Genomic DNA, 286,215 nt, shown 5'->3' on the forward strand with positions numbered 1-286,215 from the left:
CCGCAACTAGAGAAAAGCCTGCGCACAGCAACAAAGACCCAACGCAGCCAAAAATATAAATAAATAAAATAAATTAATTTTTTTTTTAAAAAAGGAAGAAAAGTAGAGAAAGGTACAAAGTGGGCAGCAGAAAGGCCAGGAGTGCTGATAAAACCCTCACCTAACAGTATGGGGAATCAAAAGATACTGTCTACAGCTGATAAAACAAAAAAATGTTTCATATATCGCTTAAATTTACCCCAGTAAATTTAACATAGAGGAACAAACTATATTGGGCTGTAACTTTAATGGGAGGGGAAGGGAGGGGGAAGTAGGCTAAATCTCAAGTACCACAACAGACTTCACAGATAACGCCAAAATTGAAAAAGCAAAACATAGCACTTCAAGCATGCTATTTAGCGACATGGAGGAAATCACCATGTAAACTAAAGGCAGACGTGGTTAACAGTCCTTGCTTCCGTACAAGAGCAGAGGAAGGGACAGGGCTGGGGAGTGGCTGTACTCTTTAACTTTCTAACCACGATATTGTTTTACCCTTATGAATAGGCAAGGATAGACAGCTATTAGGGTAAAATAGATATCTGTATTCATGGGAGCAACTACCACTCAGTTCCTAATTTGTGTCACTGTATCTGATAGGGATTATTAAATTTAATCATTTGCTTATTTACTTAGGGGTCACTTTAGTTTACTATAATACAACTACCAGTTAGAAAGGAATTAGAGGCTTCAATTTCTACAGGTATGTGTTACTTATTCAAAACTGGCATTTTCAAGCAAGGATGCACTTTAGTCAATATTTTCACAGCAGATCATCAGGGTTTGTCTGATGTAAGCTAGAATACTATTTTGGTTCTGGTTTATTACTCTTTGCAATAAACCAGAACCAGAACTCTAAAGAGCAAATATGTCCATTTTTACTTCCTCTGTAGCATTTTGGCCTGAGCTCTTGAGCATTCATCCCTCAGCAGAATATGGGCACTTTGAACCAGCAAACTCTGCTAGGTCTGACCCTTAAACTTCCTGTTCTTTATCTTGTTTTCAAACCCACATCCAATTCATCAGCAGTGACAGGTCATCCCTCAAAATACACTAGAATCTGACAATTCTCACCACACCCACCCCTAATATCCTAGTTTGAGTCATCATTCTCTCTCACTTGGACCACTGAAATGGCCTGGGGACTGCTTCCATTCCTGCACTCTACTGTTCTCCGTGCAGCAGCCAGAGTGATTCTTTTAAAATCTAAGTCACGGTGACAATTTGTAAAACATTGGCCTATATGATGTACCCATCCCATCTTATCTTCTCCCTCTCTCCCCCTCATTCTCTCCTCCCAGTCTACACTGGCCTCCTGGCTGGCTATTCCTAAACCCTGTTGAACATGTTCCTGCCCTCAGCCTGGAATGCTCTTCACCCAGATACCCAAATGGCTTGCTTTTCATTTCCTTCAGGCTCTGCTTTGTCACCTTATCAAAGAGGCCTTCCTAACCACCTGATATAAAATAGGTTTTCCCCTCCATCTCTCTAGCACTCTTCATTAGTTTTTCTCCGTAATACTTATCATCACAGGGATGATATGTGTATTTTTCTGTATTGTCTGTCATTTCCATTAGCATATAAGCTCTAGAAAAAATTTTCAGTGCTGTATCTTTAGTGCCTGAGAGTGTCTAACATGTAATACATGTTCAAGAAGTTCTGTTGCAGACTTCCCTGATGGAGCAGTGGTTAAGAATCCACCTGCCAATGCAGGGGACACGGGTTCGAGCGCTGGTTTGGGAAGATCCCACATGCCGTGGAGTAACTAAGCCCGTGCGCCACAACTACTGAAGCCCGCGCGCCTAGAGCCCACACTCCGCAACAAGAGAAGCCACTGCAATGAGAAGCCCACGCACCGCAATGAAGAGCAGTCCCCCACTCGCCGCAACTAGAGAAAGCCCGCATGCATCAACGAAGACCCAACGCAGCCATAACTAACTAAATAAATAAATTTATAAAAAAAAAATTCTGTTGCTTCAACGACAGACCTAACATTACAGGTAGTTACTGTCTTAGGGTAATGTTTCCCCACGTGCGTGACCTGTTTATGAGAGACAATTTAAATAGTATAAAGGTATGCATTAAATAACACTGAATCAAGTGGAAAGAATCTTTTCAATATTTTAATCCCTCTCATTATGTCAAGAAGGTCTCATTTAATGCAATTTTGTCTCTAATACTTGATAATTTATCCTTTTAAAAAGCAAATGGGCCTCACATTTAGAACCTTTTATAGGGAACACTATCTGGCCAGCATTTAATAACTTTGTTTCCACTGTATTTTTTTTAATGGCACGATTTATTTTAATTATGTAACACGTTAATCTCATTTAGAGCTTGCAAGAACTCTTATGAGAGAAGTAGCATTTTGCATGTGAGGAAACTGCAGAAGAGTTTCCCATGACACCAAAGTTTCCTTTAAGACAAACTTCACCAATTTAAATATTTTAAACTGTACAATTCAGTGTTTCTTAGTAATAGTCACAATGTTGTGCAACCATCACTACTTCCAAAACATTCTCAACACCCCAAAAAGAAACCCCATACCCTTTAGCTATCACTCCCCAATCTCCTCATTCCCCCCAGCCCTAAACAACCACTAATCTTTCTGTCTGTATATATTCGCCTATTCTAGACATTTCATACAAATGGAATATGTGGTCTCTGGGGACTGTTGTTTTTTTTCACTTTGCGTGTTTTCAACGTTCATCCATGTTGTAGCATGTTTCAGTACTTCATTCCTTTTCTTAATGACTGAATAATACTGCATTGTGTGGATACACCACTTTTGTTTACCTATTCATCAGCTGAGGGATATTCTGGTTGTTTCCACTTTTTGGCTCTTATAAATAATGCTGCTAAGCACATTCATGTAAAAGTTTTTGTTTGAACATCTGTTTTCAGTTCTCTTGGGTATATAGCTACCAGTAGAAATGCTGGATCATATGGTAATTCTGTTTAACTTTATGAGGAAAGGACAAACTGTTTTCAACAGTGGCTGTACCATTTTGCATTCCCACCAGGAAAGCCCAAGTGTTCCATTGCTCCACACCCTTACTGAAACTTGGCATGTCCACTTTTTAAAACTTTTAGCCACTCAAATAGGTATTTCACTGCGATTTTAATTTGCATTTCCCTAATAACTAGTAACCTTGATCATCCTTCCACGTGACTGTTGACCATATGCGTGTCTTCTCTGGAGAAATATTCCAAATGGCCTTTGCCCATTTTTAAATGAATTACTTTTTGTTGCTGAATTGTAAAATCTCCTTCTAAAATAACTTGTTGAAACTATAAATTTAAAGAAAAGTGTTACGTAAACAACAGTACAATTGGGCAAAAATAATGAAGGCAATGTACAACTCAGGGACTAGTTTGAGCAATACTGGCTCAGACGCTAAAAGCAAGCATTCTGGAGTCACAGCACCCAAGTTCAAATCCCAGTTCTGCCTCTAAAGTGCTGTGGGGGACGTTTTGGGCAAGATACTTAACCTCTGTGAGACTGTTTCCCCGGCTTTAAGAGGGGTGGCCCCTGCCACTTGAGAATTATTGGAACAAATTAAATGACGCGTGTGAAACGCTTACTCAGTGCCAGCGCCGCTAAGCGCTCTCTAAAGTTAGCTACAAGGACGTCTGGCGACGAAGCCCGCTGCCTCCCCGGTTCAGCTTGCTGAGGCGCCTGTCCGCAACCGCAGAAACCAACCACCACGTACTGCACGCCACCGCGCACAGACCTTTACACACACGCCCTTTCCTCAGCGACCTCGCACCAGCGCCCGCCCCTAGCGCGGAGCCCCTGTGACCGCGCCACCAGACTTCCGTTTCCGGGGCACCGAGGCGACTTCCGGCGCGGTGACCTGGGCGCGCTGGCCTCGGCGGCACCGGGAGCCGGAAGGGTGTTCATTGGCGACCGGTAACCGGGCGGCGGGTGGGAGTGGCCCGTTGGGGCGCTGCTGACCCTCGGCAGGGAAGGGCGGCCTTCGTCTTGCGACCCGGGCCGGAGACTGGGTACACTTCAGCCCGATCCACGGTGGAGCCCTTCTCGCTACCTTTCCCTGGGCTTCACCTGCTCCCCAGGATCCTGTGATTAGGGCCCTGGGGGTGGGAGTCGGGAGACGTGGGTTTCATTCTAGCCTGCGCCATTGGTTGGCTCTCTGACCGTGGTAGGATACGTCCTTTCGTGGGCTTCAGCTGCCTTATTTAGCAGATGGAGATCGTTATCACAGTGATTGTGAGCTCCTTAATGGCAGGAACTGACATTTATTTGTGTTAGACACTGTCGCCTGTCCCGGGTACAGAACAAGAACTGTGTAGGTACTCTGGGCCTACTTGTTTTGGCTCACGAAACTTTGAAAATCTGCCGAGAACTATTGATCTCCACCTCCCACCCAGCTCTTTAGTCCCTCCTACTCCACCCCGCCCCCCACCCTACCAAAAGCTCAGATAAAGGAAATTTGGCTTACTGGTTTAAATAGTTCACAGGTCTCTCTTGATGCCCATCCAAGCATCCCAGAGCCTATCCTGTCCTAGGCATTCAAATATTTGTAGTCACTAGATAGTAGGTGCTCAGTTGATCATTTTTTAATGCATGAATCACTGTCCATTTCAAGGAGGAAGATAGATATCCTTAATTAGCACGTTTTAATCATGGGCCTGGCAGTATGCTATTCCCACTGAAGTCTTACAACAACTCTAAGAGAGAGGCATTATTCAGTTCCCATTTGGCAGATAAGGAAGTTGAGGCAATGGAGAATAAACTTGTTTTAGGTCATTCAGCCTCTGAATGGTGAGGGCAAGAATTCAGACCCAGGTCTGAAATTCCAAAGCCCCATGTTCTTAACTGCTAGCTGAAAAAGGACTAGATGTAGAAATATTTTTGAATGTGTTGTAGCAACTTCTGTTTTGGGATTAACTGTTGTAGTTATGCGATGGCTATCATCAAGATAGGTGATCCCAAACCAAACATTGCATGCTGTGGAAATACTCTTGTCTGTCTCCTTTTCTTCCACAGTACCTGTATTGCTTGTTTAATAATATTTTATATCCTCCACTTTGTACCCATGTTATTCAGTCCTTTTATCTTTGGTGAATACTGATTCCGTTGTGTTGCATTGTTCTGCCAGACCTCCAAAGCAGATGTTTTTAGTTATAGTTGAAATAAGAGGTGATAACGTTTAGGCATTATTTCTTTTTCTTTTCTGTACTACTTTTAAAGGGACTATATTCAGGACCTTGGAAGCACTGCCAATATGTCTCATGTTCAAGAAGCCACTAACCAGCTCCTGGATGTGAACCTTCATGAGAACCAGAGGTCTATACAAGTGACAGAAAGTGGCCTCAGAAGTGAGTCTGAACATCTCCAAGTCACTATTGGAGCCACTGTGCCTACTGGTTTTGAGCAAACAGCTGCAGATGAAGTGAGAGAGAAATTGGGGTCACCGTGCAAAATCAGCAAAGACCGGGGCAAGATATATTTTGACATTTCAGTGGAAAGTCTGGCTCAGGTTTGAATGAAGCAATGTTTAAAATAGTTTTCTAAATATATCATTTTATGGTTACTTTCTAGTTTACAGACCTCTCTGGAATCCTTATTGCTTTTCTTTTCTTTGCTCTGCCCCAAATCAGGTAATTTTAAAGTATTACTGCATTTTCCATTGGGTACTGATTTGTAAGTGTGACTACTAGGTTTGCTTTATTTTTTAGAAGTGATCCTAGTATTTCCTGAGGATGAATTCACCAGAAAGGATCCTGTGAGACTTATGAAGAAATTCTTAGTATCTGCTACGCCTCTTAGAATTTATTTACTTCAGCATCTAGCTGAAGTTTAGACTTCAGTGGTGAAGCATAAAGGGAGAGATTTTTCTTTTTATCTGTGTCAAATTTATTCTTGCTCAAAAGTAATTAGGAATCACTGAAGGTGAGAAGTGAAGGTCAGCAAAACTGCCATCCCACTAAAGTAAAAGCTAAGCTGTATCTCATTACTACATAAGCAACATGAGGGCAGGGATTGTTGCCTGTTTGTTTGTTTTTTTTCTTTTTTTTGGTCAATATCTCCCAAGCTCTTAGTATCTGGCATATAGTAGACACCCACTACATATCTGTGGGATGAATTGGTAAGCAAGTATTTTTCATCCAGTGTTTTAGATAACAACTCAGCAGCTTTGTAAAGATAGGCCCTACCATTATCCTCATTAATTAAGGATTAATTAATTTTATTCCTAAAATTGAGCTTAGGAGTAAGTAATTTGCACAGGGTTGCTTAGCTAATAATCACAGAGCTGGAGCTCAAACCCTACCTATACAGTACCCCAGAGAGCCATGAGGGCAGTATAAAGCCCCACTTCACTGTCTTCCTCTCTCCCTTCCCCCCAAAACCCATGTTGCCCACATAACACTTCAAGCTTCTATCCTGCCATCTGTCTTTTTTCCTTTTCTGTAGAGGAACAGAAGCTGGGAAAAATTTTAAATACAAATTATAGGTATTAGCTGCTTTAAAATCTTTGTACCTGATTTTTATATTTAAATGCTGATAGTTTATGCGCTTCAAAAGTTTTTGGAGAAATTTGTTTCTAACATTTTTTTCCCTCCCCAGGTTCACTGTCTGAGATCAGTTGATAACTTATTTGTGGTTGTTCAGGAGTTTAAGGATTACCAGTTCAAAGAAACAAAGGTGAGCTATCCCAAACGCAGTAGCTGATTTTCAGCCGTCTTCCCAAAGAGATTATTTCCACTTTTCACATTCTGTGTATCGTTTAGCATTACTGCTGCTTTTATAATATAGAATACTGGGAGACTTTTACAGTAAAATCCAGAGATTTATTGATAGTCCATCGCAAAAGTTGCTTTTAAAAATCATTATTGCAGGGGGTGGGGAATGGATGAAGGGAGTCAACAGGTACAGATTTCCAGTTATAAGTAAGTCCAGGGGCTATAATGTACAGTATGGTGACTGTAATTAATACTGTATTGCACATTTGCAAATTGCTAAGATAGTAGGTCTTAAAAGTTCTCGTCACAAGAAAAAAAATTTTAACAGTATGGTGACAGATGTTAACTAGATTGTGGTGATCATTTTGCAATGTAAACAAATACTGAATCATTATGTGTACACTTGAGACTAAAATAATATTATATGTTAATTGTATTCCATTTTCTAAAAAGATGAAAGAATAACAACAAAGAAATAAATATCAATATTGAAAAACTTATAAGAAATAGAACAAATTGTTTGACTTTCTTACAAAAGAGGGACACCTTAGATGAGCTTTGCTGATGTATATGGTTTCAAAATAGAATTGCTTCTAGGCTGTGAACCAGAGTAGGTGACAGTTTGTGTCATCTACAAATAACACTTTCTCTCACCATGCTCCTTTTGCCCTGCTTTCTTCTCTAGCTTGTTTTTTGAAATAAAGCCAAAGTAATATCTAAATACTCCTTCAGTTGTTAGGATAACAGCTTTGTCCCCAACTTGTATTTAGCATCTGATTCCTAAATATTGAGACGCTGCCTAAGCTGAACGCTGAAAATAGATCACAGTGAGTCTTTGGTATTTTTCCAGATTGCTTTTTGGTCTGGTTTCCAGAGTCAAATGCTTGAAAACTTTTTTCTTTCAGTTTTATTGCCTATATTAGAAATAATCTTTTTTAAAGTTGTGATGTGCTGCCTAATTCTCTAATTTTTATTTATTGACAACAGGTTGATTTCAAAAACTAAACTGATATGAACCCCCAACCTAGAAAAAAACAGACCTAAAAGAACTGAGACTCAAAATAGATGATAATTTTATTAACTAAAAATGTAACTTCTAACACTAGTTTTATAACCCTTCAGCCTTCTAATAGGCATTGCCAACCATATCATATCTATAAAACTAGTGAATAGCAGGCAGGGTACTGACAGTTTTTGCTCTTAAGTATTTCAAAATTGTGATAGTCAATTCTATACATGAATAAATGTTAACATATTTTTTAAAACTATAAGTGTCCATCTTAAATTCTTGCCTCTAACCTACTAGGGTGTTATTAATATTTTCTTCAATTACTATGTTTTTGTCATCTTAGAATTTGTATTATTTTGAGTATTTTTGGAGGTGAATTTGTTATTATGGAATGGTTCTATATGAGCCAGGTATTCAGAGTTGCCTTGTAAGTAACTGCAAAAGATATTACTGGTGGAAGTCCTAGAAGAAGAGCAGCAGGGATTAAGGCAGATTTTCTTTCATTTTTTTTTCTTTTTTTAAAAAATAATTTCACCTTTTATTTTTTTTTTTAATTAATTTATTTATTTTACTTTTGGCTGCATTGGGTCTTTGTTGTTACACACGGGCTTTCTCTAGTTGCGGCGAGCGGGGGCTACTCTTCGTTGCGGTACGCGGGCTTCTCATTGCGGTGGCTTTTCTTGTTGCGGAGCACGGGCTCTAGGTGCATGGGCTTCAGTAGTTATGGCACTCAGGCTCAGAAGTTGTGGCACATGGGCTTAGTTGCTCCACGGCATGTGGGATCTGCCCAGACCAGGGCATGAACCTGTGTCCCCTGCATTGGCAGGTAGATTCTTAACTGCTGCGCCACCAGGGAAGCCCTGAGGTAGATTTTCAGATCTCTGCAAGGGCAACTTCTCTTGTGTATAACCATGAGAAATTGTTAAGCCCTCCACTTTGTGGACTTAATTTGGAACATGCCCCCAATAAAACCTTGTTTTTAAACATTCGCTTCTAGTTTTCATTCTGTTGACCATCAGTTTTTCTTTGTTGCATTATACTTTCTCATGGCTTATAAAAGCCTGTTAGTTTAAGCATTCTAATGGGTTCTCTTATTTTTAAATATTCAGATGATATCATGAATTTTATTAGCCTTTTTATTAACTGATTTTAAAAAAGGCTAACATCTGTGATTAAAATTTTTTTAAGCTAGTTTATACATGTTCTTAGAGCAAAACTGTAAAGACTGAAAAGATATACAGTGAAAAGTATTCCCCTGTTTTCATACCAAGTGTTTCCCTCCTTGGAGGCAACAACTATTACCAATTTCTGAGATATCCTTCTAGAGATATTTTATGAATATGTGTATTTTATTTACATATTTACACAAATGGAAGTATGACATACATACTGTCCTGTGCTGTGCTTTTTCTCATTTTTCTTGGAGATGATGGCAATATCATTGTTGGATTTGACTGTATCACAATTTAATCGGTCCCATTTTAGGACATTAGGATTTTTCACAGTCTTGCTATTACAGTAGTGCAATGAACATCCTATATACACCCTTGTACATATTCAGTCTGAGGGTCATTTTTCTGTTTAATAAGTTTATCCCATTGATGTTTATTGACACGACAGAAATGTTTGGTCTTGGTTCAGTCACATTTATGCTACATGCCTTCTGCTTTCTTTTTCTTTCTTTTTAAAAATTTATGTTACGTGTTTTCTTTGCTTTTTCCCCGTGCACGTGTTTTAAAATATTTGGAAGGCTTGTATTTGCTCTCTAGCTATTACCTTTATAAATACAACTTAATCTACTGCTTACACAGTATTTTTGAATCCCTACTAAGAGCAGTGATGAAATTGGCATATTTCCCACATCTCTCTTCCTTCCCTTTCACCTTCCAGTTTTATAATTTTTCTTAGTGTTGAACCACATGCCTTTAAATCCTTTAAATATACTTTTTTAAAAATCATCTTTATTTATTTATTTTTTTAAAGATTGGATGAAACCCGAAAAGCTTTAATGCTGCATGAAAAGTCACTGAGATTATATTCTGGAAGCACCAAACTGCCTGTGTTTTGCACTTTCTCTGCTAAGCATTAATTTCTATCCTTTGACCTTGGGGTATGAGAGAAGAGGATATCAGTGTGCTTAAATTACTTCCCATCTTCTGTTCCCTTTCCCCTCTAAGGACAGGCCACTTTGTAACATTTACATTCTGTTTTGCAGTCATAATCCCTGTATTTGTTTTCATTTTAGTCCTATAGTTAAATTGATTATAGACATACTACCTGTCCTTTTGTTACAGTTTTTATCTCTTGACTGGCATGAGTTCACAAATGTTTGTCTTTCACCTTTCTATTTGATTAATAGTTTGGGTTTAAAATTTGGAGTCACGCTTTCCTTCCTTAAGAATATCATAGACAATGTTTGTTCTCTTCTAGCATGAAATGTTGCCATGGAGAATTCTGAAGTCATCCTGTTATTTTTCCTCCTTATTTGTTGCTTTCTTGTTATTTTTGCTTGATGCCCAGATGATTTTTTTTTTTCAATTTTGAAGTTCACCAGGGTACATCTCCTTGTTGCTAATTCCAGTTAAGACATGTCAGTCTGTAGAGAAATTCACTTCCATTTATGTTTCTTGAAAGTTTTCTTGAATTATTTTTTTAGTATGTTTTCTTTATTTTAAATCCCTCCATCAGGGATAAACCAGTTATACATACAGCAGGATCTCTTTGACTGTCTTTGATGTTTTATCATGTTCTCTCTAATCCATTTTTAAATTTTTGCTCATTTTTATTGTATTTGCTTTACTTTTCTTCACATCCCTTACTGTGTTTTCAGCGGTGGCTTTTATATGTGGTGCTTTCAATATGGTCTTCATTTTTGCAGTGGTTTGTTTTTTTATTCCACTTTTCTTTGAACTCTACAAGATCCTGTTTCAACTCCTTCTGGCGGCTCCCCTCATCTTTTTCCTGCTTTTATATCTCTGCTTTGAGCTCTTATTTTACAAAAGTATCTCCTTATTACATTTTTTGATGTCATGTCAACATATTTGACCACGGTTTTCAGCTGCTCTGTGGCAGTGTCTTTCTGGTCACTGGATTTAGTCCACTGTTTTTCTGTCCCTTTTCTTCTTTTTTCCGTTCATATAAGTCTGGTGCTGATAACTTTTGATAATTGCTCATCTTTGAATGAGGTAGTTCCTCTTGGGCGTACTGTTTATAGGAGGTTCAGGAACTGTTCCAAGCTAGCAAGAAATCCCTCTGGTTCACTGTGAAGTTCCTTTTGACAAAAGGTTGTGGTGAATGAGTTCTCTTCCTTTTTTTTTAAATAGCTTTATTGAGGTGTAATTTCCATACCACTTAATGAGTTCTTTTAACCATTACTTCTCCCTAGCTGGAAGCATTCAGCAGCTTTAGGGTTATTCACAATGTAGAGTATCTCTCCCCATCTCTACTCTGTTTCCAGCAAATAGAGCATGTCTGTGAGATTCCTTGTTCAGCCTCCATTTCTCTCCTCTGCTGCTTCTGGGTACAAACGAGATCCAGGGACGCTCCCTCTCAGTGCATGTACTTGTTCCCTGCTGTTCCAGAGAAGAGTTTATTTCCTACTGCTCTGCAGACTGCTCTCCCCTTTGTCTGAGATCTGTCATTCTCCCTCTGTTGTCTTTCTGCACCTCTGCTTTACCTTCACTGAACCTGGGAATTCTTACGTTAGAATTCTTATGTTCTGTTTCTAGGTTACAGATATCATGTAGATTCTATTAGGATAGAGTTGGTATTTCTGTTGTTCTTTTCTTTTAGAGTGGTTTCTGAAGAAAGAAAGGGGCTGTACCAGTGTTATCCCACCATGTTAAACCTACAAGTCCTATAGATGCCCTTTATATGGAAATTATTTATAAATAAAATTGAATTTGCCCAACCTGAAATTACCATTATTTCATCAGGTTTCAAGTAGTATTAGAGCCTTCACTCATTTCCAATTCAAGTCTCAGCTCCATCAGTCAGCACTGATTTCTTTCTACTTTGATCTTCAGTAACATATACTGTCTGTGCCAGTGCTCTGCACCAGAACTTCTGATGGAAATGTTGTATGTTTATGCTGTCCAGCATGATAGCCATGTGAAGTGTAGCTAATATGACTGAGAAACTGAATTTTTAATTTTAAATCATTTAAAATATTTCAGTAGCTGTATGTGACTAGTGGCTGTTGAATTGGATAGCACGGCTCTGTACCACCCATTTTAACATTTTACCACATATCCATTAGCTGTTTACTGAGCACCTTTTTTACACCAGACACTGCTCTAATGTGTGGTTTATAGCAATGGTCAAGACAGCCAAGGTCTTTCCACCCTGTGCTTACCTTCTGGGAGGAGCCTAAACCTAATAACTTTAGATAATGTTAAGTTCTCTAAAGAAAATAAAATGAGAAAAGAATGACTTGAGAGGATTACTTTAAGTAGAGCAGGTCTCTCAAAGGATGTGCCTTTTAAATTGCTGTTAAATGAGAAGAGAACCAGCAATGCAGAGAGGCCATATGAAGCAAATACCTTCCAAGCAGAGGTACGAAGCTAGGGAGAGAATGATCCTGAAGTGATGTAAGAGACACAGGCAAGAGTCGGGTTGTTTGGGCTTTTTAAGGAAGTTAAATTTTGGGGGGTGTAATGGGAGGCTGTTGAGGGGCTTTAAGCATGATCAGATTTACTTTTCTAAAAGATGACTATAGATACTATTTAAAAATTGGATAGATACATTTTTAACTGCTTAAGCTTTGGGTTTTTTCTTTTCAAAAATAGTTAATTTGTATACACAGCACAAAATTCAAAAGGAAGTCAGTGAGAGGTAAGCTGCCCTCCCTCCCCTGTCTTTCATCTCCTCATTTCCACTCGCTGGAGGTAACCACTGTTAATAGTTCCTTATTTGCTTAAATTTTAATCTTGAATCCCAGCCTCTGATCTACCATTCTGTCTTGTATTATTCTGTCGTAGCCTTAATTTGTGTAAATCTTAATTTTCAGTGAGACTTTAATTTCCTCAATTGCAGACATTATATTATTTACTCTTTTGTCCTGTACTCCTGCCACCCCCAACATAACAATTAACATAGTCTGTAGGCAAAGTAGGGGTTTATTTGTTCAATTAAAGTGGTGAGAAATGAATGAAATGAATGGATTTCATTCTCTCTTTTATAGGAAGAAGTTCTAAAGGATTTTGAGGACTTGGCTGGGAAGCTTCCATGGTCAGACCCTTTAAAAATATGGAAAATTAACACATGTTTCAAGAAAAAAAAAACAAAGCACAAAAAGATAAATCAGAATTCAAGTAAAGAGAAGATTGAAAGTGGACGAGGAGACAAAACAGATGAGAGAGATGTCAAAAAAGAGTTCACTAACAATGTCTTAGATTCACAGATCTTAGACTATTATGAAAATGCAGCCATCAAAGAAGAGATATCAACATTAGTAGGTGATGGTTTGACATCTTGCAAAGATGAGACTGAGGAAAGCTCAAAAGAAGAAACTGATCCTGAAGTGCTGAAGTTTAGAGTCACATGCAACAGGGCAGGAGAGAAACATTGCTTTTCCTCAAATGAGGCGGCAAGAGATTTTGGGGGTGCTGTTCAAGATTATTTTAAGTGGAAGGCTGACATGACCAACTTTGATGTGGAGGTAAGTGCAGGCTCTTACTGTGAGGATTCAAGAAGGCTCTCATAAATGTGTAGAATTTTCAAGACTAACCCAATCTTATGGACAAATTAAACTGAGGCCACAAAGCTAATAGGGTATCTTTTTTTTTTAACATCTTTATTGGAGTATAATTGCTTAACAATGGTGTGTTAGTTTCTGCTTTATAACAAAATGAATCAGTTATACATATACATATATCCCCATATCTCTTCCCTCTTGCGTCTCCCTCCCTCCCACCCTTCCTACCCCACCCCTCTAGGTGGTCACAAAGCACCGAGCTGATCTCCCTGTGCTATGTGGCGGTTTCCCACTAGCTATCTATTTTACATTTGGTAGTGTATATATGTCCATGCCACTCTCTCACTTTGTCCCAGCTTACCCTTCCCCCTTCCCATATCTTCAAGTCCATTCTCTAGTAGGTCTGTGTCTTTATTCCTGTCTTGCCCCTAGGTTCTTTTGGCCATTTTTTTCTTAGATTCTATATATATGTGTTAGCATACAGTATTTGTTTTTCTCTTTCTGACTTACTTCACTCTGTATGATAGACTCTAGGTCCATCCACCTCACTACAAATAACTCAATTTCGTTTCTTTTTTATGGCTGAGTAATATTCCATTGTATATATGTGCCACATCTTCTTTATCCATTCATCTGTCGGTGGACACTTAGGTTGCTTCCATGTCCTGGCTATTGTAAATAGAGCTGTAGTGAACGTTGTGGTACATGACTCTTTTTGAATTATGGTTTTCTCAGGGTATATGCCCAGTAGTGGGATTGCTGGGTCGTATGGTAGTTCTATTTGTAGTTTTTTAAGCAACCTCCATACTGTTCTCCATAGTGGCTGTATCAGTTTACATTCCCACCAACAGTGCAAGAGGGTTCCCTTTTCTCCACACCCTCTCCAGCATTTATTGTTTGTAGATTTTTTGATGATGGCCATTCTGACCGGTGTGAGATGATATCTCATTGTAGTTTTTGATTTGCATTTCTCTAATGATTAATGATGTTGAGCATCCTTTCATGTGTTTGTTGGCAATCTGTATATCTTTGGAAAAATGTCTACACAACGACTCAAAACCTATGGGATGCAGCAAAAGCAGTTCTAAGAGGGAAGTTTATAGCAATACAATCCTACTTAAGAAACAAGAAACATCTCAAATAAACAACCTAACCTTACATCTAAAGCAATTAGAGAAAGAAGTACAAAAAAAACCCCAAAGTTAGCAGAAGGAAATAAATCATAAAGATCAGATCAGAAATAAATGAAAAAGAAATGAAGGAAACTATAGCAAAGATCAGTAAAACTAAAAGCTGGTTCTTTGAGAAGATGAACAAAATTGAGAAACCATTAGCCAGACTCATCAAGAAAAAAAGAAGACTCAAATCAATAGAATTAGAAATGAAAAAGGAGAAGTAACAACTGACACTAAAGAGATACAAAGCATCATGAGAGATTACTACAAGCAACTATATGCCAATAAAATGGACAACGTGGAAGAAATGGACAAATTCTTAGAAATGCACAACCTTCCGAGACTGAACCAGGAAGAAATAGAAAATATGAACAGACCAATCACAAGCACTGAAATTGAAACTGTGATTAAAAATCTTCCAACAGGGCTTCCCTGGTGGCGCAGTGGTTGAGAGTCCGCCTGCCGATGCAGGGGACACGGGTTCGTGCCCCGGTCCGGGAAGATCCCACATGCCGCGGAGTGGCTGGGCCCGTGAGCCATGGCCGCTGAGCCTGCGCGTCCGGAGCCTGTGCTCCGCAGTGGGAGAGGCCCCAGCAGTGAGAGGCCGCGTACCGCAAAAAAAAAAAAAAAAAAAAAAAAAAAAATCTTCCAACAAACAAAAGCCCAGGACCAGATGGCTTCACAGGCGAATTCTATCAAACGTTTAGAGAAGAGCTAACACTTATCCTTCTCAAACTCTTCCAAAATATAGCAGAGGGAGAAACACTCCCAAACTCATTCTGTGAGGCCACCATCACCCTGATACCAGAACCAAAGATGTCACAAAGGAAGAAAACTGTAGGGTATCATTAACAAGAGCATGGGCTATTGAGACAGAGCTAGATCCAACTTTTGACTCCCTAACTGTGTAACTTTGGACAAGTTATTCTCTCTGAGCCTCTGTTTCAAATGGAGCCAATAATAGTTTATACCTGTGTGTCCTGAAGGTTAAATGAGATTATACATTTTAAGTATCTGGTGTGATACCTGGTCTATACTACATGCTTAATAGATGGGAGCTATTAAGACTTGAATTTTCTAATTTCTAATCTAGTGCTTTTTACAACATTATGTGGACTTTCAGATTATAAAATTCAAAAGAATTAAAACAACTATTTTGTTTTGTGTGTCTTGGTTTCAGACTTTGCTTCTGAAGTGGAATACATTTTTAAAACAAACCTTGACCTTCTAAAATCAGGACATCATTGCTAATACTCATGCTAGAGCCAGCTGTCCTTTTTCTTAAATTCTGCTAGATTCCCAAATCCAGATACCTCTTTTTAGCATGCTTACCCTCCTTGGTCTCAATCTTCTACTATAAGGGTGATTCACATGTGAGCCATACTAACAAGTCTTTCCATCTCTGACAGCTTAAAAGGCCCCTAGCAGCTGACGTTTTCACCAAGGAGTCATTTACTGTTGCTTTTGGGACACTTGAATCTGGGGCAAGTTGCCTGTTCTCTCTGTAACTTTTGTTTTTGCATATCAAATCAGAAGAACAAGTCCCCATTCTTTTTTTTCTTGTAACAGCTGTTATGAGAATGAATAGGCTAACTAGAACAGTGATGTCCAGAAGTTAGCATGGGAGCTCAGAGTACAGACTCTGGAGCCATACTACATGGATTTAAATCTCAGTTTACAAGCTGCATAACTTTGGGCAAGTAAACCGACCTCTTTGTGCCTTGATTTCCTTATCTATAAAAGGAGGATAATAATACCTAGCTCAGAGGGTGTGGCTATGAAATGAGGTAACAAATATAAAGTGTGTAGAACAGTGGTTTGCATATAGCTAGGTAAGTGTTAGCTGCTGCTGTTAAGATCATGATGAGGAAATTTTAGGTGGAAGATTGCAGAACATATTTTATTTCAACTTTTATTTTTGTTTGAATAGTATATATTTAACTGTGTGTTAGAAAAACTATAACTAAGACCAAAAAGAAACATTCTTTCACAGACATTACTTGAGTCAAGTTTTAAAAAATACTAAAAAAATAATAGGTTTTAAAGCAAATGTGGCCCATCGTTAACAGTTGGTTAATCTAAATGAAGAGCATACTTAAGAGTTCGTTGTGCCAGTGTTGTGCCAGCATTTCTGGATGTTTGGAATTTTTTCCAAAAAAGTTAAAAATTTTAAAAATGCATATTAAAAACCTGGAAACCTTCAAAATGTGTTTCTCTTATAAAAATTCGGGGGGAATCTGGTTATAGCTAACTTGTGAATACGGTGAATTAAAAGGAGAATAAAATAGATTTAAAAAATTTTAAATACAGTATTCTTAAATTATTTCATTTATATGAAGCTCAAAAAAAGACAGAAGAGTTTATCACGGTAGTGGTCAGATTAATGATAATTTGTGGTGGGTATTGACAGAGGGCAAGAAAAACTATATATATGTTTATATGATGGTTACACAGCATTTATATGTAAAAATTACTGCGCTTCACACTTAAGATTTGTGCATTTTACTGTATGCAAAGTATACCTCAGTAATAAAGTAACAAAAATTAATAAAGCCTCAAATTTTAAAATCTTAGTGATAAGTACAGTTCGAATAACCCTAAAACTATTTTATTATTTTATAGGTTCTTTTGAATATCCATGATAATGAAATTGTTGTGGGCATTGCATTGACAGAAGAGAGTCTCCACCGAAGAAATATCACACATTTTGGACCCACAACTCTTAGATCTACCCTTGCCTATGGGATGCTCAGGTAAGAGAATGGGTTTGCCATGTAGATGAAAGTGACAACTTGGTTTGAATTTTCCCTTCAAAATGTAATTTTTTGTGAGGTACTGTGTTAGAATCTAGTAGTTAAGGAACAGGATAAAAAGCTAAAGCTCTTTCTTTGTATCCAATGTTGATTCCTTGAGATCCTGAAAATATCACTTAATTACTATCTCAATTTTCTTGATTTTAAAATGAGAACAGTAGTTTTCATCTGCCTCTTGAACGTGGTTATCACGTTTCTGTTTAGAAAGGATATACTGCGTGTTGGGAAATAGAACAAATTTTGCTTTGTTTCATTTCTATGCAGTGAAGCAGATGAAAGCAGAGATTTTTTTAATGTGTATAATGTATAAGTGAACACAGAGAGCTTTTACTTATATTTTAAAATTTTATACTCACATGGAAAATTTTCCACTTTTCCAAGAGCAAGATATAACTTTCTTTCTCCTTTGCCCTTTTCCCTTTGATTGGGTGTTTCTTTCCACCACTAGGACGAGTTGTTTTCTCTAAGTTTCTGTTTGCCAGACTGCAAAATGGGTTTGATATTAGACTTAAAGGATTATTAGTGAGGAGTAAATTGCAAAAACAGATGAAAAATACCTGTTACATACGGTGCCTGGCATAGCCTGGTAGTTAATTGTATTTCCTACTCCTCCAATCTTTGCTTCCTCTTTTACCCTGCTCATCCATAGAGTCCTAGTTCAATACAATTGGAACCTGTCAATTCAATGACAACAATAGAAAACTGCACCCGTTTGATTAAGGAAGAGCTCCTAGTCTTCATTCATTTAACAAACACTTATTATCTACTGCCAGGCATTATGGTGGGAGCCAGGGATATGGAGAGTTATTTTGGGTGCAACTGTTAGAAACCTAAGTAAGCTAGTTTAAGATTAAAAAAAAGTGATGATTGTGTGGGAGGGGGAATTACTGGCAAGATACTGAGAAGTCTTGGGAAATCCACAGAAAAACTAAAAGCCATATCTTAAGAAGGGTAGGAACCAGGTCTTAGAAAACCACCAGAAACCTAGACAGTCACTTTTATCTACCCTGGGAGCCTACAGGTTCTTGTTTTGCTTATCTGTGCAAATGGCTGCCCGTCATCTAAATTTATGTATTTCCAATTTTAAATAACCAGCCAGCCCCATACTGCCTAGGTCTTCTAGCTCTTTGTTCCCACGTCTTATAAGAGAGAATCTGGTTGACATAGTTTCAGTCATGTGTTCACCCAGACGCAGCAGCAGTGGCTAGGAGTACGGGGTTGCTTACTACCGAGAGGGTTGCCAAGGATTCTGTTGCCGTGTGTTGAGGGGCAGGAATGGAGAAGTAGAGCTGGGCAGGTATTACAATAAGAATCCAGAGTTAGTCCCCAGGAATCTCAGTTTTGTAAGGGAGAACCATAATAGAATGTGGAAAGAATAGCAGGACAAAAGGAGGAAAGAGAAACCTTGTCGCCTGTCTGAGGAGGGGATGCTTCATAGAAGAGGTAACATTTAAGCCACTAACAGTAATTCCTCTAATCCTGACTCTGTCACCTACTAGCTTTGTGTCCATGGACAGGTTTGCATCAGCTTATCTGTAAATGAGAATAATAATAGTAACCTATCTCACAAGATGGTTAAAAGGACTAAAAGAGATAATGCATGCAAAGAGCTTAAATCCATGCCTGGCAAATACTAGGTGCTCAAAGTAAAGCAGTTATTTTATAGCAATGTTATTATCTTTCAAATTGAATTAATTAGGAAAGGAATACTGAATGAATAATTTCCAGTAAACTTATATTGATATATATTCTACTTCACACATTTGAGTTGTTTTAAATGTAACAACACAGGTCTATATACAAAATAACGTGTTTTCTAAAAGCATATACACACATATATTAACAGATCTAGAAGCTATTTCCATTTGGAAGTGAAATGGGATTTTGAATGGTAGTCAAAGGGGACTTTTAGTTATATGTAATGTTTTTGTAAGTGCTAGGATATAGAGTCAACATGTAATTACAAATTGATCTTAAAAATAAATATCAATTGTTTCTTCATGCTAGCATAACAGGCCTTTGATCTTACAGCTTTAGGAATAGTCTTTGTGGAAGTCTTGTCTGTTCACATAGGCTGTTTTCTTCTCTAGGCTCTGTGCTCCTCAGCCTACTGATATAATAGTTGATCCGATGTGTGGAACAGGGGCAATATCAATTGAGGTAATAACTTTTCTTTAGCTTTTATTTATTTATTTATTATTTTTTAAATTTTATTTTTGTCTGCATTGGGTCTTTGTTGCGGTGCATGGGCTTTCTCTAGTTGCGGCCAGTGGGGGCTATTCTTTGTTGCGGTGTGCGGGCTTCTTATCGTGGTGGCTTCCCTTGTTGCGGAGCATGGGCTCTAGGTACATGGGCTTCAGTAGTTGTGGTTTGCGGGCTCTAGAGCACAGACTCAGTAGTTGTGGTGCACAGCCTTAGGTGCTCCGTGGCATGTAGGATCTTCCCAGGCCAGGGCTCAAACTTGGGTCCCCTGCATTGGCAGGCATATTCTTAACTACTGCGCCACCAGGGGAGCCCTTCTTTAGCTTTTAGATAAGGAAGTGATACATCCAGAATGTTCTAGAACTCATGGGTAAATAGACATAATGAAATCACCAAGGTTAGATCCATGGACCCAAGAGTTTTGAGTGAATTACACTAGTAAAGCTGGAACTTTTGTGATAAGGATGTAGCCACTTATTACAAATAGCCAAGGACTAGATTTAGGTTATAAGTCATGTTTAGTCACTGGATTACAGAGGAGGCTGAGAATTACAAACTGGTGAGTCCCATTTCTGTAACAGACAAACTGGTAGACTTGAACAGAAAAGATAATTGAAGGTACAAGCTTGAACTGGAGGAGGGCATTTCATCTCTATAAAGTGAGACTATGCTTCTTCATCCTCCTAGGTTCTTGTAAGATGGGGAAGCCTGTGACCATTAGTTAGGTTTGTTAGGAAGTTTAACAAGGTTACAAAGTTTTCAGAAAATACCATGACATTGAGAGGACTCAAAAACTGCCTAAAGCAAAGCAAGAAATAGAAAGGCATTTTCTAATTAGAGAACATTTAACAGGAGAGTCTCCTTGAATCTGTATTATTGAATCAATATTACCTAAACTTTTATAATAAATAATTTGGAAGAGGGCACCAGTAAAATTGCTTAAATTTGTAAAAAATTTAAATTAAATTTAAATTTAGGGCTTCCCTGGTGGCGCAGTGGTTGAGAGTCCGCCTGCCGATGCAGGGGACACGGGTTCGTGCCCCGGTCCGGGAGGATCCCACATGCCGCGGAGCGGCTGGGCCCGTGAGCCATGGCCGCGGGGCCTGCGCGTCCGGAACCTGTGCTCCGTTACGGGAGAGGTCATGGCAGTGAGAGGCCCGCGTACCGCAAAAAAAAAAAAAAAATTAAATTTAAATTAAATTAAATTTAAATTTGTAAAAAATTACAAATTTAAATTTGTAAAAAATTGCTTTATGTATAGTATATGTAAAGCCAATGGGAACAAACTGCAGGGAGATACTACAGATTCTGTGACTGAGCAGAAACTGGACAGATGAGCAAGTCCAAAACAACCCACAAAGGGAAAAATAATCCAGACTGCAATTAGAAAATGACATCGGCTATCTGGGAATTAGAATCCCAGAAGGAAATCATAGTAGTCTAGATGACTGCTGTTTTCTGCTAGTGTCAGCTAGAGAAATTTACTCTGGCTAAAGAGCCACACAGAGAAAACTCAGTTGTTGTCACAAAGAATTCTGGGAACAAAGCAGAGTGTGCTTCTCTAGCATTAAACCATGATGTGTCTATGGTCTGGAGTAGCAGTGAAGGTTACTACATGTCAAGAAATATACAACAGAGCTAGAGAGAGACCAGAGGAGCTCCCAGCCCCACCAAAAAAAAAAAAAAAGATAAAAAGAAAATGTTTGAGGCATTTCCATGTAGGGGTAGGCATGAGAATGTCGATATGGAAAAACCTAAGTTGGTATATGATCAAAATGAATGAAATTATGAAAGGAATTGAAAGGGTATATAAACAGTTTGTTCACCAAAGTATAAAGTATTTGATTTATAATACTGCCTTTAAAACTTGGAAGTACTATAAAACCCAAAAATCTAAATAGGTTTAGAAGAAAAAATGAATACTCGGCAATCAGAATCACCAGAGAGGTTTTCATCAAACTCTACATCATCCTCCCTACATCACCCTTCTCCATTACCCTCAAGGGTCTGGGCAAAAGAAAAAGCTAAGAAGCCCTGTGTCCATAGATATGGGGGTATTACTGTTTACCATGGAAGAGGTGTTTGTTACTCATCCCTAAACCAAGGGCAGAACTGTCTCTGCTTTCATGTCAGAAACCTTCTGTTAATCTGCATAGAACATTGTTCAGGCCTAGGGTAGTATGTCACCCCATTGCACAAATAATATGGAAAGCTCGGTATTTCTGTTCTGCTAACATGTTTTTGATTTAAAATTACAAAATCTTGGGTTTCCCTGGTGGCGCAGTGGTTAAGAATCCGCCTGCCAATGCAGGGGACATGCGTTTGAGCCCTGGTCCAGGAAGATCCCACATGCCATGGAGCAACTAAACCCGTGCACCACAGCTACTGAGCCTGCACTCTAGAGCCCGCAAGCCACAACTACTGAGCCTGAGCACCACAACTACTGAAGCCCGCACACCTAGAGCCCATGCTCCACAACAAGAGAAGCCACCGCAATGAGGAGCCTGCACTCGCAGCAACTAGAGAAAGCCCGTGTGCAGCAACGAAGACCCAACACAGCCAAATATAAATAAAGAAATTTATTTTTTTAAAAAAAGTGAGAAAATCCTTTCAAGAATATGGTGGTTATCATTCAAAAGCCTATATAATAGACATTACACTTTATTTAAATTCTCAAATATTCCAGGTTATCAGATTATATAAAAATTCCATAATCACAAAAGGATATAGGTTAGTCAGTTTGATTTGGTTAAACTATGTTTGTATTTAAAGTCTGTAATACCTACTGTGTGGCAGACACTGCTGGGTGAGGGACTGAGTGACACACCAGACCTATCCTTAAGGAGTTCCTAGACGTTTTGAGCCGCAGACAGGTATAGAAATAATTAAAAAGAGAGCAAGTGCAGTGGCAGATACATGTACAGAGTGCTTTTGGAGGGGCAAATGAGAGACAGCTTGGAGAGTTGTGCTTGATGTCACAGAGGGCATGACATTTGAGCTGGGCCTTGAGAGATGAGTAAGAGTTCAGCAAACAGAACAGGAGGGCATTTCAAGCAAGGGGAATAGCAAAGTTGACAGCATGCAGTATTTTGCCACTTTAGAAAAGCATTGGATTATTGGATTGGATTGGATTGTCTTGTTTATTGACAAGTGATTAAAATGATTTTACCTTTAATCATATTTTGGTTTTGTTTTTTTTTTTTTGCAGTTGGCTACTTCTGTTTTCATATATACTCTTGTCTTTTAGGGGGCTACAGAATGGTCTAACTGTTATCACATTGCTGGTGATAATAATCCATTGGCTGTGAATAGAGCAGCAAATAACATCTCATCTTTATTGACCAAGAGCCAAGTGAAAGAAGGGTAAAATTTTAATTTAAAAGATTTTGTAGCATCTCTTAGACTTAGATAATCAGTTTTCTTTCTTTCTTTTTTTAAAATTAATTATTTCTTTTTGGCTGCGTGGGGTCTTCGTTGCTGCACACAGGCTTTCTCTAGTTGCGGCAGACAGGGGCTATTCTTCATTGCGGTGCACGGGCTTCTCATTGCAGTGGCTTCTCTTGTTGCAGAGCACGGGCTCTAGGCTCCTGGGCTTCAGTAGCTGTGGCACACAGGCTCAGTAGTTGTGGCTTGCAGGCTCTAGAGCACAGGCTCAGTAGTTGTGGTGCACAGGTTTAGTTGCTCCGCAGCATGTGGGATCTTCCTGGACCAGGATCAAATTTGTGTCCCCTGCATTGGCAGGCAGATTCTTAACCACTGCACCACCAGGGAAGTCCAATAATCACTTTTCTTATTGGCTTTATGAACTAATACAACCAGTGCATTGTGACAGTATTATAGCCAAATGAATATATTGAAACTCCATTTAAATTTTAAAAGTTGATTGAAACTAATTTGTATTTTTAAAATATTTTAAATTTAACTATAATTGCCCCCACCCTAATGCAACTATTTTTATTTCTGTCTTCCTTTTTCTTTCCTTATTCAGATATCTTTTTTCCCATGTAGTGGAAGAACTGCATAGATTCATTTTAATTTCATAAGTTTTCCATTAGTGCATGCAGGCATCCAGCTGGGGGTTTAACAGAGGCACAAGACTCCTCCTAACTGACTAGTGGTCTTTTCTCTGGAAATGTTTTAGTATTGAATAAGTGATGTAGTTTGGAGAAGGCACCCCGTGAAGGGGGTGAGAGAAGGGGCCCTAGCTGTCCTCCTAGCTGTCGGGGAAGAGGACCGAAGTGGCAGCGGTGCACTCTCATATCTGAAACTTAATTGAACACCAACAAGGAACTCAGTCCTCTGCTACATGCTATAAGTATTAGAGAAATACCAGGGGGAAAATAATCTAATGTTCAAATATTTGCATATCCCACACATATTAGCTTTCATGTCCTCTTATTAGTATGTTTCAGGACCATTTTTGATGATTGTAGTCTTACAAGACCACATGGGCCCCAGGACCTAATTCATTCATAACTCAGACTGACACATAGACACACTTTGTAATCATTTTCTCAATTCAAAATTTCTAGGTTCTTGTAAAACAAGTACATATTAAAATATTAATATTTTCTAATGCAATTAAACAGTTGAAAACATTAAAAAATTTTCAAATGCTTATGTTTTTATTCAATCTGTTTTTTAATGACTGCATAATATTCCATTGTACAGAAATATTACAGTTTATTTAGCCTTTCCTCTGTTATTTGGCACTTAAATCTCAGAGTTGGAAAAGACCTGAAAGCTGTCCCTACAGTCCCTAAATGTCCTGTAGGAGATCCTGACCAGTGGTCTTCCAGCCTGTATAAACACCTCTTATGACTCTGAAGGCTGTTGATTCCAGCTTAGCACAGCTTTGAGTGCTAGTCATATCTTTTAGGGAACATGAATCTCTCCCTGTACCTTGTACAGATCTGGGTTTTTTCTTCCACTTGAGTCCATAAAGAAAAATCTTATCTCTGTGTCACAGTGATGATTAACATCAGATATTTGAAGGGCTACCAACCCTCCTCTCCTTATCCCAGCTCTCCACATCCTCTCTTCTCCAAGCAAAATATTCCAAGGTCCTTCAGCCATATCCCTTTGATATATGTGCATTGAAAGTCTGTTAGCCTCTGGGAAATTTCCCATCCTGAGATGTATGTTGCTATAGTACCTTAAGCCCTAGCCCATTGCTACAAATTGGATTTGACGACACACCATCTGTGCCAGCCTTTCACCATTCTTTCAAAGTCTCAGCTGTCTTTGGGAAGAATTGGTTGAAATAGCACTTGGTCTGCAGTTTCCTACGAGACGCCTCATCACAAAATTGTTTCTCTGGTCTCCTCTGCTTGGAGTCCTTCATTTTCTTACAAGGTGGCAGAAATATGTAGCAGTAAGCAGATTTGTTAGGTCTTACAGGTGCTTCATATCCAGGAGCACAGGAAGTCATTATATCCCATGATTGACCTCACAGCTGCCTCCATGACCCTTAATGTGAGGTTTATATTTGTAAGTAGAAATCAGTTGTTTTTAAGAATATTTGTTCATTTTATGCAAATTTTCATATTATTTATACATGGTATGCCTTAATATTATTTTGTCTGTATATTGCTTATCCTCTTTTCTTTGCTAGTTTTTTTTTTTCCCTTTTGATTAGATTGCCAGTGCTTTGTTTTGTTCTTTCATATACTATTTGTTCTGTGGTTTTATGCTTGATGCTTTTTGTTTTTTATTCCTATTTCCTATTGAGGTCTTTTCATTTGTTATCTAAAATCTTAAGTTATATGCTGTAAATGTCTTCTTTTTTTTGTTTGTTTTTTTGCGGTACGCGGGCCTCTCACTGTTGTGGCCTTTCCCGTTGTGGAGCACAGGCTTCAGACGCGCAGGCTCAGCGGCCATGGCTCACGGGCCCAGCCGCTCCGTGGCATGTGGGATCCTCCCAGACCGGGGCATGAACCCACGTCCCCTGCATCAGCAGGCGGACTCTCAACCACTGCGCCACCAGGGAAGCCCAATGTCTTCTTTTTAATAAAAGTTTTTACTAGAGCTGACTTTTATGCTAAGTACTCCTGTTGACCATATCCTATAGATTTTGATAAATCTGTTTTGGTTACTTTCTAAATGATTTGTTATATACTTGATTCTCTCTGTTCTAATTGTTTAGGACAGTGCTTTTCAAACTTTAATGTTCAGATGAATCACCTGGGTAACCTGTTAACTACACACAGATTCTGATTCAGTAGGTTTAGGATGGGACCTGAGGGTCTGCATTTCCTGGCAAGCTTCCCAGTGATGTTGATGCTGCTGGTCTGTGGCCCAACTTTGAGGACCAATGGTTTAGATCATTTTTTATACATAAGTAGTTAAAAGCTTTTAGTTTATTTTTATATTATGTTTTATTGTGATTAATGAATTTTTATGGTATATTTTGTTTTATATTTGAGATTTTTCCTGAGGCATAGTACATGACTAGGGTTTCTTTGAAACCTGGTATTTTTAAGCAAGTAATTTTTCTAGTTTCTGAATATTTTATCATTTTTCATATCCTCTGCATCTTCACTTTTTGTCTGTTCAACCTGTACTATTTCTATCTTACCTTGATTTTTTAAAAATATTTATTTTTTTAATTTATTTGGCTGCATCGGGTCTTAGTTGCAGTACACGGGGTCTTCATTGAGGCATGCGGGATATTTCATTGTGGCGAGCGGGCCTCTCTCTAATTGTGGTGTGTAGATTTTTCTCTCTCTAGCTGTGAGTTTGTGGCACGTGGGCTCTCTCGTTGAGGCGCAGGAGCTCAGTAGTTGTGGCAATGTGGGCTTGGTTGCCCCGCAGCATGTGGGATCTTAGTTCCCTGACCAGGGATCAAAGCCACACATCCCCTGCATTGGAAGGCAGATTCTTTACCACCGGACCACCAGGGAAGTCCCAATCTTACATTGACTTTTAATATTTTTTGCCTTTTTTGTTTTGTTTTATTGTAGCTATTGGTGCTTCTGAGTGTAATACATATTTTTAATATCTGTATTTTTTCCTATTATGTAGTGATTACCTCTATTGCATTTTATTTTTTCTTAAATTCTTTATTAAATATCAATATTACAACATTTAATTTCTGCTCATAATCTTGATTTGCTTTTAATTTTTAGCCTGTGCATTATTATTGCCTGTTATAATTTTGTTTCTTAAACTAGTAGGTTTGCCTTAATGGGGAGGATTTAAATCATTTATATTATTATATTCATCCTGCCTTCTGTCATTATTTTTTTGATGTTAACTTTTTTGTTCTCGTTTTTTTATAGTATGATACATGTTTTTTAATCTTAAGACCAGTACCTCTATATTTCCTAATTTTACATACCTGTTTCTTTAGGTCTCCTGTTATTTCTGTGTAGACTTACCAAACTTTATCCTTCAGGTGTGTCACCTCATCAGCTTTTTTCTCTTTAGTGTTCTGGTTTTTTCCAGTGTATGTTTCATCAACAATGTTTTTACATCATCAGTTAGGTAATTAACTGCCTCAACACTGTTTTCAAGTTGTGTACTACAGTTCTTTGTGTTAACGGTCTTTTCCCCTTAATCTGTCTTCTTAAATTGTACATGAAACAGATATAGACAGCTTTTGAAAACGAATCTTAACTAATTTTTTAATTTACTTTTTTACGGACTGTCATTATAAAAGTTTTAGCTTATGACCTATGCTTTCTGCCTACCTGCTACTTTAAAAATTTTTACTAAGTTCTTGATGTTGTCACTGATATTATTATTTTAGTTTTTGTATTTTATAGCAGTCTCTTCAGAAGAAAAGTCTTCTAAAATTTCATTCTTCGGGATATGTTGAAGCACCTTTTCTTTTGTCGCCACAGCAAACTGTCCTGGGGCTTGCCCATAGATACTATTCAGTGGGATATCTGCAACTTGCCACTAAGAACTGGCTCTGTGGACATTATTGTAACAGACATGCCATTTGGAAAAAGGTGGGACTTGTAAAAAAATGAATTTTACTTTCATTTGTTATATTAGTACCCACTTGTCTTCTAAATCTGTTGTATTTTCCTTGAGCTTATTCTGTCAGAAATCTTCCGTTTCTTTTAGCAGACTTAACAGTTTTTCACTTAAGAATGTAACAATATGATAGATTCACCCATTTTGTTTCTTATGAGAACTCAGGAATGTACTAACTACACTTTGATCCTGACCATCACAGGTTTATCCACTTTGTAGCCCGTTGTTGAATTACATTAATACTTCAGAGAAAGGTTGAGGAAAACTTGGTTATCAGGATATTTTTTAATCACTGGTTTCATTTACATAATGACTGCTTATACTCATTAAGGGGACAATTTACATAACTATTAACATAACTATTATAGTTGTCAGATCTTTTCCGTAACCAGTTCATCCCATTCAGAATTCTTAACAACTTAACTAAATCTAACCATTTCATTGACATGTAATGACAAAGGTCTGGCTCTAGAAGGCAACTGTTTTTCATACCTCAGGACTTTCTTATTGCAATGAAAATGAGTTTTTAGTAACTTCTCATTTCATATAGTCCTAGATACTTATTTTTTGCAAAAGTAAGTGACTCATTAGACCTTCTTTTATAGGATGGGCTCCAAGAAGAGAAACTGGAACCTTTATCCAGCTTGCCTACGGGAGATGAGCCGTGTCTGTAGGCCAGGGACAGGCCAAGCTGTACTACTGACCCAGGACAAGAAATGCTTTATCAAGGTGCTGTACGTTAGCTTGAAAACTCAGCCAGCCCATGACAACTTTAGGACCTTTTTAAGTATACTTGGGGATATTTCAATAAGATTTGTTTTCTCCCAGTGTTTCTTACTAAGACCCCTGGTTGGTAGAGAAGCAGTTATCAGCTAATTACTTTTCTACTTTTTGTGTGTACACAGGCATTATCTGGAATGGGACACCTGTGGCGGAAGGTACATACCGTCTGGGTCAACATAGGGGGTCTTCATGCTGCAGTTTATCTTCTGAAACGTACACCTCAAACTTTTGTTCATCCTTCAGAACAAGATGGAGAAAGATCTCCTTGGTGATGCAAAGACTGAAGATGATTAGTAGCGCTGCCAGTGCTTCCTGACAGTGGACATGTCAGCATGAAGAACTTGCTTTGAGAGAAAAATAGTATTAATAAAAGTGATGTTTGGTGTAAATCTCTTCACCCTAGATAGCAAAAGGTGTGAATAGAATGGAACAAGTCTTAAGAGAAAGCAGAGCTTTTCTTTGGAGCTGTTGTAGTTGGGCAATTAGTACTTTCCTTAAAATGCTTTAAAGATGCTAAGCCTACTAAAATACTCTGGGATTTGGGTTTAGAACATTTTATTTTCAGGCTTTATAGCAGTTCCTGTTTTCCACTGTAGCAGGTGGAAAGCTACCCTGGCCTAAGGGAAAGGCAGAGAGCATAATCAGACCGTGAGGTTACATTTCATTGCCTCTGCAGCTTTGTTATTTAGTTGCTCAGGTTCTTCACCTCAACTTTAAAAAATGAAGCATTATTACACTTTGTAAAATAGTGTTTGCCCCATGACAAGGTGAAATCTCACAAGACCTACAGAAAAGTTTACTATCTGCTTTAAAAATTACAATATGCATCTGTTATTCAGATTAATAGAACTAAAGAGACATTTCTATTTGTAAACAGCAGGGATTACACTGGTAGATGAAGTATGGGACCAACAAGCCATATTTAAATAAATTTTTCTTTCAGTACACAAAGGTGGTGATGCCTTTCAAAGTCAAACATAAACCTGTCAAAGTATTTTTGTTGGCTTCTCTAAAGGACTAGAGAACAAACTGATGTATCTTTGAATTAAAAACTTTGTGTAAGTTCTTTTATTTTCTCTCAGTCACTATTCATATTTAATTGCTTTTGCAGTAGCAAAGTCCTTCCCAAGACAGTGGAAAATTAAATAACCTAAACATCAAGTCCTTGTAAAAACAGTGCTTCTGTGCAACAGAGTTGGGGTTTTATGTGGCATTCTGTATTCAGTTTACTTTGGAGTTTCTGGCTGCATTCAGCTTAGATTTTCAGTGTCATGTCAGTAACATACTAACTTTTGATGTCTCATTTAGAATAAAAGGACACAGTACTTCTTTCCTTTGAAAGAATAGAGTTCACATTAGCAGCAGAGCCAACAGTCCTTGTATGGTTTCTCTCTGATATACCTCACCCTTGAGAATGAATTGGAAGTAAGACATTTATAAGGGTCTTATATCCTAGACTGGAGTTTTTAAGGTCATCAGAATGCAGTTTCACTATTATGGGTTCAACATAGAACAAACAGCCTTTCACCTCTCACAAAAGAAACCATTTAAACCTCTAAGTGTTGGTCAGCAGTCCATAGGACTGGAAAAGTACAAGGACCATGTTTTCTCTACTGTTCATCAACTGCCTGACACATTACCTATCAGCATGGACGTTTAATATCTGTTGAACAAATGGGTGTTTTTGCATATTGGCTGTTTTTACGTATATCAAATTTGTGCTCAATATATCATAGCTTTAGTCCTATTAAATACCATCATAAAAACATGAACAGATGTGATTTAAGATGATATAAGTATGTAGCGAACATTGTAATAGTTTGCCATCTTCCTCTCTAGTATTGTTTTGTAATCTGGTGACAGGAACAGGAAATGCGCTACATGAGGATTCAGAAAAGCTGAGATTGAATTATATATGACACTGCCACCTACTAGTTCTGTGACCTTGGTTTTCAACTTTTGAAACAGACCTGTACCATGGGGATGTAAAAAGATGGGGAAGGTAATCTTAGTAATCTGAAAACAGAATGACTTGAGTTATAGAGCAGACATTCAATGCATTTTAGAGGGGAAAAAAAACAACAGACATTGAGACAGATTTTATAAATTTAATGAAATTAAAGGAAGATGGTTATCTCCCAGAGACAATATACTACTTGGCTAGAGAGGGAAACATTTGTTTAAACATTTCTTTTAAAATGGTAATAAGACTTTCAGAAAATTTTAGATTCTGACATGTCACATTGCAGACATGGCTCATGTTTCCACTGCAAGGACCAAAAGGTAAGCTGAAGACTGAAAAAAGGAAGTATTTTAAAAGGTCTGTAAAGTGCCTGAAGTATACTCATGCCCACAAGTGCTTAATATTAATTACTGAGCTAGGCATAGGAAAAGTAGAACATCCTTATTCTAAGCATAGCCTTTTCCAAGTTCAGATGAGGTGTTATGTGGGAATATGATGAAAGTTTGAAACTTCTAGGACAAAAAAATCAAATTATTGTACCTTGGTTACATTTTTTTTTTAAGTTCAGGAGAAACACCATATATAGGTCTCTCCTGTGCCAAATTTTAAAAAGTGCACCATGTGAAAATATTCATCATTGTTTACAAGAAGCCTGCTCTGTCGCCCTCATACTTTTGCCCCAAGGCTAACACGTATGCCAATCAGTTGTGAGGTAGTAGCTGTTCAGTGATATATTCCATGATGAAAGCAGTTTTCACTGCAAAGGAAAATGGTGTTTTAGTTTTTCTCACGCCCAAATTCTGAATTTCCAACTGCCTACTATTGTTATCCCTTCTCCTGTAAGTCCTACTTAAACTCAACAGGAACCTATCTTTCTCCACTAAAACCCGCTCCCTGTCTTAGCGTGCCCATCCTCCCAGTAATCCACACTTAGTGCTGGGAGTCATTTTTAGCTACATCCAGCTACTCAACAGGCATGAGTGTTTGTTTACAATATATACTGTGCTACAGCAGCTTTCTCAAACTTCTTGGCTCAGGACCCCTTCACATTCTTAAAAACTGAGGGCTCCAAGTAGCTTTGTTTACCAATATTTTACCATAATTAGAAAAACAGAAAAAAAGTAAAATACAGTAAAAATATTAACACTTTCACGGAAGTAACTATTTTCAACAAAGAATGGCACATTACAAAGCATGTAATCTCATACAATAACCTATCCTTTAAGATACTTCAGTAGGTTTTTCTCATAGTTTTTTGGAGTTGATTCTCCCTATGTGTCAGACAACTCTGTGAAATATTCATCACCTTATTTGATAACAGAATGTATTCATGTTTATGCTTAGGTGCAAGGAAAACTACAAGATTTTATAATAACTGCATAATACTGAGGTTTGCTGGGGTTTTGGAGGTATAACCTGAAGAGTGAATTTCTAAAGACACAGATATTCATACCCTAAACCTACGACCTCAGGAAATTGTGAAAAATTCAAGAATATACAGCACCATTCAATTAACATTAGTGATGATGTCATCCAACACATATCATGTAGCCTCTATGTACTTGTGAGAATGAGTTGAAAAGGTAAGTTACGTCTTAGTACAGTCAGCCCCCTACATAACGAACAAGTTCAGTTCCAAGAGGGCATTCATAAGTGCAATTTGTTCATAAGTCCAACAAAGTTAGCCTAGGTACCCAATCGGCTATGTAGTACTGTACTAATAATAGGTTTATATAAAAATAAATACAAAAAATAAAATATTTTTAATCTTACAGTACAGTACCTTAAAAAGTACAGTAGTACAGTACAACAGCTGGCATACAAGGGCTGGCATCGAGTGAACAGGCAAGAGTTACTGACTGGAGGAGGGAGAGGAGGTAGAAGATGGTAGAACTCAGGGATGGTCAGCAACAGGAGACAAAAGGCAAGCTGCAGTTTCACTCACACCTGACACTGATGGCACAGGTTCTGGTTCCTTGCTGGATTCAATTCTATCTACCCTCTTGAAAAACAACCCAATGATGTCTGGGTAGTAGCTCTTTTTTTCTCGTTGTAGATGACACGGTTGCACTGGATTGCATCCCGAACGGCTGCTGCAACCTTCATGTACTGTTCTACATTCGGATCCTGCACCTCAAAAACTAACAGTGCCTCCTCGAATAAAGAAAATCCCCTTGCCATTTCCTGTGTCGTGAATCTCTTCGGTTACTTCCTCCTCTTGTCCCTCTTTGTCCTTTCTCTGGGCCTCCAATTCCATCAGGTCTTCGTTAGTAAGCTCCTCGTGTTGCACAGCAAGGAGTTCAATGAAGTCGTCCTCTTGCAGATCTAGCTCCAGCTTCTCTCTGAGGGTCACTAAGTTGCTAAAAACCTCTTTGGACTCCTTATCCCGGGCAGCTACCATATCTGCACTCGCTGCCTTGCCACTTACTTCTACATTGTGAAGGTTGGCTCTAGCCTTGAACTGATGAAACCAGCCATAGCTGGCATTAAAAGATGCACCCTCTGGTTCTTCACCATGTTTCTTCTTCAAGTCTTCATAAAGCCTTTTAGCTTTTCTTGCATCAGCATTAAGCTGAGGGGGACTCGATGCTGATGCTGATCCTGCATCCACACACTGAGAAGTTTCCCCATCTCCGTCACTTTTCCCGCTTCTTCAACATTATTGTCGCCATCATTGGCACAGCAGACTTCACATGTTCCATGATCTTGTCCTTGTTCTTTAGAATCATGCTGATGGTTGAACGATTCATGTTATAAGAATGAACAACGTCTACCATCTTTTCGCCTCGCTCCACCCTCTCAATTATTTTCACTTTTGTTTCCATCGTTATCACTTGGGGCTTCTTAGCAGTACCAGCTACAGCGCTTCTGGACATGCTGGGCTTGAAATAAAGATACTATACTACTGTATACAGTAAAGTACAAAAAAGCACAACCACTTGTAGAGGCTGCAGGCATGTGACAATGTACGCCAGACACGTGAACTAACTTACACGACTGGACGTGCAAACACATGTTCGCATCTTTGAAAGTTCGCAACTTGAAGGTTAGTATGTAGGGGACTTACTGTGTTATGAAAACAGTTTTGACCTTGAAGACTTCTGTATGCTTACACAACAGGGATATAGCCATAAACAAGCAATGTCATGCCCTCAAGGAGCAACCTAAAAAAATAGGGAAAAAACCCCAATTACTAATTACAACTGCGAGAAATGCTATGACAGCATTCAGGTGGGTACCCAATACAGTGGAGTTAAGGCATCAAGGAAGGCTTCCTTAAGAAGTGATGTGTCGAGACCATTTTCAGTGACCATTTGGTCAGTGTGACTCTTTTAACTTCCTTTCCATTTTGACTGCCATCACTGTATACCAGACCTAATCACTTCCTGTTTGGACTACTGTAAAAGAATCTCCTAAGTGGTCTCTCTGCCTTCAACCCTACAACCCATCCTGCATCTGTAGCCAGATTAAATTTCCTAAAAGACTGTTTCCATCAGAGAAACACAGTACCCTAAATTGGTAAGGAATACTGACTAAGCAAGTCAGATCAGTCTCAATCCCTGGCCCTTAATTAGTTGCTATGTCTATAGGAAAGTTGTTCAACCTCACAGCTTCAGTTTCCTACTCTGTAAGATGAGGTTTCATGTATTAGAACCACACTAAATACAATGGCAGAGTCTGGCATACTATCTGGTACACAACTGGCACTCAATGAATATTATTAGTTCATTTCTTCTAACCTGTGTTTCCATTAGCTTTGCCTATAGCATGCACTAGTAAGTTACCACTACTTATTATACTAAAAAGTCTGGGATGAGATTTTAACCAAAGGTCAGTAAAAAGAAGAAAGTCTGTAAAGAGTGTTGACTGAATTGACTAAAATCCATATACTAGAGGTGGGGTTCATTAGCTGGTAACATAACCAATTCTATAAATGTGATCTGAAAATGTGTTACTGTTGTCAGCAGGAAGAGCCAATCGTAAACATGTTTTTTAAAAACCCAAAAAACTAGAACACAAAGGGTGACTAAGTACCAGTACAAAGCAAAGGTCCAGGAAAAAAGCTAGAAAGTAGAATTATTAAGTGTAACCATGACTTCCAGATATAATCAGAGAGGCAGAAAATAATCTCTCTAGTCACCAGGAAGGTATACATCATGATACCAGGAATAAGTCATCAAGTTCAACACTGGCCTAGATAAAATAAACCTAAATATTTTATACCATTCTATTAACAGTTCTCTAATAACCCAGTTTCTCACCCACTCCATCAAGAATCCATGAGGAGTCATGGATAAGAAGCAAAGTCTTCTGGAGAAATACATCCTCCAATAAAGTTGTACGCTACTATGTAACTAAATCAAGAATTCTCAGCCTGCAAAGTAAAGTACCAGACTTCTGGATATGTGACCTAACAATGTGCTCTAAAATTAAGATGGGCTTAAAACAAACTAGTCTTACACTTGTGATGTTGATCCCTATCATATTCTGGATTAACAGTTGCAAACCATAATTATACCAAACCTCTTCCGTGCATAAAAAATGAGAGAAACATTATGTAGTTCAAATTTTTTAAATCTTAAAAAAAAAAGATTATAAAATCCCTTACAAAGCCTTCAACTCTCTCATGCAAGTACAAGTTTTCACTCTATTTAATTTCTGTCCTAGGAGTATAAGAAATAATATGGCTCTACTTCAGAAGGAGGTAAGTAGCTGCTTTGTTTAAAAAATTGTAATAAAGCCTAAGGAAGTCAAGCATAGTAAGAGGATGAGTGCAAGGGTTTGCACAGGAAACCCAAGGAAGAGCTGAATGGCAGACAAATGTATTCAGAGACCATGAGGCATCAGATTCCTTTATGAATAGAATATCAGGTGACTTGGGTTAAGTATGATCCTAAAGTTTCTCCATAAAAGGAGCATTGCTTCTGTGGATTTAAACTATTACTTGAAAACAAACTTCACATATAAATCAATAAAATCAACATTTATTGAGTATCCAGTTCTGTGTTCAGGCACCAGGGAATCAAGAACAAATCTGTATCATTGAGGAATGCATTTAGTGGGACAACAGACAAAAGAGGGAACTTTCTTGGTAAAAAAGTAAAAAAAAAAGATTACTTGGAATAGTTTAACATTCCTTTTAAAACAAAGCAGTCTGACCTGTATGTTTCCCAAACTATTAAATATAACTTTTTTTTTTGCCTTTCAAAATGTTTCCCCATTTATTCAGTTTTTCTGGAGGAAAAAATTACAAAGTAGAGGGGACATACAGTTTCCCTGAAGTTGTAATCATTTTTGTAAGATAGGCATACTGTAGCCCCTCGGGTCTGTATTTGTAGTGTGCTTTCTGGGCCACCAACATCAGAAGCATATAAAAGACACAGAATTCTAGTGACCCCCACCAGTCTTAACTGAATTCAGAATCTCTGAGTGTGGGACTGGGAATCTGCATTAAATAGCAAGCCAATTATGTGCACTTCTCATATTTTAAGGAGAAATCTTAAGAAATTTTAAGTTAAAAAACTTGTTTTTTAAATATAAAAAATTTGAAATTTACAAGATGCTATCTATATTAGCATACAAACCAAAAAGCATTTTGGTGTTAAAACATATCTATTAATTTATACTTCATCAGAATGAAAACTTACTTTGTGATGATTTCCTGTAACTTAAGATATGATACTTAGGGCCTCCTCTGATGGAAGTTTTTCCAAAATTGAAAACTTTGTAGAACTGAAATTCAGGGCTAGTTTCACTAACATCAGATATAGTCCTATTCCTCATTAAACTTCTGTCACCGTTATGATTTAATGAAATCCCACTTTCCTAAAATCCATTATGCCTTCTTGAAACTCAAACGAATCAACAGTTGCTTTCTCAACACACCATTGTCCAAGGCAGGTTTATCTTTAGTAATGGTTTGCTGGATTCAGCTGTCAGCTAAAGTATACAAATAAGTTTTAAAACAAACCAACCGGGCTTCCCTGGTGGCTGCAGTAGTTGGGAGTCTGCCTGCCGATGCAGGGGACACGGGTTTGTGCCCCGGTCCGGGTAGATCCCACATGCCGCGGAGCGGCTGGGCCCGTGAACCATGGCCGCTGAGCCTGCGCGTCTGGAGCCTGTGCTCCGCAACGGGAGGGGCCACAGCAGTGAGAGGCCAGAGTACCGCAAAAAAAGAAAACAAAAAACCAACCAACCAACCAACCAACTTGGTGGGGGGCTGGGGGGGGGCGGGGCGCACACCTAAATGGGCCAGAAAGGTTCAACTTTTATTTCCTTACTGCTCAGTATGAAGACAAAATTATCAATGTCCATATTAAGTATTCTGCAATCTACAACACAACTTTGTGGCTATAGCCACACCTCCACAGTGGCAATTTAAGCTTAAATTACATAAAATTAAAAACTGACTTCCTTAGTCATAATAGCCACATTTCCAGGGCTCAAAAGTAATGTGTGATTAGTGGCCACCATATTGGACAGCACAACTATGGGGTATTTCCATCACTGCACAAGGTTCTCGTGGGCAGTGCTAATCTAGAGCATTAGCAAGTGCACAAAGAAGTGTTTGAGAGGCCAATCTATCAAACCTTATAAAGACATTCTTTCATTTAGGGTTGGCTAGCCATCAAGGAATATACTAGGAGCTTAGCTACAAGACTCAACAAGAGCCTGTGCCCTCAAGAAGCTCCGAATAGTTAAGAGAATTTAAACAAGCAACAACAACAACCTGAGAAGTGCTATGATTCAACCTGCTTTGGGACCAAGAGAAAGCAATACTAACTTTTTTGTAGGCGAGTCTGGCTTAAAGGACGGCAGATCACAGAAGGCAAGATGATATTTGAGTCTTAACAGTTTTTACTGGAAGGGTAAGGATTATCAAGGGTAACATTCCAGGAGGAACCACCCTACAAGGAGGTCTGATAATCTCACTATGATTTGGGTAAACAGCAGTCAATTCAGTGTGACTTGAGAAGTAGTGTTTGTGTGTATATGCAGAAAACTGTGGCAAAGGAAAAAGCTGTTAAGGTGAGATCAGTCCATTGAGGGACCTTGTATATCACATTTGCAACGATGGAATTCATCCTGTCAGTAGTTAGGGCCAATAATGGAGTTGGATCAGTTATTTTCATGCTCTATCTTTATGTTAGGACAACTGTCCTGGACACACAAAAGTTGTAACAGCAGATACCGGAGATGGAGACACTAGTTCAGAGACTACTAACATTATGGCAACTGAGCTCAGTTACTGATGAGAACAGCACTGGAGATGGACTGAAAGGTATTCAAAGGACATAAAAGAGAGATGTTGCTGAACCTCACACCCAATTCTCAGGAAAGCAGTAGCCAAAATCATGTGGACTGAGAAGAGGGTCAGGAATAGAATCCCAGATGAGGGAAAAGGACAAAATGAAAATTAAGGTGAAGATTCAAGAATATCCGTAAAGGAGAAATAAACGCATTGCTGGGCAAGAGTGAGGCCTATGCTCAAGTTGGGTAGCCTGTGTGGTTTCATGACTTACCGGGCTACCAAAACAGGAGACAAGAAAGCCAATGGTATGTCTGGGACTAAATGAGCAAGTAAAACAAATAGAAAATGGGCTGAAAGCATGAGTGAAAGTTGCTAAAATGCCTGACCCTGGGAATGCAAGGGTGGGGGACTAAAATTTTAAGATTAAGATTTAAATCTAAGATGCTCTATTTTGGTGGTGTAGCAAAGGCTTCAAATGGGTAAAGTTTAAAACTCAGGAGATCATGCCTTTCATCTACCTCCCTTAATCTCCAGGAAAAATGCGAAAAAAGATCTTAAGAACTAATAACACGCAGTCTCGCTGCATAAAATCAGCCCCAGGTGTTGCCTGGACTCCATTTCCCCCCTCCACCCCTATTATAATTACTTTGTGACACAAACTCAAGTCTGTGGGTAGAGAAACTGGGCTCGTCCTCATAATCTTACACCTGCTCAGTTTCCTGCAGGACAACGCCCAGGAATCAGGTTAAGCGTGGGCAAAAGAATCCCGCCCACAATCGAGAAGGAGCGACTCGACATGGAGGCGATGACGAGATCGCGGGGGAGGGAGGGATTTTTCTAGGCCCAGGGCGGTCCTTAGGAGACAGGAGGCAGCCGAGAACTCCCATAAAGGTATTGCGGCACTCCCCTCCCCCTGCCGAGCAGGGTGCGGCCTTCTCTCCGCCCCCTCCTCTGCAGCTCCTTCTGGATTGCAGCTCGCGCCGATTTTTGGAGACCATGCGCCTCCCACCCACAAACCACCAGGACGGACCCCCGCTCCTTCCTCCACCCCCACGGGTCCAGGAGCACGTCGGGCTAGTCTCGTCCTTCAGGCGGCGGACGCCCAGGGCGGAGCCGCAGTCGCCGCCACCCAGAAGCCTCGGCCCTGCAGCCCGCCCCCGCCTCCAGCACGCGCTTCCTGCCACGTTGCGCAGGGGCGCGGGGCCAGACACTGCGGCGCTGGGCCTCCGGGAGGGCCGTACCAACGACCGCCTCCCCGCCGACCCGCGCAGTGGTTTCGCTCATTTGGGACCCGAGCCAATAACAAGGGGCCGTTGCCGGGGCTTCAGCAGCCAATCAGATGCCGAAGCCAAGCAGGCGGCGGGTAAACCGACTCCCCCGAAGGAAGGGGAGGGTGGCAGGACGTCCGCACGGAGCCACTTTCACTGACCCTCTCCTCCCCCCGGCGGGAGGCCGACCGCGCCCGCCAGTCCAGCTCGCTCCCCACCCCACCTACCTACCCGCCCCAGGGGGCAATGCGAGAGTCTCTAGGCGGCTGCGCACTCCCGAGGCTGTAACTGACAGGCGCTTTGCTCCAACCAAAACACGCCATTTGTGTTTTCACACACGGCGGGAGGAGCGGCAACCAATCAGTGACAGCAGAATAGCCGGAAGCGCCCCTCCCTCTGAGGGAGCAATGGCTCCGTCCGGATTCGAGCCTTTTCCGCTCCCTTCTCCCTCCCCCTCCGGTTGCCACAGGGCAGGCCACACTCCCGCCTGCCTCTAACCACCTCTTTCCCTTGCAGCGTAACAAACGCTATGCTCCCGACTTCCCGCGGGGGAAGATGACCCCCAGCTACCGGCCAGACGGCCTCAGCCACCCACCCTCCCCCCCGCCAAACCGCCAGGCCCCCCCCCTCTCCACCAGAGTTCCGCTCCCCTACCTAGCCGAGGCTCTCTGAGGAGCGGGAGCTCCAGAGCACAGCCTCTTCTCTAGGCGGCCCCGGCGGCTTCCGCTGATTGGCGGCGAGTTGGCCAATGAGTGCGGGGCGGTGGGCGGAGGGGCCAATGGCGGTGCGGGAGGGGGCGTGTCCCGGGTGCCCCTGGCGCCGGCGCTGGGAATCCCCGTGCGGTCAGTGGCGTTTCCGCTCGGGCAGCGGGCTGAGTGAGCTGCTGCCGCTGCCGCCGCCGCCGCCGCCGCCGCCGCCGCCGCCGCCGCCGCCGCCGCCGCCGGGGGAGGGGCGGCCGCCGCCCGCCTGCGCTCAGAGACTCACGCAGCCCCAGTCCCGCCAGTTCGCCAACACTGTAGTGCCGGCCCCCCTTCCTTTCCTGGCCCTTCCCCCTCCCCGGCTTCGGCTCGCTCCGCCTTTCTGCCCCCCACCCCCACCTCACGGGCACGGGCCATTCCCGGCCAGGAAACGCCGTGGCGCCGCGTTGGGCCTAACTCGAGTCCTGCTGCCTCCCGGGAGTGCCGTGCGCCGCAGCCCGGGCCCAGGCCTGGGACAAGGTAAGGGTCCGACAGAAAAGCGAGACCTACCCTCACGACCGGGCCCCGGGGGAGGGAAGGGTCACCTCCTCCGTCTCCCCGCGCTCGCTGTCGGGACGTGGGCCTGGCCCTCCCCAGGCCCTCAGCAAGGAGGATGCTGCCCCTTCTCATCCCGCTCGCCGCCCCCCACACATCGTTGCACCCCTCTTGCCCAGGCAGAGAGGCCCCGTCGGTAATCTCGTCGACCCCGCTACCCTTTTCACGTCTTTCCTGGGTCAGGACGTTTCCCCTCCCCCCACGCCTCTTCATCCCTTTTCCTGGGAACTGCCTACTCCACGTTTACCTTTTACTTGAGGGTAGGCCTCTCGCTGGTCTCCCCTCAAAATACACAGGCACACTTCTTCCCCCTCCCCAAACCTCACCCCCACCCCCGTTCGCGCGGCCTTGTGACAACTCTGATCCCTCTGGGGGCCTCGATCTCCATCTCCCCCTCCCCCCCCCCAGAATGTTTCTGGACGCCTTCCCTTTCGGCCAGGGTCCCCATCGCAGATGATTGCTTCGTTCCCCACACTAAAGACGTTACCTTCGCCACCCCCAGCTCGCATTCTTGGGCTCTCGGTGGCGTTTGCCCCAGTATCTCTGAGATGGCCCTACTGAATTTGTAGGGTTCTCGCTTGGAGTGGAGCCAGATTGTGTCGTTTTGCCTGCCTTGGGCGTGGAGAGCGATCATTTGCGAACGTCTTTAAAGGCAGAAAAATGTAGCCTTTATGAATTCCCTTTCCGTCTGTGCGGAAGCCAGGGATGCGAAGTGAATGGTGGTGAGGAAGAGCCCTGGTTTTAAGTAGGTGAATCGCGTGAGAGGGAAAGTTTAACTGTCGGGAAAGCCCCTTCTCTGCTAATTTATTCTACAGAGTTCTTTTGCTTGTCTCACTTCTTAGGAATAACTGGTCTTTCCCGTGTATACTGGTGCTGGAGCCAGCTCTGCTGGTCTGGGTCAGGGGTTGCGTGTATGACCTGCATTTTCTGCTTTCTCATGTTACTCGTGCAGTGTGTTCACCACTAACTCATTTCTTGCCCAGACCTCTGGGTTCCGTTGGGCTTTGTCTGTAGTTAGTTCATTTTTCCAGTTTTCCCCGTTCTTGTAGTACTGGAAAAATCCCTAGGTCCTCTGCTAATTTCCCTTAGCACTTGATTAAACGAGTTGCATTTAAATAACAGATATGTAACCAAGGTCATATTAACATTTTTTTGTTGGGCAGTTACATAGCTATAGTTTGATTAGGGAGGATTCAGCTGAGTTGAGTGAGCTTTTCAGGAGAATGTGTACCCCCTATTTGGGAAAATTTCTTGGTGATTAGTTTTATATCATTAATGTTTTTACGTCACTTTGAGAGAAAAATTATAAATGGTAATTTTAGGTGTATGGAATCTGAGGTAGGATTAAAGCAGAGAATATTCACATTATCAGAGGTTTCTGGGCCTCTTGGAGGACAGAGGTAATTTTTTTATTGGTTTCTACCAGTTTTCTCAGGAGGATCATTAGTTTTCTTCTGTAGCCAAAAATTCTGGCCCATTATGGGATTAGAATCTTTAAGGTTTACTCAGCATGTCATTATATATAGAAAAATGAATTATGTCCTTTGGTAGGACGTAACACAAGCCGCTGTCTTTAACTGCAGATTTAAATTTGACTGTAAAGAGAGTGTTTGGCAAATTGGCCTTTTAAAGACTAAAGCTTAATCTGCACTCCTAAATTGCTGGCTTATTAAATATATATTTGGAATTTGGTAAATGTTGATTTTTCTAATAAAAGGACTTAGTTCAAACTAAAAGGGTGACTTTAGGATTGTTTCTTTCTAAAGGCATAATTCCAGCCCTCCTGGCATGGAACACTGGTCCTCCCCCCACCCCACTCCACCCCCCCCCAAAAAAAGAGTGTGTAAGGAGTGGGGGTGGGGTAAGGAGAAGGTTGTTCCTTTGGGTTGGATCACCGGAGTGAGTATACAAGGCAGCAGCAGCTGCTGGCTCTGGAGCTCTGGTTGCTACGTGAGAAGCTTGAGTAGTGCTGGCTGCTGTCTCCAGGGAAGGACAGCAGTGCAGCGTCCATTAATGCTGTTGGCTGCAGGGAGCTGCACTTAAGCGATGGCTGCTTTAGGACTAAGAAGAAACCTTGCTTTCCTGGGAATTTTCACTGCTGAGCTGGTTTGCATTTTATTGGTGGGGACATGAGAACTAGCAATTCGTAACCTTCTACCCATTTATGGATATCACCATCTGGAAACTGGATCATAGTTAAAGACTTTTCTTTTTTGTTTGGTTTTTGGTTTTTTGGCACATTTTGGGTTTTGCCTGGGGTTTTTGCTTGGATAGGACTGGAAGTTCCATTTGAGTTTTAATTTTTCAATACATTTACAACCAAAGTAATAAGAATTTAAGGATCTCCCTGAGAACGAGAATGGGGAAAATATCGGTTCATTTTTCTGCAACTGACAGGTTTTCCTCCATCTCTTTAATCATTAAATCAATTTTAATACTTTATTTGTATGTCTCCTTACTTCTGGTTAGACCATATTTACCTTATTGAACAGGTGTTTTGCTAAACATTTTACTAAATTCGGAATCTTAAACTTTAAAAAGAACTGTCCTTTTAGGAATTATTTCTATATATATAACTATTAGAAGTATTTTCTTTTTTTCTGTATTTGTAATAGACTTCTCCAGATTAGATTTTTTTCTTTAGAATTTGACCTATGATATTGATTCATTAAAATAATGTTGAATATAGTCATCTGAGATCACAAGGATGTATATGTTTGGCCGTGATCCATCTGAAATATGGGACAGACTAGAAAGAATATTCAGAAATCAAGTATCTAGTGGACAGGATACTTGAGAAGACAGCCTCTGAGCCCCTTATGTGGTCTCTCTTCCCCCACAGCTCCCACACTTCAGGGAGATCTCTGATTAAGCAAACAGTTTGCTGAGTATGGAAGAACTTGAAGAAGAACCACCACCACAATATACCATCAGTTACATCCCTACAACTCTTGCAGCCCATGTATTTTTTTCCCTAAGAATTTTGATATGTTCAGTTTTGTTCAGATGTACCCAGTCATCTGTAATGTGTGGTGTGACTCTGGCATTTGTGGCGGGAACCAAAAGGAATGGAAATGAGTTTTGTCATTCACAAAGGTTGCTTGCATTGTCGCTCAGGGATATAAGCAGACTAATGAAACAGAACCTTTAATGGATAATATTTTAGGTGGTTCTAATTCTTATTACTATCACATATAAAAGATGTCATATCAGGTAAATATGGTTTCACTCATACTGGCCGTTTAACATAGTTTAGATATAAATGTCTTTAAGTTATTATGTAACATGAAAGTTACCTTATAAAGTAATTGCTTTTAACTTGTATTTCCTGTTTGGAACCCCCTTGTGATCTTAATGTAAGATCATTTCCTTAAGAGCATAGAGGGCCTTTTCATAGGATTTATTTAACCAGTATGCTTGAAATTTTTAATATCTTTTGATAGTGTTTTGTGTCCAGGAACTTACATACTTTCTGGGCTTATTTTGGCCTTTCTGGAGGAGAGTGGCTACTTCATTTTTTTTCCTTTGGACAGGAAAATAATATGGGAGAAAATGCAGATGTGCAGACAACCACTTTTACTTTATCCTCTTCATATTCAAATAACTTATGAAACATTAGGCCACAGTTAAGGACAGTTAATGATTGTTGGATACATCTTATCAGTGAGAAATTGGATCATGAATAAAAATTTTTTATAACTTGTGGTTCACCTCTGGTGATGTGTCAGTTTAATTTGAAACTAAAAGGCCTAGCAGTGAATTTTTTTTATAAAAATTGTTTTGGCTATTGAAAACTAAAACTTATTGATAGGGATGTTTGTTTAAAACAAACAAAACTTTGACTCCACAAAATTGTAAGATAATACATATTTAGTAATACAACTGGTAGTTATTTGTAAAAAAAAAAAAAATCCTTTCAGAGGCACTCCTTAGAAAATAGGTATAATGTACCTATGATAAACAGGGATTGATACCATTCCTTGCTACCAAAAATTCCAAAATATGTAGTGAAATGGCATTTTTAACCTTTCCCTTGATGCAATGATTGATTTCTCTTGGAAAGGGTCAGGGAAGTTCACCAAAGGTTGATAGAATATCATTTCTTTAATATCTTGATACATATTTTATTTAATTAGTTGCAGTCTTATGAAAAAAGATACCCTGTAACTTGGTGGGGGACGGGTGTTGGAAAACATTACTTTAGAGAATCCTCTTATTTTGACAGAATATATTAAACTCTTAACACTTTATGAAGGGAACTATGAGAGATAATAAAGGAACAATGAAGCAGAATCTCTGTCTACTTCATATGAGCCCTCACTGAGCAAGGAATTTGTAATCCCATCCTGCCTCACTCAGTTTCTCCATCATATGGATTTTGTTTGCTGAATACCTCAGGGAGAGATGTAAGGGTCACATTAAGTATCTTTGATACAAAGACAGGGATAAGGAATTTTCTGCTTATTGGAATAATGTCTTAGTATTTTTAAAACACTAGGATTATTGGCCAGTTTTGCTTGATGTATACGACTGTTGATTTCATCTGACTGATTCCTCTTCTGTGCTCTTCTGTCTTTCCTTGAAGTATGAGAATTATCAGTTTTGATGGCAAATTGAAGGAGTAAGAATCATTTTCTTAGCCATGTTAGTCATGTTATACACCTAGAGCTGAGGGTACTCCTTGGCCTATGTTATGAATCACAGAAAAAACAGTGGATGTAGGACTTTATACAGAATTTGTTTCTGTCTGGGGAATCAAGTTTTTGATGTGCTACCTAATTGAGAGAAAATGCAGAGTTCCCTGCTGCGCTGTTTGAAAAATAGGTGGAAGCATGGGAGGGGCCTGAGACCTCTGCAGCAGGATTTGGTCTGAGTAGAAAAGGAAGATATTTGTTTGAAATTGCCAGCTGCTTATATCAGACTGACTCGCTTATTATGCCTCTAGTTGGCCTGTCAATATGGCCAAACAGCTAGATAAGTACCGGGCAGGACAAAGGGCTCTTTGCACAGCAGGGAGGCAGTGTTGATGGGGGAGGGGCAGGAGGTAGGAAAGGCAGGAGGAGGAGGTTCTTTTCCCTGGGAGATTATTCAGTTTGGCATACAATTAAAGAAATCATTTATAGTTCCTACTCGAGCATTGAATTTGTGCCAACCATATAATGTTAACCCCAAATTTAGTATGTCCCTGAATATCTGGTAGGAACCCATCCCCTCCTCCAAGGAAAATAAAAGCTTTGTATAGATTAAAAGAATAAATCCCATGTTCTCCACCCTCCTAAATACAAATCACCCCTCCCCCCCCAGTAGACCAATTCTGGAGCATCTGAGAGCTGAATTCTCATTAAAAAAATGGAAAAGAATATTCTATCTGAATAAAACTTTTATATTTCAACACATACATTGTCCTTATTTGGGTTGGGATTAGAACAGAGTAAGTAGAATAGTTTGCTTCCCTTTGTGAAATAGTTGCATATTGTTAGCTCCAATTTTATATCAGTATCATGGAGAGCATCCTTCAGCATTCAAGTGTTGGGTTGCCATCATGTAAAATGCTAACTAAAGAAAGGTTACTTACTGTTTGTCTCATCCCTACTTCCTGGAGAACATGATATTCTCTGGAGTTTACCCAGCCCCCCTTTTAAGTTAGGCACAACCTTGTTTGATACATACGTGCTCAATTCCCAGTTGCAAGTGGGATGGTTGCATCTAGTTTATTATAATTAATATGAATCAGAGTTGGAAGAGATCTGTCATTATCTATCCCTTTAAGCAAAATCATAATGAAATATTTGAAAGTTTTTGGAGGTTTTCATTAAAATATTAAAAGGATCAATGTCCTGAACAGTATTTATAGTTACTTTTATTTATTTATTTAAATTTATTTATTTATTCATTTATTTTTGGCTGCTTTGGGTCTTCGTTGCTGCGCGCAGGCTTTGTCTAGTTGTGGCGAGCGGGGGCAACTCTTCGTTGCAGTGCGTGGGCTTCTCGTTGCAGAGCACAGGCTCTAGGTGCACGGGTTTCAGTAGTTGTGGCACACGGGCTCAGTAGTTGTGGCTGGCAGGCTCACTAGTTGTGGCGCACAGGCTTAGTTGCTCTGCGGCTTGTGATCTTCCCAGACCAGGGCTCGAACTCATGTCCCTTGCATTGGCAGGTGGATGCTTAACCACTGAGCCACCAGAGAAGCCCTGTAGTTAGTTTTAAAATAAATGTTGAACAATACATGTGTGCCACTTCTTTTTAAAAACCCAAAATATTAAAGAATTGCATTCACAAATTAGATAGCAGTTATTTTGATTGCAAAAGGATTCCTGCTTTATAAAAGGTATATGCTGTGGTTCTTTTAAATGCTTAATATATTTTAGGAGAATTTGATTTTTAGACATGATTGGTTTGAACTGAGCTTTCCAAGAGTACATCTGTTGCTTGAATTGAGATACCACCTGTATTGCAATGTTATTAAACTAGCTTTAAAGTTTTCCCTTCTATCCAGACTGGAGGAGATGATAAAGGAAACTGGAGTGCTAATTTTTACTTATGGGTTCAGAGCTTGTGGCTGTTAGCAAAGAAGAGATGTTTTAACTTAATAGAATAGCTAAAAAACTGCCTTTAATGCACATTATAATAGTAAACAAACGACCAAGTTTTGTGTCTTTTCCCTCAGTAAAAGAAATATGTGTTACATACTTAACATTATATTTTTATGTGCAGTGATCTTGGCAGTAAAGATATATTTTGACCTGAAAAGGAAAATTTGAGTGACTAATCATCTCTGCCATTAGTTAGAAGTTTTTTTCATTAACATGAAATTTAGTGGGCTGTATTTTATATTATTATGGAAATTAAGGGTAGTCATTTCTTCTCTTTAAAATTCATTCACACGGATTATTTCCATAGATTTGTGGGAGTAAAATAGAAGCCATCTAGTTCAAACCCTGGCCTCCATTCCAGACAGTTTTCTTTACGAGTCCTAAGACCCACATTGCTAGCACTAGGGTAAACATCCTTTACGCATGTGCTTGTGCATGTACACACACTCGGGCGCACACACACCACTTCCCAAATAATTAGAAATCTCTTCATCGTGGTTCCTAGTACTCCTATTACCCTAAAAAGTTCCTGGCAAGAGTGAGGAGGGCACACATTTTGATCCCAAAGGTTTTGATAACTGCTTTGGCTCCCCAGACAGCTAATCTCATTTTCAGTAAGACGTAGTCAGCAGTAGGCTAGAATGAAGGTGAAACGCAGCACTACCTACCTCATCTTGCCTGTGCAGCTGCTCCACCTTATTTCCTGCTATTATCATCCTGCAGTGCCTCTCCCCAGCAAAAAGGAAAATAGGACAAAGGGGGAAAATTGGATGGGCTATTAGGATTTTTATTATGATTCGATTGTTTATATATACTTAAAGACAAAGCTGATTTGTCCTATTCTTAAAAATCAGTAGTGAAAGAGGTTTTATAACTTCAGTACCTTGCATTCTCTTTCTTGATAAGCCATTTCAGTTCTTAGCCTTACAGGAAAAAAAACTGTTTTTAAGCATACTTATTTTTCATTGGTTGGTCACACAATCATTATTACCACCAGATGCCACCGTATTATTAGCTTGAAAAAAGAGAGAATCTCTTCTGTAGATAGTATTTGCAATTTGAATTGGGAATTACTAATTAGTGTAACTCAGATTTATGACAAAAGTAAGGTTAAAAATTAAACCTTGATGAATATTTACCCCTTTACCTTAGTGGAGGTGAAATTGTTTGAATATAGATTTTTCAGACTTCTTTCTTCAAGCTGCATAATTTATATTTTTCAAGCCTTGTTTTTCCCACACCACCTCCCCAAACAAGAAATTTTATTTTTATTATTTTCTGATGCTGAAATTTCCTCCTCCGCACTCATGAAATGTGAAGACTCAGATAAAATCCAGTAATCTAATAAGGCATGTGCACTGCTGGATATATTAAGAGGATAATTTCATAATTCTTAGAAGTTATGATCTGGTTAGGATGTTCCAGTATAGTGTTAGCATATTTGGTAATGTTGACTTGTTAATTTTAATGTATATCCAGATGGATGTCATTGTTTTACATTTGCACACATTGTTTGTCATTTTGTTTAAGGTTGTTTCTTTTCTTTTTTTGTCCCCCTGTCTCCATGGTTTTTTATTCCTGTCCTGTTATGATCTTTGGCCTGTGTTGAAAAATCTATTTCCTTCCACCAACCTCTGTGCATGCCACAACACATACAGTTTGTACTCTCTCACAGCTCTGCGAAGGAGGATGATCTGCAGTTAATAATCAACTGTTTGGGCATTCTTGGCATCCAAGGAAGGTTTTATTTATGAGGAATGACCTGGAAGGACCTGTTGGCAATTACTCTGCCTTTATGTTACATTTTCCTTTATTAACGTAGGCTGTTGAGAGTTGACTTATTTTAAAAGAGAAACCAGACAGGAATGGAAGAGCCACAGTCAGATAGTTATTTGAAAAATAAATGTTTAATATGTTAGCATTTGGGATAGAGTGTAGAGGACACTTTTTTAAAAAAACTGTATTTTAGTTCTAAAGACAAAAGAGTTTAATCTCTTAAAGTAAAACAAGGAGAAAGACTTTTGAGGGACTGTGATTGATTGCATGCCACATGTAGCATCAGATTGTTGTGTGAATACATAAATTTTTATATTCTTGATTTCTGTGGTGCAGACTGCTACAACCATGCAAGTTAAGTGTCTTTATGCCCACAGCCTGGAAAATATATGGTGAAATGACTTTAAGAAAACAAAAATAACAAAGAACAGGCTTGAGGAAATTGTAGAAGCAAGTCCAAATTTTTGAAGTCCGTTTTAAATTATTTGCATTCTTACTAGAGAAATTTAGTTTTATTTATGGCAATTAGAACTTTAATGTCATAGCTTAGTAATAGAAAAGAATAAAGGTAGGTTGACAGGGTATCAATCCACATTTTAGTATGAGGCTGAATTGTACCAAATTGTTGCATACTTTCATATTTAGGCTACTTTTATTGAAAAGGTTTACCCAATACTTTAAAACCTATGAAATGGCATAAAATATTCACAGTTTAACAGGTACTCATCTCTTGGTGACATGTTATATAAGCAATACTAAAACCAGATATTTGCTAAAAATTAAAAAATTTGAAAATTATATTAACATGTATGGAGCTCTGCAGTTACTGTAGCCATACCACTTTAGAACAAGTAGGTAATAATAATGCCAACCCCAAGGCCCTTTGGAGCTTGGGCTGGCTGACCTGATCAAAATGTTTTTGCTTACTCTTGCTTTACCCCTAGGCTGTTAAGATTTGAAGTATTGCTAGGAATAAGGTGTCTGTTCATAAATTGAGTAGGAGTCTGACTAAGTCATGTGTGGAGGCCCATGGGAAGACGTGTATTTTTAGAAAAGCAAGGCTCTGGGTAAGTGTAACTTTCCTCTCATAGTTTATCATGCACAGTTGGTATGAAAAGAAATGGCTGGAGGTTTGCAGAATACACTGAGCAACGAGAAGAGAAGTAGGCATATCCCACTTTATGATATAACTGTGCCAGGCAAGAAAGATGAAAAGTAATTTTTTGTGTGTGAAGAATACCTTAGCTTTTCTGAACTCTATTACATTAGGAATATGTTTCTATGGAAAATGGTTACCCAAAGGATTGAGTTGAATATCTTCTGTGAAAATGATTTTTAATCTTTTGTGGATAGAGTGACCATACGTCTTGGTTTACCTGGGAGAGTCCTGTTTTGTGTTTAGCAGGTAGTTAGTGATAGCACCCCTTTCACTCTCAAAAATGTCCCAATTTGGGCCGTAAATTACATGCTCACCCTAATTATAGAGGGTTGTGGAACTTTTCATCACTCCACAGCAATGCAGTTTTCTTTTATAGAGCTCTTCTGATTGTCCTCTCGGCTAGGATTTTTCTGTTGGCCTCTCTGAACCCCCATTTCCACGTGGACAGTTTAGAATGCCTTTTTCTTTTCCTTTCAGTTTGTGGTGAGGGAGGGGATAGGTACAGATTTAATTTTTTATGATGAAAAATTCCAAATACAACAAAATAGAGGGAATGTAGAAAAATGGACTCCCTTTGGATTTTACTGAAACCATTCCATTTGGTCAAGATAAGGTCCATACGTTCGTTGCACTTGGTGGATTAGTTTGTGTCTTTCTAATTTATAGCTTCTCTCTTCTCTTTTTCTCATGTAATATACTGACTAATGAAATTTATCATTGTGTTGAGTTCTTACTCTTGGATTTTGGAAAGTGTGTCTCTATGGTGTCATTTAACATATTCTCCTATTAGATGACCCCCCCATAATTTATGTAAATTAGTGATTAGATCCATTTCAAGTATACTTTATAAAAGTAGTGGATACTTCCCTTAAGACTTACATAATGTCTGCTTGTCTTTGTGATGTTAGGCAACTGTTGAAGGCCCCAGAGGGTTTCTGTTTTTGTAGTTTCTATTGAGATTTACCATATTAGAAATTAAAACTGATAATATTTTTAAATATTTATTAACCAATTTTTAGAATAGCAATAACAAATCCTGCTGACATAAGTAACATGACTGTTATGAAAAATAACTTTCCAGTTTTTTTAATGGTATTGTTTAACATTTTTGTAAGTCTCTTTAGTGATAGAAGGTAGCTGCTTTCTCATAGTTACTTCTGCGTTTAATTTGTTGTGATAAGTTGTTTTGGTTAAAGACTGAAGAAAATCTGGCCTAACACAGATGCGTAGTTAAAAAGGGAAAGCCTTCACTTATTCCCCGAAAGAATCTCAAGACCTTCAGGAGTTCTCAGACCACAGTTTGAGAACAGGCTTAGATCCTTATTTCCTTTATGGTTGTGGAATGGTGATATCACTACTTCATTTAATTTCTGTAATACTCCCCCTCATTAATTATATGGTACCCTAAGATACAGTTTGAATACAAAAAGCAAGATCAGTACTTGGTTTCTTTTTCCCCCCTCTTACTAATTTTCAAAATAATGGGTTGGTAACTTAGCAACGTCTAGAGGTGAGCAATAAAGTGTTGTTATTATTGTGTACTTAAGGTTTTAAACCTGTTTGATATGTTTCAGTCCCTTGGAGTTACTAGTTTTGACATTCAAATGGTCCCACATTTGGCTGTTGGCTTCTAAGTCGTTTTTATTTATTCTCAGTCGTTTCCTGGCTTGTTTTGATTGATTCCTTGCTTTCTAGTATGACAAGATGTTCTAGGATCATTTTGTGTATTTCCCGCCCCAAACCTGGAATTACTCATTTCTGCAAAACTCTGATTTCTTTTAGTGGGAAATGGTACTTAGAGACCATGGTCTGGGTGTTAGGAGTGTTTAGTGCTCTTGGGTTGGACCTTGTTTCTAGACCTTTTCAGTGAACAGAACTAAAAAATGGTTTCTCTCCTTTCCTCTTTTTCTCTTTCCTTTTTTTGTTTTAAAATATCAGTTGTTGGTGTTTGATAACTTCTATTTTGAATTTAGTGCTTCATGATATTTTCATAAGCCTAATCTTTTCCCCATGCCTCAAATCCCAGTTTCCACTAATAACCAATGTAATTACTTTGCTTTGTCCCACGATACACACACAACAGTTTTAGAATGGCAGAACAATATGATTACTGGAAAGTGAGTTTGTTTTGTTTGTTTGTCTTTGCCCTGAGCATATATTCCTCCAAGGATATACAGTCAAATTACAGTGGTTTTTCCATTCTGTTATCTTCCTGTCCCTGTATGTAAGACTTACGAATACAGGTTCATATGAATACTATTTAAAGTGATATTTTGTCGTGGTGCTTCTGTTGTAACACAAAAGCATATAAGTTAGTTTATTTACTAAAACTTATCTGCTTCTAGATTTTTCAGTAACTGATAACTTTTAGGCCATGGAAAAGGACATAGACTTTTCTGTTCTTCTAGGGTCCCGAATTTCTTGACTTAATATAAACAGTTCAAGATAAGAAACTTCCTTTCTCCAGTAAAAATTCTCTCTCTTGAGTTGTTAGATCATTTTCCATTTGTCCCTGATGATTTCAGATACTTGACCTTGACTACCACATGGGACACTGGAAGTACTTGTAGTACAAAGGTCATCAATTAACATTTTTTCGATGATTCACCCTTAGACCTGAAATTTAGATATTATCTTAGAAAGGATGTCATCTAATTTTTAGCTTTGTCATTTAAAAGTCAAATTATTTGATTTTATAAGTTTTAAATTAAAAATCAAATTGTTGAAAATCTTAAACCTGTTAAATATTAAATCTGTCTTATCCTTTCTAATTATAATACCTAAAAAGAAAAAAGTTACAGCATCATTTCAGCAATCTTATGTCACATTCTAATATATTTATTTTGTATGCTAAAAAATATTAAATCAAGATATGCCAAATGGTGAAGTGATAGTGGTTAAAGGTGTGAGGGTTCTGAAATTGGATAGACCTTGGGTCAGGTTCTAGTTTGGGGGTTTCCTTGCTCTGGCCTTGGACAAGTTTCTCAGCTTAGTGAGTGTAAGTCTTTGGCTACATAGGGATAGTGCCTTTCTCATGAAGTTGTGGGCGTTACATGAGCTGATGCATACAAAGTGATTGAGGACACAGTGGCTTTTAGAAAATAAGCATTCTCCAGATGTTAGCTTTTATTTTGGAATTCGTTATTGTTATGAATATTTGATCAATTCTCTAAACTCTGTCTGCATCTTAGGATAAGTAATGCTTACATGCTGTAAATATAGCATCTGATTTTCACAACTTCACTTGGTTATATGAAAAGAACCAACTGTTAACAGAGGAATAATTGGTGTCTAGCTAAAATTTGAGACTTCTGACTTTACAAAGGTACCAGTGCTTGCTATATAAATATAATTACATTAAATATCTTAATAGAGAAGGGAGTTTTGGGTGTGGTTTTTTTTTTCTTTTTTTTTTGGTTTTGGCTACATTGGGTCTTCATTGCTGTGCGCGGGCTTTCTCTAGTTGTGGTGAGCGAGGGCTACTCTTTGTTGCAGTGCGTGACTTCTCGTTGTGGTGGCTTCTCTTGATGTGGAGCACGGGCTCTAGGCGCATGGGCTTCAGTAGTTGCAGCACGCCGGCTCAGTAGTTGTGGCACGTGGGCTTAGTTGCTCTGCATCATGTGGGATCTTCCTGGACCAGGGATCAAACCCTTGTCCCCTGAATTGGCAGGCGGATTCTCAACCACTGTGCCGCCAGGGAAGTCCAGAGAAGGGAGCTTTAAGGAAACAAAACTTATTTTCAGGATCCAAGGTCCTTTTCAGACATCATTAGAAGCGGCTCTAGGGCTTTTACTGACCAGAGTGAAAGGAATTTTTTAACTCTGGAATTCTAAGATATATCAGCCTTTTAAGAGCCTTCAGGTAAAGCTATGTAAGTCCAGGTTGCTCATCAGGTCAGGTGTTTTTGTTTTGTGTTTTGTTTTGTTTTTAAGCTTTATTGAGGTATAATTGACAAGCAAAATTGTGATATATTTATAGCGTACAGCATGATTGTTTGATATACACATATGTTGTGAAAGGATTCCAGCAATTAAGTTAATTAACATTCATCCATCACATGTTTACCTTTTTGTGTGTGAGGGAACCTATAAATTCTAATCTCTCAGCACGTTTCAGTTTTCCAATATGTGTTATACATTAGATCCTCAGAACTTAGACACCCTTTTCACTGAAAGTTTATACGCTTTTACTAACCTCTTCCCATTTCTCTTACACTCCGATTCCTGGCAACCACCATTCTACAGTCTTTTTCTATGGGTTTTTGCTTCGTTTGTTTTTTACCAATTCCTGTATAAGTGGTGATACCGTGCAACATATGTCTTTCTCTGTCTGACTTCTCTTAGCATAACACCCCCCAGGTTCATCCATGTTGTCACAAATGGTAGGATTCCCTTCTTTTTTATGAATAATGTTCTATTGTAGGTAGGTAAACAGCTAGATAGATAGGTAGATATCACATTTTCTTAATCCATTCATCCTTCAGCAGACACTTAGGTTGTTTACATAACTTAGCTATTGTAAATAATGCTGTAGTGAACATGGGAGTACAGATAGCTCTTCAAGATGTGATTTTGTTTCCTTTGGATATATACCCAGAAATGAGATTGCTAGATCAAATGGTAGTTCTACTTTTAATTTCTTGAAGACCTCCAGACTGTTTCCCATAGTGGCTGCACTGATTTACATTCCCACCAACAGTGCACAAGGGTTCCCTTTCTTCCACATCTTCATCAGTATTTGTTATCTCTTGTCTTTTTGATAATAGTCATCCTGACAGGTGTGAGGTGATGTCTTATTGTGGTTTTGATTTGCATTTCCCTGATGATTGGTGGTGTTGACCTTTTCAAGGATCCATTGGGCATTTTTATGTCTTCTTTGGGAAAATATCTATTCAGGTCCTTCGCCCTTTTTTTAATTGGGTTTTTTTTTTGTTCTTTTCCTTTTTTGGCTGTTGAGTTGTATGTGTTCCTTAAATGTTTTTGACGTTAACCCTTTATCAGCTCTGTGGTTTGCAGATAATTTCTCCCATTCCATATTATGTTTTCTTTTCATTGATGGTTTCTTTTGCTCTGCAGAAACTTTTAGTTTGTTGTAGTCTCACTTGTTTATTTTTGCTTTGGTTGTCCTGGCGTTTGGTGTTAAATCAAAAAAAATCATTGGCAATAAAGAAGATGTGATACATATATACAATGGAATGTTACTCAGCCATAAAAAGGAACAAAATAATACCATTTGCAGTGACGTGGATGGACCTAGAGATTGTCATACAGAGTGAAGCAAGTCAGAAAGAGAAAGACAAATATCATAATATCGCTTATATGTGGAATCTAGAAAAATAATTCAGATGAACTTACTTGCAAAGCATTAGTAGAGTCACAGAAGTAGAAAACAAACTATGGTTACCAAGGGGGGAGGGGTGGTATGAATTGGGAGATTGGGATTGACATATATACATTACTATATATAAAATAGATGACTAATGAGAATCTACTGTATAGCACAGGGAACTCAGTGCTCTCTGGTGACCTAAACGGGAAGGAAATCTAAAAAAAAGAGTGGTTATGTGTATATGTATAACTGATTCACTTTGTTGTACACCAGAAACCAACACAACATTGTACAGCAACTGTACTCTAATAAAAATTAATTTTTAAGAAAATAATTAGCGGGAGTTCCCTGGTGGCGCAGTGGTTAAGAATCCGCCTGCCAGTGCAGGGGACACGGGTTTGAGCCCTGGTCCGGGAAGATCCCACATGCTGCAGAGCAACTAAGCCCGTGCGCCACAACTACTGAGCCTGTGCTCTTAGCCCGCAAGCCACAACTACTGAGCCTGCATGCCACAACTACTGAAGCCCACACGCATAGAGCCCTGCTCCGCAACAAGAGAAGCCACTGCAGTAAGAAGCCCATGCACCGCAATGAAGAGTAGCTTCTGCTTGCCAAAACTAGGGAAAGCCTGCACGCGGCAACGAAGACCCAATGCAGCCCTAAGTAAATAAATAAATATATTTAAAAAAAGAAATCATTGGCAACATCAGTGTCAAGGACCTTATCTCCTATGTTTTCTTCTAGGAGTTGCTTGGTTTCAGGTCTCACATTCATGTCTTTTTAATAGATTTCGAGTTGATTTTTCTGTGTGATATAAGATAGGCGTCCAGTTGCATTCTTTTGCATGTGGATATTCAGTTTTCCTGGCACCATTTATGGTAAAGAGAGATTATCCTTTCCCCATTGTGTATTCTTTTTTATATATATGAATGAAATTTTAATTACATTATATTTTAATTATACGCAAATAAAAAAAGCCACTTTTAGTTTCTTGTACAACCTCCATTATTTACAGAAAATGTCAGAGGAAACACTAAAATGCTATTGTATAAATTTACATTTTAAAATTCAATTCAGATTTACAACAAACTGATTTATATAAAGAGTTAAATTTTTTAAGAAAAATTACTCCATCAGAATTATCAGCTGTAGAAGTACTGTGATTTATATTTTGAAATAATTTATCAGAAATTTATCCCACCCCATCCCTTTCCCCTTTGATAACCATAAGTTTGTTTTCTATGTCTGTTTCTGTTTTGTAAATGAGTTCTTTTGTGTTATTTTTTAGATTCCACATATAAGTGATACCATACAATTTTGTCTTTGTGTGGCTTCACTTAGTATGATAATCTCTAGGTCCATCCTTTTTCTGCAAAGGGCAGTATTTCATTCTCTTTTTATGGCTGAGTAATACTTCATTGTGTGTATGTACCACATCTTCTTTATCCATTTATCTGTTTATGGACACTTAGGTTGCTTACAGTGCTGTCATGGCCTATAAAATACTCTTAACAGCTCTAGTAACAGAAAGATGCTTCTCAAAATTAAAGAATATCCAAAGAAGTCCTAATTCATAGCTTTTGCTGAATTTCTCCCCATTGTATATTCTTGATACCTTTGTTGAAAATTAGTTTACCGTATATGCATGGGTTTATTTCTGGGCTCTTCAGCCTGTTCCATTGATACATGTGTCTGTTTTTATGACAACACCATATTGAGTTTTTGTAATATAGTTTGAAATCAGGAAATATGATGCTTCAGATTTGTTTTTCCTTCTCAAGATTGCTTTGGCTATTCAGCGAAAATGCCATTGGAATTTTGATAGGGATTGCTTTGAATCTGTAGATCACTTCGGATAGTATGGACATTTTAGCAGTATTCTTCCAGTTGATGAGCTCGAGCTGTCTTTCCATTCGTTTGTGTCTTTGATTTGTTTCATCAGTGTTTTACAGTTTTCAGTGCACAGATCTTTCACTTGGTTGGATTTATTCCTAATTATTTTATGCTTTTTGATGTTGTTGTAAATAGGATTGTTTTCTTAATTTCTCATTCCTGTAGTTTGTTGTTAGTGATTTTTTTATATATTGATTTTATATCCTGTCAGTTTGCTGAATTTGTTTTTTGTTGTTGTTTTGGGGTTTTGTTGCTGTGTTGGGTCTTCGTTGCTGCGCATGGGCTTTCTGTAGTTGCAGCGAGCAGGGGCTACTCTTTGTTGCAGCGCGTTGGCCTCTAACTGCAGTGGCTTCTCTTATTGCGGAGTACGGGCTGTAGACTCATGGGCTTCAGTGGTTGCAGCGTGCGGGCTTCAGTAGTTGTGGCGCGTGGGCTCAGTAGTGGCAGACGGGCTTAGTTGCTCCACGGCATGTGGGATCTTCCTGGACCAGGGATCAAACCCATGTCCCCTGCAGTGGCAAGCGGATTCTTAAGCACTGCACCACCAGGGAATTCCTTGAATTTGTTTATTCTAAACATTTTGGGGGGAATTTTTAGGGTTTGCTAGTTATAATACCATGGCATCTGCAGACAGAGATGATTTTATTTCTGATTTGGATGCCTTTTCTTTTTTTTCTTTTTTTCCTTTTTCTTGTCTAATTGCTCTGGTTAGTACTTCCACTACTGTTTTGAATAATAGTGGTAAGAGTGGAAATCTTTGTCTTGTTCCTGATCTTAAAAGCTTTCAACTTTTCACCATTGAGTATGATGTTAGCTGTGGGTTGTCATATATGGCCTTTATTATGTTGAGGTACACTCCATCTGTACCCAATTCATTGAGAGTTTTTATCATGAAAGGATGGTGGAATTTGTAAAATGCTTTTTCTGCATCTATTGAGATGATCATATGGTTTTTAATGTGTATAACATTGATTGATTTGGGTAGTTGAACCATCCTTGCATCCCAGGAATAAAACCCATTTGATCATGGTATATGATCCTTTCAATGTACTGTTGAATTGAGTTTGCTAATATTTTGTTGAGGATTTTTGCATGTATGTTAATCAGGGTTATTGACCTGTAGTTTTCTTTTCTTGTAGTATTAATATCTGGCTTTGATATCAGGGTAAAATGAGTTTTGAAGTGTTCCCTCTTTAATTTTTTTGGAAGGTTTTTGTTTGTTTGTTTTAGTACTTTGGGATTAGAGTGAGATTGAGGAGTGCTAAAGTGAATTCAGATTGGATGACAATCCTTTAGATATAGGAATGGGAGTTCTAGGAAAGGACAAAATGGTGGTTTGAGTTATCTTCCCCCCAAAAGGGGAGGGGGCTAAATTGGGAGATTGGGATTGACATACACACACTACTATGTATAAAATAGATAATTAATAAGGACCTACTGTATGTAGCACAGGGAACTCTACTCAATACTCTGTAATAACCTATATGGGAAAAGAATCTTAAAAAGTGGATATATGTAAATATATGTATAACTGATTCACTTTGCTGTACAGCAGAGATTAATACAACATTGTAAATCAACTATATTCCAATGAAAATTTTAAAAATAAAGTTATCTTCCCTCCAAAACAAAACAGGAACTGAAATGCACGCTTTTTTTTTTTTTTTAAAGAATCTGTCTTTTAGAGATACATGCTGAAATATTTATGGACGAAATGATATGTTCCTGGTGTTTGCTTTAGAATGGAGGAGAGGTAAAAGATGGAACAAGATTGACTGTGAGTTGGTAATTGTTGAAAGATGATACATAAATGGAGTTTCTTCTAAAAGTTTACTTTTATTACTTGTTTGAAATGTTTCACAATAAAACATTTTAAAGGATAAAATAAAGGTGTCTATCAAATTGGCTGTTTTGAGTCTTGTTAAAGCAGATAGTAACATACTCAGATGTTTCAGTCTTTCCCCATTGGTGCTACTTGCTTTCTGAGCCCAGTTCCTTTTGTGACTGTCACATGATACTTCCAGTCAATGGAAAAACAGAGTGGCTACGCAGATATGACTTTGTAGTAAAAGGAAACTAATATTTTTTAAAAGTCTGTATAGAATTCTGGAGAGCCTTCCTGAGAGGAATTGGACAGGATTGAGGAAGCAAGTGGCTAAATTAACAGTATATTCAGTATATATTAGATTTCATTTTATGAGCTGGTTGAATTTCTGAAAAAGTATCTTATAAATACCACATCAATGCCAAACAGTTCAGATTTCTCTAAGAAAATTAATAGGGTATTTGACTAAGAGTGCAGATTATTCTGTGACTGTTAGCAAGTTTTAACGTTAGTAGACTTGGCAAGTTATTAACAAAACTCAAACTGTAGGTTCCTTTCTTCCGCTAAATACTATTGCCTTGGAAGCAGGAAAGTGGTTCCTATTTGCCTTTTGACCTCTATTTACTTCTGTAATATTGTAACCCTGCATACCAAAAGTAGGTACCTGCAGTGTGCTAAGTATCTTGCTAAGTTCTCAATGTTATGTTACTTAATTCTCAAAGTAGTGCTATAGGAGTGGCTTACAGATGAACAAACTGAATCAGAGTGATCGCACAACTAGTAATAAGGTGAGTCAACCCTGTATGATTCCAGGATCTTTTCATTATACTGTATTATGTTATTTAAAGAAGACTCCACCAACATAATCTGCACTTTCCTCTCCTCCTGACTTTGGATGTTGCCATCCATCTGTAGTTTTTCCCCTTTTTCCTCTAGGATTCTTTGCCTCAAATTGGATAGCGGTCCTGGATCTGGATAAAGAGAGGAAATTGATGAGGTTTTATTGGACTTTGTCCCCTACTGGACATATTGTAAATTCTGACTTCGAGGGTATTTACCATTCAGTCAGTTACCGGCTTCCATTATTCCAGACTGCCTGCGTTTCAGGAATGGGTGTAGATCAGAGGCCTAGGAATCCCTAGAATTTTTCCCTGAGTTTTGTCTCTACATTTTTCTGAGGTAATGTTTCATAATCTTCTTAAGATTATCACAGAAATCTGTGTTTACTCTTCAAAAAGGTTAAGAACTATAGGCATCCTATGATTTGGTTCCTAAGAGAGCAGCTTGACTCAGTTGATTTCTTCTTCAGCCTGAAGAGGTGCCCCCCTTTGACCTATTGGGCCAAGCAGCAAACCACCACAGAGTCCACCCGTGAACGTACTTGTTTTCTTATAAAGAAATAATCTGTGAATTCTTGTAGTTTTGAAATTTTAAATAATTTTGCTACTAGAAATCAAAACCTACTTGTATCAAATTGGCACAGATGCACACTCAGTTGTGCTTGATAAATCAATTTTTTCCCAAAGAAAATACCTTTTAAAAAGGAAGTAAAGGACTTCCCTGGTGGCGCAGTGGTTAAGAATCCACCTGCCAATGCAGGGGACACGGGTTCAATCCCCGGTCCGGGAAGATCCCACCTGCCATGGAGCAACTAAGCCCGTGAGCCACAACTACTGAGTCTGCACTCTAGAGCCCATGAGCCACAACTACTGAGCTTGCGCACCTAGGGCTGGTGCTCCACAACTAGAGAAAGCCCGCACACAGCAACGAAGACCAAGTGCAGCCCAAAATTAAAAATTAAAGAAAAAAAAAAGGAAGTAAAAAAGGGAGGCATTAATAATAGGTCTAGAAGTCTGCTAAGACTTCTAAAAGGAATTTGAATTTTTGTAGAATAAGGAATGGTATCAAGCTGCTCCCAAACATTTATCTTTAAAACTTATTTTGGCTTGTAAATAAGGATTTTGTTTGAACTGTAATAGACTGATAGCCAAATAAACATTTGTTGTAGGTCCCCCTCAAAGAAAATTTTAGGCCAATATTGTTTCCTTTGAACAGTACACTAATGTAGAGTTGGTAGGAATTTAATGAGTATGTATGCTCAAATAATAGCTAAGAGGTGTTAAGTTAGAAATCTGCTAGAAAAACTGTAACAAGGTAGTTATACCCCGGATTTTTTTTTTTTTTTTTTTTTTTTGCGGGACTTGGGCCTCTCACCGCCGCGGCCTCTCCCGCTGCGGAGCACAGGCTCCGGATGCGCAGGCTCAGTGGCCATGGCTCACGGGCCCAGCCGCTCCGCAGCATGCGGGATCCTCCCGGACCGGGGCTCTAACCCGCGTCCCCCGCATCGGCAGGCGGACCCTCAACCACTGCGCCACCAGGGAAGCGCCCCCAGATAAATTTTTAATATAAATACCAAGGCAAATGGAGAGCCTGCGTCGTGGGCTTCCTTCTTGCTTTCATGTACAGATGGGGGAAGAGTTGGAGTTTAAAACATGAAACACAAACTTAAGTCTTAGTGGATTCTTAAGAAATCCTAAGTTCATTGAAGAGCCATGGGTCATGTAATTTTTTTCACAATTCAGGGTTGAATGTAAAGACATCTTTGCTTTAACAGGGGGCTTTATGGTGGTTTGGCCCAAGAGGTCAAAGAAAGGCACCTTCTTAGGCAGGGATTTTGTTTGTTTCCCTTTTTTTGTCACTTTTAGTAAGTATCATCTGATACATTTATCAGAGTATAAATTGTTTAGTCCTGTCGTGGCTAAATGTTAATAGATAATAGTCCTTAAGGGCATAAATGAAAGGCTCTTGTGCAGAAATATTGTCAGTTCTCCATAATTATTATTATTATTATTTTTTTTTTTTTTTGCAGTACGCGGGCCTCTCACTGTTGTGGCGGAGCACAGGCTCCGGGCGCGCAGGCTCAGCAGCCATGGCTCACGGGCCCAGCCGCTCCGCGGAATGTGGGATCTTCCTGGACTGGGGCACGAACCCGTGTCCCCTGCATTGGCAGGTGGACTCTCAACCACTGCGCCACCAGGGAAGCCCCATAGTTATTATTCTTGGGCACTGGTGCTTTGTGGGCCAGGAGCCCCAACTGCAAAGGATCTAATGTGTTGACAAATGCAGGGTTTTTTGTTTTTGTTTATTTTTTTTTTTTTTTACTGTACTTTCCTAGTCAGCAGATAATCTTCTTTGCCCTTTTTTTGAGGCTAAAATTCTGAGAGGTCAAGGTGTCGGCAGGGGTGGTTTCTCCTGAGGCCTCTCTCCTTGGCTTGCAGATGGTCAGTCTCTTGCCTCTTCGTATGGTCCTTCCTCTGTGTGTGCATGTCCCTGGTGTGTTTTGTGTGTCCAGATTTTCTCTTGTAAGGACACCAGTTATGTTGGATTAGGGCCCACCTTAATGGTCTTATTTTTTTTAATTTTTTTTTTGAGGTTTAATTGACATTAGTTTCAGGTGTACAACATAATGATTTCATAATGATTTGTATATGTTGTGAAATGATCACCATAATAAGTCTAGCTAACATCCCTCACCTTAGTTACAACTTTTTTTTCTTGTGATGAGAACTTTTAAGATCTACTCTCTTAGCAACTTTCAAATGTGCAATACAGTATTAACTAGTCACCATGCTACAGATTATACCCCCATGATTTATTTATTTTACAACTGGAAGTTTCTACCTTTGACCCCCTATAGCCATTTCTTCCACCCCCCAAAATTTTTGCAGTTTTAAAAGCTATCCTCATACCCAAAAAGATTGGGAACCACTGCTCTGAAGTTATTAGTGGTGGTCTACAAGAGATTTGTCAAAATCTAGGGCATAGGCTTTTTTTTTTTTTTTTTAAGTCTTAGTTTTTATACTGGTTACCAGGCACTGGAAAAGGAAATACCATATTCAAAAACAGTAATGTTGAGCATTTAGAAATATTTTACTTAGGAAAAAATAAGTTTATACATAGAAAATGTTTTAACAAAAAAGAAAAATAGAAGCTAAATCCTAAGATGCTTTATGTTTTACTCCACTTTGTTCAGTGGTAGAATTGTGGGCTTTGCTTAGGGTCAGACTCTGACAGGACAGGAAAAGCAACAGAGATGATTGAAAGAGACAATAAAATAACTGGGAAATTTTAACGTAGTATATGGTTGTGATTATATTTTGCATGAGAATTTGGAGCAACTTTACTGTACCAGTTGTATTCATTAAAAAGTACTGTTTTGTCCGTGTCCTGGGGCTAGTTTATTGTTAAGTATTAATTAATGAATGAGAATTTTGGCCCAAATACAGCTGAAGGGTTTACTGAAACTGAATTATGAGGGTTTTTATTTTTATTGGCTACACCACGCAGCTTGTGGGATCTAAGTTCCCCAACCAGGGATTGAACCCAAGCCCTCAGCAGTGAAAACGCAGAGCCCTAACCACTGGACCGCCAGGGAATTCTCTGTATCAAGGTTTTTAAATTATTTTCATATTAAGATCTCCAGAGAATAATTTTACAATCCATAAGTTAAATATTTTTGATGTTTTTCATGATGAGAACTCTTACAAGTTTCTGCATCTCATAACAAATTACTAGCTAGTTGGTCCAGAGATGTTCATCCTCTTGGACTTCTAGGGAAATGATGTACTTACCGTTCCAAAGATTTCATTTTACCCAGTAAGCTACTATATGAGTAAATGTAGGCTAGTTTTTGGCTTAGGTAAAACAATGTACATCAGTGTTTCTTTGAGTTGATCATTGTCTTACATCACTGTTACTTTTTAAATTACAAATTATCCTGAGTTTAGTTTTATTGTTATCAGTATAGCTTATGGAGGGTAGTTTGGTAATAGAATGTGTTGGTATATATTTGCATTGGCATTGATTTGGGCCTATTTTCCACTAACTGGATCTTAAGATATCTTTGCTTTGTGGTTTATATAGGTATCAGCTATATATATTCCCAAATGTTTCTGTTCTGTGACACTCACCATTATTAGTGAGTTTTTTGGCTGGAAAGTATGCTTCCATTGAGTATGTGAGCTTTTTTAACCCTAAGTTAGTCATCAGCCTAAGGTTCTAGTACTCTTAAGAAACTGCTCATTAAAAAGAACAGCTGGCTAGCACCTCAGATATGATCCATTGCTAGTGTGATGTTACAGTCCTTATCTTTTCTTTTTTTTGACTCAAAACCAATTTTTTTTTCTTTTCTAACATCTTTATTGGAGTATAATTGCTTTACAATGGTGTGTTAGTTTCTGCTTTATAACAGAGTGAATCAGCTGTACATATACATATATCCCCATATCTCTTCCCTCTTGCATCTCCCTCCCTCCCACCCTCCCTATCCCACCCCTCTAGGTGGTCACAGTCCTCTATAATGCATTGGTTTATCACACTTAACTGCTTCCAGGTGTTTCTTCTGTGTTTTATCCATTTTTACTTATTGACACATAGCATATACAAATAAGAATGCTATGTCAGAGATGTGGGTCGTGTGTATGCTTGTACTTAACTCTGCTATAAGGAAAAATTTGCATTCCCAAGAACACAAGAAATTTTGTTATCAACAAACTCAGATAAAAAAATTGCTTACTGGGACTTCCCTGGCAGTCCAGTGGTTAAGACTTTGCCTTCCAATGCAGTGGGTGCAGGTTTGATCCCTGGTGGGGGAGCTAAGATCCCACATTCCTCAGGGCCAGAAAACCAAAACAGAAGCAATATTGTAACAAACTCAATAAAGACTTTAAAAATGGTCCATATCAGGGCTTCCCTGGGGGCTCAGTGGTTAAGAATCCACCTGCCGATGCAGGGGACATGGGTTCAAGCCCTGGTCTGGGAAGATCCCACATACCGCGGAGCAACTAGGCCCTTGCCCCACAACTACTGAGCTTGCGTGTCTGGAGCTTGTGCTCCGCAACGAGAGGCCGCGGCAGTGAGAGGTCCGCGCACCGCAATGAAGAGTGGCCCCTGCTCGCCTCAACTAGAGAAAGCCCACACACAGAAATGAAGATCCAACACAGTCAAAAATAAATAAATAAATAAAAATTAAAAATATAATAATAATTGCTTACTGGGACTTCCCTGGCAGTCCAGTGGTTAAGACTTTGCCTTCCAATGCAGGGGGTGCAGGTTTGATCCCTGGTGGGGGAGCTAAGATCCCACATGCCTCAGGGCCAGAAAACCAAAACAGAAGCAATATTTTAACACACTCAATAAAGACTTTAAAAATGGTCCAGGGCTGGGCTTCCCTGGTGGTGCAGTGGTTGAGAATCTGCCTGCCAGTGCAGGGGACACGGGTTCGAGCCCTGGTCTGGGAAGATCCCACATGCCGCGGAGCAACTAGGCCCGTGAGCCACAACTACTGAGCCTGCGCGTCTGGAGCCTGTGCTCCGCAACAAGAGAGGCCCGCGCACCGCGTTGAGGAGTGGGTCCCGCTCGCCGCAACTAGAGAAACCCTGTGCCCAGAAACAAAGACCCAACACAGCCAAAAATAAATAAATTTATTTTTTTTAAAAAAATGGTCCAGGGCTTTGCTGGTGGCGCAGTGGTTGAGAGTCCACCTGCTGATGCAGGGGACACGGGTTCGTGCCCTGGTCTGGGAAGATCCCACATGCTGCAGAGCAGCTAGGCCCGTGAGACATGGCTGCTGAGCCTGCCCGTCCGGAGCCTATGCTCCGCAACGGGAGAGGCCACAACAGTGAGATGCCCATGTACCGCAAAAAAAAAAAAAAGGTCCATATCAGGGCTTCCGTGGGGGCTCAGTGGTTAAGAATCCGCCTGCCAATGCAGGGGACATGGGTTCAATTCCTGGTCCAGGAAGATCCCACGTGCCACGGAGCAACTAAGCCCGTGCGCCACAACTACTGAGCCTGTGCTCTAGAGCCCACGAGCCACAACTACTACAGCCCGTGCACCTAGAGCCCGTGCTCCGCAACAAGAGAAGCCACTGCAATGAGAAGCCCACGCACCGCAATGAAGAGTAGCCCCCGCTCGCCATGACTAGAGAAAACCCGCCCGCAGCCATAAATACGTAAATAAATAAATAGATAAATAAATGAATCTATTAAAAAATTGTCCATATCAAATTTAAAAATTGCTTACAGTATTTGTTTTTTGGGGTTTTTTTTTTTGGCTACACGGCTTGTGGGATCCTAGTTCCCCAACCAGGGATCAAATCTGTGTCTCCTGCAGTGGAAGAGTGGAGTCCTAACCACTGGACCACCAGGGAATTCCCAGTAGTTTTTTTTCTTAAAAGAAAAAGATTGACATTTTTAATAGTTATGTGTGTATAACTGTAAAGCCTAAACATTACTCAGCAAATCAATTGATGATTTACGTTACGTTTTTATCCATTTTCACTTTTGCCTTGGAATGATGGTCTTTCTTTCCCTGTCACTGCCACCTGTCATTATAAGCCAACCACTCTCACCATATTTATAATAAACAAGGGATAACTTTATTCAGCAAATGTAATATGTACAACTGATATTTCTGGGATTTGCTTTAAAATAATCATGTAGAAGAGGAAAGATTATAGATAAAATAAGATTGGCTATGAGTTGGTTGTTGATTAAAACTCGGTAGTCTGTGAGTTCATTACAGGGTTTTCTCTGGTTTTGTATTTGTTTGAAATTTTTCATAATCAAGTTTTTTTAAGATGCAAAAAAATAGCATATCAGACAAGATAAGTAGTGTGAACAAAATTTTGAAGGAAAAGAAACAGATGAATAGCTAATTAACAAAGGTGGTTTTCCATTCAGGCAAAGGAGTTTGAACTAACCCAGTAGGTATTAGGTAGCCATTATAGGTTTCTAATAGTAGAATGATAATGGTCATAGTTATTTAGCGTCATGGGAGAATGAAGAGTAGATTGAAGGGTTGAGAACTCAGGAGAGCAGTTCACTGCAACCTTGAAATCATAAGGAGGTGAGTAGTGTTGGTGAATGGATGGATAAAAGACAATCTGTGAAATATTCAGAGGAGAAAGAATACCTCTGCATCTATGCTGTCAGTCAGGTGCTAGTGCCAGCCCAGTGAAAGTGAGAGGTTTTTTGCCTCATTGACCCAGGACTTAGATTTGAACCATGTCTGGTGTCATAGTGGAGTATATACCAAATGATTTGTAGCTACGTTACAAATTTAGTCAATATTTTGGCACTCTGTCTTCTAGTAAGTCAATATTGACAAGCTTCTTGTAGTTTCAAACTTTTTTCTCTTTCTGAAGGTAATTAAAAATGGAAGGCATCATATATACTACTGAGGCAGAACTGCTAGAACAGAGTTTTGATAGCTTATTTGAAACTGAAGAGCTCAAATCAACAGATGCCAGCTAGATGGCTAGCATTTGTTTTTTCATTACTGGGAAAAGAAATTTAGAGCTTGGCACTGCATTCTATTAAATGAATTTAAAGTTATGTCATGGGACAACCATAAGAAAATACTTCCGTTGTGTAATGGTGCCTTATCTAGGTTTTACTTTGAAGATCCCATCCCAAGTTTAGTGAAAAAGCAACTGAGATTTCCTACTTAGTATAAAAGAATTTTAGAGGACATCCAGTACATCCAGTCAGTAGTCTTAAAAGTGTATCACAGAAATGTTGAGAATTTGCAATTAACTTTCATTTTAGGGTTTTCTTGTAGGCTGTAGAGAGTCTTCTAAGGAAGAAACTCTATGAGGAATGTTAGAATTGAAATTGTTTTGAACCTTACGGGAAAATGTAGCCTTCCCACTATGTTTGTAGCAGTGTAAAATGGCTTTAACTTTCTGGAGGGTGGTTCGGCATCACTACTAAATGTGCTCATGCCCTTCTAGCAGTTCCACTTCTAAGAATGTGTCCTAAGGAATTGTTTATACACATGTATAAAGAAAGGCATATGTACATGTACATGTCCATTCAGTGCAGCATTGTGTATATTATGGAAAATTAGCAACAATCTAAACATTCTCATGCAGAGAATTGATTTAAATTATAGTGCATCCATAGGATAGAATACAGTGCTGTCTTTTTTTTGTTTGGCTGCATTGGGTCGTCGTTGCGGTGCACGGGCTTCTCATTGCGGTGGCTTGTTTTGCGGAGCATGGACTGTAGGCGCACGGGCTTCAGTAGTTGTGGTGTGTGGGCTCAGTAGTTGTGGCTTGCAGGCTCAGTAGTTGTGACACACGGACTTAGTTGCTCCATGGCGGTTGGAATCTTCCCAGGCCAGGGCTTGAACCCCTGTCCCCTGCATTGGCAGGCAGATTCTTAACCACTACATCACCAGGGAAGCCCCAGTGCTGTTGTTTAAGAGGAAGAAATAAATTTTGTACATGTGCATATAGAAAGATGTCCGAAACTTACTACTAAATGAGCAAAGCTGATTAAAGAAAAGTAGGGTTCTCACTTTCATCTTTGGGGAACTTTGGGAAGTGGAATTATGTGAGAATTTCACTTCTACTTTTTATGCGTTTGTAATGTTTGTATATTTTTATAAGCATTTATTATTTCTCAATAAGTCAATAAAGATACAGCTATTGGTCAGGAGAGGATCCCCGTTGTGCATATCAGAATTATTAAGCTTTAAATTCCTTTACTGCTAGATACTTAACCACCTGGTCTGTCAAATAATCACAGAACACATATAGTCAGCTTCTGTTTGTCTGTGTTTTGAAGGTTCTTGCTGCCCATTGTTCTTTATTCTTCTTCATTCTTAATAGAATTTTTCATGAGACCAATCAGTGAAAAGTTTTGTCTAAACAGTTTAAGAGATTTATAAAAGAATCTGTTTCTGTACCCCTCTGTGTCATTGCTAAAAGATGGAGTGGTTTGGGGTTTTCTTTCTTTGGGGGTAGGGTGTTGTTTTCACTTCAGGATGACTCATTAATTGTAGAGACACACTTCAGGATTTTCTTTTCCCTTCATGGTTGTGAAGATGCAATACTTTGGCACACAGGCAAACAGAAAGAGTTTTTGCAAAGTGCCTACCCTCTTCCACTTGGATAAGAGAAACTTTATTATTTTGGGGGGAGCGGGGGCTGCGTTGGGTCTTTGTTGCTGCATGCGGGCTTTCTCTAGTTGCAGCGAGTGGGAACTACTCTTCATTGTGGTGCATGGGCTTCTCATTGTGGCTCCTCTTGTTGCGGAGCACGGGCTCTAGGTGCGTGGGCTTCAGTAGTTGTGGCTCACAGGCTCAGTAGTTGTGGCTCGCAGGCTCTAGAGCACAGGCTCAGTAGTTGTGGTGCATGGGCTTAGTTGCTCTGCGGCATGTGGGATCTTCCCAGAGGAGGGATCGAACCTGTGTTCCCTGCGTTGGCAGGCGGATTCTTAACCACTGTGCCACCAGGGAAGTCCCAAGAGAAACATTTTAAAATAAAACTTAAGATCGTTTTTATACGTAGTAGAGTTACATGAGTAGTTACTCACTTCATGATTGTTGAATGAACGAATGAAGAAAACCCTGACAAATCTAGGTAATATAAATCCCAAGAGAGCCAGGAATGTTAATCTGGACTTGTTTGTCTAACGTAGTACCAACAATAATTGGTGCTTAATTTTTTTAAATTTTCTTTTAGGGAATTCCCTGGTGGACTATTGGTTAGGACTCTGCGCTCTCACTGTGGAGGGCCGAGGTTCAATCCCTGGTTGGGGAACTAAGATCCCACAAGCTGCTCAGCAGCCAAAAAAAATATATTTTTTTCTTTTAATTCAAATATTGCTACCTAAAGTTAGTAGTGATTACTTTAATAAGTAGAACCTATCCATTAAAATCCTAATTTTCTTCTTAACTCCACTACTGTGTGTGTGACTTCTTATAAGTTAACACTTTTATAGCTCTGTTTCTTCATCTATAGAATAATGAATTAGACTCTGATCTTGAAACTCTAAATTTCTTATCAACTGGAGAAATTTTGCCTAAACTACTGAAAATATAAAGATATCAATTCCTTATAAATATGTATGTCTCACTTTGTCTGGAGTAAGTAAACATGGTTCCCATTCAGGGTTTGAAAATGAAAAAAGTATGGATTTAGAGGAGGCAGACACAGAGGTAGGAGAGGTTCTTTTCCGATCTAGTATGGAACATGGCTCTAAAGCATGATCAGAGGCTTCAAACACAGTAGGACAAAACCTTTAGAAAGTCTTTAGAATATAGCTCTTTAAAGAGGTAAATCGAAGTTCATTGAGGGTATCATCTTTATTTGACACTTAGAAACCGAAAATTTTCCTGATTATTGTTAAGGGCAGAAAGAGTCTGTGCATCCTTGGTTAGTTTAGCAGTAAATATCTGTTTATCATTGTTAAATGAGTTGTAAATAAAATATTTATTTTTCTTCACTGTCATCTTAAAATAATTTAAGATTTAGTTTCGTTATTTATAGAGTGTACTCTTATCCTGTTACTCACCCCCCTTCCTTCCAAGCACAATGAAGTATGTCTTCGCCTCTATAATATTGCCATTATTGAAGTATTTCATGGGGAAAGAAATTCTTACTATGGACTGAAATAGGATTTTTTTTTAATTGGGTTTTAATTACCTCCTACTCTAGTAAGTTTAGAGCTTTTGTAGACATCAGTTTATTGTGCCAAGCCCAGTAGCCCCTAGAGGGAGTATAAATTTAGGCAAAGGAGCCAAGGGATAAACAGGTGTTGAAGGAGAAGAGGTGGGAGAAAAGCAAAACTTTATCTTGGCTCTAAATTACTAAATAACGATGTTTCTTTAGTCTCTCTTAATTGTTTATCCCAAGACGTTTGTCTTTTCTTCTCTTCAGCCCTGAATTTCTAGATCCTTTGCCTGTATTAACTTGCTTCAGATCATAAGCCTAACTTATAACTTACACTACCCCAAGTACATGAACTTTTCCCCAGATCTCTGAGCTCTTTCTCTTTTCTTAGAGTACATCTCTTATTTTTCAATAATTCTTATTTATTTCTTCTAATGCTTATCACTTCTCTCTCCTATACTTTTCTTTTTTTGCATGTTTCTTACATATCCTTTTCTCACACGGTTTATTTTACTTTAGCAAAATTGAAATATACACTGTTAGAGATGAGTGAAAATAATTTTTAGCCACATTCAGATTATTAGTAGCACCTCCTCTTTGTTTACGTATATTTTAAAGTTCCAGAGAGCCACTTAAATTATTATTTGCTACAAACACTAGTCTATGTGCACCTATGTCAGCAGTACAGGTATTATTCTTTCTACTGTACACTGAGAAAACCGAGACATTGCATGAATTGCCCAAGTCAGTGTCACGATTCACAGAAATTTAGAGCAGGAGGAAACCCAGTGAAGATTTTACTTTGAGGAACTTAAGTCTCATCTATAAAAAGTGATTTTTCAGAAATCACCAGACTAATTAAGTTGTAGGCTAGAACTCAAATTTCCTAACTCCTAATACAGTACTTTTTCCTAACGTACATTTTCTCCTCCCAAGATAAAAAGCTTTATGTTAAACAGTACAACGGCAGTGTTTTTCCTCAATATCTCAGTTTGGGTGGGAAATGGAAGATAAGCGTATAATGCAGCTGCCACATTAGTTCTCAGGCAAGTTGGTTGTGTAGCTAAATGTACATATATATTTACTGCTTTCTTAAGTGTTATGTGATTTAAAAATTGAGGATATAAACATACAAAAAAGTCTTCTAATATTCTCTCTGTCTTCCCTTTTTACTGTTTAGTCATTCAAAAGTAGGAAATTTAAGTATAGAAGTATTTAAGAATAATCTCAACTTACATGTATAACAAAATTTTGAATAATCAGTAGATTCAGAAGTTGAATCTTAAAATTAGTGGTTATTTTCTTTTAACCCTTATTGAAAATTTTTCTGACTTTTTTTCCATCTTAATTGTGTTGAATTTATTCATTTATTGGCCTATTAAAAATTTTTACTGCTTCAGAGTTATTCTGTATATCTGTTGATTTTTATTAATAGTTTAAATATCGGGGTAGTAGATTGGGCTGAACATATTGATTTCAGAATACATTTTAGAAGCTTGTGTTTATAGTGAATCCCAGTTTAAGGGTTATTGCTTTCAAAAAGAAGAAATTTGGGCTTCCCTGGTGGCGCAGTGGTTGAGAGTCCGCCTGCCGATGCAGGGGACACGGGTTCGTGCCCCGGTCTGGGAAGATCCCACATGCCGCGGAGCGGCTGGGCCCGTGAGCCATGGCCGCTGAGCCTGTGCGTCCGGAGCCTGTGTTCCATGACGGGAGAGGCCACAACAGTGAGAGGCCCGCGTACCGCAAAAAAAAAAAAAAAGAAGAAATTTGGTTAATTGTCGCATCTGGCTAGTTGGAGTTTAGAGAAATGAGGTTTCTTGTATACAGAGTCTTTTATTTAGTATGCAAGGCAGGAAAAAATCCTAATAATTTCATAACAATACTGTGTGAACAACCTGATACCAAAGCTCTGAAAAAGAAACCAGGCCTAGGAGATGAGGAGTCTAGGGAGGATTTTTTCTTTTTTTAAAAAAATATTTATTTATTTATTTGGTTGCGCCAGGTCTTAGTTGCCGCATGCGTGTGGTTTCTAGTTCCCTGACCAGGGATCGAACCCGGGCTCCCTGCATTGGGAGCGTGGAGTCTTAACCACTGTGCCACCAGGGAAGTCACCTTGGGAGAATTTTTAGGTGGAGGATGTTTTAGATTCTAAAATAGTAAGTTGTGGCTAATAGGATGAAAATAATCATTAACCCTCTTAAAAGATCTGAAGTAATATTACTGCCCTTGAGAAAAGTGGGCATTGCAAACTGATATTACTCAGCCTACCTTTTGTGTCAGCCTAAGCAAGAAGAGATTTTTCTCTTTTTCTGTAACACCTGCCTATTTTTAACATATTGAGTTTCACATAATTTCAAAAATGTCTAAAAATACACCTTTCTGGCCCTGAATTAGTGAGTGTACATATTTGTCTTTACTTTGAAATCTCATAATTGGGCCCTAGATTGCAGAGTGAATTTAAAACTTAGGGAATCCACTACATCCCCAAACATTTTTTTTTTATAAGAAGGGGAGAAAAGTGTAAAATTTCAACGTAAATACCTTGCTGTTAGCTTGAGAATTCATAAAAATAAAAATAATCTCAGTGTTTTCTTTCAAATGTAATGATAGAGGATAGATATTATAAAGCCACAGGAACTTAAAAGGGACATTTTGAGAAAATGGCGTGTTTGTATATATCTAAATATATATTCACTAACATATTTTGTCAGAGATCAAAACTGAGGAAGAAATTTGACTTTCTGGTGGTTTGTGAGAGAGTTGATCAGAGATTGCTTCTTGGCTAAGTTGCTGTCTGCATAGGCTGTTAACAATTGTTTCTCTGGCAGCAGATCTTGTTCATCAGGATTGCATCATTTCTGGGAGAATGGCCAAGGTCCACAGCCACAGTACAAAGACTGTCTGAAGCATATGAGGCCTGTTCTTTTTCTGAAGCGGCACTCCTCTTCCTGCCAGTCCTCTTCACAGGATTACTGAAGCAGACTTGTTCTGAATTTCTTTCATCGGATTGGCTGTTTATTGGACTCTTGTCTCCCAGCTGCTTCCGGCTCACCTGGCTGATGCAATTTCTTTTTCTGAAATCTCTGTTGGAGTTGTTCTTAAAACACTTTTTGTCTGTTTTCTCTGAGAGTGACCTGACAGATCACATGGGTCTTGTGCTTTCAGCAAGTCATATAGAGAAGAGACTGTCAGAATGGCAGATACAGAGACTATTGACCATTTCTGAATTCAATTTAAAAGACTGGGGTAATTATAAACTATTTCTGGCACGTTCTTAAAAGCCTTTTCCTTAGAAACTATATGTAAATGGTGACTTTCAAAAGAGTACTCAGTACTGGGAGTCAAGCTGGTTCTGCTTCTGAGTCCAAGAACTTAACTACAGTTCCTGGGGGGTCTGATGGATTGTAGTTAAACTGAAATGAAATTGAAATTGCGATGCATTCATTTTCCCCCTACTGTATACTCATGTACTTATTTCTCTTTTTACTCCTCTCCATTTTTCTTTCTTATTTGTTGTTGCTAAAGGAGTCTGTTTCTTCCTTGGTGTAATTTTTTTCTTCCTTCCATTTACTGTTACCTTCATACCTTTTATTTTTACAGTTCTGAGTATGCTCTTTTAAAATTGTTTCTAAAGAATAGTTTATTTTCCAATTTTTAATAAAAAGTTAGAAATCCATAATATATCAACTGGAATCTCACACACAACTCTTTTCACATATATGATATAGCATTTCAGATGTTGAAACTCCTTTCTGGCTAATGTTAAATTTGACTTTTTACCCCCCCAAGTCCTATGTCATCACCTATTTTCTTTTTGGAGTGTAGAAAGCTAATTAAAGCTCTGTTTTCTACATGCTTTCCATTGTGTAGATGACCACAAATGGATTCCCTCTTGTCACTCTTTCTGTAGTAGGGCAAGAGGGTAGGGGGAAGAAAGGACTAATATGAACTCTAATAGATCATGGTAGGTCCCTGTCTGACTGGAGAATAAATCTGACATTTGATTAAAGAAAAGCCTCCGAATTTAAGAATGGGTCAGAGGAGGAGAAAAGCACCTCCTAGGAGAGATAAAAAGAAGGAATCCTTTGGGAAATGGGAGAGAATTCTGATTTGAAGGAAAGAAAAGGATTACCCAGAGACAATATATATCACTTCTTAACTCAAATAGACAATTGCCTTTTCTACCCTTTATTTAGGTTCTGGCTTTACAGGAAAATAAGATAACAAGGTTAAAGGACAAAGATACAGTACTAAATGGAACAATTACCGTTAAAATATTATTTCTGTAGAATTCTATTCCATGTGTCCATCTGTGTTATTTCTTTCTATACTAATTTGCTTCTCAACTTTTTCTAGGTCTTCAGAACTACTGGCAGATAATTTTGGGGGACTTCATATTCAGAGGTCTATAAAAAGGTGACTGAGCCAAGTAAATTCTTTTAATTTATTTTAATTTTTGTACTTCAATGAATGCTAAAAACTATAATTTTGATATGAGTGATCATAATTTATTCAGCAAATATTTTCAAATACCCTCTATGTGCCAGGTGCTGTTGTAGGCTGTGGAACTACAACAGAGGATAAAATACAAAAATCCTTGTTCTCATTGAGTTTTTACTTTGGTAGGAAGAGAGAGAGACAAATTAACAAGTAAAAGATACTTTGAAACTGTTCCACCTAGAGATTTTAATTCTTATCAGTTCTTTCTAGGACATATCTCCAACTATGTGATAAATTAGTAACTGCTATAACTACTAAGCTTGGTAAACTATAGTAGGAGCCTATTGTCTTGTCTTATAAAACCAGGGTAATTATAGTAAAATACTGCATATAGATGATCTGTTAGAAGTTTTTCAGTTAACATTTTAATAGCTACATTTTGCATGTTATTTAGGAAAGGAACTAGTCTTGGGGTCATATGAGAAATTAGGTTTTGTTATCTTTTTTTTTTTTTTAATTAAAAACACCCAATATTATAAGAGTATTATTTGGAACAGGATAACCAAGCTAATCCAAAATGCCTTCATCAGAAGAGTGGAAGAGGTCATGTAAAATTACACAAAAGGGAAATGGAAGAATTCATGAAAGTAATTAACTACTTAATCTTTCTTAAAGTTATTTTTCAACTATCCAAATTAGCTGGGTTGAGATTTCATTAAGGAATGTATTAATCACTTACTCATTTATTAAGGAGATATTATCTGAAGTGATTTTTCCATCTTTTCCTTTTAGTATATCTTTTTTTGACTCAGAAAAATAACCACTGTCAGCTTAGTTTTGTAAATTTTCTTTTATCTAGACACCTACATTTTTTTATGGGCATATAACAGTAATGGCTATGACAGAGGATTTTTTAATGGTGTTGAGTAATTGATAGTGAGGGGTTCTTTACTGAAATATAACACACGATTCAGATTCCTGTATTGGTCAAGGTAGTAGTATGCTCATTATTAGACTCTGTTCTGGTTATTTAGCCAAGTAGCCTCTGGACTTTTTTTTTTTTTTTTTTTTTTTTGAGAATTATGCAGTGATACCAAATAGAGAAAGAGTTGTAACCAACAATCCCCAATGTTTAAAAATGCCCTTTTGGGCTTATTTGATAAGTATTCTCTCTTCTGTTACTAACAGATTTTATTTCAATTTCCCAGAGGATTAGAGAATGTACTGCTCTCCTCTGTTCGGTTTGTTAGGGAAAGGAAACATTTATGTGTAAAATAGGCCCAAAGGCAGAAAGTTGTATTAGTCACTTTTGTTTTATGAGCTGTGAGGAAGCAATAGATAGGAAGATTTGCCCTTTTCATTTCAGTCTCAAGTCCAACATGTCACCTCAAGTTGAGTGGGAACAGGTATATTGCCACACCCGGATTTGGAGAGTCCTAGGTCCATTAGTGAGATCCAGCTCTTTCAAAGTGTAGGTGCCAGGGAGGACTGCTTAGTTTATCGCTGTTCTAGCATTGTAAAATAATGATACAGAAGAGTATTATCTTTACGTGTTCTTAAAAATCTTGTCCTGATTCACTGTTCACTATTGGTTTTCTTTTCCATGTTAATTTGCTTTGTATTTCAAAATAAGAGTCAAGCATCTGAGATCATCTACCATTTTAAAATTTGCATTGATCCCCTGTATTGACTCATTAATATGGTATAGTTTTCATTTGATTTAATTTTTTTAGTATAAATAACCATTTTCTACTGTCTTATTTGTCTTATCATGAATCAGTATATCAGTCATGACTTCTTTTTGTAGTTTTTTTGCAAAAATCTGTATTAACCTGGGCCTTAACAGTCACATTGACTTTCTTTCCTCCCACATAAAATGCTTTGTGTTCCATTCTTTTAATGTTTTTTTTTTACAGAACTATAAAATCACTAATGTAAAGTCAAAGTACACTTTTTCCCTTTGCACCATACCTCCAAATCTCTTAATCTGCTTAATCTACTTTTGTTTCTTTACACTACCAAGTTTGTTTCTTTCTGTTCCCAAACTCCACTGGCTGTGGTCACCAACTCAATCCTCACTGCTTTTCCATGCAAAATTTTCTTATTTTTATCATGAAACTGTACACTTTGTGGTTTATGTTTTTATTCATACCTAGCAGTGGATATTATCTCACAGATATCATTACTAACTACATCTTCTCCCAAAATTATAGTTATTAAAAAGGTTTAAAAGAAGGAAAAGAGTATTCCATGACAAAAGAAGGCAATAAGAAACAGCTATTCAGTCAAATATAAGCAAATTGATTTCTTTTATCATCATATTTAATTTGGAAGGAATAACATTAAACTATAACATTAAAATAGTAAATTCTTTTAACTGTTCTCTTTCTTGTTAGTTAGGTCCTAGGGTGTCAGAAATTTTTGTTTGATAAGCAGTTGTGGAATGGGAGAAATGTGCTCATTGGTGAGCAGACTCTTACTTTCCCTTTATCTGAAAAGAAAAAAATTAAAATAGAAATGAAAAGTGAGCATAACTTTTGCTAGCTCACTTTGTGGAACATTAATGTAGAACATAATAAACACAATACAATGTTGATCCCTTGTATTTGTTTTATATTTATCCCTTAAAAGCTTTGTTCAAAAAATAGAAAAATATTCAGTAATATTTGCAATAAATTCAAAGAACTTTCTGGTTACTAGATGTTTTCCTTTTCTGTTCTAGGATTCCTCATGTCCATAACATGTTGGTTGAGGCTCTGCAGCTCACCCCCACTCTCAGAGTGGCCAGTCTCTGATAATTGGACCCCGTGATTTCCACTCTCTGCTGTGTTGGACGTCATGAGCATTGCAATCCCTCTGGGAGTCACCACACCAGATACATCCTACTCAGATATGGCTGCTGGATCAGAGTAAGTGCTGCTTCCTAGGTAGCAGATACATTACCAGTTTGTGTGGAGACAAATTTCTTGTGGGCATCTAATAATAAATAACGTGGTATTTTCTAAACCCAAGCCTAGCCCATTGTAAATGACATTAGACCTTTCCCTTTCCCCCATAGAAACTGGAGGAAAAAAAGAATTAGAAGCGGGAGGAAAAGAATTTGGCGGGGCGGGATTTCTGAGTAAATAATTAATAGAATTAAATTTTCAAGGTAGTGATTATGTTTTCATTTATTTTGATGGGTGAGGAAGATTGAAATAAGTAAGTGTCACTACCTGCTTCTGTAGAGTTAATGATTATCTGATGAATGAAGGATAAGGAGGAGTTCTCTCCAACTGATTTTCCTTGAAGGCCTCTTCCTATGTACTTCTCATTGTTCTAGAGTAAAGGGGCTGCAGCTATATGGGCAGGTTACTTAGACATTCTGATATTTGGGATAGAAAATGTGGAAATTAGTATCATCTGTTTTTATAATATTCATTGCCTAGAAAGAGGACCTTCAAAATCAGTGGTACCAAACTTTTTTTTCAGCTAAGAGCAGCTTTAGGAATTCAGAATTTGTCGAAAAGTCCAATCCCTAAAATAGACTCTCAATTCTTGAAGAATTTAAATGCCAAATGGCAATGAAGGTAGGCCTTCATTATAAAACTTTATATTCACAGTTTAAAATTTTTTAGACTTTTGTATCCCTTCTCTTTTAAGTTGTCCAAGATTCCCCCTGCTCACAGATTCCCCCCCTCTTGTCCTTTTACCTCCCTTGTACCCAATCTTCCTTGCTTACAGAAAGGAAGTGGAAGCCCCCTACCTTTCAAGACGAAGTGGCACTACACCAGGATGTGAAAGTCCAGCGAAAGAGACCCAAGGGGCCTAGGGGGCAGCACACCCCCAGAAGCCAAGTCTATTCCAGGCAGTACCAGGGATTAGGGTCTGGGCTGGAAAAATCCTGGTGTTTTGAATATGTTCAGGTCCAGTTCAGACTCTTGATCCCACAGCCACTTCTTGAGTGAGGTGGGTGTTGCTCTAATTCCCCTGTTTCTCTTGCCATTCTCACAGTCCCTGGGGATTCCTTCCCCTCCAGCAAAGTAAAGAAGCTGTACCAGAACTCTGGGTTCAACTGCATCCCTGATAATAGTGGTTTTCTTCCTTAAGACTGAGAATATTAGTAAAGAGCATGTATGTTTCTTCACAAAGCCACCTAGGATAATTTAACTGTTTCATGACTTCCTTAAAGAGGAAGGCTTAACATGAAGCTACCCTAAGAAGCAGTGTATTATATTCTGGGGTCGTGTAGAATTGAAAGCAGTTTCTGGCCTTATTCCCATATAAAAAGGAAGATGGAGGGTCGGGGGGTAGGGAAGGGTGGATTGTGTTACTTCCAGGGCCTTTTTTCCTGTTTTGTTTTGTTTTTGTTTTTTTGCATGCCACAGAGATGTAGTTATGCCAATAGCCGAGACTACCAATTTTACACCTGTTTCCCAAATAGAGTACTTAAAAATCTTCCTGCATTCATAGGTAATTGTGTAGTGTTAATGAATTTGTATAAAGTCAACCACTAGCCTCCTATATGGATTGGCTGACAGACTGTATATGTAAACAACATTAACATTTGTCAGAAATTTCAACGAAAAGATTAACTCAACGAGTTTGGGGTTAGTAGCTAAGGAAAAGACCTAAAGCTATTATTCTTAAAACAGGGATTTTTCCCATAGTACAGAGCTAACTGCCCATAAATGTTGCTAGGGAGTCCAGAAGTAATTGCAGAATCAAAAAATACTTGTGGCCTAAAAGTTTGACTGCAGTGTTTCTGTTTCCTGAAACATTTTCATCCATAATCTCCAGACAGATTTCTGATACTGTGGTCTTAGCTAATTATACAGTTTTTCGTTTAGTATTCCTATAAAGCACGAGAATGTCAACAATTAGCTTATATACCACTCTGTTAAATTATTGATGATATTTGTTAATGCTTCACTGTGCATATGTCACTGTCATGCATATTCCACTGTTCTGGGCACTCTAAGATTAAACCTGGGGACAGGATAACATCCTCAACTAAATAAAAGATCTAGACCTTACCTTATGGGATTTTAAATCTGATGGCAATGGTATGCATTATGTTTTGTTTTTGTTTTTTTTTGTATATTTGTAGGAAAACCTCTAGATGTAACAATAGAAGCAAAGACTTTTCTGAATTTACAATCCTGCCATAAATGAATTAAAGACATTTTCTAAGAGGTAGTGTTATAACAGCAGGTTGCATATTATACTTGGAACACAGTTGATGGAGTATATCTTTCGTAAGCATGGCTTCTGTGTATGTGCCTAGCTGTCATAGAAGTTCAAACATAGGGGAAGAAAGGCTATGATTACATTTGCGTAAAATCATTCGCTAATAAAGAGATGCAATCCTAACACTCCAAAATTTTTATCGATATTTTAAAATATAGATAAGAGCTGATATATGTTTCTGTATGTCAGGGAATATCCTAGGAAATCCTGTAGTTACCTGTCAGCATGTAACTATGTATTTAATCAGTAACCAGTATGGAAATTGCAAAGTTTCCTCATCAAAAGATGTGAGCTTAAATTTTAGTATTTGGCATGCATAGCAATATATTAAATGCTATGCTTGACTACAAAGTATTGTGCAGTGGGATGGCCTTTTAACCTACACAATATACATTTTATTTTTATTCCTTAGACTTGCACATGAAGTGCATATGTTCATATTTACCCAGTTTGGAGATGGGTAAGATACAACCGGCACAGCTCCATCTCCATGGCCATCTTTTATTTCATGCCACTTTCCTTTTTCCCGTCCAAAAAAAACAAATTCCATTTCTAATAAACAGCTATCATGTTTCACCCCATGTGTTCAGTGGTACAAAATCTCTTGCATAAAATATGTACAGCTCTTTGAAATACTTGTTTATCTAGTAAATTAACAATGTTGTGTAAAGTTATTACTTTCTCTTAACCTGTCCATCATAGAAACTAAATTCTACCTTCATTTTATTAATGCTTGTTTGCCTTTGGTTTATTTAAGAAACCCCACCTGTTTCCTAATACTCAGAGCTGATTGCCTCTCAGTGAGCCACGTTCAGATCATCTATTTCTCAAGAATACTGACCTGCATTCTTGATGTATTCCCCTACCCCCACCCAGTTCCCATCTTGCAGACACTCTTAAGTAATAAAATGCATGCACTTCACTAACAGAGAATACTTTCCTGTGTCTAAAGTTCTTCTTCACCTAGAAATTACCTTTGCTGTTATTTATAAGATCCCTTCTTACAGTTTTGGAGCAAATAACTGGGTGAGTTGGATACATATCTCAGAATTTTCTTTTATCCCTCACTTCTCAGCTGACATTACACCACATTGAACTGCACACTTGATTCCTGCCAAGTCCTATATTATGTGTATTTCTAAGCAGGAAAAATGTACATTACTTGAAGCAAACAATATTCATTATTTGATTCCCTAAAAGACCCTTTGATCCACCACTAAGGCTGAGTTACGTGTGTCTTTGGAGTTTCTGATTTGTGAATCTCAGTGCTGGTTAATTTAAATGATGGATAACCCATTATTCAGTTCTGCAAATCATACAATTGCATTCGTTAATTATCTTTCAGTATTCTCCAAAACCTAACCAGGTACCTAAGTAATCAGAGTTAAAGTTCTTTTTGCCCCAAAACGTGAATTTTGTCCTTAGCCACCTATGCCTTTTTATTATCAAGTAAGGGTTTACATTAAATTTCTAAATTTGAACACATTTATAATTATTTTATTTTAATAAATTGTGTTTGAACAGTTTACTTTCCACTCAGTGAGGGTACAGAAACATACTCAACCAAGCTTCTCACTAAGCCTGGTTACTTAAGATCTTATGTAATTTTCTTTAAAAGAAGAAAGTTATCGTGGTTTCCAAACCAATTAGGCATAGTGGAAAGAGCACAGACTTTAGAGTCAGACATTGTTTCAAATCCTGGCTCTGTCAGTGGGTAACCTTGGTGAAGTCATATAATCTCACCACCTCAACTTCATGTTCTGTAAAGATGGGGTGCTGTTTATCATGTTTAGTAGTGGCAGAGTAAATGAATTAATACATATAAAGCACCTTGCAAATAATGGGCAATTCAAAATGGTAGCCAATACTACTGTTGTTATTTGTCGTTAGACTAAACTTCTGAGTACAGTTTTGAATAGTTTGAAGTTCTGTGGTATTATCATGCAGCTATTAAATAATTGTGTCCTTGATATGCTTGCATGTCATTGGTAGATGAGAAATTATTACTCTAATATTTGGAAGGTGTTTGGGGGTTCATCAAGATGAGAGGTATGATAAATATAAGATGCCATTGTTTTTACCTGTACTTTCTTCAGGGTATCCTGTCTTGGTAGTGAATGGAAGAGGGCCTGGTCCCTGGGGCAGTGCAGAAGGCACTTTCATCATCTCACTCACTGCAAATGTCATGTGAGGTTTCATGGAAGTATTAAGAGATCCAATTAAGAAGAATAGTTCTGAGTCTAAACCAGCCCAGAGTGGCTTCTCTAGGGGAAACTCCCTGCTCAGCTGGTACGTTTGTGTTTGTCATTAGGGACACCTTGTATCCCAGGTGCCTGCTTTGAGACATCTGCCTGTACTGGCTTCATGTTACACACAAATCCACATTTAATGACACTCCTACTGTTATTTATAGGCTTAGTTATGTTAATCAGATTGTTTCACTGAGTTCTTATTCTAGTGGCTGGTGGTTGTGGAAAGAGGAGGGGTTAGAATGGGAAGTTAAGTCTTAGTTTAAGGGAAGATTAGGTGTTATGCTATCATGCGTTGCTTTTCGCCTTTGTGCAGCCCTGAATCTGTGGAGGCTAGTCCAGCAGTTAATGAGAAGAGCGTGTATTCCACTCATAATTATGGGACCACTCAGAGACATGGGTGTCGAGGACTGCCTTATGCTGTGAGTATGCATTTGTTTCTCTCCAGAGCAGTGATCTTCCTGGAGTGTAATCCATTCTTATACATTGTGACTTTCTTGAAATGTTTATATGCAGCATGACGAAGTTGCCCCTTTTGCACTTCCCTGCCTCCAGCGGACGTCTAGCCCTGCATCATTGTTCTTGTTTTTATGTCCCAGTTGACCTTGGCATTTTGTTTTATCACTTTCCTGGTTGAAGCCAAAAAACGAAGGGTACTACTTTCTTCTTTCTTTCCATATGTACCATACTTTAGGGGAGAGAGGGGCCAGTGTTTGGACACTGTTGATTTAAAAAATCTTATTTTCAGGATCATAATTACGGAGCCCCTCCTCCTCCGACACCTCCTGCTTCTCCCCCTGTCCAGACGATCATCCCCCGTTCTGACCTGAATGGCCTGCCGTCGCCCGTAGAGGAACGCTGTGGAGACAGCCCGAACTCTGAAGGAGAGACTGTTCCTACCTGGTGTCCTTGTGGTCTTTCTCAGGATGGCTTCCTTCTCAACTGTGACAAGTGCAGGTAAGATCGTGTTCCATCTAAATCCAGCCCTGGGTTGCTGGGATTAGGGTTTCTTATTAGTAGGGAAAAGCTCAAAGTATTCTTTCTTGTGTTTGTTAATGTAGATGATTCCTTAGTGCTCCTTGGCTCGAATTCTCTGCACTAGGTGAGAATTGCTGACAACAAGGAATGAGAGATTGATGTTAAAGCTATTGAATTTGATATGAAATTTAATGTCCTGGAAACATTTGGTAGGTGGGAGGAAGGGGGTAGTATATGCAGAGATACTTCTCCCATGTCTGTTGATGATGCGCTGCATGCTGTTGGAAGGACTACTTTAAGTTTATTTTCCCTCTTTAGGGGAATGAGCAGGGGGAAGGTTATTAGACTTCATCGGCGGAAGCAGGACAACATATCAGGTGAGCCAAAGATGGGTTAGGACCATATTTTGACATATACTATTTTGTGGTTTTAATATTCATCCCAAGAACCCCTCTTGTAAGTTCCCATGGTCCCCAGCTCTTTTCATGGACAGTGATTGAAGTCCTCTCAAGACCATTGTAATTCAATTGTTGTGAATTAATTGTATCCAGAGTCAACAATTTTAGCCCTATAGTAATCAAATTATTCTTTGTGAGCATGCACGGGCGCGCACACGTGTGCACACGCACACACACATCCTTTTCTGTTACATATACATTGAGGCAGTGGAGATTGGGGACTGAATTCAAGGGTAGAAATACATGATATAGAACAGGGTTTTCTATGCTTAATGCCAATGATGCAGAAAGAATCTTGTTTCTATATGGAATGTAGGTATATGTTCCACAGATAATAGAGTTAATAGTAGAAGTAGTAACTTACTGGATATGGGCTAGATCAAAAGGAATAAGCTGCTTTTAATGTATTTATGAGGCTTTTTGTACAACATGAACTATGAAATAACCTTTTTTCAGGTGGGGATAGCAGTGCAACAGAAAGCTGGGATGAGGAGCTTTCTCCTTCCACTGTGTTGTATACAGCAACACAGCACACACCTACAAGCATCACCTTAACTGTTAGAAGAACCAAACCCAAGAAGCGGAAAAAGAGTCCAGAAAAGGGTCGTGCAGCACCAAAGACAAAGAAAATCAAGGTATGAAGGGTAAAACTATCTCAAATAGAAATGTGTCTGAAATAGCCCAAATTTTGGATGAAGAATGCACCAGAATTCTTTTAAGAAATTTGATCCAGATGTTTGAAGGGCCACTTTTGCTCTTCTTGCACAAATCAGCTAATTTGTATTATGAACATGTAGATCAACCTCTCTTATTCCATATCATCACAACTGGCACAGAGTTTCTTTTGCTCCAGCCCCCATCCCAGGTATGAAATCCCAGCCCCACCTGGCACAAGTCCATGTGTGCTGCAGCCTCCAGTCTAGGCTTCCACTGTCCTTACAGTATCTCCCACCTCCTCAATCCCAAAACCCAGTCTGAAATTCTTGTCCTGGTACATGCCCACTTCATGTCGTTGGTTGATTGTTTTTCCCTTGTTACAAAAAATTCAGGAAACATCTCTTGAATGGTCTAGGCTTCCTCAGTGTTGTGGTCACTTTCCTGTATTCTCAACTAAAAAGTCTCCAGAAGAAATCTCTTCTGTTTTGTGTTCTTTCTTCCCCATCACGGCAACTTTGTTGCTCCTAGGTGACTTGCCCACCCCTTGTTAAGGGGATTGGTCTTTGTTTCCTTCTTAATTTCAAAACTGGTAAATCTGCAGCCTTACTTAACATTTTTATTTACTTTTTCTTTTAGTGTCAGGGGTGCATATAGGATTTAAGTGATGCATGCTCTTCCCTGTTTATTACCTAATTCTGCAATGGAAAGTATTGGAATTAGCCTCAGAGTTCACTGGCCATGTGCTACCCCTATTCTTGATAATAGTGTGGGGAATTCCATTGTATTTGTTACCTAGGGTAAAGGGGACAGACTAGAACACTAGTTCTTGCCTTAGTTTTAGTCTCAGATAGGTATAACTGTCATTTTGGTACCAAGTTTTGTTTTGTTCTACTTGTTTTCCTCTTTGGGATAGGCATTTCGAGAGGGATCCCGGAAGTCCTTGCGGATGAAGGTAAGGGGTATTCTTCCCTGATGCTGTGTTTTACTTCACTGTGATCTTGCATTTTGGTCAGCTTCTTTCCTGACATTGATGGTCTGGGAATCTTGGACCCTGCTTTTCGTTAGTTTGTAATTGTTGCCATTCAGTTTTCATAGAGCCTTTCTCCAAAGTAGATTTTCTTGACCATTTTCTGAAATATTTTCCCTTTCTGTAATTAGCCTTCATTTATTGGTTTTTCATTAGCTGCTTCTCTCGGCATGGGGGTAAGTGACATTTTGCCAGACAAAATGAGGCTGATGTTTTCCATCATTGTGATTGGCCTCCACCTCAGGAGTGAGGATTTTCTGGTGATAGAGCATCTCTTGTGCACCCGCCCTAGCACCCTGTAGGCTTTAATCACCAGTTGGAAGGATAAATTTCATCAGTAGGAAGGTAGTAGTTTTGATAAGAATACTGGAATTACTTACTTTTGAGCTGTTTTCTCCTGGCATATCTGTTTGGTACAGAAGACTCGGGTGATGCTGGTGTGCTTCTTTTCTTCGGTTATCAAATAAAAGAGCTTATGAGGCATGATTTCGGGTAGTGGTTGGAGAATAGAGAAATTATGTACAATGGTTTAAAGGGACTTTCAGTTACTAGGTGATAAGGAAAGAGTTTGCCCAAAGGAGATTTGAATATACTGTCTGGTATCTTCCTTTACCTATGTGTGTATATAGAAGGACAGCATACCTCCCAAACCATTACTTAATGGCTTCAAAGCATTTAATTAGAATTAAGGTTGAGTGTAATTCCATAAGTATACTTATGCCTAAATGTGTAACTGATATAAAAGCAGGATCTTTCCTGTTGACCGTTCTGTGGTAAACATTAAACTCTTGTTAGTGAGGGGAGGCTTTCTTAGGATTTATGCACACACACACACACATACATATGGAACACCAATATGACTCATGTTAGAAAGATCTCAGGTAGCACTTTATATAAAATTAGAAGGCCTCACCGTGCATATACCCATAAACAGATTTGTACATATCTGTAAAAGAGATGGGAGAGGACTTAAGAGCCCAAGACCATCAGAATCCTGGGATATCTTGGAACACAATTACTGTTTCTTTGTTAGATCTATCTCCTGCAAGGAGACAGTTGCTTAGAGGGGACCTTCAGTAGATTTAAGGGGCAGACGTAGCCCCTGATCCCAGGTGTTAAGCCTTTTCTCTTTTATCAGCTAACTATTGTAACTTAACTTCCAGAGGTTTGAAAGCAGTTGATTGGCTCTCCCAGAAAACTACATGTAAACCCCAAATATTGCTTGCAGTTTTGAGATGTTGACAGATAGCCCCATAAGCATGTTAAAATTTAGATAACTAAAAAGTACTGGGGCTTCCCTGGTGGCGCAGTGGTTAGGAATCCGGCTGCCAATGCAGGGGACACGGGTTTGAGCCCTGGTTCAGGAAGATCCCACATGCTGCAGAGCAGCTAGGCCCGTGCGCCACAACTACTGAGGCTGTGCTCTAGAGCCCGCGCACCTAGAGCTGGTGCTCCAAGACGAGAGAGGCCACCGCAATGAGAGGCCCACACACGGCAATGAAGAGTAGGCCCCCCCACAAAAAAATAGTACTAGTTGGTTTATTTTGATTCTCATATCAGAATTCTAAATTGAGTTATAAATTTTGTACTCAGAATTAATTGTTAGTAAGAACTACACCAAACATCTGAGTGGGAACAATACCTTAAGAATGAGAAGAACCTATCATTTGGCTTTTTAACCCCAAAGTTGAATTTCCCTACTGGAGACTGCTCTAAACCAGGGTTTCTCAACCTCGACCCTGTTGACATTTGAACCAAATAATTCTTTGCAGGGATCAGGGCTGTCTTTCGCATTACAGTCGGCTGTGTAGCAGCATCCCTAGCATTTACCTGCTGGGTGCCAGTAACACACACACCCAGGTGTATTAATCAGAAATGACTTCAGGTATTACTAAATGTCTCCTTGGTGGCAAAATCCCCTCTGGTTGAGAACCACTGCTCTAAACCCACTGAGATGGGGTCTCCAGTACCTGGAAGAATGGGATAGCAGAGTATACAGCTATATTAGTGAACAGTAGCTAAAACTATGGCAGAGGCTTCCAGTGTACATTGTTTAACAAGTTATAAGTTCAGTGATCACTGCTGGGTGCTTAAACCTGGGAATACTATTTGGGCACCCCTAATCCCCAGTCTTATAAACACCCTTAAGCCTCAGCTTTTGTACTTTTCTGTTGCTCAGCTGCTACTGACACCTCAAGCTGGTGATAGTCTGTTCTCAGTGTGTTAGCCTTAGGTGTTTGTTACATCCCTTGTTTATTGTTCATTCTTTTGGACTCTAGTGACAAATGTGGAAAACAGTGGTGTTAACTTTTTCCTTTGATTTCCCTGTTCCTTGGGGGAAGGATGGTAGACAATAGTCAATCAAAACTAGTGACACAGAAGTGAAAGAAAGTAATTGTTATAATGGGTATAAATGTTTTCTCTGTAATTTGTGGAAACTATATTTAATTTTTTCATACCTGTTTTTGCAAGTTTAGAGTCGACATGGATTTGCAGGTAGCTTTGGTACTATAGTGTCTTTTCCTTCTTGTTGTCACTAGTGTGACATCATCACACGTTTGTTTTGTTTTCTGAGGACACCTTAAGTCCTGAACACAATGGAGGAGAACATGTATCAGAGTTCAGCTGTGTCTCTATAGCACAAGCACATATAAAACTGTTTAGGATGATGTTGGTGAGATGTAATAATCTTTCCTCAGTACTATGTTGTCATAGAGGGCAGCGGTTTTCTGAAAGAGATATAGCACAGTATCTCTCAGCATTTCCTACACTGCCCCTACCCACGCCCCTCCACCCACCTCACCTCTACAGAGGGTGGCTGTTTTAAAATGTCAAAAGTAGAGTGCTAGAAAGATATACTCCAAATGATAGCTTTTTCTATGGGAGGCAAGAGTATGAGTTACTTATTTGTTTATTTGGTTCACATGTATTTTTAGAATGAACATGTATTAATTGTATATTAAAAATAATAAGTCGCACAAAAACATTCTCCTGGATGCTAGTAAAACTACCAATTTGAGATGACACACTGTTGTTTGATAAGTATTGAAATTTAAGCAATATGGATATTTTAAGGTGTCTGTATTGTTCATTTTTATGAAGATTTTCTTATGAACTTGATGTCATTCTTCTGATAAGTTTGATTTTTATGACTTAAAAATGGTCATAAAATGACAGTGATGGGATGGAATTGCAATCCAGATTAATTTCTCACTTTATAAATGAGGAAGCTGAACCTCACAGCTCACTGGTAATGAAACCATGATAGAAGCCAGATCCTGACTCCCAGGCCATTACTCTTATGGCACACCAACTGCCAAGTGAAAACTAATCTTCTCTGGATATTCAGCCCGCCCCACCCCACCCACCCACCCCTGCCCTTTAATGGACTCTCCTAACCTACTTGACCTTTGTTCTCTACAGAATTCTCCTTCTGAAGCACAGAATTTAGATGAGAATACAACTGAGGGATGGGAAAATCGGATAAGACTATGGACTGATCAATATGAAGAAGCCTTCACTAATCAGTACAGTGCAGATGTACAGAACGCCCTTGAACAACATCTACATTCTAGCAAGGAATTTGTGGGCAAACCTGCTATTTTAGACACTATTAATAAGACTGAATTGGCCTGTAATAATACAGTTATTGGTTCCCAAATGCAGGTAAGGATCCAAGGGTTAAAGACTCCCTAAGTAGTTGAGATTTTTTTTTTTTTTTTTTTTGGCGGTACGCGGGCCTGTCACTGCTGTGGCCTCTCCCATTGCGGAGCATAGTCTCTGGACGCGCAGGCTCAGCGGCCATGGCTCACGGACCCAGCCGCTCCACAGCATGTGGGACCTTCCCGGACCGGGGCACGAACTCGTGTCCCCTGCACCGGCAGGCGGACTCTCAGCCACTGCACCACCAGGGAAGCCTAGTAGTTGAGATTTTAAGAACCCAGGAAAAGGACATATTTTGGCATTACTGTTTCTTTCAGATGGCCTTAGAATAACAAATTAGCCAGCTATTGAGCATCTTTAACTAAAAGCAAGTTACAGTAACTGGAAACTGTTCGGATACGTGTTTTTAAACTACGTATCTTTATTAATTAAAAATAGATAAATTAGGGTAGGAAATTTTATATAGTCTCAGTAGGAGTTATTAAGATTAATAGAAACCTAAACCTAAACTCTTACATTAAACATAGAGCCACTAAAGTTTTAATCATATATTTTTCTTAGATTTTTTTTTTTTTTTTTTGTCTTTGAGGATTGGGGGGGTGGCAGGTTCACTAGATGGAGCCTGTTTCCTAGAAATACTGAGGTTTTATCATATTTTAAAATGTCTGATCATCGAGCTAAGTAACATACAAATAAAACCTAAAAATATTGGTGCCTTTTCCTCAATTAAGAAATATTTTAAATGTCTGCTAAGCTGCTGTTGATATTATCTAATGTTAATATTCTGATTTTATTTAGCTACAGTTGGGAAGAGTCACTCGTGTTCAGAAGCACCGGAAGATCCTGAGGGCTGCAAGAGATTTGGCTTTGGACACTCTTATAATAGAGTATCGAGGCAAAGTCATGTTACGGCAGCAATTTGAGGTCAATGGACATTTCTTCAAAAAGTAAGAGCATCATTCATTGAGTAGTAAGGGCTAAAGTAGGCCTGGCTGAGCATATGGCTATAAAAACCATCCTGGTTGATGGGATGCTCTTGGGGGAAAAGATTACAGCTCAGATAAGCTCACCCCTCTCTGCTATTTGTAGAGAAGTGCAAATAAACCTGCAAATTGTTTAACGTATAAAGTGGTGATGACTCCTTTCCAAGCGAAGCATTCCTTGCTTTGTGCTTATTCTTTAATCAGAAGCAGACAAGCATGTGATGTTTTCCAAGTGTAGGCATTGCAAAGGACTACTGCTGCTTCTGTCAGCATATGCTTCATATTTGAAATCATGGGGTGGCCTTTTTATTTGTATTGAGAATTACAGGAATTTTAATTATATCCCTAGACCATACCCCTTTGTGCTCTTCTACTCAAAATTCAATGGTGTAGAGATGTGTGTGGATGCACGTACTTTCGGTAATGATGCTCGGTTCATCAGAAGATCATGTACACCAAATGCAGAGGTAAGATTTCTGTAGCAATTTCTCTTTGAATGGAACCACCAAAAGGACAAGTCAACTGAAGAAGCAGTCTGAAAACTTCACCCAGATTAAGGTCTGTAGATAATGGTTATGATCTTTCGTTGTAAGAGATAAAAAACAAAAGTAATAATGCATCTGTTCTCACAGGATGTGGGCAAGGAATGGATTTTCTTTAGAGAAGGCAGAAATGGGCAAAAGCATGTTAGCATTTGCTAAAGAGAAAGAGCTAGACTGGATAAGAAGTCAGTGACGTTATATTAAAGAATTGCCATATAAAAGATTTTATTATTGGGTCAAAACGAAAGTGTGTGGTTGCAGTTTTTTAGATTTTAGCTAATAGGATTGTGAGAGAGATTCTAGACATTTCTAAAGTTCAGTATTTGGTGCATAATGAGTGCAACCACATCAAATGCAGCAAGAAAATCCACAGAGCTTTTCTTATAGACTTAAGGAATTTTAATTTTCTGGTGCAACTGAAAACAGCTTTAAGATGTAGAACAGGGGCTTCCTGGTGGCACAGTGGTTAAGAATCCGCCTGCCATTGCAGGGGATACGGGTTCAAGCCCTGGTCTGGGAAGATCCCACGTGTCGCGGAGCAACTAAGCCCGTGTGCCATAACTACTGAGCCTGCGTTCTAGAGCCCACGAGCTACAATTACTGAGCCCTTGTGCCACAACTACTGAAGCCTGCGTGCCTAGAGCCCACGCTCTGCAACAAGAGAAGTAACTACAGTGAAAGGCCCACGCACCGCAATGAAGAGTAGCCCCCGCTTGCCACAACTAGAGAAAGGCCGCGTGCAGAAACGAGGACCTAATGCAGCCCAAAATAAATATAAATAAATAGATTTATTTAAAAAAAAAAAAAGATGTAGAGCAGACCCTGATTGCTAACATCTCAAGATTTCTTCATTTATTTCAAGAAGTATCATAAATGTTCAATTACTATATGATAGTTTCAGATGAAATGATGGAGTTAAATGACAGACTACCATTAACTCTAAATGAGGAGATATCATTTTGGTAAAAGGTTTTTTCCCTCTTATGGAGAGTTCCTGGTCTTTTTGATAAATCATAACCATAAGCCTTGTTCACACAGGTGCGACACATGATTGCAGATGGGATGATTCACCTCTGTATCTATGCTGTGTCTGCCATCACCAAGGATGCTGAGGTCACCATAGCATTTGACTATGAGTACAGTAACTGGTAAGATTTCCACAACCTTTCCTAACATGAATTGCTTGTCTTACAGATTAAGCTATTCTGTTCAGTCTGCTTTTGTGCCTTGCCATTTGCTGCTTTTTTTTTTTTAAACCTAATCTTTCCATGAGTAATGCATTTTCTGCCTAGAAATTGTGGAGGGAAAGACAGACTGAGGGTGTTTTCTTAAGAGACACAGCTACATAGTGTGATACTGCTTACCAGTCTTCTAACCAAGGGTGTTTTGGCCTCTGCCTCTATGTAGCAAGCATAACAAAAAGTGTATGTATGAAACACACGTAGAAATTATAGTAGCATCTATTGTTATGCACACAGCACTTGTACCAGGGATCATATAGAATGAGAATTTAAAGCTTTGCTCCATCCACTCAAGCCATGTAATGTAGCTGTATATGGCAATGCCGAAAAACAGATGGCAAATCATAGGTGATTATGTGATGGGTTTTGTAAAATGGATGCTTTTCTCCCTTGGTCCTTTCAGGCAAACAGGGGTTATGTGGCAATTGATGTTTGGGCACAGGTGCAAGAAGAAAAGGTATTAATAATAAGTAGGAAATCAGTAGATAAAAGTGAGGACATGGAGAAGGGTACGGCCACTGCAGAGTCTGTCACTGATTCACTAAATAGCGTAGACAGTTGGGAGAATTGAATTTAGTGGGAACTTCATTTCCTTTCCACTGACCATATATAGGGGAAGCGTTGGGGTTATATAGAGAAACACAGAATGTTGAAAGTATTTATCGGACTTTCTTAATGACTATTTACCTTGTTCAAAGATGAAACTAGAGTAAATTACTATACTAATATTACAAGAGAATGAATGGGTAATATAACTGATATTCAGGGGTACTGAAACAGGCACTTTTGGTTGTTTCTTTGGAGCAGTAATTATAAAGTGGACTGTGCATGTCACAAGGGGAACCGGAATTGCCCTATACAGAAAAGGAATCCCAGTGCTGCAGAACCGCCACTTCCACCTCCTCCAAGCCTGCCCACCATCGGAGCAGAGACAAGACGTAGAAAAGCACGACGGAAAGAGCTAGAGATGGAGCAGCAAAATGAGGCTCCAGAAGAGGAAAACAACCAGCAGCCAGAGCAAATTCCTGAGAAAGTAATTGTATCCAGTGACCATGAGGTAATCTCCCCTGGTCAGAGGCTGTTGCTTTGGTGTTGATCCTCTTCAGATGAAGAGGATCTCAGGTTGCCACATGTTGTTTTATGTAGGGAATCTGTATTAACACTTAATAACCTTCATATCAAGGTGGGTGTGCTTTCATTCATTATCTTTTTATTATTTTTTACAATGTCAAGAACATCCATTCAGGTACTTATCAGGTTTCAGTCCAGTGAATGAGATTTATCATCTGTGTTTACTATGTAGCCCCACATGAGTAACACTATAAAGCACTAGAAATTGTTTCTAGAGAGTTTTAAGCTACGAGCCAAAAAACAGGGATTGAGTTTTCTTAGAGCTTAAGAATACAGCTGAGTATTTACTCTGTCTTAAAGGCAATAGACAATCCAGAAGAAAAAGCAGAAGAAGAGAAAGAAGAGATTACAGATGACCAGGAGAACCCAGCTCATAGCAAGAGGGTGAGTACCTTCTAACGTCTTTTTGTTCCTGCTGACTCATGTTACCTATAGCATGTAAACCCCTTGTCTTCTGAATTTATATCATCTCATTTCTTCAGTAAGTTACTATGCCATCACCTCTAGGTCACAGTGTGGGCTTTTTCTATAAAGTAGATTTTATTACGATTTTTTACACAGACACACGTAGTTCTCTAATGACTATTACCAGATGATGGTTTTAAGAGGTTTCTTACTAACGGTTTGATTTGCAAAAAAACTGTCTTAATGGAACAAAATATCCTTAGGCTACTTACTCTAACTTAGGAATTTCCTAAGTTTGTTGTGTGAATTTTGACATTTAAAAAACAAACACAACATTCAGTCATATGGATTCAAAAATTCTGCTTTATGGCTGAAATCAGTCATGTTTATTTCTGTCCCTGAGAAGCTGTTTAAGAAAATCTGCTTGACTTTTTTTTTTTTTGAACTCTGAAAATACAGAGAAAAATTGGTTTTGATGGCTATTTTTCTTTTGTATTAAAAAGTTTCAAAATAGCTGACCCTTTTTGAAAAGCTTGGGTTTGACCTTGCCTTTCTTTACAACTCTTTGCAACATTTAAGATGAAAAATTTTTAGTTTTTATCTTATGTTCTCAAAGATATATATATTATCTTATTAGTATTTTCTATAAATATCTATCAATTTCCATTAATAATACTTTTGAAAAGCTGTTCCCTTCTCCTGGTTGAGGCTTCCTTCTATGCTAATGTTATTTCTTTCTAGACCCGGGAAGATAGGAAGGTTGAAGCCATCATGCATGCTTTTGAAAACTTAGAAAAAAGAAAGAAGCGGCGGGATCAGCCCTTGGAACAGAGCAACTCTGACATAGAGATTACTACCACCACCTCAGAGACTCCTGTGGGAGAGGAGACAAAAACTGAAGCCCCTGAATCTGAAGTTAGCAACCCTGCTTCAAACATTGCCGTCCCAAGCAACCCACAGAGTGTTGGAGTGAACACCCGGAGGTCTTCCCAAGCAGGGGTAAGATGAAAAGACTCCAGGTCTTAGTCGGTCTTTCTTTTGCTAATATCAGTTACCTAGCTTTTGGAATGGTTAGTGTCAGCATTTTCAGCTTTGCCTTATTTCGCAGTAAGTAAGACTATTTTCAGTCAGCTGATTCGTGGGATTCAAGGAGACAGAATTTGAATGACTAGATACTCTCAGACTAGAATGGGACTTTCTACAATTTCTGCCAGATATTGTTGGTGGTGAGTTCATAAAAATCATGTGGTTTCTCTTTGGCTCTCTGTGTAGCACTGTCATGTACCTGACCTTTCATAAGATTCTCAGAATTAATTCTTCGTTCCTTTTCCTACCTTAGCCATAGATTCTAAGCCTTAAGCTAAAACCTTAGTATCTGGGGAAAGAGACAAAGGAAGAATTACCTTCCCTGCTAAGAACCTAAAATTAGGTGGCTACTTTCAGCTGTCTTTAGACCTATTTTATAAATACTTATTAGAAAAAGAAATAACTGAGACATCTTCCTGTAGCCTTTTTAGCTGATTTAAATGTATGAATTTTATAAGGATTACATTTGAAATTAATGTTTTTAAACGCTCACTTTTTTCACCAGTAAACATTCAGAATGCTTAAAGTGAATAGGAAGCTGGATAGAATGTTTGCTGATAAGAAATTTCTGGTAAGCAGTTAACTTTGCTATTGTTATAGGATGTTGCTGCCGAAAAACCAGTCCCCAAACCACCTCCAGCAAAGCCTTCTAGGCCCCGACCGAAGAGTCGAATTTCTCGGTACCGGACCAGTTCAGCCCAAAGACTAAAGCGTCAGAAGCAGGCCATTGCACAGCAGGCAGAGTTATCACAAGCTGCCTTGGAAGAGGGGGGAAATAACAGCTCAGTAACTCCTACTGAAGCTGGAAATGTAGACAGTTCAGGAGAAAACAGGCAATTAACAGGGTCTGACCCAACTGTGGTGTCAGTTACTGGATCCCATGTCAACCGTGCTGCATCTAAATACCCCAAAACCAAAAAGGTAAGTTACAAGTACATCTTCGTTAAGTGTAGTCTGCCGAAAGCTGTGGCTTAGTAAAGTGAAAGGACCTGTAATCCCCAGGGGGAAAAAAAATAATAATAATCTAAGATTTATTAGATTGAAAGTTTTAGATAAAATGCTTAGACACATAGGGCTGAGGTCATCCTGCTGCCTTACTTTTGTTCGCATAATTTTTAGGCAGAGTTTAAATTGCTGAGCTGAAATCATTCTTTCCATAGTGCTCATGGAGAGGGTGAAAGAAGATACCCTTGTGCTCTGAATGTGCGATTCATACTCTCTGCAGCTGCTATATCTACCTCTGTCTAGTTTCTAGATGAGGTTTGTGTTTGTGAGCTACACTGCTTCCTCTGGCTTTTGCATCTGCAGCATCAACTGATGGTCTCTTTTTTAACTTAGTATCTAGTTACAGAGTGGTTGAATGACAAAGCAGAGAAGCAAGAGTGCCCTGTTGAGTGCCCTTTACGTATCACCACGGACCCAACTGTACTGGCAACGACCCTGAACATGTTACCCGGTCTTATCCATTCCCCGTTAATTTGCACCACCCCCAAACACTACATTCGCTTTGGCTCACCCTTTATCCCTGAGAGGCGTCGAAGGCCGCTTCTGCCTGATGGCATGTTCAGCTCCTGTAAAAAGGTATGTCTGTGTTTACGCGGTTTTTTCTTTTAAGCTAGGATTCCAGTACTGGTGACATATCTAACACGTTCTCTAGATAGCCACACTCTGCCCGTATGAGTTTATAATGAGTTAGTTGTTCAACCACAAATACTGACGCATCAAGAGTCAGTGAGACTAAGGTGGGATGTATACTACATTTTTGGTGCTCAGTTTGTGAGTATTCACTGTTGTCTTTTCTGAGAGCCCTTGTGGTTACTGAGTTGAGAGCACATAGCAGTTGGTGACTGGGTAGGGAGGGGTGTTCTGTGTGTGCTCCTGTGATATTGGTTAACATGTCCATTTGTGATTATTGTGTGAGATTGGGCCCCAGGTACTCTAGAGCACTGTTGTACAAGTTAAAGAATGATTGAATTGTGTTTTGGATTAATTCAGTCACTGTTATCATTTGACTGAGAGTAGAGGAAAAGTCCTGTTTACAATTGGCATAATTCCTTTTCCTTGATCAAATGACAAGTTGGACTGTTTATTCCCTAGTGATTATGGAACCCACTATAAAATTTTTCTCTCTCTCTCTCTCTCCCTCTCTCTCTCCCTCTTTCTGCCTCTCTCTCTGCCTCTCTCTCGCTCTTCTCTAGTTATATATTGTTTTTGGATCTAGTGACAGTAGTATTTGATGGCTGTTTGTTTTTGGAATGCTCTTTCTTAGTTCCCAGAAGCCCTGCATATTTTCCAAAGGTGTCTCTCAAGAATAGATCACTCCCTCAGACCTATAATGTCATTTTCGTGTTTCTAGAAGTATAGGACACCCTTTCATTTGGTCTTCTTTTGAGGTAGAGTCTGTTCCCTGGAACACCCTTTTCTCTTATCCTCAGATCTGGATTCAGGCTGCCTTCCTCAGTGTCTGCCATTGCCCTCCTCCACTGGCATCACGTACATGAGGATGCTGCATATAGATTATTTGATGTGATGAAGTCTCCAACTCCAGGCAGGTCTTCCCTGACTCCTCCAAACTTAAAGCTTTTCTCTTTTCCCAAAGAGCAGATACTATTTCTTGGGGGGAGGGGGCATAAAAGATGAGCCAAAGTGGTGTGGGATATGGAGGGGAGGAGGGCAACAGGGATCTGCACACAAAGGAAGGGTACTACCACTGAATGAGCAGCATACACTGAAGAAAGTCTTTTCCTAATCTTACCTAAGTGTTTGAGTCACTTACTGGTTTATTTAGGGGAAATTACCAAGTAGAACAACTCCTAAAGAGAAATTTGACCATGAGATCTTTGCCAGAAGTGTTTGTGGATGATGGACTAACATAACTTTCAGGTGTCAGAAGTGAAAACAATGACAACTTTCTTAAGAAGAAAATAAGACTAGAAATTTGCCTAAGTGATAAAGGAAAGTTGGGTCTCTGGGGATCTTTTATTATACCAAGTTACTTATCCTGGATCTTACAAATTATCTGAGAAGGAAAAAAAAGTATTTGCCATTTAATGACCATTATGATTAACCTAATTCTGTAATAATTGGAGAAGGGCATTAACTGTGGTATGGCATGCGAAACTAATCTTCCTGTTACATTTAGCTCAGTCCCTCATTAAGAGTAACAGCTCAGAATCTTTAACTACATTTTCAGAGTAGTATTGAACAATTAGAGAAGCTGTAAATATGGTCTTTAGTTTGGAGGAACAAGTCAAGAGATGGTTTAATATATATGAAATAGACTTTTTCCTTTTGTTCTGTCTTTGGCTAGACACAGTACTAGATTTCCTAGGATGTTAACTACTGAAGCATCTTACCAAGTCAGATAATAGAATTTCTTATTTTGGTCCTTTAAGAAGGGTGAACAATTATTAATACAGAGTAATAGTGAAGTCTGAATTGTAAATAGTACGGACTAGCCTCTTAAAATACTGCCTTGATCATTGTGATGCTGGGTTATAATCTTTCTATTCCCATCTTGGTTTTTTCCAAGTAGCAGAGTTCTGTGAAAATCGAAAACGTGTAGAAATATGACTTCAAATCTGATAGAAAATCCATTTCTTAGAGCTCTTTTTACCTGGTTATGGTTTAGGACTTATATCTGTATCTCATCTTTGTGTCTCCATTGGCAACAGTTAGAAATACTTAACTCATGTCCGTGTTATATTCTCCACATGTATCTGACCATCCTTAGTCTTGTTTTATACAGGCTCTGCTCAGGCACTTTTATCTATTTGTGTCATATTGGTCTTTGGGAAGAGTTCAGGCTATGTATGCTGACTTATATATCAAATTATCTTACTTAAATTGGGTCTTTTAAAATTAAGTTTTAATCACAGATTTAATAGTTGCTGTTAATGTATCAAGATTATATTACACAACAAGACTGTAACTTTTTATGGGACAAAATTAATGAAATTGGGCCTTATATAGAAATTGAACTCAGCTTTATCCTAGATGGGGAAGGAGAAGATTTTTTAGATTGGTTAGAAAGTACTCATATAGTACAGGACCTAAGAAGATTTCCATGATAAAACAAAATTGTAATAAATTTCTGAAAATCCATCAGAGAAGAATATAATTTAAACAGATGAAAACAACCATCCTCCATGGGATTAGTTAGAACAGTGTACATTCTTAATAGGCTTACTCTTTCATATCTGATTAAAGGAGATAAAGGCTTCATAAGTTTAAAACAGTATAAAGCTGCATGGGTATATTTGCACCCAGATTCTTAGAGTATTTGGCAGAATGTTTTGTGATGTCTCTGTAGTTTCTAAATTAAATCGATTCACAGTTCTTAACTAGCATGTTATAGCATGTCTTTTGTTGGATTTTACTTCACTTGTTATTTTAGAATGGAAGCATTTATGACTGGCTAAGAAGCCTTTCGGTAGTATCCCTCCTTGCTCTCTCTAAATCTCTAAACTTACCTTGTAGGCATAATATGTGTGGGCATTTGGTTTCCCGTTCAGACTGAAAATGAAACACTGTGTTTTGCATTGATATTTCATGATATGCACTAGAGTGTTGTTAATCTGTATATCTCTGTACATAGCACTGAAATTCAGTTGAACTAGTCCTCACTGAACATGTGTGCCCAGTACTGTGCTACAAGCTTTCTTCACACACACTGTCTCACCATTCATGATAACCCTGTGAGGCTGGGATTATTGCTTCAATTTACAGATCCAGAAGCTTTGGCTCAGAAGCGTTCAGTAACTGGCCCAGAGTTAGGCGTCTAGTAAGAGACACAGCCAAGTTTCAATCCAGGTCTTTGGACCCTAAAACCCAAATTAATTCCTTTCTCTTACCCCATCGTAATGAGACCCTTTAAGACATTTCTGTTGCCCATCTCTGAGCTTCCTAAAAATCTCTTCAACACAGACTTTCAGGGAAGGGAGAAATGTTCTTTTGACCTTAATAACTGTAGCTAGAACTTGGGGAGAGGGGTTGTCTAAAGTTAATTTATTATCTGTAGGGGTGATTGGGATTTGTTAGATACAAATAGCTGTTCATGTTCCTTCTTTACAGGCCCTGAAATATTGTGTAGACGTACATATAGGGTCAGGGAGGAATGGGTTTGATCATGTTGCTGTGTTCGACCTTAAGCTAACCAAAGCAGCATCTTATTCCTTAGAATGCCCTTGTCCTGGTTTTACTTTCCCTTTTTGTAGTCATCAGATCCAGAGTGTAAGTTCTTTTATAGGTGCGTCTATTTGACACTGGAAATATAAGAAATTGACTTCTCTAGGAAGAAAGGACAGTGACCCCAAATGAGTCCTGTCATCTGCTCTGATGAAAAACTTGTATGTAATAAGGTATCTATAACAAAGGATTTTCACTCTTTTTGGCCTCCTGGCCTTATTTTCCCCATCTGTATAATGAGTGCGTTAAGACAAGGTAACCTCTGAGGTCTCTTCTATGTAAGGAGCTATGGTTCTGACAGTTTTCATCTTTATATCAGTATTCTGTATGTAGGAGAGTTAGTTCATTCTTGGTCTTCTTTTGGCTTTTCAGAGACCTGATCAAATCCTAAAATGCTGATGTGATTCAATAGATGCTGAGCTGTCTTTCTTAGGTACTTACTCTTTACCCCCTCATGTTCATAATTTTATTCTTGCTTTCATTTGGCAGACCACATGTTCTGGTTTCCTCACATTATTTCCTAAGTTTCTAAGAGGGTAAATCTATTAGAATTTCTCTCTTTGGTAAAGAGAATATTTACTTACCTGTAATATTGGTTTTCTAAAGGTGTAAAGTTATAATCACCTTTGCTCTTCCTATTTGGGATAGGGTCTGACTCAGAAATTGATGTTTATCAAAATTCGATCTGTCTTATGTCAGGGCAGGAGAGCCACAGAGTGGTGAGCAACCTACAACTGTGTATCTTAAGAGAACACAATTACAGGTAAGAAATTTTCTCTCTTCCACAGGATGCATAATCTTATTATGCTAATCTCTGCAGACTTTCTGACAAAAAATCTATTTCCATCATTTTAGATTCCATTATTCACAACAAAAAATGACTGATTAGAGAGCTCTTTTTTACTTTTTTTTGCCTTTTTGATTTCTGCAGAAGGTCATTTATTCAGGTGATGATTTGTATTATTCATGCATAATTTAACCAAACTACTTAACAAGGAGGGAAAACTCAGAGGATATTCTGAGAGTAGACTTTCTGGAAGCATTTCGGTACTTGTAGTGAAGAGCTGTTTATCCTCATCCAAAGTTTTCTTGTGAATCTTTTCGATTATTCAGATATGCCCAACACAGGGCAGACAACTCTTAAGAGATCTTTTATCTTCCTTCTATGCACTTATTTTATGTGCTAGTTTCATCCTGTGTGATCAGAGTCTCTCTTAAATAAATGCTAAGATTTCTTCCTTATCTTTTCCCATTTATCCCATTCTAAGCAATATGAAAAGTTAAATAGTAATCTTTTTTTTTTTTTATTGGTTTGGGCTTTTTTGTGGGACTTCATTATGTGTAATCCAGGTTTTCTCAGTTATGCCCCATAAAAGGAATTGATGGGGCACTATCCTAGAATGCTGAAACACAAGACAAAAACTACTTGACTGTGGACCCGAATGAATGCATTGTATTGCATCTCTCACCAGTTGATATGTAATGACCTGGTTAATGCATTTAAAATAGGTGACCTAAATAGTTTTAAATGATTATTGATAATTCCCTGATTCTTTTCCCATTATAGCGCTGGATAAAGCAAGCCTTGGAAGAAGGGATGACCCAGACATCATCTGTACCCCAAGAGACTAGAACTCAGCACCTATACCAAAGTAATGAGAATAGTAATTCTTCTAGTATCTGCAAAGACAATGCAGGTATGTGTGGCAGACCTTTCTGAATACTTGAGCAATGATTATTTTGGGTCTACATAAAAAATTTCACTGAGTACTTTAAAAAGTCTGATACAAAAAAAAGAAATAGCATTGTTCTCTAAATAGTTACTTTACATCTGTCTTTACAGAGGAAGAGAGAGATCTCAAGTCAGGGATCAGTATTCCCAGGACGACAAAGAAGGAACTAGACAGTGTACAGATAACAGCAGAAATGGTTAAAAAAAGGTTAGATACATTTAAAGTAGTAAGTTTAGGAAATCTATATCCATATTTATAAGAGGAGAAATAAGCAAGAAAGATGCGGGGCACTATTCAGGAAAGAGTCAAAATCGTAGGTGATTGAGTTGGGTGGGACTTGGTTGAAGGGGCAGGGGATGAGTGAAGTAAATGAGAAATTATTATGAATTGGTTGTTTTCAAACTGGAGGGTCATGTAAAATCATCTGGCCCACTGGTTTTCCAGTGACTCTTGCAGGGGTTTTAATTGAATTGCAGTTGAAAGCACTGGTGTATGAACTTGATACCAACTTAACTTATTTTGGGATAGTCTTATTACCGGTTTCTCTTGGCCAGTATTACTTTAATTGAAAAGTTCTGTGTGATTCCTCTTAGTTTATTTATCTCTAAATCAATTTTGTGAATATTATGCAATCAAAACAAAATGCCAAAATAAAAGATGCTAAAAGTCACATAGTAATATTTCCGATTTTCATAAAAACCACTTCTTTGTTTCTGTTTATTGTCTGAGTAAATATGAACTTGAATTAAATAAAGAGATTTGTACTAGGAATATCTGCTTTATATTAAAACTTTGTGTAATACTGTATTTGGGGGAAAAATAGGCTACTAAAAACAGATTTTTTTAAAATTATTGACTTTGTTTTTCTATCCCTAGATTGGATTATACCTTGTAAGTTATCGCATGTGTAACCTCAGGATAATAAGATCCCAGTGTAGAACATCTGGAAGATAAATGATACCATGTATTTAAAATATCTTATTCTCTTCACCAAATATTAGGGAGATTTACTCAAACCAGGTTAACATAAAGAAATGCTGGTAAAAGATTTCCGTCAATATTACCAATTTATTGGCAGCTTTTACAGTACGGTGAGAGTATTACTTAACTGAAATCTTCTATCTAGTATACACACATATGTATATGTATGGTCTGTGTGTGTGTGTGTGTGTGTGTGTGTGTGTGTGTGTGTGTATTTGAGGATGGGAAAGGGAGGCTGTATTAGTAATTCATGTCCTGACTGGCAAAGACTCATAGGGAAAGTTGCCTTTGTTACTATGTGCCCTGGTTGGAATGGAAGTAGGACTGTTAGTCACCAACCTTTATTGAACTTCTCTCGTCTCTAGCAGTGAGAAACATTCAGAGGACACACCTTGCCCTTCAGGAATAACGTAAATGGGAAAATATTTAATTATAACCAAGCAGGGCTTCCCTGGTGGCGCAGTGGTTACGAGTCCGCCTGCCGATGCAGGGGACACAGGTTTGTGCCCCGGTCCGGGAAGATCCCACATGCCGCGGAGCGGCTGGGCCCGTGAGCCATGGCCGCTGAGCCTGAGCGTCCAGAGCCTGTTAGTGTAAATCCTGAGGAATTATTTTTATTTGGTTTCTTTGGGTTTTTTTCCTCTCAAAAAGATCAAGAAAATATTAATCAAGAAAGGGAAAAAAGAAAACAAAAAGGGATACAAATTGGTGTAGTAGAAAGAATCCAACAGACCTGAGTTTGAAGACCATCTCTGCCCTTTACTAACTATATGATGTTGGGCAAGTTATAAAGTTATCTCTGAGCCTCATCTGTGAAATGGGTATAGTAATATCTGCTTTGTAGAGCTAATATGAGATTAAATTAAGGTACATAAATTACCGTATCAGACCCTTAATAGGAATTATTATTGTCATTATCTACAGATTTCTTGTCGAACATCTATGGAACATTTGCAGAAATTAGTCATGTACTAGGATACATTAAAGATTCTAAGTTCCTAGAAGCTAAATTTGTATGGAAATAAATGGTATTACTCTTCAGGCAGGGGAGGACATAATGTTCATTATTTGTAAATGATGTGGATATCTATCTAGGAGAGCCTAAACAATCATTTGAAAAAATTAACAGGAGTTCAACAAAACTGCTGGATATGCAAAAATTAATACCATTTATGTACCAAGAAAATGAAGAAAAATTTTTCATTGCCAAGCTTAACAGAACTGAGAAACTGCCTAGGAATAATGGTGGGGACATGTAAAGCAAATCATTACTGAGAAATATTTTTTTAAGTCTTGAGGAAATGAAGGGAACTCCCATACTGATTAATGGAAAGAAGAAATATAATGAGTCAGTTTCTTTCCTGGCTTCAGATAGTTTCCATCAAACTAGTTTGTTTGGGGGTTTGATTAAATGATCTTGGAAGTTTATCATAAAAAGCAAACATGAAAATAAGAAAAAATTGAAAAAGTAATGACAAAGAAGTACTTTACCTAGAAGTGTAAAACTAACTTCTATTATGAATCTAGAAGCTGGTAATTAGTACAGGTGCAATAATGGATGTATATATGGAACAGAATAGCCAGAAGCAGGCCTTATGTAAGTGAAAGATTTGGTAAATTATTCTGGAATTTTTACTTGCATGGGGGATGAGAAAGACTTAGATCTTTGCCAAAGTAAATTCTATGTGCATTCAGTGTTTTGGGTTTTGTTTTTGTTTTTGCGGTACGCGGGCCTCTCACTGTTGTGGCCTCTCCCGTTGCGGAGCACAGGCTCCGGACGGCCAGGCTCAGTGGCCATGGCTCACGGGCCTAGCCGCTCCACGGCATGTGGGATCTTCCTGGACCGGGTCACGAACCCGTGTCCCCTGCATCGGCAGGCGGACTCTCAACCGCCGCGCCACCAGGGAAGCCCCCATGTTTTTTAATTAAAGTTAAATAAACAATGTTTCTATGTCCTTAGTTCTCTGAATTAATAGAAGACAAAAATATTGGGAGAAAGGATTTGCAACAAAAATGACAGGGAAGGGCTTCCCTGGTGGCACGGCGGTTGAGAGTCCACCTGCCGATGCAGGGGACACGGGTTCGTGTCCTGGTCCGGGAAGATCCCACATGCCGCGGAGCGGCTGGGCCCGTGAGCCATGGCCGCTGAGCCTGCGCGTCCGGAGCCTGTGCTCCGCAACGGGAGAGGCCACAACAGTGAGAGGCCCACGTACCGCAAAAAAAAAAAAAAGAAAAAAGAAAAAAAAAAAAAATATATATATATATGACAGGGAAGTAATACCCCCTACTAGCAATTTGGTAAGATTTATCATGCATTTTATTTTTTTAGTTTATTTATTTTTTTGGCTGCATTGGATCTTTGTTGCTGTGCACAGGCTTTTCTCTAGTTCGGCAAGTGGGAGCTACTCTTCCTTGCAGTGCGTGGTTTCTCATTGCGGTGGCTTCTCTTGTTGCAGAGCACAGGCTCTAGGCGTGCGAGCTCAGTAGTTGTGCCTCCCGGGCTCTAGAGCGCAGGCTCAGTAGTTGTGGCGCACAGGTTTAGTTGCTCCGCGGCATGTGGGATCTTTCCGGACCAGGGCTCAAACCTGTGTCCCCTGCATTGGCAGGTGGATTCTTAACCACTGCACCACCAGGGAAGTCCCTGTCATGCATTTTAAAAATTCATTCCTTAACCTAGAAGTTGTTGTTCTAGGTACTTGTTCTGTAGAAATAGGTGTGGACCAAAATTTTTATACAAAGTGTTAGTCATGGAATTATTAATAATTGCAAACACATGCAGGATAAAAACAACCTGGGTTTCAACAAATAAAGAAATGTTAGAATTTGTGGTTTATCTTCTATTACACATACTTTTGGTGGAATACTATAGAGTAGCATTAAATTTTTTACTCTATTTTATCAAATTAACCTCCAAAAAATAGCACAGTACTACTTTTGAATTAGATTTCACTGATCTGAATCTTGAATCTGTAAGACTATTAAAAGAATAGTTTATTATGATGAAATAAAATTTTTCCGTGGAATGTAAAGGTGGTTGGTTCAGTATTTGAAATTTTATTCATATAATTTATTAGCCAGCCAAATGGAGAAGGGGGAGTAATAGCACAGTAACTGTGAATTTAATGATAAATCTAATAACATACTGAATGATTTTTTATTTTACATCTATCTGAAAACAATTGCCAGTTATGTTTCCTGGTGAAAACTAGTTAGATTAAACTTTTAAATTGGTTATCAACTTATCCCACTATTACCATTCTTATATAACAACATCTAGAATTGTTACCCAAACTGATTACCAAAAAGAAAATCTATGAGATAAAAGTTTTGGTAAAGAGGATGTATTTGTTGCCATTGTATACAAATAATATGCTACTCTACCTGGAAAAGCCAAGAGAATTAACTGAAAAACTGGTAGAGATCAATAGGGTAGCTGGGTACAAAAATATGTAAACATTTTCTTACATGTTAGCAATAACATTTAGGTAATACACAGGGAGAAATACATCCAGTTCACAGTGGTAACAGAAGATAGTGAACACTGCAGAATAAACCTAATTAGAAATGTGGCAGATCTATAATGGAGAGGAATATAAGGAATTCCTTGGCGGTCCAGTGGTTAGAACTCCACACTCTCACAGCTGAGGACCTGGGTTCAATACCTAGTCAGGGAACTAAGATCCCACAAGCTGCGCAGCAGAGCCAAAATAATAATAATAATGAGGAGGAGGAATATAAATGAAGGCATGAGTAGCTAAAAGATCGTGCCACGGTGCTCAGTTAGAATTCTTGACAAATTACTCATGAATTTAATACAACCCCAGTCAGCCTTGGGGAGGGAGTAGTATCAGCATAGTGTTTGTTAGTTTGTTTTAAAGTTGTTTGTTTTTTGATGTGGACCATTTTTAAAGTCTTTATTGAATTTGTTACAATATTGTTTCTGCTCTATGTTTTGGTTTTTTGGCCGTGAGGCATGGGGGATCCCAGCTCCCTGACCAGGGATCGAACCCGCACCCTCTGCATTGGAAGGCAAAGTCCCAACCACTGGACTGCAGGGAAGTCCCAGTATCAGCATAGTTGACAAATGATTTCTACAGTTCATTGACATGAACAAGTATGCTAGAATAGGCAAAATATTTTGGAGAGCTAGAGTAGAATAACTGGAATTGCCCAAACAATTTTACTAAAAAGGGTACAGAATAACATTCAGAACTAAACCCAGTATCTAGTCGGATAAATGTCATATTTCAAATCAATAGAGAAATATGATTATTCTATAATTACAAAAGAATTTGGAAGAATATGCTAGCCATTTGGCCTGTGAAAAGGATAGAACATACTAGTACCAAAACTACTATATGTTCTGAGTTGAATTCAAAAATTAAATATGGAGATAAAGGGAAAATTGGTCAGTATTTTTATTGTCTTGGGGTGGGGTGACAAAAACATGACATCAGAGGCAGAAAATAAAGGAAATCGTTGATATATTTGACTAAATAAAAATATAAAACATTGTATAGCCCAAGACTATTAATAAAATTAAAATATAATTGTAACATTTTTGTCATTGTAATGGAAGGATTTTTACTATGTATTTCTGATTGAAAATAGTAGGTTATTGTCCAGTGTGATTTAGACAGGGTGAGTAAGGACATGTCAGGAAAGAGTTCTAGATGAAAATACACCAGCATATTAACAATGAATTAATTTGTGGATATGATTTCAAGTTATGTATGTGTTTCAATATGTGGGTGTTTGTTTAGATAACCTTAGGAATTATTTGAGTAAAGGTAAAAAACCATAAAAGATAGGTTTAACCACATGAAATTTGATAGCTGTATATGGCAAAAAGAAGAAAAATGAAACTTGAAAAAAACAATTTTGTAAATATAGTGCCGTTCATAGAAAAAAGTACGCAGATTACCACTGGCCCATAAACCTCATAAGGGCAGGTGTCAAGTCTCTTGTTGAATATATCATAATAAGTACTCAGTAAATATATTTTAAATGAATGACCTTTAAGTTGATTTTGGGGGTGGGAGAGTTCATCTGAACTTTATAACTTTTCTACAATCACTTACATAATTACCTTTAGTAGTTACAGCGTTGGACCTAGCAGTATAGCAGTCTTTTGAAAGATTCACTGTTTAAGACTCTCAAAATATATAAACCTAACTATAAGTCATGAATCACATGTTTGTTTGTTTATACCTAGGCACTTTTCAAAAGGAGAAAAGAAAAATGAGTATCTGGAACAGAAGGAAAATAGAAATATACTTCTAATCTAGGAAAAATTTTAAATTTTTATATATATGAAAGGAGAAATATGTATCTCCAGTGTTTTTTGCTTTTATTTCTTGTCTCTGCTTCAACCTCTACTGCCCTAGTTCAAGCCTCATAACTCTTTCTGTTTACTTCATTAACTCCAAATAGTTTCCCAGTGTTCATTCTTATCCTAACCATTGCTACCAGGAGAATCTTTCTCAAGCACAGCTCTGATTACTGTCCGAAAACTTTTCCTCAAAGACTTGGGGTAAATGTCACTCCTTCCACCAAGCCTTGGGGGTATAATTTAACCTAATGATTAAGAATGTAGATGGGAACCAGGTGACCTAGTCTTTCTCTCTTTATACATCAAATTCCTTATCTGTAAAGTGGGGATAATAATAGTACTGGGTTTATAGAGTTACTCAAATTACATCTGATAATTCACATAAAGCACGTAGAATAGTGCCTGGTGTGTAATAAGCACTTAAAAGCATATTTTTTTATTTTTACTAACATAGCAGTATGATCACCTCTGTTGAGGTTCTTAAACTTACACATTTTGTATATGTTTTCTTTTTCTTACACATTTGTAAACTCATTTAAAATAGAATACATGATAACCATTTTCCCCCACTTACCTGGTTCAGTGGTTTCCATATTGTAGGTATTTAGTAAATGAATAGCTTTAAACTGTAAACGAATAAAAATAGATTTTTCCTTTGAGAAAGTGAGACAGGTGCATTGGCCTGAGTGGTCAGTAAAATTTATAGTATATTAACTTCCTTTCAAAGTGGAACTAAGAAGTGTACAGTAGAAAGTAGGATATTCCAATCAGAAAAAGAGTACCACCCTACTTTTTGAAAATGATTGGGAGAAGTTTCTGTAGAAATGATTTCACACTTTGAAGCACTATAAAACTAAGGACTCAACAAGGATCAAGTAATCATGTGTAACTCTTTCCTACTAAAACAATATTACATAAAGAGCTGGTAAAGAATGGCAAAAATACATAAAACCTTGAAACTGAGCTCAGTAGAGGGTGATTTTAGCAAAGAGACACAGATTAGAGATGTTCAGAAATTCAGTGTGAAAAAACTAAATTTATATTTTCCACTACAAGAGATTAAATTAGCTCCAGGGATTAGTTATCAGAAGGGTCAAATTCATCTGGTGATTTTCTGGGAGGTAGAGAATTTTGAGAATTACTTTAAGTGTGACAATTAAAAAGTCTTTGGGCTTTTGGTTTGATTGCAGGAGATAACAATGGGATGAGGCAAAAGTGGAGTTACCAGCCATTGTGGGCTAGAGATTAATAATGGCTTCACTATGAAGCAGCCCTTGAGGATGTAATTTCAGACCTCTCATCCAAGCTTTGTATTTCACAGACTTGTTGAGCCCATTAAAGAAATGGAAATCTCGCTATCTGATGGAGCAGAATGTTACCAAGTTACTGCGGCCTCTTTCTCCAGTCACACCACCCCCTCCCAATCCAGGCTCAAAGAGCCCCCAGCTGACCACACCTGGCCCATCTCACCCAGAAGAGGAGTGTCGAAATGGATACAGCCTCATGTTCTCACCAGTCACGTCTCTTACTACTGCTAGTCGCTGCAATACTCCTCTGCAATTTGAGGTGATTTGGGTTTGGTTGTTGGGAGTGCTGAATATGAAAATCATTATTTGCACCTCCTCATTTCAAATACATCACTCCAAATGTTTCTTTACCATGTTCTTCGCCCATCTTAGCAAGAGAATGGGAAACCTCAGGGTCATTGTGACCTATTACCTGGTAGCCTCTCATCTTGGCAGTCCCCATACTTCCCAAAATAGGAGTAGTGCTCCCACAGGTGACACTCATCTTATCTTTTGCATGCAATTCATCAACCTCCATTACTTTAGGTGGTAATCGTGCTAGATCTTTATCTTTACTGTATACCTTGGTTAAAATAGGCCTCTAGCTGCTTAGTAACCATTAATGACACGTGCCTGAGCGCTCAGGTTATACTGATTGGTTGTGCTTCCATTTCTAGGCCTTTAAATAAGTGAAGTGTCTGTTATTTTGCATTCTCGTGTGCCTAAGTAAACAGATTTAGAAAGCACTGAGGTATGGTTTATGGCAATTTAGGGGTTTTATTCATTCCCAGATTACTTTTCCTTCTCCTCATGTGTTAGGAATGAGAAGTAGAAAGAGCCTAGCAACATGCATTTATAAGAACCAGATTTATTACACTCGCTCTCTGGTCAGCTGTTTCAAAAAGTTACTTCTGAATTGCTTTAGTATTCAAGTTTGAGTGACGGCAGCTTTACTGAATAGAATCCGTGTGTGTGCGTTAAAAAAAAACTCATCTATCGCATGTTGCTTTGATTTATAATTAAATTAAACAGACACTATCTATTCCTTCTCAGAAAAATTTGTTCTGATGACTAAACACTCAGCTCTGACCCTACCTTGCACTTTTCCAGATGTGTTCTTTGATAAAGGTGAATGTTCTAATCAGTGCCATCCTACCTATTCAGTTTTTGTGAGAGCATGGAGATTAAAAAGACCTGAACCTTTAAATGACTAACTCAGAAAGAGGAAACTTAGCAACCTTGAAAGTAAGAGACAGCTGTATTCTGTACCTAAACTCGACCATATTAACTTACTTTCAGAGCAAACCTTTTTGAGAAGGCGAACAGAACCTTCTGGTTACATTTGATTTCTAGGGAAGTTAGCCTTTACCAAATTCCCTGTGGCGTTCTTTTTAGTCAGATAGCAAAACAGCTGATATGGGCCTTACTAACTTTACTTGGATCTAATTGCAGTTGATTTTTCATTTAGCAGCCAAAGTTTGATGGTAAAATTTCGTGAGAGGACGTTCTCACTGGGAGGCAGTAGATTCTAGGAGTAGAATTTCATACTTTATTATAATTAATGTTTTATTATAATTAAAGGTGAAATTAGAAGGTGGGTTGCCATCTAGAACAGCCGGGTTTAGCACTCAGTGTATTTCCTACCCCTTGCAGCGTTTTGGATAACTGAAATTCTATGCAAATGTAAGGTGTTTTTATTTTCTATTTTTTTTAATCAGAGATCATTTTAGTGATGCGTAGTCTAAGCATAATGTTAGGATACCAGGAGGGAAAGAAAACATAATACATTAAGTAGCCGATCCTTTCAAAAAGTTCAGTGCATGTTTTCACTGTTTTAGTCTCATGATTTAACTAAGAAAATTTGGCCTTTTTCATCAATTCAAAAAACAGATTTCATCATCCCAACCATCTTTATCACCATTCTAATTGCTATACTCTTTCCTATATTCTAGTATGGGGAGGTGGGGAGCCTTATTTCCATCCAAGACTATGACACAAGAGAAATAGCAGAAAGGTGTCACAAGTGAAGATCAGCTTGGCTGGGGGAAGAATATTTTTGAAAGAAGGAAAGTGAGAAATGCTAAGGGAATGAGTTGAAAAGACATGTAGTAGAGAGGCAAGATCATGAGGAAAGGGAAGCATCAAAAAAAAAAGTGAAAGCAACATTGGGAGGCCAAGTTTAATGAACCCCTCCTTTCCAGCAGAATAACGCTTCCTTTGTTTTCCTGCCTGGAGAGCCATACCCCACTATCCATCTCGCACATACTACCACCCCACCAAATAAAGTGAACACCAGTACCCCTGCTCTGCTAAAACAGCCTCATTTCTTGCCCCAGGATGGGCCAGCCACCCAGGCCACAGCTGTCCAGAGCCTGTGATATTAGAGGCCCTCCCCTACCTTGCCCCTGAATCCTTGTCACAGCAACCACTGTCATTCTCTGCTTTTTACCCTTCATACCTTCCCATCTGAACTTACTGCCCAGTTCCTGTTTCATACGGGAGTGCTGCCTCATGCAAAAGCCGCCCTAATGGTAGCCCTGTTTAGGACCAGAGACTGGAAGTGTACACATCTGCCGTTTTTTTTTATTTTCTTTTCTTTTTTCCCTCTATTCCTCAAAGTACAGTGGATTTTAATATCAGAAGAACTTTAGTGGTGGTGGTCAGATCCAGTTGGATTATGTTAAGAACCATCTAGCCTATGAGCTAGAGAATCCATCAATCATAACTTCTGCAACTGTCATTCAAGAGGAACTGGCCATCTTCCTAGCCCTGTCAGCCCCCAACATGCTAAGCAGTTTCCCTGGGTAATGGTGGCAGGCTTGAGTCACACAGGAGAATTGAGGAAATGTGACATTCAGAATAGGGTGTGGGGTGAAGAGAAAAGGTGCCCCTAAGCATGAGGAATGAGTGGTAGGGTGCCCCTCAATAACAAGTACTGTAGGAAATCTCTTCTAACATAGAAAGACATATACTGTAATAGTGTAAAATCTTACCAATTTAACTCTTGGTATCTGCTTGAGATGTTTACTTACAGCATGATACATAACCAGTTTATCCTTAAATGCTTTCAAAGACGCCAGGAAGCATTTTAACAAGTCATTCTGTCCATCGAGATGAATTCTGCATTTGAACATTTCCCTTGTGCCTTCTTACCCTTCTCCCTGCCCCACCCCCCAAAATTTGTGGCTAACCATCTATGCTTGCTTTTTTTTGCTTTATTTTTTGTTTGTTTTGTTTTGCTTCTTTGAGTAGATGAATAACAAGATGCTTTTCCTCCTCTAGAACATATCCTCCCCTGAGAGTTCCCCTGCGAATAGGCCCGAGTCCCTGTCACCCGAGGTAGTTATCACACCATCTCAATCACACTTGGAGGCTGAGAGTGAGTGTGCATGAGTGTGCTCCTGCCTGTGTGGGGAGGGCTGGGGGATCTGAGTGAATGGGGTGATGGGCTGGAGGGTGGCCGATTGGTCACTGTAAGTTGAATGAATCTTCCCATGTGTGCCTGTGGTTACTCAGAACTCTCAATGTAGATGGAGGAAAATGAAGTAGTTTGTGTGTGTGTGTGTGTGTGTGTGTGTGTGTGTGTGTGTGTGTGTGTGTGGTGGGTTTGTTTTTGTTGTTTTGGGGGGGTGGGGGGGAAGGGTATGGCTGAAGAGTTTTCTTAAAGAATAGAATCTAGAAATCAAGTTTAAAGGAGCTGAAGATGCGGTGGGAACCTTGTTAAAGAAAGTCTAACTGTGTTTGTTAAATAAGGAAGGTTATATCAACAGTTGGTAGGAGCTGTTTTTTGATCTTTATTATCTTGGGCTGATAAAGGAGCAGCTTATATTGGAAAAGTTAGGCAGCGATTTATGCCTTATTCCCGGGTTAATCTGACAGCTGTTTAACTGGATGTTTTGAGCTTTGGTTGATAGATTAAGCAGCTTCTTTAGAAAGAGTCATGCCTCTCAGCTTAAGTCAGCCCATGGCTTCTGTGACTCAGGGCTCCATTCTGCAGTGCTTGGGAAATGGTTGCTGTACAAATGGTATCTCTTAGAATATCAAATCCTACTGCTATGGAGATGTTAAATTCAGATTTTAGTGCTAGAGTTTCTTAACTGTTAAAAGATTTGGATGAACGTAGTAATGATTAACTCCATGAATCCACATGGAGCCTTTTTCCTCTTAAAGAGAAAGTGATAGTCTCTCATAACCTTTCAGAAATTAACCCACACCCTTCCAGTAAAAAGTTAGTGCTAAAATCAGTGACAGGTGACCAAATTCTGAATCAGTAGGATTTTATAGATCAATGTGAAACTGAAGAAGATTGTATTCTAGTGTACTAGAGGTCTTCTGGGTGTTTTTTACTCTATTTTGTAAGGAATGTAAAGCTCTCCCTCAGTTGCTAAAGATTCTAAGATAGCATAATTTGGAGGCTGACATGGTGTGTCACCTGGGTTTCTGGTACTATTCTTTCTAGAGAGTTAGCTGTAGCTGACACAGTGGCAGAAAATCTTGATGTTAGGAGGTAATGATGACCAAGTAGATGGGTTTATTTTTGGTACGTTTCAGCATTTCAGATGCTCTGCAGTGATGAGCATTAGTGGTCTTGTGGTATGTTAACATACATTAGAGGATGCAAAAAGAAGAATTGAGTGGCCAGAAAGTTTTATGAGAAATACATACTTAATAGTGAAAGTGAGTGAAGAACTGGTTGGTTGATGTCGTTAACTAATACCATTCTTCTTTCCTGAACCAGTAACTTAAATACTTGACTTTTCGTCTACTTTCTACTTTCTTTCACCCTTTTCCCTCCTCCCACCTTCCATCAATATTAGTTTAGAAATGAATAACTCCAGAAGCCAGTTATCTTAAGACACTATTCTCACCTCTGTGGCTCCATGGGGCTCAGGTAAATCCCTAATTATACTGCCAGTCCCTGAATGTAGTGCAAGGTGACTCAGCAAACCTGATGAAAGGCTAAGCAGGCAAAATAGTCACATTTGGCCAGTTATCTAATTCTGACTTTCCCAGTATTCTCCTCCAGAAAGACTTTAAAACAATTTGGGGAAGGCCAGGATTCTTTGGTAATCTGGCATGTATACACTGGTATTACATGGGACCTTTACAGATGTTAATGGCTTTCTCTCTTCTACTTTCGTCCCTCTTACCTATTCTTATTCACCTGTGCCCCCTCACTTCCCTTCTTTTCTGCCCTTTGACTTTTTCCTTTCTCCTCTACCCCATGTCTCCGTTGATTTTTATTCTTTCAGCTTTGTCACCGAAAAGACCTGGACTTGACAAAAGTAGGCTACCTTGACTCCAACACTAACAGCTGTGCTGACAGACCTTCCCTGATAAGCTCGGGTCATTCTGACCTGGCTCCTCATCCCTCTGTCGGACCCACCTCTGAGACTGGCTTTACAAGCAGGAGTGGAGATGGACATCAGACCCTTGTGAGAAACTCGGACCAGACATTTCGGACAGAGTTTAACTTGATGTATGCCTACTCCCCATTGAACGCTATGCCTCGAGCAGATGGATTGTATCGAGGGTCTCCCCTAGTAGGGGATAGGAAGCCTTTACATTTGGATGGGGGCTATTGTTCCCCTGCAGAAGGGTTTCCCAGCAGATATGAGCATGGTTTTATGAAAGACCTCTCTCGTGGATCCATGTCACCTGGTGGCGAAAGGGCTTGTGAGGGAGTCCCATCTGCCCCACAGAACCCACCACAGAGGAAAAAGGTAAGTGTTTCACATTTTAGAGGCTCTTTTGAAGAACTTTAACTGAATAATTCAACAGATATTTACTGAGTTACCACTGTGTTTTCAGCACTGTTCTCAGTGTGAGGAAAATGAAGATAAGTAAGACGGTCTCTTGGCATGTCTAGTGAAAGACTGTTTTAATATAATTTGATGAGTGTTGTAAATGTTAAGCAAATTCAAATGCCTACCATGTATGTGCCATACACGTGGCTAGGCAATTCAAAGGATAAAGCAGTGAAAAAGAATAATGCTACTTACATGTTTTATATAGTACTTTTCATGTTCTAGGCACTGTTAAGCTCTTCTTATGCATTTAACCTCACAATAATCCTGTAAGATGGGTAATTTCCCATTTTGTAGATGATGAAACTAAGGCAAGTTGAGTAACTTGCCATGGTCACACAGCTAGTATATGGAAGAGCCAGGACACTACCCAGGTCTGATTCCAGATTGCATGCTCTTATTGCCACCATGCTATATTGCCTCCTAGGTTCCGCCCTAAGGGAGCTTATAGCAAGTCAGACTGAGCTTAGCAGATAATTGTACTAATGATGAGAAAGGAGTTGTTCAGATGTGATGAGAACAACTTAACAGGAAATCTGACCAAGTCGGATATGTGGAGGGTACTTGAGAACAAACAAGAGGTTCATAGCCAAGTTTGAGGGGTGGTAGAGTGCAAGGTGACAGGTCACTGATTTGTCTGATCTCAAAACAGGAAGTAGGAATCAATCAGCCAACAAATTGAGGGGGTGAAAATCTTACAGAAGAGAGAGCAGAACAAGTAACTGTGACACTCCATTGAGTGGGCAGCAGGGATGTGATGTGGTTGCAGTTGAATGTTGCTATGGTGGCAGGTGAATAGTGGGGATAGTCAGGAGGAGAATACAGAGGTGGGCAGGGCCAGGTCGCAGAGATCTGGTTTGGGGCTTGACTTGTAGGTGATGCCTGATCTATAAATTACAAAGCCAAACGTGTGCTTTTTTTATGTCAGTGGTTTTCAACTAAGGGCATTTGGAAATGCATAGGAGTATTTTGAGTTGTCACAGCAACTTCCATTTACTGGTCAGAGCTAGAGGTGTTTAATGTTGTGTATGTGACAGTCTCACATAATTGCAAAATGTCTGTGGTACTCTTGTTCAAATGTAGCCTAGTGGCTTTTTGTCTTTGCATTACAGTGAAATACGTTAACAGAATTTATTAACCCCTTTCCATGATTGTCTATAGAAAATGCATACACAAAATTGTCTTAATTTGTGTTTTCATTATATTTTACATTTGAACAGATAAATGAGAGCCCTAAGTGGATAAAAGAAGGAGGAAACACTGGCAGATAATTTGTAACAAAATAGCATTGCGGGGAAAATTCCCTGGTGGTCCGGTGGTTAGGACACCGTGCTTTCACTATGGATCGAACCCTGGTTGGGGAACAAAGATCCCACATGCTGCGATGCGCAGCCAAAAAAAAAAAAAGCACTGGGTCTGGAATACTGTTGCATCAACAGCACTGACTAGCAGGAACAAAAGTGGAAACAGTCTTTGGATTTCTGGTTTCATTTATTATGTGCAAAAGTGATTGAAATCATGGTTTCATTTATTATGTGCAAAAGTGATTGAAATCATGCCGTCTTTGAAATTATGACCTGTTATTTCAGAAATATTGTTGAGCACCTGCTATCAACCAAGTTCTGCACTGTATGTTAAAGATAAAAAGCCAAATAAACTTGGTCTTTGCCCTTGTAGAACATGACAGTTTACAAGCATACAAGACATTGTAATAGGTCGACAGGCAGTGTAAGCACAGTGTGCTGTAACAGTAGAGAGGAGGTGTACTAGGCAGGGCAGGGAGGAGGGGTTTGTTGTGGCAGTCAGGAAAGAATAAGGCAGAGGAATGGCAGATCGAGGAGAAGTTTCCAAGTACAGGCTTTCTAGAGCTGGCTTGCTAAAATATAAACAGGAAATCATTTCCTTTCTCCTTTTACACTAGTTTCTCTATGTGTAAAACAGTAACAGTAATAAATCCCTGGATATATCTTGAAAATTTGAGCACATTTAAAAACCCTGAAGCATTGGCTTTTTCTTTTTGTTTGTGTGTGTGTGTGTGTGTGTGTTGTTTTGTTTTGTTTTTAAACGACTAACTAGAGATTTCTGGGGAGTGAGGAAGAGCTATCAGAATCACCTAGGAGACTTTTTCAAACTACACAGACTCCCAGCTCTTCACCTTCCCTTTTCTGGGTGCTACCATTGTTCCAAATAGCTATGATAGCACACTTTTGTTGAAGGGAACTGTAATCTCACAGGTTTTTCTGAAGGCAGAATAAAGGTTGAGGTCTACTGGTGAATACCATTTTTCAAAAATGCCATCTCCTAGTGTATTCTCTTTTCCTTACCAGTTTCTGACTGATTTAAATAAGTAGCTGTGCTCAGGTCTCTCTCACATTGGAAAAAGTCACCTGTTGGTGCCTGCTTTGTTTGCATGGCTTGCTAGCAGTTTACTAGGATTCCATCTTCTTTCCCCATTGCTAGTGATCCACTAATGATGTCTAGCTAGGGTCCTATTTCTTTTTTCCTTCCTAGGTATCCCTGCTGGAGTACCGCAAACGGAAACAGGAAGCCAAGGAAAATTCTGCTGGTGGGGGAGGTGACTCTACACAGAGCAAAAGCAAGTCTGCAGGAGCTGGGCAAGGCAGCAGTAACTCACTTTCTGACACTGGTGCCCATGGTGTGCAGGGATCCTCAGCCCGAACCCCATCTTCCCCTCACAAAAAGTTCTCCCCATCTCATTCCTCTATGTCTCATTTGGAGGCCGTAAGCCCATCGGATTCCAGGGGCACTTCATCTCACTGCAGACCTCAAGAGAGTATCAGCAGTAGGTGGTAAGTTTATGTTTGATGCTTTAATGATTAAATTCAGGAGGGAAGTAAACATCTAGGCTCTTTACCTAAGATGTACGGAAACACTTATCTGAGAAAGCCAGCCAACAGTGCTATCTACCCTATTCAGCTGATTTAATAGTATCAGCCACAGTCCACCAGCCCTACAGAAGCAAAGAATTGCCACCGAGCCTGCAAAACAACATGTTGGATGGCATATAGCTGTGGACACAGTGGAGTTATTTTTTTTGCTGGGCACTAACACTGCCTCTTCTATTTTCTCATTTCGTGTGAAAGGTAAGTCAGGATTTGAGCTCAGTTCCCCTTAAATTAACAACAGATATCTCAGTTCCACACGGCTAGAATATGCAGAGAGATGTGACACGTTCTGAAAGGATTTGTCTGGTTTAGGGGACAACGCAAATAAATAATACTAATGTCAAGTACTGAGTATCAAATGAGTGAAATAAAGAATGAGGCATTTTAGGGATCTTGAACTGAAGAAATGAGGTCTGAGAAAGGAGAGACATGGCTCAAGGGAGTAATGTTCATTCATCTGTGAAACAAACTGCTACCACATGCCAGTCACATGAGTTCACAGAAGAGAGAATTAGCATTTCAAGATGGAGGTTAAAAGAAGTAAACAGCTTCAAATCCCCCTTTTCCTTAATTGCTATTTTTCTTTAGAAGTGTTTATTCTTAAGTGCCTGACATAGTTTGAGGCAGAGAAAATACCTTGTTTTAAATTGGTCCTGAAGAAAATAACGTTTAAAAAGAGGGTGTTCTATAAATAAATAAATAAATAAATAAATAGATAGATAGATAGATAGATAGATAGATAGATAGATAGATAAATAAATGAGGGTGTTCTAAGAGAAAACGTTGTACAGTTTTTTGTCAGAGCTTTGTTTGTTCCAGACTCTTATCTCTAAAGTCCTGTGGCATAAACCTCCACACCCTATTGCCTTCACAGGATGGTTCCCACATCAGTAGAACGACTCCGAGAAGGAGGGAGCATCCCCAAGGTCCTCCGAAGCAGTGTGAGGGTGGCCCAAAAAGGAGAGCCTTCTCCCACGTGGGAGAGTAACATCACAGAAAAAGACTCAGGTGAGCCTATGGCCTTCTGCCAACCAGGTACAGGGACACGAGCCAGGCTCTACACAATGCACACCAAATGCTGGGCTGAGGTGAGTCCATTTCTTATGCAGTTGGGCTCCCCTGTATGCAGAGTTCCAGCTCAGTCTTGCTTTCACTCTTTTGGGCTACAGCATTCTTAAGATCTAGCATTGCTTGCTCTTTGTCTGCTCTTTTTTCCCAAAGGATACCTTTATGTAACTCATCTCTCCAAAGCCCTGGGAATCACCTTGATGAAGGATGAAGAGAAAAAAGGAGACAGAAATCAGATCAGGCATTTAAAACACCCCATAATTAACCGCTCCTTTTGCCCTTCTGGCATGCTGCACTCACCTGATTTGTCAGAAAGAGAGCGGCATGGGTTGGTGCTGGCATTGGTGACTTGAATGAACAATGGCTCTCTCACACTTATTCTAAGAAAATAAGTTGATTTTGTATTACCTTCCAGACCCTGCAGATGGTGAAGGCCCAGAGACACTGAGCTCTGCACTCTCTAAAGGAGCAGCCGTTTACAGCCCTTCCAGATACAGCTACCAGGTGAGACAAGAAAGTGCTCATCTCTGGGCATAAGAATGTGTTCTGGGTTCCAAATGTTTTGTGATCCTGGCCATCCTTTGCAGTTGAGATGCCGTCTTTGCATATAGTTTCAGCAGCTTTGGAAATAAGTCATCGTCTGCTCACCTTCAGGTAATAAATCATGCCAGAAAAATTAAGTGACCAAAGACAGCCATTTTACTGTCCTTGGTATCCTAAAAAGAACAAATGTTTAAGAAGATGAAGAAAAAGTAGGATATTTTAAATATTCACAAGCCTAAATGGCTTAAATAGGGACTTTTTCACCTCCTTATGTTTTCCTCCCAACTCTTTCTAGCTCCTGCAGTGTGATAGTCCACGGACAGAATCACAAAGCCTCCTTCAACAGAGTTCCTCCCCCTTTAGAGGACATCCCACCCAGTCTCCGGGATACAGTTATCGAACTACTGCACTGAGACCTGGGAACCCCCCTTCTCATGGTTCTTCAGAATCCTCCCTCTCTTCCACGTCCTATTCCAGCCCTGCCCACCCTGTGTCCACAGACTCGTTGGCCCCATTTACGGGGACACCAGGGTATTATAGCAGCCAGCCACATTCTGGAAACAGCACCGGCAGCAGTCTTCCAAGGAGGAGCTGCCCTTCTAGTGCTGCTAGCCCTACCCCGCAGGGCCCCTCAGACTCGCCGACCTCAGACTCGGTTTCCCAGTCCAGCACAGGAACTCTGAGTTCCACCTCCTTTCCTCAGAACTCTAGGTCGTCATTGCCATCAGACTTCCGGACTATCAGTCTGCCCAGTGCTGGGCAGTCAGCTGCCTACCAGGCCTCCAGGGTATCTGCGGTTTCCAATTCACAGCACTACCCACATCGAGGGAGTGGGGGTGTGCACCAGTACCGGCTCCAGCCACTGCAGGGGTCAGGGGTCAAGACTCAGACAGGACTTTCCTAGGGCTTCTGGATTTGGGCAAACAGAACTTGAATGAGCCCATAGCTGCTTCCTTCCAGCTGCCTCTGGAACCTAGGCCGAGCATATTGCTGGGGGAGGGGGTACAAGGTGCCAGAGGATTGGGTCTGGTCAACAAGAAACAAGACTTGTGGTCGTGACTGGCTCTGGCCTTGGAGAAAGATGTAAATCTTGTCTGAAGCAGAGACTATAAAGAAGTTTCTCCCTGCTGTTAAGGGTACATTGTTGACAAGCAAATGGTGTTTCGGTTAGTAATGGTTCTAAGTGCAATGAGTTGTGTTGAAGCCTCCGTCTCCCATCCTTGCCTGTATCCTGTAGTCACTTGTGCAGTGAGGACATCTTTTTAAATCAAAAAAAAAAAAAAAGTTTTCAAAGGAAAAAATGGTGAGAAGAGCAAATCTCAAAGCCCCAAGCCATCTGAGTAGTGTTAGGGTTTTATGCACTTAAGAAAAAAGGTAGGTATATAAGACAACCATTCCAAAAGCAGTTATCTGGCCAAGATGTGTCCACCCAAGAATATTCCTTACCTTTGTCTTAGAAACACCAAGAAAGAGGTGGGGATAGTGAAGCTTGGAGTGTGCTTTGACTGAGGGGTGCCTGGATCTCTGAGGAAGAGCTCATGGTCAACTCTTGATTATTCAGGAGCAGACTGTCCTAGTAGATTGTCTGAGCCCCCAGCTGGTACCATCCCACTCCCCTTCCCCAAGCTATTTCACAGCTCAGTAATCTATGAAGTAAGTAGGCAAAGAAAAGAGATATAACTGAGATGGGCCAATTGCATTGCTACTTATCAGCTTTTGGCAATAAATTTGATTAGGAAGGGTCCCAGGTGGTTAGGGAATTCTTTGAATTTTATTTTTTCTACTCCCAATTAATCAGGAGTTGACGATCCCCTGAGTAGGACTGCCTCCATGATTGGGGAGCATGCACTCGTGACTGCAGGGTAAGAGTGGAAAGATACACTTGTGGAATGGCACCGACAGGGCTGTGGTTGTGTGTGGCATGTCCCACGTTTCTTTGGGAGATGCTTATTTGAGAGTGGCCCAGGTGAGAGTGTTATAAAGCCACCCACATACCTAATAACACTGTTCTGGATGAGAGATGAGAGCAGACTGGCTTCTCCCCATCAGTGCATTGTGCCTGTTGTACACCCCTGCAGGAGCCCTGGAGCCAGCCAGGTGGGGTACACAATCTTTTTAAATTCCATACGGTTGCCAGCTTATTTCTTTCACTTGTTTACTGTAATATCCGGCGTGTTTTTATTTATCTAATTTTGTATTCAGTTATAACCATGGTAGGGGTAGCAGATATCTGACAGGTGTAATCCCTGGTGCTGCAGTGGACCTTACTTCTTTCTTTTGGACAAGATAATACTGTGAGTCTCCCTCCCTCCTTCCCTCCAGTTTGTTTTCTCCTTTTTTCCCTCAGCCTCTTACATCCCCTTTCTTTCTACTCTCTCCTACAACTGTCATATGCACAGTCTTCTCTCTTTGTGTGTGACTGTTACAAAATTTCACTTTTTCAAAATTGAAATCAGGTGTTTGCTCAAATGAGGGGAGATTTTTTTTTAATGCTGAGACTTCAGCAGAATACTTTTCTTTTTGTTTCCCCCACAAACCCATCAGTCTGGGAGAGCGTTGGGAGTGGAAATCATGTTGCCTGGGATGCTGGTTTCTTTGTATATTATATAAAACGTATGTAAATGTCTCTCCATTTGGGCTGGGGTTTGCATTCTCCCCTTGGCTTTTGACTGAGGGGAGAGGCCAGCGGGCAGGCGGCCCTCACCCTGCCTGGCACGTGCAGAGACCCCAGCCACTCTGTGTGGGCAGGGTGCTGTCAAGACCAGACCTCTGGGGGGGGGGGGCGGGGGGTGGGGGGGACTCTTGGAAGGGAAGAAGTATCACTTCTTTCTCAAGTGGAGTGTTTACACCTTGCTGTAACATTTGAACTTTCACAAGAGATGTAATAATTTTGATAATAAAATTCTTAACCATAATAATCATAAGTTGAGAACTTCTTTGTCCAGTTCTGTGACCTTGGCTTGCCTGGTTTTCCTAACGCTGTCCTTACTTGAAGAGAGCAAAGATGGACCCACATTCAGGAGACTGTGCTCTTGGTGTTGTTTTGTCCATAATGGGGTCAGGAATACAGACTGATCTTCCTTCACCATTTTATGATTAAGATCAGGCTATAATCCTTTACTAATAAACAGCTACTGAGTGCTAGGCTATATGTAAGGTGCTGGGAATATGAAGATAAGACAGCCTCCTTCTCTATTACTAGGTACGTTGCTTTCGATGTGATATAAATATTAGAAGCTGAACTGTATTAAAGAAATAAGCAAGTGCACCTTGTATACAACTTCACAGTTAACCAGGCTCTTCCATTTATGTCATTGGTTGTCTCATTCATCCTTAGAATATGTTAAGGTAGGTATATTATTCCCATTCTATAATTTTTTATTAGTTTCAGAGGATATAATGTGTCCAAGATTTCTCTCTTCTAAATGGCAGGCTCCAACTGACAGTATTGGAAATTTTGCAGTTTACCCAGGAAACAAAAAGAGATAGCTAGAGATGCTTTGAAACTGACTAGAAATCACTTTACTAGCAGGAAAAGTATATCATACCAGTTCTTGCCTTAAAAAGCAGTCTGGGCTTTTTAGCCTTCAGGCATCATTTTGATGGTGCATGGTTCTCTGTTTACTAAAGGTCACCCTGAAGAAAAAAATGCACTATTGTCCAAATGGAGTAGGCCATTTACTTTGAAACTACACTGATTATCAGTTCATCAGCACAGCCTTCATAACCTGCTATGAGGCTCAGAGACAGAAAGGTTCCTGTGCTGAAGATGAATAAAGGAAACAGCTTGGAGAAAAAGCATAGTTATTGAAGGAGATGGTGTTCCTCTATAACTTTTCCCTGCTCCTACACTCAAAACTTACTCTGAGATACAAAACCTTGGGCAACTTTATAGGAAAATTACACATACCCATGAGCCTCAAAACACCAATAGCCACAAGACCTTCATGGTATCACGTTCTGTTCCAGAGGAAGCAATGGTGTGTCTGATGGGTCTCAGAACTCCAAACGAGCACTCACTTGGAAGTTCAGCGAGCCAATTTGAGAACAACAGTCAAACTAGAAGGGATTTGCAGTGCGGGCAAAGGTGCTTGGGTAAGTCTGAAGGGGCTGGAGCAGTCTGGGCCCAAGACAATTCTAAACAGCAAAGCTCCCAGGACAGAGCTCCACACTGAAAAGAAACTCCTGATAGAATCCAAATTGAGCAGGAGAGGTGGAGGATCACATTAAATAAAGTATTTTGAATGAGTGAAACTAGGATTGTCCATAAAAGTGTTAAATAACTTACCTTGTTCTTTAAGTCCTGCGAGAAACAAGTTGGTCATAGGTTGTTCTGCTGGGGCTTCCCTGGTGGCGCAGTGGTTAAAGATCCGCCTGCCAGCGCAGGGGACATGGGTTCAAGCCCTGGTCCGGGAAGATCCCACATGCCGCAGAGCAACTAAGCTCGTGTGCCGTAACTACTAAGCCTGTGCTCCAGAGCCCAGGAGCCACAACTACTGAGCCCACGTGCCACAACTACTGAAGCCCGCTCACCTAGAGCCCATGCTCCACAACAAGAAAAGCCACCGCAATGAGAAGCCTATGCACCGCAACGAAGAGTAGCCCCTGCTCGCTGCAACTAGAGAAAGCCCACACACAGCAATGAAGACCCAACACAGCCAAAAATAATATAAATAAATAAATATGTAAAAAAATTAATTGTTCTGCTGAATGTCAACTGCTATTGTTTGCACAGTCCATATTTTAATATTTTACACATACAGAAAAAATGTGCTGTAAAACCTTGAAACTAGAAAGAAATCATACCTCCCTTTATTTACCCATAAAAATGGGTAACAGAAAGTACCATAGTCAAATTCCAAACAGTTACAAGAAAGGAGCAGAATAATATCCCCACAGATAAAAGCATGCTAATGAAATAGGACAGGAAAAGGAAATAACAGGTATACAGATTGGGAAAACAAATGACTGTTCACAGAGGAGGACATAATTGTCTTATAGAAAATCCAAAAGAATTGACCCCCCCAAAATAAAAAGATGCAACTAATAAGCAGTTATAGCAAGGTTGCAAGGTATAAGGTTAATGATATAAATGTCAGTTGCTTCCTTACATACGAACAACTGGAATTTGAAAGTTTAAACACTAACATTTACATAAGAACTGAAAAAATGAAATAGGTATAAATCTAACAAAATATCTAAAAGACCTATATGGGTAAAACTACAGAATTCTTGATGAAAGAAATCAAAGAACTAAAGAAACAGGGATATTCCATGGCCATGAATGGGAAGACTCAATGTCAGGATGTCTGATCTCAACTTGACCTTTAGATTCGTAATCCCAATCAAAATCCCAGCAGATAGGGCCTCCCTGGTGGCGCAGTGGTTAAGAACCTGCCTGCCAATGCAGGGGACACAGGTTTGAGTCCTGGTCCAGGAATATCCCACGTGCCGCAGAGCAACTAAGCCCGTGCGCCACAACTACTGAGCCTGTGCTCTAGAGCCCGCGAGCCACAAATACTGAGCACACGTGCCGCAACTACTGAGGCCTGCGCACCTAGAGCCCGTGCTCTGCAACAAGAGAAGCCACTGCAGTGAGAAGGCTGCCCACCACAACGAAGAGCAACCCTCACTCAACGCAACTAGAGAAAGCCTGCGCACAGCAACAAAGACCCAACACAGCCAAAAATAAATAAAATAAAATCCCAGCAGGTTGTTTTCTGGATATCAACAAAATTATTCTAAAGTTTATAGGCAGAGGAAAAAGACCCAGAGTAGCCAACACAGTGTTAAAAGGGAAGAATGAAGTCAGCCAGCCTTTGAGACTTACTATAAAGCTACAGTAGTCAAAATAGCATGGTACTGGAATAAGAATAGACAAATAGGTTGATAGAGCACCCGGAAGCAAACCCACACAAATACAATCAACTGATATTTGACAAACAAGCAAGGGCAATACGGTGGGGAAAAGATAGTCTTCAACAAATGGGGCTGGAACAGTTGGACATCCACATGCAAAAAATGAATCTAGACACAGACCTTAAACACTCTTCACAGGACTTCCCTGGTGGTGCAGTGGTTAAAAATCTGCCTGCCAATGCAGGGGACACGGGTTCGAGCCCTGGTCCGGGAAGATCCCACATGCCATGGAGCAAGTAAGCCCGTGTGCCACAACTACTGATCCTGCGCTCTAGAGCCCAAGAGCCACAACTACTGAGCCTGCATGCCACAATTAATGAAGCCCGCACACTGCAACGAACAGTAGCCCCTGCTTGACACAACTAGAGGAAGCCTGCTTTCAGCAACGAAGACCCAATGCAGCCAAATAAATAATTTTTTTTTTTTAATGAATCCGCCTGCCAGTGCAGGGGACATGGGTTCGAGTCATAGTCTGAGAAGATCCCACATGCCACGGAGCAACTAAGCTGGTGTGCCACAACTACTGAGCCTGCACTCTGGAGACCGCAAGCCACAACTACTGAAGCCCACACATCTAGAGCCCGTGCTTCGAACAAGAGAAGCCACCACAATGAGATGCCCACGCACCGCAACAAAGAGTAGCTCCCACTCGCTGCAACTAGAGAAAGCCCGTGCGCAGCAATGAAGACCCAACACAGCCATAAATAAATAAATAAATTTAAGGAAAAAAACAAACAACTCTTAACAAAAACTAACTCAATGTATCACAGACCTAAATGCAAAACTATACCTAGACAATAACAGAAAATCTAGAAAACCTTGGGTTTGGCGATGACTTTTTAGATACAACACCAAAACCACCATTCATGAAAGAAATAATTGGTAAGCTGGACTTTAAAATTAACATCTGTTCTAAAAAATACACTAACAGAGTGAGAAGACAAGCCACATACTGGGAGAAAATACTTGCAAAAGACATCTCTAATAAGGGACTGTTACGCAACATACAAAGAGCTCTTAAAACTCAACAACAAGTAAACAGACAACCAAAAGCAATCTTAAGATTGAGTGCAATCCTTACCAAAATTCCAATGGCGTATTTCACAGAAGTAGAGCAAACAATCCTAAAATATATGTGGAACCACAAAAGACCCTGAATAGCCAAAGCAATCTTGAGAAAGAACAAAGCTGGAGGCGGGCATCATGCTTTCTGATTTCAAACTATATTACAAAGCTGTGGTGATTACAACAGTATTAAAAAAAAAAGACACATAGATAAATGGAACAGAACAGAGAACCCAAAAATAAACTCACGCATATATGATCAATTAATTTATGACAGAGGAGCCAAGAATATACAACAGGGAAAAGGACAGTCTCTTCAATAAGTGGGAAAACTGGACAGCCACGTGTAAAAGAATGTAATGGGACCACTGTCTTACACCATGTACAGAAATCAACTCAATGGATTAAAGACTTGAATGTAATACTTGAAACTATGAAACTCCTAGAAGAAAACATAGGCAGTATGCTCCTTGCCATCGGTCTTGATTATGATTTTTTGGATTTGACACCACACAAGCAACACAAGCCAAAGTAAACAAGTGAGACTACCTCAAACTAAAAATCGTCTGCACAGCAGAAGAAGGGGAACCATGGACAAAATGAAAAGGCAACCTACTGAATGGGAGAAAATATTTACAAATCATATATCTGATAAGGTGTTAGTATCTAAAAATATATAAAGAACTCATATAACTCAAAAAGAAAAATTGCAATTAAAAAATGGGTAGAGGATCTGAATATACTTTTCCAAGTAAGAGAGACAGATGGCAAACAGGACATAAAAGGTGCTCCACATCACTAATCACCAGGGAAATGTAAATCAAAACTACAATGAAATACCACTTCACACCTGTTAGAATGGCTGTTATCAAAAAGACAAATCAGTTCAATGAAGATGTGGAGAAAAGTGAACCCATGTGCACTCTTGGTGGGGATGTAAATTTTTGCAGCCTCCATGGAAACCAGTACAGAGGTTCCTCAGAGAATTAAAAATAGAACTACCATACGATCCAGCAATCCCACTTCTGGGTATTTACCTGAAAAAAAAAAGACTAACTCAAAAAGACATTTGCACCCCCATGTTCACTGCAGCATTACTTACAGTAGCCTAGATATGGAAACATCCTACATGTCCATAAATGGATGAATGGATAAAGAAAATGTATATTTACAATGACAGCCATAAGCAAAAAATGAAATCCCACCATTTGCAACAACATGGTTGCTCCTTGAGGGCATTATGCTAAGTGAAGTAATTTAGAAAAAGACAGATACCATATGATCTCACTTATATGGGTAATCTTAAAAAAACAAACAAACAAAAAAAAAAACTAAGGGATACAGAGAACAGATTTGTGGTTGGTTGCCAGAGGTGGAGGTTGGGAGGTAGACCAGATGGGTGAAGGTGGTCAAAAGGTCAAACTTGGAGTTATAAATAAGTCCTAGGGATGTAATATACAGCCTGTTGACTAGACTTAATAATACTGTATTTGCGGGCTTCCCTGGTGGCGCCGTGGTTAAGAATCCACCTGCCAATGCAGGGGACACGGGTTCGAGCCCTGGTCTGGGAAGATCCCACATGACGTGGAGCAACTAAGCCCGTCCGTGCACCACAACTACTGAGCCTGCGCTCTAGAGCTCGTGAGCCACAACTACTGAGCCTGCATGCCACAACTACTGAAGCCTGCGCTCCTAGAGCCTGTGCTTCGCAACGAGAGAAGCCACCACAATGAGAAGCCCATGCACCACAACAAAGAGTAGCCCCCGCTCACCGCAACTAGAGAAAGCCTGCGCGCAACAACGAAGACCCAATGCAGCCAAAAATAAATAAATAAATTTTAAAATAATAATAATACTGAATTTGCAAGTTGCTAAAGGAGTAGATCTTAAAAGTTCTCATCGGGCTTCCCTGGTGGCGCAGTGGTTGAGAGTCCGCCTGCCGATGCAGGGGACACGGGTTCGTGCCCTGGTCCGGGAGGATCCCACATGCCGCGGAGCGGCTGGGCCCGTGAGCCATGGCTGCTGAGCCTCCGCGTCCGGAGCCTGTGCTCCGCAGCAGGAGAGGCCACAACGGTGAGAGGCCTGAGTACCGCAGGAAAAAAAAAAAAAAAAAAAATCACAAGAAAACAATTTTTGTAACAGTGTGATGACGGATGTTGATTAGACATTGCGGTGATCGTTTCACAACATAAAATAAAAGCAAGAGAACAGAACAAATACCAAAAGTTATAATTCAAGAAAACTTTTCCTTAAATATTTCAAACTACAGACTGAAAGAACATAATGCATACCTTGTAAATTCAACCAAGAATTCAAACCCAATATCAAGACATTCTAAAATTGTTGGAGTTTAAAGAAAAGAAAAAATCTTGGATATCTAGGCCTAAAAAGTTATTTACAATGGAAGGAAAATTAAGCTCTGTCAGGTTTTGGTTTGTTTTATGGCTGCATTGGTTCTTCGTTGCTGTGTGCGGGCTTTCTCTAGTTGCAGGGAGCAGGGGCTACTCTTCATTGCGGTGCACGGGCTTCTCATTGCGGTGGCTTCTCTTGTTGCGGAGCACGGGCTCTAGGCACGTGGGCTCAGTAGTTGTGGCGCATGGGCTCTGGAGTGCAGGCTCAGTAGTTGTGGTGCACAGGCTTAGTTGCTCTGCAGCATGTGGGATCTTCCCAGGCCGGGGATCAAACTCGTGTCCCCTGCATTGGCAGACGGATTCTTAACCACTGCGCCACCAGGGAAGTCCCTCTGTCAGGTTTTTTGACAGCCACACTTTATGGCAAAAGAGAATGGAATAATATATTTAAGATACTCAAAGAGACTATGAACCAAAAGTTTCATACCAACTATGTAATAGCAGCAAACTGTCATCCTTATGCCAGAACCTGGGAAACTTTATTCCTGTTAATTCTTTCTTAGGAATATGTTAGAAACTGAGCTGATTTGGATGACCAAACTATCTTAAGAAACAGCAACAGAAAGTCTGGTTGTGAGTTAATTATATGCAGTTAGCTACGTGTAGAACTAAGAATGAATGAGGAATATAAGGTGAGACTGCAGTGTCAGCTGGTTCATGTGACCTAGGCAATGTAAGTACAGTGCAACTACAAAGAAATAAGCAGAAAATAATATGGTTTTAGTAGTTATATTTGTGGTATTATATATGAGGGCTTTAATGTGAGAGGAAGCAAATGAATCCAATGTCCTTGAGAACCAACTAAGAGTCCACATGCCCCAACTGAGTCTGCATGCTGCAACTAAAGATCCCACGTGCCACAACTAAGACCCGGTGCAGCCAAATAAATAAATATTAAAAAAAAAAAAGACACACCAATTTAAAGAGGCTTCTGCTAACCAGCGACAACATTTTAAGCATTAATTATGATAACTGTAACGGAATCAAGTATGTTTAAATCCATGAGTTCATAATGGTGCCAAAACATAATAATTGTTCATCTTGGGAGGATGTTAGGGAACCAACTCTATTTTTGAAAACTAGAAAATAAAGGGAAATACTCCAGCATTATTCTTGCCTTTCCTATACAAGTTGTACCACTATCTGGCTAGATCGAAAATGAGGATGTTTCCCTTTATAGAAGCTCTCCCACAAATAAGAGAATGATAGGTTTGGAGCATCACTATTGTTTAACCCGTAATTACACAAAAGCAATTAGATACTATGTATCTCTTGATTAAAAAACAACAACAACTATGAAGCAGTCATTAAAATGTTCAAACATACACTTGAATGTGAATAAGCATCTAGATCCAGTTTTCTGGAACTACAGAGAACAGAGGGAACTTGTTCAGCTAAACCACAAGAATGGAGCCAGCAAAATCCCAGCTGTGGAACACTACATAACAAATGGTCCAGTTTCTTCAACAAATTGCAAGGAGGGATGAAAAGAAACAAAGTGAGTAAAGACATATCCAAAGAATAGTCAAAACTAAACGATTTTGTTTAAAGATGCTCACTTGGATGAAAAAAATTATAGAAGTTGGAAAGTGATTACAATAAAAATCCAGGCGGTGGTTACTCTTAGGAGGGAAGGAAGAGGGGTAGTGTTTGGGGGCACTGGAAAGGCTTCTGGGGCGGTCAGCAAGATTTTCTTTGGTTATGGTGAGAAGGTTATGTTTAATAGGTCATCTGCCTGTACATTTGTCTTATGCTGCAATATGTCTAACAAAACAAAGAACAAAGCCTTACATAGCCACAATAAACAGGCAAACAGCCCTGCTACTAAGTGACCTAATGTCATTTGAGCCCGGGGTCTCTGTCTGACTTATTTGTGTATTTCTAGAGCCTGGCAGTACCTGAGCAGAACAGGCATTTGACACATATTTTGTTGAATGACTAAATGAATCTGAAGAAGCCTCCAACCCACTCAGGTTGAATTTCGGCACCTAAATGAGCTTTCCAGAACTCCAGATCTGTATGGGTGCCAGCAGATGGTGTCACCAGTCCTTCTGCTCTGCCTCAGTGGACTTGAAAGGGGTTTCAAACTAGAGCTCTGTTGGAAACTTGGAGTCTGGTGAGTTCTACCAATTTCATGCTCCTTAGTCACCTCCCAAAATGACAGTCCTCCATGTCGTCTGGCTTCCCAGCGCTCTCTAATTTTACGACATATCATCCTTCCCTCCCAACTTTTCTGCAGTGCTCTTTTCTTTGATGGACAAACCCCTACCTCCTCCATATTGTCTGTTGGCCTTGACTGAATATGGTTCTCTCGTTAGGACGCCACCTCCTTTGCAGCCTCTGACGTGGAGGCTGCTCCTTCTCTCACATCCTGTTGCGTGGAGGCTCTCCCTAAATGTTTCCAGACAAAATATATCTTATCCCTCAGATTAAAAATCCCTGCTTCCTCTGCTGCTCACGCATTGGTTACTGTGCTTTCAGCCTTCTTCCTGCTGTCATCTTAACTGTCCAACCTCTCTCTCTGATTCTTTGATTTTTGGGGCAACTTGGCTTGTCTTCTGCACACCGATTTCTGCCATTATCCTTACCATTTGGGTAGACATCCTAACCAGGTTGCCTCACATCTCAAAGTCTTTTATAAGAATTACTCAGAATATTCAGGTCAAATACCCAACTTTCTAATTAGATACAGTCTCCTAACCTTCCAGCTTTTTCACGTAAACTTTAGCACCTTGATTTCTCCATTTCCTCCGTCAGTTTGCCCCATTGCAGGCTCTCCTTTTCCCATACCCAGCCTAGATCTGTTGGTGGCTCTCTGACTCGGCTTACCTTGCACCTCCCTTTCAGTCTATAGTCTACCTTCTGTGCCTGCCCTCCCATCTGTTGGTGTCACCACATATTCATGGTCACCCATCAGTCCTTTTCTTGATCCTTTTATATCCTTGGACAGCTCCTTTAGCAACTGTTCCAAACTTTCATAATTCTTCTCAAACCCCTTGCTCATTCCCTTCTCTTTCAGTAGACAGTGTTGCCTCCTGCTTCACTGAAGAATTGGACGCCATCGGGCAAGAGCTCCCTAAACGTTGTACTTTACCCCCAAAAAGAGGCTTCCTCGCCTCTTCCATTAGTCATCCTCTCTTTATCTTTAAACTCTTACCGGCCATGACCTACATTCAGAACTCCTCCTCCTCCTCTGGATTACATGCTGGTATTTGTCCACTGCTTGTTCACTCTACTTAAGATTTCCTGAAAGAGTTCCAGTCACCGATTCTCCCTTCTTAGACACGCTTCTCCAGAAGGTGACCCGCACTCAGTCACCTCCCATTCTCTTCCTGAACAGACCTCATTTTGGCTCTAACCTCACTCCTCTGAACAGGCTTTTACCAAATCCAGCAGTAGCTTCCTTGTTCCCAAATCTAGGAGACACATTTTTAAGTCCCTAATTCTGGACCTCTGCTCCATCTGATCAGTTGACCTTCCCCTTGAATTCTAAATCCTTGGTTTCGGTAACACCACATTCTCATGGTTCTCGTCATAGCTCTGACTCTCTGGACATCCATTCCTCTGACCTTTATATGTTGTTGTTTTCCAGCATTTTGCAGCCCCATGCTCTTTTCACACTACACAGTCACCCTGAACAAGCTCATCTGTACTTCATATGTCAACCATTACCTGCATGTGTTTGTGTTTCTGGCCCAAATCTTTCTCTTGAGCTCCCAAATTAATTAAGTCAACTGACTACTGGACAGTCCACCAGGATGTCCCACATGCATGTCTCAAATTGAACTGATTATCTTGCTCCCCTGCTATACTGGCAAATTTTTCTTTTCCCCCCAAGCAAAAAATTTAACTCTCCTCCTTGACGCCACTGTATCCATTATCCCCACAATCAGTCAGTTACTAAGTGTAATTTCTATTTCCTAAATATTGAATTCCTTACCTCTCTCAAAAGCACTGCCACCACCTTGCTTCAGGCCAGACTTCTGCTTTACTTTTTCTTAAAATTGTCTCCATCTAACTCAACCCTCTAACACTACAGAGTGATCTTTCTGAAATGCCTATCTAATTGTGTCCTTTTCCTGCTTAAATTCCTGCCCCATTGCTCTTAGGTCTGAACTGCTGTACACAGCATCAGAGCTTAGTCATCATCTGGCCTGTGCTGATCTCTCCAGATTAATCTCTGACCCTCCCTACCTCACAGTTTACAGTTCAGCGTTTCTAAATTGCTCTTATTTCTTCACAGGTTCATTTCGGTTTCTCATCTCAGCCTTTTTCCCCAAGCTGCGCTGTCTTTCATGAATGGCTCTCCTTGCCCCTGCCTGCCTGCCTACCTCCTGTTCATCCTACAGTTAAAATTGTCCATCCCCTGCTCTACCCACCCCACCTAAAGCCATGCAAGGTATCCCTACCTGGGGTACCCACAGTACCTTGCACCAGGCAGACTTCATCTCCCCAACCAGACCCTTAAGACAGAAACTCTGATTTTGTTACTTTAAGTTCCTAGCAGATACTATGTGCTCAAAATGTGTTGAATGAAGATTCAATTCCCAAGTGCAAAAATTATAATCAATGTAGCTGACACATGGGGCATGTTAACTATGTGCAAGACACTGCAAAGCAATTCACACGCATTCCCTCATTTGTTCCTTACTTTAGAGAGAAGTGAAAGGACTTGACCAAGGCCACACAGGCAGAAAAGGGTGGAGCCTTGTTTTCAAGCCCATGTAATCAGGAGCTGGCAGAGACTGCCAGCTCTTCTCTCCTTTCACCTTGGAAACAACAACAATTTTATTTGTTAACAGATTACATTTCAGTTAGGTGTGCAGTGTGACTCAGTCCTATGGGATCTCCAGAAGTCTCTTTAAAATGAAATTGTGGATCAAAGTGACGAGTCCAGGCAGCCACTTCAGGCCATGAGGTGTCCTTGAGGATGAAAGCCAGGATTGAAAGTGGTGCTGGGTTCCATGTCAGTCATGGTCTGGCTACCTCCACATAAGGTCTGTTAATACGCAGCCACGGCTGGTACAAAGGGTCAGGTTGAATCTCGCCCCTCTTAATCCCCTGGGGGCCAACTCAGAGAAGGAGAAGCTAGCATGGGTGATATAAAGTGTTTCTTTATTTGAATGTCATTCCACCTGCACTGAAGCTCAAACCCAGCAGCAGCAGAAGGGGTCTGGACCAAAATCAATGTTACCAAATTGGACGATGAACAGTGAGGACACGTTCAGACGGAACTTACTAATGGGGTGTAAACAACACCAAGCTATCCTAATGACACACAGCATAGGCCCTCTGCTGATCAGAGCTCAGGGGAGGACTGTGGCTCCCTTGTTCCCTTCTCAGGAAACTCCAGTCCCCCCCGAAGGCTAGCCCTGAGCCAGGCAGGGGCCTGCGGAGGTTTCTCGTGCTGGGAAGGTCCCAGCTTCTCCAGAGAGAGGGTTTCCCTTTCTCAGTTCACACTGGAAGCTGGAGAAGGGTGACTCCCCTGTGCCCAAGCAGGAACTTCAAAAGGTGGCCAAAGAATTCTTCCCTACAGCCTTGTCTAAAAGCTCTCAACTTCTTGGCTATAGCAGGCCTGAAAAAGATCTTGATCCTACCCATGGCGTTTTCCTCCATGGGTACTGGTCCCCAGAGAGGAAAGTTCACACATCCCAAGACCCGGAAGGACTTGAACAAGCAGTGCTCTGAACCCCCACTAGGTTGGAGCTGCATTGGCCTCTCCTGAGATAGTCCCACACCAGGCAAAGGAAACCAGATGGTGCCAGAGCCCTCTGGTCCAGGCACGGCTGGGGGAGGGGTGCCTCAGTGGGCCGCTCAAAGCTCGGCGTCTCAGGGACCAAGAGACCGATCTGGGAACGGACCATCTCTGCTTCAGCGTCCTCCCGAAGGCTTAAGCCAAGTTGCCAGACGTGGGTGAGAGCAAACTACAGACATCCTTGCTGTGATGGCTTCCTGGCCCCAGAGAGCCATCTGGGCCCCGGCTTGGTGACACTTCAGCCTCACCTGGGGTCTCTGGTTGAAACATATTTCCCGCTCTGCTCCCACCTCTGCTAAAAAGCTTCAGGGACAGGGCTTTGGTTTGGTACCCACTCCAGCCTCTTTCCCTTCCCTAAGGCACCCTGGTGCTCCTTCAGCCCCACCAACACTCCCCTCCTAACCCCAAGCTCCTGGGTGCGTCTCCCACTGCCCCACAGCAGCTGGCTGGGTGGGTGGTAACAGGGAATCACTGTCCAACCACCCCAAGGGGAACCACCCTCCCTTTCTCTACCACTAACCCACTCCAGTGGCGCTAACCTGCTCAGCAATCACCTAGACAGTTCCCTTGATGTGGCGCCTCTACCCCAATGGGGTGGGGCATGGCTGCCTGGGCCCCGCCTCCGCCTCTGAGGAGGTAGGTCCTAACCTTCCCACCAGCAGCCCACAGGGGTCTGTGGCCCCCGTGGGTGATAGGCTCTCCCCTCGCACAGTGGGCACGCAGCAGCTGCTCCCCATTCCTCCGAGTCCTGTCCCCTCTATCCTCCTCTCCTTCCCCTTCCTTTCTCCCCCTGCACCTGGCCTCCAACAGCTCACCTCTCCCTTTGCCTCCTTCCCATCCCCGTTCCTTCCTCGTCTCTGGCCACCTCCCCTCCCACCTCCAGGTGCTCTATCCATCACGCCTCCCTCTCTGGTCACTTTCTCCACTTCTGTACCCTCTAAATCCACCCCACCCCCCATCGCCTGGTCTCCCTCCCTCCTTCTCTCCCTGTCTCTGCACCTCCTTCTTCTCTTTCTCCCATCTCTGTCTTCTCCCCATTTCTTTTTTCTTTTTATGGCCACACCATGCGGCACGTGGTATCTTAGTTCCCCGACCAGGGATGGAACCCGCACCCCCTGCACTGGAAGCGTGGAGTCTTAACCACTGGCCCGCCAGGGAAGTCCCCTTCCTCCCATTTCTAATCCCTTGCTCCTGGCCCCTCCCCCCGATGCCCTCCAACATTGGGCTTTGGTTTGGATCTTGGAGGAACTCACTTCTGCCCCCCACTCCACACCTTCACGAGGCTCCCCTCACCCTCCCACTCAGCACGGGACCCTGGTGGGAGCAGGGGAGAGGGGAGCACAGTGCAGGGACCAGAGCACAAGGGGCAGGTGTCTGCCCAGGAGGAGGGAGTAGAGAGGGCCAGGGTCAGGACTTAGTTAAGTTCCAGGTTTCAGGAACCCTCCCAGGCCCCAGCATGTGACTCCAGTTAGGGTCCAGATGGGGCACTCAGGCAGAGGATTTCTAGGGTCTGTCTTGAAAACTCTGTCAGGTCCAGGTCCTATGGAAATGAACACAAGGCTGCAAATACATGGCACTCGCTGCTTTCCTCCCTCCTTGGGCTGAGGCCGACATGACAGGGAGACCACACGCTTCCCCACTGAGCCTGCAGGGGCCTCATGCCCCCCCTCCACAATAGGCCAGGCAGCCAGTACCTGGAGACAGAAGTAGGCACACGAAATGAAGCCAACCGGCCGCCAAAATGGGGGCTGGAAGGGGCCGTCCACGCCCCAAGCCAGATGGCTCTACCACCAGGTCCCCAAGGCAGTGAGGGGAGGTCAGAAACACCTGCAGTCTCCTTCCTGTGCTCCCTGCAGGAAGGGAGGAGATGTCCCCACGGTGGGAGGAGAGGGGGAGAGAAGACTTCATCTGCCCCACAAACACCTACACGCGCGCGCGCGCGCGCACACACACACACACACACACACACACACACACACACACACTCATGCCTCGGCTCCAAGCGTGCCCACTGGGTTGCAGACCCTGGGCAAACCGCAAGGCGAGAGGTGGGCAGGGAGGAGGAAGAGGTGGGGAGAGGGTTACTAGGGCTGGGGATGGGGACAGGGGATACCCTGTTCAGAGGTGACCTGCAAGTTCAAGTTATGCAGAAAAGTATCAAAGAGGCAAGACAGTCTCTGCCCTTGGCAGAAGGGGATGGGGGGACAGCACGAGAAGGGGCAGAGGGGCGACGCATCCCCTAATTCCCTACTCATGGGCGCCTCTCCCCAACCCTGACAACAGGGCCAAGAAGTTCTACGCTGTACAAAACAGGCCGGGGTCAAGGGTCCAGTCACTGGTGAGCCATCCGAGCAGGGAGGAGGCCAGGCCAGCCCCAGAGCTACTTCCAGCCCCAGCTGCAGAGGCCAAGCGCCATCAAGACAGGAGTCCAGGCACTGCCTCCAGAGCCTGCCTGTCTTGGCTCAGAGTCCACGTGGACAGGGCCCCAGTCAGCATCTGACCAGAAGGCCCTGTGCTTTCTCCCTCGGTGCAGCTCAGACTCCTTTGGGAGAGCTGGGACCAGGCTGCAGCAGGAGCAGAGAGGCCTGAGGGAGGCCGGTGGCGCCTGGAGCTCTGTGACGAGATGATGGAACCACCATCAGCCAAAAAAAAAGATAGGAAAGAGTCCAGTCTGCTGCCCTGGAGCAGTGTCTTGGATAAGTTTCTGCAGGAGGCGGGGACCAGAGGAGGCGAGGATAGAGCCAGGCAGCAGCCCTCCGGACTGAGGGAGCCTGGTGGGGGAACCACGGCGTCGCCTTCCCCTGAAGACTCTGCAAGGCCCTGGCCAGACTGGAGGGGAAGAGGAGGCCAGGGACTGGGGGCTGTCTCCCTTAGGTCAGTTGAGGGAGGTGCAGACCCAGACCCTCCCAGGCTCTGCAGGGCCTCTCCCCTCCCTCAGGCTGCATCCCAGCCCCAGCCTCTCTTCAACGCCCGGAGCTCGCAGGCAGGTAGCAGGTGAGGTCAGTCCAAGATCGGGGTCTTCCCTCAGAGCGTGAATGGAGGGATGAGAGGGCAGGAGACAGGACAAGCTGAGGGCAGGTCAACTCCTGGGCTGTGATCCCGGCCTTCAGGGTCCCTGTGAGTGAGCGACGGGACAGGGGAGGACTCCCCATCCAGAGACATCACCCCCTGGCCGCAACACAGAGCTTACTGTAGAGCCCACAAAATCTAAGAGAGAGAGAGAGAATTGGAGAAAGTCAGAGGCCGCCCGGCACTGGGGCTCCGTCAGCCACTCCTCAGGGCAAAGCTGGGCAGAGGGGTGAGCTGCCCAGGTTCTGAAACGCAGCCAGCCCTGACTAGCTGGAAGGCCTTGAGCCAGTCATTCCACCTCTCTGAGCCCCAATTTCCTCATCTGTAAAATGAACATAGCCTACTTCTTCACAGAGTGATTCTGAGGGGTTAAAAAGATGTAAATAATGCCAGCCGAGGGCTTTGCACAGTGTTTGGCACATAGTAAATAGTGGAAATGACACCAAAGTAGAGCTTACTTTTCTTCCAGAGGTCTTTGGCTCAGAACTGAATGGTGAGGCTCACACACCTTGAGTTCCCAATGAGGGAAGGAAATCCCCAGATGCTGAAGGAAGGCAAACTGGGGCTCCCTTATGTCACTTTTAACACTGAGCTGTTAGGGCGCTTTGGGGAGGAAGGAGAGGACACTGAGTGGGCCAACCTCACACTAGTCACAACCCCAAACTTCTTTGGAAAGGCCACGTGGCTGTCTTAGTCTTGCACTTTTGGAAGCTGCCACCAGAGGGCAGGCTCCGACCTCACACCAAAACCATAGAAACCACCAGGTGCCAGTGTCTCCAGGGACAGGAGCCTCAAAGACGGACAGCTTAGCAGCCCAGGAGGGCCCTGAAAAGGGGACTGGCAGCAGGGAAGAGCCTGGCCTTTGGACTTGGACCTCAAATCCTGGCTCCACCACTTAGGTAACCTTGGGCAAGTCACTGGACCTGTCCAGACCTCGGCTTTCTCATTTATAAAATGGTGGTTATGATGCCTGCCTGATGGGGAGCTGTGAGGAGTGACAGCTTTCGCTGAGCATTCACCACTGCCCCGTTATAGGCACAGTCTTTCTTCCTTGCAGGACAGCCCTGTTAGGTGGTACCATTCTCACCACCCTCGTTTTTTGGGTTTTTTTTTTTCCTTTATTTTTCTTTCAGTTTTATTGAGATATAATTGACATACAGTACTACAGAAGTTGGAGGTGTAGAGCAGAATGACTTATATTTTGTGAAAGTATTAGCAAACAATTTTTTCTAATTTAATAAACACTTTATATAGCAGTTGGTAACCTCCATTTAAAACATGTTAAATTTACCAAACGTAACATTACCTGAAATGGGCTGTGAAACCCTCAGTATTATTTGGTGCTCTGAAACTTTTTACATAAACCACAGTTGGGGGAGTGCTGATTCATGAGACAAATTCTGCTCTTTTCTTCTTTCTCTTACTCCACTGTCACCTCCAAGACATGTTAGACTGGAGGCTGAGCTCTCCCTGCCATCGGGAGGCAGAGGAGGCGGCCTCACGGAGAACAGGGACTGGGACAAGGGTCGGCAATAGATGCCTCAAAGACGTGAAACATCTGACTTGGATTAGGAGGCTTCTCAGGAGGATGAAATGAAAGGGTTGTTCTGAAGCCGGAGCGCCTCTCCCCATCCCTTGTCCCATCTTACGATGACAGTTCTGAGGGGTTGGTCTGGAATACGCATAGATGGTGGGGACTGGGGGACAGTGCAGGCCTGGACTGGGCTCAGGTGGGGTGAGTCAGGTAGAGTCTGGGTGTCAGTGCTTAGCACTGGTCAGGTGTCCTTCCAGTCATCTGGTGTGCCTGTTTGTATCCAAGTCCAGTTGTACTTGGAAGAGGATGGAGACTGTGGACCACTCCATAGATCAGGCCTCTGAGTATCCTCGGGGGATAAAAAGGACGTGAGTCTTACTCTTTTTTTTTTTTCACCACCCTCATTTTAGGCAGTGCAGGAAACTGAGGCTCAAAGAGGTGAATTCATTCCTTAGCTCAACCTGCTTCCAACACAGACAACCTGCCTTCACAGTCCAAGGGTATTCACACCACAATACTAGAGTAACTCCTGCCAAATGAGATAATAACCCTCACTATCCCCATTTTACAGATAAGAGGCTCCAAGAGATGAATGTAATTAAAGGAAAGTGATGAACATACATCCAGCACACGCTAAGAGCTCAAGGAAGGGTGAGACGACGAAATCCGATTTCCCATGGCAGAAAACGGGCACCCAGACAGACGGGGTGTCTCCCCTTTCTCTAGGGGCAGCATGGGCCCCTGGGTCAGAGGACTGACCTTCCTTTAGAGAGCAATCTGGAATTATCACTACAATTGTGAGTGTGCAATTCCACTTCTGGAAAGACACCAAGAAAACAGAAGGCAAGGACAAAGATGGTCACTGTAGCATTGCCAGTAACAGTAAAAACCTGGGAACCTCCCTAACAGCCCCTACAAGGAGAACAGTTAAGAAACTATAATTCCTTCGTCTTATGTAATGCTAGGCATTGGATAAAAAGGACAAGATGGTTCTCCACAAAATGATAAAGATCTTTAAGACGTGCTCTAGAGTTGAGCACAAAAAGCCATCTGAGGAGGGATTTGTTTTGGACGATGCCTCTCCCATATTAGCACATAACACTACCACATATTTCACAAAGGGACATACATAGATACACAGATAAGCATCTGATAACTGGTAATCCCTGAGACTCTGGCCTTAGGTGTCAATTTTTTCTTTATTGTATATTAATGTTACCTGATACATACGAAAGTTTATGTGTACTATACTAGGTATAAAGCATACTGCACCAAACATCTGTGGGCTCACCATGCAAGTACTTAACTCGCCAATAGTTTGTACACACCCACCTGTCCCCCACCTCATGTCCTTGCTTCCCTACTTCCATCCCAGCTACAGAGAACCACCATGATACCTTTTGTATTGATCATTTCTTTGCTTTTTTAAAAAATACGCAGTATTACCACATATATATATATATATATTTAAACTGTATTTAGCATAGTGTTACTTAGTTTGTTAACTCAAAAAAATTATCTCACTGTCGTCTTCTGGAATTCTATTTTTTCCCCTCTCTCTCAATATTATGTTTCCAGGATGTATCCATTCATTCCATTACATATAACACGTTCATTCATTTCCACAGTTGTAAACAATTCTGTGATGTGAATGTATCACCATATATTTATCCATCCTCCTGTCAATGGCCATTTAGGTAGTTTTTAGTGTTTGCTATTTTGCAACTGCAGCCAAGAGCATTCATACATTTCTCCTGGGTTTATACTCATGGGAGGGTTTGCTGGGTCAGGCGTGCCAATGTTCGGATTTGAGGGATAACCTCCAACTGTCTCCCAGGAAGTCGGCCTCTCTGTTAAGGTTTCCACCTTGTGCTTCACTTGACTTTGAAGGTGCCCCGCCTGGCGGGGCCGGCCTCGCCCACCTCCGCACCCCGCGACTGCCAGCCACCCACCCGGAAGCGTGCGCCCGCTCACCTTTGTTCTCCTGCTTGAGCTCCTCCTGCAGCAGGTCCGTTTGCCGGTTGCCCAGCACGAAGGCAAGGAAGGAGAGGATGAGGGCGTTGAGGATGCCGATGATGGCCAGGATGTACGCCCAGCGCACCGAACAGTCCCCCAGGGAGTACTTCCCGGTCTTGGCCCCACACATGTCCCGGATCGTCTCGGCGTCCCAGCCGTCGGGGAAGATCATGCAGCCCAGCACAAGGCACAGAGCTGAGGGGGCGCCAGGCCGAGCCCACCGCCAGGGTCAGGAAGGAAGAGAGAAGGGGAAGATTACTTCCCAGAGCCTGAGGACCACCAGGAGGCCCCCTGAGGCTGGGCCCCGCTCCCCCGCACCTCCCATCAACCCAAGAGCTTATGAACCACCTCCTGTGGATCCAGAAACTCTACACCCTGGGAGGGCCTCATGCCTTGGGGAGCGAAACTTTCCAAAACACAATGCCACCTCCTGCCCCCATCAAATCAGCTCCTCCTCCGGGAAGGCTTCCTGGAAATAGGAGAAAATAGCAAACCAGGGTCACCTCCTTCAGCTCCCTTTAGCGTCTTGGCCATGCTTACCCTCTCCCACCCTCACCATTCTTTATTTTTTATTTTTGTCATTTACTCAACAAATTTTTATTGAGAGCCATTTTCCGGGCTCAGTAGGCCACCTCCAGCTGAGACCTTCCCCTCCTGGCAGAGAGTTTATGACTATGTCCACTGGCTTTATGTTGCCTTTTTTAGTGCCTGACAGTCCGCCAGTTACTGTTACTGTGTCTGAGACCTGAGGTCACCACAAGGCTCAGGTTGGGGCAGAGGGGCCCTTGACCCCCCGCCAGGCCCACAGGTGCTTAACCTGGGTTTTAGATGACAGTGATGACAAAGTGGGCGGTCAGTTCTGCCCACTGTCTAGGAGGCACATCTCGTTCGTTGCCAGGATGGGGAGGGGGACACCTGGCTTTGCCATCTCTTTCCCTCATCTACCGTACGAGGAAGTGCTCCCCACAGCACAGACTCTTCCCTGCCTCGAGTTCTGCCTCCTCTGGCCTCACTCCGACCTTCTAACAGGACAGTCCTTCCACACTCCCCTAGGGTGTGCTCCTTATACTGACACAGGGCGCCCCTGACAGCACTGTGATCTTACACACTCAAACACACACACACACACACACACACACACACACACACACGTTGGAGCAGGCCCTCCTCCCCTCTCCAAAGCGCTCGCCTTCTCCAAGACAATTCTTAGCTCAAGTGAAAGACACCTCTAATAAATGGCTGGGGAAAAGAGCTCGTGGCAAAGGGAATGGCAAATGCAAAAAGGCCCTGAGGCAAGAATGAGCTTGGTGAGTTAAAGAATTCAACAAGTTTGAAGATGCCCTTTAGATACCCAAATGGAGAAGGAAACTCAGGGAGAAATCAGGGCTGGGGATATAAATGTGGGAGCTGTGGGCATGTAAATCCCTAGGACGGGACGTTATGGAAACTGAAGAGAAGGCCCAGGACGGAGCCCAGGGGCGCTCTAGCAATTATGGGGTGGGAAGAGAGGAGGAGCCTACGGAGAGGGCTTGACCCAGCCACCTTCCCATATTTCCCTAACACTCTTCAGGACCCTCCAGGACCCTCCAGGACCCGGGAGAGGGGAGGAGGGTCAAATGCCAAGGATGGGGGAGTGGGAGACGAGGCGCCTAAGTTCTTCACATCTGCAGGGTCCTTTGAGGAGGGCGGGGGAGGCTGCACTCCCACCTCCCCATCCTCGGCCCTGAATCTCCAGCTTGAGGCAGGGGTGAGGAAAGAGCCTGGGAGGGGCAAAACCCACCCAGTCCCTCCTCCTCTCCCCGTACAGTGTTTCCTCTCCTGCCCAGAGCATCCCCGTCACCATGGAAACCGCAGCAGTAGCCTGCAGGTGGTCCTCCTCCCTCTGCAAGCTCAGCGTTCAGAGAGGTTTTCTCCCGGAGCTCTGCGCCTGCACGTTTTCTCTGTCTCGCTGCCTCATCACTTACGTGTCTCTCTAGTCGTGTGTCTCCATTCCTTTCTCTTCTCCACCCTTTTCATCTTTTTTTGCCTCTCTCTCCACACCCCTCCCCCTCTCTCTCCAGCTAGTCTATACAGTGCTTAATCCTCAGTCTTAACCCTCCCTCTTCCCTTCTCTCCTTAGATCTCAGCATCTGACATTCATTCAGCACCCCTCCTCTTCTCTCTGCCTTTTCTTGCTTGTCTTCCTTCCCTTTATCTATCCCCTCGCCCTTTCCTCTCTCTGCCTCTCCCTTCATATATTCCACAAATAAATTCTGAGTGTCTTCTATGTGTCAGGCACTATGCAGGGTGCTGGGGACACTGCCAGTCACGGTTTCTTGTCCTCAGGAGCGGAGGTGTGTGGAGACGAATCAAATCAAATCAACACACAAATAGAATATTTATACATGTCAGGGAGCGACTGGAAGGAGACCCAGGATGACAGGGCACTCAGAGAAGGCGTTGGGGCGGAGGGGGGGGGACCTCTCTCTCCATCTCTCACTCACTCTCTCTGCCTCCTTTACTCTGCAGTGTTTTAGGTGGTGGCTATGGGGCCCCAGAGGCTGCTCTAGGAACTACAAACACCCAGCAGTAAAGCAAGTGGAGAAAAGCCAATCAGACAGGTTTCCTGAGACCTGGGGCAGGAGAGGAAGAGACCTCTAGGGACAGCATAGACCAGGTAGGTGATCAAGAGGCTCAACGATCAGGAGGTGGAATAACTAGAGACAAGGCAGCCTTCAGCATCCCTGTGTGCTGGAAGAGGAAACCATGGCTGAGGTCTCTGGAGTCCAAGTTCAAGTCTCTTGGAAATAATGAGCTGGCTGAAGAGCCACCTGCTATAAGGCATAGACACAGGTGCAGGGTGCAGGGTGGGGTAAGTGGGGTGCATTGTGGGATGTACAGCATCACCCCTAGCTTCTACCCACCACCCACAGTCATAGTGATAAAAAAAAAAAGTCTCAAGCCACTGTCAAATGTCCCCTTGGGGGCAAAGATGTCCCTGGTTGAGAACCGCTGGTCTAGGGGAAGGGGCCTTCGGATGGGGCACCGATATCCAGTCACCCTAGAGTCTGCTGACTTCCCAAGCAGCCAGGTGGTGTTGGACAAATTTAAGATTAATAATATAATAACGATAACATATCGTTATAATATAATAACGATAACAAATAGTATTGAGTGCTTAACCATATGCCAGGGTGTGAAGCTCCTAACATGCATGATCTCATTTAATCCTATAACTAACCTGAGGCTCAGAAGAACTAAGTCGTATCGTATCCATGTCACACAGCTAGGAGGTGGCGGGCTCTGTATTCAAACCCAGACAGGTCTTTACTGAATGTTTCTCTCTGAATAGACTCACTTTTTCTTTGGCCGTGCCACGCGGCTTGTGGGATCTTAGTTCCCCAACCAACCAGGGACTGAACCCAGGCCCTCAGCAGTAAAAGCGGAGTTCCAACTACTGGACCGCCAGGGAATTCCACAGACTCACTTTTTAACTGAGAGGCATTTACTGTAAAAGTAAGCTTTATATCACCATCAAAGAAAACGAAACCAGGATCATTTACCATAGATAGAAGGCAACTATAACCATAAGTACAGTAAAAACAAAACATTGTTCTTAGGTTCTAGCTGGATGCTTTTACCTGTCAAATGATCTGAGACACCTCAGAGCACCTTAAAAAGGAAGGAAATCCTGACACATGCTACAACGTGGAGGAATCTGGAGGACATTATGCTAAATTATATGAGCCAGTCACAAAAGGTCAAATATTGTATGATTCCACGTATAGGAGGAACCAAGAGCAGTCAGATTCCTAGAGGCGGAAAGTAGAATGCTGGTTGTCAGGGACTGGGGGCGGGGCATGGGGAGTTAGTGTTTAATGGGGACAGCGTTCTGCATGTGAAAAGAGTTGTGGGGACAGATGGTGAGGGTGGTTGCACAACAGGGTGAATGTTCTTAATGGCACAGAACTGGACATCTAAGAATGGGTAAAATGGTAAATTTTATGTTATGTGTACTTTACCAAAAAAAAAAAAAAAAAAGAGAAAGAGGAAGGAAGGGAGGGAGGAAAGGGAACACAGAAAATGACACGACGTATTTTCCTCATGGATGTATATGTAAATGCACACAAAAAGATCAGGAAAAATAGAAATTACGTTCATAATAAGGGTGGCCTCTGGGCAGGGAGTGGGTGGGGACTTCAGCCTGTTTGTAATGCTTCAGCTTTTCACGGAGTGAATGTATTCATGTATTACTCATAAAATTAAAAAAAACATAATTTAAAATATTGGTTTTTCAAAGAATATACATACGTAAGCTTGCATGTCTATAAACATTTCTGGAAGAATACAGAAGCAACTTAATGATGGGAACCTCTGAAACACTGCCTGGGGTGGAGGAGGAAAGGAGGGAGACACTTTTTATTCTCTGCCCTCCTGTACTGTTGGAAAGTGTTTAACATTTGCATATATTACTTTTATGATAAAAATGATAATATTATGTCCAGTCCTTTGCCACCTATGTCTGGCCATGAAATCCTCTTACACTTTTAAAATATAATTAAGCAACTAAAGGAAAGTTAAAAGGAAAAACAATACTTGAGTTTGGGGAATGAACCCAGGATGAGACTAAAAAAGTGATGAAGTTAAGAGAAAATATACAATATACGTGGGTGCTTGTGTCCTTTAAAGCTTGTGGTGTAAATGTGTCTTTATGTAAAGCTTTTTAATTATGCATTTTATGCTTAGCTATTTTAATAGAGTTTCATTATGACACCATGACACTATCCTCAAGGGACATACACTGAGCCGATCACTCCTAAAGGGAGGGCTTTGTTTATGCTCAGCTGTCCCCTCCATGCCTGATGCACCCCAGCTGCTACCCATTACTAGGGGGTCAGATTGGATGTCCCCCAGGGCTTTCTGTCCCTGAGCAGACTCCAAAGAGGCTTGATATGGACTGAACTGTGTCCCCATAAAAGTCATATTTTGAAGCCGTAACCTCCAATGTGAGAGTATTTGTGGAAGGGGCCTTGGGGAGGTAATTAGGGTTAGATGAGGTCATGAGAGTGAGGCCCCATGATGGGATTAGTGCTCTTATAAGAAGAGATACCAGAGAGCTTGCTCTCTCCCTGCACCTGCCACCTGACGACACAGCAAGAAGGTGGCCGTCTGCAAGCCAAGAAGAGGACTCTCACCAGAACCAGACCATGCTGGTCTGGAATTCTAGGTCTTGGAATTCTAGTTTCCTGAACTATGGGAAAATAAATGTAAGCCACCCAGGCTATGGTATTTTGTTATGGCAGCTACACGCAACAACTTGGATGCCCCTTAGAGTCATAACATTGGGGGAAAATGTGACTTCATTTATATAACATTCACACTGATAACCCTGCTTACTTCTAAGGAGGGGACTGAGGAGCCAAGGATAGGACAGGATGGAGACCTTGCACTGCTAACCTGCTACAACTTTTGAATTCAGGACCACGTGAGTAAGTTACCTACTGAAACCTTAAGGCAGGTGGGAGTTGATCACTAATAAGTGACTATGGCCAGAGATTTTTTCACTCACTTGGAATGAAATAATTAAAGCAACAAAGGACTGCAATGCACAAGCCAAATGGAGCTCACAGAAATAATGAATTAATCACCAAAAAACCCATAAAACTGAAAATCTCTAGACCCCTTTTGACTGAGCTTGCCAATTTCTAGGAATTTATTCTAAGAAAATGCTCAAGGATCTGCTCTAAGATTTAGCTATGAGGATGTCTATCACATCTTTATTTGCAAGAAAGAGAAGAAGGAAGAGAGCAGGAAAAGAAGGGAGGAAGAGAGGGAGAAATAATAAAAGAAGGAAGGAAGGAAAGAAGCAACTAATTATCCAACAACACAGGAATATTCTTTCATACCATGGAATACTACTCCCCTATTAAACTATACTGAGGAAGATTTAATGATACAGAAAATACTTATGATATGTTAGGTTTCAAAAGGATGTGAAAAATAATGTACAATATAATTTCATTTTGGGAAGAAATACTTACATAGTTATAGCAAATAGTTATATAAAATTTACCACATCAGGAACTATGCTAAGTATCTTACACACATTACTTCATTTAATCCCCACAACACTCTGTGGAGTAGGTACTATTATTTTCTTCTTTTTACAGTTGAGGACACAGAGGCACAGAGAGGTCATCCAAGTTATCCAAAGTCACACAGCTGGTAAGTTACAGAACCAGGATCTGAACCCAGACAGTCTGGCTCCAGAGCCTGCTCATAACCAGTACTCCATACTGTTACGACTTCAGACCAACAGTTAAGTTGACTGTTTCTGGGAAAGTGAGATTATGTGTGTAATCTTGGTCATCTACATTCTCCAATCTTTGTACAAAGAACAATGATAATTTTACGAAGCTGTAAAAAGTCCTAGAAAAGGTGAGATATACAGAAGCAGTATAGCACAGAATGCACGGATGGCTGCTCGTATCCTGTATCTTCTATCAGTCCCTTCCTCACATTTAGGAAGGTTTTTCTAGAAGGAACCAGGCTGACTTGGGGGCTGAGAGAAGCCCGGAGAAGGACCTGTGTCGGCACCACGACCACAGCTTTCCAAGGGAGCGCCTCCCCAGGCCTGGTGCACTAGGGGGCTGTAGGGAGACACCCCACACACACACACCCTAAGAAGGAGGTTGTCCTCATGTCCCTCCCACCAGCTCTGTCCTGCCTCCCAGGGCAGGGGCTTATTGTACAAGGGAGACCAGACCTCTCCTAACAGTCAACCCCGCCCGCTGGATTTGAAGATCCAGGCCCAATCTTAGTGCCTCCATTAGCTGGGGAGCTCGGAGGGGACGGGACTCTCGTGCCTGGGCTCCCTACACCCCATCCAGCACCCAGATTACGGGAACACCCTGACTCCTCCATTTCCCTCACCCCCAGTCCAGTCCACTTGCAAGGCCGACTGTCTTGACCTCCAAAAATATCTCGGACTGACCTCTTTTCTCCATCTCCCCTGCCACCATCTGTCCAAGCTGCCATGATCTCCCTCCTGGAAGCCCGCAGTGGCCTCCTAACTAGTTTCTCTGCTTTCATCCTGGCCCCATCATCTGTTCTCCACTCAGCATCCAGAGTGAGCCGTCGAAAGCAGATGGTGCCACTCCCCTGCTCAATACCCTTCAAAAGCTTCCCACTACACTCAGGGTAAACCCTGACGCCTGGTCCTGGCCTGTGTGACCCACAGGCTCACCCCACTTTCCCCCACGCCATTGGGCCTCTCGATCCGTACACTCCAGCCACCCTGGGCCTCCCTTCTAACCCTAACCCTAACAACATTTCTAGTTCAGCGCCCCCTGGAGGGCTTGGCACTGACTGTTCCCTCTCCCTGGGACACTTCCTCCAAGCCATTCAGTCCCCGGCTCGTGGTTCCTGATCTTGAGAAGACTACTGTTTAGTAGGGGGACTGTTAGGAACACAAATAATTGTATCTGTTGTCACAGATGCTGTTATGGAGAGATGGGACGCCCATCACTTTGTGTGGTAATTATTTGGGAACAGTATTTACTCCACCAGCCCTGGGCCCAGCCTGCATGGAGCCCACACACAGCCTCTTGACAACCTTTGAATGCGCTGCATCCCCCGCTACCCTGGCTCGGCTCTGCCACACTCATCTCAAGGGCTCGGTCAGAAAGCTCCCGCCGCTCTCCCCGCATCCTGCCTCACTCCTCCAGTCTGGCCCAGGCCCACCACGCAGGCGGCTCCGTCCCTTCCACGTCCCTCTGGCTCCTCCAGGCAGCCGTCCTTTCTCAAGGCTGTCCTTCTCAGTTTCCCTGTTGCTAATCTGAGCAGCTGCTCTGGCGCCTCTCTCCAAGCCGCCTTTTCTGGCTCCTCCTCGACCTGCATCTTAAAGGTTGGTGTTTCGAGGCTGTCTCCTCTTTTCCCTCTACACGCTCTCCCCGGGCAATTTCACCCACACTCAGACTGACATCTAACATCTCCAGCTGAGACCTCTTTCCTCCGTTCGAGGCCAGATAGTCAACAGCTGGTCAGAGCCCTCCTACTGTGGGTCTCATAGGGACCGCAAATTCAGCATTTCCCAGACTGAGCGGATCTCCCTGCTGTGTCCTTTGGGAATGTCATTCCAAGACCAAATCGTTCAACGAGAGGACCCTGCGTCACCTGCAAGGCCTGCCTGTCCTCACCCCACTCCACACACACACACCTACTGGGATCCTAAATAGGTCTCCAGTTTTCTCCTCCTCCTGTGCCCCGGCCTCAGCCCCTCTCACCTGGACCACTGCCACTGCTTTCCCCCCAGGCTCCTGGTCTCCCATCAGGCCTCCATCAGTCCCTTCCCTGCAGCAACTGCCCAAGTCACTTTTCTTTTCCTTTTTTAAAAATTTATTTATTTTTGGCTGCACTGGGTCTTCGTTGCTGCTCGCAGGCTTTCTCTAGTTGCCGTGAGCGGGCTTCTCATTGTGGTGGCTTCTCTTGTTGCGGAGCACGGGCTCTAGGCATGCGGGCTTCAGTAGTTGTGACGTGTGGGCTCAGTAGTTGCGGCTCACGGGCTCTAGAGTGCAGGCTCAGTAGTTGTGGCGCACGGGCTTAGTTGCTCCGTGGCATGTGGGATCGTCCCGGACCAGGGCTCGAACCCGTGTCCCCTGCATTGGCAGGCGGATTCTTAACCACTGCGCCACCAGGGAAGTCCCCAAGTCATCTTTCTAAACCCACATCTGGCCCTGGTCATTCCCATGCCTACAAGTAATTGCCCATAACCTAAGAATAAGACCCCAGACTTCAAGGCCCAACTTTCAGAGCTCCCCTGCTTTTCCAGGTGTATTTCCCAGTTCTCCCCACTTTTCAACCTTTCCTCCCTGGTTGTAGCACAGACCATGGAATGTTGGAACCAAAGGGTTATGACGAAAGTCACACGACAGCTAATAACAATTGCTGTTTGGCAAATTGGGTTTCCTTTGTGCCAGGGTGTGTACACACATTCTCAATCAATCCTTTAACTGCCCCATGAGCTAGTTACTATTATGGTCCCCATTTTATAGAGGAGGAAACTTAGAGTCAGAAATTGTATAACCTTCCAAAGGACACTTAGTTGGTAATGCCACACTCAGGATTCAAATTCAGGTTGGCTGACTGCTGAACGTGCTGCCTCCAAAGGAGCGGGTGGTGGAGCTAGGACTTAAATCAGAGCTTATCATTCAGGGACTTCCCTGGCGGTCCAGTGGTTAAGACTCCACGCTCCCAATGCAGGGAGCACAGGTTCGATCCCTAGTCAGGGAACTAAGAGCCCATAGGCCGCACTGCACGGCCAAAAAAAAAGAAAAGAAAAGAGCTCATCATTCATTCATTCAATAGACACTTATTAAGCACCTACTATGTGCCAATCCAGACTCCTGATCCAGGGCTCTCCTTATGCCATTAAACGGCTCTGGGATAAAAGGTTGATAATGATGAATAACATGAAATGGAATGAAAAGAATAAGACAAAAATAAGAGGCTGTCAGAATAAGAACAGTTCAGCCCTCATCCTCTCGACACCTCCAGCCCATCCTCTCTACCAACAACCAGATCTATGATTCCCCCCCGCCCCCACTCAAAACACTCCAAGGCCATTCTAGGTATTATACTACACTCAGGAGGCATATAGGAGGGAACTGATGATGTGCTTACGTTGAGAAAAAACAAATTTCACCATGAGGAAAACATCCATAGACAAAGTCAAAAGATAAACTGGGAGACAATATTTGTAACATATCACAAAGAGCTAGCTCTTTTAATTTATAAAGAGTTCTTACAAATCAGAGGAAAAATACCATTAGCTTGGTAGAAAAATATTTCTGAACTGACAGTTTACAGAAAACATACAGGTACACCTTGGAGATATTGCGGGTGCAGTTCCAGACCTCCACAATAAAGCAAATATCACAATAAAGCGAATGACACAAATTTTTTTTTGGCTTCCCAGTGCATATAAAAGTTATGTTTACACTACACTATAGCCTATTAAGTGTGCAATAGCATTATGTCTAAAAAAATGTACAAACTTAAAATACTTTATAGCTAAAAAAATGCCAAAACAATTACAAAGATCACTGATCACAGATCACCCATAACAAATATAACAATGAAAAAGTATGAAATATTGTGAGAATTACCAAAATGTGACACAGAGACACAAAGTGTAGCAAATGCTATTTGGAAAAATGGCACCGATAGACTTGCTCAACACAGGGTTGCCTCAAACCTTCAATTTGTTTAAAAAAAAAAAAAAAGGCAATATCTGTGAGGTGTACTAAAGTGAATTGCAATAAAATAAGGTCGGCCTGTGTATATAAAAGATGCTCGGCCTCATTCATAAAAGAAAGACAAATTACTATCATAACAGAGTACTTTTTCCCATCAGTTTGGCAAAAATAAAATATTTGATAACACAGTTGGCAAGAATGCGGGGAAACAGGTACCCTCGTACATTGTTGCTGGAAATGTAACTCTGCATAACTTCCACGGAGGGGACCTGACTGGATCTGTCAAAATTGTAAACATAAAGACCATTTAATCCAGCAATTCCACTCTAGGTCTTTATGTTATCCTTATACTTACATATGTATCAAATTATATACATCATCCACTGAAACACTGCGATAGCAAGATATTGTAAATAACTTAAATATTGATGACATAAAAGATGACACATCCACTCAAAAGTATATTATGCAGCTCTTAAGAAAAAAGCAGCTCTCTGTACATTGATCTGGAACAATCTCCAAGATGTGTTGTTGAATTTAAAAAGCAAGACAAACCAAGTGTTTAGTATGCTACCATTTGTGGTGGTTTATAAATATGTCCACAACTTTTTAAATATACTTCCTTTCAAGAGGAGGAGCTGAATTCTCCTCCCCTTGAATGTGGGCTGGATTTAGTAACTCACTTCTAACAATAGAGTGTGGCAGAAGTGGTCTGTGATATCTGAGATTAGAACATAAAAGGCATTTGCTACGACAAAGGAGGCAAGAATGTACAATGGAGAAAAGACAGTCTCTTCAGCAAGGGGTGCTGGGAAAACTGGACCACTGCATATAAGTTAGTGACATTAGAACACTCCCTCACAGCATACACAAAAATAAACTCAAAATGGCTTAAAGACCTATATATAAGACACGACACCATAAAATCTTAGAAGAGAACATAGGCAAAAGGTTCTCTGACATAAGTCATAGCAATATTTCTTAGATCAGTCTCCCAAGGCAAAAGAAACCATCAACAGAATGAAAAGACAACCTACAGAATGGGAGAAAGTATTTGCAAACCATGTAACTGACAAGGGGTTAATATCCAAAATATATAAACAGCTCATACAACTCAATAGCAAAGGAACCAAATAATCCAATTTTAAAATGGGTGGAACACATAAATAGACATTTCTCTGAAAAAAGACATACAGATGGCCAACAGGCATGTGAAAAGACGCTCAACATCACTAATTATTAGAGAAATGCAAATCAAAACTACAATGAGGTACCACCTCACACTGGTCAGAACGGCCATCATTAAAAAGTCCACAAACAACAAATGCTGGAGAGGGTGTGGAGAAAAGGGAACCCTCCTACACTGTTGGTGGGAATGTAAATTGTTGCAGCCACTACAGAGAACTGTACAGAGATTCCTTAAAAAAGAAAAAATAGAGGGCTTCCCTGGTGGCGCAGTGGTTGAGAGTCTGCCTGCCGATGCAGGGGACACGGGTTCGTGCCCCAGTCCGGGAAGATCCCACATGCCGCGGAGCGGCTGGGTCCGTGAGCCATGGCCGCTGAGCTTGCGCGTCCAGAGCCTGTGCTCCGCAACGGGAGAGGCCGCAACAGTGAGAGGCCCGCGTACCGCAAAAAAAAAGAAAAAGAAAAAAAAAGAAAAAATAGAGCCACCATATGATCGAGCAATTCCACTCCTGGACATATATCCAGAAAAGATGAAAAAGATGTGGTATATATATGCAATGGAATATTACTCAGCCATAAAAAAGAATGAAATATTGCCATTTGCAGCAACATGGATGGACCTAGAGAATATAATACAAAGTGAAGGAAGTCAGACAGAGAAAGACAAATATTATATGATATCACTTACATGTGGAATCTAAAAATAATACAAATGAATCTATATACAAAACAGAAACAGACTCACAACTAGAAAAACAATTTATGGTTACCAAAGGGGAAAGGGAGGGGGGGAGAGGGATAAATTAGGAGTATGGGATTAACGGATAGAAACTACTACAATACATAAAATAGATAAGCAACAAGGATTTACTGTATAACACAGGAAACTATATTCAATATCTTTTAATAACCTACAATCTGAGAAATATATGTATATAACTCATTTTGTTGTACATGTGAAACTAACACAATATTGTAAATCAACTATACTTCAATAAAAAAAAAAAAAGGCAGTGGGATGGCCAAAACAATCATGAAAAAGAACAAAGTTGGAGGACTCACACTTCCTGATTTGAAAACTCACTACAAAGCAACAGTAATCAAGACAGACTGTTACTGGCATAAGGATAGACATACAGATCAATGGAACAGAAGTGAAAGTCCAGAAATTAACCCATGGTCAATTGATTTTTGGCAAGGGTGCCAAGACCATTCAGTTGAGAAAGAACACTGTTTTCAATAAACGGTGCAGGGACAACTGGAGAGCCACATTCAAAAGAATGAAGTTGAACTCTTACTTTACACCATATACAAAAATTAACTCAAATGGATGAGAGCCCTAAGTGTAAAAACTAAAACTATAAAACGCTGAGAGGAAAACAGAGGTAAATTTTTGTAACCTTGGGTTTGTAAATGGATTCTTAGAAATGGCATCAAAAGCACAAGCAACAACAACAACAACAAAAAGATAAACTGCACTTTGTGTAAATTTAAAACTTTTGTGCTTCAAAGAACACCATCAAGAAAGTGAAAAGACAGCCATAGAACGGAAGAAAATATTTGCAAATCATATATCTGATAAGGGACTTATAACAAGAGTATAAAGAACTCTTACAACTCAATAGTAAAAAGAAAAATAATCCAATTTTTAAATGGGCAAAGGGGAAGGGAATGAGGGGAGGAAAGAAATAGGTGAGACAGATTAAAAGGTACAAACTCCCAGTTGCAAAATAAATGAGTCGTGGCTATGAAGTGTACAGTGTAGGGAGTACAGTCAATAAATATATGTTTATATGGTAACATACAGTAACTAGACTCATCATGGTGATCATTTTGAAATATATAGAAATATCAAATCACTGTGTTGTATGATAGGAACTAACAGTGTTTATGATAGGAACTAACAGTGTTGTAGGTCAATTATACTTCAAAAAAAAAAAAGAAAAAGAGAACAGACTTGTGGTTACCAGAGGTGGGGGTGGGGGGAGAGACAACTGGATGAAGGTGGTCAAAAAGTACAAACTTCCAGTTATAAGGTAAATAAGTGCTAGGGATGTCATGTACAGCATCAAAAATATAATTACCACCTCCGTATGTTATATATGAAAGCTGTTAAGAGAGTAAATCCTCAGAGTTCTCATCACATACAAAAATTTTCTATTTCTTTAATTTTGTATCTATATAAGATGATGGATGTTCACTAAGCCAAATTATGCTGTACACCTGAAACTTATACAGTGCTGTATGTCAACTGTATCTCTATAAAACTGGAAGAAAAAAATGGGCAAAGGATCTGAATAGGTGTTTCTCCAAAGAAGGTATATAAATGGCCAACAAGCGCCTGAAAAGATGCTTAACATCACTAATCATTAGGGAAATGGAAATCAAAACCACGAGTTACCAGTTCACACCCAGGAGGATGGCTGTAATCCAAAAGTCAGATAATAACATAAGTGTTGATGAGGATATGACTAAGCACCTTCACACACTGCCGGTGGGAAAGTAAAATGGTACTGCCCCTTTGGAGTACAATCTGGCAGTTCTTCAAAACGTTAGAGTTGCCACCTGAGCCAGCAATTAGACTCTCGGGAATATATCCAAGGGAAATGAAAACATGTGTCCACACAAAAACTTGTACACAAGCGTTCACAGCAACATTATTCATAATAGCCAAAAGGTGGAGACAATCCAAGTGGCCATCAGCTGATGACTGGATAAACAAAATGCAGTATATCCATACAATGGAATATTATTCAGCTGTAAAAAGGAATGAAGTATTGACCCATGCTGCAACATGAATGAACCTTGAAAACATTATTCTAAGTGAAAGATGCCAATCACAAAGACCACATATTATATGGTTCCGTGTATACAAAATGTCCAGAACAGGCTTAATAGACAGAAAGTAGGTTAGTGGCTGCTTAGAGGACAGAGAAGATGGGCATGGTAGGCTTAAGGGGAGACAGCGAAAGGATAGATATAAGGCGTCTTGAGGTTATGTAAATATCTTAAAATTGATTGTGGTAATGGTTACACAACTCTGTAAATATACTAAAAACTACTGAATTGTACACTTTATATGTGTGAATTGTGTGGCATATGATTTAAATCTCAATAAAGCTATTACCAAAGAAGCGGGGGGTGGGCATCATACCTTCTTATTGCTCTCTCTCAGAGCACTCATTCTGAGGTCTCCTCCAGCCGACCCCAGCTAAGGTCTTGGGTGCAACTTCATGAGACACCTCAAGCCAGAACTACCCATCTAAGCACTCCCAAATTCCTGTGACTCACAGAAACAGAGATAATAAATGCTTGTTGCTTTCAGCCACTAAGTGTTGGGGTAATCTGCTATGCAGCCATAGATAACTAATATACCATTTATTTTTTTAAAATATAGTTTGAATTTGCTTGTATATTTATGGGATTTCTTGGAAAGGATACTCAAGAAATGGTAAAAGTGGTTGCCCCTGGGAGGAGACTTCTGGGAGGGTCACTGAGAAATGAGAGCAGGGAGGAGACTTACATCTGATTAAACACCATCTTATCTTTTGAACTTTGTTTCACGTGCATGTATTAACTTTTCCGAAAAGTAAGTGGAAGTCTGGAAGAATTTTTAAAGATTAAAAAAAAAAAAGTCAACAACTATCTGCTGCTTATAGATAAAGTCTAAACTCCTGACCATGGCTTAGAAAGCATCCGCAATCCAGCCCCTCTCCACCTTCCCAGTCTCAGCTCTCACCTCCCCTTGTGCTAATTGTTCGTGGTGCCCAAAACACACCAGGCTATTTCCCTCCTCCACACCTTCAATCATACTGTCTCTTCTGCCTGGTTCCCCTTCTCATCCTTTAAGACTCAGCTCAAATGCTGTTACTTTTTGGAAGACTTCTCTGGCTGTCCTTAATGTGTCAGAAGTGTGTGCCCCCAAGATACCCTTGCATGATTCAATCATTTCATATGTCATCCCATAGTGTGATGATCCAATTTCTTTCCTGCCTCTCCCATTAGACTATGAGCTTCCGGGGAGCGAGGACTCTTACTCAGGATTGCCTGAGCCTAGCATAGCCTGACACACAGAGGAGGCTGTCAGTAAAGGACTGATGTGAGAAAGAAAGGAAGGGAATAGGGAGAGAAGGAGCAAAGCAAAAAAATGCAAGAAGGGAGGGAGGGAAGGAAAGTGGAAGGCAGGAAAGAAGGAAGGAAGGGGGAATTGGGGGAGCAAGGAAATGAGGGAGGGAAGAGTGGGAGGAAAAAAAAAAAGGAGTGGGAGGAAAGAAATTCCCCCAATGTGCTCAGCAGTCTCATCACATTCAACAGAGACTCACTGGATGAATAAAATCCCAAACCAAATCTGAAACATAAGCCAAGGAAGCGGGGAGGGATGTGGATGCATATTCTAGGCTGTAGTGACACTGCTGCTCCTACCTCAGAGACCGCTGATGATTTAGGACACACATCTGGGAGGCTGGAAGATGCTCACCTCTGGCGCACCAACCAGCCCCTGCTGCCACCTCCACCATCAGTCTCCCCCCAGCTCCCACTATATCTCACACGTGCTGTTTGCCACAGTGATTCTAGCACTGGGCAGTGCCTGACACATAGTAGGCTCTCGACACTGAATAAATGTGGTCAGAATCACCTCCCTTCTGTGGATAGAGGAGTCTCACTTTGTGAGCATGGCCTTGTCTCTTCTCTCTGGGACTCAGTTTCGTTATCTGTACAACAAGGGAGTTGAGCCAGCTGATTGGTAAGACCCTTCCCAGCTGACGGTCTATGACTTCTTAAGGCCTTTGATCATCTCAGCAAGTCCAAAGTCTTTCACCTGAGTAGCAAGGACCCCTCACAAGCTACTCTTCACTCAGACTATGTCACAAGAATAACAGTGACCATTTACTGATTGTTCACACTGTATACCAGGAACCACACTCAGCATTTCAGCCCCATGGTTTCATTTCTTTCTTTCCATCACCTCTGAAGTAGGTACAATAATCACCTCCATTTTACAGATAAGGGAACTGAGGCTCAGAGAGGAAACCCACTTATCCAAGGGACACAGCTGGGAAGTGGCAAAGTGGGAATTCTAAGTCCTCCACCACTTCCCCACACTGCCCCCTCGGACCCTCGACCAGGCTTCCAGTCTGAGTCTCTACTCCAGCCAGCAACCTCCCCTTGGCTAACCTCACTCAGCCCACAGGTAAACACTGAGTACATACACCTGACAGTTGTAACTTGTAATCTGTGTATTCACGTCCTGTGTTTCAGTTCAGGGCTAAAAAACAGGTTCTAGATCCATTTAGACTCATGTGAAGTTTCAGCTCCTTCTTTCACTAGATGTGTGACCTTTGGACAAGTCATTTTAACAGATGAACAGTAAATGACATAACGAATGTGAAAGTGTCTAGCACCCGAAAATGGGAAAGACCAGGTAAAGAGTAGCAGAGATATCCTGAGAAGCCTTGAAAACCTGACCCCTGGGACTTCCCTGTTGGCGCAGTGGTTAAGAATCCTCCTGCCAATGCAGGGGACACGGGTCTGAGCCCTGGTCCGGGAGGATCCCACGTGCCGCGGAGCAACTAAGCCCGTGCACCACAACTACTGAGCCCGCATGCCACAACTACTGACGCATACACGCCTAGAGCCCATGTTCCTCAACAAGAGAAGCCACCGCAATGAGAAGCCCGTGCACCGCAACGAAGAGTAGCCCCCGCTCGCCACAACTAGCAGAAGCCCACACACAACAACAAAGACCAAACACAGCCAAAAATTAATTAATTTTTTTAAAAAAGGAAAGCTGACCCCTAACTCCACAAAGAGCCACCTGAGTCTCCCAGCCTACTTAGCATTCGACTCTTCTGGCAAATTCATCCTGTCTCTATTCCCATCCTGAATGTTCCTTTATAAATCCTTGGGCTTTCTAGTTAGACAGACTGAGTTACAATTCTGGCTCCACCACTTACCCCCTGTATGACCTTGGACAAATGACTCTTTCAGAGGCTCAGTGTTCTCATCTATGAAATACTCATAGTGGTACCTACCCCATAGGATTTTTGTGAGGATTCAATGACAGTATGCATGTAAATGTTTAGCATATGGTCAAGCATATAGTAAAGGCTCAGAAAATGTTAACTATTTTTTTCCTGATTATTAACAGTGGTAGTAGCTTCGAACCGCCTGCTGATTAAATCCAAATTTTTTGACCCAGTACTCAGAGCCTTGCACACTGTAGCCCCATCATTCCTTCCTGGCCTCTTTCACTGCTGCTCCCCTACGTGGATGCCACACTCAAGCCAGATGTGGCCCTCTCCCCTCTGTGTCTCTCCGTCCATGATCTTCCTCTCCATTCAGAATGCTCTCTCGCAACTCACATCTGTCCACACCCAGCCCCACTCAAGCTTCACCTCCCAACTAAGGCGGTATCCTCCTCAATTGCCCTGGGCTTCCACAGCACCTAAAGCTGAGCACGTATTAGTGCTCAGACTGTCCAGGATGAGGCCTCTGTCTGCACTTGTCTAACCCACAGTAGCCCTCTTCCAGTGGTGACACCTGATTTCCCTTTGTGGGAATTTATCTTTCTCCCCTATCAGTTCACGTGTCCCAGGAATGGGTATGTGGCCGAGACCTTAGACAGTCACACTGATTAATTAAGAGGTAGACACTTGACCAAAGCTAGACAATCAGAATCAGCCCTGGAACTTTTGCTGGAACCATTGAATAAAAGCTCTTTTTTATTCCACAGGCATCGCTAAGCTGAAGCAATGTAAATTCAGAGCTGCTGGTAGCCTTACTTATAACCTTCAAGAGAGAAGTGAATTTAAAAGTGAGCCAACACAGAAGAACCAGGAAATGGAGATTGACTGATTTTTTTTAATATTTATTTATTTATTTGGCGGCACTGGCACTCGGGATATTCGTTGCTGCATGCAAACTCTTAGTTGCAGCATGTGGGATCTAGTTCCCGACCAGGGATCAAACCCAGGCCCCCTGCATAGATAGGGTGTGCGGAGTCTTAGCCACTGGACCACCAGGGAAGTCCCAAGAGACTGATTTTTTTTTTGGAGTATAATTGCTTTACAATGTTGTGTTAGTTTCTGCTTTATAACAAAGTGAATCAGCTATATGTATACATATATCCCCATATCCCCTCCCTCTTGCCTCTCCCTCCCACCCTCCCTATCCCACCCCTCTAAGTGGTCACACAGCACCGAGCTGATCTCCCTGTGCGATGCAGCTGCTTCCCACTAGCTAGCTATTTTACATTTGGTAGTGTATATATGTCGATGCTACTGAGAGACTGATTTTTAATGACGTTATTTGAGCATCTGGATCCATCCGTGCCTGAAGCCAGTGCTCTTGACTTTTAATGTGTGTGAGCCAAAAACACTACCCTCTTTACCTTATTTTATTTTATTTTTTTTTTTCCAGTACGCGGGCCTCTCACTGTTGTGGCCTCTCCCGTTGCGGAGCACAGGCTCCGGACACGCAGGCTCCGCGGCCATGGCTCATGGGCCCAGCCGCTCTGCAGCATGTGGGATCTTCCCAGACCAGGGCACGAACCCGTGTCCCCTGCATCTGCAGGCAGACTCTCAACCACTGCGCCACCAGGGAAGCCCTTTATCTTATTTTAATTTACTTAAGTCAGCTTGAGTTGGGTTTCTGTCACTTTTCACTGAAAGACTGCTGACCAGTATAGTGATTCACCTAGATGGTAAGCTTCCTGAGAGCAGGGATTGCCCACATGCTGCATGGCATGGCCAATAAGCAGCTTGAGTAAATGTTCACTTGAACAAGAACCATACAACAGGCATTCTCTCTTTTTTTTTTTTTTTTTCTGTCTGCACTGCATGGCATGCCGGATCTTAGTTTCCCAACCAGGGATCAAACCTGTGCCCCCTGCAGTGGACGCACAGAGTCTTAACCACTGGACCACCAGGGAAGTCCTTCTAATTTTATCTGATACAAATAAGGCCCTCTGCTTCTCTGCAGTTTCTCTGAGGATGACTGATTTCTCACTTTCTGAGTGGAATGATCTTGGTGAAAGAGTTATTCTAGGAACCCCACAGGCCTGAAAGAGATACTTTAAATCCACTAATCTGACTGATTAGTCCCCCACTGTACAGATGAGAAAACTGAGATTTAAGCTAAAAAGTGGTTGCTTAACACTACATGGTGAGTCACAGGCAGAATTAACTAAGACAACCCTCCCCCACCAGCGCAATCCCATGACTTGCAGTCTAGTGCTCTGGCCTCTGCCCCTTTCTTTTTTTTTTTTATAAATTTATTTATTTTTATTTATTTATTTTTGGCTGCGTTGGGTCTTTGTTGCTGCGCTTGGGCTTTCTCTAGTTGCGGTGAGTAGGGGCTACTCTTCATTGTGGTGCGCAGGCTTCTTATTGAAGTGGCTTCTCTGGTTGCGGAGCACGGGCTGTAGGTGCACGGGCTCAGTAGTTGTGGCACGTGGGCTCAGTAGTTGTGGCGCACGTGTTTAGTTGCTCCACGGCATGTGGGATCTTCCCAGACCAGGGCTCAAACCCGTGTCCCCTGAATTGGCAGGCAGATCCTTAACCATTGTGCCACCAGGGAAGCCCCTGACCTCTGCCCTTTATTAAGCAAAGTAAGTCAGTCACTTAGCCAGAGCTCAGAAATCTCTAAGTAAAATACAATGAACTGCTCAACTCTGATAACTGCCCTTAGGGGTGGGGCGAAACACAAGGGAAAGAGCACTGGACCAGGAGTCATGACTAGTTTACTCTATTACTGGCTGTGTGACTTTGGGTAAGACCTTTATGTCTCTAGGCTCAGTTTCCTCTCTCTATAATGGGGGTGGAGGAAGGCAGGGTTTGAAGGAGCTGATTCCTAAGATCCCTGAAATTCTATATTTACATGAGGGTTGTTGAATAGTTCATCAAATCCCCAAGATTAAACCCACATGGATTACAGAGAATTGGATGGATTACAGCGAACTGGAAGGCCAAGAGGTCAGTAACCCATCTGCAGACTACAAATCAAGGTTCAGGATATGGGAGTTCCAGCTGAGCGTATATTCTTTCCAGCTCGCCTTTTAAGAGTAGAATGGAAATCACCTTCTGGGTACTGATAAATATGGAGATATGCCCCACATCCTACAGTTCTCCTTCCTCACTTTCTCCAAAATCTTAAAAGACCTCCATCTAAGTCAATTGGAGCAAGCCCACTAGAATGTCCACACTGAATAAATGCTGCCTTCTGCAAGGTAGTCCTTTTGGGAGTTTGAACAATCTTCCAACGGGCCAGAAATTCCTCCCAGCATTTGTAACAGTCCTCTTGGGGAAGCAAACCAGCCTCATGATTTTGCCTTCACACCTTGGCTTTCATCTCAAGTGACAGTTCTCATCTTGACCACCCATTGTGTTTTCTTCTTTTTTAATTTTTTAAATTAATTTATTTATTTGGTTGTGCTGAGTCTTAGTTGCAGCAGGCGGGCTCCTTAGTTGTGGCTGGTGTGCTCCTTAGTTGTGGCATGCGAACTCTTAGTTGCAGCACGCATGTGGGATCTAGTTCCCTGACCAGGGATTGAACCCGGGTCCCTTGCATCAGGAGCGCGGAGTCTTAATCACTGTGCCACCACGGAACTCCCATCCATTGTGTTTTCTACACTTGGCCATTTCCAAAAATCATAGTCCTCCTTTAAAAAATGGAGGTTTGGGACTTCCCTGGTGGTGCAGTGGTTAAGAATCCGCCTGCCAATGAGGGGGACACGGGTTCGATCCCCGGTCCGGGAAGATCCCACATGCCGCTGAGCAACTAAGCCTGTGCACCACAACTACTGAGCCCGCGTGCCGCAACTACTGAAGCCCACGCGCCTAGAGCCCGTGCTCCACAACAAGAGAAGCCACCGCAATGAGAAGCCCGTGCACCGCAACAAAGAGTAGCCCCCGCTCACCGCAACTAGAGAAAGTCCGTGCGCAGCAACGAAGACCCAATGCAGCCAAAAATAAATAAATTATTTAATTTTAAAAAAAATAGAGGTTTCCCCTCAAGGACGACGTTCAAGAGTATACACACCACAATCCAAAGACAATTTCCTACAATGTTTTGAGGAGTGGAACCATCAGCAAGTGACAGAACAGCTTCTTCACAGCTTCTTTGAAGGGGCTGACACTTGTTGAATATCCTGAGGTGCTTATTTTGAAAAACCACCTCTGCTGCATGATCATCACATTTTCCCTTCTCTTTCTCAACCCTGGAAGGCTCTAAACGTTTTCCTTCACCAGCCTTCATCGGTCCTCCTCCTCCATCCCTGCCATCCCCTGGCCCAACTGTCCTCAGCCCAACTCTCTTCCGTGCCTGCAATTAGGCAAATGCCCAAGTTGCTGAATCTTCAAAAATCTGTCTTCGATTGAAAGGTAGGCAGTGATGGGGGACTCTAATGGATCCTGGAAAACTGTCTCAGCAGTTCTTACTCCCAAAAGGCCCTTCTCTGGTTTTTAGGGCAAGGCATCTGTCTTAACCAAACATTTCAGAGGGTCCCAGAGACTCATTCCCGCTAGGCATGGCACCAGAACCCTTCCTGCCTTGGTGGGGGTGGGAGGCTGGAGACCTGCTCTCCAGAGGCCCATGTTGCCAGGTGTTGTCAACCACCTACACTTCGAACATTGGACAGACACTACAGACAGCCTTCTCTTAACACCACCCTCCATCTTTTCCCAACTTTATAGTTTATAAATTACTCTTTCATGAGTTCTTGGACTCTTCTCCACTGTTTTACAGATGAGGAAACTGAGCCTCAGAGAAGTAAAGTGAAACATCCAAATTGATAACGTTAGCAAGTTAAAGGTCACTGTCAGATCTCTTGATTCCCCATCTCATTTTTTTGTTTTTAATTTTTTAGGTCACGCCGTGTGGCATGAGGGATCTTAGTTCCCCTACCAGGGATCAAACCCGTGCCCCCTGCATTGGGAGTACAGAATCTTAACCACTGGACCACCAGGGAAGTCCCTCATGCTTTTTTCAATGCAACAGAAATTGCTCACACCTAGAGTAACTCCTCATTCAGATAGTTATTTCCCTTAAGAGTCAAGGGTCTCTTTCTCAGAGACCCTCAGAAACTCAGACATAATGCTCATCCATCAATAAACGCAATCTGCCCACATCCAAGCACACAGACCTACAGACCCAGTTCTAAGGCTATGCCCTCTGCCCCAAGGTGTCTCTCTCATAGAATCCCCTCCCCACTGGCTGCTTAGAGTCAGCGAAGGAGGTGTGTCTTTAGACAGAGGAGCAGAATCTGTCTCTGACTCCTCCAAGAAGGGGTCCTGGAGGAAGCCCCTTCCTCAGCGTCTGTTCTAGAAGTCCCACCCCCCCCCCTCCCCTACCTGCCAAGAGCTGCATCCAGGCGCAGATCTTGTAGACCGTGGCCGTGTTGCAGAAGAAGAAAAGAGCAAAGCAGGTGATGCAGCCGAGGATCAGCACCATGGAGAGCAGCACGAAGAAGGCGGCCGCCTTGAAGGCGCCGGACGGGATAGTGCTGAAGTCGGTGAACGAGCCGCGGCAGGTGAGCTCGCGGCCCGCCAGCCCGCTGCCCACACAGTAGTGGAAGAGGCCGAAGTAACCAGGCTTGGGGGTGCTCACGCTGTCGCCCACCCAGTAGGGCTGGATGAAGACCACCACGTTGATGATGGCGAAGCAGATGGTGAAGATGGCCCATAGCACACCGATGGCCCGCGAGTTCCGCATGTAGTGCTCGTGGTAGAGCTTGGAGGCCTCCTGCGAGGGCAGCATGGTGCCCGGGGGCGGGGCCGGCGGCGGCTTGCGGGGGCCGCCGGCCCGGGACCGACAGCCGGGCTGCCGGGCGGGAGCTGGGGACGCACGCGAGAAGCGACCCTAAGCCAAGGAACCCGCGAGGGCGGGGCCTGAGGCGGAGCTGAAGGGACCTGGGGGCTGGTATGGAGGAGCTAGGAGGGGGTCATGAGAGTATCGGGAAGGTGTCAGGGTAGGGGGAGACTGGCAAAGATCTCCAATTCGGGGACATAGGAAGAGGCCATGTGAAAGTTGGGGGGCTGGGATGAGGGAGCTGGAATGAGCACAGGAGAGCTGGAGGCGGGGCGCTAGAAAGTGGTTACGGTGGCGTTGGGGAGGGGGCTTGGGGGCTGGTACCGGCGAAGTAAGAGGGGACCGTGGGGAGATGGAATGGAGGCTGGAGACCGGCAGCGGAGAATTAGCAGCGGGGTTTTACAGGGAGCTCGGAAGGGAATCTGGGGGCTGGTGTTCGGGGTAAAAGGAGGTCTGGTATTGGGTGTCTAGAAAGGGGCTGTGGAGAGGGGGGTGGGCGCTTCTACGAGGGGGTAAGAAAGGGATGTAAGGGGTTAGTGCCAGGGGACTGGGAAGGTGATATGGGGGCTGGGACAGGGAGGGCGAAGTGCAGGAACCAGGATGAGGCTAGAGGGACATCGGGGGCCGGAGCCGCAGGGTCTGAACAGGGGGCGGGGGGGTTGGGAGGGTCCCTCAGAAGACAGGGCTCGGGGGAGCCTACGTTTGGCGGGCCAGGGCTACAGGGAGAGAGGTTTTGAAGGCCAAGGGGACGAGGGACAGGCGCCGGCAGGCAGCCCGAGCCGCGAGGGGCGGGCAGTGGGCAGGGGCTGTCCCCGGGGCGCGGGGGAGCGGCCGGGCCCGGGTAGGGCCAGGGATGGGGGGGGCGGCTGCCGCGCGCCCAGGCCGGACGCACGCGGAGGCTGCGGCCGCGGGAAGGGGGTGCGGGGAGACCAACCTGGGCCCGGTCCGGAGCAGTGGGTCCGGGACTGCCACGGCCTAGGCGCCGCGGCTCGGCGCTCCGAGCGGCGGCTTCCCGGGCCCAGGCGGCGGCCTCGGCGCGGCCTCCATCTTGCTCGGGCTCTCCCCGGGGCGCGCTCCCGCGCGGAGGCGCGAGCTCTCGGGCACCGGCGCGGCCCGACGGAGGCGCGTTCCTGCCGCCGGCGTGCGGGGCGGAGCGGAACAGGAAAGGGAGCTCGGGTGTCCGCCAGTCCCGGAGAGGGGTCGGCACGGTCCCTGCGGGTCCCCCAGCCGGAGCAGTAAACCCCCGCCACAGTAAGGCCTTCTAATTTGGGGGACCCCCCTCCTTCCGGCCGGAGCTGAGCGATTGTGGGTCCACGCAAAGCCCATGGGAACGCTGCAGGGGCAGAACAGGGTGTTAGTTCACCGCGTTTGAACTGATCCCTTGCTCCCAAATTACCTCGGGTACAGCCTACCACAGTGCCTGTCGAGTGGCACCGTTACGCTTCCAGTCCTTTGGGTCTTGGAGGCGTTGAAGGTTCCCAGAGTCTCCTTAGGAAATCGCCAGCACCTCTGGGAGAGGGAACCTCCTAAACTGTTAGCGGCCCACGCCCGCGGTGGGGATTCGTTGGCCGCCGGTGTGTGGAGCTGGGCCTGGAGAGTGGGACACGGGGTGGGTATGGGGAACAGGAGAAAAGGAGGCTGGAGACGTGTTGGTTTCTCTCCCTACACTCTCCCAGTGCCTGGCATGAAGCGGACACATCAGGAGGGTGTGTTAAAGAACGGAGCATACCAGTCCAGGCAGTTTGCGGTTAGGCCCGAGAAAATGAGGGGACACTCCAAGGGAGCCAGTGCAGGTCATTTCTTCCCTGCAGTGAAATACCTTTTGGCTTAGGATCTGCCAAGATGATCTGGGTGGTCATCCAGAAAGCTCTGACTACTACTTAACTGTCTCCGTGACCTTGCACTTGCTCTCTGAACCGCTATTTCCCCATCTGTAAAGTGGGCAGATTAAGCCCCACTTCACAGGTGTTGAGGGGTGGTGAAAATAATCTCTGTTAGTAGGTTCCAAATACTGGACCATACACAGGGATCAGTCTGGTGAAATTTAGATCTATGTGCAAAAAACACACGTAATTATCATCATGTGAGGTTGCCACCTGTCTTTTTTCCCCGGGGTAGAGGGAGTGTTTTTTTGTTTTGATTTGTTTTGTTTCTGAGATGATGTACTTCCTGCCTTCCTGGTATAAAAAATTCCATTTTTTAAAGAAATGGTGATGACAGTTAATGACAGTTGTCCCCCCCCCCCCGCCAGTGGCTTTATTTGGCAAAATAAGAAACAGGCAGTGTTATTTCCTTCCAAAATTAAAAAAAAAAAAATGTGCAGTCCCCCACAATTTGGGGACCACAGACCCATGTGAAGTCATCTCACCTGAGACAGTATGTTCAATCAGTTTGGTTTCCCCTTCCACTGGTTCCTTGAAGAGGCATCCAGACAGTCTCCTGAGAACCCTAAGATCCCAGAAGCATGAGCTGGAAGGGGCTGTGAAGAGAGTCTCATTCTACACCTTCTCCCACTTGACAGATGGAGAACAGAGGCCAAAGAGAGGGATTGACTTGTACAAAGAGGTGAGTCCATCCTACCAATTCAAGTGATCAACCTGATTCATTAATTTTTTTCATCCACCCAATAAATATGTGATAGGCTCCTGCAATGTGCCAACACAGCACTATGCTAGGCCCTGGGAGAAGATGGTGGGTAAAACAGATGTGGTCCCTGCCCTCCTGTAGCTCACAGCTTCATGGGGAGACAGAAGGTGCTGAGAAGAGGGGGGAGGGAAGTCATCCTCAAAGGGCACCTCAAAGTCTCCTTCTGTGGGTGCTCCTGGTGTGGGTACTGTTCTGAATATAAGTTACCGGAGCCAGAAGTTCCATCTTTTCTCCTTATTCTGCCATGAATTATTGTCTTTTTTCCTATCCTGCTGAGCCAAGCTAGGCACTCCAGGAAAAAAAAATCACAGAAGTCCACTTACTACTCTCTCTCCAGGGAAGAACTGAGAGTTCTTGCTAAGATGGGCCCCCAGCTCCCCACTGGTTGCTCTGTTCTAGCTCTGCAGAGCGATGACACCCTGGAGAGAGCTGCCTGCCACCCACACCGCTTCTGACATCAGTACTTTGTCTTTAAAGAAACTCCTTTCCCCCTCACTCAGGCCCTGGATTTGGTGAGACTCACCCTACTCCTCTCCAGAACCGGGCAAATGATCAGGCCTGGAGAATGAACATATTCCATTGTTCTAGACACAACGATTGCGTCTGGGTGGGCCCATAAGCCAAGCCAAATAGCTGAGAATGATATCCAGGTCATTTGTTGCAGTTTACGAGAAAGAGATTGTTCCCCGTTTACTGAGTTTGTTGAGCTGGGGCTTCAGCTTCAACCACAGGGGGGCATCTTTGACACCCCAAGCAGAGAGATTGTCTAAGAATAAAGTGAACACAAAGAGAAGCTAAGAAATGGAAAGAGACAGTCCTGGTGACATAATTTGAGCACCTGGATCCATCCATGCCTGAAGACCTGCTTCTGGATTGTTCTGTTAGGTAAACCAATGAATTCAGTTTTTGCTGAAGCCAGTTTGTGTTGGGTTTTTGTCACTTCCGGTCAAAATAGTCCCAAATAATTTACCTACATCTCCCCCAACCTGGACTGGTGTACTGGATTATTTATATTGTAGAAAAATGCCTGAAAGGGTGAGCTAGTCCTGACATATTGGAACCCAAAGCAAAAATTTGAGGTGCATCTCTGCCACTGTATGACCTAGGACAATGATGCTACTCCTCACAGCCTCATTTTCTTCATTTATAAAATAGAGAAAAACATCCTTCCTTCCTACAAATGTTATGAGGATCGAGAGAGAATGCACGGAAAAGAGCTTTGTAAACTGAAAATGGCTTTATAAATGTAAGTGATTGTCATTAAATTTTAATAAGTGGCTTGCCCAAGGAGTAGAAATTATAGTGGTATTGGAAAGGCACTCTCAGAGCTATGAGTAGCTGGGACAGAATGTCTCCTCGTTTTCAAGACTAACCTTGGGGAGTCTTCCTTTCCTACAGAAAGGAAGTCTGAGAACTCTCCACAGGAAGAACAGAACAGAACAGTTGTGAGCTCAAGTTGGGAACTTTAGACCATAAGGCAAAGATGATCCTGGACCTGGATGAGAGAAGCCCCCAGGGCACTTCCAGCCAATATCCTAGCAGAGAAAGGTTTGTGACCTGTCAGATACCCTTATGCCTAAAGTAAATGTTCAGTTACCTTGAACGGTTATTAAGCTCTTACAGCATTCCAGCTCCCCTGATTTTTGCTTTAGATATATTATCTCATTTAATCTTCACAATAACCCTAAGAGGTAGTGTTATGGGCTGAATTATATCCCTCTCCCCCACCCCCAAATTCATATGTTCAAGTCCTAACTCCCAGTACCTCACAATGTGACTATTTGGAGATAGGGCCTTTAAAGAGGTGATTAAGGTAAAGTGAGGTGATATGGGTGGGCCCTAATCCAGTATCACTGGTGTCCTTTTTTTTTTTTTTCTTGCGGTACGCGAGCCTCTCATGTGGCCTCTCCCATTGCGGAGCACAGGCTCTGGACGCGCAGGCTCAGCGGCCATGGCTCACGGGCCCAGCCGCTCCACGGCATGTGGGATCTTCCCGGACCAGGGCACGAACCCATGTCCCCTGCATTGGCAGGCGGACTCTCAACCACTGCGCCACCAGGGAAGCCCACACTGGTGTCCTTTTAAGAGGAGATTAGGACAGAGGCTAGATGATGACCATGGGGAACATAGCAAGAAAGGAGCCACCTTCTGAGGGGCCTCAGAAGAAATCAAACTTGCTAACACCTTGATCTTGGACTTTTAGCCTCCAGAACTGTGAGAAGATAAATATCTGTTGTTTAAGCCACGCAGCCTGTAGTATTTTATAATGGTAGCCCTAGCAAACTAATACAGACATGAACTATTTTACACACGAGGACAATGAGGTATGCCCATTTTACAGACGAGGACACAGAAGTTAAATTACTTCCCCAGGGACTTCCCTGGCAGTCCAGTGGTTAAGATTCTGCACTTCCACTGCAGGGGGCACAGGTTTGATCCCTGGCTGGGGAAGTAAGATCCTACATGCCGCGAGGCATGGCCAAAAAGAAAAAAAATTACTTCCCCAAAATCACACCTCTAGCAAGTGAAACAGCTGGTATTTATCCCTAGGTAGAGCCCACATTCTTAACTACCATGCCGTATAGATTATTCTGTAGAGTGGATCCAATTCTTCTCAACCACCCGGGTTTCCTTTTTATTTCCGTATCATGTGGTTACTGGCATCAGACCATCTGGGTTCAAGTCTCAGCTCTTCATTCCTTGGATTATAAGCTGTAAGGATGCTACATGTTCACCGTCCCATGGCAGAGACCAAGAGAATAGGCCAACATATCCTCAGAGAGATGAAGAGTTTCTTTTTTTTTTTTAATGGCCGCGTTGGGTCTTCATTGCTGTGTGCGGGCCTTCTCTAGTTGCAGCGAGCGGGAGTTATTCTTCGTTACGGTGTGCCGGCTTCTCATTGCAGTGGCTTCTCTTGTTGCTGAGCATGGGCTCTAAGTGTGCAGGCTTCCGTAGTTGTGGCACTAGGGCTCAGCAGTTGTGGTTTGCGGGCTCTAGAGCACAGGCTCAGTAGTTGTGGCACACGGGCTTAGTTGCTCCATGGCATTTGGGATCTTCCCGGACCAGGGCTTGAACCCGTGTCCCCTGCATTGGCAGACGGATTCTTAACCACTGCACCATCAGGGAAGTCCGAAGAGGTTCTTAATACTTTTAAGAGCCTGTGGTGAAAGTTATGCCTGTCTTTCTATGGTTTTCTTAAATCCCCCTCTTTTCTTTACAATGGTTTGAATTAGTTTTCTGTCTCATGTCCCTGAAAGAGTCCTAAGGAAGGCCATTTCTTTCTCTTTCCTCCCTCAACCTCACACATTAAATCTTGCTCTTTGACTTGATAATCAAGTCATTCATTCCTTCAGCCACTCGGCTAATGTCAGTGACATCTTCTACTTGACAGGTCCTTTGCTGTGCAGTGGGGACACAAAGATGAGGAAGACCCGGTCTCTGCCCTGGAGGAACTCACTGCCTAGTGCAGGAACAAGGAAACAGATGGAGTAGAATTAGAATGACAGAGGTTCACTCAGAGATTTTCAGAGCCATGTGAATGGGCTCGCTGGAGCTGTGATATTAAATGAGTCATTCAACTTTTTTTTTTTTTTTTTTTTTTTTGGCGGTACGCGGGCTTCTCACTGTTGTGGCCTCTCCCGTTGCGGAGCACAGGCTCCGGGCGCGCAGGCTCAGCGGCCATGGCTCACGGGCCTAGCCGCTCCGCGACATGTTGGATCTTCCCAGACCGGGGCATGAACCTGTGTCCCCTGCATCGGCAGGCGGACTCTCAACCACTGCGCCACCAGGGAAGCCCCATTCAACTTTTGGAATCTCAGTTGTTTCATCTATAAAGAGCACATCGTTAAAAAGTATGTATTCTTTCATGGGTGATGAAATAATGGGCTCTGTACTTGAAACAAACTTTACATGTGAAGAATTTGTTCATTCAATAACAAGATGCCTTCATAGCTGTACCATGTCTCACCTGGGAAGTATCTGTTTTATTCAGAACTCTTGGGTTGCAAATGACAGAGACCCAATAAAAACTGGCATAAGCAGGAATAGGTTCCAGTAGGATCCAGCAGCTCATGTGATAGGGTTGGGAGTTAACATCTACCCATGGACCCTGCTTTCCCATCCATGGCTGGCTCCATGCCCAAGCAAGATCTTCCCAAGCCATGGCAAGATGGGTTTGCTAGCTTTGTGGTCAGAGAATGTGGTCTGTGTGATATTCATACTTTGGAGTCTGTGGAATATCACTTTGAGGCCTAGTACATGGTTCATTTTCATAACTGTGCTTTTAAAGAATATGCTTTCCCTGTTAATGGAAGGAAGTTCTTTCTATGTCTGTTAGCTCAAGTCTGTTCATTGCATTGTTCACATTTTGTAGATCATTACTCTTTTTTTTTTTTCTGTCTGCTTGATCCATGCATTTCTGAGAAGTGTGTTAAAATCTCCCATTATTGGGACTTCCCTGGTGGTGCAGTGATTAAGAATCTGCCTGCCAATGCAGGGGACAGAGGTTCGAGCCGTGGTCCGGGAAGATCCCACATGCCGCAGAGCAACTAAGCCCGAAAATGTTGGGGAGGAAAATCTCCCATTATGATTGCTGATTTACCAGTTTCTCCTTGTGAGTCTATTGATTTTTTGCTACATATATTGAGATGAAGTTATTATTACAGATGCATACTAGCATTCTTTTGACTAGTATTTTCCTGAAGTATAGTCTTTTATCTTTAGTCTTTCTGTCATTATGTTTTTGGAGTGTCTTTTGTAAAAATCAAAAAGCTTCATAAAAAAAATCCAATATTAAAGTCTCTGTCTTATAATAAGTAAACATTGATCTGTTTACATTTATTGTGATTATTGATCAATGTGAACTTATTTCTACCATCTAATTTTGTGTTTTACATTTACTATGCTTTCTCTATGCATTTTGTCTCCTTCTAAGCCTTCTATTTTAATGGTTTAGTTTTCTTTATTCTTGATTTTGCTTCTCTTAGTTTGGAAGGTCTGTAATTCATACTTTGTGAGACATTCCCCACGAGAATCCTCTTGGTTTTCAATACCAGAACATCACACAACTTTCTTATCTCTCAACGCAACATTTTCTGGCCAATATTTAAATAAGAAAATTTTATATTTACATCCCTAAAACTCAGCACAATGTTTTAAACAGAACTCAGTGTAGGAAATAGCTCAAGCAGTATTCCAGCCACTATTGGTAGAATATCAGAATGAAGTGTTCTTTGTAAATTGTGCCTCCACATCAACAAAATGGGTGTGCATCTGAGATGTTGGTGCTAAGGGAAGTATCATGGTATCGGGCTGTTACACACAAGGCTCTCGTTTGCTAACAGCAGCATCATTTGTTTGGTGGTTAGGAAGCAGTGGTTTCTGGTTTTGCTTCTTGTGTGTAGTAAAATATACATAACAAAACTTACTCTTTTAACCATTTTGAAGTGTACATTCAGTGGCATCAAGTACAATCACAATGTGCAACCATCACCTCTTCCATTTTCAGAGCTTTTTCATCATCTCAAACAAACTCTATACCTATTAAACAATAACTCCCTATTTCTTCTGTGTCCCCCAGCCCCCGGTAACCTCTGTTCTACTTTCTGTCTATGAATTGGCCTATTCTAGGTACCTTATCCAAGTGGAATCATACAATATTTGTCCTTTTGTGTCTGGCTTATTTTCCTTAACATAATGTTTCCCAGGTTCATCCATGTTGTAGCATGTATCAAAATTGTATTCTTTTTTAAAGTTACGATTTCATTTTATGTATATAATATATTTTGTCTATCCACTTATCTGTTGATGGACATTTGTGTTGTTTCTACCTTTTGACTATTGGGAATAACACTGCTATGAACGTTGGTGTACAAATAACCATTTGAGTCCCTGCTTTCAATTCTTTTGGCTATAAACCTAGAACTGAAATTGCTAGATCATATGGTAATCCTATGTTTAACTTCTTGAGAAACCACCAAACTGTTTTCCACAGCAGCTGCACGATTTTGCATTCCCACCAGCAGTGCCAAGCGTCCTAATTTCTCCACATCCTTGCCAACACTTGTTATTTTCTGTTTTGTTTTAATTGTCATCTTACTTGCTCTGAAGTAGTATTTCATTGTGGTTTTAATTTGCATTTCCCTAATGACTAGGGATGTTAAACATCTTTTCATGGACTTATTGATATTCGTACATCTTCTTTGGAGAAATGTCTATTCACAGCCTTTCTTCATTTTTGGATTGGGTTGCTTGTTTGTTGTTGAGTTGTAGGAGTTCTTTATATTCTCAGAATATTAATCTCTTATGAGATATATGATTTGTAAATATTTTCTCCCATTCAGTGGGTTGTCTTTTCACTCTCTTGTTAGTGTCCTTTGATGCACAAATGTTGTAAATTTTGTTGAAGTCAGATTTGTCAATTTTTTCTTTGTTGCCTGTGCTTTTGTGTCATATCCAAGAAATTATTGCCAAATACAATGGCGTAAAGCTTTTCCCCTGTGTTTTTTTCTAACATTTTTATAGTTTTAGCTCTTATGTTTAGGTCTTTAATCTATTTGAGTTAATTTTTGTACATGGTGTAACGTAAGGGTGCAACTTCAATCTTTTGCATGTGGCTATCCAGTTGTCCCAGTACCATTTATTGAGAAGACTGTCTTTTCCCTCATTGAATGGATTTTGGCATCCTTGTTGAAAATCAACTGACCATATATGTGCGGCTTTATTCCTAGGCTCTCTAGTCTATAGTCTGTTCTGTTGGTCTGTATGTCTATCTTTATGTTGGTACTACACTGTTTGAAGGAAGCAGTGGTTTTAATCATATTAAATCTTTTGTTTTTTCATTTTTTTTCTTCCATTTTAATGAACACTTTACAAAGTACAAAATATACTATCTTTTTGGGGGGGAACATTAGGTACTTTTTTTTTCTCCATCATACAGTACATGAATCTCAAGGGTTTTGTGTTTCTTCAAGAAAGAAAGAAAGTGTGAGGGCCTGCGGTACAGGGCTGCCTAGTTTTCCCCTCGCCCAGACCTTGGGACAGATGTAAGTGCCGCTGCTACTGCTGGTTAATCATATTAAATCTTAATACAATAGACTGTTGCTTGTGTACAGGTGTTTCACTGTATTTTATTTATGTTTTAGGAAATTGTTTGAGGTTTGGTGTTGACACATCATGCATTATAATTTTTCCCGTTTAAAATAATGGGAACTACACTTCCTTCTGGTCTGTGTTTTCACACAGAACATCTGATTTCTAACACAGATTACTGATGTTAAGCAAGAGATGCCTGTATTTTATTTCTACCCTTTATTGGTTACCCCAACTTTTTTTTTTTTTTTTTTTTTTTGTAGTACGCGGGCCTCTCACTGTTGCGGCCTCTCCTGCCGTGGAGCACAGGCTCCGGACGCGCAGGCTCAGCGGCCATGGCTCACGGGCCCAGCCGCTCCGCGGCATGTGGGATCTTCCTGGACTGGGGCACGAACCCGTGTTCCCTGCATCGGCAGGCGGACTCTCAACCACTGCGCCACCAGGGAAGCCCCAACATAGATCTTTTAAAGCATAGACTCATCCAGAAAGAATTGCCAGAGGATTAAAACTCATGCTGGGTTCAATCAAAAATCACCACTGGAGTGTGAAAGGAACTTTCCTAATTAAGCAATTCTAGAACATTCCCAACTCTTGACTACATGAGCAGTGGTGGGGAACCGTCATATCCGGGCTTGCTGGTAAGATGCCTTCTCCACAGACAGTGACCAGGGTGGCCTGGAAAAGTGCATAGTGGTCTGACATGGAGCAACGTACCTTGGTGTGCTGTACCCCACAGTGGGTGGGTATTAGCGAATGCCACCCAGGAGACTCGAGTATCCCGGAGCTGCAGCGCTTTAGAACAGACTGAAGATGTTTACAGTGAAGGGTAAAGAATGTGCCATCTAGTTTAGTTTCATTGCAGCTCATATGTGGAAACTGGATAGACTGGGCAGCTGTCCATCACTGGGGGTCTGGATATCTCACTCCATGTGATACTGACCAGGGTTCTTGGCCTTCCTCAATCAATAGAGATTGATCAGAGGCCAGACAAGAAATTCAGGCAAGGCCAGAGGTATAATTTAGATACAATAGAATTCATTCACTTCAGTATTGACAGACACATAGAGTTCTGTGTGACCACTGCCACAATTAAAATACAGAACAGATCCATCACTCCCCAAAATTCCCTACTTTCCCTCTGATGTAGGCTCCTCACCCCACCCTAAACCCTGGACAACCACTTGTTTGTTTTCTTGTTTTTATTTTTAATTTTTATTTTATATTGGACTATAGTTGATTTACAATGTTGTGTTAGTTTCAGGTGCCCAGCAAAGTGATTCAGTCATATATATATATATGTATATATATATATATGTATGTATGTATGTATGTATATATTCTTTTTCAAATTCTTTTCCCATTTACGTTACTACAGAATATTGAGTAGGGTTCCCTGTGCTATACAGTAGATCCTTGTTGGTTATCTATTTTAAATATAATAGTGTGTATATATCAATCCCAAACTCCCACCACTTGTTTGTTTTCTTTCCCTGTGGGTTTTGCCTTTTCAACAATGTCACATAAATGGAATCATGCAGTATGTACCGTTTTCAGTCTAACTTGTTTAAGTTGGCATCATGCATTTGCAATTCAACCATTTTGTTGGGTGTATCAGTAGTTGGTTTCTTTTAGTTGCTACGTAGGGATCCATTGTATATATGAACCGTAGTTTATCTATCTGTTCACCAATTGAGGGCCATTTGGATTGTTTCCACATTTTGAAAATTATAAATAAGGCTACTCTAAACATTCATGTATAGGCTTTTGTATGAATATAAGTTGTCACTTCTCTAAGGTAAATACCTAGGAGTGAGATTGTTGAGTCATATGATAAGTATATATTTAACTTTATAAGAAAATGACAAACAGTTTTCTAGAGTGGCTGTACCACATTGCATTCCCACCAGCTATGTATAAGTGTTCTAGTTTTTCCTTATCTGCACTAGAACTTGGTACTTTTTTTTTTAATTTGAGCGGCTTTTAATTTACATTTCCCTAATGACTAATGATGTTGGGCATCTTCTCATGTGCTTATTTGCTTAACTAGTGAAGTGTCTGTTCAAATCTTCTGCCCATTTTCTGTTGGGCTGTTGGTTATCTCATTATAAAATTTTCAGAGTTCTTTATATATTATGGATACAAATCCTTTGTTAGATATGTGTTTTGTGAATATTTTCTCCTAATTTGTAGCTTATCTTTTCATTCTCTTAATAGTATCTTTTGAAGAGCAAAAGTTCTTAATTTTGATGAAGGCCAATTTATCAATTTTTATTTTATGGATTATATTTTTTATATAATATCTAAGAAATTTGTGCTTGATCTAGGTAATAAAAATTTTCCTCTAAGTTTCCTTTCAGAAGTTGTATAGTTTTAATCTTTACATATAAGTCTATCATCCATTTTGAGTTAATTTTTCTTTATGATGAGAGGTTAGGGTGAGGTTCATCTTTTGCATATGTACATCCAATTGTTCTGGCACTACTTGTTGAAAAGACTGTTTTCTCCTTTGAATAACCTTTGTACCTTTGTCAGAAATCAATTGAATCACATTGAGATACCTCTTCACAACGACTAGGGTAGCTAAAATTAAAAAGACAGATAATAGGGCTTCCCTGGTGGCGCAGTGGTTGAGAGTCCGCCTGCCAATGCAGGGGACACGGGTTCGTGCCCCGGTCTGGGAAGATCCCACATGCCGCGGAACGGCTGGGCCCGTGAGCCATGGCCGCTGAGCCTGCGCGTCCGGAGCCTGTGCTCCGCAACGGGAGAGGCCACAACAGTGAGAGGCCCGTGTACCGAAAAAAAAAAAAAGACAGAAAATAAGTGTTGATGAGGATGGAGAAATTGGAACCCTCATACATGGATAGTAGGAGTACAAACTGGAGGGAATTCCCTGGCGGTACGGCGGTTAGGACTCCGCAGTTTCACTGCAGGGGGCATGGGTTCCATCTTTAGTTGGGGAACTAAGATTCCGCAAGCCGTGCAGCGTGGCCAAAGAAAAAAGAATACAAAATGGAAAGAAATTTGGAAGTTTCTCAAAATGTTAAACATAGTATTATCATATGACCCAGCAATTACACTCCTCACAAAGGAGAACAGTGACTAGGTTACGACCTCAAATCTGAGACATAGGAAGGCTATAAAAAGCAGAGGTGATTGCTCCTGGGAAACTCCCAAAGACTAGCAGATGCCATAGAAACACATTCCCACGTTTGTTCTAACCTGACCATCTGGAGCTTTACATACCCTAAACATACATAGTTTAACTTAATTTGAGGGCAAGTGAGTGCTCTCCATGTGTTCCAAGCTCAAGGTCTTCCTAAGAGAAATGAAAGCATATATACACACAGAAACTTGTGCATAGGGATTTCCCTGGTGATCCAGTGGGTAAGACTCCGCGCTCCCAATGCAGGGGGCCGGGGTTCGATCCCTGGTCAGGAAACTAGATCCTACATGTGTGCTGCAACTAAGAGTTCGCATGCCACAGCTAAGGAGCTCGCGTGCTGCAACTAAAGAGCCCACAAGCCGCAACTAAGGAGCTTGCCTGCTGCAACTAAGATCTGGTGCAACCAAATAAATAAATATTTTTTAAAAAAAAATTAAGAATGGATAAATTCCTAGAAACATACAACCTGCCAAGACTGAATGATGAAGAAATAGAAAATCTGAACAGACCGATAGTAAGGAGATTGAATAAGTATTCAAAAATGTCCCAACAAAGAAAAACCCAGGAACAGGTGCCTTTATGGGTAAATTCTACCAAACATTTAGGGAAGAATCAATGCCCATCCTTTTCAAACTCTTCCAAAAAGTTGAAAGGGAGGGAATACTACCAAACTCATTTTATGAGGACAGCATTACCCTGATACCAAAGCTAGATCAGGATACTCCAAGAAAAGAAAATTACAGACCAATATCCCTGATGAATACAGATGCAAATATTCTCAGCAAAATACTAGCAAACTGAATTCAACAGTTCATTAGAAGGATCATACATCATGATCAAGTGGTATTTGTCTCTGGGATGCAAAGAGGGCTCAACATATGCAAACCAATAAATATAATACACCATATTAATGGAATGAAAGATAAGAACCATATAAGTATCTCAATACATGCAGAAAAAACATTTGACAAAATTCAACATCTTTTCATGATGAAATCTCTCAACTGATTTGGTATAGAAGGAACATACCTCAACAGAATAAACGCCATATATGACAAATTTATAGCTAACATAATACTCAGTGATGAACGGTTGTAGCAAAGATTAAGGATTCTCAACTTTGTGACTCAACAATGACAACAAGGAACCAAGAACTTTCCATCTTTCGTCTCTGCATTCCATCTGTAATATTCTTTATTATGGTCACAAGATGGCAGCAGCAGACATGGCCATGCCCCGAGTAAAGGAAGGGGGCATTTCCTCTCATGCCTCTCTTTATATTAGGGAGGACAATCTTCTCCAGAGTCCCTTTGCAAACTTTCCCTCAGTTCCCAATGGCCAGGACTCAGTAACCTGCCTATATCCACAAGAGAGGCTGGAAAAATGTATGTGAGCGTTCTCCACTCTCTGTAGTGGTAAGTGGGCTCTTCCAATGGTGAAGAAAGGACAAGTTGGAGTTGGAAATGGTTTTTTGGTAGGCAACATTTCCAAACAGTTCTAGGAGTGTAGACTGGGAGAAAAGATAGTTTGTTACCAACTCAGTCTACCATATAGGCTGAAATTCAGTATTACTTTTATAATTAGAATACAATAGGACTAATTTACTTTTTAAAACTCTGTCCCAAGAATCCCAGCCATTTTACACAGGTGCACCCCTGCTGCAGTCCATGGTGTACACCTTGACCTGTGAGGGGAGTCAGTCTTTAACTCAAGTGAGTTGAAACTTCCAGATCATTAACTTCTTTTCCAAAAAATCAAAACTTCACTACGCTTCCTTATAGCTGATACCTTATGAAAAAAGTGATAATTTATCTTAAAGAAAGATTGAGGAGTCAAAATAGTTATTTTTCTCACTTGCAGTATAAACTTAACAGCTATAGTTTAATTATGGATAAGATGGACATTTCCAGTGAATGTGTTATGATGAGTTCCCAGGGCTTGGCTTGACTTCACACTGCTTCTCTTCTCTGAATGTCTTTTCTACATTCCTATGAAGGATAATTCTTATTCCTATAAACAGCCAACGTTGGATTTTTTTCTGAAGTGTCAAATATCATCCTGGTTTGGAAAAAAAATTTAAAAGGACCAAAGAGCTATACAACTAAAAGAATCCCAAAAACAAAATTTAGTTTACTAATAAAAAGAAAAAGAATCCCAGCCATATTGACTAACCTCCCTGCCATTCTCTCGAGGAAGAAATCCAACCTATTTAGAAAGCCCAACTGATTTGAATGTCATTTTGTGCAACAAGGAAAAAACAAAGAAAACGTTTGTTCTTGACTGCCATGTGTTGGGTCTGTATAATATGTATTGCCTTTAATCCTTTTGATGACCAATAACAAAGATGCCAGTGTCCCCACTTTACAGATGAGAAAACTGAGACTTAGAGAACACAAGTGCCTTGCTCGGGCATTCCCTGGCTGTCCATTCACTGCCAGCCCGGGTTCAATCCCTGGTCTAGGAACTAAGATCCTGTGCAGCACAGATGGGAAAAAAAAAAAAGTGCCTTGCTCAAGGTTACACAGCCTGGAAACCCAGCACAGTCTGGTCTGCCTGACTCCAAAGACCATGCACTTTTCTTTGGGGATTCATCCCAGTTATTTGTAAGGATAGACTCAACAATCAGAAATGTAATTTCCTGGGCTTCAACTGGGCCAAAAAAAATCCATCTTGAAGTCAGAAGTCTTGAGTGGGGCTTGTTATTAAATAATCCACCAGACAGGCCCTTGATTAGCAATAATGAAACTCTACCCAGAATCTTTCTGGGGATACCATTTGGCAATTTAAAAACATATATTTACTTATTTTGGCTGTATCAGCTCTCAGTTGCGGTGCTCAGGCTCTTCGTGGTGGCACGTGGGCTCCTCTGTAGTTGTGACGCACGGGCTCAGTAGTTGCAGTGTGCAGGCTTAGTTGCCCCATAGCATGTGGGATTTTAGTTCCCCGACCAGGGATTGAACCTGTGTCCCCTGCATTGGAAGGTGGATTCTTAACCACTGGACCACCAGGGAAGTCCCACCATTTAGCAGTATTAAATAGAGGGCATATATTAGTCTGGCTGGAGAGTTAATTCCTTCTCTGATTCAGGCAGCTGTCCTGGGAGAGATGTCAACTGGGAACTCAGCCTCCTGGTTCAGATTTTCTGCAGATGAGATTCCAGAAGAACAAATTTTGCCAGAGCATCTAAATTGCTCTTCCTTGGCATTCCACCCACTGGATTGCTGTTTACCCTCTGCCTTCCCTACAAGATGGTGAATAGCAAAGCTCAAGGATCCACCACTCACTCCCAGGCCTTGCCTGGTGCCTGGCACATAGTAGCACTCCATATAAACTTGGTTAATTAGTTGATTGATTAACAAATCATTGAAAGTGGTAGCGTTCTCCTCCTATACTGTTGGTGGGAATGTAAGTTGGTGCAGCCACTGTGGAAAACAGTATGGAGGTTCCTCAGAAAACTAAAAATATGGGACTTCCCTGGTGGTCCAGTGATTAAGACTCCATGCTTCCACTGCAGGGGGCACAGGTTCCATCCCTAGTCAGGGAACTAAGATCCTTCATGCCGTGCGGCACAGCCAAAAAAAGGGGGGAAAAAAAAGAAAACTGAAAATAGAATTATCATATGATCTAGCAATCCCACTCCTGGGCATATATCCTGACAAAACTATAATTCAAAAAGATACATGCACCCGTATGTTTATAACAGCACTATTCACAATAGCCAAGACACAGAAACAACCTAAATGTCCATCAACAGATGAATGGATAAAGAAGATGTGGTATATATATGCAATGGAATATATATACAATGTGATACTACTCAGGCATAAAAAAGAATGAAATAATGCCATTTGCAGCAACATAGATGCAACTAGAGATTATCATACTAAGTGAAGTAAGTCAGAAGGAGAAAGACAAATAACATATGATATCATTTTTTTTTAAATGTCCATGGTATCTTTTTTTATATATAAATTTATTTATTATATTTATTTATTTTTGGCTGCTTTGGGTCTTCTTTGCTGCATGCGGACTTTCTCTAGTTGCGGCGAGCGGGGGCTATTCTTGGCGGCAGTGTGCAGGCTTCTCACTGAGGTGACTTCTCTTGTTGCAGAGCACAGGCTCTAGGTGCGCGGACTTCAGTAGTTGTGGCACACAGGCTCAGTAGTTGTGGCTTACAGGCTCTAGAGCGCAGGCTCAGTAGTTGTGGCACATGGGCTTAGTTGCCCTGCAGCATTTGGGATCTTTCTGGACCAGGGCTCGAACCCGTGTCCCCTGCATTGGCAGGTGCATTCTTAACCACTGCACCACCAGGGAAGTCCCCATATGGTATCATTTATATGTGGAATCTAAAATATGACAGGGGCTTCCCTGGTGGTGCAGTGGTTGATAGTCCGCCTGCCAATGTAGGGGATACGAGTTCGTGCCCCTGTCCGGGAAGATCCCACATGCCCAGAGTGGCTGGGCCCGTAAGCCACGACCACTGAGCCTGCACGTCCGGAGCCTGTGCTCTGCAACGGGAGAGGCCACAACAGTGAGAGGCCCGCATACCGCCAAAATATATATATATATATATACTTCCAGAAATTATGAAATGTATTTATAAATTTACCAATCCACAAAATACTAGTGTAACAGATTGCTTACTTCTTAGTTTTAAATAGGAATTAAGGATTCTAAGGGTTAAGAATTCTAAAACATGTATATAATTAAAACTACTAGAAATAATACAGGAAACTTCTCTATGTAAGGAATGTAGGATGTGTTTTTTGGTGAGAAAAGGTGCCTTTTGAGTAATCTGCCTGGAAAGTGAAGACTTTGTGTCTTATCAAAATAATTTACTGTACTTCGTGTTACCTTTATCAGGTTTTTGATTACTTAAGAAAATCCTGAATCTTTTTTTTTAATGAATTTTTTTTTTTTTTGTAGTACGCGGGCCTCTCACCGCCACGGCCCCTCCTGCTGCAGAACACAGGCTTCAGACGCGCAGGACCAGCGGCCATGGCCCACGGGCCCAGCCACTCCGCGGCATGCGGGATCCTCCCAGACCGGGGCACAAACCCGCGTCCCCTGCACCGGCAGGTGGACTCCCAACCACTGTGCCACCGGGGAAGCCCATTTAATGAAACTTTTTGTTCATTGAGCTCAAATAAAATCAGACATGGAGCCTACTGCTGATTGAACCAAACCAGCACTGTCTTATCAGCTACAAGAGGGCTTTTTCATTTTTTCATTTTTCCTATTTGCTTGACAGTTCAATGAAGTTATTAAAATAAAACCTAAATTTTCTTTATCAAACCACAAAAAAGTCATCATCCTGTTCCATGTCATAATTGAAAATTATTTACACTATCCACCCCTTTCCCCAAATGTACAAAAAATTTAACTTATTGCCAAATGCTAAGCTTTATTTATGCAATGTGCACTTAGATTATAACATTTTAGTCACTAGAGTTATCATCCTTAAATCTGAAAATTTTTAACAACACTGAAAAAATATTGAAGAATGACAGGCATTAGAGACCAATTACTTTAGATTATGCTTTTGATGAAGAGAAAGAACTCTAAAATTATATGTAATTCTGTAACAGGGAAGAGTTAAATTGGACTCCATGTTGGATCTGTTTCTTTGACTTTAACCTTTGCTCTTCATTGCTTTCTTTATTATAATCATACATAATGGCCTGCCTCAGGGAACCCTGCCCACCTGTGAATGGCTGCAAGAAAAAAGAAACTAACACATCCCCTCACCAAGGCTGGTCATTCCAGGAGATGTTTTGCAAGACTGATGGCCCTTCTACTTTACTTCCACACTGCCTCTCCCTCTCTATTCTGCCTTTTTACTTTACTTCCTCACTGCCTCTGCCTCTCTGATTCTATAACAGAAACTGGCATCCAGACCCAGATAAAATGGTTTTTCAGAGACACTAGTCTGCCATCTTCTCAGTCTGCCTTCTTTCCGAATAAAGTTGTATTCCTTGCCTCAGCACCTCATCTCCGATTCGTTGGCCTGTCATGTGGCAAGCAGAGAAAGCTTGGACTCGGTAACAAATTTGGCGAGCCAGCCAGGAGCCTTCAGCTCGTGGCTAGCCGGCCCGGTCAGGGAATATTGGGGCAAGGCCCTAGCAGCTGTCAGGACCATTTGTCCCGAGGATCTTCCCTTCAAAGTTCCCTGAAGCGGCACCGGCTACCCCAGTGCTTGGCAGCTGAAGCAAAGAACCGACAGACTTCAATTTGGGGAATGACGGTTCCATCTGGGAACTTCAGTTCCAATCTGGGGAACTTCAGTTCCATTTGGGACTACGAGTCGACAGACTCCATTCAATTCTGAAGATTAAGTTCCTCTGGTGTGCATGCTGGGAACATATTCCCCCTCAATCTGGGCTTTTCCTTTACGGTACAAGCCAGTGTGGTTGGGGTTCCCTGTTGGAGGGGGGGAATTGTTGTTGGACTCTACCTGATTCTGGGAGCGGGTTCACTGGGAACTAGTTCGTTGGTTTTGTAGGGTAAGTCTACCTGATCTGGGAACTAGTTCGTTGGTTTTGCTCTTGGTTTTGTTTTGGTTTTGTGTGCATTGATGCTAGAATTTGTGCCTTTTGTGTTGGAATTTGTCTGTGTCTTTTGTGTTTTGGTGTAGTCAAACTGATAAAAATGGGAAATACTTCACCTATCCCGAAGGAAAACCCTTTGGGGCATATATTAGATAAATGGGCAAAACATAGCCGGGAGCCTATGACTAAGAGAGACATGATATACTACTGTAATAGGGTATGAACCCAATATATGTTAGGATCAGAAGAACGATGGCCCCTGAATGGCTCACTCAATTATTACATAATCTCGCAGATTGAAATGTTCTGCAAAAGAGCAGGGAAAAGAGATGAGATTCCATACATAGGAGCATTTATGCTACTGCATCAGGAGGAAAAGGAGTCATAGGACTGCCACCTTATAGTGCTGTGATCTGAAAGGAAACCCAAGGGGGAGAGGGAGAAAATGAGAGTGGGGACATGTTATTTCAAAACTTAGCCCCCACCCCAGCCTACCCAGCTCCCCCAGTGACCGAGCAGGCTACACTGGCAGTTGTTCCAAATGTCCCCACCCCCATGCTGCCAACATATTCACTGCCTCCTGTTTCCCCTACCCATTGGAATCAAATAGAAGTTTCTGTGGTAACACCCGGGGCACAGCGACCTGGTTTAGTATCACCATCTAAGACCCTACAGGGCACCCAATTTGGACTGGGAGGCACTTCTGCAGCAGGGCAATTTCCCTTGCCCTAATATCCTGTAAGAGGCCAGGGGAATCCCTTGGACTTGAGGCATCAGACCCTGATTTCCCCACAGGAGTCCCTGGTAACATTGACAGTGGGGAACAAGTTGATTGATTTTCTAATAAATATGAGTAATCTTAAGAGACTTGTAAATATTAAACAAAGGGGAAACAAAGTCATCCTAGGAGAAACTTGCCTGTACCTTTGAGATACAAATGTCCTACCTGGTCTTCTCAGAAACCCTTATCTCTGCCATCTTTTTAAAATGCAAATTTTGTAAAAGAGGGTACAGTAATTTAGAACTTGACTTGTTTACCATAAATATTAGTAGAAAGGGTTTAGCCATCTAGACAAATGAGCTTGATTTGTTCCATTTGCCAGAAACCCAACTTTAATCCAACCTCTTTTGTAAATTGATGGGTTTTACACTACTGTACCTGACTCAGGGCTGAAATTTTGAAATGAGAACTATGATGTCTCTCTGTTTGTATGTTTGTATGTGTTTTTGTCTTGGATAACATTGCTGAGGTTAATCTGTAAATGAGCCTTATTTAATTGGCTTAAAGAAACGTAAGCCCTTACAAACCAAACAATTCTAAATACAAGAGAAATTAAGGTAAATGAGTTTCAGTTTCATGTGAACCAGGAAATATTTAGTATTAAATTAATACCTGGTATTAATGTTTAAGTTTGTTGCTCTAATTAATATAGACATGTCTTTGGAGCCATCAACATTAAGTATAGTACTTTCACTGCACCTAGGTTTAATAGAAGCTAAATGAAATCTTGTTATATCTGTTGCAAATTTGTCAGCAAGAAAAATAACTTGATATGATGAAGCTTTAAAGTAAATATAAATGAGATAAGAGCTTTTAGGTAAACTCTAAGAATAATTATGTTCTAAAAATCATCTAAAATAGTTTCTCCAGATTTGGTAAGTATTACTTGCCTCTTGATTGTCCCTAGAAATTAAGGTTTTTAAGAATCGGAGATTCTAATTTAAATATAGAATTAAAGCTACTGAAAATAATAAAACATTTCAGTATGGTAGAATGTGTGTTTTCAGTTAAGAAGGTACGAGGAATGGAATTACATTTTACTAAGAAAGTTTTGTACATGGTCAGGATTAACTGAATTTAGATTGAAGTTAAATAAGTAAATGGATTTCGTTAAGTAAGCTAATACAAGACTGAAATTTGATCTCCCTCTCTGTTAGACTGCTCCTTTTGATAACAGATTAAATGAGTTTCTGTGCCCTTAGGTGCTCCGTATTTGTTTTTGTTTCATCATTTTGTGACTTGGTTAAATGAATAGGCACTGTTTCACAGTGACCTACATCCTGTTGTGTTGTAAAACCTTTTTGATATTTTTAACAAACTTCCCAAATATCCAAATCTGACTAAAGCTTTTTAGCCTCCAGCTGACTCTGGATACTTCGAAAGAACATCTCTGAGACATCTCAGAGAGAGATGTCAAACTAAGTTTATTTGGTATGTTAAGTTACTTCAGAAACATCGTAAAGTGATTGGAGATGAACCTTAGATTATAGTGTATGGATAAATGTCATTTATATAGATATTCCAAAATTTATATGGAATTCCTAACATCTGGTATGTCCTGATATGTTAACAATCATAATACTAGTTATTCTAAAATGTTATATCCAAGAATCCTGCTAATTGCATTGTACTCAAATTTTTAACCATGCTATTTTGTTTTTTGTCCTGATGCTTTTACAAAATGAAGATTTTTCAAGAAGACTGATAAAAAGGAACTTTTTAACAAATATAAGTTTCTTATAGGCTTTAGATAATATCACTGAACTGGGTAACAAATGACAAAACTAATAGTAAACTGATTATTTCATCCAGATCAATGGGAATTAATTACATGGGACTGAGTGAACTGGTAAATATGATTTATAACTTTATGCCTTTAGGAAATATATTGACTTTAATCTTTGTTTTTAGGAAAAAACTTTTATGCTATAACCTTATGCTATGACCTACAACAAGTTGATAAAGTATGCCTTTTTAAACAAAGATGAAACATTTATCTTTTTCTCTCTACCTGATCCTGACAGAATTTGTTGTCTCCAGCTGGTTCTCCTATGGACTTGATATTATGCTAGTCATTGTTTTAATTTGTTCTTTATTTCCAAATTGTTTGTGCTTTGTGTCTCCCTGCTGCAGTATGTCTTTGTCAATGTTACTAGCTGTTACTTATATCCTATTTTATAAGATTGTTGTCTCTTGCAGTACCCAGTGTGTAACCAGGCCTCCAACAAAACGTCTATGGCTAAACATCTTAAGGAAATAGATCACTTTTATACCATAAAAATAATTTTAATAATGTGGTTCTAGGTATGGGAAGAAGCAACAAGCGAAAATGTCTCCTGGATCATAATTAGACAGAGGATCCAGAGAATCTTTAATTATCAATAGGGCCTAATCCAAAAGTTAGCACCTGGAGTGGCATATCAAGAATTTTCGCCTGATCTGGGATGAGCCTCCCAGCACCATGGGACAAAATTTGATCATGAAATGTCTCCCAAATATTGGTCAAATTCCTGACCAAGAGGAGAGGATCAATCATCAGCGATTGCAGCCCCCCAGTGTGAGCCAGTGAACACTGAGGAAACTCAGGAAGAAGAAGAATACCTGCCATCTAGCAGCCATCAGACTGCAGCCACTCCCTATGGTGAGCCCTGAGGAAACGCAGGATGTGAAAATACAGGATACAGGCCCCATCTGGGCTGTGGTGCATATCAAAGAAATTATTTCAGTGAGCCCAGAGTCTAGCATCTTCCCATACATAGAAAAATGCTAAATTTCTTAACTTGAGATGCAGCCTCCTGGGCTTGAAGCCCTCAAAATTCCTGACAACTCTCAACTTTTAGGTTGTGAATATTTGTAAGTCTACAGGTGTCAAGTAGACACTTCCAAAGCGGAACAAAAGACAAATCTCAGCATCTGGAACACTGACACCGATTGCGGACACTCCCAGAAAGATCCATCTGACCGAGCAGTTAGAACTTTGTCACCCCTTTTTCCACAAGATTGTAGAATGGACATTGACAGTGGGAAATTGTAACAGGGAAGAGCTAAATTGGACTCCATGTTGGATCTGTTTCTTTAACCTTTCCTTTGCGTTGCTTTTGTTATTACAATCATACAAAATGGCCTGCCTCAGGGAACCCTGCCCACCTGTGAATGGCTGCAAGAAAAAAAAAAAAACATCCTCTCACTGAGGCTGGTCATTCCAGGAGATATTTTGCAAGACTGATGGCCCTTTTACTTTACTTCCTCTCCGCCTCTCCCTCTCTGATTCTATAAAAGAAACTGGCATCCAAACCCTGATAAGATGATTTCTCAGAGACACTAGTCTGCCATCTTCTCCATCTGCCGGCTTTCCTGATAAAGCCGTATTCCCTGCCTCAACACCTTGTCTGCGATTCATTGCCCTGTTGTGCGGTGAGCAGAGCAAGCTTGGACTCGGTAACAATTCCAAAAAATAAACACTTCTGATATGTCGAGGTTTTTAAGATTTTCAGTTTTATTTTTTTCTCAAAAGCCTAGTCATATTTTTTAAGACATTTAATCTGTGAATAGAAAACCCTGAATCTTAAAAAAGCTAAGGGTTTGGGGTTTTTACAACTATATAACCTCTGTACTTGCCTTTGGAGTCTTTACTTGTCACTTTGGTTAAATGGATATTTTTTAAAAATATTTATTTATTTATTTTGGCTGTTCGGGGTCTTAGTTGCTGCACGCAGGCTCTTAGCTGTGGCATGCATGCGAGATCTAGTTCCCTGACCAGGGATCAAACCCGGGCCGCCTGCATTGGGAGCACAGAGTCTTACCTACCCACTGGGCCACCAGGGAAGTCCCTTAAATGGATATTTTTGACAAACTTCCCCCAAATCAAATTCTTTCTTTTTTTAATATATCCAATTTAAAAAAAAATTATTTATCTATTTTTGGCTGTGTTGGGTCTTCGTTGCTGCATGCGGGCTTTCTCTAGTTGCTGTGAGCAGGGGCTACTCTTCTTTGTGGTGCGCGGGCTTTTCATTGCGGTGGCTTCTCTTTGTGGCAGAGCACGGGCTCTAGGCACGTGGGCTTCAGCAGTTGTGACACGCGGCTCAGTAGTTGTGGCTCATGGGCTTACTTGCTCCGCGGCATGTGGGACCAGGGCTCAAACCTGTGTCCCCTTCATTGGCAGGTGGATTCTTAACCACTGCGCCACCAGGGAACCCCCCCAAAATCAAATTCTAAATGAAGCTTTTTTGACCTGTGGCCAACTTTGGGATTTTCCAAAGGGCCCCTAGTATATTTGTTCTCTCTCCTTATAAAAAGAGAAATGTGAAGCGAATTAGGCTTATTTGATATGTTAAATTACAAAGGAAACATTGCCAAATAAGAAGTGATGTTTAACTTTAGCTTATCTTTGTGTGGGTATGTTATTAACATAAGTGTTCCAGAACTTATATAAAATTCCTAAAAATCTGATATGCATGGTATAATGTTACAAGTTATAATCCTAGTTACCATCTTTTTTTTTTTTTTTTTTTTTGGATGGATACTCCAATGGCTTTATTAACTCCTTTCTGGGGATGGCAGGACGTTATAGCTGGAGAGATGAAAAGGAAGCCAGGAAGCTGTGGTCTCAATATGGGTCATTGAAGGGGGTGACCTGCATCTCTCGGGACCCTCTTCCCATCCACCGTAAGCATGGGCACGATGAATAGCAAATTTTTATTCAGGGCATCCAGCTGCTTCATCTCCTCCACGCTAAAGGTGAAGTCAAACACCTGGATGTTCTGAAGGATATGGGAAGGTGTGACACTCTTGGGGATGCAGCTCACTTTCTGCTGGACCTGCCACCTGAGCAAGATCTGAGCTGGAGACCGGCCATGATTTTCAGCCAGTGCCAGGACCACTGGCTCCTCAAGCAGGACAGGCTCATCAGGATCACGCCAAGCACGCTCAGAGGAGCCCAGAGGGCTATAAGCAGTCACCTCCAGGCCGCGTGCTTGGCAGTGGGCAATCAGCTCATTCTGAGCCAGGTATGGGTGGCATTCCACCTGCAGGACAGCTGGGCGCACCGAGGCCACACTGAGCACATCATCGATCTGCTGACTGCTGAAGTTGGACAGGCCCAGTGCCCTCACCAACCCCTTAGCCACCGGTGCCTCCAGAGCCTTCCAAGTCTCCTTGTAGTGGGTGGAGTCATAGCGTATAGTCCCATCAGCATTCTTAGGAAAGGGGTTGTCTCCCGCTCAAAGGCATAAGGCCAGTGCATCAGGTACAGGTCCAAATACTCCAGCTGGGGGTCAGCGAGTGTCTTCCGGAGGTCAGGCTCCACATCCTCAGGGTGGTGATTCGTGTTCCACAGCTTGGAAGTCACAAACAGCTCCTCCTGAGGCACCAACTTGCCAGGTCCTGCATCCTCCTTCAGGGCTTCCCCAATCTCAGTCTCGTTGTCGTAGATAGCACAGTCAATGTGGCGGTAGCCTATACTCAAGACATACTTAATAACTGCTTTTACCTGGCCAGGCTCGCTCTTCCAGGTGCCCAGTCCAATCAGGGACATCTTCGTCCAGTGTGCAGGAGGATACAGGAAGCCACCATTGCCCCCTCGGCACGAGCACAAGATGTTAACAGGGAAGTATGGCTTTTCAGCTCAGTCCTGTGCCCTGCTAGCTACCCAATGGGCCTCAGCTTCCCAGATTCCTAGTTATTGTCTTAAAAATGTTGGGTGTCACAGAAATAACCAAATTTCCTTGTCAATTTCCATTATAATGAACTCTCATCAGATCTCCAACCATGGGCATTTTAAAGTTCGTTGTCATTTACAGACAATTATTGTTTTACTTTGATGCTTTTGCAAAAGTGAGATTCCTGGAAAGGACCCTACCAAGTGTTCTTGACCACTAACATCAGTGTCGAATTACAAGGTGTGAAAATGTGGGTACAGGGACTTCCCTTGTGGTCCAGGGTCTACGACTATGTGCTCCCATTGCAGGGGGCCCAGGTTCGATCCCTGGTCCGGGAACTAGATCCCACATTCCACAACTAGGAGTTCGCATGCTGCAACTAGAAGATACTGCATACTGCAACGAAGATCCTGCACGCAACAGCAAAGATCCCATGTGCCACAACGGAGACCTGGCACAGCCAAATAAATAAATAAATAAATAAATAAAAATATATAGCAAAATAAAAGAGCCAAATTTAACACAAACAAACAAATTAAAAAATTTGGGTACATGTTTCACAACTGAAGAAGACCCCACCTGACATCTGGCCCTGTTTAAATGCCAAAGACCTCAAAATCCAATTGACTAGGAAGAGAACTAGGCAACAGTGAGGTAGACTGTTTCCTCCCAAGAAGTCAGATTAAGAGCATTTCCTTCCATTCTTCCTTCCTTCTCTGACCATCCTTTTCCTAATTCTTACATCATGAAGGTCTTTATTGTTCTCTTCTCCACCTTTTGGCTTGCTCTAGCCTGGAAAGATAACTGTTCACCTACCTCAGACCATTGCAGAGAAAGGTAAACTAACTGTTGGACTGGCTTGGACGCTGGTGATCCTGTAGTTCTTTCTTCCCGTCACAAACTTCTCCCTGATTTATAACACCTCGATTTCAACGGAACAAGCGCACTGCATAAACATTTCTGGGGTGGGGAGACATAGTTACGCGAAATACATAAACAGGCTAACTGGCTTAAAGCAGTGTCCCCAGTTTTCTAGCTGGTTTGGATCATGGGGACCCTGGCTCAGGAGTACTCTCCAAACCATGGACATTGTTTTGTTGCTAGTAATTATTACTGTCTCCCTGATAAGCTGGGTTCTCTCAAAAGTTTTAAAGGCATGTGGGCAGCCACTGACCAGCCAACACATGGTCTCTCTCTGACTGAAGTGACAAAAGAGAACAGAAGAACGGAACCAGGGCCAAGAATACAAGCCTGACATCACCTCTTGTGAATGCTACACTGAGAGCAGAAGAGGCAATGGTGACTGAGGGTCATGTTAGTACTGATATTTTTGACCAAACCTCTTGAATGGTCAAGAGGATGAGAAAAGGGAGAATTACTGAAATAAATTTCTAGGCCAAAGATGGAGCCACTCCTGCCCAGAGTGCCACAGCAAGAGAGCAAAACTTAGTAACTTTGGTATCTCTGCAAATGTTCTGCTTGACCAGAAACACAGTATATCTAGTCAGCCAATCCCCAAACTCTGGGCTTTATAATTACTTTCTTGTGCTTTATTCATTTTCTATTTTTCTCTTCCATGTTCTTTTTTTTTTTTTTTTTGGCCGCCAGGTGGCTTGCAGGGATCTTAGTTCCCTGACCAGGGACTGAACCTAGGTCCTCAGCAGTGAAAGCGCAGAGGAGTCCTAACCAATGGACCGCCAGGGAATTCCCATTTCTTCCTTGTTCCTTATTCTTTACCCTATAAAATTGTCCTGCCTTCAGTCCCGTGTTGCAGTTCTTTGGACCCTTGGGAACAAACAGTGGTGGCTTCATGAAGTGTTAAAGTATGTTTAACACCTAAATTCTCTTCCTTAATCATTTTTTAACAGTACTAATCTGTTAGAAGATTAATACTGAAGTATTCACAGGTTAAATAATGAGATGTGCTTTAAAATAATACTATTGGATGGGGCAAAGATTGATGAAACAAGATAGATTGGTGTATGTTGATGATTATTGAAACAAGCTAATGGACACATGACGGTTCATTATACTATTCTCTCCATTTCTGTGAATGTTTGACATACTCCATTAAGAAAAAAAGAAAAATAACATGGGGCTTTCTACTCACAGAATTTCGAGCCAGTCATGACCCGCGGTTACTTCAATAAAGCGGGTTGACTATTGCAGCACTATAATCAGAGGGACGGCTGTAAGCAGCAACGCAAGCAAAGTGCCTTACGAAATGCTGTTTTATTATTACTTATTGTCATTACTATGGTTGCCAACACTAATTAGGTGCCTCCGAGAGTTCCCGCCTCCTCTCCCTGTTAATAATGGTTTATTCCACTCTTCGGCTGCTTCTTTCCCGTGGTTCCTTCCTCCTAGTCCCGCGCTGTACCCCCCCGCAGCCCCAATGGTTTAGCCTGGCTTCCCAGGGGAAACCCGGTGGGGCGGAGCACGAGGTTTCTGAAAGCGGCCGCGGTCCCCTCTCCGGAGACCACTTGGACCGCTCCGCGTCGGGAGTGGGCAGGTAATCGTGGGGCAGGGCGCGAGTCCTGGGCTCCGACTGGCCAGCTCTGGAGTAAACATCCGGCTGGGTGGGGCGGGGCCGGAAGTGGCAAGCGAAGGAGGCGGCTGAGGCGGCTCCGGAGGTTCAGGACTCGGAGTCGGTGCTTCCAGGTGCCATGGGCAGGGCTGGCCCGCGCTGAGGGCGACGCAGGGCGCTGATAGGGACGCGGGGCTGGGCCATGGCCGGCGCTCGGGCAGCCGCCGCCGCCTCGGCGGGGTCCTCGGCTTCTTCAGGCACCCCACAGCCGCAGGAGCCGGGGCTCGGGGAGCTGCTGGAGGAGTTCTCCCGGACTCAGTACCGGGCCAAGGACTGCAGCGGGACGGGAGGCTCTAAGGTGAGTCCGGAGGCGCGATGAGCAGAAAGAGAAGGTCCCTGGTTTGCGACGTTGCTGAGGTCAGGGGTCATAGGACAGAGAGAGAGGGAAGTGCCCAGTGTCTGGACCCGGAGAGTAAGGGTTGGGTTTAAAAACCGAAAAGGAGGAACTGGGCTCAGAACGAGCCAAGCCAAGGAAGGACGACGTTTTGGTTTGAGACAAAAGGGTGTGGAGGTCAGAGATTAGCGCTGAGTGGCCTTGTTCAGAGATTAGAGAAGAGGAGCTGAGGAGGGTTATTCCCATGCGTTAGGTATGGGGACAAAAACCCTCATGTCTAGATTTTTTGAAGTGTAGAGGATTTATCCAGGTCAGAGATCAGAGTGAAGGGGCTGGAGGGGTGGGTCAGAATGGAGCCAAGAGATAAACTGAGTGTGTTGCTCCCTTGTATAGTCTCAGCATGACTTTAGAATTAGGCCCATCCCTTTCCTTCCCCCATAAAGCAGGAAGGCAACTCATACTCCCTCTGTTCCTTTGTCAAAAGCAAGTCTTAGTTTCTCTTTTTTTCTACTTTTGGGATTCCCTTCAGGCTCCTTATTGCCAGACCTGGAAGGCTTCCAGTCTGGTCAGGCCATTCCCATCTTAGGCATTGCCTGACAGTCTGATGGGAATCTTGCCGACCCTGCCATCTTTCATCCCCCACGTGGTTTTGGCAGGTTTAGCATCAGGTTTTCCAATGGAATTCTGTTCCCTCCCAGGCTGTGAAACTCTGGTTTGGCTCCAGGGGTTACCTATGCTAGGACTTACTGAACTTGGCATCTGCTAGTCTGAAGTAATGCAGGGAAGACTTCAGTAATGATGGGTCTCCCCCACTCTCCAAATGACCGAGTATTTTTCAGAGCTTAGCCTGAGGACCACCTGTTTCAGCATCATCTGGGGTGTTTGTTAAAAATAAAGGTTCCTTGATCCCACCCAGTCCTACTGAGTTAGAATTTCTGAGGGTGGGAATCTGGAATTTGTATTTTCTAATAGGCTTCTTAATGATACTCATGCCCCTTGAAATTTGGGGATTTCTATTTCTTGTGAGTTTTTCCCTCCACGTTGGTCTTTTGGGTGGCTAGAGGGTCAGTTTTGCTGGGCCCCCCTTCCTTCTTACACACCCCTGAAGATTAGGGTTGTAAAAAGTTATACTTGACTCACTCCATCTGGTCCTAAACTTCTGATCTTTTGCAGACTTGTTGAGATGTTACAGGTTTTATGTCGTTCTTCTGGTGGGTCTTTCCCTGAACTGAGCAAAACAAGAGCAATTTTAAGGGAGGTGTTCCTTCTATTTCATAAGCAAATTGCGTGTAAGGAGACAGCTTTGTCTGCATCTTTTACTCATTACACTAACTAGAGCTTCTAGGTACTGATCTGTGGCTGGAGAATGGGGAAGAATCTGGAGCCAAAGGAAGATAATGGATTAGTGTCGGTTAAAGTAACCTAGAGAGGGACTTCCCTGGTGGCGCAGTGGTTAAGAATCTGCTTGCCAATGCAGGGGACAGGGGTTCGAGCCTTGGTCCGGGAAGATCCCACGTGCCGTGGAGCAACTAAGCCCGTGCGCCACAACTACTGAGCCTGCACTCTAGAGCCCACGAGCCACAACTACTGAAGCCCATGCTGTGCAACAAGAGCAGCCACCGCAATGAGAAGCCCGCGCACTGCAACAAAGAATAGCCCCTGCTCGCCGCAGCTAGAGAAAGCCCGTGTGCTCCAGCAAAGACCCAATGCAGCCAAAAATAAAAATAAATAAATAATTAAAAATAAAATAAAGTAACTTAGAGCAGGGGTTCTTAATATTTTATGGATTGTGGACCCCTTTGAGAATCTAATGAAAGATGTCAACCTCTCTTCAAATGCTTATCATACACGGTTTCACCACTACATTGAGGGGTTCAGAGTCTCTCCCGGAGTTTACCATGTGGGTTCATGAACCACATGTTTAGGGTCTGTGATCTAGCAAGATGTCTTTTCCTGGTATTGAATTATAATCACAGAGGCACATTGTCATTCCCAGAGACCTCTCCAGGTCAGGAACCGCCTAATTCTCAGAACGCCAGAATCTTCTTTATGCTCAGATCTCCTCCTCTGTGCAGGTTGAGCGCATTGAGAAGAGGTGTCTGGAGCTGTTTGGCCGAGACTACTGTTACAGCGTGATCCAAAATGTGAATGGGGATATCTGCGGCCACTACCCCCAGCACATCGTGTTCCTGGAGTATGAGAGTTCTGAGAAGGAGAAAGACACGTGAGCATCATGTAACCAAAGCGTGCCCATCTGGGAAGGCCTTGACAGCTCATCCCCGGGGTTAGGAAAGTCTGCAGCTGGGTGGGGCAGGCTCACTTTTCCCAGGTGTCAAGCCTCTTTGGCATCTTTGTTTTCTTCAGGGTTTCACATCTTAGATTGGCAGAGTAGCACAGCGTAGAAGGAGGGGTTGGGAGTCACAGCCCTGGCCTCCTGTTTTACTCCTACCCTATAGCTCATTGTCCTGAGACAGCTGACTTCACAGCTCACCTCTCTGAACCTCAGTGTTTTCTGTTCTGTTTTTTTCTTTTTTTTTTAAGAGAGCAAGTGGGAGGTATGCTTTGTCAACATGTGGAAGGGCACTTACTGTATGTAGAGATTAAGAGCCTGAGGTCAGCGTACGTGCTGGCTGCCCTGCTTGCTGGCTGTGTAACTAACTTGGGCAAGGTACTGAACCTCTTTGTCTCTTAGTTTCCTCATCAGTTTCTACCTCTATTTAGAAAAGTGGCTTTTGCAGTTCCTGCTGATAAACAGGATTATTCCAAGCCTGACGTGTGTGCTGTAAGAATTAGAAATAAGAGCTACCATTTATTGAGGGCCTCCCAAGGCCCGAGTGCTTTGCGTGTGGTAACAGTTCACACCAGAGCAGACACAGAGCACCCAGCACAGGATGCAGCCCATAGGCAGTCAGTAAATGGTAGCAGTTGTTTGACACTGATAAATAATCACTGATGCTCTAGGAAGTGCTTTCTGTTGATCTCAAAGTTTGTTCCCCTAGGCGCCCTGCTTGCTGTTGATTTTAAGGGAATTCCAGAAGCTGTTGCCAACAATATCCATGAAAGCCTGGCCCCGTGGAAGCACTGTGATGATGAGTGCTATGGTAGAGTCGTGCTGCAAAGTGCAGCGGGCCATCACTGCTCACAGTGCGCCCATCAGCGCACCCAGGAACGGCTAGAGATTCTGAGTCTTGGACTCCAGAGCCACTGAATCAAAATCACAGCATAACAAGATGGCCCAGTGATTCGTACGCACTTGGAGGTTTGAGAAGCACTGCTGTAGACGAACTGGGGAGAAGGGTGGATTCTGCCTGCTGTGTGTTTCGGGAGACCTTTCAGCTGCATTTGGAAGGATGAGTAGGGGTGTCCCTGAAATGTCCTTTGTTAGAGACCAGCTTGTATATGGTCTTGATCATCAGGCATGTGGGCTTGTGGGTGTTAGTGGTTATTGGGCTAGTACCCCCTGAGCAGTCATTGAAATCACAGATTCCAGGGTCCCTGAATCACAGTTTCCAGAATCTGTGCCTCAGAGAGCTCCCTAGATGAGTCTCACCTTTGCTATAGCCTGGGAACCGCAGGGAGCCAGAGAAGCCTTTCAAGTGGAGATCTATAAGTGTGCCCTGTGATGAGGTCGCGGTGGGGTGCACTGAGAAAAAGGAACGTATTGGGAAAAGGAATTGAACGTAGATCAGAGCACTTGTACGACTGCCTCTTCTTTCTGTCACCACCATGGCACTCCCATCTTGCCTGGCGGGGTCTAGCCGCCCAGGCTAGGGCCACTGCAGTATATCCCTAACCCTAGAGGAGTTGTGGAGTTTGTTTTTGTTTGTTTGTTTGTTTTTTGTTTTTTTGGCGGTACGCGGGCCTCTCACTGTTGTGGCCTCTCCCGTTGCGGAGCACAGGCTCCAGACGCACAGGCTCAGCAGCCATGGCTCACGGGCCCAGCCGCTCCGCGGCATGTGGGATCTTCCCGGACTGGGGCACGAACCCGTGTCCCCTGCATCGGCAGGCGGACTCTCAACCACTGCGCCACCAGGGCAGCCCTGTTTGTTTTTATTTATTATTTGGTTGTGCCGGGTCTTAGTCGCGGCACGTGGGCTCCTTAGTTGCGGCAGGCGGGCTCCTTAGTTGTGGCTTGTGAACTCTTAGTTGTGGCACGCATGTGGGATCTAGTTCACTGACCAGGGATCAAACCCAGGCCCCCTGCGTTGGGAGCATGGAGTCTTACCCACTCCGCCACCAGGGAAGTCCCGTGGACTTTGTTTTTACTTTCCACTTCTTGCAAGGCCTCGAAGTGATACTGCGTGGGCGATGCCTGTTAAAGAGAAGGGAGTATGTGCATGTTCAGGTGGGAAGAAGTAGAACTTTTTGCTTCTTTACACATGCCTGGACTTGGTGTTAATATGACACTAATTAGACTGAGTTACACAGGGTAGAACTGGATTCAGGAAGTGGTTTGGTCCTCTTAACCCACCTCCCCAGTTGAGCCCATATCTGGGACTAGAAGCCTGGATGGGGATCTCTGAACGACGAAGACATGAGTTTGTCAACGAGGCAAACTGCTGCCATGAGGCAGACCCCAGGGATCTAGTTGCAGGCCCTACCAGAGAGATGAAGTCCCTACCTTTAGATCTGGTGGGTAACACAGACCAATCAATGAGCAATGACAGTGTAACAAAGGCCAGAATTAGGGCAAGTACAGGTGAAGCATTGGGAGACAGTGGTTAAAGTTCTGCACTTGCTAATTCCAACTCGTGTGTGAGCGTAGGGTGGGGGGGTTGTTCTCCCATTCCACCAACTTTCAGACGCCAGTGTTGTGTTTTACAGATAACATTAGATCCCACAGGTTAAGCGCTCAGTCCCACAAGAGAGACATAAATACACAAGCTCACTTTCATTCATTCAAATATGAGTATCAGGTGCCTGACACAGCCCAGTGCTTAGCACAGTAAGGGAAAGATTCTGAGGCCAAGAGATAAAAATAAAAACAGGAACCACTGAGAACAGAAACTGAATTGGTTCTTTGAGTAGGGGACCCAGGAAAATAAAGCACCAGCTAGCCTAACAAGAAAAAGGTGCCTTCCTTCACATGATAAGACTGCCCAGAGCCTCTAAGAGGGAAATGCTGGCATATTCTCTCCCTCAGTTTTGTGGAGAGTTTGCTGAATGGAAGGATTCAGCCTGGGAGAATCATATGCAGTTTCAAGGCTTTTAGAGCTGCTGGAGTGAGCTCCGTGAGAGTCGGTTAAAACAGATGGTGCTGACCACATCTGTGCAAATGGACGGAGGCCACCAAAAGGTGGGAGGGAGACTACTGTGAGCAGTACTGTGTGTGCTCAGTTTTATATTATCTTGGCATCTGAGTTTAGGCCATTGCTTCATTCTGAGGTGCCTTTTTTTTTTTTTTTTTTTTAATGTTTTGGCTGCATTGGGTCTTTGTTCCTGTGCATGGGCTTCTCATTGCGGTGGCTTCTCTTGTTGCGGAGCATGGTCCCTAGGTGCATGGACTCATGGTCCCTAGGTGGGCTCAGTAGTTGTGGCACACGGGCTTAGTTGCTCCGCGGCACGTGGGATCTTCCCGGACCAGGGCTCTAACCCGTATGCCCTGCATTGGCAGGCGGATTCTTAACCACTGTGCCACCAGGGAAGCCCTGAGGTGCCTTTTTATTTCATAGAGAACCTGAGTGAGGGGAAGGTGGCAGAACTTAGTTTTCAGTGAGCCATGTTTTTTCTAGAACCTGGCTGGTTGGCCTGTGCCATCCTATGGGCACCTTGAAGAGGCACCCCAGCCTTCCACCTTCCATCAAAATAAGGAAAAAAATCTTGATCGTAAAAATAACATGTAGTCACTTCTTTGTTGTTTGAATTGGTTATGGTAAGGATGTAATAATTCTGTGATTTAAAACAAAATGTTTAATAAAAATGAAAAAAAATCTTAAATCAGACCTTACAGAAAAATACACCATAGGAAGTATAAGTCCTCTTATTTTATCCCCTGTTCTCTTTCCATGATCACCAAACTCTTGGTCCAGGTTTTTATTTGAAGACCACTGCTTAACTTCAATTTCACATCTTCACTTGATAGTAGTTATTTTATTAGTAACTGGTTTGAGAATATATCTATGAAGGCTACTAAGAAATCAGCAGTGTTTTTAAAAGACTATATTTTTATTGGTGCCAGCAGCATCCAGATATGCTTAAAAAGGCACCACAGATGTATAGGAGTTGGTGAACTTACTCATTCTGAAACAATTATTTGTGTGCACATGCTGTGCAGTGACACGGGAGCGCTAGCACGACTGGGATGTAGAAGGAATGAACGCCCTCTTGGACTCGGCCTGGAAGCTCAGCCCTTGTAAGGAGGGCACTTGAGTGTCTTCCCTCCCTTCTCTTCTGTCACCCTGCATTACTCTGCATGGCGGGGGTAGCTTCCCACTCTTGAACTTTCCTGCCTCCTGTTCCTCTTGCAACCAGAAACTCTGACTGGCTGCTGTGGAGTCTTTTGTTAAGAATCTACGGGTGGGAACTTCCCTGGTGGTCCCGTGGTTAAGACTCTGCACTTCCACTGCAGGGGGCGCGGGTTCAAACCCTGGTCAGGGAACTAAGATCCTGCATGCCTTTCAGCACGGCCAAGAAATTTTAAAAGAAGAAAAGAAAAAAAGGATCAATGGGTGAAGCTATGAGAGTAGACCCTTATTTTAGGGGTCAGCTGATTTGACCTGATTTAATATGTGTGAGTTGCTTAAGCTCATTTCTAAATGTATTTTTTTCATCTTCTAGAAGCTCCCTTATTAAACCCAGTGCATTAACTACTGTGCTTCTCAAGGCCACAAATAGCTTCTCTTTCACTACCTTTGCTCCAGCATTCCCTCCCCTGTTGGCTTTTTGGACTGTTAGAGGTAGCTGGAACGTTGGGGAGGTATCAGAGGCTCATAGCCGTGTGAAATGTGAACCTTCATCTTATCCTGCACTCTGAAAGATGACAAGAATGGCCCCGTGATTTCCTGAGGGTCCCCAGCACACGTATTATCTTACTTTTGGAGTAAGATACTGAACCCCCTAGATATAATCAACGTTCAGTTTGCTATATATGTTTCTGTATTTTAAATACCATGTCTTCAGAGTAGCTTTTTTTTTTTAATCTTAAAGGTTTTGAAATCAGGATGACTTCCACTTTAGTATCTATAATATAGCATTTTTTCTTTTCTTGAAAAGCTTAGAATGTCCATGATCTAGAATTTAGGAATCTGAGCATTTATTAAATTTGGAATGAATACTCACACACACACAACCCTAGTATGGGGCACACAGTACTCACGCAGAAGCAGAGTGACCTACCTCTCTTGCCCGTTTTTAGGTTTCAGAGCACCGTACAGGTGAGCAAGTTGCAGGACCTCGTCAACCGCAGCAAGACGGCCAGGTGCAGAGGACGTTTTGTCTGCCCAGTGATCCTGTTCAAGGGCAAGGTAAGACCACACCTTAGCCTCGCACTCCCTGAGACCCTCTCGTGGGGTACCTGGCTTAATGCAAAGTGTAGAGTCTCGTGTTCTTGGCTTTTGCCAGCCAAGTTTGGGTGATTACTGGGTGCCTGGTGTGGTGGGAAGCAGGCCAGAGAAACAGACCAATTCTGATACAACTTTTTTTGAAGGTGAGTCTAATTAGGAAAGGGACAGTCACAGCAGAGGACCCCACCCTGTGTCCTGGAGCCAGACTGCCTACGTTCTGATCCCGGCTCTGTTACTTCCTGCCTGTGCAAGGCCTCAGTTTCTTCCTCTATAAAATGGGAAAAATAATCATGCCTACATCAAAAGTTTATGAATAGATTAGATCAGACGAGTAAGTACATTGTTGTTTGTTCATTCTTTCAGTCATATAATTTACCAAGTATTTATTGAATGTGTGTCATGTTCAGGCCTCAAGGTACATCAGCATATAAGGTACACAAAAATCCGCACCCTTATCAAGCTTATATTCTAGTGACTGTTGTTAATTTGGCTGCCCACTATGGTCTCATTTCACCTCTTTTTATAATCCTTTGGTGTATTTGATATTCCCATTTTGCAGATGAAACGAAGGCTCAGAGTGGTTAAATAACTTCCCCACGTTTACACAACTAGAGAGCTGGAGTTTAAACGTAACTGCAAAACGCACTCAAGTTACCACACTGCAGCTTAGGGCCACACGGTGTGGTGTCAGAGGAACCCACTTAAGACGGGCAGCAGTTGGGGACTTCCCTGGCGGTCCAGTGGTTAAGATCCTGTGCTTCCACTTCAGGGGGTGTGGGTTCGATTCCTGGTTGGGGAACTAAGATCCTGCATGCTGTGCAGTGCGGTCAAAAATTAAAACAAAAAAACCCTAGATGGGCAGCAGTGTGGACTGACAGACATGGCCTCATTAAGTGAGCGGGACTAGGCAGCAAGCTTTGGAGGAAGGGTGGGAGGGTGTTCCAGGCAGGTGCCAGCGCTGGGGGAGCATGAAGCCAGGTGCACAAAGTCCGAGAGACTCCCTGACGGGAGCGCAAGGTACTTGGTGGAGCCGAGGATGGAAAGGACTGAATGCAGGAGGCTGGTTGCTGGCCAACGTGTTTAGGTTTGCTGGGAGAGCCACTGTGATTTCTGAGCAGGGAAGTACAAGATGCAAATAGCATTTTGAGAAAGATTAATCCAGAAGGAACGGACTAACAGAGAGCCTGGAGCAGGGGAGGGAAGCAGGGGTGTAGCCTCTCTATTCTTGTTTTTGTTTTTTTTTTAATCTTTATTGAGTTTGTTACAGTATTGCTTCTGTTCTATGTTTTGGTTTTTTGGCCGCCAGGCATGTGGGATCTTAGGTTCCTTACCAGGGATCGAACCTGCACCTGCTGCACTGGAAGGTGAAGTCTCAACCACTGGACCGCCAGGGAAGTCCCTTAGGCTCTCTATTCTAGTTGTCCAATATGTACCTGAATGCTCTGTGGTCTTGGTGCCTGTCGGACTATAGTCTGGCTCCCAGCGCAGGTGAGGGCTGGGGCAGGGCAGTGGGGAGGAGAGACACAGGGCTTGTTTCCATCCCTTTGTGACTTTCTTTCGTAAAATGGAAGAAGGGGGGATGTGAGAGGGGGGGTAGGAAAGGAGACTTGACCACAGGCTTTCATGGACAGGTCGATTTTAGGGAAAAGTATGTCTGGAAGTCAAGTTCCAGAAATTGATCATCTTAAAGCTATTTATTCCCTCTTCCCCTTTGGAAAGTTTCGTGTTGCTGTAAGCTCTGGGAACTCCGGTTTAGATAACTGGACTATAACACACTGCTCTGTGGGGCATAGTGCTTGTTGCTAGAATGTACATAGGAAAACTCAAACCTGTGCTTCCCACAGTGTGTTCCACAGAACAGTAATTTAAGGATGTGCTTGTGCAAAGCATTCCCTGTCAAACAAGGGTGAGAGATAGCACGTTACTAGATTTGGCCTGACCCCCAAGCTCCAGATTCAAGAGGTACATCGGTAAGTGTGCACTGACATAGGAAAGGCTCTGAGAAGTCCTGAAGCAGAGGGACCTGTGTAGTGCAGTCAGGTCTGCTATTTCTCACTCGGCAGACCTTGAGGAAGGGACTTTCCGGAATGCATTTGGGAAAGTGCCACATTGACTGGCTTAGTCCAGTGAGATTGCAGCAGGCCTGGGAGAAAGAGCCCAAGGCAACTCACTTCAGAGGAAGGGCAAAGAGTTGGAGGGATTATCCTCTTTTTTTTTGGCCATGCCGTGCAGCTTGTGGGGTCTTAGTTCCCCAAGCAGGGATCAAACACCTTATATACGTTTTATTCCTATTGTGTTTGCAAGTCTGCTGTCTCCTCTCAGCGGTAATCCCTTTGAGGGCAGAGGCCTTGTCTTGCTGCTGTCCTCCCAGCGCCTAGCAAGTGCCCACCCAGCTTGTACGTGCAAGCTGGGAAGGTGGGAAGACACTGCTCTTTAAAGTGGTCGTGGGCTCTGCTGGGTTCTCGGGGGACAAGTGACTAAGACAGGCCTGTCCCTGTGGAGCTCAGTGAGTGGGGAAGGTTGACCTGTGAACTAGCAGCTGAGAGGGAGATGGCAAAGGGCAGGAGAGGGTCTTCTGTTGTGAGTTGGGGATCTCATCCTCAGAGATGTGGCTCCCAGCAGGCCCTAGCCAGTGCAGTGACAGCAGTGTTTGCTACCAGCACATCTTGCTGGGCTGGGGAGGGGGAGGTATGTTCAGAAGTGCCTGCTTCCTGCTTCTCTCCAGATTCAGTCCAGTGTGGCTGGGGCAGCCAAGGAACTAAATGTCTGATTGTATTTCATTTCAATTAATTTCCATTTTATAGCTGAAGCAATGTAGATTTTTTTTGGTTAAACACAACTTTATTTTGGGGCAGGACTACGTTTCCCTTTAAATGCTGAAAATAAAGTATCCTAGTTGAGATGTGCTGCGAGTATAAAATACATATTGGATTTTGAAGACTTAGTCCAAAAAATGTAAAACATGAATAATTTTTAAAGTGATTATATGTTGACATAGTAATATTTTGGATATATTGGGTTAAATGAGATATATTATTAAAAATTTTTTACAACTAAGTTCAAGCATTTAAGGGTAAGCAGTTCTCCCATGCCGTTCTCTTCCCCAACATCTGTATCTGGGTTTTAGGCAGTTAAAAGCAGAACAGGTCATCTTTCTCTTTGTTTCCTCCCTTAAAGAGATGGGGAGCAGAGGGCAGCTGCTTTTATTCCGTGTGCTAAAGTTGGTTACTACATTAGCATATCCTATAGAGCCATATTTCTCATGCAGAGTTAGAGGCCACTCCTAATTAGGTAAGTGGAGAGCATTCAGAGTACATCCTGCTTTTTCAGTCAAGAGCGAAGCTTAAAGTACAGAAATGGCAGATTATGCTTTGGAGCCGTGAGGCCAGGGAGCAAGGTCAGGTGTTAGACTCTGCCTTGGGGTGCAGCTTCCCCCAGGTGCCGGCTCGGGACCTTCCTGCAGAGGTTGGTGCCTCACTTGGGGAGCTGGCCCTCTCTCCCATTCTTCTCCATCTGATGAGTCCTCTGTGCCAGGTGTATCTGCCTCTGTTACCAAAAAGACAGGGTCGAAAAGAGATGGGAGAACTGAGCAGAAAGAAGAATCTGAACCTTGAAAAGAACTCAGAGCTCAGCAGCTAAGGAAGGAAGGGGTGTGTGTCCGCTCTGAAAAGATTTAACAGAGTAATGCAAAGAAGACTGAGATTTGGTGCGGCAGCTTGGATGATGGGGGAGGGTGGGCATGATAACATGTGCCAGTCAAACTCAAACCACGTACCCCCCATTGTCTTGCTTTCAGGAATCAGACCTCCCTTCTTACCATGAGAGTCTTGGGGGGTCCTCAGCCTGAGGATTGACATTTCCCTGCTGCAGTTCCTAATTACTGAGTTGGTCTCTTCAGAGTAGGGCCTCTTATCGGGGGCTGGAGATGGGTCCATGGATGGACTTGGAGATGTAGGTAAACTCTGGTGTGTACATTTTTATCCAGAGACAGTTTATCATTTTCATCAGATTTTCAAAATGCTTTTGGACCCAGAAAAAATGAAGCAGCCCCCGCAGAGTGCATCCTGCTCAGGCCAGCAGGAATCTCTGCCCGAGCCCTTCTTCATAGGCTTCCAGGACAACCCTCCCACGATTGCATTCTTGCCCCCGGCACTGGAAAATCACCCCACCCCGCCCGGGTTGTAGCAGGTTGCCTTTCTATCACCTGCCCCCTGCCCCAGGCTGCCACTGCCTCGGAAAGCCGGGTGATGACCTGCCAGTTCCCACCACACCCCTTTCCTAGCAGCAAAACCGTTTCTTTCCCCCTGTCTTACAAGTGGAGAAGAAGACCCCTTGGACAGTATTCTGCAGTTTTCCAGGGACCCTCCTTACACCACCAGGCTGCGTGACCCGTTCAGAAATGCCTTCCCCCTGCCTAGTGTAACCTCCCAGCCACCCTCACAGCCTCCCTCAGCCTGTAACTGGACCGTGGGGTCACCAGATACCTCCTCTCATTCCTCCTGCATCTCATCAAACACAATTTATAAAGATTCAGCCTTAAAGTTAAATAATGAAGTTCATGCCCATTGCCTGGTTTCTAGAATTCTAGCTCTTGAAATGCTCCTTCAGTGATGAGGAAAGAGTAAAAGGATAGTTAAGCACAGTTAAAGCCACTACGCTTCCTTGATACAGAGGAGAGAGAAGATAAAATTTCTTTAAAAAAAAAAAAAAACCCAAACATTTCTCCCTTAATTGGCCCTCCTGCTGCAAAGGTTGCCCTCCACTGTGCTAAGCAGTTCCAGTGACGGTCAGCTCGCAGGCTCCGGAGGGAGGTGGGCTCGATCAGGTCCCAGCTCAACCCCCTCTGTGGTACCTTAGGCATCACTTCACCTCCCTGCGCCCATCCCTCGTCTTTTCATCTGTGAAGCAGCAACAGTGCCTGCCGCCTGCGACATCTCTCTCATGGGCTTGTGTAAATCCAGTGGGAAGGTGGTGTACTTGTTTCAGTCCTGTACTCATAAACACATGTGATACCCGCCAGATCTTACCCAAGTACATGCGTGACGACCACTGAATCTACCCATTACTGTTAGTGACACTCTGGTGCCTCTCGTTTGGGAGAGAGAACCTCTTGACAGAGGCTGCAGGTTAAATTCTAGGCATACTTCGGAGTGACTGCTGTGAAGACTTTGGGCAGTGCTCCTGCACCCATTTTCCTGGCCTGGAGGGTCCCCAGGGGTTCCCCCCACTGTGTGCACTTCAGAAAACCACCTGACTGTTGGTCAGAGGGTACAAACTTCCAGTTGTAAGATGAGTAAGTTCTGTGGATCTAATGTACAGCATGGTGATTATAGTTAATAATACTGTATTAGATACATGAAAGTTGCACAGAGAGATGATCTTAAATGTTTTCACCACAAAAAAAGAAGTGGTGATTATGTGACATGATGCAGGTGTTAGCTAACGCTACGATGGTAATGATTTTGCAATAAGTAAGCGTATCAGATCAGTGTGTTGTACACCTTAAACTTACACAATGTCATATGTCAATTATATCTCAAGAAAGCCTGGGAAAAACCGAACCAAAAAACTCCAGAAAACCACCTGACCCTGAAAATGCGGTTTCTCTCCCAGCATATTTGCAGGTCGGCAACGCTGGCTGGATGGGGGGAGCTGTATGGACGCACTGGCTACAACTATATTTTCTCAGGTGAGCGTTGAGCTGCACCGTCTTTGACTAAGAACAGGAAGCCAGTGGTGGAGAATAGCCACCTAGGGCTGCAGTGGTGTAGGTGGAGGGGCAGCAAGCTGGGGGATGGGCAAGGGCCCTCCTTTCGTCACCTGAGGAGATGCTGGGTGTGACGAACACTGCCAGGCATGTGGGGCTTCGGATGCTGAGAGAGGCAGGAGTGTGGTCCTTAGGGTGTAGCCGGGGGGAGACTGGTCAGGAAGCCCCTGGGTGGAGCCCCTGCCTTGGCCTCGGTGCTGACCGCAGGTTTCTCCCACAGGGGGTGCAGACGACGCCTGGGCAGATGCAGAGGATGTCACGGAGGAGGACTGTGCGCTTCGGTCAGTGCCAGGTGGTTATGGGTCTGGGCTTGGGTTGGGGGCAGGCGTCTGAGCGGTGGTGGCCATTTTCCTACTGACGGTCATGACCTCATCAGTGTCCAGGTGAGTGGATTGGCTCCCTTCCTCCTGCTGCCAGGCCCACGCCCCTGCAACAGGGTTGTTGAAGTCCACCCTGTAGCTTCACCCGAAGCTGACTTTATGGACTACCTGAGCAGTCTGTGCTCGCCAGGACTGCAGAGCGAGTGCCCCAACCCTGGGGTTCCTGGCACCCCAGGCCCAAAACACAGGCCAGACATCTGTGTGTCTTCAAGCCCCACGGTTTCCAGGGTGTGACGTCTGGCCTACCAGGTGATGCACAGCACACCCGGCCCGAGGCACAGGGCAAGCAAGGACTGTGGTCCCCACGTGAGAGGTGTGGGCACTAGGAGCTCCACAGCTGTGTGATAGGTGCCATAAGGCGCTTGCTACAGAGGAATGTTTTAGGCTCCCTTAAAGGGAAGGAGGGGGCTGGCTCCCACTCTTCCTACCTCCTTTCCAAATATTTTTAGAAAACGGCAGTAATGGTTATTTTGGAAAAGCTCCTTTGCATGGTCTGTACCACATGGAAAGTCTTTAACTGGTGTCGGGTGTCTCTGGAATGCACACCAGCACCCTGGTCAGATCAGCCGCCCAAAATCATGGCTCGGTGCATGAAAAGGCATCTCGCTGTGCCCGGCTTCTGCCCGTTAGTTCCAAGAGCAGTGGCTCTGGCTTGTGCTCAAGAATGTTTGGCTCTTCCCCCGGGATCAAACGACCTCTGCCCCAGCCAGGCCATCTTCCACAGTGCACACTGTTCTTGGTGAGGAGTCCGCTGGGGACAGCAAAGCAGTGGGCATTACAAAAAAAAATTAATGGTGACTTTATTCGTTCTGCTTTTGCCTTTATCTGTATGACTGATCAAAAGGCAGCCTGGAGATTAGGGAAATTTTATCTTTCTCCTTGCTTCAGCGGCCTTCTAAGCAGAGGGAATTCACTTGCTAATATTTCACAATCAGTTGATAACATAGCTCTAAAAAGTCCATCTCCCAGTGAAAGTTTCAATCTGTTACATTTTGAGCAAGTCATGTGGCTAAAAACGGTCATAAATGGGGAAAGGGAGGGGGGTGGAGAGAGATAAACTCTAATGGAGGCTCAAAGACTCTATCAGCCACTAGCCTGCTGCTTTTTAGAGCTCAGAGATTATCTTGAGTCTTCTGGCTTCACGTCAAGCAGCGCCAAAAATCCCTTTTCCGCCCCAGGTGCAGATCGCTCCTCTTTGAAATGCGTCCCAGAGAGCGGGATAATCACTTAGAAAGTCACCTTCCCTGGGAGCGGTTGTCCTCTCTTGGCCCTCCCTCTGTCTTCTGGAGAAGAGAATCAGAAATTCTTCTGTAGAAACTAGACTTCCTTGAACGCGCCCCTCACGCCCCAGACTTTTGTGGATGAATGTGCAGTGCACCTTCTCCCTCTGGCTCTTTGTTTCAGAAGTTCCGACACGCATCTTTTTGATAAGGTCAGAGGGTATGACATCAAGCTGCTCCGGTACCTGTCAGTGAAATACATCTGTGACCTGATGGTGGAGAACAAGAAGGTGAAGTTTGGCATGAAGTGAGTGCAGGGCACCCCCTGCGAAGTGGGTGGAGGCCGTGTGCTCACAGGCTCGTGGGGTCGGAGATGGCACAGAGCAGTTACAAGGGCACACTGCGTGCCAGGCCTCGTGCATCCTCTCCCTGTATCCTCACACAGCCCTCCTTGCAAGGAGGTTCTAGTGTCTCCCTCTTGGAGGGGAGAAACTGAAGCCGGAGAGGTTAAGTCACTTTCTCTGGGGTGGTGCGGAGAGCACCAAGGGAGCCGTGGGTCTCTAACGTGTGCTCTGCTGCCGCTGCGCCATCTCTGGTAGATTAGAGTCTCTTTTAAAGTGGATCGAAAAAAATCAGTATTTACTCAATTTTTATGTCCTGTGTGGAACAAATCTTCTTACGGTAAGGCAAAATTAGAAACAAATGGAACCTGGGTTAGGGTGATGAAATTTGGGGAATTTTTCCAAAGTGTTGTTTATTTTTTATAATAGCCACTTTTAATTTTGCCAAGTATGTCTTAGAAAATAAGCCACACTGAGGCTGTTACAGCTCAGCAGTTTGCAGTCACCTGCACATCCCGCTGTCTGTCAGAGTAGTCCTGTGTCTCTCTGATGCTGTCTGGGAGTGTCCGCAGTGGATGCCGGAGAAGGTGGAGACGAGAGTCCGCCCCAGGGCCCCTTTTGGACAGTGTCTCTGTTATTTTGCTCTTTTCTCACTCCGCCCTGCGGGTCAGGGGGCGATGCTGCCTTTGGGGGAAGCTTGTTCCGCGGCTTAGGTCCCTTTGCGTTGCGGGTGCTGTGGGGTCCGGGGGAGTCGGCGCTCTCACCTGGTGACTTGGGGTAGAGGCGGCAGAGCAGTCGCATTTCTTAGTCGTTCTAAGTAAGCCCCCTGGAGGGCATCATTCCTAACTCTGAACAGTAGTTTCTATAGCAGGAGGATCATTTGAGCTGTGGTAATGCTTGTGGGGAATGGTGTGCGTGTGTTGTGATGCCGTAACACGTTGTATCCTGTCTTGTAGTGTCACCTCCTCCGAGAAGGTGGACAAAGCCCAGCGCTATGCCGACTTCACTCTCCTCTCCATCCCGTATCCAGGTAGGGGCTCTTTCCAGGGTCTGGTCAAGGGACAGGCTTCCCAGGACTGGGGCTCTTTGAGGCCCTCCTCAGGCCCTGGCCACTTAGGTGCACAGATGCCCCGGAGCTCTCGGACAGGATCTGCTGTCGCTCAGCATAGGGCAGTGCAGCTCCTGGTCCTTGGCTCTCACCTTAGGGTAGGACGCTGTCCTTGTGTGTGTGTAGGGGGGCTTTCCCCTGAGAGCGGCCCAGGAATGGAGTCCTGGCTCAGGTCCTCCCTACTGCGCTCTTGAGCGAGTTACTTCACCTCGCCCAGCCTCAGGTTTTCTCAGGTATCACTGGAAGTTGGTGAGGCTTAGCTCAGGGTCTTGTTGTGCGGATTAGGTGAGGTCAGGTTTATCGGCGTGCTCTGGGCAGCTAATGTGCTGTTTCGGTGTGAAATGACATCGTTAGTCCTCCGTGTCAGCAACCATCTATGCTGCGCTGGCTGTTGCCGTGGTGAGGATGTAAGTGCTCTGTCCCCAGTTGCACGTGGTTGGTGGCCTCACCGTGTCACAGAGCACCGTGGTGAGCACACAGCTGGCTGCATTTGTCTCTGGCACAGACTGTATGCGACCTGTGGCCAGGGCAGTGTTCTCTGCACTGGATACTGAAGCTGCGTTAGTCCAGTTTGTAGCGTTTAAGCTTTCTTTCTGGCAACACCTGCTCGTTCAAGGAGGTATTAGAGCCCTAACATCAGCACCAAACTTTGTCAACAGACAGTAGAAAGTGGACTCTTTCTCCTTGAAACCTCTCTCCTGCTCCTCAGCAGTAGCACCTGCCTTCAGTCCTGTGCTGGATCTTGTCTCCTCATCTTGGAGCCATGTGGCCAATAGAGAGCAGGCTGGTGACCCCAGGTTGCAGTAGAGACACAAGGCCTTCTCATTAGAACCTCAAGTTCATCCAGTGCCTCGTGGGCAGAGGGTATATTCTCATCAGTGTGAGCTGGTGGTATCCAAACCACGACCCCTATGGCCTGGCTGTCTTACAGTGGCCTCCTTCAGGGTCTCTCCTCACTCTTCTCTGCTAGCTTGGCATTTGGTGGCATGTAGGGATGGGCGTGCATTCCAGTCCCAGCACTGTGTCCTTGAACAAGTCCCTTAACCCTTCTGAGCATCAGTTTCATCCTGCATAAAATGTGGTTAATGATGCTTACTCTGGGCGAAGTGCCAGACCTGTCCCTGACAGGTGCCAACACCAGGCCGAGTGACGAGTGCCTGGGAGGAGAGGCTCCCTTTCGGCAGATGCAGAACCATGATGATGATGCCGTGGGCTCGGCAGCGTCAGAGATGTGTCAAGACAGGGATGTCCCCGCTGGGGGTCTGCACTGGAGCTTTCCTCAGGTAGCTCTAAAGCTGGCTTTCGGACTAGGCTCCTGACTCTCAGGAGATGCTCTGGGGGTCCCCAGACTGAAGTACTCTCTGCCGAATGCACGGGAGAGGACGGAGTTGGCTGAGGAGCCACGCGTCAGCTTTCTTTATTTGTGTTCAGCTTCTCAGTAACACTTGGCTTAGAAAAAATTGTTTTGTGGGACTTCTCTGGCAGTCCAGTGGTTCAGACTCCGTGCTTCCACTGAAGGGGCATGGGTTCGATCCCTGGTTGGGGAAATAAGGATCCCGCATGCCGCATGGCAGCAGCCAAAAAAAAAAAAAACCACCACACTTTAAAACAAAGAAAAGAAAAGAAAAAAATCGTTTTGCTCCAGAACAGTAGCACAATATCCTTTCTGCTGTCGTTGGGCAGCTTGTTAAAAGACTCCTGAAATATTAACTAACACCTTTTGACCCAGTTATTCATTAGGCCATAATCCAGCCAGCTTGGGCCTGAAGATGTTCATCATGTCTGATTATACCAGCCAAACATGGGAAATGTTTTCATCAATCAGAATAATGATGATGTAACTGATGGTACAGCCATCCATAGTAGAACGAGATATTACATAGTCATAGAAAAATACTTAAGGTGCTAATAAGCAAGATAGAAAATTAAATACTACAATCTCAACTATGTAAGAGAAAAAGTGCTTACACAAAATGGTAAGAAAAGAAAACGCCAGAATGGTAAGATGATACCATCTCTCTGTGAATTTTTTTCCCCCATTCTTCCCAGAATATCGTGTACTGCATCTGATAGTTGTGTATGGTGTTGAGGGGAGATTAAGAGGCATCAGTAAAAACCCAGAAGCCTAGGTGGCAGGAGATGCTGCTGCACACCCAGATGAGGGGACAGGAGAAGCAGTTAACTTGCTTACCTTAATTACCTTGCTTCCTCTGCTCATGTTCTTAAATTTCTTTACATGCCTACATTATTATACTTCATAACAAAATTGATGTTATCCAGACCAAGTCCTGAAATGCACTCTGCTGCCATTTCAGGGGTCTCTGTTGAGCCCTCTGATGACTTTGAAGCCCAGACAGGAACTGCGGTGGTATCAGTTCTCTGTCAGACTAACTTAGGCTTAGACTAGCCCCTGAAAACGGGAAGTGTTCTGGGAGCACTTCCTTCAGGGCACCAAGATAGACGGGGCCAGAAACTCCCCAGCATGAGTCTAATTTGTTTCCCTCTTGAGCGAGCGTCCGTTCTCACTTCACTTTTGGTCCTGTCTGTTTGCCTCTCAACAGGCTCAGAAGCCTGTTCAGGTAATGAATGTCAAGGCATTGCCCTGGGTACCGAGGCTGCTTTAATTCTCTCCGTTTCTCACAGTTGCTTCTGCATTATATGCTGGTCAGAGCTCGGCCTGGAGCCTGCAGTGTTGATTCAAGCGCTCAAGTTTGAGAAAACAGAGCACTTTACGGGAGTTCTGAGGAATGATTGGTGTCCCTCCTACTCCCAGGCTCATAAGCTCAGGGCCTCTGTCTGATATTTATATTTCTTCTTTCTCCCAGTGAGGCACCCAAGAATCCGCTGAAGTGTTAGAGCTGAGGATTGATTCCTGACTTCCCCATCCACAGTGAGGCCTGGGGGATTCGAGTGCAGGAGTGTGTGGGGTGGTGAGAGCCAGGTCTGCAGAACACACAGGCTAAGCCTCCAGACCTTCCTCCATGAAAGCACCTTTCCTTTCTTCCCTGGTGTGGCCCCAGACAGGAGCATGTCCCAAGAGGAGCTGGAGAGTTCTGTGTGGATGTTTATGGCCTGTGGCTACTTTGACAGAATTCAGGCAACTGTTTTGTTGCCTTTGGGGACCTTACCAGACTTGGACCTGTGGCCAGAGCCTTGTGCCCTCTGGAGTTTGTGTTGGTCCTGGTGGAGGAACTGAGAGGAGTGCAGGCCTCGTTCTCCCCAGGCTGAGCTGCAGGGTTGCACTGGGGCTCTCACTGCAGCGGTGGCATGAGGATGGCACCAGTATGCTGTCACCTGAGTGCCCCTTGTCGCAGTGCTGTGCCAGCTGTTTTATACGTATTGTTTCATTTCATCCTTAATCACTTTACAAATGAGAAAATCAAGGCTTAGAGAAATTAACTTGTTCACAGTCACAGGGCTACATGAAAGGCTGAGGTTTGAAGCTGGGAACATTGCCAAGGCCCTTTTCTCTCCACTCCTCTCTCTGTTCCTGAGGTCTTACCCTGGTGGTATTTCTTATAGTTTTTCTGGTGAATGATACAGAAAGCACATCTTGGCAAGGTTTGTTGGAGAAGGACGTGTCTCTTGAGCGCCTGTCCCATTTCAGGCACTGTCCATGGTCCTTTCTCTCATGTTACGATGTTCGGTCCTCACCGAAAGCCTGCGAGGTTGGTACAGGCAGACCTCATTTTATTGCTCTTCGCTTTGTTACTCTTCACATATTGCATTTTTTACAAATTGAGCATTTGTGGCAACCCTGTGTCAAGTCTATTGGAGACATTTTCCCAGTATTTGTTCACCTCGTGTCTCTGTCACATTTTGATAGTTCTCACAATACCTCAGACTTTTCCATTATCACTCCATTTTTTTATGCTGACCTGTGATCAGTGATCTTCGATGTTACTACTCCACCTCACTGTAGGCTCAGATTATGGTCACCATTTTTTAGCAATAAAGTGTTTGTTGTTTTTTTTTTTTTGGCCGTGCTGTGTGGCTTGTAGGATCTTAATTCCCTGACCAGGGATTGAACTGGGGCCCACAGCAGTGTACCAAGTCCTAACCACTGGACCGCCAAGGAATTCCCTGAAGTATTTTTTATTTAAGGTATTTTTTAAATTTAAGATATATATATTTTTTAGACATAGTGCTATCACACACTCAATAAACTATAATACAGTGTAAACATAACTTTAATATGCACTGGGAAACCAAAAAATTCGTGTGGCTTGCTTTATTGCGGTGGTCTGGAATTGAACCCTCAGTATCTCTGAAGTGTGTCTGTAACAGGAGGGAGGGTGATCCTCCGTAACTAGGTAAGTTGCTGAGAAGGTGCTGCCAGGGCTCAAACTGTAAACCGCGCTGTTGTTCTCTGGCTGTTGGCACTTCAGGGACTTGTAGGGCAGAGGGACCTGAAATGAGAGAAAAGTGACCAACAACCAGTGAGCACAGAGGGAGAGAGACACAGAGGTGTGCAGGCAGGGGCTGCCTCATCGGGAAGGTCTCTGGCTAGAAACCCAAGGAGCGTTGGAGGCTCCCGCTCGCCTGGTCCAGCCTCCACTCATGTCGTCTGGGGCCCACTTTGGAGTGTGTGCGCTGGTGGCCGCCCCGGTCCTCCAGCACCCAGGGGCATCTCAGGACACTGGGCCAGGAAGGGTGGTGTCACGACTCTGCCCTTCTTTTCCAGGCTGTGAATTTTTCAAGGAATATAAGGATCGGGATTACATGGCTGAAGGGCTCATTTTTAACTGGAAGCAGGTATGAGCAATAACATTCATCAGCTTGGGTCTTCTGTTTGTGAAGGGAAACCAGCCAGTAATCTTCTTGGGGAAAACAGCTACCCTTCTCCTTTCTTTGCTCTTCCCTGAATGAGTCTCATTATTTTTCCCTCTCTCCTCCTTGTATGTACATGTTTAAACTCTCATCATATATACTTTTCTCTCCCCCTTTAATTTCTCCTTTTCTTTAAAAGAGTTTTCAGGGAAAAGGTAGGAAAAGTCCTTCATTTTTGCTCCGCTCTCTGTGTGAAGAGCTCCTCCTCAGCGGGTGGGAGCAGCCCAGGAGCTGCCGGAGGCTGAATACGCTGATCACCTCTGTGTCAGCCGTAAACACTCAAACGCCAACTGAAAAGCTCCACTTGGCAGCAGTATCTGGTCCCTTTGATTTTTAAGCCGTCACTCCCAGGGTGGCACAGGCATCTGGCCCTGAGAAGGCGAGCACTGTGGGGGGACATCCTGCCTGCCTGTGGTAGCCACAGCTTCAGGGCCTCAACCTGCCTGGTCATCCTGGCTTCTCCTGGTGGACAGCCTGCATCTCACAGTGTCTTTCTGTCCCCAGGACTACGTTGATGCCCCTCTGAGCATCCCCGACTTCCTGACTTGCTCTCTGAACATTGACTGGAGCCAGTATCAGGTGAGGGGACCCCTGGTGCCTGCCCCACAAGTCCCTCAGGCAGACACCTGAAGGCCTGGCTTGTGACCTCTGACCTCCTGGGAAAGGAGGAGCTGCTTACCTGTTGAACTCTCTCTCCTGATTTCTTGGCCCAGAAAATCAAAGCTTTCTGAACATGACTCACTGAAAGATTTGCATCCACCAGGGAGTTCTGTTTCCAGAGGAGGACCTCATGGAGTTTGCTTTTCCAGCTCTGGGATTTAGTGACGTTTTTCATTTCACCTTTTAAATGCGTGTTCCATCAGAGAAAGTGCAGAGCTGCCTGACCTGATTTGGTTATAGAAACCTTAAAATTATTTCCACTGTGCTTCTCTCCTCTTTGTCATCGTCTGCCATGGAAGGGTCCCCAGTCTTTTTTTTTTTTTTTAGTTTATTTATTTTTGGCTGCATTAGGTCTTCGTTGCTGTGCGCAGGCTTTCTCTAGTTGCAGCGAGCGGGGGTACTCTTTGTTGCGGTGCGCAGGCTTCTCATTGCAGTGGCTTCTCTTGTTGTGGAGCACGGGCTCTAGGCGCATGGGCTTCAGTAGTTGTGACACACAGGCTTGGTAGTTGTGGCGCACAGGCTCTAGAGCGCCGGCTCAGTAGTTGTGGCACACAGGCTTTTTTGCTCCGCGGCATGTGGGATCTTCCCGGACCAGGGCTCAAACCCGTGTCCCCTGCATTGGCAGGTGGATTCTTAACTACTGTACCACCAAGGAAGTCCAAAGGGTCCCCAGTCTTACTGGATGGATCCATCTCTCTACCGCGTTTAGCCCACTGTACAAGCCCACAGGCCATTAGCAGTGTCCTTGCCACTTGCTTCAGCCAGGACAAGTAGCCTCATTGTTCCCACTGCCTTCCCCATGTCTGTTCCCTCTGCCTGGCTGGCCCTCCCAGCCTCCTCTTGTCTGGCTGACACACTGCCTTCAGGATTTGGCTCGAGTGTCCACTCTAAGAAGAATTGCCTGATGTGCCTCCTCTCCCCCATCCCTAGAGAGGTTGTATGCTTGCATCTACATTCCCCTTAATCCGGGCTCTGGGCCCAGCCTGGCCTGGCCTCTCTCAGTGATCCACACCTACTTCCTTTTCCAAGTGTCCCGTCATGCAAGCACCTCAAACTCAAGCTGCCCAGAATGGAATTGGCCACAACCCACAGCACCCCCGAGCCCTCCACCATTTACCCAGATGCTCAGACTCGAAAAATGGGGGCTCTTCTCCCCAACACCCATGGCTGGTCCCATCAGTTCTGTAAGTCTCTGCCCCAGGGAAACTCCCCAGTCCTTCTTGCCTCCATCCCTTAGGTCACTGGCCTAATGCAGGCTACCATCGTCTCATGGCTGAGCGTGGGTCCACGTTGAAGGGGCAACCGACTGGAAATAGTGAATAGGGCCTGGCAGAGCACGATACTCAGATGATGGGGCAGGGTCGTCACTGTCACTCCTTCCTTCACAGCTGCCACTGACTTTCCTTTTTCCCTCAGGATAAGTCCAAGGACCCTTATGTGGTCCACCCAGCTCCACGTGGTCCAGGCTTGTTCTTGTGACTCACTGGCTGTCCACTCCCTCCCCTCCAGCTACCCTGACCGCCTCTCCACCCCTTAGGGAAGATGCTCTCCAGGTTTGCACATGCTCTTCTCTCTGCCACAAACACTCGTGTGCTTTCCCTCCCCTTTTCTCACATGCATGTCACCATCTCCAAGGAGCCTTCCCTAAGGGTCCCCATGGATCAGGCTAGGCTCACCTCCCCAATTACATGGTCCTGAAGCATCTTAGAGGGCTCCTTTTAATTAGCACACCTGCAGCAATTCACTTTGCCTTCCCTTCCCTCCAGCCTCAGGGCTGGAGTCATTGTGTTCACTGCTGTGTCCCAGGGCCAGGCCCACAGTCACGTTCACACCACTGTTTCCCATTGCACGAGCAGTAGTGCATGTGTGGGTGTTGCTGACCTCTGTGTAGCCAGATGGAATTGCATAAAGCTCTGCTCTTTCATTCTGTGCCCGAAGACCCCTTCCAGTGGCTGCTGCTCCTCAACCTGGCCCCTGACTATGACTAGTCAGTGAAAGAACATTCTACAGGTACCTCCTAGTCCCTAAGCACGAAGCCTTACAGATGCAGACGTGCCAAAATGGCCTCCGCCCTCACTGGGCTCAGTTTAGGAAAATTCCGAGGCAACAGCGTAGCCATCACCTGCGTAGTAGGGGTATTGACCAGTGGCCACAAAAGAAGACTCTGTAGAGAAGATAATGGGGCTGGGCCTTTAAAGGATGAGTAGGAGTTTGCCAGCCAGGGAAAGAGGCATGCACCAGGCATGGAAACGTAAGGCCGATATGTGGTACTCACCTCTGTATCTGGAGGCTTTGTCACGGCACACATAGATTGAGAGTCAGAGGTGAGCCTAGATTTTCATGCATTTCCCAGGTCCTCTTGTGTTTCTCACTCTGGTATCTGAGGAGGTGTTCCTACAGTGCGGTGTGTGACCACAGGCCTGGGTCCAGACCCCAGCTCAGCTTAGCTGTGTGACCTTGGGCCTCTGCCGACCCAGCACTCCCCAGGCTGTGGTTCCTGCCCCAGCCCTGGGCACGGTGGCCAGCGGAGTCTGCCGCCGCTCCTTGGTCATTTATGTCCCCTTCAAACAGCTGCCGTTGTGGGAGCTGCCCTGCGGGCTCGTCCTTGGTCACCTCCTGCCCTTTCCTGGCCACTGCAGTCCTCCCCCAGCCAGCCTGACCTCCCTGCACACCTGCTGCGTAGCTCCCACCTCTCCTGCTTTTCCTCACCCGCTGGAATCACAGCGCGGAGGAAATCTCTTGGCAATGGTGTGTCTGACACGTTGAACCAGATGAGCAGAGAGACCCCCGAGCCACCATGGGTAGTAATAAGTTTATCAGCACGGCACTGCAGCGGCTTTCTCTGCAGCTCCTGCAAGTGGGTCAGGACTCTCCAGGGTCCATGGGAAGGTCAGGTAAATGAGCCTGGTTTAAGTTCCTGGGAAAACCATTCCAATTACAGGTGCTGTGTTCACCCTCCCCAGGGCAGCGCTCTCACTAGCTGGCATTCACCGCCTTCTCTGCACGGCCCCAGACACTGAGAAGCAGTCATGTTAAGAGACTGTCCCCAGCTAGGGGGAGGGGGCCACAGAACTGGGTCAGGCCCCTCCGTGGGCTTCCGGATTCCAAAATGGACTGTTTCTCAGAGGGTCTAGTCTGGACCTTTAGCTTGGGCTAGAACAGAGGTTCCGATCTCTATGGCTTTTGCTTGTTTTTGCTCTCCCACCTCGTGGGCCTCCTGTTTTAAAAGATTTTTGTTTACCAAACAGACTGCATTTGTTACTCATTAAAAGACTATGCAGTGAGTAGCAATAAAAAACGTGTGAAACCTGATTGATGAGAAGGTTGATGGTTACCTTGGTTTCTGTGATGTGATGGCAGATAAAGAAATGGCTGTTTCCATTTGGTGACAATGGCCACGGGCTCAGGGCTCTTTGTCGGCTTCTGTTAGTTCCCTAGACATCCGTGCCTGGAGCCCAGGGCTCAGAGGAGCTAGTGTCCGGCTGCTGCTTGTGGCTGTGGGGCTGTGGGTTGCCCAGGCTCCTGCACGGCTTCCCCTCCCTCACCCGCACGTTGGGTCAGAGCACACTGAGGGAGGGGCCCGTGGGGGAGGGTGCAGGGATGTGTGAAAAGTGAAGTTTCAGATAGTCTGGGATTTGGGACCTGTGGCCTGTGACCATGAGCCTGGGGTACTTGTTTCCCCAGAATAACTCATAGCATTTTATTTTAAAAATACTTTAAATTTCCATTCTGAGTTAAACACCTATTCATAGAATCCTTTTATTTTTCTTCTCCAACAGAGTTGGGATCTGGTGCAACAAACACAAAACTACCTGAAACTGCTGCTTTCCATAATTAACAGTGACGGTGAGTCTGCCTCTGCTTGCCTCAAGCCATAGGATCTTCTGGGTGTTCCCAGGTCTTGACATCGCAAATGTGTGTTTATTGGGGCCTTTTGCTCTATGGGAGAAGGATTTGGGGATTCCCTTGTCATTGGCAGATTTATTCCATGCCCAAAATTATGAACTTGTTACCATCTGAACCACATTCAGCTGGCCTTTGAGCTTTGAGCATCAGCCTTTTGTGTGGGGCTGCAGTGGCCTCTTTTGGTTCAGAAAGGTGAGAGAAAGTCAGTCCTGGCCTCTTCTTGGGCACACACAAGAGCCCCTGGAGGGCCTGTTCTCCAGAGGGTACTCCAGCCAGTTTGACTGTTTTGATTGGATGAGCCCATTATGCTCAGTGTCCTAGGGCGGTCTGACTCTGGTTCCTCCATATCAGTCAGGACCTGTGTGGGGTTGCACTTGCTTGAACAAATGGAAATGTATTCGTTTATTTAACCAAGAAGGCCCAAGAGCAGAGCCAGGTGCCAAATACCACAAAGCATCTCTCCTTGTCTCATACCCACTGTTTAGTTAGCTTCATGGCTGGCAATCGTTCCAGACTTGTTTCCTGCCATCTTAACCCCTCCAGAAGAGGGAGACGGCCTCTGTCCCAGAGCTCCCGCTCATTGCCTCAGTTTGGATCCAGTGCCCATCCTCGAACCGGTCACTGTGGCCAGGTTGGCAGAAACATCACATGCCTGCCTCTGGAGCTAGGCCGTGGTTCTGGGGTGGCCTGGCTCTCACCCCAGGCCAGGGCGGTGGCACATCCCCTTTTCATCAGCCCGTGTTTGCTTCTCTCCTGGGCCTCCCGTTCCACGTTCCTGTGTAGATGACAGCGGACTGCTAGTACACTGTATCTCAGGCTGGGACCGGACGCCCCTCTTCATCTCTCTCCTGCGCCTTTCCTTGTGGGCTGTGAGTATGGACGGGCTGGGCCGTGGGGTCAGGGAGCATTCAGAGGCCCTTTGTGAGTCCTGGGACCGTTTCCAGAAAGCAGAGAGGCTTCGGAGCGAGGGACCTCACGTGTCCAGAGCAGGTGTCGTGTTTAACCCCGCTCCGGGGCCTGTCAGGCAGCCTGGCTGTCACGGGGGCGGTGGTTGTGACTCAGCCCCCGAGGCCAGGAGGGGGCCGTCGTGGGGAGGCTTCTTTCTGATCTGGGCCCGTCTCTTCCAGGACGGGCTCATCCACGCATCCCTGAAGCCCGCTGAGATCCTCTACCTAACGGTGGCCTACGACTGGTTCCTCTTCGGGTGAGCCTTCGGGAACTGTCGGGCTGTGGGGTGCTCCAGTGCTTGGGAACCGCCTTTTTGTGTGCGTGGGTGTGGTGGCCCCTGTGACAGGGTTGAAGGCGAAGACGGTCCCACCCCCTTGGGAAGAGAGAAGGTGTGGTCGGGCCCACCTGAGGCTGGGGTGCCAAAGCCATGGGCTGTCCCTGTGGCTCTAGTCCCCCTTCATCCTCTTGTCTGGGAGGTGCTCGCTTTGACCTCCTCGCCTTCTTGTTTCAGGCACATGTTGGTAGATCGACTCAGCAAAGGAGAGGAGGTGGGTACTGCTCACGGTCTGCGGGCACACGTCAGGGCTCCGCGAGCTCGGGCTCTTTTACCCCCAAGAGGGACAGGGTGATGGTCTGTTTGGTGTCCACACTTTGGGGGCGGTTCCTTGCCTGGTGATTACTGGGATCAGGCAGAGTGGCAGGAAAAGCACCGGCACAGCAGCCCCGTTCTGAGCCTCAGTCCCCCTCTCTCGCGGAGAGAACACTTACCTGTGACCTTCGTGTGTCAGTCCTCTTCCCCCCGTTCTGTGCCGACCTTCTTATGAGTGACCTTGTTTTCTGCACTCAGCTCTGGAACCAGTTTACAAGTGCTTTCCTGTGCCCCTCACCCTCACAGCTAAAGCCAGAAGCTCTTCCCTGTCCTCCCTTGTCTCATCACACCCACTCGGCAGCTTTTAAGCCCCAGGGCCTTCCGTGCAAGCAGGGTCCTGCCAGCTCCTCACCCCCCGACCAATCCCGGCCAGCGGGCTGTGGGTCCCCTTCCTGTCCGCGCGCTGTCCCTCCTTCCTCCTCTCTGCCCTGTCCACGCCTTATCCTTAGCTACCTTTTTTAGTCTTTGGCTCTTCGGTACTCTTGTTTTCAGCCTGTTTTCCCTGCACACAGACCTGGAGTCGGACCTGAGTGTGAACCCCAGTTGTGCCACTTACTACCTGGGTGACCTTGGGTAATGTGATTAACCTTGAGTCTCCCGGTGTCGATTCTGCTGCCTCACAAAGAGAATGAGTCCAGATGCCCAGCGTGGGAGCTGCACGCAGTGTTGGCTCCCCCCCCATTTTCCTGAGGCATCTTTCTCACCCTCCTGAGGCTGCCTCTTTTCTGGGCATCTTATCTTGTGCATTCTTCTTTTGTTCCTCCCTCTCAGCTGCTCCTCTCGCCTTCTAAATCTCTTCGTTTGAGCACTTATTGCATCCGCCAGGACTGCAGAGCCCATAAGCCTGTTCCTCAGAGGCCTCCATGAGCTCTGTCAGAGGTGGTGACTTTGGCACTGAAATCCGCACGTAAAGCCCCTTTGCAGCCTCTCATTTTGAGATTTGCTGGAGCTGGCGCTCCAGTACCTGCTGACCCCCATGCTGTCTCCCCGTCCCCAGAGCAGGCCAGATTCCACCTTCAGAGACTGGGCAGGGGATGCGGCTGAGCCCAGTGGATTCTGGACTCAAACCCTGGCCACGTCTCAACATAAACAAGAGGGTCTTCTCAGCTGGGAGGGTTGGCAGGATGTGGGCTTTTCTCTTAGCCCTCCCTTCCTCCCCGCACACGCTCAAAACTCTGATACTTTAAAACATGCAAAAAGCTGGGGCCTGTTAAACAGCTCCGTATCCCTCCTTTGCCTTTGAGGCTCTCAGAACACATTAGTATATTAAAGACTAAAAAATCTGTGGTGAAGACACCTATTTAATTTTATGTAACAGGGACTTCCCTGGCTGTCCAGTGGTTAGGACTCTGTGCTCAGGACTCCGTGCTTTCACTGCCAAGGGCCCAGGTTCAGTCCCTGGTCAGGGAAGTAAAATCCCACAAGCTGTGCGGGGGCGGCCCACCAAAAAAGTTATGTAACAAAGTTTTCATACTGGCCTGACCTAGGCACCCTCCCTCCTTTTTTATTTTTTGAGGAGATCTTACGGGGCTCTGGGATACCCTGTGGGTGTTTTTCCAAGTGAGGGGTTGATGGACCACACCTTGCAGAATCAGCTGCAGAGACTGCATTGTGTGCACTTCACAGAGGCCCGTTGGACCAGGGCACTGGCTGGGAGGGAGAAGAGAGAACTTGCTCACGGAGCTGGGGATGCGGAGGCAGGGTCAGAGCTCAGGAGCCTCCTCCGGCTTTGCCTGCCTCAGACTTCGTCCTGCCCCTTACAGTTTCTGAACAGTGCAGGCCGCGGGCCAGGCAGTGGCTGCCCCTCAGCCCTGGTTCTCCTGAACCACTGTTTCCCGGTATTTCTTCTACAAAATCTGATCTCTTGCCCTTGCATTGTGTTCCTGCTGTGTCCATTAATCTTCTTGCCCCGAAATTCTCTCCCAGCTGTCCTTCCCTGTTAGCCTCTCTCCCTGGGGTTCTAAGGAGAGGCTGAGAGGGAGAAGAAGCTGTTCTCTTCCTCCTTTTCAGTAGCTTGAGAACATGTGTGTTCAGTTTGAAGATGGTTTGAAACATCACTGGCTTACCCTCTTGCGTTCTCAGGAAGGAAACGCCCTTCCTTCCTTGCCCCAGCCCAGGCACACCTGCCCGACCTCCTAAGCCTTCTCTACCGCCCGTACTGTTTCTACACCAGAATATCCAGCAAGGTCCCCAAAGCAGGGCTGCTGTCCATCAGGGGTTGACCAGGGTCACTGGTTGCCCTCTCCTGGGAGTTCTGCCACCTAGATTCTTCTCCCTGGAGACTGCTATCTTCTCATGTGTGCTGCTTTTTGGTCTCTCAGATTTTCTTCTTCTGCTTCAATTTTTTGAAGCATATCATCTCTGAGGAGTTCTCTGCTCTGAAGATACAGAGGTAAGGAGAGACCTGCTCTCACTGGGAGCAAGGTGCTCTGGGAAGGGCCGCGCTAGGGCGGTGGGGGTCTTGCTCGCTGCCTTATCCCTGCCCTGCTTCCCTGCATGCTTGGCAGGCTGGCTTCCTGTCCCTGCCTTCCCTCTGAGGGCAGGTAGGGGTACCTGGGGAGGGCCTTCCCTCTGAGGGCAGGTAGGGGTACCTGGGGAGGGCCAGCAGCTGAAGAGGCTCATCTTGTGACCAGGAGAGCAGGGCTCGTTGATGCAGGGAAAAGCCAGCCCAAGGATAGGGGGACTCCCAGCTCCCCATGCCACCGCCATGGCAGAAGCTTCTCCTGCCTGAGCTGATGGCTTCCTTCCCTGTGCTGCTGCAGAGGGGTGTCTGCACAGCCCACCGCCACAGAGCAGAGTCTGCTTCCAGCCTGGCAAACACAGGGGTCTTGCTTGGTAATTGCTTTAGGACCCCTGTGAGAGTAGGTGTCTTTGCTTGCTTTCCAAGTCCAAGCTTTCCAAGTCCAAGCTCCTAGTGTGCTGGACCAGACTTGAACTCTGAGGGCCACACTGACAGGGAGGCGGCAGGCTTTGCTGGCCTCAGAAGTGGGCCTGGCCTTTCTGCAACAGTTCAGGTAGAACCTGTGTCCATGAGTTTCCAGTGAGTTGGAGCTTCTTTCCCAGGTGGACAGCATGCAGGGGACGTGGGAGACCTCAGCCCAATCTGGAATTCACTGTCCTGGCTTCTGTTTATAGGAGGAAGAGTTTGCCAGCCCGGGATGCAGGCTTCACTGTGGAAGATATCTGCATGCTGAGTGAGTCATGGGCCCCAGCAGACTTCCTCTGTATATCTTTCTGACTATAGACCACATAGGGACTGCTTGTTCTAGAAACTTCTGTGTGGAAGAGGTGGGGGACCCCTAGCAGGAGAAGATGTTGTGCTGATTGATGGCACTGGCTTCTTTCAGGACGGAAGGATCGTGGCAGCACCACCAGCCTTGGCAGTGACTTCTCTCTGGTCATGGAGAGCTCCCCAGGAGCCGCCGGGAGCTTCACCTATGAGACCGTGGAGCTGGTCCCTGCAGGAGCACAGACTCAGGCAGCTTGGTGAGGGCCAGGCTGGAACTAAGCTTGCTAACAGCTGTGAGCCAGGGCTCCAGCTCCAGGGAGCCCCAGGAACAAAGGGGCCCCCGACAGTAGGCCTGAGAGCTGAGCTCCATGCCCTGCTGTCTCTACTGGGCCTCAGAGGCCAGCCATCTGGTTGGTGGGGGGCACTGCGGGATGAAGGAGGAAGCTGCAGGGCTGGGAAGACAGGGTTGGGTGAGGAGGGCGCTGGTGTTAAAGGGACTTCCTGGGGGTGCTCCCTTGTATCATTTGCCTGGGAGGTGGGGGGCCAGCTTAGAAAAAGAAAAAAGGGGTGAGTACAAAATAATGATTGGGAATTGGGAGCTTGTTGAGGGTCAGCTCCTTTGAGAATCAGATGACCTTCCCCGTGGACAAAGGGCTCAATATTTTTTATAACATTAGCAGGGAAAGTCAGTTACTAAAGTGTTAGTTAAGAATCTGTTTTCCAGCATGTGCACTGAGGCCAGCAGGCCAGTTTTGTTCAGACGTAACATTCCCTCTGTGAAGACGCAGCTCTCGCTGCCCGTGGCCGAGCCCAAGGGAGTGCTGAAGTATGCCCACTCCCATGTGGCATTTTTCCAGTGCAAGTAAAAAGTGCGCCCTGAGATTTAGTACAGGTGGGCAGAGGGTTTGCCTGAGGTGGCCCCTTAGCCAGCAGCCCTATCTTTCCACTGCAGGAGGAAGAGCCACTCATCCTCTCCACAGAGTGTGCTCTGGAGCCGGCCGCAGCCCTCAGAGGACCGCCTGCCTTCCCACCAGGCACTGGTGGAAGCCAAGTCCTCCAGCTCCTCGTCCTCGAACCATTCTGACAACTTTTTCAGGCTGGGTAGCAGTCCCCTGGAGGTCCCCAAGCCCAGGTGAGGACCTCCAAAGTCCTAATGGTGGGGTGGCTAGCCCTTCCCTGTTAGTAAGGCTAGAGAGTGGGGTTCCAGGGCATGCGGCCTGGCAGGCAGTGTACCCAGGAGGCCAGAGGGGATCAACAAGCTTGCAGGCTCACGCACTGTTTGGAGGATGGGTTAATGTTTGGATACAGAGCAGGAGCTGGTTCGCAGAGGGGTTTGAGACTCCCCCTTCCCAGAGCCCTGGCGGATCGGTATCCAGAAGGTGTAGTAGTTGTGATGTCATGGGCAGGGAGTTGGGGCTGCCCCTCCCTCTTGCCTTTGCCAGGTCTCAGCCCCCCTGTGGACCTCACATTCTGATTAAAGAGATGGCGCTAGATCCTCCGAGGTGCTTCTGGCCCTCCCGTTTCTCGTCTGAATGGGTGGGGCACTGAAGAGGACAGATGGTAGGGAGCTAGGCTAGATGTGTGTGGCTGGGGCAAGCCTCGCTGGCCTGCACGTCTGGAAAGGGAGCAGCTCAGCCAGGATGGACAGGTGTGGCTGGAGTGTGCTGCAGAACTGATGTTTCCTTGGTGAGGTTAAAGCTGAGCACTGGCCAGGGGCTTAGGGCTGAGGGATGGCCTGGCATTTGGGGGAGGCATTTCCTAGCTGACCCCATAACACTCCTTCCATGTCATACAGCCAGGGAAGAAGGCCTGTGAATTACTTTGTTTTCTAAGGCCTTGAGAATGTCTGGCCCTTCCGAAGAGAACAAAGAAGTGTGCGACTTAAGAGGTCCTTAATAAATTCCAGGGAGAAAAGACATTTAGCAGAAAGATCGTGAGCGTTGAAGTCCACTCTAGATTCAAGCCCAGCTCTGTTGGATACTGCTCCAGAATTTCAGGTCTTTCCTTGTGGCAGGCATGTTACCAAGGAGGAAACTGAACCCAAAGGTCACAAGCTTATTACAAAGAAAACCCTGAAACTTTGGAAACTCTCCTCCCATCACCGTCCTCTGGTTTTTCCTTTCTGGGCAAAAGCAAGCAATGGAGGAAGGTGGGGACGAGCACCCTCCCCACATAGGCTGAGCGGATGAGCTCTAGGTGAGTGGAGCTGCACTGTCCAGAGGGGTCCCGTGTGCTCACCTCTGAAGGTGAGCCCTTCAACTCGGAGCACTGCCATGTCCGTCAGCGCTGTAGCTGAGTCTGTTAAATAAAGGCCACAACCTCTCTGTCCCCACGGGTCTGGTGGAGGCAGCAGAGCGGAGAGGGTGCCGAGCACACAAGCCCACGTGCCGTGCTCATCCGCATCCTCTGTGCCACCCCGCGTGTCTCTGCAGCTTTCCTCAGGGCCCCTGTGGGCCTGCTGCGGCACTGCGTGACCCTTCCTCTTCTGGGCCGGAGCTCTTGCTCATCGTCCCTGCCTCCTTTTCTGCCTGTGCAACATCGCTGGACAACTGGGAAGGAAACCAGAAGATTCCTCCTGTCCCCTGGGTCCTCCCTGGTCTTAACTGTCCAGCTGTTGGGGGCTCCCCCACTGAGGCAGCACCCCATCATACACCGTAGCTTTTCATCATATTCCCTTCTTCCTGACAAAAGATCCTAGTTCGATCTCGTGGTCATTTCCCTCGGTCTCGCCACTGGTTATCTGCCTGCACTGGGGGCTCAGATGCTTATGGCTGGTCCAGGATGGTCCAGGAGGCTGAGGAGGATTGGGGGTGTCCTCCTGATCTCACGGCCCTGTGAGCTGGGGCCTGGTGAAGGAGGCTGGAATAACTGGGCCAAAATGGGGCGCCTTGGAAAGGCGTGAGGTGGACTGCTGTGAGGTGTTTGATGGCTCTGCTGGTTTATTCTGGGAGTGCCTGCTTGTAGCCAGGCTGGGCTGGCCAGGTGACAGGGTTCTGGATTGGCTGCTTGTTTGCCACAGGATTTGAAAGACTAGTTTATTCAGATTTGGAGCATTCTAATTATAATTACATATTTCCATTAACACTAAAATTAATTTAGTCTCTCTTATCTTAAAGTGCCTGAGGGATTCTGTCATTAGCTTTCCTGCTTCTCTAAGGTAACGACAGCCAATCAGCTTTTTAGTGCAGCAAAGGGAACTGTGTGGAAAGAAACCCTTTAGTAAAGCTATCTGTGACGGCCGAAATTCCCCTTACAGTGTGAATTCTCTGGGTTTCCTATGCTCCACATTCCCAAGTTCTACAAGAATATCTCTTTTAAGGTAGGACTTCCCTGTGAAAAGAATTGGTGAAGCTTTGTTCAAAGCTAAGAACTATGTGTCAGATTCAGAAGAAAGTTCTGTGGGGTGCTGACTCTTACCCAGTCCCAACCCCGTACCCTTCACTGGCAAGACTGGTGGCCCTTTTGCTTCATTAGCTGCTACTGCAGCAGCTTCTAATTGAGTTGCGTTTCTGGACCATTGTTAAATCTCTCGTCACCTGTAGGGCTGGGGGCTGGGAAGAGGCAGGACCAGTGCTCACATGCCTCTCCGAGCCCTGGTCAGTAAAGCGCCCTGCACCGTGTGTAGTCTTGGTCTCTGCTCCAGAGTCAGACATCTTTAGGGATGGGGGTTGCTAGCATAGCACTGTTGTGCCTGAGGAGGGATGGTGCTACCACTGAGCCCAGCTGGAAGCCAAGCTGCCTGAAGAGCACGTGAACTTGGCTGAGGGACATCCAGCGGCCTGGTTGGTTAGCTAAGTGACAACATAGGTGCCAACTCTGCTGCCCAGATAGCTGCTCTTTCCCCATCCTTCACCACCTACTAACTGCTTGTTATGAGCAATGAGCTCTGTCCCCGGCTATGTTTAATGAGGCAGAGAAACCAGATTGCTTTCTGTAACACATAGGGTTCCTGTCTTAACGTTTGATGTGTTCTCCCATGGGGCCACAGCTTCAGACCAGAGATGAGCGGTGAGAAGCCTAAAGGCATTGCCAGCTTGAGACCCATAAGAGAAAACTTAGAGCCCCAAAAGACTTCTCCTTGGGCTGCTGCAGGAAAGCAGAGGTCCCTGGTTCACACAAACACACACACCCGCACAAACAGACACACAGACACACACATACCCCAATGCCTGAAGTCCAGGCTGAGGGAAACTGATGACTTCAAGTCTGATGAATCTTGTCCTAGCCATTTTTGAAGTCACTTGTTCCGAGGAGTCAGGCCCTTGTTGAACCGAAGGATTCTTCCCTAAGGCTCCATTCCTGGAGGCGTTCACTTGGGCAGAGGCTGTGGGACCATCACCTGGAGGCTTGGTAGTGGTGGGGGGTAGGTACAAATTAGGTGACATTCAAGCTCTCTGAAAGGCTAGGATTCTGGGTCTTGGCTCAAATGTTCGTTCCCTGCATGACTTCAGACATGTCACTTGATAGCTTTGGGTTTCTTTTTTCTCATCATCAGAGGCTTAAATGGGCAACTAACTGCCCAGGTCCTTCCTAGCTGTGAACCTTCAAGCCCTCTCTGTGAGCTGTCAGATCAGGTGCTTTTAGATGCAAGTAACAGAAAATCCATCTCAAAAGAGTTTAAACAATAAAGGAAAACGGTTGGTTTATGTTGGAAAAATGCAGCCTTCAGGCCCAGCTTCCTCAAGGTTCCAACTCCGTTTCCCTATGGTTCTTTCTCCTTGCCTCTTTCTACATGTTAGCTTTGTCTTCTGGCCAGCTTCCCTAATGGGGCCAGCTACTCCATGTGCTTCCTTTCTCACATCCAGGGACCACGTGAAGGCCTCTTTTCCAACCATAGATCAGAAACTCTGTGCTTGATTCCAGTTGGAAGTTGGAAGTGTCCATCCCCGAGTCAATCCCTGAGGCCTCCACCATCTCTTATCAGGAAGGAAGATCAGTGTACTATGCGGCTAGCATGGGTTTTGGTCAGACTGGGTTTCAATCCCAGCTTTGCCACTTCTAGCTGTGTGACTTGCAAAAAACACTTCCCTTCTGAGCTCAGTCTTTTTTATCCCATCTTTAAAGTGGCAGTAATGATCCTGGTCTCCATAAGTTTGGGTTTAAGTGAGATAATGGAGCAAAATACGTGGCACATAGTAATACTTATCCTTTCCATGAGTACTGGAAATGCTCAGTAAACTGTAGTTGTGGTTAAGACCCGTCCTTATCAGTCTCATTTCTGAAGGACTGTGGGCTGTGTCAGGGCACTGGGCAGCTAGGTAAAAGGCCAGATCAGGTACCTCAGGCCAGACCTCTTTCTCCTCGCCTCAGCTGTGTGGCTTGGGCCAGCTCTGCTTATATGGATACTCCTGTACCCCCTTCCAAAAGGACCAGCTAAAACACACTTGCCTGAGCTGGCCCACAGCAGGGGTCTGGCAGGTGTGGGGTAGGGTGGGGCCATTTAGCTCTGTTGGTGCTGTGAACAGGGGCTTAGGCCATACCCATCTAAGGGAGTGAAATATTGCCAAGAAGCCAACCTCCTGGGCAGAGGTCTGGGCCCTCGGGATGTGGATGGATGACCTTGGAAGCACTGTCAGCTCCACAGTTGTCCAGTTTGAGGGCAGCTTGGCCCCATGTGCCCTCCAGTCCTGTAGGTAGGTCGGTGGAGGTAGATGCTGTGTTTGCACTCGAGTAAGGGTATAGGGCAGAAGAGCATGGGGTTGTATTAAGGCTGGTTGCGTTACCTGTGTACTGAGGCTAACTTGAAAGTTTTCCTTCCTTCTTTCACTCGGCAGGTGCAGGTGCTTCCTTCTCGTGACTGTTCCCTGTCATCTTTAGGTGCCCCCTCTAGCCAGCTACTCCAGATGTGTACTTACGAGGACCTCTTTGCTTAGCACAGCACCTTGCTCTCAAACCCAGGAACGCAACGGTTGCTTTGCAACCCTTTGCTTGACAAAAGCCTCAAATACGAAGATTCATTTGGAGCCTGTGTGCTCACTCTTGAAAAAGATGCAAAAGATGGTTGGCTGCTTGCTGAGATTCCTTTGTGGCCCCTGGGATCATGTGCCCTGTTGCTGTCTGTGCTGCCTACTCCATACTACAGCTGTCCCCGGGCTGCTTCAAGCATGGCTCTTGCCTGGGGGTGCTACCTGCTGCACACGGGAAGTACAGGCAAGGGACTAGCCTAGGAGACCAAGAGCCCGTGCTGGGAACCTCTCTGTAACCATATTCCATCTGTCATTTTCCCATTGGAAGTGTGAGTCTCTGATGGCCCTGGGGAGTGGGGTTAGGAGCACAAGAAACCCCCATGTTCCCTGCCCCATAAGTCCCTCGTCCTACCCAGCCTCCTGTACTTCGCATTACTTTCATTCCCTCAATACTCTGCTGTTTAGCAATTATTTTCCCGAAAACTGGAAAAGAAACTCTGCCTTACCTTAAAGTTTGAGCAGGAGGTGAGATTTGTGGAGCCAGGCTGCCCTCAAGAAGGGTTGCATTGACTGAAGACTCCAGCGTGACCCAGGGGAAGCACAGGGCAGGCACCACACGGTGGCATGTAGCTTGCTCTTGCATGTAGGCAGCAGTCTCTGATTTATAGACAGTTAAGGATCACCAGAGATACAGTGTCTGGCCTGAACCCTACCAAGTTTCTCCACGTAGGAAGAAGGAAGCCCTGCTTTGTCAGTCACTAGGGCTTCCACCAGGTAGCAGACCATGACCTGTCCTCATCCCCAGTGCTGCTGTCATACACCTTCCAGAGTAGAGCAGGAGCAATGAATATGGCAAGTCTCTATGTTGCAGAGTGGGTCCGATTCATGGCGGCTTTAACGTAGAAAGCTAGCTGTTTTCCCTGGTCTCAAGGTGGTTCTGTTGTACAGCAAATCTGTAATCAATCTTGGCTTTAAAAATCTATTCTTGCACTCTGTAGCCGTGGAACCTTGGGTGAGTGTCCTTACCTGTCTGGGCTGCCATTTTCCTTCCTCTAAGAAGGAGATGAGGGCTTCCCTGGTGGCGCAGTGGTTGGGAGTCCACCTGCTGATGCAGGGGACACGGGTTCGTGCCCCGATCCGGGAAGATCCCACGTGCCATGGAGCGGCTGGGCCCGTGAGCCATGGCCGCTGAGCCTGCGCGTCTGGAGCCTGTGCTCTGCAACGGGAGAGGCCACAACAGTGAGAGGCCCGCGTACCACAAAAAAAAAAAAAAAAAGAAGATGATTTATGATCAGCAGAGATGCATTGCTGGCCAGAGCTGCACTCAGCTTGGCAACTACTTGAGGATAAGCTGGCCTGGGGACCCATGGGGACTGTCACCTCAGTCTAGGAGCCCTTGACTCCAGCTAACTGGGTGGGCCAAGGTCAATTAATTTTTCAGTATCCCACCCCCTGTACCACTATTCATGCTTCTGCTCTGTTTCTGGGTCCCTACAGGAGCACCTTCTGCTATTCTTGAATTAAAGAACAAAGGGTCAAGCATCAAAGATGATGCGCCTCTGGGGATTGGGACCTGGGGTAGCTGATGGAAGGGCCTTGTTTGATGTTTCCCTGTCTCCTCCCTTCCTCCCCCACCAGCTGGGCTACTGTCCAGAGACAGCAGAGAAGGCTGGGCTGTGAGTGGGGAGGTGGTGGTAGATTCCCAATACAGCTTTCCTCTCCCCGCACCCCCCAAACTTCTGCTTGAAAAAGGCCTGATGAAGTTGTCAAGTTGGCTGCCTGATTTCATTCCTTCCTCCTGGGCATAGCCAGTGAGTTTGCTGGGTTGATGCTTGTGAATACGAACTTTGGCTCCTGGAAGGCGCTGCAGAGGAAGAGGGCAGGGCTCAGGGCTCCCGTCACCTTCCTCTTCCATCTAGGTCACCGCCCGCACCGTCCCCAAGAGGCTTGTTCTCCCATCTCTACCATAGGACCTCAGTGGTCTGGGTTCTGCATTGCCACCCTGCCAATCTGCATGCCAGGGAGTGTGGGGTGATCCTGCCTCCCTGGTTCCTGGGGCATTCAGCCTTGCTCCCCTCCTTTTGGTGCTGTTGAGATTTGACTTGCTTTGTCAGCCAGAGCAGGCATGCCCTGATCCCAGGCTTTGGTTGCTGGCTCACCTTTGTCACCATGCTTTGCTCTTGTTCTTTTGCTCCTGTAAGTCTTTGCATGATACATTGTCCTCACAGCTGAGCCTGCCTTATGGTCTTTTTTTTTTTTTTTAATAAATTTATTTTATTTTATTTATTTACTTTTGGCTGTGTTGGGTCTTTGTTGCTGTGCGTGGACTTTCTCTAGTTGCGGCGAGCGGGGGCTACTCTTCATTGCGGTGCTCGGGCTTCTTATTGCAGTGGCCTCTCTCGCTGCAGAGCACAGGCCCCAGGCACGCAGGCCCAGCAGCTGTGGCTCGTGGGCTCCAGAGCTCAGGCTCAGCAGCTGCGGTGCATGGGCCCAGCTGCTCCGTGGCATGTGGGATCCTCCCAGACCAGGGCTCGAACCCGTGTCCCCTGCATTGGCAGGCAGATTCTTAACCACTGCGCCACCAGGGAAGTCCCTGCCTTGTGGTTTTTACTCTTCTTTCTTGGTCATAACCTGTCCAGCTGTTTTTGTACTTTTGGAGAAAATGGTTAACTTTACAGCTGCTCTACCAACAGACCCTTGTGGCCCAGTCCCAGGGCCACCGTAGCCTCCCCGCCCCACTCCTCCAGGGCCTCCCCTGTCAGGCATATGACTGACTACATCATCTCCCCTCTCTCTCCTCTCTGCCCCAGATCAGTGGACCATCCCCTGCCCGGATCCTCTCTCTCCACAGACTTTGGCAGCTGGCAGATGGTAACAGGCTGTGGCAGTATTCAGGAACGGGCTGTCCTGCACACAGACTCCTCTCTCCCTTTCAGCTTCCCGGATGAGCTCCCTAACAATTGTCTGTAAGTGTCTTGCTTGAGAAGACAGGATGCCCCGCCCCCACCCCACCCCACCCCGCCCGCCCGTATCAAAAGCTGGTGAGCCACTGAGTGCTGGCTAGGAATGAGGCAGCAGCAGGCCCCAGGGAGCTGGCCTGGGCTCCCTGCCCCTCCCGAGTGTCTCAGTTAAGTATACCTCACTGCTCCTGGACCCTGAGGTATGAAGGGGGCCTGATGGACTGCTCAGGAAGTGCGTTGGAGTGTGTTCACTCTCCCCAGCCTCTAAAACCCATCCATGGGTCTCTTGGGGCACACACCCTTAGGGAAAGCTGGCTGGACTCTAGCTATAAAAGATTCTATTTCTGTGCAAGGCTTTGCCTGACATGAGAACCCTTTGAAAGCAGAACAGTGGAGTAGTGAAAGTAGGTGTATGGTGGAGACCAGAGCCAAAACGGGTTAGCCTGAGGGCTGTGCTCCCAAGCAGAACCGAGGGTTCCTTGCTGTCCCCTCCCCCCTTTTGTCATCTGCTTTTGTCTCTGGTCAGGAAAGAAAATTGGACAGGGATGCCCATCCAAAGCCCAAGCCTGTAAAATCCTCTCCCTCCAAAGCTCCAATGCTGGACTTCCAGTTCTAGCAGAGCAGCTGCCTCTCTGGCTGCCGCCTGCCCCCTGCCTGCGCTGCTGTGTCACGGATGTCAGGCGGGGAGAGCCTCCGGTGGCCTGGGGAGCAGGATCTGCTTCTGGTCTGTGGCTGCCTAAGGGCCTTCGCCTCCCCACCGGGTGCTGGGTGTTCATCACCACCACCAGAATCCAGTTCATACCCTCCAGGGCTGACAGGTTGGAGGCAAGTTGCCCTTGGGAGTTGAGAAGGATTCCTGCTGAGGGCAAGCAGGGGCCAGACCTTGGGATTCCTAGATGGTGCTCACAGGCCCTGGCCCCGCAGCTAGGGAGTAGCCCAAGGACTTTAGAGGCCACTAGGGCCTGGTACAGCCTTCTCTATAGCCAGGCCCTTAAGCCAGAAACAAGATCTCTTAGATTTTTGAGGATTAAAGAAATAGATGTCTGCACCTTTCTGTAGGCTCTTCCTACTTCAGCCAGAGAGCCTAAGAGCTACCTCTGGAGGAAGCAGACATCTCTGCCCCTGCTTAATAGCACCCCTCACTTACCTGGTATTAGCCACTGAAGCGGGCAGCTCTAGCCCCAGATCCTACAATTTATGCCTTGAGTAGCTCTCTGTGCTCCCAGCCAACCCTCAGGTTAGGGGTGGTTCCCAGAGGAGGGCTAGGTTCTCCGTGATCCCATGGCCTCCAACACTGCAGGATGGGCCTAGGGTCAGGGTTGATTCCTGGTGAGGTCACATAGTATGTGGGTTCACTGCTTTGGCTTTGATGTCAGAGAAATTTAATCCAAATCCTAGCTGTTATGTTTACTAGCTCTGGGGACTTCCCTGGCAGTCCAGTGGTTAAGACTCTGCACTTCCACTTCAGGGGGGTACGGGTTCGATCCCTGGTTGGGGAACTAAGATCCCACATGCTGCATGGCCAAAAAAATAAAAAAAAAAAAAACCAATATGTTTACCAGCTCTGTCTTGGGATATCAGCCTTGACTTCTCTAGCCTGCTAGCTCATCTCTTGAGAGGGAATGGCACTATGGTAGCTCCAGTCTCTGCCTGCCATATGTCCTCAAGCGGATCACATACTCTCTCTGGGCTCCAGTTATCTTGTTTCTAAATAAGTTGTGATCTCTCCCCTTTCTGACTCCTAAAAATAGGGGGCAATGAGAATGCATACATACGGACCTTTAGATATTCCCTGTGAATATGAACTACTATCTGTATTTCTCCTGGTTATATGCTCTCAGGAAAAGCTAAAGAAGCACACATGGTCTCCAGCCTATGTAAAACCTAATTAGGAAGTAAAGAAAATCCGGGGCCACGTATCTCCCCCACATGCCAAGAGAGACTTCGGAGTTGTTCATGGTATTGCAGGAATCCAGTATCAGCCCCATTTTCTTAGTGCTGCTGCTAGAGCTATTTGACTTTCCTTCGCCCTACAACCTGCTTCTGCTGCTGCTGCTGCTTCTCTCTCTCACTCTCTCTCACTCTCTCACTCTCTCTCACACACACACCCCACTCCCACCAATCTGTTTTCCCTGGGTCTGTTCTCCCCATACTTACCCCTGGACACTCACTTATCCTCATATCTCCATGTGCTACCCCAGGCCCTAGGTGCAAGTCATTTGGGCTTGGGAACTGGGGATATTGCTGCTGCTTCTAACAAATTTGCAGGAGGGGTTACCCAGTGATTGGTCTCTTAGGGGAAATTTTGGAGTGAGTTAGTGGTCAGGGCTGGTCTTTGTGCTTAGGTAGATGGGAATGTGAGGGCTCATCTCATGTGGGTCTGTGACCTTTCCTCTAATTCTGTGTCCCTCCTACCCCTAGACTTCAGAGGTTGAGTCCAGTGGTTGGGCGTGGCTGGTATCTCAGGCCTTTTCTATTAAAGACTCTTCAAGTCATCAAACAGCCTTACGTGGAATTCACACTTGTTGTTCCCCTTCTTGACTTGTGATAAGTGCCTGTAGAGGCCAGGGAAGGAAAAGCAGATAGAATGAGAAAAGAAGTCCTGCTGGAAAAGCCAGCACCTTCCTAGCTGTTTACCTGGGGACTGCAGTGACTGAAGGTGAGGGCTCTGGCCTCTCCAGGTAGGAACAGCAGCCTGAGAGCTGAGAGAGAGTTTAAAAGAGGAGCAGGGCCAAACATTTGGGGCCTGAACCACAAGGGTAGTATGGCCACGGGGCAGATGCTGGCCTTCTACTGAGGAATGCAGAAGGATAGGCAGTGTGGCGTCAGGATGAGAATGTTGGATCCTGCCCCAGGGTAATGCGTTAATTCTCTCTCTTTCCCTCCCTCCCTCCGCACAGGCTTACAGCCCTGAGTGAACGGGAGACTCGGCTACAGGAGGTGCGCTCAGCCTTCTTGGCTGCCTACAGCAGCACAGTGGGGCTTCGGGCAGCAGCCCCCAGTCCCTCCGGTGCCATCGGCCTGCTGGAGCAGTTTGTCCGTGGTGTTGGACTCCGGGGCACCAGCAGCAGCACCTTATGAAGCAGCCAGCTCATGACAGCTTCCTACTCCTCTCTCACCTGAGCCCTAAGCGGAATCAAAGCCATGCCCAGCCAAGGGGTGCTTCAAGGTGGGGGGAAATCTCCCCTTCTCCATCATGCACATGGCAGCCCCAAGGCTGAGCAGGGCCAAGGACGGGGTTCTCCCCCACCCCAGCTTCCTGACTGGTGTCCGCCACCCTACTTGTCACTGCCTCCCACCCACCTTAGTCTTTGCCAGGATTCCTGTCAACTCTCAGAACTATGTGGGGTTTCCCTGGGGCCTTGTGGAGGCCGAGACTTCACAAAAGACCCCCACTTTCCATTCTCGTCTCCTGGGGAGGAGGGGTCACCCGCGCTGAGAATGAGGCAGTTTTGACACAGATCACAAAATGAAATCAAAGCCTTTTTGAACAGCTACTCTATCGCATTATCATTTGGCTCCTGTCTTTGTGGAGTTATTTAGAAGGTTCTCCTTGTCCTTCTTTTTGCTGGGGGGAGGGGTACGGATGAAGCAGGAAGGAAACTGGAGACTTGGGTGTTCCCCTTAACTCCTGAGCCATGAGAGTCTCCAGTGAGACGGGGACATGTAGTCACAGGCTGTTAAGGTGGGAGCAGTGGTCCTCAGGCCTGAGTGGGCCCTAGTCCCCCCTAGGGAGCCTGTTTATCCATGCAGATTTCCAGGGCTGCCTGAAATTCAGACTTGAAGTTGCTGAGTTTCATTTAGCTGGGAAGGGTGTGGGGAGAATCTTCATTTTTAACAAGTTTAACAGACTGGTACAGGTGACCTGCAGCCCCTGCGTTCCTTCGGTGAGGGATTGGCTTCCAGGGCTTTGGAGGTAGTAGGTGATGTGGGGAGGATGGACCTGGCTGACAACCTACCGTGTGACCTGGAGTGGGTTGCATCCTCACAGAGTGTGTCTGCATCTCTTAACACCATGAAGTCATGCGGGTTCAAGGACATGGACAAAAGGTTTTGCACAGTGCTGTAACAGCCACCATTTACTGACCTCTGACTCTAAACACAAAAGAGGTCATCAGTGTGAATGCCAAGAAGGAAATAATGCCGGTGAACATTTCTTGAGTATTTACTGTGTACAATCCCCTGTGCTAACTCCTTTCTGTGGATTATTCTCGATGAAATTTTACAACACCCCGAATAGGTGCTATTAATGGCCATTCTACTAATGAACTGACTGAGCCACAGAGCCGTTAAGTAACTTGCCCAAGGTCACGCAAATGTGTAACTCTTCAGAGACTGAGGGAGGGAGGACGGGAGTGGGAAGGAGGAGAAGCAGATTGAACGAGCGGCTCAAGAAGAGGAATCGACCCCAACGCCCACCAGGTATCTGGAACCCTTCAGCTTCGGGGACAGCTCGCGGGGATGTGGGGGGGCACTGGCTTTGGCCCCGGGGAAACGCGCTGGGAGGACTCTCCCACCTTGTGGGTTGGAGTTCGAATCTGTGTAAGGTTCTTGGCCTGCTCGAGGCTGCTCCAGTGGGGTGGGGGCCACCCGCAGGGCCGGGCGGGGCTGTGTTGCCATCTGGAGCCGCTGCGCCGCCGGCCACAGTGAAGGCGCGAGCAGCAAGAGTGCGCGCAGGGCTGGAGGGAGTGCAGCCTCCGCCGCCAGCGCCGCGGCGGCACATGGGCCGACCCCGCCGCCGCCCCTAGCAGCTCCGGCGGCCCCCGTCTCGCAGCCTGCCGCAGCTCCGGCTAGCCGACCAGCCATGTCGCTCAGCGGAGCCTCTGAGCGCAGCGTCCCGGCCACCAAGATTGAAATTACCGTGTCCTGCCGGTGAGCGGGCCACGCTGGGGAGGGCTTAGGCATTGCCCCAGCACCACCCAGCTCCGGGGCTCAACGCGGAGAGGGGCTAGACCGCTGGGGAAGCAGCATTCGGGAAGGAAAATCGCGGCTGCAGACTCAGGGGAGTCGCTAGCGGACTCGGGAAGGGGGTTTCCTGGAACAGCTCCAACTACAAAAGAGGGCTCAGCCTGCGGCTTCAAGGGACGGGTCTCGGGGGTCCAGTAGGATCTGCGCCGCAGGAGGGCAAAGTTCTGGGGGCTAGCCCTCTTTCCTGGACCCTTGGAGGCAGTCCAGTCCGCAGAGAAACGGTTCTTGGGCGCAGATTTCCGGTGTTGTCCAGGGTGCTGATAACGCGCCCCCCCCCCCCCACACACACACCCAAGCCGGAGGTAGTAACGGGGGAGGGGAGTGTGATGTGAGCCCCGTGCCTCCCCAGGTGCCCATCTTTGGGCAGGTTCGAGGCGATGGGCTCCAGAATGATCCACCCCGTGTCCGTCTGTCTGTCCCTTTCTCTAGGAACCTGCTGGACCTCGACACCTTCTCCAAGTCCGACCCCAGTAGGCGGCACCAGGGCCAGGAGGGAGGGAACCTGGGGTCCGGGAAAGACTGAGGGGCGGGGAGGGGGTGCGGGCCGACCTGAAGTCCTTCCCTCCCCGCCCCCGCTCCCGCCTGCAGTGGTGGTGCTCTACACGCAGAGCCGGGCCAGCCAAGAGTGGCGGGAGGTAAGTCCTAGAACCCTTGGCCAGTCCGGAGCCGCCCCTGGGAACCACCTGCCCCCTTACAGGCCTCGCGCTGACTCTCCGCTCTCCATTCAGTTCGGACGGACCGAGGTGATCGACAACACGCTGAACCCAGACTTCGTGCGCAAATTCGTCCTCGACTACTTCTTCGAGGAAAAGCAAAACCTGCGCTTCGATGTGTGAGCCCCGCCCCGGATCTGGCTTGGACCGCCCCCCGACCTCGATCAGCCCGAAATTCCGGCTGGCTCCGCCCCCACGCGGGCCCCACCCCCCACCCCCGGCCTGGCTCCACCCCCAAGCCCGGTTCTGTGGCACTCTGAAGGGCTCGGCTCAGCCTTAGCTCCGCCCACAAGTCTAGGTTGGCCCTGCCCTTAGGTCAGATCCAACCCTCCGCTCCTTCCCAAGCCCTACCTCTGACGTGATCCTGCCCCCAGCAGACCCCGAACTTGGCCTCGCCCCGGGTCTGACTCACAATGACGCCGACTCCTGCCAAAAGGAAGTCCAGGTTGAATTCGGGTGCAAGGCTGCCCCTCCTTCCACCCACAATTTTAACCTGGACTCGAAATCCGACTCCTTTCCCAGGCTCTCCCACCAGCCCCGCCCCATGTTGGTCCCACTCTCTTCCCAGGTACAACGTCGACTCCAGAACCAACATCTCCAAACCGGTGAGCGACCGTTCACTCACGGGCTGGCTGGGCACACAGGCGGCGCTCAGTGTGTGTTAAACGACCCTCCTTAGAACCCTCCTCCCCCTCAAACCCGACTCGACCTTCTTCGGCCCCGAACCTGCCCTCCCTGCCCTCCTCTCCTGCTCCTGCCTCGGTTTCCCGCCTGTGCCTCTTACTCACTGCTACTCTTCCTTCTCGACTGTTGCTGGGACCCTCAGAAGGTGAGGCTGAACGGGGCTGGGCGGGGGCGACATGTGTGGTGTGTGAAAGGCGAGGGGTGGGATGGTATCTTGGCTTAAAGTGATGGCAGGACCAAGAAGGGCAGCTTTCCTGGGGACCCCGCGCCTCCTTTAAAGCCCCGGCCGCGTGGTACCGCTGCCTACAGTCGCCGTGGTCAGTGCAGCAGCGTCACCAGGGCTGGGCTGGGACTCTGCGCCGCCAGCCGGTCCTCGCCCCGCTGACTCTGTATCCCGGCGCAGGATTTCCTGGGACAAGCGTTCCTGGCCCTGGGAGAGGTGATCGGAGGCCAGGGCAGCCGAGTAGAGCGACCCCTCACGTGAGCTGAACCTGAAGGGGAGCGGGGGAAGGGCGGGCCTCCAAATGCTCCTCCTAAAGACACAGCCGACCCTGTACTGATGGAGGCTGGGATTCCCCTGGTCAGGGGCCTTCAGTGGCTTCCATCACCCTCCTGGGAAAATCCAACCTCCAGGGCTTTGCTCAAGTCAGTCTCAGGCCTGACGGATCTTGTCTCTCTCTTTCCTCACCCTTTTCATTCTTTTTCTAAGTCTGATTCAACCTTTAAGGTCCACTTCCAAGCCTTTCTCCTCCAGGAAGCTTTCCTCACTAAATCAGGTTCTCTGGAATTTACATTACATTCACTCACTAAATATTTATTAGCTTGTTTTGTATGCTATACCCTGTGCTAGGCACCAGGGATGTATCCATTCCACAGACACTACTGGGCATATACTCACTCTATGTCAGCCACTGTTCAAGGGGCTTGGGTTGCAGTGGTGAACAAAACAAAGGTTCCTGCCCTCAGGGAGCTTATATAACAGAAGGGGGAGAAAAACAGTACAAAACTGACATAATAAATAAGTAAATTACATAATATATTAGAAGACATTAAATATTGAGGAATAAAGACAAAGTAGAGCAGAATTAGGGGGACTGAAAATGCTGGGTGGGTAGGTGTTGCAGTGTTCAACAGAATGCTTGAGTAGGCCTCCTAGAGAGGTAACTTCAGAGCAGTGACCTGAAGGAAGTAAGGGAGTGCGCTGTGCAGATATCTGGAGGAGGAATGTTCCAGGCAGAGGAAACTGCCAGTGCAGAAGTCTGGTGTGTTCAAAGAGCAGCAAGGAGGCCAGTGTGGGTGGAAGTGCGTGAGCAGGGGGAAGAAAGGAGAAGGTGAGTTTGGAGCATTGACAGTTAGAGCCTTGTAGCCACTGTAAGGACTTTAGTTTTTACTCTGAGTTGGAAGTCACTGGAGGGTTCTGAGCAGAGGATTGATATGATCTGACTTGCTTTCAAAGGATGCTGCCGGGTTGAGACTAAACCTTGGGTGGACAAAGGTAGAAGTAATCCACGGTGCTAGCAGTGAAGGAGGGGAGAATTGGTCAGATTCTGGATGTATCTTGAAGGTGGAACCAACAGGTTCCTGACAGATCACATATGGATGTGAGAGGATAAGAGGAGACGAGGATGATACCAAGGTCTTTGGCCTGAACAAATGGAAAGATGGAGTTGCCATAAACGATGATATTTTTTTAAAAAAAAGTGAGGGAGGAGTAAGCTGTGGGAGGAAGTCAACCAGGAGTTCAGTCTGACCTGTTGAAATTCATAATTTTTATTAGACATCTGAGTGGACATGTCAAATAGGCAATAAGAAACGTGAATCTTAGGTGCTCTTTAAGGACATGAGATTAGATGAGATCACTAAGGGAGCGAGGAGAGAGGGAAGATCAAGGACTCCACGAATTGGAGCTAGAAAGGGAGGCTGAGAAGGATCATTAGTGAAATGGGAGGGTAACCGAAAGCAGGTGGTGCTGTCCCGGCAGCAAAGTGAAGGATGTTTATCAAGGACAAGAGAGTGGCCAACTATGTCAAATGCTGCTGCAGGTCAAGTAAGGTGAGGATCGGGAACTGGCCGTTGGGTTTAGCCAGATGGAGGTCGCCGGTGACGCTGACAAGCAGAGTTTTGAAGGAGAGATGGGAGTGACAGCCTGGTTGGGGAGGTTTAGAAGAGAATGGAAGAGAGGAATGGGAATTAGGAATCTTTCAAGGGGTTTTGCTGCAAAGAAGAGAAGAGAAAAGGAGGGGTGGCTGGAGAGGGAAGTGCGAGCAAGAATAGGTTTGTAATATTTTAACATGAGAAAAATTATACCACATTTGTATGCTAATGGGAATGATCCAGTAGAAACTGAAAACTTGACATAATAAAAAGAGGGGAGGGACTTCCCTGGCGGTCCAGTGGTTAAGACTCCACGCTTCCAATGTAGCGGGTGTGGGTTCAATCCCTGGTTGAGGAAGTAAGATCCCACATAACGTGTGGCGTGGCCAAAAGAGAAAAAAAAAAGGGGGGGAGAGTTGCTAGAGTGACGTCCCTGTGCAGGCAAGAGGGAGGGTGTGGAAAGTAGCACACAGTGGAGGGGTAAATAGGCACATGGATAGTCATTTATAGCAACGGTAGGAAGGCCTCGTGTTGGAGAAGATACTGGAGGCAGGGTAGGCGCGTGGTGGGTCTGTGGACATTCTCCTCTGGTTGCTTCAGTTTTGTCAGTGAGGTAGGAAACAAGGTCATTGGCTGAGAGTGAGGATGGAGGAGGAGGCTTGCGGGTTGAGGAGGGAGGAGGAAGAGCGAAACTGCCATCTCGCGGAACTGGAAACGTGAAGTGACTCGGGGTGTATGGTATGATTAAGGACCCTCTTGAGGTTTGTGGTCACACATTTAAAATGAAAGCAATTAGCATGAATGTGTGTTTTCCTCTGGCCATATTCAGTTGCACAGGTGTAATACAGGTTAGGCAGAGAATTGGATTTAACTAGGGCTGTGGTTCTGCCAGATAAGTATATAGAAGTGAGAGAGGGTAAGGGAAAAGAAGTAGGATGCAAGGGAGTGATTATTATAGTCCAGAATGACTGGAATTCACACTGGGTGATGAGATGAGGGAGAACATTAAGGAAGCAAAGAACAGTGAGAAGGCAGTAGGATCAGCGACTCGGTTCTGAACATGCAGGTGAAGAGTCCCTGTACTCATTACACTCTGTCTTTTTAAAGCACAGAGAGTCAGAGATCAAAGGAGCCAAAGAAATGGTTCAAATTCTCATTTTAAAGATGGGGAAAACCACATAGCAAGCTGGAGTCAAAACTTGAACTGAGAATACTCCTAACCTAGCTTCCTCTCTACCACACTTTTGGATCCCATGGGGGTTAGGGTTTGCAGGCCCATATCAACAGGGTCCCTGACTGCTTGGAGACCCAAAGCAAGTTGGGGATGGGTATCCTGGTATGCACCCTTCGGGCACATGGAAGTGTCCCTTCTTGGGTCAGAAGAAGATAAGGCTGCCCTGGACTTTTTGATCTCACTCTTCACAGTCTTCAGAAAGCACAGCATCTTTGACCTAACAAACCAGCCCTTTTGCCCCAGATCTGGATAGAAATTCCTCCCCCTCGTTAGGATTGCTACATCATGCTCTACTTGCCTATTGGCTTTGACATCCCACCTTCCCCTGGAAGCTCCCTGAAGGCAGGGTCTAGCAGAGCTGGAAAGTGCCAACTGGCCAATTCATACCTAGAACAGTGTCTGGTGTATCGTAGATGAAGAGTCTGCTTTGAGAAAGAGAACCACCTTCATATCTACCAAGTTTACCAACTGCTTTTCCTTCCAGGCATTCATTCTGATCTCTTCACAACCCTGAGAGGTGGGCAAGATTCCCATTACATAAAGAGAAAACCAGGGCCCAAAGAAAGGGAAGATAACTTGCCCAGAACTCTAAATCCTATGTCTTTCCTGTGCTACCATTATGATATGTCCACGTAGGCTAGGTTAACCCCTTCCTTCCAGACTAGAAACCTTCCCTAGTCAAAGTCAGGTCTTTCCCCACCAGAAGCCACCTAGGACAGAGGTGGACATACTCGGGACTGTCAGTCAATGACAGATTGTATCCCCTGACCTACCCAATCCCAGATTGGCCACCCCAATTCTTGTTTCCTACTCTCCCCTCTCCCCTCACAAAGAGGCTTTTTCTGCTTCCAGGGGTGTACCAGGCAAGAAGTGTGGGACCATATTGCTGACCGCAGAGGAGCTTAGCAATTGTCGGGTCAGTAAGGGCCACATACTAGACCCAGGAGGCTCTCTTCTCTCCCCAAACTCCCTGTAGTGGGCTGTCTGAGTTTGTGAGCAATTTGAGTGTCAATAGCCCAATTTCATCCATAGGATATTGCCACCATGCAGCTGTGTGCAAACAAGCTGGACAAGAAGGACTTCTTTGGGAAATCAGACCCCTTCCTTGTGTTCTATAGGAGCAATGAGGATGGCACGTGAGTCACTGCCCCCACTGTGACCATGGGCCCATTAGGGCTCTTAGGCTGGGACATCTTAGACTCCACCAGGACCTGAGCCCAGAATCCACTCAAGGCAGTGCCTGATATGTGCTTGAATCTCCAAGAGTATCAGGCCCTGTCTCTGGGCTCAGTCCTATCCCAAAGGCAGGTTCCAATCCTCCTGTCCTCTCCAGGTTCACCATCTGCCACAAGACGGAGGTTGTGAAAAACACGCTGAATCCTGTGTGGCAGCCCTTCAGCATCCCTGTGCGGGTATTGTGCAATGGAGACTATGACAGGTCTGCTTCAGCATAAGCTAAGGAGTAAGGGGACAAGGGCATGAGAGTGGGGTTCCTGGGCCCAAGAATGAAGGTAGAAGGGTCATAATAGTGTTGGAGGATCCTACTCAGTGAGACAGAGTTTTGGACGTGGAGATGGGTGCATGGGGAAGCAGACGGATAGCCACATGGATGAATAGGTGGATGGATGGATGGATGGATGGATGGATGGATGAATGAAAGGGCAAATGAACAAATGAGTAAGCAGATACATGGATGGGTGGTCAGATGAATAGATAAACTGGTGAATGACTAGATGGGTATGTGGATGGGTGTATAAGAGGACTGACTGGTGGGTGGGTAGAGGGGGAGATGGATGAATGGATAGCAGATGAATGGATGAGTGGACTGATGGGTGGATTAGTGGATGGACAGATGATGGGTGGATTAATGGGTGGATGACTAAATGTGTGAGAGGATGAATGGGTATATGAGAGATTGGTGAGTTGGTTGGAGAGGCAGAGGGATGACTGAAAAAGCAGGAGCATAAACAGGTGGAACGACAGGTAGATTGATGGATAGACACATGAATGGATAGCAGAGGGAATGGATGGATTAGTGGATGAATTAGTTGGTGGATGAGTGTAAAGTAGATGGATAGGCTGACCATATGATCTAACAAATGGGCAGTATGAAGATAGGTGAGTGGGTAGAAGGATGGATGGGCATATAAGTGGATGGTTATGTAGAAGAATGGATGATCAGATGGACAAATGTCAGATGGCTGGATGTTTGGTTGGATAGATGAATCCTTCTTGATAGAGGAAATGCTTTCAGTTTTTCACCATTGAGAATGATGTTTGCCATGGTTTTGTCATATATGGCCTTTATTATGTTGAGGTACGTTCCCTCTATGCCCACTTTCTGGAGAGTTTTTATCATAAATGGGTGTTGGATTTTGTCAAAAGCTTTTCTGCATCTGTTGAGATGACCATATGGTTTTTCTTCTTCAGTTTGTTAATATGGTGTATCACATTGATTGATCTGCGTATATTGAAGAATCCTTGCATCCCTGGGATAAATCCCACTTGATCATGGTGTATGATCCTTTTAATGTGTTGTTGGATTCTGTTTGCTAGTATTTTGTTGAGGATTTTTGCATCTATATTCTTCAGTGGTATTGGCCTGTAGTTTTCTTTTCTTGTAGTATCTTTGTCTGGTTTTGGTATCAGGGTGATGGTGGCCTCATAGAATGAGTTTGGGAATGTTCCTTCCTCTGCAAATTTTTGGAAGAGTTTGAGAAGGATGGGTGTTAGCTGTTCTCTAAATGTTTGATAGAATTCACCTGTGAAGCCATCTGGTCCTGGACTTTTGTTTGTTGGAAGATTTTTAGTCACAGTTTTAATTTCCTTATTTGTGATTGGTCTGTTCATATTTTCTGTTTCTTACTGGTTCAGTCTTGGAAGGTTATACCTTTCTAAGAATTTGTCCATTTCTTCCGGGTTATCCATTTTATTGGCATAGAGTTGCTTGTAGTAGTCTCCTAGGATGCTTTGTATTTCTGCAGGGTCCATTGTAACTTCTCCTTTTTCATTTCTAATTTTATCGATTTGAGTCCTCTCCCTCTTTTTCTTGATGAGTCTGGCTAAAGGTTTATCAATTTTGTTTATCTTCTCAATGAACCAGCTTTTAGTTTTATTGATCTTTGCTATTGTTTCTATTTCATTTATTTCTGCTCTGATCTTTATGATTTCTTTCCTTCTACTAACTTTGGGTTTTGTTTGTTCTTCTTCCTCTAGTTCCTTTAGGTGTAAGGTCAGATTGTTAATTTGAGATTTTTCTTGTTTCTTGAGGTAGGACTGTATGGCTATAAACTTCCCTCTGAGAACTGCTTTGCTGCATCCCATAGGTTTTGGGTTGTCGTGTTTTCATTGTCATTTGTCTCTAGGTATTTTTTGATTTCCTCTTTGATTTCTTCAGTGATCTCTTGGTTATTTAGTAGCACATTGTTTAGCCTCCATGTGTTTGTGTTTTTTGTTTTTTTCCCTGTAATTGATTTCTAATCTCATAGCACTGTGGTTGGAAAAGATGCTTGATGTGATTTCAATTTTCTTAAATTCACCGAGGCTTGATTTGTGACCCAAGATGTGGTCTATCCTGGAGGATGTTTTGTGTGCACTTGAGAAGAAAGTGTAATCTGCTGTTTTCGGATGGAATGTCCTATAAATATCAATTAAATCTGTCTGGTCTATTGTGTCATTTAAAGCTTGTGTTTCCTTATTAATTTTCTATTTGGATGATCTGTCCATTGGTGTAAGTGAGGTGTTAAATTCCCCCACTATTATTGTGTTACTGTCGATTTCCTCTTTTATAGCTGTTAGCATTTGCCTTATGTATGGAGGTGTTCCTGTGTTGGGTGCATATATATTTAGAATACTTATATCTTCTTCTTGGATTGATCCCTTGATCATTATGTAGTGTCCTTCCTTGTCTCTTGTAACATTCTTTATTTTAAAGTCTATCTTATCTGATATGAGTATTGCTACTCCAGCTTTCTTTTGATTTCCATTGCATGGAACATCTTTTTCCATCCCCTCACTTTTAGTCTGTATGTGTCCCTAGGTCTGAAGTGCGTCTTCTGTAGACAGCATATATACGGGTCTTGTTTTCGTATCCATTCAGCCAGTCTGTGTCTTCTGGTTGGAGCATTTAATCCATTCTCGTTTAAGGTAATTGTAGATATGTATGTTCCTATTACCATTTTCTTAATTGTTTTGGGTTTGTTTTTGTAGGTCCTTTTCTTCTCTTGTGTTTCCCACTTAGAGAAGTTCCTTTAGCATATGTTGTAGAGCTGGATTGGTGGTGCTGAATTATCTTAGCTTTTGCTTGCCTGTAAAGCTTTTGATTTCTCCATCAAATCTGAATGACATCCTTGCCAGGTAGAGTAATCTTGGTTGTAGGTTCTTCCCTTTCATCGCTTTAAATATATCATGCCACTCACTTCTGGCTTGTAGAGTTTCTGCTGAGAAATCAGCTGTTAACCTTATGGGAGTTCTCTTGTATGTTATTTGTCATTTTTCCCTTGTTGCTTTCAATAAGTTTTCTTCTTTAATTTTTGTCAATTTGATTACTATGTGTCTCAGCGTGTTTCTCCTTGGGTTTATCCTGCCTGGGACTCTCTGTGCTTCCTGGACTTGGGTGGCTATTTCCTTTCCCATGTTAGGGAAGTTTTCGACTATAATCTCTTCAGATATTTTCTCTGGTCCTTTCTCTTTCTCTTCTCCTTCTGGGACCCCTATCATGCGAATGTTGTTGTGTTTAATGTTGTCCCAGAGGTCTCTTAGGCTGTCTTCATTTCTTTTCATTCTTTTTTCTTTATTCTGTTCCGCAGCAGTGAATTCCACCATTCTGTCTTCCAGGTCACTTAGGCGTTCTTCTGCCTCAGTTATTCTGCTATTGATTCCTTCTAGTGTAGTTTTCATTTTAGTTATTGTATTGTTCATTTCTGTTTGTTTGTTCTTTAATTCTTCTAAATTTTTGTTAAACATTTCTTGCATATTCTTGATCTTTGCCTCCATTCTTTTTCCAAGGTCCTCGATCATCTTCACTATCATTATTCTGAATTCTTTTTCTGGAAGGTTGCCTATCTCCGCTTCATTTAGTTGTTTTTCTGGGGTTTTATGTTGTTCCTTCATCTGGGACATAGTCCTCTGCCTTTTCATCTTGTCTGTCTTTCTGTGATTGTGGTTTTCGTTCTGCAGGCTGCAGGATTGTAGTCCTTCTTGTTTCTGCTGTCTGCCCTCTGGTGGATGAGGCTATCTCAATAGTTCTTACTTTATAGAATGATTGTTAAATTAAATTAGTCTGTGAAAGTGCTGAGAACAATACCTGGAATATAGTAAGACTCAATAAGTTGTAGGGAATTCCCTGGCGGTCCAGTGGTTAGGACTCTTGCCCTTTCACTGCGGAGGGCCTGGGTTCAATCCCTGGTTGGGGAAATAAGATCCCGCAAGCTATGTGGTGCAGCCAAAAAAAAAAAAAAAGTCAAGAGTAAAGTATAGTAACAGCAGTATAAATATCAGTAGTAGTAGTAATACTGGTAGTGGCAGTAGATAGTTGGGTATGTGCATGGACTAATGAATGGATAGGAGGGATAGGAGGAAGTTTGATAGAAGGACAGATGGGTGGATTGGAAGATGTTTTATGTATAGTTAAGTGGGTGGGGGTGTCTCAGATTTATCATACACACCCAACCTACGTTTATCTCCTGCATTTCAGAACAGTGAAGATTGATGTGTACGACTGGGACCGGGATGGAAGGTAGCACTGCTCCACATAGTACTGCCCTCTCCTATAATTAACACAAACAGTTCCCTGAAATATGTAGTACATTCACTAGGAACCCCAAAGTAGCCTTGGGAGCCAGAAAGGTTGATGACAGATGCCAAGACCTTGGGTACAACTGATGCCCTCAGTTGTCTCTCTGGTACACTGTCGCTTCCCTTCTCTTCCCCTTAGCTTGGTCCCTCTTCTAGCCCAAGCCCCAGTGCCCTGCAGCCCAAGTAGAGGCACAGATAGTGGAAATAAAAGACTGGTTTCAGGCTTCCCTGGTGGTGCAGTGGTTAAGAATCCGCCTGCCAATGCAGGGGACACGGGTTCGAGCCCTGATCCGCGAAGATCCCACATGCCGTGGAGCAACTAAGCCCGTGCGCCACAACTATTGAGCCTGCGCTCTAGAGCCCACGAGCCACAACTACTGAGCCCGCCCACCACAACTACTGAAGCCCACACGCCTAGAGCTTGAGCTCCACAAGAAGAGATGCCACCGCGATGAGAAGCCTGCACACCACAACAAAGAGTAGCCCCGCTCGCTGCAGCTAGAGAAAGCCACGAGCAGCAACAAACACCCAATGCAGCCAAAAAATAAATCAATTTAAAAATAATAATAAATTAAAAAAAATAAAACTAATGAGATTACCTCCCAGTACTCTAATGGTTTATTTAAATAAAAAAAAAAAAAGACTGGTTTCAGAGATGTCTCCAAACCACCAGCAGTTGTTGCTTACCCACCTCTTGTCTCATTGCAGTCACGACTTCATCGGTGAGTTTACCACTAGCTACAGAGAGCTGAGCAAGGCCCAGAACCAGTTCACAGTGTATGAGGTGAGAGCTCCAGCCCTGCCCAGGTTGCCCAGGCCCTCCATCCTAGTGTGCTCAGTCTGTGGTTCCCGTCCTGTTTCCCTCCATCACTGTTATCTTCTTCACTTAGGTACTTAACCCTCGGAAGAAATGTAAGAAGAAGAAATATGTCAACTCGGGAACTGTGAGTACTCCCTAGAGCCCTGTCCCTCCCTGGATCCTTCTGTCTCTATCCCCACTGACATAGCATGACATGGCAAATGTTGAGGGTATGGGAAAGCTGTTGGCACAGATTACTTGGATATAGTAATGTTGGATACAAGGTGGCACCATTTAAGTTTTTGTTGTGTTTTGTTTTTAATTTTTTTTTCTCTCACCTAAGGAAATTGTTTTGAAATTTACTCTTTTGCAGATTTTTGGGGAAAACCTAAGTTATATTTCCCAATTTAATATATTTTTGGAAATCCAAATGTTTCTGACAGCTTCCCCTTTTTGCCCTTTCAGAAATTGGACAGGGTGGGATGGGGGTGAAATCAAGTGCCTCTTTCCCTTTTTCTACCCTGACTACACTTTCCAAAGTAGCAGGGCTGCCTCTTCTGTCCCGCAGGTGACGCTGCTTTCCTTTTCTGTGGACTCTGAATTCACTTTTGTCGATTACATCAAGGGAGGGTGAGTCACAGGCCAAGCTTTTGGCTGAAAGCCCAGCAATGAGTTACTCCCAGTTCTGAGCCTCAGTTTTACTATTCATTAATGGTCAGGGTCCAAAGAGATCATGAGGATAAACTTTAAAACACTTGGCAGACTACAAAGTGCTTTATAAAGTGCAGAGTGCCGCCCATCTTAGTTCTCTCCATGGGGCTGCCTTTCAACCCAATCTTCCAGCCCGCCCTGGGAAGATGACAGACCAGTGGTTTTCAAAGGTGTCCCCAGTAACCTTACTGGGGCCCAGGCAGAAGATATGTCCAGGCAAGAGGGAGAAGCCAAGAAAGAGGGAAACGATAAGCAGGCTGTAGGGGACATCCTGCTTGGTTTAGGGGACACAGGCTGACCTCAGAAAGGTACTTGTCTTCTCTAAACCTCACTTTTCTCCAGTGTAAAATGGAGCTGTTAAGTACTACTTCAGGACGATAGTAACGGTTAAATTAAATTCCATCGCGCACATTATGTCATGCAGCAGGCATTTAATTCTGCCACCCAAAGTGTGTTCAGTGGGCCAGCAGCATCTGCCTCACTTGGGAGTTTGTTAGAAAAGCAGAATCTCAGGCTCCACCCAGACCATCCAGTTCAGAATTTGCATTTTAACACGATTCCCAGGTGGCTCATATGCATACTAGTGTTTGAGAAATCCCGGTATAGTAAGTTATTAGTCCCTCACTTCTCAATCCATCTATTTCCCCAATAGGACGCAGCTGAACTTCACAGTAGCCATTGACTTCACAGCTTCCAATGGTGAGGCATGGATGGGGGAATGGGGTACGGAGGAATTCTAAAGAAGTCACTAGGGATTGGCCTGGATTCCAACCTGGGAATAAGAGTTAAGCTACCCAGAAAGCCCAGGCTTGAGGCAAGGCCCAGTCAGGCTCATACTGGGGCAGGAGTGTTGTGAGGAGATTACTGGATGTAATGGTAGGAGAGGGTACAGAAAAATAAGTGGGTAAATGGATCAAAGAAAGTTGAAAGGATAGACAGGTCTACATAGCTTGAGAAGCAGATGAGTAAATGAATGGATGAGAGGGAATACGAGTGTAATGAGAGATGAATAGGTAAATGGGTGGATGACTGGGTGGGTAGATAGATTTATAAACAGAGGGGGCAAATGGGTAATGAGTGAGTACAGTGGGTTAGACAGGTAGATGCATGAACTGGTATGTGGGTGGACAAATGCTCAGATGTTTAAATTGGGGAAATGGATGAGTGGACAGGTGAATGGATCCATTTGAGGATAGACAGGCAGGTGAATGAATGGGATGGATAGGGATGGATAGAGATTGATAGATGGATGAAAGAATATGGCTATATGGATGGATGGGAAAGAAAGAGAAATAGCAGGTGAACAAGTGAATGGATAGATAGATGGATGGATGGTTAGGTGGGTGGGTAGTTGGATAAGAGAATGGAGAAGTGGACAGATGGAGATGAATAGGTAGACTGAAAGATGGATTTATGGCCAGTGGATGGGTGAATGGATGTATGAGTATGTGGATGAACTGAGGGATACCTATAGGGGTTGGTGGATGGATAGATGGATAAATGAACATTTGGATGACTGGGTAAAATAATGAGGGAGTACATGGGTAAAGAGTGGATGAATGGATAGGTGGATGGATGCATACAATGATAGGCAGGTGAACTAATAGATCATCAAGATGACCATGAGGTGGGTCTCCTGTTTCCCTATAGGGAATCCCCTGCAGCCCACCTCCCTGCACTACATGAGTCCTTATCAGCTCAGCGCCTATGCCATGGCCCTCAAGGCAGTGGGAGAAATCATCCAGGACTATGACAGTGACAAGCTGTTCCCAGCTTACGGCTTTGGGGCCAAGCTGCCTCCCGAGGGACGGATCTCCCACCAGTTCCCCCTGGTATGGTATGGCCAGAGCCTAGACTCCATGCCCTGGCATCTGGCCCACCCAAGTTGACAAATTCTTCTGCTTATGTCTCTTCTAAGGGTCAAGGACCTGCCAAGTAGCAGGAGGAGCTAGGAGAAGGTGGCAGAGCAGGGAGGGGGCAGGGTTGGAGTTTGGAGGGGACTCTGAGAGACAGCGATGCAAGAAGGAAAGAGTGAGCTAGGATCAGCCCAGCAGGGCATCTTCCCTGACAGAACAACAATGATGAGGACCCCAACTGTGTGGGCATTGAGGGCGTGTTGGAGAGCTACTTCCAGAGCCTGCGCACAGTGCAGCTCTACGGGCCCACCTACTTCGCCCCTGTCATCAACCTGGTGGCCAGGTAAGGAAACTGGGTGGGGCTGGGGGAAACTAAGGGGACCCAGACAGTGAACTGACTTCCCAAGAATAGTTAGGACCACTCTTGGGTGAATTTGGGCTCTGGGGAGAAGGTGAAATTTTCAGTGTTGGCCAGGCTCTGTTATAAAGAGGTTACATAATGCCTTATTCTGAGGTAGAAAGGGTGTCAACAACTACCCCAACCCCACTCCCTGGGAACAACAACCCAGGCCTCAAGTTTGGGGAAGAGAGAAGGGCCTACAGAACAGTGGGTACGGCACAAGTTTGGGCATCAGACCTGGGAGTGATCCCAGGTCTACCACTCACTAACCATGTGACCTGAAGCAACTTAGCTTCTCTAAGCCTCCATTTCATCCCTGTAAATAGGTGTAATAATGGATAACCATAGTACCTTCTTTATAGGGTTATTGGAAATTTAAAATTAGATAACAATATAAGAATGATTAGGACTTCCCTGGGGCCCAGTGGTTAAGAATCCGCCTGCCAATGCAGGGGACACGGGTTCAAGCCCTGGTCCGGGAAGATCCCACATGCCGCAGAGCAACTAAGCCCGTTCGCCACAACTACTGAGCCTGAGGTCTAGAGCCCATGAGCCACAACTACTGTAGCCCGCGCGCCTAGAGCCTGTGCTCCACAACAAGAGAAGCCACCGCAACGAGAAGCCCGTGCACTGCAACGAAGAGTAGTCCCTGCTCACCACAACTAGAGAAAGCCCATGCACAGCAACGAAGACCCAACGCAGCCAAAAATAAATATAAATAAAATTAATTTAAAAAAAAAGAAATTACAAACTCTTTAAAAAAAAAAGAATGATTAGCACAGTGTGTGGCCCATAGTAAGTGCTCATGGTAGATTAAAATGAGCTTAAGTTGCAGATTAAACTATAGAAGAGTAACTTCTAAAAACAAAAGAGTAACTCCAAATTTTCAGAACAAAAACACAATGCAAAGAAAATCCAGCTCATGTAACAAATGATTTTCTTAAATGCAGATAAAATAAAATGACAACTAAAACCAAACATATGTCAGTGAACCTAAAGTTTTTCTGATTGAATAAAAAAATAATAAGTAAACTGTAGTATGCTAAATAGAAGAGACCCATCGAAAACAAAGTACCTCAGAAAACTTGAAAGTAAAAAGATGAAACAAAGAGAAGAAAAGTTGAAGGATTTCAGGGAGATTTATATGTCCAGAGACTTGCCTTTTCTCTAATAAAGATTAGTTATTTTTTAATTCGTAGTGAGATAATAGTTTCTTTAATTACAAAAGTAACATAACATTGCTGTAGAAAATTTCAAGGATGGAGAAATTAAATAAGAAATCACCCAGAATACGGCCCATGGGAATGTGGATGTATATATAGTTATTGACAGTCTTCCTTATGCAACCATAATGGCAGTCAAATTACATGTAATATTTCACTACTGAGTTTTTCACTTAATAATGGAACCTGAGCACATTTTTTTGTTGTTATTAAACAGACTTCTTAAATATTATCTTGGGCAAGTTCACTCATTCATTCAGTCAGTCAGTCAACATTCCATAAAGGAGAATGTAGCATGAATGTGGGCTATGGGGCTAGACTAGCTAAGTTACACCCACTCTACCACTTACTAGCTGTGTCACTTTGGGCAAGACTGTTAACCTCTCTATGCCTGTTTCCTCAGCTGTACATGGGGATAATAGTATCATAGAGCTGTTGTGAGGACTAACTAAATTAATATTTGTCAAGCACTGAGAACAGTGCCTGCCACATTGTAAGTGCTATAGGTGTTAGCTATTACTGGTACTATTATTATCATTATTACTATTCTAAGGGCATCTGTGTGTGCTCAGTTCTCTGCTGGGGCACTAGAGACTCACAGATGAATCAGATCTAGGCTCAGCCCTTGAGATCTCCTGCCTCGGTGCAGGAGACAGAAATATAAACAAATCATTACCTTCTGTAGGCCGGAGCTTCCCAGACTTTTCCAGCAAGTTGCCTGTTGGCAAAGGCAAACAACAGCTTCCCCTAGGGGAAACTGGGGGCACAGCTGAAAGCAGCCAAGCTGAAAATGTCTTTGAAATCCCCATATTTTATCTTTAAAATGCATGCAAATTTACATTCTTCTGATATTGTGTCCATGTTTGCTATAATCTGGGGGGGGGGGAAGGTGTTTTAAGCGTACTTAGAGTCATCTAGCTTTATCCACCAAATCATATAGTATAAGGAGTGCCTCCGGTATCCTGTGACCTTGGGTTCCCCTTGGTACACATGCTGGTACCCTCAGGGATGTGAGAACCCATTTGGAAGGGCAGACAGCCCGTCTTGGTGGGTGGCATCCTAGAAGGCAGAGGGAGAAGGAGAGTCTGAGAGACCCAAGGCAGTCTAGTCACAGAGGGGACTGACTGCTTGGCTGGGTGCAGAGGACAAACTGGACTTTATCAGAGGAAGATGCACAGAGCAGGCCTGGCAGCAGGAACCACATGTGAAAAGCACAGAGGTATGAAGGGTGAGCTCGGTAAACAGTGAACAGTATACTCTGAGCAGAATGTGCAGTGTGTACGGAGGAGTATCCAGAGAGCAGGCTGGAAGGAAGACTGGAGGAATCAAGAGCTCAGGCTTTAGGTTCAGATGTTCAAGCATGGGCTTGGACCCCAGCTGCACCACCCCTTGGGGATGCTACTTAATGTCTCTGAACTTCACTTTTCTCATTTTAAAAATTGGAATAAAAAATGTGCCTACCTCATAGAATGGTGGTGGGGATTAAATTAGATCACGTATGTCAAGAGTGCGGCTGTGATTTTGATGATCACAGATGACTCTTTGTCGTTTCCCACCCCACAGCCAGGTGGGGCACAGACTGGCCTTCCCCAGCCAGTCACCCAGCTCCAGGTCTAAATGGCCTTGGGAATGCCAGGCATCGGCAGGGAGCCAAAGATGTACCTCCCGTGCCCAACGCCCTTCCATGCCCCCCAATGCCCTGGCTCACAAATCCCTTCATGAGGGGGCCATTGCCCACTGCTCCAGCCTCATCTCTCTTCTGTGGCCCCACGTGCACCCCCTAGAACACTCTCTTGGTTTGTACGTGCTATTCCTTCTCTCTGGAACACTTTCCCTTTACCCTCCCCTCCTCCCCCCACCCCACCTCCACCTCCACCTGGCTAACTCCTACTCATTTTTCAGGTCTTGGGTTAGATGTCATGTCCTCAAAGCCCTAACCTCACTGCATCTTAGTGGTGAAAGCATCCATCACCCCGCAGGACAATGTCCAATTCTCTGCCGCATGCTCAGCACCAAACTTGGTGCCTGGCCTGACACATAGCAGGTGTGCAGTGATTATTTGCAAAATGAGTGAGTGACAGGAAACAGTACCAGCCCAAGCCTATGAGGAGGCTGCAGCCAGGATTCAGGAACGGATCACGGCCCACTCCCACCCTGGGCCCTGGGCAAAATGAACTGGAGCTATTTGAATTCTCCACTCTCACCACGCTTTCCTCCTTCTTTATATCAAGCTTAAATACCAGCACTGTCCAACAGAACTCTGCAATGATGGAAATGTTCTGTATCTGTGATGTCCTATATGGTAGCTGCCAGGCACATACAGATAGTGAGCGCTTGAAAAGTTGCTAGGGGGAACAAGGAACTGAATGTTGAATTTTATTTAACTTAATTAATATAAATTTCAATAGAGGCTACCTTACTGGAGAGTGCAACTCCATCCTTTCCAATCCACACAGGGCCCAACACTGGAAGTCAAGAGACCAGGTCTGCCACGGCCTTTGTGCTCTCTGAGGTCTCGTTTTTCTTATGTGTAAAATAAGGGGACTAGAGTTAATGACTTCTGAAGTCCTTTTCAGATCAAAAAATCTTGGATTCAAAGACTGATAGTGAGAGAAGGGAAAGGAGCTCTGGGAGCAGCTGTTAGACTGGCTGAGGACCCAGAAGCCTAGGCAATGGGATGTGGTCAGCAGAGGGGAGAAGGGAGAGAGGAGAAATGGGTGAGAGAGGGAAGAAAGGAGGCCTTCAGTCTTTGGTCTTGTTCTTGTATAAATACCAACATCTTTCCAGGGCCAACAAAGCCCTGTGTGGTTTGGGCCCCACCTCATTTCAGTCACATGGTCCACTCTGCTTCCTTCTCTTTCTGGGCTCCAGAAAGGGTAGGATTCCTCCAGTCCCATTTTGGGGCCTTTGTCCATGCTGTTCCTTCTACCTGGAATAATTCTCCCCCTTCACTTAGCCTCTTCTCCTTCCTCCTCTCCTTTATCCTCAAACACTGTTTCCTTAAAGAAGCTTTCACTGACCTGGGCCATGTCAAGATCCCTACAGGACACTGTCATAGCAGTGTCTCTTTCTATCCCAACTCTCATCACAAGTGCAATTCTAGCTATTTCTGTGATTCTTAGATCAGCATCCCCTCTCAAGGGGACTGGGATGGATTTGTTTTTTCTCACTGTGTACCTCCAGTGCCTAAACACAGTACCTGCTATAGTGAGTGTTCTATAAACGTAACTGGAGGGATGCTAGGTGGGGCAGGCAGCCAGGTCTGGGGAAGGAGCATGAGCTTCAGAAGCCCCAGTCCTTGACCACTGCTTATGTGCTGGCTGTGGAAGTTTTAGGGGCAGGACATTCCTTTGAACTCTGGGCTTTCAGCTGAATTCTGATCTTGGCCTCTCACCCAGGGCTGCAGCCAAGATCTCTGATGGTTCTCAGTACTATGTTCTGCTCATCATCACTGATGGGGTCATCTCTGACATGACACAGACCAAGGAGGCCATTGTCAGTGTGAGTCTGAGGAGGAGGGCTTGGAAGGGAGGGGTCACTGTTAATAACCGTGAAGGGGTTGAGATTTTACCCTACACGCAAGCTAACAAGTTAACCTGCCAGTTTCATGGATGCTGGCAGCAGACACAAAAGCAAAGGACTTTGGGACTTCCCTGGTGGTCCAGTGGTTAAGACTCTGTGCTTCCACTGCAGGGGGTATGGGTTCGATCCCTGGTTGGGGAACTAAGATCCCACATGCCATGCAGCGTGGCCAAAAAAAGCAAAGGACTTTGCTATTCCCAGCAATAGCAGTAGCTCAACTATCAGCATTGGCTCTGATTCACTAAGTCCCGCTTCCCACAAGATAATGTGCAGAGGGCCAGATGACACCTGTACCCACAGTGGGTTGCATTATAGAACAGAAACCCTAAGTGTAGAGAACCCGAGTCTTTTATAATGGGCAGTAAGCATGCCTTCCCTTTGTTCCAGTGCGAGATATTATACTGGACAGTAAACAAACCTGCCCTTTGCTCTGTAGGAAGACACTGTATCTTTCAAGGCAGTTACATATGGAGACATCCTTGAAAAGATAATCTGACACAAAGGGAATCAGTGCCTCTGCTTGTAAGATGTGCAGAAACATCACACACACAGAATTGTCTCCCAACAGCCACTTCCCTTGTTATGCCTGCTCACCCCAACCATTTACCCTCTTTCCCTCACAGGCCTCCTCACTGCCCATGTCCATCATTATTGTCGGTGTGGGACCAGCCATGTTTGAGGGTAAGATGGGGGGTGTCCATGAGTGGGACCAATAACGGGAAAATAGGGGAGGATCTGGGCACCCAGGCCTGCCTCATAGAAAAGATAGGATGGATGCCTGTGCTGGACTTTGGCCAAGTCACAGACCTTCTCTGAACCTGTTTCCTCATCATAACCAAGGCTGTTCATACAAATACTTCCCTCCTGGGGTTCCTGGGATGAAGGAATGCGTGGGAGGGCATAATAAGAACTCCATTACAATGCCTAATATTTGTAGGACTTTGATACAACCGTTAGGCATTCTCATGATGACTCCAAAGGGGAGCTAAGAGGGAGGGGGCAGCATGGGTTGGTGTGGGAAAGGCCAATCAGCTGAGGGGTGTCTTTTCCGCAGCAATGGAAGAGTTGGATGGTGATGACGTGCGCGTGTCCTCTAGGGGACGCTATGCAGAGCGGGACATCGTTCAGGTAGACCTGACCCGGGAGAGGAAGTCATGGAATCAAAAGGCACGGTGGGAAGGAGAGGCTAAGTTAGCAGCTGTTCTCCTTTACTGCCTTCTTAATCACCTGCCTTTCTTCCCTTCACTCTTTCAGCCTACCTACATTCATTCAACAAACTCTTTTTGAGAAACAGGCAGGTTGCTGCAGCCATCGTGGATTCATAGTGTAGGAGATCCCAAGGCTCCTGCCCTCTAGTGGAGGCAACCAATAATAATCACACATCTCATTAGATTGTGATAGGTGCTCCAGAGGGACAGCAAATGCCACAATGAGAGCCTATAACAGGGACCTGATTAGGTAGGGTAGTCAGGGAAGGCTACTATGAGGGAATGACATATGAGCTGAAATCTAAAGGAGGTATAAGCATTACAGGTAGAGAAGCAGCACGTGAGAAGGCCCTTAGGCTCAAAAGAACTTGCCCAATCATGGAGAGGGCAAGAGGCCTGGGTGGCAGGATCACAGGGAGTGAGAGGAAGAGGAAGCCAAGGCCTTGCCAGTCATGGTGAAGCTCAGAGCTTTGTTCTAAAAGAACTGGAAAGCTCTTGAAGGATTTTACGTAGAGAAGTGGGGTGGTCAGACTTGCATTTTAAGACATGCAGAGATGCTGCAGGACGGTGGACTATAGCAGGGCAAGAGAGAAGACAGGTAGACCCGTTAATGAGGAAGCCTTTGAAGTAGTACAGGGGATTTGGATGGGAATGGAAGCAGTAAGGATGGAGAGAAGAAGCATTTTCAAAAGATTATTTAAGAAAAATTTCCAAGAGTTGAAGATTTGATTAAATGGTGACAGGGAGCAGGGCTTCAAGGATGATTCTCAGTTTTCTATACTGAGCCACTGGGTGAGTGATAATCCCATTTACTGGTAAAGAGAAAGCTGGAGGAGGAGCAGATTTGGCAGACAAGCCTAGAATTCTGTTGTAAACACATTGGGCTTGAGGTATCTAAGACCAATGAAAGGAGATGTGATATGGACAAGTGAATATGTGGCTCTGGGCCTTAAAAAAGAGGTCAGGGATGGATGTATAAATTGGGGAGTCATCAGGGAACAGGTTTTTTTTTTTTTAATTGAAGTATAGTTGATTTACAATATGTTTCAGGTATACAGCATAGTGATTCAGTATTTTTAGTTTATACTCCATTAAACGTTATTACAAGATAAAAGCTATAATTCCCTGTGTTATACAATATATCCTTGTTGCTTATCTATTTTATACATAGTAGTTTGTATCTCTTAATCCAGGGAACAGTTTGTAAAGTCACAGAAGTGTATGAAATCACCCAGGAAGAGAACTGAGAGAGAGAAGGCACCAGATTTAGAGATTAGGTAGACCCAGAGGACTGGGGGTGGGGATGGGGGGAAAGGCATCCAGAAAGGTAGGAGAATCTAGAAGAATGTAATGTGTCAAGAGGGGGAAGTGTTCAGGAAGATTATGGTCAAATGTAATAGAAAGCTAAAGAGGAGTCAGCAAGATGAGGCTGACAATCATTGCCCTCTGGACTAATTTGGGAAAATGGTGCTGTTGACATCGTTAGCGAGAGCAGTTTCAGTAGACTACATGAAGCCAAATTAGAGTGGGTTGAGGGTGAACAGAAGGTGAAAAAAAAAGTGGGTGGAGAGAAAGCAAATGTAGAAAGCTCCTCAAGATGGGGGAGAGAGATAGTGTGATATTTGGAAAGAGATGTTAGGAGGTCAAAGAGGAAGCCTCCCTACTGCTGCCTTCCCCACTCCCCTCTCTTCTGTCCACCACCCACATCTGATTGTCTGTGCCTGTCCCAGTTCGTCCCATTCCGAGACTATGTCGACCGGTCAGGGAACCAGGTGCTGAGCATGGCCCGACTAGCCAAGGACGTGCTGGCCGAGATCCCAGAGCAGCTACTGTCCTATATGCGCACCAGGGACATCCAGCCTCGCCCTCCACCCCCTGCCAACCCCAGGCCGACGCCAGCTCCAGAGCATCCCTGAATAGCCCACCTATCCAAAGCCTAGCAGCCTGCTCACCTGCCCACCCACTGCTTCTGCTGAAAGCCAGAGGCACCTGGAACCCTGGACCTCACTGGAAGGCCAGCTTGGAGGATCGGTACTGGCTGGTCGAGCCCTCTGCCCCCTCAACAATAGGAGGGCCTGGCACTCCCTGCCTTCATGCCAATAATAAAGCTGATCTCTACTCCAGTTCTGTCTCATGGGTCTTGGGGAGGGAGGGACCCAGGATCTGGGGCCACACCAAGAGAAGGAGGGGGCAAGAACAGTTTCAACTAGGGTTCATCCCCATCCTAACACACATTCATCTAACACTTGAGACATTCTTCAAATACGTTAAGGAACAAGTGAATCTTTATGTGTGTACATTTTTTCTGAGGGGAGAGGCCCATAGCTTTTATCAGATTCTAAAAGGGGTTCTTGACCTCCAAAGGGGTCAGCTTTAAGATGATTCTGTATAACTCTGCTCTAATCCATCTAGTCCAAGTTTTTTGAGTGAGGATAATAAAAGAGTTGATATTTTCTTTGAGTATTCACTACACGTCAGACACTGTGCTAGGTGATTTACAGGTATCATCTTATTCAATCCTCACAACAATCCTGTGAGGTAAGCACTATTTTATCTCCATTTTACACATGAAGAAACTAAGGCTCAGAGCGGTTAAGTCACTTATTGTAGAGAACCCAACAGTTTGACTCCGGATCCAAAGATCTTAATCAGCAAACCTCTTCCTGGGGTGTTAATTTTATAAGGATGTTTGGGGGAAGACACTGTATATGAAAACACATACTTTATAGTGGGTCAACTGCAAGGTTTGTATTAAGATAAAATAGAAGTTTCCAGATGCTTTGGGCTTTGCCCCAGAACCCTGGCAGAATCTTTCACGCTCGCCGTTGACGGCAAAACTGGACAGGCTCAGCAACAAGTATTGTTTAACAAGTGGACTCTTCCTGGCCCCCAAGTTCTCCGAAGCCCCCAAGAACTGACAACAGAGTTGTCGAGCTCAGCTTTACAAATAAGTAAAGGTAGGTGAGGAAGAATTTAACGACTTGCCCAAATTCACATAGCTACTAAGTGGCCCAGTCACATTAAAAGCAGCTCTGTTTCTTTGTTTATTTTTTTTTATTTTTCGGTACGCGGGCCTCTCACTGCTGTGGCCTCTCCCGTTGCGGAGCACAGGCTCCGGACGCGCAGGCTCAGCGGCCATGGTTCACGGGCCCAGCCGCTCCGCGGCATGTGGGACCTTCCCGGACCGGGGCACGAACCCGTGTTCCCTGCGTCGGCAGGCGGACTCTCAACCACTGTGCCACCAGGGAAGCCCGCAGCTCTGTTTTGACACTATCTTCCAACCGGCAACCCGTAGCCATGAAGCATTTCCCCGCCTACCTACAGGGTTCCAGCATCTGAATCTCATTTTACCTTACACAACCCCTTTCACGCCCCACCAGCCTTCCGCACCACCCCCAATCAGGCAGCTACTTTCAGATTCACACCTTTTTCTCCAGCCCTGCCCCTTTACCTTTCCCAAGCCCCACCGTTTACCTTCAGCCTCACATCGTTTTTCCCAGCTATATCCTTTCCCCCTAGCCCATCTCCAAGTTCCAGGCCCACCCAAAGCCCCGCCCTTTCTTTTCTGAGGCCCACTTTTCTGTTTAGTCCCACGCTTCACCCCCCGTTCAGCCCCTATTCTCCTTACTGGGGGTCCGCTTTACAGATGGCCCCGCCCACTCTTCGCAAACCCCGCCCCGTAGACTGGTTTATTCTCTTCCAGCCCCGCCCCGCCCCTACCTATAACTTCGGGTCCCCCTTAGGCTCCTGTCCGCGTCCCTCTTGCTCTTGGCCCTGCCCCCCAGTCCCGCCCCGTGGCTCCCGCCCCGCCTCGCCGCCTTCCTCCGAGACCAAGGCCAGGTCCCTACCGCAGCCGCGGCGCCAGCAGGAGGGAGAGAAGGAGGAGGGGGGGAGAGAGGCAGAGGGGGAAGGGAGAAGGGCGGGCTCCTCACGCCCAGTCCGCGCTCACCGTACGTGGTCGCAGATTCGCTACAAACGGCCCCACCACTCCGGGTCCCGAGTACCGCAACTTCAGTCTCCAGAAACTCAGCTCTAAGATGGAGGTGCTAGAAAAGCCATGTAGGGTGTCCAGGGGCACTTCCGAATCCCAGAGAATGGCCTCTCGAGCCTCAGCGGGCGGGCGGGGATGTGTGGCGAAAGTGCAGCTCGGCAGCGTTGCGGCGTCGCGTTTACCCTGCGCAGACGCCGTCGCCGCCGCTGCTGCCGCCGCCGCTGCCACTGCCTTTGCCGCCACCGTCTCCGCCGCCGCCGTCCCCGCGCTGCCTCCGGGAGCCTCCATTGTTCCGGCGGTGCTGGGTCCCGAGACCGGGCAACCTAGGGGCTTTCGAAAGGGGCGGCGGCCGCCGCAATTGAAAGACCGGGGCGCCGGCGGGACTGGGAGCGGCAGGGGTCAGCGCGGGAATCCCAGGGAGCCGGGCCAGAGCGTGGGGCGGCAGGGGGTCGGGGTGGCGAGGTCTGCAGTCTCCGGAATTGGGGCTCCCCATCCCCGGCCCGTCTTTCCCCGCCGGCCTCCCCTAGTGGGGTCGGAGCCCCGGCGGGCGCCCTCGGCAATGAGCCCGGACTCGAGGTGGCCGGTGAGTGCGGGCCAGGGACGAGGGCGGGAGTGGCCAGCCGGGAAGGGGTAGGCTACTTTCGTGGGGCGCGCACTGAGCTGCCCAGCCCGAGTACCCTCGGGCCACTCCAGCCCGGAGAACTGACAGTGCATTCGCTCACAGCCTGCATTCCGGGCAACACTGTATCCTTCGGGGTTGCCTGGGGCTGCCTGGGCCAATGGCAGGAGAAGAGCCTTGTTTAACATTTTACATTTCGACAAAGGGGAAACGTAGCCGCATCCGGGAGAGGGCTGCGGGCACCGCCCGGCCCGGCCTAATCCCTCTGGCCTCCGCCCCCTACTTCCTCCAGCCCTCGGAGCGCCTGGGGCAGATGCCGCCGCCATGCCCCTGGGCCGGGGCCCTCCCCACGGGCTTTCGGGTCTAAGTTGCCTTGTCTCTCCTCTGTGCTTCGGTTTCTGAGTCCCAGCGGGACGTTTGCTGGGGGTTTCTGTGCTGATTAGGGAGCCAGCCGGGGCAGCAGAGCTGCAGCGTTCACCAGGGACTCATCATAGAAAGAGGAGAGTTTGTTTGTGCTTCTGATTGGTTTGTTTAAAGACAGGTGCAGGTAGGAAGTAGGGGCGAGTTTAAGGAGTAGTTTTACTGATATGACAATCTGGGGCTTTGACGGAGAGACTGGAGCAGCTCACTAGCTTGGTTAAGTCGCAGGAGAGGAGCCAACAAGGACCGTTATTAATCAGGGAGCTCAGGGTGGCTTTGCTTGGAATGGTGCCAAGACCACAGTTAAATTGTTGCACTCAGCTAGGCCTGGAGAAATTGGGGCAGTCTCTCTGACCAAGCTGGGCTTCCTGGGGGCTGGTGCCATCTGCTGTCTCCACTCACCCAGGAACACTGGAGAGGAGGAAGGGAGGGCTCTGAGGACCAGCATGGAGCTGAGTGTGCCTGGATTGTCATGTTCCTGTTTGTACCCTTAGGGCCTGGTGCCACTCCCAGGGCCAGGGCATAGGCTTACCTTAAAGGCCTCAGAAATTAACTAATTCTTTCTGTAACCCAGTGATTTCTGCTGGAGTCCAGGACCAAATCATTGGCTACCTGTTCAAACTTCTGCATGGGCTGACACTAGCCTTCATCCATCTCATCTCCAGAACTGGTGATCCCCTCATTTAGCTATTCATTCAACAGATTATTTATTCATTGGCCAAAACAACACTACATGCCAGGTACTGGGGATACAGAGGTGGGTAAGCTCTGGTGTCTGCACTGCACAGCTCCCAGTCTAATGGGAGGAGACAGAGAACTTCCAGTGTGGTGAATGCCATGGTGGAGGTGAGGATGAAATGCTGGGGAAACACAGCTCTCCATGGGAGAGACAAAGAAGCATAACAGGAGTGACATTCGAGCCATGTTTTGAAGAATGAGTGGGAGCTCACTAATCAGGGAGGTTGGAAGGCATTCTAAATAGAGATCATCTTGCAGGAATGAGAGGTTGTAACATTCAGGGACTGGCAAGTTGTCCTGGTTAGACAGAAATACAGCTGTAACTGGTGAAAAGAATCTAGAAAGGAGGACTAAGGCCACACAGTGAAAGGAGCACCTTGAATATCATCATAAGGAATTTGGATATTATCCTGAAGTAAGTGGGGAACATCAGGAGGATGCTTTTAATCAAGAGACTAACATGATCGTTTCTACTTGGTAGAAAGATCGTTCTGGACACATTGTGTGAGATTAGGCTAGAAGAACTGAGACACAGAGCAGGATGATCAGGCAAGAGGTGATAAGGCCGAGACTATGGCCATGTTGTGGAGGAGGGGGCATTTGGAGCTGCTGTAGAGGTTGGCTGGCCAGGACCCTTGGGGAGAGGGAGGGCTGGAGAGAGTGGAGTGGGTGGCCAGGAACTCTTCCCTCGGCCTGTGCTAACTGATCTGTACATTCTAGATGTGACAGCATGGGGGTGGACTTTGACGTGAAGACTTTCTGCCACAACTTGCGGGCAACTAAGCCACCGTATGAGTGCCCTGTGGAGACCTGCCGCAAGGTCTACAAGAGTTACAGTGGTATTGAGTACCACCTGTACCACTATGACCATGACAACCCACCGCCCCCACAGCAGACTCCACTCCGAAAGCACAAGAAGAAGGGGCGCCAGTCACGCCCAGCCAACAAGCAGTCACCCACCCCCTCAGAGGTATCCCAGTCGCCCAGCCGTGAGGTGATGAGTTACGCACAGGCCCAGCGCATGGTGGAGGTGGACCTGCACGGCCGCGTCCACCGCATCAGCATCTTTGACAACCTGGATGTGGTGTCAGAAGATGAGGAGGCCCCTGAGGAGGCCCCTGAGAACGGCAGCAATAAGGAGAACACTGAGACACCGGCTGCTACTCCCAAGTCAGGCAAGCATAAGAACAAGGAGAAGCGCAAGGACTCCAACCATCACCATCACCACAATGCTTCTGCAAGCACCACTCCCAAGCTGCCAGAGGTGGTGTACCGGGAGTTGGAGCAGGATACCCCTGATGCCCCGCCCCGGCCGACTTCCTATTACCGGTAAGGCCGCCTCCACCTCCCAACTCTGGAAAACTGGTCAAGCAGGGCTCAGGAGTCAAAGATGGGTGATAGGCAGTGGCAGGGGTAAAGCACAGCAGAAGCACACTGGTCCTGCCAAGGCATAAAAGTGCCCCAGCCAATGATGGCACTTCGTCTACACTGCCACATGCCAGGCCCTGCACTGGGTGCCTTATAGCCATTCCATTATCTTATTCTCACAACTTACTCAGGTAGGTATTGTTCTGATTTCACAGATGAGGAAACCACAGTCCAGAAAAAGGACCGAGAAGTCACATGTCAGTAGACAGCTGACAAACCCAGGTTCCTCTGACTCCAAAGCTGCACTATTTCCACAGTATCAAAAGGTCCCATTTTTTGTTCCTGACTCTTTCTACTCCATCACTCTGTGATCTTGGGAAAGGCATCCAGCTTTTGGTGTTGCAGTGACCCCATCTGCAGAGTAGGTATAATATTCCTCTGGTAGCCTAAAGGTACAAGACTAGGGACAATGATTTCATAAAGTTATAAAATCAGTTTGTAAATCTAAAGAAGTAATTTTCCCATTACTTGTTCTGTTATTGTCACCCATCCTTTAGCCTGCGTAAGCAGTATTTTCATCGCCTATGTTTTGTACTCCTCCAAGGACCCTTTTATTTGTTTCATTTAACTGTTTCTTAGTACCCCACTTCTTTCCAAAAATTAGTCACAGTGGCTCCTAATAAAGTCACAGGCATAGGGCTTCCCTGGTGACGCAGTGGTTGGGAATCCACCTGCCAATGCAGGGGACACGGGTTCGAGCCCTGGTCCGGGAAGATCCCACATGCCGTGGAGCAGCTAAGCCCGTGCGCCACAACTACTGAGCCTGTGCTCTAGAGCCTGCAAGCCACGACTGCTGAGGCCTGTGTGCCTGGAGCCCATGCTCCGTGACAGGAGGGGCCACTGCAGTGAGAAGCCCGCGTGCAGCAACAAAGACCCAATGCACCAAAAATAAATAAATAAATTAATTAATTAATATTTTTAAAAAGTCACAGGCATAAGGCTAAATTCCTTTAACTTGAGGTAAAAAAATGAAGGAGTGGGGAAGTGTGGTGGTGGAACTACATACAGAAACCCTAGCTGAAGGATGGAATAAAAACCAAGTGTAAAATTTCTTAGAGTCTTGGCATCCAAGTCAAAGAGGGCATTTGGGTGAGTTAGTTAAGGAGCCATCTTTGGTGTCAGCTAATCAGAAAGCCTGATCTCTGACAAGGACTTGTTGTAAAGGTTTTTATATGAAAGGTAGTTTTTACCAGAAGGGCAACCCATGTGATGTTATACTAAATCTCAGTTTTTTAAAAGCAAATCTTTGGGAACTCAAGTAATTTGGCCCAATGCGTCACTCTCCTCTCACCGCTGTTCACATGCTAGCCAGTCTCTTCTTCCTCTCTTCCATCCTTTCATCTGTTCAGCCCAGCTCCGTTTCCCTCTGGCTTTCTACTGCCTCTCTTGTCTGTTAGTACTGACTGCCATGCCCACCTCCCAACACACAGACCCCTCTTTGGGCCTGCCCTCTCTCCTAATGGCTCTTCAGTGCTCTTGGCTCCAGTAAGCAGCCCAGCCCAGCTCCTCTGCTCCTTTTCTTCACCCCTCCACTCAGATTCACTCTTTCCTCGGGGGAATCAGATCTGTTCTCCAGGCAGCAGCTTTCAGCTGGTGCACTGCAATCAGTTGGGAGGTGTGTTGCATGTAATTTGTTACTACTGTTAGCAGAACTGCCTCTTTTGGAAATGATTTACTTTTTATATAAATGTAAGAAGATTTGAGGTCATCCCTCTAATAACACCACTTGCTCTTGCTCACATCTGGTATGCTTTCTTGAGGGGGAGAGAGAGGGTGGAGTGTCAGCTGCTGTGTCAGGAATTGTACGTGACATGCAGCCTACCTTATCTGCACCACACCCTGTAATCTTGCTGCATGGTGGGAGTGTGTTATGCACCATCACATAATGTCACGTGTGTCGTGGCAGAGAAAAGGTTGAGAGCTGGTGCCAAGGCCTGGAAGGGACCAGATGTTTCACACTAGCCCTGAGCCACACCCTTTTTCAAGGATGAGGACATTGCATTCACCTTGGGGAAGAGGTAAAGGGCTAAGGAAGAAGTTGCTTCTGATAGACACAGTATTTTAGTCTGTCCTCCCTTCCACCCCCTAAATGTCTTTCAAACGAGCAACACTGAGCACCTATTTCTGTGTGGTGAATCAGACATGGTTCTTGCCTCTTATCTAATAGTGGAGGAGTTAAGACACAAAAACAGTTATAACGCAAGACAGGGTGGGGCAGATCTATACAAAAACTAATAATAAAGCTAACATTTATTGAGTACTTGCTCCATGCCAGCTACTGTTCTAAGCCCTTTACCTGTAGTAACTCATTTAATGTTCACAACAGCTGTATGAAATAGGTTCAAGTTAGCATCACCATTCTACAGGTGTGGAAACCAAGGCCCAGAGAGATCAGCTCACTCGCCTGCTGTCATCTAGAGCATGGCTCCGGAACCTCTGCTTGCCTGGCCTGCTGTAGCCCCCAGAGCCACATTTCCCTTGTGGAGAGGAGAGGGGAGGCATGGGAACTAACATTTATCTAGGGCCTGCTGTGTGCCACTTGATTTAGCCCATTTGTTTCTCATTCTGTCATCAATAAAACTGAGGTTCAGGGCTTCCCTGGTGGCGCAGTGGTTGAGAGTCCGCCTGCCGATGCAGGGGACACGGGTTCGTGCCCCGGTCCGGGAAGATCCCACATGCCGCGGAGCGGCTGGGCCCGTGAGCCATGGCCGCTGAGCCTGCACGTCCAGAGCCTGTGCTCCACAACGGGAGAGGCCACAACAGTGAGGGGCCCGCGTACCGCAAAAAAAATAAATAAATAAAAATAAGACTGAGGTTCAGAAAAGGGCAGTGATGTCCTGAATGCCACAAAGTAACAGAGCCAGGATGTAAATCCAGGTTTGTTAGAGGGCAAAGCCCTGTTCTTTCCGTTGTAGCTCCCTGTAGCTTTACCACACCAGGGTCAGGCCACCTAGAGTGTGCATGGCAAGGGGGTGGGGAGCCTACTTTGTATCCCAGGCACCTGGAGCAATCCTTAGCTGCAGTCCTGCTGGCTCACTGAGTGCTGTGAAGTACAGTTTGAATCCTCACTCTGCCACTTCCTGGTTGTGTGAACTAACTGTGTTGGGTAGTTAATTAACTTCTCAAAGCTTCCAGTTTCCTCATCTATAAAGTGAGGAGAGTAAAAACATTGACCCTATGGCTATGGGGAAAATAAATGTGATAACTTAGCACAATGCCTAGCTTATAGTAAATGCTCAGTAAATCTTCGTTATTCTGACTGTTATTTCCCAAGGTTATCCAGAGAGTAAAGAGTACCTAGAGTTTGAGGGAGCCCTGAGCTGATGCTGGTACCAGCTAACAGAAGACCTACAGCAGCTGCATTCAGGACATAGCCAGTTGGTGCTAAAACAACTTATGTATGATTTGCAAATGAAAACTGAGGACCTTCCTTCCTCTGACTCCTTGTATCATCACCCAGATCACCCCAATAATGGGTCCTAGCTGCCCCATCCTTCAGGAGTCTGGCTGAGCCTCTGCACCTCAAAGGAGGCAGTGTAGCAGCTAGGACATGAGCTTTGAAATCGGCATGGTTGGGTTCATATCCCAGCTCTGCCACTTTCTCACAAGAGGACCAGGGCAGGTGAATTAAGCTCCCCAAATGTAAGTTTTCCTTTTCTGCAAAATAAGAATGATTATAGGACTTAGAGTGCCTGGGGTAAAGGTGAGGATAGAATCAGACAGCACAGACTTACGTAAAGGCACAGGCCTAGAATAGGGTGAGTACTCGACAGATATAACCCATGGTCTTTAAAGGAGGGAAATCTCAACCTTCTGGTGCTGAGCTGCCTATGTGCACTGCAGGTACATCGAGAAGTCGGCGGAAGAGCTGGATGAGGAAGTAGAGTATGACATGGATGAGGAGGACTACATCTGGCTGGATATCATGAACGAGCGGCGGAAGACGGAGGGTGTGAGTCCCATTCCGCAGGAAATCTTTGAGTACTTAATGGACCGGTTGGAGAAAGAGTCCTACTTTGAGAGCCACAATAAAGGCGACCCCAATGCGCTCGTGGATGAGGATGCAGTGTGCTGTATCTGCAATGATGGTGAGTGCCAGAACAGCAATGTCATCCTCTTCTGTGACATGTGCAACCTGGCTGTGCACCAGGAGTGCTACGGTGTCCCCTACATCCCTGAGGGCCAGTGGCTGTGCCGCCGCTGCCTACAGTCACCCTCCCGTGCTGTGGACTGCGCCCTGTGCCCCAACAAGGGCGGTGCCTTCAAGCAGACAGATGATGGGCGCTGGGCCCATGTGGTGTGTGCCCTGTGGATCCCTGAGGTCTGCTTCGCCAACACAGTCTTCCTGGAGCCTATCGACAGCATCGAGCACATCCCGCCAGCTCGCTGGAAGCTGACCTGCTACATTTGCAAACAGCGGGGCTCAGGGGCCTGCATCCAGTGCCACAAGGCCAACTGCTACACAGCCTTCCATGTGACGTGTGCCCAGCAGGCTGGCCTTTACATGAAGATGGAGCCTGTGCGGGAGACGGGTGCCAATGGCACCTCCTTCAGCGTCCGCAAGACTGCCTACTGCGACATCCATACGCCTCCAGGTTCAGCACGCCGCCTGCCTGCCCTGTCCCACAGCGAGGGGGAGGAGGAGGAGGAGGAGGAGGAGGAGGAGGGTAAGAGTTGGAGCTCAGAGAAGGTCAAGAAGGCCAAGGCCAAGTCCCGGATCAAGATGAAGAAGGCGCGGAAGATCTTGGCAGAGAAACGGGCAGCAGCACCTGTGGTGTCTGTGCCCTGCATCCCACCACACAGGTATGGGGGGAGCAGGTGGACAGGCTGTTGAGGGAAGAAGCCCTGTTGGAGACTGACAGCCCCCTGAGTGGAGTGACAGGGTTGGGGTATCTTCTTCCTATCAGGAGCTACATAGAAGTTTTGGGGTTTTTTTGCTTTTTGTTTTTAATATCAAAAGAGATGAGCTCTAGCAGGTCACCTGGCTTTTACACTAGGAAACAGAAACTTCAGCTTTTATCTGGCAGACCTAACGTGTTTTAAACTGCCTTCCGTTTTGATGAGGTGGTTTAAGTTAGGAAGAAAGAGGCTGGAATAGCTACCAGCCACAGTGGAAGAAATGGTCCGACTCTGAAGGGAGAATGGAATGAAGAAGGGGGATGGATACGCTCTAGGAATCGTGAAACGGTTGCTGCCACAAATAAGTCCAAATGAGGGCTACAGTCATCAGTTACTTTTTACTCTCTCTTGTGCTATATAGTCGATTTCCTATAGTTTACTGCTGTACAGTAATACTTCATCTTAAAACCTTCCCAGGCTCAGTCTGAGTTGGGTATCCCAGGGTCAAATAGCACTTTGGGCTGCAATGACAAGAGCAGTCTTAGGGGCAGGCTCCCTGACCCACTGGGGAACAGAATTATGGATCTGGCTTAGAGCTGGGAGCTTGGCTCCCTGCCTGCTGAGTTGCCATTGACAGCTCTCTTTGCTCTTCTTTGCCTTAGCCCAGTGTCATAGGCCTTTCTGACAGTAGATTTATTCTCTATTTAGCCCCACTCAGAAACTCTCATTAGCCAGAGACCACTGTTCTGCTTAAGAAAATCAGGGCCCAAGAGGTTTTTCTCTTTGCTCTCCTGCTTCCCAGGCTTAGTAAAATCACTAACCGCCTGACCATCCAAAGGAAGAGCCAGTTCATGCAGAGGCTGCACAGCTACTGGACGCTGAAGAGGCAGTCACGGAATGGGGTCCCACTGCTGCGTCGCCTGCAGACACACCTGCAGTCTCAGAGGAACTGTGACCAAGTTGGGGTACTGTGTCAGATTCCCTGTGGGCTCTAGGAACTAGTGCCAGGGGCACGAGGACAGAGATTTTGGGGGGGCCGTACCGCCCGGCATGTGGGATCTTAGTTCCCCGACCAGGGATCGAACCCGCACCCCCTGCCTTGGAAGCGTGGAGTCTTAACCACTGGACCGCCAGGGAAGTCCCCAAGAACAGAGATTTGTGACTGTAGTTTCCAGTGTCTGAGGGCTTGGGCTGTTTCCTCCTTTAAACTAGGCCTCAAAGCAAGCTCAGGATGAAATCCTTACAGATGATTTTTAACGCATTTTTCCTATGTGTTCATCTGTTCGTTCACAGCAAGCATATACTGAGCACCGACTCTGTGCTGGGCCTAGGGGCCATGTGGGTTGAGGAGCTTCCACTTCAGTTAGTTAGTGAGCCTACCAATAAATCACTGTGCTCCCTCCTTTGGCTTTGCCTGCCCTTGACCCAAGTTTCCTGGGCTCTCGTCCCCTCTGGCTCTCTCATCATTTCCTGATCCCTCTTTTGCCTCTTCAGAGAGATTCTGAGGACAAGAACTGGGCCCTCAAAGAACAGCTCAAGTCCTGGCAGCGGCTTCGGCACGACCTGGAGCGAGCCCGGCTGCTGGTGGAGCTGATCCGCAAGCGGGAGAAACTCAAAAGGGAGACGGTGAGTGCTCCTGGGCCAACTCTTTTTTACAGTAGAGAAAACAGACCCAGGAAAACAGAAAACATGGACAAGTATGTGTCACCTGTCCAGGAAGCAACAGGGCTGATGCGGGAGTCAGGTCTCGTGAGCTCAGTTTGCTCTCAAGCCCACCGGAAGCAGAATGTCGCAGGAGAGTGTGACCGGAATCCTAAATTATGTGATGCAGGTAGCTGGTGCTGGGAGCTCAAGGAAGGGAAAGTCCAGAGGAGTCAAGTACACCGAGCTGTGTAGGGTGGGAAGGAAGGCGAGTTCCCATACCAGCTACAGCCATCTCCTCAGACCTCTCTGCCAAGGGACTGGCCTAGGCCTGGCTGATCGGGCCTTTATGTGTGTCAGATCAAGGTCCAGCAGATTGCCATGGAGATGCAGCTGACCCCTTTCCTCATCCTCCTTCGAAAAACCCTGGAGCAGCTCCAAGAGAAGGACACAGGCAACATCTTCAGCGAGCCGGTCCCTCTGTCTGAGGTAACCGAATTGGACGAAGTAAGAATCCCTTCCCCTCACTCCACCTTCTTTCTGTTCCTCTCCCAGATGGACCCCCGCTGCAGGTCTGGGCCAGGGACTAGGAGGGGACCTTGAAGAGAGGGGCTGGTGGCTCTGGGGCTCCAGGATGAACTGGAGCCACATGCATCACCTGGACTCTGTCTTGTCCCTGTCATATCCCAAGGGCCCAGAATGGGAGGCAATCTGCACTCCTTCCCCAGAGGCAGGGACTGAGTCTGCCAAATGAATTATCCCAGGGCAGGAAGACACTTTCCGGGTGCTGAACCCTAGAACGGAGAATTTAGAAGGCTCAGCACCTAAAGAACCATCTCTGAAGCCCTAGGTCCTGACTGGCAGACTCTTCTCTCTAAAAGGTATAAAATGAGAGGCCTGAGGCAGCAGCCTCCTTATAAGTCTTAATGATAAGTAAAGAGAGCTATAGGAATGCAAGGTGGTGTTTTTTTCCAGAGGATTCCCCTAGTCATTTTCTTACTAAAGCGTCATATGGCTCTAGGAGATAGATTTGGCTGTAATTTCATTACTGTTTTCTAGGTGAGGAAAAGAAGGCCCAGAGAGGTTAAGAGGCTTGCCAAGGTCACACAGCTTGTGACTAGTAAAGTCAAGACTAGAATCCGGCTTTCTTTTCCCCTGTGCTGAATGCCTGCCTCTAACTGTGGTGGGAGGAGGTTGCTGGATGCATTTCAAGGGAGGTTATTAGGAACAGGGGTTCAGGGGGAATGAGGAACGTATCTCCACTTAGCTACACCTACCGTGTTCTCCCAGGTACCTGACTACCTAGACCACATCAAAAAGCCTATGGACTTTTTCACCATGAAGCAGAACTTGGAGGCTTACCGCTACCTGAACTTGGATGATTTTGAGGAGGACTTCAACCTCATCGTCAGCAACTGCCTCAAGTATAATGCCAAGGATACCATCTTCTACCGGGCAGCAGTGCGGCTCCGTGAGCAGGGTGGTGCTGTGCTCCGCCAGGCCCGGCGCCAGGCAGAAAAAATGGGCATTGACTTTGAGACGGGCATGCATATCCCCCACAGCCTGGCTGGAGACGAGGCCTCACACCACACCGAAGATGGTGGGTGATAAGTCACACCTCCACATAGACGCCAATGCCAGGGATGAACAGCTTTCCAAAGTCCCCTCCTGGGAGCAGGCATTGTGTAGGCAGGAAGCAGCTAGGCTGAGCAGTGGCAGGCTATCCCCAGGAATGCGTAAGAAGCCAGACTGGGTGAATGCATAGCAGTCCCTGCCATTGCACATCTCGGGGCTACTGTTTTACAGCTGCTCCTGGTGAGAAGCAGAGGGGGAGAAGAGTGGGTTTCTTGTTGCCTGCCCAGGTTCACGGGGCCCAGAGGACTGCCCTGAGTCTGACCCTTTCCTCCCTATTCCCACCCCTGGCAGCAGAGGAAGAGCGGCTGGTCCTGCTGGAGAACCAGAAGCACTTGCCGGTGGAAGAGCAGCTGAAGCTGTTGCTTGAGCGGCTGGATGAGGTGAATGCCAGTAAGCAGAGCGTGGGCCGCTCAAGGCGTGCAAAGATGATCAAGAAAGAGATGACGGCACTGCGGCGCAAGCTTGCCACCCAGCGGGAAACTGGACGGGATGGGCCTGAGCGGCACGGCCCCTCCAGCCGGGGCAGCCTGACACCCCACCCGGCAGCCTGTGACAAGGACGGGCAGACAGACAGTGCCGCCGAGGAGAGCAGCAGCCAGGAGACAAGCAAAGGTCTGAACCCCGCAGCATGGTGGACCCCGAGGCCAGCCAGACTTTGACTCTGCAGCACACACTCAGTGCCTGCCATGCCCCAGGCAGAGGTCCCTCATGCACAGCCAGCTGCACTTTCTCCCTCAATTCCCCAGTCAAGGGCCTCTTAGCTGCCTCTCTGGCTATTTGTATAAGAGACAATGTTCCCAACTCCATGCCCCCCAGATTATCTCCCCTACTCTACCTGGAGTTATGGTCCTATATACCCAGGGCCTACCCTGGATGTATGCCCTTCCCACATCAGGCCCCTCACCGACTCTCCTTCTCTCTTTCTCTGCTCCAGGCCTGGGTCCCAACATGTCCTCAACCCCCGCACATGAGGTGGGCAGGAGAACCTCAGTTCTGTTCTCCAAAAAGAACCCGAAGACAGCTGGACCGCCCAAGAGGCCGGGCCGGCCCCCCAAAAACCGGGAGAGCCAGATGACCCCCAGCCACGGAGGCAGTCCTGTGGGGCCCCCCCAGCTCCCCATCATGGGCTCCCTGCGTCAGCGCAAGCGGGGTAGGAGCCCTCGGCCCAGTTCGAGTTCAGACAGCGACAGTGATAAATCCACAGAAGACCCCCCAATGGGTGAGCCTCACCATCACCCAGCCCCGCAGTAGAGTGAGCAAAGCTGCCATCCTTCCCAATATAACTCCCACCTATCCCTTCATTTGCCCATAATATATCAGAGCTAGAAGGGCCCTTAGGAATCCTTTAATTCAATTCCCTCATTTTACAGATGGGGAAACTGAAGCCCAGAGATGCTGACCCAGCTAGATTCCCATCCAGGGCCCCCCCGCCCCTCCATTGTATCACTTCACCTTTTCTCTTCTTATCCTCCTTGGGGAATCTCCTTTAAGCCATTTGTGTCCTAAGGCTAGTAACTGCCAAGGGAAGTGCAAGGGGTGGGGCAGAGCTGTGGCCAACTGTGGTGGACACTGCCCAGAGCTAGCTCTGCTGGCCAAGGTTGGAGGAATTTTCCAGCACAGAAGTGAAAGCCAAGCTCTAAGTCCCTCTTACCCCCAGTAGATCTCTGATCTACATCTTCCTGACTGATTCTTTCCCTTCCCCCCTCCCCCCAACCAAGACTTACCAGCCAACGGCTTCAGTGGTGGAAACCAGCCAGTAAAGAAGAGTTTCTTGGTGTATCGTAATGACTGCAGCCTTCCTCGGAGCAGCTCGGACTCTGAGTCCAGCAGCAGTAGCAGCAGCAGCGCTGCCTCAGACCGGACCAGGTACCAGTCCTCCGGATCAAGACCCACCTCCGGGATGGCCTTCTAGATTTCCCTATGGGGAGTGGGGTGGCAGCCATTTTAGCCTAGATTAAGATGGCTCAAACCAAAGGTTCTCTGCAAAATAAATGGAATAGATGAGACTGTCACCATAATGAAACAGAGGAGCCCACCCTGTGTTAAGCTGATGGTTTAGAACAGAGGGCATAAACTGGTTCCTTGTGGGCTGGATTTGGCCTGCAGACATTTTGTTTGGCCAGCATAGTATTAAAAAAAAAAAAAAAAAAGATTCGGAAGTGGCATATAAAATTCCCAGTTTCTGTAGTCTCTGTAAAAATCAGACTGGCAGTTCTGGCCACTGTTGACTTAAGACGGGCGCATGCATTCAGCACTACTGCTATGTCCAGCCCACTTCAGTCAGATCACCCCCAAGTCCCTGAGGGCATTTGAGTTTGAAATTCTTCAAGTAGCCTCTGCTTTCCAAACGTCTTAGACCCTAGGGGCTTAAAGAAGGGAGGATACCCACCATGCCATTCCCCACTCTTCCCCTCCTTTGAGTTGAGCTTCCCTTTTGTCCACAGCACAACGCCTTCAAAACAAGGCCGGGGCAAGCCCTCCTTCTCTCGGGGCACGTTCCCAGAGGATAGCAGTGAAGATACCTCAGGCACTGAGAACGAGGCCTACTCCGTGGGCACTGGCCGCGGCGTGGGCCACAGCAGTAAGTACGCCTGCCCAAAGCCAGGGGTTCTGGGGGCCCAGTGTCAGGGCCTTGCCAGACCCCGGACTGCTGATCCGCCCCCTCTCTCCCATTCCTGTGAAGTGGTAAGGAAGAGTCTGGGCCGGGGAGCTGGCTGGCTGTCAGAGGATGAGGACTCCCCACTGGATGCTCTGGACCTGGTGTGGGCCAAATGCCGAGGGTATCCATCATACCCAGCTCTGGTAGGCTTCCACTTTTCTTGTCATATCCCTTGTCTTCCAACCCCAGAACACAGACTCAAAAGTAGCAGACTTTTTCTACTCTCTGCTGAGCTGCAGAGCACAGGAGTCTTTGGCAGATAGACACTTAGAGGTCCCTGGTTAGTTTCTCCATCTCTCCCTCTTTCTTCCCTTTGCCCCTTGGGCTCTGAAATAGTTCAGCATGGAAATAAGCCAAGGGTCAGCACTGCAGCCCTAGGAGTGTGGTAACCATTTTCTGTTCCCACTTCAGACGTAGTCTCCAAATTCTTGGATAGGGTAAGCCTTGGGAAGGAGACTGAACTAAACCAAGGTCTTATTACACCCTTAGATCATTGATCCAAAGATGCCCCGGGAAGGTATGTTCCACCATGGGGTTCCCATCCCTGTGCCCCCACTGGAGGTGCTGAAACTTGGGGAACAGATGACCCAGGAAGCCCGAGAGCATCTCTACCTCGTCCTCTTCTTTGACAACAAGCGAACCTGGTAAGGGAGGAGGGGAGCATTTGATGTGACTCATAGCCACAGATGCAACCCTCGGTATCGGGGCAGGTTGCCAGGGAACTCCAGCAACAGACAGCCTGAGCTGTCATAAATCAGTGGGGGAGGGACTTAGATCTTTGAGCAAAAGGGTTGTGTTGACCAAGAGTCTGAGAGACTGAGCGGGCAGCAGCTGACAGACAGCTGTAGCTAGAAATCAAAGGACCGTGAGTGACTGTGACAAATGTGGGGGTGGCTCCCCACCCAGACTAAAGTGGCTTCTAGACTTACTTTTCCCACCTCTGCCTCCATGGTGACAAGATGGGGATAAAGCAGGCATAATCATTCAGGTTCTGAATGCCTGTTCCGTCACACTTACACGTGTGGTCTCTGGTTGTTAATTGTCTGCAGAGGATGTTTAATGTCAGTTAAGTCTGCCTGGAGCCCACTGGACAAGGTACCTATTTCAGGGTAGGTCAAGGCTCCTTTTTGTGCCCATAACTAACCTATGATTACCCCGTTGTGACCGATGACTGGGCTCTTTTCATCACTAGCCTGTGAGCAGTTCCTTGAGAGCAGGGACTGCATCTCTTGGTTTCTTTAATTCCCACCAGAGCCTGGCCCAGAGTGGGGCACTCAGGAGGAGTTTTTGAAGGAATGAACAAGTGAGGAAGGCTGGTGCCTGTTGCTCCCTCAGAGATAAGAGATGACTTACTCGCTTCTCACCTCGTCCTACAGGCAGTGGCTGCCCAGGACTAAGCTGGTTCCTCTGGGCGTGAACCAGGACCTTGACAAGGAGAAGATGCTGGAGGGCCGGAAATCCAACATCCGCAAGTCAGTACAGATCGCCTACCACAGGGCTCTGCAGCACCGCAGCAAGGTGCAGGGCGAGCAGAGCAGTGAGACCAGCGATAGTGACTGATACTGTCCAGCACAACCCAACCTACAGTGCCCTGCCACCTCTCTCCTCCCCTTTGCTCACTGTCCTGGAGTGGCACCGGCCTCTGCACTGACTCATTCCTGGTCTTGGGGCCAGTCTCAGGGGAAGCTGGGTGGGGGAGGTCCCTCCCGCCCTGAGTGCAGCTGGACTGTACAGAACACTCCAAGGGCCCATGGGGGCTCTGCGCAATGAGAGGGGAGGTTCCACAGGCCAGAAAGCTCCAGAGACCTCACGGCATTGTAGCGCACGTTGGTGGGCCAAGCTTAGGACGCTGCGTAAAACAGGCCATCCAACCACCTCTGCCTACTCATGCCAGGAGAACCCCTAACTGCCTAGTGGCCTGAGGCCCCTGAGGTGGTGAGGTGAGCTGGCATCTGCACAGCCTAGCATTGAGATTGATGTCTGTCCAGCCCGGAAGAGGGGCACTAGGTGACCCCCCTCCCCTGCTGTTGTAAATACTGTAAATAGTGGAGAATTTAAATTATTCTCATTTGTAACTGCGTTTCCGGGTCGCGCCAGAGTCATTTGGTACTAAAAAAAAGACTGGGGCCTGTCCCCACTTCCCTTCTTCCCATAGATTCCCCCACCTTTCAAACTGGTTTGTATTTATTTCAAAGGAAGAAAATATATTGATTCTTAGAAAATAAATGGTCTGTTTGGAATTCTTGGTTCTTGCCTTCTGCCAGGGCAAAAGTGAGGCTGTGTTCCTCGGGGATGGTAAATAATTGGGCCCAAGTGGTTGCTGGCTGCTGTGCCTGCTGCATTTGTAAGACAACAGCAAAGATAATATTGGGTTGGCCGAAAAGTTCATTCGTGTTTTTCTGTAACATCTTACGGAACAACCCAAACGAAGTCTTTGGCTAACCCAGTATGACAGCTCCCATTCCCCATGTCCTTCACTGAGTGGTAGACCCTGTGCTGAAGCACCTTTAGATACACAGTTTTGTATAATCCTTGCAATAACTACGGGGAAAGTTAATGACAGGGTAGTTATCTCCACAAAGACACCAAGGTTTAGACAAATTAAGTAACTTGCCACAGTTCCCACAACTAGGAAGTCGCAGAGCTAGCATTTGAACAAGAGCCCGCCTCCACAGCTGGCTCTTCAACCAGTATGCCGAACGACTGGAAGGGAAGAGTCTCGTGGCCATTCCTTCGTGAACTGCAGATGCTTCGAGTCCTTTGCCAGTGAGACGGTCCGGGTGCTGCTTCAGAGTCACTATAGCTGGGTGACCCTTCTTCCCCTGTTTAGCTGGGGCCTCAGCAGGAATGCAGAGGGACTCTTCATTCCCCACCTTGACACCTCTTCCAATTTAAGCATTTACTGGAGGAATGCCCTCTAAGCACCAGGCACCTGTGGGCCGTCGTGCCTGCCGAGGAGACAGACGCAGGAAGCAGCTGCCCCAGGGCCTGGTAACTCCTGAAGCCTGGAACTGAGACGCTGCCAGGCTCACGGCCCCCGCTGCTTGGAACTGTGGCAAGAAGCACACAGAGATACATCAGCCGTCAGTCTGTCCCTTAAGGAATCTGAAGGCTAATGGCTCAGATACAGTAACCAAGAATCACCGCCCAGAGGCAGTTCTTGTGGCCCTGCTTTTTGTGTCTTTCTCCAGAAGGTAAGAAGTTACATGATACATCTCTCCTGGGTCAGGTAGCCGACCCTGGCACCGGGGCTGCCCGGGGGGCCACACACTTGGTGGTCCTGTGGCCTCTCTGGGCCGCTGGGCGCAGTCCCCGAGGCAGGCCTACCCAGGCCCCGTTGGGCAGGGCTGAGGGAGTGCTGTGGAGGAAGGCCCTAGACGGAGGGAGCAGCTGTGGCAGCCAGTCCGAGGAGGCAGGCCTCTGACGAGGAAGTCTGTGAGGAGGCCTAAGCCTACAGCGTCGAGGCTCAGGGACAAGCCCTTGGAGGGTAGCGGCTCAGCGGGTGAGCGCGAAGGCAGAATCCTCGGGAGCCAGATGCCAGATGCCGTGGAGACACCTCAGGGGCTCGGCGGGCCCGGAGCTGCGTTCCGGCGCGATTCTCAGTGAGGGGGTGGTTCAGGGGAGGCCGACTGAGGAGGGCGAGGATCAGCCCCGAGAGGCTCGGTGAGAAAGGCTAAGGATGGCGAGGGATAGGACTTGGTTCTGTGGGCGGGCAGACCCTGAGGAATCCCAGGGCTCTGAGAAGATCAGGCAGTGAGGACTGGGGCCTGAGGGCGCACAGTGCGCCCGGACCCTGGGGAGCGGGGATGGGACACACCGGCGTGCCGAGTGCAGCCGAGCCCACAGAGGAAAGCCCAAGGGCGGGCAGCTAGCCCAGAGCGCGCCAACCGCTGCGGCGCCACGGAAAGGCCCGCCCACCCGCCGCCACGCCCGATTCTCATTGGCGACTCTTAACTCTCCGTGGATTGGCTACCTCTGGATCCAATTAGCCGGGCTTGAACCGTACTTCCGGTGAGAGAGGTCGGACGCTGGAGAAAGCCGAAGAGAGCGCTTCCGCGCGCTTCCCAAAGTCGCGGAAGCTCTTTGGGACAGTGGGGACAGTGGTGCGCGCCCGGAGGCTGTGGGGGGCGGGGGAGGATACGTAAGGAGGAAGGACGGGAGTGTCGGGACAGAGTGGGAGGGACGGAGCGTTGGTGAACCGCAAGGAGTGGGGCCTTTGGGGAGTGGAGAAATTGAATAAAACTGGGCGGGCCTTAAATAAGCAAATTAAGAGGCTAGGATTTGGTGGGCGAGGCCTAGAGGGGCGTGACCTTTGGGGCGGTGTCTCGGCGGAGCGTTGAGCTGCTTTGAGTGGGCGAGGGCATCATGGGGCGGAGCCTGACGTGGAAATGTTAGCCCGCTCCCTTCTGCAGCGTAGCATGAGACATCGCACTCTAGCCTCCGTCCCGGCCCTGTGGGCCTCCATCCCCTGTCCACGCTCTGAGCTGCGCCTGGACCTGGTTCTGGCTTCTGGACAGTCATTCCGGTGAGTGACCCTGGCTCCTGGCTCCTCGGCACAGCAGATCCTGGGGTGCATTGGGGGTGATGAAGAAACTTCAGAGTACAAAAGAGGAGACTGAGGCACGGGTGGTGACCGTGTTACATGCTTTATAAAGTGGAGGTGAGGTAATAAGCCTGCGCAGTGTTGTTGCGAGGATTACATGATATAACTGATGTAAAAGAAAGCACTTTTACTTTGCAGTTTGTAAGTCAGTTTTGTATATGGAGCAGTTATAAGATGGGAGGGCCCCAAAGGGTGCAGGAAGGGAAACTGAGTGCTAGGGCTGCCCTGTGCCTGGGGGTCAGGTGGAGGGAGCAAAGCCCTGCGCACTGGAGTGGCGTGCTGGCCGACCAGGTATGGACACTGACCCAGACTGAGGAGCATCTTTACTGCACTGTGTACCGAGGGGATAAGGGCCGGGTTGGCAGGCCCACACTGGAAGAGCTAAAGGCCGTGCGACAGTACTTCCGGCTGGATGTCAGCCTTGCTCAGCTGTATCACCATTGGAGTTCTGTGGACCCCCACTTTCAAGAGGTGGCTCAGAAATTCCAAGGTGAGTACAGAGCCTGAGGCAGGGGTTGGGGTGCTTGTGATTTGGTTAAGTTACTCAGTTTCACCATCTGTAAAATGGGGATTATATCCACCTCATAGGATTTTATGAGGATTAAAGAAGCTAAGCCATGTAAAGTGCTTAGAATAGTGCCTGACACATAGTAATTATTATTACTGTTATTATTGTCCTGCTGACCACCATAGTGGAGTGACAAGGATATTGAGCCAAATCCTGGCTGTGTGATCTGGGGCTGGTGACATCATTCATTCTGTAAATGTTTACAGAGCATCAGCTATGCGACTGGGGATACCACAGTGAACAAAACAGAAACAAATCCCCACCCTCATAGTGCTTACATTGTGGCTTCTTCATCTGTGGAATGGGATGATAACCCAGACCTCACAAGATGCTATGAGGAATGAGAGCTCTGGTGTTGCTTTCTCTAACAGTGCTGTCCCTCATTCCCCTGGGATACCCCGGAGCCTTGGTACCTAGAATCTGAGGGTGAGAAGAGGCCACTCCCAATAACAGGTGATTTCTGGTTCCTCTGCCTTTCTGGTCCCCAGGTGTGCGACTCCTTCAACAGGATCCCATTGAGTGTCTCTTCTCCTTCATCTGTTCCTCCAACAACAACATTGCCCGCATCACTGGCATGGTGGAGCGGCTCTGCCAGACCTTCGGACCTCGGCTCCTCCAGCTTGATGATGTCATCTACCATGGCTTCCCCAGCTTGCAGGCCCTGGCTGGTGAGTAGGTGGGTCCTTGCCTCCAGGCCTTCCAGCAGCTTTCAAGGTCTGTTCAGTTCTCCCCTGGTGCCCTTCTCCCATCTCAAAGCTTCCTGCCTTTCTAAATACTGCCCTCATCCGGAATACTGCCCTGCCTGGTCTGATCAGCCCCAGTTACACCTCATCTTCCTTATCTGTCCCTGAAATGTCAGCACCTCAGTAGTCTGGACCTTTTGCCCCATGGGTTCAATGGCTCATCAGAAGACATCTGTATACAGTGTACAGTAATTTGGGCTTAAGAGCACGCATTCTAGAGACAGCCTGCCTGGGTCAGAATCTCAACTCTGGCACGTGACTTCTACGTATATGACCTTGAGCCATTATTTAGCCTCTGTGTGCCTCAGTTTTTTAATCCGTTGAATGGGATAAGAATAGCACCTACCGGGCTTCCCTGGTGGTGCAGTGGTTGAGAGTCCGCCTGCCGATGCAGGGGACACGGGTTCATGCCCCGGTCCGGGAAGATGCCACATGCCGCGGAGCGGCTGGGCCCGTGAGCCATGGCCGCTGAGCCTGCACGTCCGGAGCTTGTGCTCCGTGACAGGAGAGGCCACAACAGTGAGAGGCCCACGTACCGCAAAAAAAAAAAAAAAAAGAATAGCACCTACCTATCAGAGTTGTCATGAGGGTTGAGTAAAGGAATACACATACTGCACCTAGCACAGTGTTTGGCTTATGGGATGTAAACAGAAAATTCAACTTGTTATCTCTGCAATGAATCCAACAATTCTGCAACCAGAAACACATATGTTCTTCACGGCAGCCCTGTGAGGCAAGTGTTTTACAGAGGCAAGTATATCAGTTGGCAGTTGTGAGAACCAAGCTAGAGAAAGTGCTTGGTGACTGCATAGCAAGGAGACAGCCCCCTCTGGAGAAAACAGAATGTTTTAGGTGCTTAGAAACCCAATCTTGGGTCTTAGCTCCCAGCCTAGTAGTCATAAGACCTCAAGAAATTCATTCACCTCTCCAAGCTTCTCTTAACTTGTTTGTGGAATGGGAATAACAGTCTCTATCCAGAAGGGTTTGAGGGATGAATAAAGCAATCATGAGGTAGGTAGTGCAATGGGTTAAGAGCACAGGCTTGGTGTCCCAGACCTCAGTGCAAGGTCCCATCTCTACCATGTCCTTTCTTGAGCAAGTTACTTAACCTCTTCTAGGCCTTCATTTTCTCCATCCATAAAGTGGGAAGAACAATAATATTGTCATCAGGGTCCTTGAGAAAAGTAAGCATGATAATGTACCTAAAGCACTTTGCCCATGCATGATACCCGGGACTTGAAAATAGAAGCTGTTGCTGTTATTATGACTTTTATTTTAGATCATGAATGTGAACGCCCTTTGGAAAGGTTAAGGAACTTAACTGGGGAGTTCCTCCAGGGCAGCAAGTCCTTCTCAGTCCCTTCTGCAGTGCACAGCACATAGTCAGTGCTCAGAGAACATTTGTGGAGGGGCAGAACCCAGGCCTTAACCCTTTCCTTTGTACATGCAAGTGTCCTGGGGTCTCCCAGAGGGTGGCAAGGTAGGAGAGGGGTGCTTAGGGAAAGCATTCCTGTGGGGTGCAGGGCTCACACACTAGCCTGATGACAGGAAGGATGTGATAATGCCTGACCCCTGATCCCCTCCCCACCACCCCACAGGGCCACAGGTGGAGGCTCAGCTCAGGAAGCTGGGCCTGGGGTATCGTGCCCGCTATGTGAGTGCCAGTGCCCGAGCCATCCTGGAAGAACGGGGTGGACTTCCCTGGCTGCAGCAGCTGCGCAAGGCGCCCTACGAGGAGGCCCATAAGGCCCTCTGCACCCTGCCTGGGGTAGGCACCAAGGTAAGACCCCAGGGGGGTAGGAGCTGCCCTCACCACCCATGCAGAGAGTAGCGGAGGAGTAGAGAAGGCAGGCCTGAGAGTTGGGTGCTTGGATGCGGGCTTCTCTTCTGGAGGCAGAGTGGGAAGGAGAAAGGATACCAGCAGATGTCTTATTAGAGAAATGTAGAATGCAGAAAGGTTATAAAAGACATTGCTCTTTGAATGCGTTTTTAGAAAAACCATTTGTTTAGGTACATATATACACTGCTATATGCAGAAATTTCCAGAAGGAATCACAGGGAACTTAATAGTGGTTACCTTTGGGAAGACAAATGAAAAGATGTTTCCACTTTTCATTTTGTTCTTCTCGTAAAATTATATGCACTTATAGAACTTCTTGTTAAATATCAACAGCGTTAGCTATCAGAAAGATGATTGGGAATTTGGCATTTATTGTTTTCTCTTTTATATTTCTCTATGCTTTAAAAATGAACTTTTGCTTAAAGAACTCTTTTTCATGGGCTCTGAACTCCAGCCTAACATTAAATCTGGGTTCTGCGTCTGCCTAGCTGTGTAACTTTGGCCAAGTCATTTCACCTTTCAGAACCTCAGTTTTCTTGTCTGCGAAACAAGACAAGGGGCTTCCCTGGTGACGCAGTGGTTAAGAATCCGCCTGCCAATACAGGCGACATGGGTTCGAGCCCTGGTCCGGGAGGATCCGACATGCTATGGAGCAACTAAGCCCGGGGGCCACAGCTGCTGAGCCTGCGCTCTGGAGCCCGTGAGTCACAACTGCTGAGCCCGCGTGCTACAATTACTGAAGCCCGTGCACCTAGAGCCCGTGCTCCACAACAAGAGAAGCCACAACAATAAGCCTGCACACCACAACGAGGAGGGGCCCCCACTCACCGCAACTAGAGAAAAGCCCGCGTGAAGCAACAAAGACCCAATGCAGCCAAAAATAAATTAAATAAATAAATAAATTTATTAAAAAAAAAACGAGAACCTGACACACATAAGATGTTCACCCAGTAGCACTCTCATCACAGCTGTTTTTTATTTATATATATATATATATATATATATATATATATATTTTTTTTTTTTTTTTTTTTTTTGCGGTACATGGGCCTCTCACTGTTGTGGCCTCTCCCGCTGCAGAGCACAGGCTCCGGACGTGCAGGCTCAGCGGCCATGGCTCACGGGCCCAGCCGCTCCGCGGCATGTGGGATCTTCCCAGACCGGGGCACGAACCCGTGTCCCCTGCATTGGCAGGCGGACTCTCAACCACTGCGCCACCAGGGAAGCCCTATATTTTTTTTAAAAGAATTTCTTAATACCAGGAGCTATTTCTTTTTTAAAATTAATTAATTAATTAATTTATTTATTTATTTATTTTTGGCTGCATTGGGTCTTCGTTGCTGCACGCAGGATTTCTCTAGTTGCCGTGAGCAGGGGCTACTCTTCATTGCAATACACGGGCTTCTCATTGCAGTGGCTTCTCTTGTTGCGGAGCACGGGCTGTAGGTGCACGGGCTCAGTAGTTGTGGCTCATGGGCTCAGTAGTTGTGGCTCGCGGGCTCTAGAGCGCAGGCTCAGTAGCTGTGGCACACGGGCTTAGTTGCTCTGAGGCATGTGGGATCTTCCTGGACCAGGGCTTGAACCCATGTCCCCTGCATTGGCATGCGGATTCTTAACCACTGTGCCACCAGGGAAGTCCACACAGCTGTGTTTTAAATTATTAATCGAATGTACAATCATAGTAACCTCAGAGTGGAGAAGGAAGCAGCTGGCTTTGGGGCTAGAAGCAGGTTGCTGGCTGGACCCTGCCATTCCTCCTCTGTGGCTCACTCTGTGTCTGTCAAAGGTGGCCGACTGCATCTGCTTGATGGCCCTAGACAAGCCCCAGGCTGTGCCCGTGGATGTCCACGTGTGGCAGATCGCTCAATGTGACTACAGCTGGCACGCCACCACCAAGGGTCCGAGCCCCCAGGCCAACAAGGAACTGGGTAAGGAGAGAGTGGGATGTCGGGACTGGCAGTGAGCTGAGGTGGTGGAAACTTCCCACACCTCCCCCTACGCCCCACCCTTGTGGATAGGGAGCAGGAGGGCCAATCAATGTCGCCTCACCACTTCTGGTTTAGGAAGCTTTTTCCGGAGCCTGTGGGGACCTTATGCTGGCTGGGCCCAAGCAGTGAGTGTACCTAGCCTTCCCGTCCTCCTCCAGTCCAGACCCCATAGGACTTCGCCCCAAGCCCTGACCCACTTTCTTCTACCCCGCCACTGCCCCAGGTGACCCTAAAGGACTCTCCACCCACCCCAGCCCTGACTCCAGTGGACTCTCCTTGCCTCAGCCCTGCCCCCCATGAACCCTTCCGGCTCCCCACACGGCACCCCCAGTCTTGACCCCAGTGTACCCTCTCTCCACTCAGACTCCTCCCCCCCACCAGGTGCTGTTCAGTGCTGACCTGCGCCAACCCCACCGAGCTCAGGAGCCACCAGCAAAGCGCAGAAAGAGATGCCCAGGGCCGGAAGGCTAGGTGGGGGCGCTGGACGAAGGGATGCCCCAAATACCCCTCCCCACCATTCCCCCTTCTCATCCCCATTCAGTCTCATGTTGGAAAGGGGGCTCCTTGCAGCTACCTCAGGGGCCAGGCACCCTCAAATCAAGCAGTTTGCGTGACAGTGTGGGATGGGAGTTGTCTGGGGAGACAGAGCTACCTGTGGTTTTAACCTCTTCCCTTTATTATAAGAAGGAACAATAAAATAGAAACATTTGTATGGAAAATGCAGTGGAGGGGCTGTAGGGAAAGGGGTGCGGAGCGGGTGGAGCAGGGTAACTCCCCAGTTCAGGGAGGGGGGGAGCAGGCTGCCCCCAACCCCTCCTACACGGGGGATCCAGGCCCCTAGAGCTGGGGGGCCAGTGTGGGAGACAGTTCCGGGCCCGGCTCCA

At 44.5% G+C, this 286,215-nt stretch overlaps 8 protein-coding genes, 1 long non-coding RNA gene and 1 pseudogene across 36 annotated transcripts in view; 7 read left to right on the plus strand and 3 right to left on the minus strand.

Annotated features, from left to right (window-relative positions):
- Positions 1-3,877: 3,877 nt before the first annotated feature.
- Positions 3,878-29,538, plus strand: THUMPD3 (THUMP domain 3 tRNA guanosine methyltransferase). Its single transcript, XM_082664469.1, is given in 11 exon segments — positions 3,878-3,952; positions 5,255-5,543; positions 6,632-6,709; positions 12,939-13,415; positions 17,249-17,379; positions 19,530-19,599; positions 22,889-23,004; positions 27,486-27,596; positions 28,230-28,353; positions 28,530-28,661; positions 28,663-29,538. Coding segments are annotated over 10 exon segments (1,533 nt in total). The 5' UTR covers positions 3,878-3,952; positions 5,255-5,288; the 3' UTR covers positions 28,702-29,538.
- A 10,436-nt stretch (positions 29,539-39,974) lies between these two features.
- On the plus strand, positions 39,975-121,931 carry SETD5 (SET domain containing 5). Of its 12 annotated transcripts, none has more exons than XM_082662959.1 (27): positions 39,975-40,107; positions 74,571-74,630; positions 77,377-77,563; positions 78,378-78,602; positions 79,744-79,829; positions 81,980-82,172; positions 82,449-82,554; positions 82,881-83,089; positions 83,429-83,487; positions 84,025-84,203; positions 85,139-85,177; positions 88,676-88,918; positions 89,714-89,862; positions 90,248-90,365; positions 91,479-91,588; positions 92,489-92,738; positions 93,113-93,196; positions 93,959-94,216; positions 94,904-95,224; positions 95,642-95,884; positions 101,058-101,187; positions 108,858-109,102; positions 114,075-114,545; positions 117,141-117,439; positions 118,410-118,543; positions 119,019-119,107; positions 119,442-121,931. In XM_082662959.1, the coding sequence occupies exons 6-27, from the start codon at positions 82,081-82,083 to the stop codon at positions 120,048-120,050; spliced, it is 4,437 nt and encodes a 1,478-aa protein (XP_082519085.1). In that variant the 5' UTR covers positions 39,975-40,107; positions 74,571-74,630; positions 77,377-77,563; positions 78,378-78,602; positions 79,744-79,829; positions 81,980-82,080; the 3' UTR covers positions 120,051-121,931. The 12 variants fall into 12 exon arrangements, with proteins under 12 accessions (XP_082519085.1, XP_082519093.1, XP_082519092.1 ...); XM_082662967.1 differs by having other exon boundaries at positions 82,938-83,089; XM_082662966.1 differs by lacking the exon at positions 85,139-85,177.
- Positions 121,932-137,402: 15,471 nt separating this feature from the next.
- On the minus strand, positions 137,403-164,089 carry LHFPL4 (LHFPL tetraspan subfamily member 4; the record flags this gene model as incomplete). The annotated part of the gene is made up of 3 exons (XM_082664470.1): positions 137,403-137,503; positions 140,874-141,110; positions 163,684-164,089. 3 exons carry the CDS (start codon positions 164,087-164,089, stop codon positions 137,403-137,405), a joined length of 744 nt encoding a protein of 247 aa, XP_082520596.1.
- Positions 164,090-165,282: 1,193 nt separating this feature from the next.
- LOC309828979 lies at positions 165,283-168,263 on the plus strand. The gene is made up of 3 exons (XR_014297377.1): positions 165,283-165,391; positions 166,662-166,705; positions 168,185-168,263. It is a non-coding gene; the product is annotated as an uncharacterized lncRNA (long non-coding RNA).
- Positions 168,264-188,973: 20,710 nt separating this feature from the next.
- Positions 188,974-190,024, minus strand: LOC309829046 (aldo-keto reductase family 1 member A1-like; annotated as a pseudogene). The gene has a single exon. The product of its transcript is annotated as an aldo-keto reductase family 1 member A1-like (transcript).
- Positions 190,025-192,632: 2,608 nt separating this feature from the next.
- On the plus strand, positions 192,633-236,418 carry MTMR14 (myotubularin related protein 14). Of its 9 annotated transcripts, none has more exons than XM_082664752.1 (19): positions 192,633-192,909; positions 195,003-195,169; positions 200,300-200,408; positions 206,061-206,136; positions 206,435-206,495; positions 207,999-208,121; positions 209,112-209,185; positions 213,948-214,018; positions 214,598-214,672; positions 218,533-218,599; positions 219,443-219,528; positions 219,787-219,863; positions 220,119-220,155; positions 222,578-222,648; positions 223,392-223,450; positions 223,604-223,742; positions 224,438-224,617; positions 232,202-232,357; positions 235,252-236,418. In XM_082664752.1, exons 1-19 carry the CDS (start codon positions 192,754-192,756, stop codon positions 235,430-235,432), a joined length of 1,965 nt encoding a protein of 654 aa, XP_082520878.1. In that variant the 5' UTR covers positions 192,633-192,753; the 3' UTR covers positions 235,433-236,418. The 9 variants fall into 9 exon arrangements, with proteins under 9 accessions (XP_082520878.1, XP_082520880.1, XP_082520879.1 ...); XM_082664754.1 differs by having other exon boundaries at positions 223,395-223,450; XM_082664753.1 differs by having other exon boundaries at positions 208,002-208,121.
- Positions 236,419-237,155: 737 nt separating this feature from the next.
- Positions 237,156-259,695, plus strand: CPNE9 (copine family member 9; the record flags this gene model as incomplete). The annotated part of the gene is made up of 20 exons (XM_082664308.1): positions 237,156-237,223; positions 237,749-237,789; positions 237,908-237,954; positions 238,048-238,151; positions 238,601-238,637; positions 239,120-239,196; positions 242,897-242,960; positions 243,077-243,180; positions 243,378-243,482; positions 247,740-247,781; positions 248,549-248,624; positions 248,731-248,784; positions 249,208-249,269; positions 250,003-250,049; positions 251,001-251,182; positions 251,422-251,549; positions 256,228-256,330; positions 257,035-257,092; positions 257,466-257,539; positions 259,350-259,695. The coding sequence occupies 20 exons, from the start codon at positions 237,156-237,158 to the stop codon at positions 259,533-259,535; spliced, it is 1,659 nt and encodes a 552-aa protein (XP_082520434.1). The 3' UTR covers positions 259,536-259,695.
- Positions 259,696-261,827: 2,132 nt separating this feature from the next.
- Positions 261,828-277,778, plus strand: BRPF1 (bromodomain and PHD finger containing 1). Of its 4 annotated transcripts, none has more exons than XM_082663236.1 (14): positions 261,828-262,193; positions 264,108-264,716; positions 268,659-269,618; positions 270,457-270,619; positions 271,149-271,280; positions 271,656-271,784; positions 272,586-272,895; positions 273,222-273,542; positions 273,865-274,149; positions 274,649-274,796; positions 275,375-275,511; positions 275,614-275,732; positions 276,079-276,233; positions 276,966-277,778. In XM_082663236.1, exons 2-14 carry the CDS (start codon positions 264,118-264,120, stop codon positions 277,147-277,149), a joined length of 3,642 nt encoding a protein of 1,213 aa, XP_082519362.1. In that variant the 5' UTR covers positions 261,828-262,193; positions 264,108-264,117; the 3' UTR covers positions 277,150-277,778. The 4 variants fall into 4 exon arrangements, with proteins under 4 accessions (XP_082519362.1, XP_082519363.1, XP_082519360.1 ...); XM_082663237.1 differs by having other exon boundaries at positions 273,225-273,542; XM_082663234.1 differs by having other exon boundaries at positions 275,375-275,732.
- A 1,837-nt stretch (positions 277,779-279,615) lies between these two features.
- On the plus strand, positions 279,616-286,013 carry OGG1 (8-oxoguanine DNA glycosylase). 4 transcript variants are annotated; one of them, XM_082662853.1, is made up of 8 exons: positions 279,616-279,692; positions 280,002-280,114; positions 280,435-280,682; positions 281,249-281,428; positions 283,102-283,283; positions 285,130-285,271; positions 285,407-285,456; positions 285,695-286,013. In XM_082662853.1, exons 2-8 carry the CDS (start codon positions 280,008-280,010, stop codon positions 285,800-285,802), a joined length of 1,017 nt encoding a protein of 338 aa, XP_082518979.1. In that variant the 5' UTR covers positions 279,616-279,692; positions 280,002-280,007; the 3' UTR covers positions 285,803-286,013. The 4 variants fall into 4 exon arrangements, with proteins under 4 accessions (XP_082518979.1, XP_082518980.1, XP_082518977.1 ...); XM_082662854.1 differs by having other exon boundaries at positions 279,640-279,692; positions 280,007-280,114; XM_082662851.1 differs by lacking the exon at positions 279,616-279,692 and having other exon boundaries at positions 279,729-280,114.
- Positions 285,987-286,215, minus strand: part of CAMK1 (calcium/calmodulin dependent protein kinase I) — a 10,930-nt gene continuing 10,701 nt past the window's right edge. For both annotated transcript variants that reach the window (XM_082662850.1, XM_082662849.1), the window contains one exon: positions 285,987-286,215. This exon is cut by the window's right edge and continues 36 nt beyond it. In XM_082662850.1, coding sequence (XP_082518976.1) covers positions 286,169-286,215 — 47 coding nt within the window. In that variant the 3' untranslated portion in view covers positions 285,987-286,168.

The sequence above is a fragment of the Grampus griseus genome, assembly GCF_964374135.1.
Source record: "Grampus griseus genome assembly, chromosome: 10".
In the NCBI taxonomy this organism is placed as follows: domain Eukaryota; kingdom Metazoa; phylum Chordata; class Mammalia; order Artiodactyla; family Delphinidae; genus Grampus; species Grampus griseus.

Bases quoted from the DNA above. Each gene is read 5' to 3' on its own strand.
- MTMR14 (XM_082664752.1), top strand. From the start codon at position 192,754: ATGGCCGGCGCTCGGGCAGCCGCCGCCGCCTCGGCGGGGTCCTCGGCT. The intron at 214,673-218,532 runs GTGAGGGGACCC...CTTCTCCAACAG, and splicing joins TTGACTGGAGCCAGTATCAG to AGTTGGGATCTGGTGCAACA. The intron at 220,156-222,577 runs GTGGGTACTGCT...TTGGTCTCTCAG, and splicing joins GACTCAGCAAAGGAGAGGAG to ATTTTCTTCTTCTGCTTCAA.
- OGG1 (XM_082662851.1), top strand. From the start codon at position 279,978: ATGTTAGCCCGCTCCCTTCTGCAGCGTAGCATGAGACATCGCACTCTA. The intron at 280,115-280,434 runs GTGAGTGACCCT...CCTGGGGGTCAG, and splicing joins GCTTCTGGACAGTCATTCCG to GTGGAGGGAGCAAAGCCCTG. The intron at 281,429-283,101 runs GTGAGTAGGTGG...ACCACCCCACAG, and splicing joins CAGCTTGCAGGCCCTGGCTG to GGCCACAGGTGGAGGCTCAG.
- SETD5 (XM_082662959.1), top strand. From the start codon at position 82,081: ATGGAAGTATTAAGAGATCCAATTAAGAAGAATAGTTCTGAGTCTAAA. The intron at 89,863-90,247 runs GTAAGAGCATCA...TTATATCCCTAG, and splicing joins AATGGACATTTCTTCAAAAA to ACCATACCCCTTTGTGCTCT. The intron at 95,225-95,641 runs GTAAGTTACAAG...TTTTTAACTTAG, and splicing joins AATACCCCAAAACCAAAAAG to TATCTAGTTACAGAGTGGTT.
- BRPF1 (XM_082663234.1), top strand. From the start codon at position 264,118: ATGGGGGTGGACTTTGACGTGAAGACTTTCTGCCACAACTTGCGGGCA. The intron at 271,281-271,655 runs GTGAGTGCTCCT...TATGTGTGTCAG, and splicing joins AGAAACTCAAAAGGGAGACG to ATCAAGGTCCAGCAGATTGC. The intron at 275,733-276,078 runs GTAGGCTTCCAC...TTACACCCTTAG, and splicing joins ATCCATCATACCCAGCTCTG to ATCATTGATCCAAAGATGCC.